General features: G+C 43.6%; 2 protein-coding genes, 1 long non-coding RNA gene and 1 other non-coding gene across 4 annotated transcripts; 2 read left to right on the forward strand and 2 right to left on the reverse strand.

Moving 5' to 3' along the window:
• Positions 1 to 12,784: 12,784 nt before the first annotated feature.
• On the reverse strand, positions 12,785 to 235,199 carry Grk5 (G protein-coupled receptor kinase 5). The gene is made up of 16 exons (XM_059255703.1): positions 234,958 to 235,199; positions 132,734 to 132,829; positions 82,288 to 82,400; positions 65,346 to 65,423; positions 42,295 to 42,395; positions 41,542 to 41,634; positions 38,130 to 38,193; positions 37,082 to 37,222; positions 34,407 to 34,597; positions 31,681 to 31,718; positions 30,079 to 30,168; positions 26,721 to 26,929; positions 23,227 to 23,364; positions 18,751 to 18,888; positions 18,199 to 18,330; positions 12,785 to 16,752 (listed from the first exon to the last, which is right to left on the reverse strand). Exons 1-16 carry the CDS (start codon positions 235,007 to 235,009, stop codon positions 16,654 to 16,656), a joined length of 1,773 nt encoding a protein of 590 aa, XP_059111686.1. The 5' UTR covers positions 235,010 to 235,199; the 3' UTR covers positions 12,785 to 16,653.
• On the forward strand, positions 105,768 to 105,896 carry LOC131903212 (small nucleolar RNA SNORA44). Its single transcript, XR_009377457.1, has one exon. It is a non-coding gene; the product is annotated as a small nucleolar RNA SNORA44 (small nucleolar RNA).
• Positions 235,200 to 243,642: 8,443 nt separating the features above from the next.
• Positions 243,643 to 249,807, reverse strand: LOC131895306 (uncharacterized). The gene is made up of 2 exons (XR_009375145.1): positions 249,711 to 249,807; positions 243,643 to 243,890 (listed from the first exon to the last, which is right to left on the reverse strand). It is a non-coding gene; the product is annotated as an uncharacterized LOC131895306 (long non-coding RNA).
• A 14,369-nt stretch (positions 249,808 to 264,176) lies between these two features.
• Prdx3 (peroxiredoxin 3) lies at positions 264,177 to 277,413 on the forward strand. The gene is made up of 7 exons (XM_059255711.1): positions 264,177 to 264,288; positions 265,503 to 265,638; positions 267,361 to 267,502; positions 268,575 to 268,710; positions 270,778 to 270,881; positions 276,273 to 276,438; positions 276,718 to 277,413. Exons 1-7 carry the CDS (start codon positions 264,253 to 264,255, stop codon positions 276,769 to 276,771), a joined length of 774 nt encoding a protein of 257 aa, XP_059111694.1. The 5' UTR covers positions 264,177 to 264,252; the 3' UTR covers positions 276,772 to 277,413.
• The last annotated feature ends 10,945 nt before the right edge of the window (positions 277,414 to 288,358 follow it).

Consider the following 288,358-nt stretch of genomic DNA (forward strand, 5'->3'; position numbering starts at 1 on the left):
AAAGTGTTTACTGTTGGCCATTTTCTCTTCTTCCCTGTTTGGGAGTATTATTTGTATAGCCTTAAAATATATTCAAATCTATGAACATGTATTTGGAGTGTGCGTGCCCAGACATTTTTTTTTTATATTGAAGAAAAAAAAATCTTACAATCCTGAGACTGTGTAAAACTTTTCAGTACTTAGAAGTGAATTTAAGGGCGGTCCAGTTATTTTTATTGCTTTGATCTTTTCCATTTATATAAAAGTCAATGGTCACCTACCAATGAAGCAATTATGGCTCTGCCAGACAACTCTGAGGTGTCCTAGAAGCTCCTGCCTTCTTATCCACCTTGTGGTTTCATGTAAAATGTGAAGCACTACACTTGCATTCAGCTCACCAGTAGAAGTTGTGCTGACAAAAATGAAGCTGACATCTAACTAAGCAGTTTGCTCCCGTATAACCTCTGTTCAAAGCTCCTGGTAGACTTTGCTTGTTTTCACTCCAATTTTTTGTTACTCTTTTGAAAGCACGTATCATCTTACATAAAATTATCAACATCAACTCAAACAGGAGCCCTTCCCTGCTATATGGAAATCTGCTGCTTTGAATTTTTCCCCTGTATGAGGTACAGGGCAGCACCAGCATCACCATGGCTCCAGTTTCAGCTAACAAAATACAGGTCCTTCCAGAAACTCAAGTGCAACTTATGATGGCAAAACTCTGCTCAAGTCTAGGTTTTGGTGGGCTGAGTCAGACTGTGACTTTAGATGGAAAAAAAGAGTCAACTTTTAGGCCCATAGTCTTAGTAATTGGGAAGGGCAGGAGTCCCAGACCAGGAGAGAGAAAAATACCGCTGTACTAATCTGGAGTCCTTTTGACCTCTGTAAAATGGATCCAAGTTTTATGACTGTCCAGAAGCCAGGTATAAATTGGACAGAGATTTCTTTGGTCTGATGTGAAGCATATTTAGGTTTATTTTTAATTGTTTATCAGGGATATAAGCAGTTATTATTGAGAGCAGTCATTTCAAATCATATTTGAAACATGTTTGTCCCTTGATATGAAGTCTGTGAGTAAGGCAAACCAAACCTGTTTCTTTGTTGTAATAATGAGACCTAGTAGTTTTGGAAAAAGCAAAGCTTGATTATGTATATATGAAATGAGTTAACAAGCTGGCTATAGCCTTGTGGAAGAAATCTGGTTGTCTGATGCTACTAAGCCAACAAAGTTATAGTTAGCCTAGCCATCAATTACTGTCAGAGATCTGAGAAGGATAAATTATACCTGAATGCAGACCAATCACTTTTTGAATCTATAAAAAAATGACAGAGACTTGTAGCATGAATCTTAAAGAGTCTTATTAATAAAAGCAAACCCAGAGCCAGTTATTGGGGTGAATGGTGGAAGATCAGAGAAGCAGAACAAGCCACAGTCACCTCACCTTGCTAATTCCTCAGCTGATCCTGCTTCCTCAGACTAGATGCCTCTCAGCTGAACTGTGCTGCTCAAAAGCCTAAAAGTTTAACCAGTTCTAGTTCCTGGTCCTCACACCTTATATACCTTTCTGCTTTCTGCCATCACTTCCTGGGATTAAAGGCGTGAGTCACCATGCCTGGCTATTTCCAGTGTGGCTTTAAACTCAAAGAGATCCTGATGGATCTGTGCCTCACAAGTGATAGGATTAAAGATGTGTGTGCCACCATTTTCTGGCCTCTATATCAAGTGGCTATTCTGTTCTCTGACCCCAGATAAGTTTACTAGGATGCACAATATATTGGGGAACACAATATATCACCACAGAGACCAATCCAATACCCAGTTCTCCATAGCTGCTGCGGCCCGCGCAGCTGGAGCACGAAATCTGGCGAGGGATGCCGAGGTTAAACAGCACTCTATACACCCAGTTTCAGTGCGTCAGGGAAACAGCTCTCTTTATTCTTACCAACATGGGTTTATATATCCCACTAACAGCAGGAGTCAAGGAATGGTTACTCTGTATCTATAGGCAAGCTGGACACTGTTTTCCAAACAGGAAAAACCACAGGGGAACTGATCCCCAGCACCCTCCGGAAACCAACTGCACATTATTCACACAAACAACTTAACTGGGAAGGACAAAAAAGGGCGTTTAAAATTAAGGCAGCAAACTTACTGCTGGCGACACATAGCACTGAAGGGGCAAGTATCAGACAACATCATCTTCTTTGGCAATCAGGCCCATAAAGCAGAGATTCCTTTCTTCCTATGGAAGACAGACATGGGAAGACGATTCTTACGTTCTCAGGGCAAAAGAGGTGCACTCAATTGCAGTGTCTTGTTGCTTTTCCACAGTTTCGGCCAGGTCCTGGCATCAGGCAATGCATTGGGGGCATCTAGCCCTGTGGTCAGCATTGCCATAATACTAACACTAACACTAATCCTAACCCTAACTCTAAACCCTAACACTAACCTTAACCCTAACCCTAACCCTGAACACTGAACCCTGAACCCTAACCCTAACCCTAACCATAACACTGAACGCTGAACACTGAACCATAACCCTAACCTGAACCCTGAACCCTAACCCTAACCTGAACACTGAACCCTAACCCTAACCCCTAACCCGAAACCTAACCCCTAACCCTAACCCTAACCCTAACCATAAACCCTAACCCTCCAACTCTCGTCTAACCCTGACCCTGACCCTGACACTAACCTGAACCCTGAACCCTAACCCTAACCCTAACCCTAACCCCTAACCCTAACCCCTAACCCTAACCCTAAACCCTAACCCTAACCCTCCAACTCTCGTCTAACCCTGACCCTGACCCTAACCTGAACCCTGAACCCTAACCCTAACCCTAACCCTAACACTAACCCCTAACCCTAACCCTAACCCTAACCCTAACCCTAACCCTAAACCCTAACCCTAACCCTCCAACTCTCGTCTAACCCTGACCCTGACCCTGACCCTAACCCTAACCCTAAGCCTGACCCTGACCCTAAACTCTGACCCTGACCCTGACTCTAACCCTGACTCTAACCTTGACCCTGACCCTCTAACCCTGACCCTAACCCTAACCCTAAACACTGACCACGACCCTGACCCTGACCCTAAAACCTAACCCTAAACCCTAACCCTAACCCTCTAACCATAACCCTCTAACCCTAACCCTTATGCTGACACTCACCCTACCCCCTGACCCTGATTCTGACCCTGATTCTATTCTTACTCTGACCTTTCCTTTCTCCATCTTCCTGAAGTCACTTTAAATTTTAACTTCTAAACCATTTCTAAAAGTGGTCTTTACCTATCACTGTCCATACCTGAGTTGCATTGGTATCTTGCTTTGGCTCTTTCTCTTTTGTATAAATTATTCATGCTCTCCCCATGTACTTGAGCTACCCTCTGCCACACCATGAATAAAATGTCTGGATTACACTTTCCAAAATCAAATCTCTGGTTTGTTTTGGAACTGTTAGTGGGTCCTCAGCTATTGCCAAGGACTCTGTAGCTGGACTAGTGGCTCAGCAAAGTTAAAGATGATCACTCTCTGTCACAGGCCAAAGATTCTTGATATCTTTGCATCAAGAAAAACCTTGCCTAAAAATCCACCAAGTCCTGTTTTCTTTCCTTTCTTTGTTGATATGTGCTCCCTCTGATGGGCCAGACATGGATGACTATAAACTAAGAAGCTAGATGGTAAGGCAGTGGCTGGAGCTTCTTGATTTGTTTTGTGCCAACTTACTTCCAGTCAACATAGGGCATGGATAGCCACAAAACTTAATCACAAAGGAGTAACCTTGAAAGGTCTCAGGTAGCTGCTGAGAGATGCCTAGGGTGCTGGCCCAGTGAGTCAGGTATAGCTCTGTGCCAGGGGCAGTGCAGAAGCATGTCCAAAGCCCTCCAGCTGAATCTACAGCCAGCCATGCTGCCTGCCAGGACAATGTGGCCAGTGTGCAGCAGTGCATCTTGCCTGAGACATGCCCTCTTTGCTCTCAGCACTACAGAAATCTGGACATTGCTACAGATAAGGATCTCCTTTACACAAGAAAGAACATCATCTTTATGTTTCTGGATACTTCAGCCCCCGTTACACATTCAAGCGCTGCATTTGCCAAACACAGTGGCCCTCAAACCAATGTTGGCTGAATGAATTTTTGGGGTGGGGGACCAAAAAGCCTGATTTTCCACCCTCAGATGCTATAGGCCAGAAAGAAGGGGCCCTGGAGGAGGAGAAATAGCCCTGGTGGTTGTTTAACTTGGTGGGTTAGAAGCAAATCCACTAAAGAGTCAAATGAAGGAGTTGGCAGAGTTGGGGAAACTGGAAGCACTATATCACTTCATTAACAATTTCTGTGGCTTGACCTCTGGGTCCCCAGACTCTGCCTTCCTGGGGATCACTGAGGGCTGGGGTTTGGCACATGAGGGATGGATGTCTTTTCAGAGAGAAAAGGCCCAGGGCTGCTGAAGAGAAGTTTATCAGGAGAGAAAGACACAGACTATGAGAGCACAAGGGAGACAGAGAGATGATGCATGGCCAGCCAAGAGGAGAAAAAGAGAGCAAGTGAACTAAGGAAGGAACAGTAGGGGAGATGTTGAGGATTAGCTCCTTTGGCTGTCCCTCTGGGCCAAGCACTACCCGAAACCAGTCTAAGGAGGTAGGGGTAGGGATGAAGAAGTAAGGTTTCTGGAGTTAGCTGCTCCTGGGAAGTCCCCTATGGGTGGCTTTTTCATATCAGGAAAAAGAAACAGGCTCCCTGCATACCTTATATCTTCCCCAGAGGCGACCAGAGATGAAGGGATTCAGAGGTGAAGGGGTACCAGTCACTTCTGGTCTATCCGTCTGCACCACTCACTATGGTACATCCCCAGAGGAAGCAAACCTGACTGACAGAAGTTTCTCTCTGGAAGGCAGGTGTTAACCTCCAGGCCATGGCTGGTTCTCTGAGTCTCTTCCACACCTAGAATCACAGTAAGAGTTCTTTGGGCTCAGGGCCATGTGAGTGTCCCCCAAAGGAAACTTGGAGCTTTTCTTGGTGAGCTAAAAGGCCCTGCATTGGCACCAATGCTGTTTCCATATGGGGTGGGAGTCCCTGCCACACACACACAAGGCTTGAAGTTTCTCAAACCATCAAAAGGGACAGCTGCTGTAGTGAGAGCAGCTGAACAGATGAGGACACAGACTCAGAGAGATTAAGAAACTTGCCCAAAGTCACATAAACGGTAAGTGAGGAAGACATAGAGCTTAACTGTGGAGTAAAAGATGAAATGTCATAGATGAAAATATTTAGATTTTAGGGAATGGTCTTGGTCTGTTTTGTTTTATGTAACAGAAATGCCTAAAGCTGGGTAAACTATAAATAAAAGTTTGTTGTGACTTTACGGCTTTGGAGGTAAGTCCAAGCTAAAGCAGTCACATATGGTGAGGTCATTGTGCTATGTCATAAAACACCTGATAACAGAGCACATAAAATGGCTGCAGTGCATTATAGGTAGAAAGAGGCACATGTAGAAGAAAGATCACATGAAAAGATGTGAAGCATGATGATGAGCAGAGAAAGCTCAGCTTGTTTGCAGCAGCTATTTTGGAGGTAGCCAACCCAGTCAGGGAGACCTAACCCACTCTTTTATTTATTTAGTTTTCTTTGTATTATTATTATTATTATTATTATTATTATTATTATTATTATTGCTGTGGGATGGTCTGTATGTCAAGTGTGTTGCTGATTGGTCAATAAATAAATCACTGATTGGCCATTGGCTAGGCAGGAAGTGTAGGCGGGACAAGGAGGAGAAAAAAACTGGGAAGTGGAAGGCTGAGTCAGAGAGACACTGCCAGCCATCGCCACGATGAGAAACAGCATGTGAAGATGCCGGTAAGCCACAAGCCACGTGGCAAGGTATAGATTTATAGAAATAGATTAATTTAAGCTGTAAGAACAGTTAGCAAGAAGCCTGCCACGGCCATACAGTTTGTAACCAATATAAGTCTCTGTGTTTACTTGGTCAGGTCTGAGCGGCTGTGGGACTGGCAGGTGAGAGAGATTTATCCTGACTGTGGGCCAGGCAGGAAAACTTTAGCTACATATTATTATTATTATTATTATTATTATTATTATTATTATTATTATTTTATGTGTTTGGATGTTTTTTCTGAATATTTTACAAGCCAGGCCATCTCCCCAGCTCCTAACACACACCAAAGAGTGGCATTAGTCCCTTCCAAGCATGGTACCTAGGTATTTAATATCCATTAACAAGGTCCACCCCTTCTCCATACCATTCTTTACACTGGGGATCAAGTATTCAGCACATGAACCTTGAAGTAACAAAAATAAATAAATAAATAAAACAAAAGGAACATTAGCAACCTGCCTCAGTCCATGGAGCCAGTGGTTTGTAGAACCAGGTGTAATACCAGTTGTCTTGGCTCAAGGCCCCACCCTCAACACCACACTAAACCCCTGATCTTTCTTCTCGCAGGCTCCTGCTTCTGTGTTTGCCTTGGCTTGCAGGATACTGACTGGGGTTTTCAAATGGAACTTTACTGACAACCCACAGAGACCGAAGGGAAATAAACAAGGGAAATATGATGACATATAATAAAGTATTGAGCTTATAAAGAATAGTCTTTTTTCTTTTAAAGGAATATTGTCTTAGCTTCTTATGGCTGTTCTAACAATTACCACAAATTTAGTGACTTGCAGAAACACAAATTCATTCTTTTGTAGGTCAGATGCCTAAAATCAAGGTGTTAGCAGAAGTGTAGAATAGAAAAGGAAGGTGGAGTCATTTGAGAACTACAGTACTTTTTAATTTATATTATACTGATAAAACACAAGAAAGAATGAAAATAAGCTTATTTTGAGGTATGGTCCTTTATTTCAGCTCCTACACACCAATCTTTCTGGCTTGCAGAGAGTGGGAGGGAATATAGGAAAAGAAAGTATAAAAAAGCATCCACAGGCCAGTGTTGAGAACTAGCCCAATGCTATGCAGAATGGTACAACCTTGGGAAACAACACAGACACCATATGGTACCGATTCCCTTTGTGTTGTAGAATATCAGGGCTGAGAGCACAACAGACAGACCCCTCTCTTGGTTTGAAAATGAAATGTCCCCCTGTGGTGGCTTAAATGAGAAATGTGCCCAATAGGCTTATATAGTTAGAGACTTGGTTCCCAGGTGGTGGCGCTATTTGGGAAGGTTATGGAATCTTTAAGAAGTGTGGCCTTAATGGAGGAAATATGTCACCAGGGTTTCTCTGTGTAGCCCTGGCTATCCTGGAACTCACTCTGTAGAACAGGCTGGCCTCGAACTCAGAGATCTGCCTACCTCTGCCTCTGAAGTGCTGGGATTAAAGGCATGTGCCACCACCACCCAATTAGGGGACCTTTTTAAATACAGCAAAACAGCAGGCCATCTACACTTATGAGTAGAAAATATTTGAATGCAAAATTACATTTGTTCTAAACACGTGCAGACCCTTTTTCTTGTTTCATTCCTTAAGCAACGTAGTTTAACAACTATACACAAGCACAAACATTGTAATGTATATGTCAAGAAAGATAGAGACGATTTAAGGACTATAAGAAAAATATGTGTAAACGATATGCAAGTTTTATCCTCTTAAGATAAGGGACCAGAGGCACCTTAGGGATTCTATCTTAAATAATGCTGAGTGAAGCCTGGTGGTGGTGGCGGCAGCGGTGGCAGTAGCAGCACATGCCTTTGATCCAGCACTTGGGAGGCAGAGGCAGGTAGATGTCTGTGAGTTTGAGGCCAGCCTGGTCTACAAAATGAGTTCCAAGACAGGCTCCAAAGCTAAACATAGAAACTCTGTTTTGAAAAACAAAAACAAAAACAAACAAACAAACAAAAAAGAATGCTGAGTGAAGAGTGCCATTTGCTAGGATCCCCCTGCTGAGAACTGGTACCTATGTAACAATGCTGACAAAATGTCACCTTTTCTTACTCTAGCTGCCAGCCAGGGTTCCACAAGCAACAGGTAGAAAGAGCAGGAACACAGTCCAGCCAATGACAAAGGTAGGCAAAGTGATGCCACTGCTGACACCTGTGACATTGCTTGTTACAGACTCTGGCAGGAACTAGAATGGAAGTTTCCTACTTGTTGGACAGGAGAATCAGTCTACAGTGCGGTGATATCGTGTCCCCCAATAGATTGTGCATCCTAATAAACTTATCCGGGGTCAGAGAACAAAACACCCACTAGATAGACATAGAGGCCAGAACATGGTGGCACACACCTTTAATCCCAGAATTTGAGATCTCATGTCTTGCTTGTGAAATACATGTGTCTTTAATCCCAGGAAGTGATGGCAGGAAGCAGAAAAGTATATAAGGCGTGAGAAATAGGACTTAGAGGCTTTTAAGCTTTTAGGCTTTTAGCAGCAGTTGAGCTGAGATCCATTCAGGTGAGGGCTCAGAGGCTTTCAGTCTGAGGAAACAAGATCAGCTGAGGAGTTGGCGAGGTCAGGTTGGTTGTGGCTTGTTCTGCTTCTCTGATCTTTCAGAATTCACCCCAATACCTGGCTCCTGGGTTTATTTATTTATTTTTTATTAATAAGACCATTTAGCGATTCGTGTTACACCATGGTATCCCCTGTCACTTTGGCCCCCATCTCTGTATGCAGACCATGTGAGAGGATGATTAGCCCAGACTCTTGAGGTGGAGGAAGTAAAGCTACTTGCTCATGTCACAGTGGTAAGGACAGACTGAAGGATGGCAGAATGTGTCCCTTTAGCATGAGGATTATTTGGAGCTCAAGGCAAAGGAAAAGCAGCAGGTCTAAGCACAGCTCTATGCTTTACCAATAAAAGCAGGGCTAGGTTCGTAAGTGCCTCTACCCACTGAGCAATCTTCATTTTGCCACAGGATGTAAAAATGTCCCATCTCTCCTCTACCATGGATACCTTTATACCCCGGAGGGCATCTCCAGAGGAATCCATGTAGATAAGCATTGCCAAACAGCCTTTACCCACATTAGTTTGTCAATTTATTTGCTTTCCCATACCTCAGACTGCCTTTCCTAGTCTTGTCAATTCTCTCAAAATTACGTGTTCTCTGGTTAAGATGCTTTGTGAAGCCAAGTTCTAAGTTACTCATTTGAGTGCTCCTGTGTGTAAGGTGACGTGCCTGTACTCTCGTGCACAATATTGTCTTGTTAATCTCTCTTTCCTTGATCTAGTTCACAGTCTTCATCAGAAAGCCTAAGAGAGTTAGATGGAAGAATTATTTGAGGCTTGTTTTCTTCAACAAGTTCACAAAAGCAAAAGCTTCAACTAAGGTAGAAGTTCTCTCTGGACATTTTTGAGCCCGAATTCCCAAAAGATAGTCTGGACAGTGGGAGATGCTCCTCCAGCACCATAGTGAGAGCCATAGAAAGGGAAGCCCTCTGCTTCAGTCTAGCATGCCCTGTCCACTTTCTGGACCTCTGGCTGGCCAGGCACTTCCTCCTGAGCGAGGGAGACCCCTTCCCAGGTTCTGCAGACCATCAGCCCAGGCCTCGACTCTGCTCTAGAACCTAGAGACCCAGAGGCTGCAGAACTGCTGACAATGGTACTGGGATTCCCTTATTCACTCGCAGCTTTGGCATCCAGGATGGTGACACAGTAAATGCCTCGTTTAATCTACTCTGACATTAATGTGTGGTCGTCAGGAACTCATTTGGAATGCTTCCCAACTGCCAAACACAGGTGTCTACCTGTTATTGGGTATACATGCTATATGTGGATATGTGTGTACGTGTACAAACGTATGCGTGTGAAGGCCAGAAAGTCAACACTGGATGGCATTCCTCATGTTCCACCCACCTTGTTTTATGAGACAGGGTCTCTCATTGGTTTGGAGATAACCAAGTAGGCTACTCTGGCTGGCCAGTGAACTTCAAGGATGCTCATTTGTCTCTGATTCTTTACTACAGGGATATAAGCAGATGCCACCATCTAACCAGTTTTTCCAGGTGGGTTCTGGGAATTGAACTTAGGTCATCATATTCACACAGAAAGCACTTTACCAACTGAGTTATCTCCCTGGCCTTTAATAGACAGCTTGTATGAATTATCAAAGTCCTTCTATTGCTACTGAAAATGGATGGTTACTATACCCCTGTACAAATTAGGAATTGAGACATAGAGCAAACAGGCAACTTGGCTGAGCTGTCCCAGAGGCGTAAATTGAAAAACTAGGATTTGAACTTAGACCTTGGAGCTATAGAATTTGCATGCTGAACTGATTGTGGAGCAGAAAAAAAAGCTAAAATAAACATATGGTTTGCTTATTAACCAAAGGCAAATACTTCCAAATGCCAGAAGGCTTATGGAGGAAATACTAGACCCTAAAGTTCATCAAGGCTTTGCCTGTGGATTTTGTCCAATAACGTCACTGGGTAGAAAACCCAGAGACAACTTCAAATATGACACTGGGTTTACTACCTAAAGTGCACCGGCCTATGGTAGACAACTCTAAAAGGAGTTATTTTCTCCTTCACCCCCTGCTTTTACCCCCGTGAAACAGTAGCACCAGAAGTGATCAAGAGCACGAGCCAGGCCAGAGGCTTTCATTACAGGGTTGGGCTCTTTGGAGAGTTCTTCTCAGCTCTGTTGTCCAAGTTTCTGCTAACATGAAAGGAGGTTTGTCAGTGGTTTTGGCAGAACCTCATCTGAATAAATGGGCTGCCAGTTACCAGAGGACAAGTGTACCACATGTTTGGCTCTGGTGTTGATGAGGTGCAGGGTGAGGATGCCCTGACGCTGGAATTTTGCTGCTTCCTCTCCTATCCTGTGCCCTTTGGGAATATATGTCTCAAGTGGCAGAGGCAGATCCCTCGGGCTTCCCTGAGGATGGAAGAGGTGGGGTAGCCTGACAGATTTGTCTTAGACTTCTCCAGAGTAATCCCTAACCCTTTCCCCTCCTCTACTTTTGTATATATTGTAGAATTATCTAGAAGAAATGTAATGTAAATGGAACGAATAATAACATAAGCAACTACTTTTTAAAAATGTTTAAATTGCTTTTGTGTTTAATACATGTTTATGTATTGAAGCCAGAGGCTGACATCAGGCATATTCCTCAGTCACAGCAAGTGACTCTTGCTGTCTCCTTAGTTTTGAGACAAGCTCTCTCACTAAACCTGGATCTTGAAGATTACGTTAGACTGGCAAATGAGTCCCAGGGATCTTCTTGTCTCTGTCTCCCTGCCCTAATGTATCTACCCTAACACAGCTGGCCTCCAGGAAGTTGAGCAGACCTCTTTCCTGCTGCACCCACAAGGCCACTATTTAGCTCAAGGAAGCCCTGTGCTCAGTGGTACAAGAGCTTGACTTTCTGTGACTTGAGGGTTCCCAACACTCAAACTTTCTTGCTCATCTCCATCTCCAGGGGTCTAGGTAGATCTCAGCCAGAGCCTGACACTCCCTGGTGTCTCAGGAGGGGCAGGGGGAGGGGTGGGGGGAGAGCACCTCTAGCCTCTCCTGGGCATAGATCGAATGGAGACCATTCAGTGCCCTCATCTACTGTGCACAGCTGTTTATAGTGAAGAGAGTGATAGAGGTGGTGGATCAGTACTTCCTCTCACCTATCCTCGTCTGCCTGGACAGAGTAGTGTGATGAGGTAAACAACCTTGGTGGGCAGGACCACGAGACCCGAGTTGCTCCATGAGACATTGTCAGAAGGAACAGCAGCTTCTGTTAGCCTAGAAGGCTGGCCAGGGCAGTGGGCTTTCTAGATTGGTAAAAGTATCCAAGATAGTACATAACCTTCAAAGGGTTAGGGAAGATTCCCACTATCTCCGGTGAGGTTCGTGTCTAAGTTGGAGGGCTTCCTCTCCTTCATCCCTCCACACTCTCTTGGAAGTCTTCACACATGTGACTGTTGTTTTCTCAGTACTGCAGCTCAGCAACTCTTCTCTCATTCTAGGAAAGACCCCTTTTCAGTAATAGATGATCCTCCCCATCCCATCTCATTGCCAGGCAGCACCTACACAGAGCTTTTGTCTCAATTCGTCCCTCCAATTAGGAAAGGTGTCTGCTTCCAGGAGCGAGGGAACTAAAGTCTTCCATGGGGCATATGGACTCCAGAGCTCATGCTGAGAGACAGGAGCCTCAAATATCCACTCTCTTCTACCATATGCTTTCTGAGGAAACACCTAGTTCTCACATGGGATGTGTGAACAAATGTGAGGTCTGCCACCATAGTTACCCCATCTCAAAAAGGATCCACAGTCAGCCAGGGGACCAGGTCCTCCAGGGCATAGGCTTGGATTCTGAGTATCCCACATCCTCACTGAGTCCTCTAGGAGCCACTTGGCTCTGACAGGTGAAGGCCCACAGTGGCCTGCTTAAGACCACATAGTAGTTAAAAGGTCTTGGGCTTTAGATTTGGCCACCATACATGAAAGCTGAACAATGATCTCTAAAGAGCCTGCCTCTTTCATGAAAGGCTCCTCAGGCAGCAAGTGTGGGTGTCTCCTGGCATTCCGGTGCTAGTCTACTTTGTCCCCGTGGCTAGAACTGCTGGGTTTTGGTTCAAAAGCTGATGGCCTGGTAAGAGTTCTGCTGGCCTCCTTATGTACTGCCTACCAGAGTGGAGCCATGTGATGGCAGTTCTTGATGTGGTCAGTGTGAGGGCCAGATTTGGGTTGGGTGGAACTAACTTGAGAAAAGGTTAACTGAGAGGCCACAGCAGTAAGTATGGACATCTTTCAGGCAATTGTCACATAGACGAAAAGAGGTCAGTGTCTCCACAGAAGGAAAGAAATGCAATGTTATATTCATTAAGGAATTTATTTATCTTTATAAAACAACAGTGGTTGTGGCTAGACACGGTGGCACTGTGACATAGTGAATGGAACATGAGAGGTTCACAGCAGCATAACAGAAGCTGTTATCATTGAGAATAACCTCCAAGATGGAACCACATTCATTCATTAATGCTAAAATATCCCTGGAAAAAAAATGAGAACCTTTGGATACTAGAGTTATTATTATAACAATGCCAGTAGCCACAATGCCCTTCTAATGGACATTTACTTGTGATCTATTATAGGAATGGTGGGTCGATGAAATGGAAAAATGCCCAATGCCCAGCATCTTCCTTTAGGGTGAATGATACTTCTTTCCTAGGGTGAGCTAGCTTGTCACATGTTAAATCACTGTCCTGAGTCAAGACTTTTCAGTTTGGGCCAGAGGAGGCACTTTATGTGCCTGTGCAGAATCTGGCCTACAAACCTGTCAGCTTCACTACCTATGTGGCTGGTTGTACAAACAGGTACAGAAAGTGGGCCAGGGTGAGGCTTTCCAACTATAGTCTGGAGGAAGAGACTTTATATTGCCTTTCCATAGCAAGACCTAAGTTCAAAGGTCCTATTTCAGGGTATTGGGTTATGAAGATGGGAGACAGTTGGGAGGGGATGAGGATACAACCAGTAAAGCAGACACACAATAGCCCAATAGAAGATCCCAGTGTTGTTTGGATTAGCTTTTTCTTTTCCTCTTGGGACCTCTAGTTGTCCAAGAAGCTGTCACCATTCCCTTTGTCAAGGCTTAGAATACCAGGCTCCAGGAGGCTGCATTGCCTGCTCTGTGTTGAGGTTAGTAGCCCAGTTAATTTGCTGGAAAGTAGAGCCAGTCTTTCAAGAAAGTACTTGGTCCAGAAGAAAATAATAGATTTTAATATTGGGGCTAAGTTCCTTGGAGAAGCATGGAAACTTCTCAGCCTCAGCTTTCTCAGTGGCTGGCCTCAGCTCTGAAGCAGGCATCTTACTTGTGCCTCTAAAGCAAAGAAGTGCCATGCATATGAACTCATCAGAAACATCATGGGCCAGTGCGTATTACTGGAGCTACCTGCCTGGGTCTGTGTGGCAGGCTTCTTGCTGCCTTGGCCCTCCCAGAAAACAACACATTTCAGAGACCAGCCCCATGGCTGCAGACTCAGCCCCTAGGCAGGTGAGTGAACTTGGAGCCTTGCAGTTCAGGCTCAAGAATGAGTAGAGGATACACATCATCTTCCTGGAAAGGTGGCCTCTGCTATAATCATTCTGACTTAAAATTGTCCATTAAACCCTTTGGAGGGGGGACGACCCTAAATATCATCCCCAGAAAATCAAGAGCTCACATACACAACAGTCATCATTGTTCACATACACTTTCTCCTGGAAAGGGCAGAGGGTTTATTTTCATTTAAAAACAAAAACAAAAAACTTAAAAAAAATGCAGCTAACAAAGGCAGGAGGAAGACTCAGTCAGGGAGGAGGGCCACTTTTCAGGCACTGTTTCTTGTTATGAAGCCATGAGTAGGCCAAAACAAACTAAAAGACCGAATCACGTGACTACTCCTACCTCCCACAGGCACTCAGGTACATTTCAGTGCACAGATCTTTCAGGACCTCATGACGGTAACACATGGTAGCCAGACTTGTGCTATCTGTTTAGCTTCCTGGGGATTCTTTGCTGCAAATGGACATTGCCTTGATTTTGAGGCCTAAGGAGAAACTGTTTCTTAACAGCTACCCACCTGACAAGGGTTACATGGCTGTGGGTGGGAACTAGAAACAATCGTGTGAAAAGCAGGCAGGAGTTGTGTGTGGCTGGGGCTGGTGGCCATCCCAGAAGGATGACAGTTCTTCTTTTCTTCAAGGAAGAAGCATGAGCAACAGGCTTGACGATCTGGAAGTACCAAGTGTCCTGCTCCCCAATAGAACCTGGATATGGTCTTTTGCATTTGCTTCATATTCAGCCCAAGAAAGGTTTAGGAGCAGCCAGAGGGCCAGGCTTGAGGTTAATCATGTTCCATAGAGCCTAGCTGTTTCCTCTCTCATGGTTAACTGACTTCAGAATAAATAGTCCCCCAAATCAGGCTCCTTTCTAGCAGTAAGCCCTGGGAGAGCTTGGATTCAAAGATACGAGGTCTACATGCTTGGGATTCTCCTCCTGACAGGTTCAAGCTCCAAAGTTGTCAGGTCCCTCAGAAAAACACATTTGGAATGGCCATACTACGGGGCATCAGAAGGGTCTGAGTAGCTTAGGAAAGATGTAGATTTCATGGTAGTATGCACTTGCCATCAAATCCTAGCACTCAGGAGGCTGAGGCAGGAAGATTTTTAATTTGAGATCAGCCTGAACTATAAAATAAAATCAGCAAGTAATAGGCTTGGGGTGTGGCCCAGGAATCTGCATTTTAATAGGAGCTGATTCAGGTAGCACCTGGCTCATCCTGTAAGAAACCCCAGTAGTTGGTGGCTGAGACAAATTTTGAAGCAGAGTCAAACTCAGAGCCTCCTTCTCCCAGGGGAGCAGTGAGACTAGCTGATCACCCTGTCCTGGTTAGAAGGTGAGGGTAAATCTGTAACTTGTCACCTCCTGGGATATCAGGGGCTAGGCCACAACTCCCCAGGGCTGGAAAGGGAAGTCTGTCAAGTCTTCCAGGAGTGACTTGTGCCTGTAACTTTGAGATGCCCAGTTAGAACCAGCCTCTGGCCCAGCTCTCCTTGGGAAGTGACAATGAGATTGTCTTGCACTTCACTGGTGCCTCAGTTTCTTCTTAGGCATCCCATTTGCCTGGAAAGATGACTTTCTTCATGTCACACGAGCCAACAAGTCTGTGGGGCCCCATGAAGGTGTCATGATCTGGTGATCACTTTACTGACCAGCCAAGGCCTAAACAGGCACAGAGGTAGTCACTCATGATGGACCCCAAATTCACACTTCTCCATAGTCCCATGGTTGGGAACACTTGGGTTTCCAAGACTGGTTCTTATCATCAGTACAAACTACTAAAAATAATATATAATAAAAATTCCCAAATACAACAGAAACCTCTTGAAAACCACCAGCTTTATCAGCCAAGATCTGCAGCCCAATGACTTAGGATTCCCTGCCCTGCACGCTAGATGTCCAACAGCAGGAGGACAAGAGAAGCTGCAATGTCAAATGCTGCCCACAGAAGTATTCTTACCAATGAGGTCCTACCCCATAGAGAGTGTTTAGGGGAGGGATGTCCCAAGTGTATTTTGGCATTTCATTCAGATTATTACAAGTCAACAGGAGAGTGATAGCTACACTGAGGGAAGGTTAGAGAGATGGGTACAGGTAGATGTAATCAGGTCTTTAAAGGTAAAAGGTGAAACATTTTCTACATTTAATAAAAACATTTTCTCTTTTGATGTTCTGGAAGTCTAGAGTCACATTTTTTGTAACCCCCCCCCCATCTAAATGTCTTAAAACACATGGCTTAACAGTGGCTACACAGAAAATATACACCCTTAAAGTCTGACTTTCATTTAAATACAAATATACAAAATGTAAACGGAGACAATAGAGAAATTTACAAAACTTTCCTTTAAAAATAATAAAGACAAAATTCAGTTCTAGTTAGGATGCTATTAAAATCTGTGCAAGCTGTCATATCCCATTGGGTTTCTATTGCAATGCTCAACGAGGACAATTCTAGTCCACCCCAGCTTGGGGCCACCTTGGAAAACAGACCTGAGTGGAAATTTCTTTGAGAAACTTGGAGGCTTGTTGTTGGGGTGAACAGTATCCTATCCCAGTTCCCAGGGGAGCTCTCCTGGCTATGCAGCCACAGTGGAAGCTCTATCAGCTACAAGTTCTGCTTCCAGGTAGAAGGGTCTGAGTTGGTTCCACCTTGGACTTCAAGGCCAGAGCTGAAATTAGCTGCTTCCAGTGGAGTTTGAACTGATGTGGTTTGAATTTACGAGGTGGTTACAACTGGTCTTAGAAGTGGGTGAACTCTTGGAATTGTTCTGATGCTGGGGAGAGGGAAGAAGAGAGTCAGTTCTTGATAAATTCAAAGTCCACGGATGACACATTCATGGTGGCTCTGGAAGTTGGGGCAGTAGAATCCAGAATGTTCCAACTTTCCTCTCTTTGTTTTTTGGCTTTTTGCATTTTCCCCAGGAGACCTGAGTCCTTGAGCAGAGGGTTTTATCTGGTGCTCGGGAAGAGCCATTGGAATTAAGAAAGCCTAAATCTGTGAGCAGAGGGAAAGGGTAATTTCTTTCTAGAACTTGTAGTTTTACTTGATGGAAATGTTTAAACATTTCATTGTATTATAAAAACACAAATATATTACAGAGTAGGATGTGAAACTTACATGAAGTTCTTATAGAAAACATAAACTTGGCAGGGGGCGGGGCTCAGTCTATACTTCCCATGAGCCTGAAGATGCTTCCTGCCCTGTGTGATAACAGATAATCCTGGGGGGTCACCAGGTATGTGACCTAGGGTTAAGTTCTTTGACTTCTCTCAGTCTGTTTCCTTAACTGAAATAGAGCAATGGAAGCCCACACATGTGTTCACACTTCGCCAGGATGCCCACAGGTAGTGAGTCAGCCCCTCTCTTGGTACCTAAGATGGGAGGTGCCTAAGATGTAGTAGTAGAATGAATGAGTTATTGGATGGAAGCTGGGGTGTGTGGATATCAAGTACACAGCCCAGGGCCTCATCCATAATGCATCTCTGTAAATAACCACCTTTATCCTTGCTACCTGAGGGAGAGAGGTAACCTTTCAGGTCAAGGAACCACAGCTGCACCTAGGGGAGGAGGGACAAGTATAGAAAGACTCCCAAGCTCTAAGATGGGAATCCTGGGGCTCCAGATTCTTGAAGGGCTAGGCCAAGAGAGGTGCAACTGCAGCTGCCTTTGTAGTTGTGGAGTAGGGTTCCTGGGTTCTCATACTCTGGATTGTCACATCTTCCCCAGGGCTGTTCTTTCATTTGGTCCATACCAATCCTTCCTTCAGGGATAAGCTTTGAGGTAACAAAGTCTGTTCCCAAGGGGAAAATTCCTTGGGCTGCCAGCTAGTGTGGGGGATTGAACAATGGGATAGTGTTTCCCAGTCTGAGGTGGTTTTGGCATGCAGGGGACATTTAGTGGTGTTCACTGGGAGAAGAGGTGCTGAGCTGTTTCTTCCTCTGTGTCTAGTGGGCAGAGGGTGGTAATAGTTTTCCAACATCCTTCATTGGCACAGCCCTGTGACAAGAATCAGCTTCCCTGTGCCACCAATGTTGACATGGGACCCTGTCTCTTCTGCCCCCAGGGGTCCCCTCACCAACAGGGGGTGTTGGGGCTTTGGACAGGCTAAGAATTCCAGGCTACCAGGCCATACAGGCAAGGGGCATTCTGAATCTCTGGTGTGTAGAAGGGGGCTGGAGTCCTAGAGCTAAGGCCAGGCTGGCCAGGCTGGCTCTCTCACCTGACGCCTGAAGAGCCTGTGAAACAGCCCTTTCTTTGGAGGTTCTGGAGGCTGACTTCTGTTCAGGTCTGGTGAGAGGGTACCATTGGGTCCAAACACATTCAGCTCCTTGAAGCATTCTGTTTCGATCATCTGGAAAGGCAGAATAGAAACAACACCGTCACCCTGTGGAGCCTCCCCCAGGACACATTATCCCTGTTCCTTCCTCCAACAGGGCTCCTCTGTCACTTTCTGGGGGACTGCACTAAGAATAGAACCCACCAGAGGCATATTCTTCCCCTCCAAACCATTTCCTATAGCTTACTTGACCATCATCCCTACCACATCTGACCAGCTGACTTCCTCAATTTAATGCTTGTGCTTCCAGAAAATGCCCCATTCCCCTCCCCCCATTTCCTCCTGGGGAGGCACCTTGCTGCCTTGTTGGCTTCCATGCCCAACCCAGGCCCATCTATGCTGCCTTATCCAGTGGTCCTTCTATCTCTCTTGCACTTCCATCTTCTCTGACAACCCATCCCTCTTGGAGAAAAGCTGGTGGTGTGCCCTGCCCACCTCATTTTGCCATGGGATTGGCACAGAGCCTGTGGAGAACTTAGAGTAGAAGTCATCATCCGTTTGGTCCAGGTTGACGCCTTTCACAGTGGAGAACTGCTCGATGTCCAGCACATCCTTGCAGTACACAGCCCGGGGCTATAAGAGACAGAAGGCTCCATCACATGGGCCCTCCTTGTGGCTGCCAGATCCCCAAGTCTGGCCCTTAGGTTTTGATAGAGAGCAGTGGGAACACCTTCATGAGCTTCTCACCCTTTGAGTCCTCAAACCTAAGCTTCCCTCCCTCAGATCCACCAAGGGGACCTGGTTCAAGTAAAATGAGAGCTGGGGGTGCCTAACTGCCCAGTCCAGAGTTCCTTCTTACCACTGCTTATTCACACAGACCACAGACCTGTGGTCTCTTTCTAGGTAGGTCCAAGAGGCTAAGAGTTTACCTCTGTCCCTAAGTTCATGCTCCCTGGAATCTCTGGGCACCTCACCCATCAGCTGTCTTTCCTGCCAGGAAGCCCACACCATCGGGAAGACAGTACTGTTTCAAATGCCTTCTCTTTTAGAAGAGAGGTGGCACTGGTTACAGTTTGGGGTCTGTGGTCTATTCCTCTACAGAGAATGGGTGCTGTGAACCTAGCACCAGAGCAAAGGCACAAGAGGGACTCTGCCTTGGAGCATAGTGCCATAGAGAGAAGATGGCCTGGGGGTGCATGGCACAGTCCTGGCAGGAATACGTTCCAGCTCCTTCTCATGCAGGGCAATAAGCCATGTACGTAACCCAAACTCTTTAGCAGGTAGTCCCCATGTGAAGCTTGGAGCCTTGGAAAAAGCTAAATGTGTCTTCAGAGCCTTAGTTTTCTCCCTGCAAATGGGGATAATGAAAAGAGCTGGGCAGTAATGCTGCTGAGTGTTGCTGTTGGGCTGAGAATGAGCTGCTGTGACAATGGTACCCTGTCTGTCCTCAACTGTCCATCCAGCAGCAGCTTGGTGCCTTTCCCACACCCACAGAAGCCAATTTGGCTGGGTTCTGCCCTCCAGGAAGGCAGGTTGTAGAATGATTGCCCCAGGGTTGTAGGAAACCAAGGTATGGAAATGTGAGCTTTAGAGGTGGCTCCAGGTTGAGCAAAGTTTGTCTATCTGGAGATAGAGGCTGCATCTATGCAGGCTTCTCAGGCCTGGCCTAGGGCCCAACACAGACACCGGCTAACTCAAGGGTCATGAGTTGGCACACAAGTTTGGCTGAGACTGTGATCCCCTAGGAAGCTCCAGCCCTGGGCTTAGGCCTCAGCATTTTCTAAGGTTTCTTGTTTTATCTATGGAGACCTACTGCTTAAGCATGAGTAGGTAGCTTGAAGCTACACAGCCAGGAGCAGAGCAAACCCCTGGGCTGAAGGGTGTGTGAGTAGTGGTAGAGGTAGGTTTGGGGACTTCACTGTGTAGCTGTACCTCTCCTTCTCAGTCTCCATGGCTGAGGGGAATAATCAGGTGGTGTCAGGATCAGCTGCATTATTTACAAGGCACAGATAAAATGAAAACACAGGATCCTCTGGTCACAAAGTATTAGAATTTTAAGACAAAAGTTAATGGGGCATTGAGCCAAGTAGGGCCAGGATGACTGCACATGTCAAGCCCATGTAGCTGGCCCTGGGATGTGTTTAGGCCCTGGGAGGTATGTTGACCCTGAAAGATACTCAGATAAACATTTTTAAGAGAATTTAAAAAATCTGTACTGATAGAAATTTATCATAACAAGCCAAAACCTACCATCTTATGGCTATTATTTTCTTAGAGAAGTTTTCTTTTGAAAAACATTTATTTTGGTTTTGAAAAAAAGTCAAGTGAAGTAAAAAAGATTAAGCCAGTAATAGTGCCTGTGGGTTATGAATGTGGCTACAACTTGAAGGTGATATGAAAAGAACTATGAATGGGTGGTTGGAGGAAGAGGGTAGACAGGATGGATGCAGGTCATCTTCAGGAGTTCATAAGGGGCTTCACCTTCTTGTGCCAACAATCTTCCCTCACCACCTACCGACCCCAGTGATATGCCAAGGGCCTTCGCTGCCCAGAACAGGGTACATATGCCACATGGACCATAGGGTACTGTGAAACTGAGGGTAGGGAATGCTGACTTCTATGCAGTGTACTGAGGGACCCTGAAGCCTGGTGGGGGCATTCTCATACCCAGGGTGATCAACTGTCTCTGTTCAGGACATAAGACTTACAGTGCTAAAACAAGGACAATCCTAGATGGCTAACTGCACTGATTAACAGAGATGCTGCCTCCATACAACCCTCTATGGCCTGGAAGATTCTTCTTTCAGCCATGCCCAACCAGTATTCTGATTATACCTCTACTATATCCCCTCCCCTCCCACGTCCCATTCTTTTCCTGTGACTCCTAGTCCTACTTTATTTAAGGAGTGTTTGCTGACATTTCACTTCTTCAGACTGAGACTTCCATGGCAGAAATAAGCCAGTACACTATTCATCATGCATCCCCTGGAGCCTGGCATAGAGCCTAGAACATGTGGAGAGGTTGAGAAATACATCCTGTGTCATGAGTGATCTCATCCCATCACCATAGCAATAGGTAGCCCAAAGGCCAGCCCCAGCCTAGAACTGTTGTGTCCTTGCTGTTACTATAGACAGTCTCTAAGGATGCTGAGCAGTGGCTGTACCATAGCTCTCAACAAACTTAAAAATATCTACCAAACAACAAACAAAATGTGAAAAATTCCAACGGACCAAGCTTGGTCCAAGACCATTTGGGACCTCGGTACAAGATTAATACTTCCTGGGGGGTGGGATACTAGGGGACAATTTTGGGTGTCATGCTTAGGAACACTATATACTGCCTTTGAGACAGGGCCTCTCATTGGTTTGGAGCTCCCTGTTAGGCAAGACTGGCTAGTCAGTGAACCCCAGAGATCCTCCTGTGTCTGCCTTCTCAGTGATGGGAATATAAGCACATATCAATGCATCCAACTTCATGTAGGTGTTGAGGATTGAACTGATGTCCTCATGCTAGCAATGCAAGCACTTTACTGATGAGCTATCTCTTTAGCTGCTCTCCATCATTTTTGAGATAGGGCCTCATGTAGCCCTGGCTGGCCTCTCAAACATGCTATATAGCTGAGGATGATCTTGGATTTCTGATCTTTCTGTTTTCATCTCCCAAGTGCAGGGATTAAAGATGTGCACCAACACACCTGGTTAATATAGTGATGGATATCAAACCCAGTACTCCATACATGCTAGAGAAGCATCCTACCAATCGAACTACATCCCCAGACCGGGATCAGTCCTTTTCTTTCTCCTTAGGTGACTGCAAATGGGCAACCATTTTTGAGAGTCACTGTTATAATCTGAATTTCCTGCAACAACTGCTGAACCTCCTCTCATGTGGAATTTGCAGCACTTACTGACTTAATCTTTCTAATGTCAAAAACATTCCCTAATCAGACCTATGATGTGGATGCCACATCTGGTTACAGAGGTCTCCAGTGGGTGACCATGGACACTGTTCAGCATCCAGCAGCTAGTCCTAGCTCCCCACATCTGCTGCTGCCACATCTGCTGCTGCCCTCCTACCTTGGTGATCAGGGAACCTTTACCTTGCCAAATATGGAAGGACTGTTCCTCACTTCCTCAGGGCTGTGATAACAAATGGTTAACAACTGGTTCTGGGAAAGGGTCTTGAAAGCTCTGATTTGTATTTATTTCCTAATTGCTGTGGTACCAATATTCCCATCTTGGTCTAATGCAGGCTCTTGCCCTGAGGTGACAGAGCAGAAGGCTGGGAAGAGATGTGTACCACATCTGTCGACTTTCATGAGTTGAAACAAGCCAGTTCCCATCTCCAATGTTCCTGTAGTTTCCACAGTCCTTGGCTCCATCCTCCAGACCCCAACAAGGGTCCTCAATTTGCTGGGACTTTGAAAGTACAGAGGCACAAAAAGGGCTTGCTGGGTGGGACTCCTTTGTGAGTGTGAGCTAAGTGTGAGCCTGGGCTATACAGACCTAGTAGAGCTTCTTCAAGGAAAATCCTAATTTAACTGGACAGTAGATGCTCAGTTAAACTAAACTGAATGTGGCGGTCCTCAATACTCATTATAGCATTTACCATTTAGGTCATTTCAATCTTTAATGTCCCTGGCAGGTTCAGGGAGCAGAGGTGTCTTGGACTTCATTGGAGGTTGAATGACTGAAGGTTGTCTAGGTCCCTAATACTGGAGAGAGTACCTAAGTCTCTGGACAACCAATGTGGAGCTCTAGGGCTCACACCCCAACTGTATATTCTGACAACACCATCTGCCACAAAATAGCCAGAGTGTAGGAAGGGACAGTGGGCAGTCTTTAGTACTCCAGGAGGACAGCTGGATTAGCTGACTTGAGGCATTGTGTGAGGCCCAACTCTGGGTCCACTAGAAAGCATGTCTGGGAGAGACGACTTTAGAGCTCTTAGGAGCAAATGTGGCTACTCACATCTGGAACGAAGGGAGGGTCCAACATCCCAGCCTCCAGGCGCTTAAAGTTCATGTTCCTGAAGAAGGGGTGCCTCTTGACCTCAGCAGCCCCCTCCTCCTGGCAGCCCAGCCTCTGCTTCGAGTCTTTGGTGAGCAGCTGTGACAAGAAAGTCCCATGAGGTCATGTGGTTGGGCCTTTCCATCTGCCCAGAGGACAGAGGGCAAAGGAATGTCTACAGCCATGGCTCTCCCAAGAATCCCTCTTCTAGCCTCCCCAGTGCCACCTCCTAGAACTCACAGTTTAGATGGGAATACCTCCCCAATTAGAAGAACTGAAGTGGCAGCACCAGATCACAGCTTTGTAAAAACATGCCCTCAGCTACCCTGTGGTACATTATCAGACTGGTAGCTGACTTATTGTGTTCTTCAATGTTTACTTATTACTGTGTGTGGGCGTATGTGCCACAGCACATGTGTGCAGATCAGAGTCTTCGTGCAGTCAGCTTTGTCCCTTTACCTTTCACATGGGTTCCAAGACTTGAATTTAGGTTACCAGTCTTGCATAAAAAAATGCTTTACCTGCTGAGCCATCTCTCTGGCACTGAGTTTCTCTTTTCCGTATGTAACTGAACTATGCTCTCTCCATTCCAAGAAACACCAAAGAAGCAAGGCTGTGTAGAGGCTGAGCCTGTCAATACAGCCCCAAGAGCCCACAGCGCTGGCAGATCATAGCATCATCAAGGATAAGATGAAAAAGGATAAGAAGTAGGGCTAGGTTGCTTATCAGCTACTACCAGGCAGGAATGATGGCAAAGCAAAACGTTTGCTTTCCAGAAGTGCTAGAAAATCAGGTTTTTAGTATGAAATCTCTTTATTTGAAAAGTTTGCCTATTAAGTTAACATTTTTTTTTTTAATTTTTAAAATGCTCCATACAGGTAGAACAAAACATCCACCTATGGTGTCACCAGTTTGTAAGCATGCTATCAAGTGTATATTAGCATGAGAGAAGGTAAGGGTGAGGTGGGAGAAGGCAGCAGAGTAGGCTTCCTGGATGTGGAGGACTACATGTGATCTGGACTAATATGGCTGGAGGGCACAAGGGAGGGTGGAGAAGGTAGAGATGGGTTAGGGACTCAACAGAGGTCTAAGGAAGGTGCATGTCTGGGCCTCAGGATTATATTCAGAGGACAAGGAAGTTAGTTAGATATGTGGACTTCTAGACATCAAGGGGCCTGGCTGCCAAGATGGAATGGAGAACAACTTCCCTGCTGTTTGTATAGCTGCCTCCATGATTTACAGGTCAGGCACTACAGTAGAGCAGGGTGGCCAGACTGAGATGCTATAAATTACAAAGAAGAGTATGTTCAGACCAGAATCCAAGACCACAAGAGAAGACAGAGCAAAGCTTGAGCTGTGTGGCAAAGATGAGGGCTCAACCATTTGTTACTTTTCAGCTATAGACCAGAGTGTAAGACTTGGCCAACATCTTTCCTCAATGGCCACAAGGGGGCAGGAGAGGGACAGCAGTGTCTGGAGTTGAAGTGGAGGGTTAGTGGGTGTGGGAGGTGGTGATGATAGTATGTTGGGATAATCTTTGGGTACACTGTGTAAAGATGTGTCTCTGTTTTACTTCATCTGCCTAAGGCACCTCCTGATTGGTTTAATAAAGAGCTGAATGGCTAACAGCTAGGCAGGAGAGGATTAGTGGGACTTCTGGGCAGAGATAGGAACTCTGGGAAAGAATCTGAGTGGGAGATTTGCCAGCCAGACGTGAGGAAGCCAGACATATGGTATTGATGAGAGGTGATGAGCTTCATGGCAGAATGTAGATTAATATAAACAGCTAGTTGGGAACACGCTTAAGCTAAGGCCAAGCTTTCATAATTAATAAAAAAATCTCCATGTCATTATTCAAGAGCTGGCAGTGTGGAGAAAGACCAGCTACAGTGGCAGTGGTCATGTTTGCCTCATCCTCTCATATTCATGTCCCTGTCGAGGTCTCTTGAGATTTGCTGCCCCTGACCTAAGACTGATATCCTTTTGTCACACCACATAGATAGCTGACCATGGCATAAACAAGTATCACCGGCAGCCACCTCCCTACACTCCTGACCTCTGGTCTCCACCCTACTGTACTGCAGTGACAGTCTGCTGCAGTACTTCTCTGAGGTTGATTAACAGGCAGTGGGCTTAAGGTCTGTGTGTTACATGCCATTCTTCATCATGTCTTTTATACATGTCAGGGCAGAGGGACACTTCCTCTTCTTTTGGACTTGATCAGATGGTAGATCCACCCACAAATCCTTCCCATAGCTCTATGACACAGAAGTGACCAGGCAGGGGTGGTTGCAGGAAAGGGTGATGTATCTAAGCCCCAACCCAGGGTGGGGGAATCACCTTTTGGACTTTACAGTTTAGTGTCAAGGGCCTGGTGTAGCACAGCAGATATTGTCAGCAAGGCTTGTTTTGTTAGTTTCAGCTGAGAAACCTTCTAAATGTAGAAGCTTAGCTGCTTCCTTTCAGGTTTCCAGTCCTAGCCCTCCTTAAGCTCCACTCTGGGCTATTTGTGTGTATACACTTGAGCCTGTCCCAGGGCCACTTGGGGACTCAGAGTAACAAGAGGAGAGGCCTCTTTCAGTCTGGGCTTCTCTGCTGCTCCAGATAAAGTGTGGCTCCAGGGGAAGGTAGTCTATGGGCTTGCAAGTGTGTGGAGCTAGTCACTCAAGTCTTTTCTGTCCCCCTATGGCTGGCATCAGAGGGCATCTGCTTGTGGTGAGACTTGGGAGCCTGAGAACCAGGCAGGAGCAGGAAGTACCTGACTCCACACAAAGTCAAAGGAAAGGCCTAAGGACCAGCCATGGAACAGTGCCCACCTGGGCTGAGGGGAGGGGCAGCATTCCAGGGAGGACATTATGGCCCTACCACTCCTTTCTCTTTCTGGCTGCTCAATATGTCCAATACCTGACCCCAACCCACTCCAGCCAGTCTAATCCTCCTTCCTCACTTGTATGTCCTGCCCATTCACAGATGCTGTCATATACATAACTTGAGCTGTAACCACCTTTCCACACAGTGAACAGAAAACTATGAGAGTATGTTCAAAGACTCCAAGGATATATCAGTACCCCTCCTGGAGTCCTTGCCCTCAAGCCAGTGTTTAGAATTCAGAGCTGAGGGAAAAGGAGGCCCAAGTTCAAGAGGGGGAACTTGTTTGTGAACCAACTTGAGTCATCATCCCTGTCCTTTGCTGACTTGTGCACAAAGCTACATACCTTCATGGTGTTCACTCAATCCCCATTCCTTGGTTCATAGGGCATCCTGCCCAATATGCCAGGCTGCCCTGAAGCCTTTCTGACCATCTCATCCAGATCAAGGAGCACTAGCCATTCTGGTATAGAGGGCTCTAACACCCACAGCTTTGTATGTACTGTTCTTGTCCTTTCAGCCTGTCTGATGTTCTAGGCACAGGCTAGGGCCACCACTGAGCAGCATTTGGCTCACCAGGAGCTTACCATGTTGCAGATGGACTTGGCCTCTTCAGAGAACTTGGGGGAGTACACCTCCTCAGTCTCCAGCACCCGGCGATCCACCTCTTCCCGCTTAACCTTCTCCTTGCGGCCTCGAAATGGTGACTGGCCCTCAATCATCTCATAGATGAGACAGCCCAGGCCCCAATAGTCAGGGCTCAGGCCATATCGCTGGTTGTTCAGGACTTCTGGGGCTGAGGACAGAAGGAGGAGAGAATGAGGGGACAACAGGCAGCAGAATGCAGCCCAAGCACACAGGCCAGTGCTGCTCCTCATCCTAGCAGTACCCAAGGGTGATGACATTCTCACAAAAGGACTAGAGTTTTGGGCTGGAGCTACCTTCCTTCCAACCCCCAACTTCAACCCAGCAGGTGTGTGAATATCAATTTGTCTAGAAAGCCTTCTCTGATGGTGCTTCACTGTGCCCAAGGGCTCTGACAGAGGCTTCAGAACTCTGATTACGGTGAATGGAAATATCTCCTCAGACAGAAGACACAGCATGGTTTTCACGGCTTTGTCTCCAGGGACAGGCATGGCTTCCACACACAGGAAGCACTGCATACATATTTATTTCAATGGAGAAGAGTGCCCACCTAAATTAGAGAATACATTCAATCTACCTGGACTTCAAATAATTTCTTTGGAGACAGGGTTGCTGTTCTAGAGGACCTGGGTTTGATTCCCAGCACCCACATGGCAGCTCACAACTACAGGCCACTTCAGTTTCAGGGGATCCAACAACCTCTTCTGGCCTCTGTGGGTACTAGGTACACAGAGGGCACACAGACATACATGCAGGCAAAACACTCATACATACAAAATAACAAAAATAATACTTTTTAAATCTTTTAATGTATCTTCCCTACCACTTTAACAAAATGACTCACAGATTCACCACATAAGTACAAAACAGACAGCTACATGTCTTGAGGCCAGCTAGAATGAAATGCATGTACACATGACATGCACCAGTGGACACATGACAGAGGCTGTGTGTAGACAAAGCACTCAGAACTGTGTCAAAAAGAGTGATACAAATGTGTAAAAAGATTTCCATGCAGGTACATGGATAGGTCTATCTTTATCTATCCATCTGCCTAGCTGCCCATATGTCCATCCATAATCCATTCATCCAGCAATCCATTTATCCATCAATCCACCTATCCATCACCCATATATCCACCATCCATCCATCCATCCCCTATCCATCTATTCTCCATGTATCTCTCAGATCTATCAGATCTAATGATCAGAATTCACATGGTCATATATACATATATTCATAAAGACACATATCCCACAGGTTGCCAAGTGTTATGTATTCTGAAAAGGATCCTTCAGAACCAGAGCAAAGTATTGAATACCACACATCATCTGTAGGTGCAGGCCTGGACAGAGGGTAACAGGTACCTAGCTGAGAGCTTTCAGGGGACTCCTACATCCCAGGGTAACTGGGGATATATATATATACAAGGAATGTAGAAGGAAGCAAAAGATGCTCCTAATTGGTAGGAAATTCTAAGAGTTTAGCTCTAGGTCTCTTCCCAGCATGTTAGTCTTGGAACAGGCTGAGAGGAGGCAGGGTGGTCCCTACTTAGAACCAAGCTTGGAAACATGGTAGGCGCCTCTAATTTTAGAGCTCTTCTTTTTTTTTTTTATCATTAAGAATCTTTTTTATTTTTTATTTTTTATTTTTAATTTTTATTTTGCAATACAATTCAGTTCTACATATCAGCCACAGATTCCCTTGTTCTCCCCCCTCCTGCCCCCCTCACCTTCCCCCCCAGCCCGCCCCTGATTCCAATCTCCTCCAGGGCAAAGCCATCCCCACAGACTGAGATCAACCTGGTGGACTCAGTCCAGGTAGGTCCAGTCCCCTCCTCCCAGGCCGAGCCAAGGGACCCTGCATAGGCCCCAGGTTTCAAACAGCCAACTCATGCAATGAGCACAGGACCCGGTGCCACTGCCTGGATGCCTCCCAAACAGATCAGGCCAATCAACTGTCTCACCCACTCAGAGGGCCTGATCCAGTTGGTGACCCCTCAGCCATTGGTTCATATTTCATGTGTTTCCGTTCGTTCGGCTATTTGTCTCTGTGCTTAATCCGACCTTGGTCACAACAATTCTCGCTCATATAAACCCTCCTCATTCTCGCTAATTGGACTCCCAGAGATCCACCTGGGGCCTAGTCATGGGTCTCTGCATCCAGATCCCTCAGTAGTTGGATGAGGTTTCTAGCACGGCAATTAGGGTGTTTGGCCATCCCATCACCAGAGTAAAAATGGCAATCTTACCAAAAGCAATCTACAGATTCAATGCAATCCCCATCAAAATACCAACACAATTCTTCTCAGACCTGGAAAGAATAATACTCAACTTCATATGGAAAAACAAAAAACCCAGGATAGCCAAAAGAATCCTGTACAATAAAACAACCTCTGGAGGCATCACGATCCCTGACTTCAAGCTGTACTATAGAGCTACAGTAATAAAAACAGCTTGGTACTGGCATAAAAACCGACATGTGGACCAATGGAATCGAATTGAAGACCCTGACATTAATCCGCACACCTATGAACAAATAATTTTTGACAAAGAAGCCAAAAGTGCACAATGGAAAAAAGAAAGCATCTTCAACAAATGGTGCTGGCAAAACTGGATATCAACATGTAGAAGGCTGCAAATAGATCCATATCTATCACCGTGCACAAAACTTAAGTCCAAGTGGATCAAGGACCTCAACATAAATCCAGCTACTCTGAACCTGCTAGAAGAGAAAGTTGGAAGTAGTCTTGAACGCATTGGCATAGGAGACCACTTTCTAAATAGAACACCAGTAGCACAGACACTAAGAGAAACAATCAATCAATGGGACCTCTTGAAACTGAGAAGCTTTTGTAGGGCAAAGGATACGGTCAACAAAGCAAAGCGACAGCCTACAGAATGGGAAAAGATATTCACCAATCCCACATCTGACAGAGCTCTTCTTAATGACCTCCCTCTTCTCAGAGGTCTCCCCCAAGAGTGATCTACCTGACACCTCACCTAAGTAGGTCCTTCTTCAACAAGGGCTCTCCTAGAAATGTTAGTGCCAGGCTCTGGTCCAAACTCCCAGGATGACTTTGAGACCTAGGTGGGCTTGTGGTTGGGGGTTACAGAGAACTCAGTTTAGGTCACACCTTGGGTCCCACTGTACCACCCCACCTGATTGGTCCTCCTACAAAGCATCCCTATGTAAAATCAGCACAATACTTCTGACCAGCAAAACAAAAAAGAGACTGGGGGACTTATGAGTGATGGCCTTGGGGAGGCTGAGTTGTGATGGGCACAAGGTATTACTCACCCATGTAGCCAACAGTGCCCACCCGGCCTCGGATAAGGTCTCCCTCAGGGATCTTCACGGCCAGTCCCAGGTCTGAGATCCTAATGTGGCCTGTTGGGGACAGCAGGGTCAATGGGTTCCTATAGTCATGTAGACACTCTGGTCAGGGACACAGACTTACAAGGCCTCTGTCCAATGAAGATGTGACCTCAGTCTGTTCTCCCAGGGGAGGGTGGTAGGTGAGATGCATAGAAATTGCACATAATGAGGGAAACATTAATAAAGATGCAGAAGGATGCTTGGACAAGGCTGGCCACTGGCTGACCTGTCACATTTAATGCCCCAACGAGCTTCCCAGAAGGCTGAGGTCACAGAGTTTAAAATGTTCTGGCTGATTCTGGGATTGCTTCACAGGAAAAATATGAGGTTCTTGACATTTTGCAACAATTTGCTTAAGAGGAAAAAATTGTAAAGCAATTTGGAAAGCCACTCCCTGCCTTCTTGATTGGTCTTTGGAGGTGGTTGGTTTTTTTTCCCCCTTCAAAGAGATGGAGAAATGAGAAGGGCAGGGCCTGGTCTGGAATCTGAGCTCAGAGTCCAAACTGGCTCCCAAGGCCCAGGCAGCGCTGCCTACCTCTACCTAGGCAGGGTCATTGCTACATTTCACACTCAGGAAGGAGCACATGCCGTTGTCCATAAATACCCTGTCAGGCCTGAGTATCTTAGATGGCCTCCAGCTCTGTGGTACCTAACAGGAAAGGGGAAGAGAGTATGTGAGTACCAGCAGTAGACTGCCCCTGTGCAACTTCAGTGTGAGCAGTTCAGAGAATATACTGTGGCCTGGACCTATTGGAGGACTCTGTGCTCCCTGTTCCTCCACACACAGCTCTCTCCAGGTCATCAAATCAAGAAGCGGGAGGGGGGGCTATGTATCCTAGGAACATGCAGGAGACTTGGTAGTATCATTGCCATGGTCAGGCTGGCTCCTCTGAATCTCAGGCTTATTATATGTAAGATGGACACTTGGATGCCATCTGCCCCTCTGTGGAAATGGGAAGACCTAGTTAGGCACATGAGAAAACTACTCTGCAGGTGTAAGGGACTGAACTGTGTGAGGGAATACTACCCACATGCTTATACCCAAGGGCAAGTAACATTGACAGTACACAGATAATGACATGTTCACAGCTGGCTGGAGTCAACACGCTGTTTTCCGTGGGCTGTAATGTAGTACCCTCACTACACAGTGCTCCTCATAGTGTCCAGGACGGTCCTGAGGTTTCTGCTTCACAAGCAGGACAAGTGGCATGGACATACAGCACTATCCAAAGCCTCCAAAACCTTTGCCTCCTTTGCTTTTGGTCGTCACTCTCTGTCACTGACACTGGCTCTGATGTCAGAGTCAGATGAGCTACACTGCTTCACAAAGAAGGATCATCCCTCAGGTCCAGGAGTAAGGAACAGGAATGGGGTCCTCTGCCCTACGGACTTATAACCCTTCCCATGGTCCTGGCCCAACCCCTCCATTCTTGAGAGTCTCTGCAGGCCCTTGCTCTGGGTAACTTGGGAGTAGCTGAGGCTACTGTAACAGAAAAGGCCCCCAGCTTCCAGGCCCTGACTTACCATAATCATCCAGCAGGATGTTTTCTGGTTTCAGATCTCTGCAAAGTGAAAACAACAGGCATCTGAGCATGGCCATTCCAAGCAGCAAAGACACACTGCATCTGGGCTGACCCTCTGGGGCTAGTCAGGCCCAGGTGCCACAAGATGTCTGCCTCCCACCTCTGAGTTGAGGTAATCTGGTCTCTCTGGGTCAAGACCATTGTGAGATCATTTCTCTCTTCCCAGTAATTTAACACAAATGCTGGGGTTTGCCATTGGCTTCTTCTCTTTCCTAGAGTGTAACTAGGAGGATAGGAAAGGCCAATTCTAGTGCTTGTCCTCACACACACAGGTGGTCCATGGGGGCAGAGAACACTGGCTAGTATGGTTAGAGACTCCCTGGAGGGCTGGGAAGACCTGATATCACAGAATATCCTGTACACAGAGCAGTTCCTGGAAACAAACTAAGAAAAGGCACCAAGCCAGAGCACCAGCAATAACACTGGGAAGAAAGCTGTAAGGTGAAAATGGGCCAGAGGAAAGAAGCCTATGGAAGGGGTACCCGGAGGCTGGCATATGTCCTAAGTCCTGCTGTGTCAGAGCCCAATGTCTCCTCAATTCAGTGAAAGGCTCTTGCTCATAAAGGGGAACCTGTGTCTTCCTAGAGAGGGGAACAGGCAGAAGACTCTGGATTTCCCAGTGAAAGCTGGGTAAAGTTGCAGCTTAGATTGGGATGTGTACCCTGTTACATCCCAGGGCTGACAGTTCTGCACCAGCCAGTTTTGTTTGTTTACTGATGGCAGCTGTCCTTGTGGGAAGTGGTTCATGTACCCAAATCCTGGGCAGTCTCACCCAATGAGATGGGTATTTGCATACCCTTCTTTATTACAAACCAGCTTTGCTGCTTTTTATTATTTACATGTGTTTCTTTTGATGTGCTAGCAATTCCAAATAAGGGCAAGAACTCTCAACTCAAGAAACCAATGGCCATGGGTTGGAAACAACAGATTGCCAGGAACCACTAGACAGGATCAAATCTACAGACAATTTAGGGCAGGTAGTCAAGACAAGGAGGAATGCCTTAGGCCAGTGGTTCTCAATATGTGGGTTGCAACCCCTTTGGTATAGAACAACCCTTTGAAAGCAGAGGTAGCCTAAGACCATCAGAAAATACAGATATTTACATCATGATTCGTAACAGTGGCAAAACTACAGTTATGAAGTAGCTACAAAAATAATTTTATGATTGGGTCACTACAAGATGAGAAACTATATTAAAGGATCGCTGCAGCATTAGGAAGGTTGAGAACCACTGCCTTAGGCCTTTGCTGCCCTAGAGGAAGGGAATTTGGGACTCTAGAGTCTGTCCCCCACACCCCAACACACTTTTAAGTGAAAGGTAATCAAAGAGGTTCTTTTTTAGCTCTTATGGGAAACCTTCTGACTTTTTACTATAATAAAAACAAAACAGAAATATTGGCAGGGACTATCATTTGGGGCAGGAGCTCTCAGGAACATTCTTTCTGGTTTCTAAAATCCTCTTGGGCTCACAAGATAACCCTTACCCAGAAATCCATGCAAAATCATCAACTGACTGTGTGGGTGCCTGGAGGTCTGTGAGGACTGACAGTGTCCATGCTGGAGTTCCTATCAGAAGTCCTTACCTTTCAGGTGATTACCACACATTTTTGTTGTTGTTGTTTTGTTTCATTTTGTTTTTCGAGACAGGGTTTCTCTGTGTAGTTTTGGTGCCGGTCCTGGATCTCACTCTGTAGACCAGGCTGCCCTCGAACTCACAGAGATCCGCCTGGCTCTGCCTCCTGAATGCTGGGATTAGAGTCCTGTGCCACTGCTGCCCGGCAAGTGGTTTTGTTTTGTTTTGTTTTGTTTTTTTGTTTGTTTGTTTTTGTTTTTTAGACAAATGATGGTAGAAATCAATTTGCTACGAAAATTAGATTCCAGTGGGTCCCTTGAGAAATGTGTTGTAACTGGCCAGTATCAAAACATCAGCCCCTTCTCCTGAACACATAAGAGAATAATTCAATATTCACTCAAAATGCAGGAAGGGAGACAGGAGAGATAGTTCAGTGGTTAAAAGTACTTAATACTCTTCTAAAGGACCAGAGTTTGGTTCCCAGCACCCATATCAAGATGGTTCACAAGTGCTTGTAATCCCAGTTCTAGGAGAACCATTGCCCCTTCTGGACTCAGCAGGCACTGATACAGACAAACCCATGTAAATTAAAAAAAAAAAAAAAAAAAACTTTTTTAAAAGCACAGAAGAGGCAACAGAGCTTTTCAAAATCCTCTGCACTATGAGGAGAACATGAAACCCTGCTCATTGTGAGAAGCATCTTGGTATGAGACTCTACTGAGTTCAGGTCATTATGGTGTTAAGATGAGAGGGGAGGAAGGTGAAAGTTAGAAGAGGTTCAGAATAGGGTCGGGCAGACCATGTGGCAATGTGATACCCATGGACAGTGACTCTTCCCACATCTCAATGGGATTGATTCAAGATAGCTACCAGGATCCACTGAGTATCCCTGGGTGCTAGGTGATGGGGTGGTGGTCATAGTCTCTCCTTAGAGGAGGAATTTGGAGAATATCATTTTATAAGCTTGGCTTCTCTAATCTTTATGGTTAGAGATACCATAGGAGAGTGGTTTATCTCACTTGGGTTCCTAGGAGCCCTGGGCTATTGCTGGAGGGGTGCAAGGGCCCAGCCAGACTCTGGAAGCACTGCTCACCTATAGACAGTATTCTCACGGTGTAAGTCTTCCAGGCCACAGAGGATCTCAGCTGCATAAAACAAGGCTCGTTCTTCCTCAAAGCCAGGGTTCCCCATGTTGTAGATGTGAAACTTCAGGTCACCCCCATTCATGATGGTCAGGACCAGGCACAGAGCATCTTTGGTCTCATAGGCATAGGCCAGGTTGACCTGGGAACACAAGAGTAGCACTATGGTAATGTCACAGCCACTGTCACTAATACTCCCTTCTCTTGGATCATTAAGGCTGGGAGGTAGAGGGGAGTGGAGGGACAAAGCAGCTCATACCCTGTGCCTAGTTCTCCTCTCAGTGACCCTGTCTGATTTCCCTCATAGCCAGCAAAAAACTCATGCTCAGATCTTCTGACAAGTGGCTCAAAGTAAAGGGCTGAAGGGGCCATGGGAAGGTAGAACCCTGGCTTTCCAGCAAGTCTACAAGGGTGATGACAGCTTCCATACCACAAAAGTATGTGCACGCATTAGTTTGTTAAGCCAGATGTGGAAGAGGTGTTGGAAAGACGGAAGAGCGAGGTGGTTTTTTGTTTGTTTTGTTTTGTTTTTAATTGATTTTGGGGATTCTTTTTGGGGGGATGCTGTAGGGGTAAGGGGAGGATATGGAGGGACTGGCTGGGAAGTGAGAGGGGTTGAGGTGCATGATGTGAAATTCCCAAAGAATCAATTAAGAATTATGTTACAAAAAAACAGCCCAAGCTAAACCAGGCTGATGTTAGCTTTGTCCATGTCTTCCTTCAAGGTACCACTTAATTCTCTACTAAGGACATACTCCTCCCTAAGGACAAAGATGGCAGCTGGGACAGCTTAGAATAAGAGACCCAGAGACCAAAACTTCTCTTCTGGAAACTTTATCACTTCATCACTTCATAAAAGGATAGCTTTGGTGGTATTTTATTCGTACTGAAATGTGATTTTAATTGTATGTTAATAAATAAAGTTGTCCGGAGTTCAGAGCTAATAGCAAGCCACAGCAGAGCTGGGCATTCGTGGCGCACACCTTTAATCCCAGCACTTGGTAGGCAGAGCTAGGTAAATCTCTGTGTGTTCAAGGATACAGCCAGCATTGGAGACACATTCTCCAATGTGTGTCTGGAGGTCTGTACAGACAGGCAGTGACAAGGCAGTCACATGGTTGGGTTTACAACCAATGAGAAGGCAGAACAGAAAGTCTATATAAAGACAAACAGACAGAAAGTAGCTCCTTTTCAGAGAGGTCTCTTGGCTTAAGAGGCTAGCTGCAGCAGGCGGGTAAGGCTCTTAGCTCTGATCTCTTGGCTTTCCTCTTTGCATTGGTTCTGTGTTTCTTATTTAATAAGATGGTTGGTTACATCTACAGATAGCCTCCTCTGAGGAAGGACCAAAAGTTGATGATGACATCCCTCCTTTGTCCATAGCTGCTTGGAGTTTAACTAGGGTAAGCCAGTTGAGAACAACTTTCAGACAGTGTGCATAGCCCTTACTATAGTGACTGCTATGAATCTAGCCCCTGGCTACATTCACAGAAGCATACCAGGGAATGTGTGAAAGTGGACATCACAGCATGGTTGGTAGAGGTTTACAAATGAAAAATTATCTCAGTCTGTAGAGCTGGGCTATACAAAGCAGCGATATATAGCTTTTTTTTTTTTTCAAAAAAGGGAATAGTTAGGCTTTAGGTGTAGACAGAGGAGAAAAAAAAATCAACTTCAAGCTAAAAATCATCATAGCATAATATGTATAGAATGGTCCTGTAAGCTAAAAATAATAAAGCCTATACATGAATAAAGCATGCCTAGAATGACTACCCATAGGAGAAGGTATTTGTTTTTATTGTGCATCTTTCTATGCCATTTGCATTTTACCTCTCACATATATTAGATTTTTGTTTGTTTGTTTTGTTTTTGTTTTTGTTTGTTCAAGACAGAGTTTCTCTGTGTTGTTTTGGTGTCTGTCCTAGATCTCACTCTGTAGACCAGGCTGGACTCAAAATCACAGAGATCCGCCTGCTTCTGCCTCCTGAGTGCTGAGATTAAAGGTGTGCACTACCAACCCCCAGTGCTATATTAGTTTTTAAAATAACATGTGGAAGAAACATTTAGAGCTTACCAAATATCCATGCACCTCCATACTCTCCAGCCTCCTCTGCAGGAAGCTTGTCCTTGAGATGACTAGCTGTGACCAGTGGACTATGTGTGGAAGCATGGAATACTAGTCCAGCTGAGGCAGTGAGAGATCCCTATGGAGACTCCTCAGCATTCTTTCCTGGCTTTGGATAGGGTAGTCAGTAAGTGAAGAGGGTGGCTAACAGATAAGCTTTGGTTGTGTGCAGCTACTTAAAGTTAGGGCTAATTTGTTACTTAGGGCAGAATCTAGTCTAGACTGACCAGGAGGCATACAAACAAAATAGCACCTCTCTAGGAAACTCCACCATGATCGTCTCCATCACAATGAAACCAGACAAGAGCATCTGTGGAACCCAGAAATCCTTGTCTGGGCCTAGAGTAGCCTTGTTTTATTCACTGAGGAGTTTATAAGGTGGCTTTACAGAACAGAGATCCCACAAGTGGGGACTGGCTTCATTGGAGGACCATCATTCCTAGTAAGGGAAAGAAGTCCCAGTCATCAGAAGAGTGGGCCTGTGACTGGGCCCTCAACACTCACCACAAACTGGCTGTTGACCTTCTCAAGAATCTGCTTCTCATTGAGTGCCATGGACTCTCCTTTCCTCTTTTTGATCCTCTTCTTCTCTAGGCGTTTGCAAGCATACATTTTACCTGTGGCCCGGACCTGACAGGCACAGACCTGTAGTAGAAGGCAGACACTAAGGTCACAGGATACTAAAGTGGTTTACCCAACTCCAAGGCCAGCATGTCAGGTCTTTAGACCTGGAAGTGGTGGAGCCAAACCCAGCAGGTTTGGCCTGAGGATGCTGTAGTTCAGGACATCTGGCTCTGTACCCAGTGCTGCCTGGACTCTGCCTTTATGAACTAGCTGTAAGACTCCTCCTCCCATGAGAAGGCTCCTGGCCTTGAAGATACTGAAATGGCCACAGCATAAAGTCAAGTGACTGGTTAGAGGCCTCAAGTGTTACCCCAATCCCTCCATTAGGTACAACTGAGTTTTTTCCTGCCAGCTGGAAGAGTTTTGGGGGGGACAGTGAAGGAAGATCTTACAATTCAGAGAAATGAGAAGAAGCATTGAGAGTTTAGCATAGTTCTGCTCTTTACTGGTTGTATGAGCTTGTCTAAGTCACCAATCTTTTCTGAACAGTTTTCCTTGGCTCTAAAATGGAAACAAGGCTGACCTCAAATATTGAGACCAGATAGTATTTACTAAATCTCTATTCCTGTAACAAGATTCACTAACAGTATCACCTGGACCCCTCATTGGCCAAGGTTGTTCAGTACTCTCATGCCCTTGGGTTCCCTTCCTCAAACACAACCCAGGAGACTCATCCTTCCCTTGAAGCCCCCACTTGAGGCTGGCTGGAAAGAACCTCCACTTCACCTGCCTGCACAGGGCAGCAAAGGCTTTGTTAACCTCCTTTCTCTCTCATAAATATGTCAGCACCCAGGCCAGATCCCTTGCCCTCCCTCTCTGCTACCAGAGGGCCAGGACAGAGCAAGATCCTTCTGAAAGCACTACTGATCTAAAAGGGGTGGAGAAGTGGAGAAGAGGCCCAGACCCTTCAATGAAGATATTCACTCACCTCTCCAAAGCCCCCTTTGCCCAGAACTCGGTACTGCCGGAAAGTGTTTTTGGTTACTGGTTGCCTGAAAAATATCAAGAATCTGACATTGGTCTCCTGAAGGTAAGATTTAAGATCCATAAGAAACAAGTGAGGGTGGTTGGCAAGGAACAAGCCAAGGACATGCAATGCCTTCCTCTGAGGCTATGCTAGAGACTCAGACCTCTGGCTCTGGATACTGGGGAGCTAGGGGCTGAGCCATCCTGGCTTGCTCAGAAGAGCAGGGAAAAGTTTTGGAAGAATAAGCCTACAGTGCTTAACCAAGTTGAGTCAGAACTTCCCTCTGCAGGAATTCAGCCCAGCCAGGCAACTAAAGGCTCCCTAGCCACTACTCTTCCACTGACAACATACCTTTGCTCTCTCCCAAACTCATAGCCTGTGGGCAGACCCAAAAGAAAACTCTGCTTCATATGGCATGCACACATGTATGTGTGTGTGTGTGTGTGTGTGTGTGTGTGTGTGTGTGTGTGTGTGAGTATGTGTGTATGTGTGTGTGTGTCAGAGGCCACAAAGGAACACACAGCTCTCTCCACACAAGTAGAGCTCAGCCTGCCAAGCAGGTGGCTATAACTTGTTGTTCTGGGTACTCATGAGTGAGTGCACCTTACTTAGAGCAAATGTTGCTGGCTATAGGCCTGGTCCAGGTACTCTGTGATTGTCAGCTCTTAACTTTTTCTTCATAGGCACTGCTCTGTTATATTTCCATCCATCCAGGACACTAGAATACCCTGAATGGCCAAAGGGGTGGTGATAAAATACCCATAATTTTCTGTCTTCAGCTTCCCAGTTTAATGAACAAGACCCACTTAGCATGTCTGATCAGACAGCATTTCTGATCAAAAGGCATGGATGGTATTCTCAGGAGTCAACAAATAAAGTCATCTAGCTCTTGTCAAGAACTCCAGGGTCAAGAGGTTGTTTTTAAACCCTGGCCTGGTTGGCAAGGATTAATCAATGTAACATGGAAAAACCACCTCTTGGAGCATAGGGGCTATTTCTCTTTCTCTCTCTCTCTCTCTCTCTCTCTCTCTCTCTCTCTCTCTCTCTCTCTCTCTCACACACACACACACACACACACACACACACACAGCCATGCCCTATAAGATTCCTGATCAAGACAGGGGCTAGAGAAGACTGAACTGGGTCAAAGAACTAGATCAGTTTGAGGAGAACCCACAAGCCTCTAGCAACTCTTGAACATTAATATCCTCTAAAAAGCTTTCTTGCTGATAGACTTGGATTTCAGTGAAATTACCTTTTCACATTACAACTGCCCTTGGGACAACCCTGAAAACTTAGGGAACTCCAGGGTCCCAGGTCTCCAGTTCATGTGTGTGACACACTTTTCTCTCTGATGATCCCCATCAGATGCACAGGGCACCATGCCACAGAATCCCTCAGTACCTGGCTTCCTACTTAGCACTAGGGCAGCTTGAGTGTCCCAGAGAAGTCTGCCAAGAGCTAGCATCTGACACAGGGCCAGAAGCCTTTCCTACATCAACCACATAAAGGCAGAAAAGGTTATGTTGGCAGAACCATTTATACTACATTGAGAATAAATAATCAGTCACCATTACTGCAAGCTCCTCTGCTAGAAAAATGATTGTCCTGCAATTTCCTAAGAAATTCTTGGTTAACCCTGGGAGGGAAAATTCCCTTAATATTTTAGTAACACAGTGTAAATAAGTCATGACTGAGGGGGAAAAGTTGGAGAGGTGGGGTACCATCAGTGATGGTGTGTGTGTGGGGGAGGCATTCCTAAATGAGGATCCTATCTTACTGGCACTAAGAACTTAGTACCTTCCAAATGGTATATTCTTAACTTTGCAGTAATCAAAATGTCCATTTCATGAAGTTAGTGCAGATAAATAAAAAGAAAGCCAGTCCCACAGCAGAATGGGACTGCTGGATAGACTGAGGACCAAGGCCTTGAAAGACTTTGGATTCAGATTCTGGCCTTTGCCAGGTCTTTGCTGTATAGCCTAGAGCTAACCTACCAAACTCTCTAGGCCTTCCATCTTCAGTAAAATGGATATAATGAGAAGGCAAATGTATCCATGCCAAAGCTTCTCATAAGTTGCTTTTGTAGTAGATGTCATTATTTGTAATAAAGAACAGGGCTTCTCTGTGGATCTTCAAGCTGACAACACCTATTGCTGGATGTGTCTTGCTTGTGGGCTCTGTCATTGTTTGAATGTAACACTGTGCCTCCAAAGTTTGTATGTTGAAGGCTTGGTTCCCAGTGCTGCCATGATCAAAAGTGGGCCTCTGATCAGATCATTCTCACTGGTCAGGATAGAAAGACAGTGGCTTTAAGTAGGTTGCTTTCCTGCAGAGCATCCTGAAGTATGCAGAGAAGGTGGAGCTTCTCTGGGGCCTTGAGATGGCTCCTGGCCCATAGCCTTTAAGTATCTGGAAGGGACTTGACCCATGAGTGCTGTACATGTTCAGTCCACATGAATAAAACGGCTTCCTTCTCTGAGTATGGAGCATACCACTGGGGTACCAAGCTTCTGTAGACAGGGACCCCTGACCTGAGTGGACACTTCCATTCCCAGCCTATCTCAGAATGCTTAAGCTAGGAATAAGCTCTGTCAATCATGAAATGAAGCTGGAATATTACCCCTAGCCCCTCAGCATTGACTGGCCTAGTCAGAAACAAGATAAGTCATGCCCCTTTCATGACATGTGCCCAAGAGAGAGCTACCTGAGAGCACTTTGAAAGACTTAGGCAGCAAATAAACTACAGATAGATGCTCAATCTCACTTATAATTAGTGAGGTGGAAAATAGAGTAAAGATACCCCACTGTTCACTAGTGGGAGGAAAACATGAGAACAATATAGAATATAAGGATCAGGGGCTCAGGCACTGGCAGGGCTGGAAACTGGAGGTGGCTATTTTGGAGGGCAATTGAACAGTCCCTCACACGTTACAATCAGGTGCCTTTTGAGAGCGTACTGCCAAAAGTACACAGAGTTTTATGTACAAAGCTATTCTTCCTTTAGGGAAGGTAGCACAAAAAACCTGAGACTGGGGACTGGGGGTTATAGTCAACATGTATTTAGCAGGTGCAGGGTTTGATCTTCAGAACGGGGGAGGGGGGAATGAGGACAGTATCCAACAGAGAAAGACAGAACCAAAGAAGCATGAATAAGATGATGGGTATGTGGGCACAACCCAGTCAGTACCTGTTTTCATAAGCCCATAGCATTTCTAGAATACCCAAAAACTTAGTGGGAGAATGGTTAATTTGATTGTTGCCAGGGGTTTATGCAGGGTATCCAATCACTGTATGAATTATCATACAGATGAACTCTGTACCCTACCTTTCACACTTGCACACTCTCATTTGAGGAGTGAATGGTACTCACCTTTCTAACCATTTCCACTGCAGAAAACGGTCAAAATACATGCTGTCCAGGTACTCATGGAAGGGGTCTCCCTTCAAGTAGTCATGGACAGACCTAGCCCAGAGTGACAAAAAGATGAACATGTTATAATTTCCACCATGAAGGAGCTAGACAGAGACTAGTGGGTTACTGCCTTCAGAACTACAAGCAAGCCAGGCCTTGCAATGGATGCTCCACATCTGGCCAGAGGCTTGTTTGTTCTGCTAATGGTTACTTAAACTGGATTGACCTTGTAAGCATTCATAGTGTGCCTGCCATGGGCCAGCATTTGTTTCAGATCCTGTAGTAAAGTAGAGAGAATGGGTGGATAATCAAATGGGGGACATAAAACAGTAAACCACAAAGATTAAGTCAACAATCCTGCAGATGAGCTACACTAAATTAGAACTCAGGAACAACTCTCTGAAGAGACCATGAGCTGAAGTGAGACTAGATGCAGACTTGATGAGGTAGAGGAGGGGCTAGGATTCAGAGATGAGAAAGGACAAAATGAGATACAGTCCCCCAAGAACTCAGGTCTAGAACCAAAACCACTTTCAAGGAAGATAGGGATCTGCCCAGGTAGGCACAATTTGCCTACATAGGTGGGAGTCTGTCCAGGTAGGTAAGAGTCAGCCCAGGTAGACAGAGGTCTGCCCAAGTAGGAATAACCTACCCAGGCAGGCAGCACTCTCCCAGGGTGTGAGGGAGGACCCTGATGTGTGGAACACTTACTGAGCACAAGCAGAGAAGAGTTCCTTGCAGGGCCTCTGCAGGAGCTTCGTCTCTATCTGGGAGACCAGGTCCTGGCCAACTTGGGCGATGAAGACTGGGGACTGGAAGAAGGAAAGGATTGTTGTCAGTGAGGAAGAAGGAACAGGGTGGCTGGAGCTGTCCCATAGATGCAGGGTCAAAGACAAGCCAGATGCCAGGTGATGGTAGAAAGATGTAGATACCTGTGCCAGCATTTGGCCACCTGCCCTCTGTCTGCCCTTACTAAACACACACACACACACACACACACACACACACACACACACACACACACACACACACCTGGTCTAGGATGCATGGACAGTGTTTAATTTGACAGAGAGATTACTAGAATGGATGGCAGTGAATGAACCCACACTTAGTGTGAGATTTCTAGCCATATGACTTCATGGAGGTCACTTGGCATCTCAGAGTCTCGTTCCCCAGCTTCACTCATCCCCTCTCTGCCATTCACCCTTGCCAGCTGCTCCCAGGACTTGACTCACCAGCTGGACTTCAAGTGAGATTTTAATAAATTACAGGAAAATTTTTAGAAAACTTCAAGGAGTGAATGTGAATTATGAACGGCTTGCTTTCTCTCCCAGCTACAGAGATGTAGCTATAGGGTTGGACACATGCTAAGGTCCATTAGGCAGTGCCTACAGGAAGTCGATCCTGGGGGTAGTGGGGTGGGGTGGTAGCAGCTGGCACATCCCTATTGAATAAAGGAAGTGGCTGACCTTCTGTTCCTTATAGTTTAAAGTGCTGAAAACCATTCCTTCTTTCCCAGACCTGCCTCTGTGTGGGTTCATCCCCCTTGGGGACTCCTTACTCAGCAGGCTGGAGAGGCCCTAGCCCTGGTGGAGGTGGCCTGTGGTATGGCTCCAAACCCATTTTCACCAAGCTCCAGCTAGAGCACATTTTCCACCATGAGCTGTTTTAGATGGTGGCAGTTCTCTCTGCCTTCTGTGAACCCTGCCTGGTCCATTCCTGTCCTCTTCCCATTCTCTGCTCTAAGAACCTACAACTGTGTCCTGCAGAGAAGATGCTTACTCTCCTACTGGAGCCAGGGGCCTGTGCTACTTTTAACATCTGACCTTGCCATCCTGTGGCTCCATCTCTTTCTATAGAAGGAGAGAGGGGTGCTCCAGAGATGATGAAGGATCTTTTGAACTTTGAGAATTCATTAATTTTTAAAAGTTTCTCCCTTAGAAGTAGATAAATTTGGTTGGAGAATTCTGCAGTTTAGTCTCTTCAGAGCCAGTAACTGAAGACAATGAAACAGAAGGACAAGCCATTAGCTGTAGGCAAATTCTGCCTCAAGAGAAAGAGAGCTGGCTGGTAGGCCACCTGGATTGGGCGGGGGGGGGGGGGGGGGGGGGGGCCTCTGCCTGGCAGATGGCTGCTCACTGTCTCCATACAAATGATGTGCCATAAGGTGACACCCTACCAGAAAAGTCCCAGTGTCCCTTGATTATACAAAATGAACTAAACCCAGAACTTGATGACCTTCATATTTTCTTAGCCCCCGACTTTTCTTTATTAACGAATAAAATTTACTTAAAGATCTAACATTGGAAAGCAATAAAAACAGTCTATAACAATGTTTTAAAAACACTAAAACCCAATCCTGGTCAATAATGAATGGAACACCTGACACACATTACTATATTTAATCTACATTGTGGCTCTATGAGATAGGGACTACTAAGTCATCCACCTTACAGAAGATGAAAGTTCAGAAAGGTTAAGTACTTTTCCCAAGATCATCCAGCCAAGAAGTGGCAGAGAAGAAATTTGAACCCAGGTTGGATTACTTTTGGCTATGATCTGACTGGAAGTAATGGTCATCTGGCCCCCTCCTCTACATGCTAGTATAGGGAGCAAGACACTGTAAGGTCTGCCAGCAGCCTGTAAGTTCACAGGAAGAAAAGACCAAAATGGGCTGGAGCCATCTGGAAAAGACTTTTGGGAAGATGAAGTCAGATCAAAACAGTGCCTAGCCTGAAGCCTCGTCACCCCTTTTCAGCCTTTACCCGTAGGTGAGGGCAACCAACGAGGTTTTCTTCTCAGGGACAACAGGACTGCCATGACTCTAGTGGTAACCCATCTGTGCACATGGCATTAGGCAATTCTCATACTTGGGGCCAGGACAGATAGCCACAGAATAGACAGATAATAATGTCTTGGCTTAATAACTATGGGTTTAAATTTAGCTTCTGGTTCAACAAAAAGAGATTAAGTGATTCAAACCAAAACCTCTTTCTAGTGAATCCAGGGAGTAAGTTTTGTCAAGAAGGGCCAGGTTTAGACTGGAAACCTGAGCCTGCCAGGTCAGTGCACCACTCTCTTGGGGACCTTCTTGCTGTGCTCCTCACTGTCATTTCTGCCCTGTCCATTACTCTCCCTGAGGCTTCTTCTTCTCATTCTTGGGGATCTTAGCAGCTTCCAAAGTCTGGGTTTACCAAAACATACCTCTCCAGGCAGAAAGAAAAACTCATGTAAGAGTTTTCTTAGGCACTGTCATGCACAGAAAAACCCTCCATGCCATTCTGAAGCAGGGCAGGCCCCTGACAATGTTTAGCCTTGTCCATTTCTGTCTAGGCCTCTTTCCTCCCTTTTGTCCTTTGGATTATCACCTCATTGATATCTACTCAGTGACCCTAAGCTTCAACATGCCAACTAGGTACACAGCCACTGAAAAGCTCAAGTGTGGCAGTAGTGGCCAATCGTGGTTGATGTAGGTACCACAGCCTTTGGAATGTGTGGAGGAGATAGTTGAAGTAATGGTCTGATGGATGGAAGAGTTGGGGAATCTTGAAGCTGTGTAGGTAAAGCAATAGATCTGCATGCTTGGTTGGGGATGGCTTGGAGGCTGAGTGTATGTGGAAAGTTGCAACCTATCCCGATCCCAGTGTCCTGGGAACAGCACTGTGCAATGCGTGACCCTCCAGAGTCCTGCCTATGGTGTCACGGAGCCTTCAGTGGTTAACTTGTAACAGAAATAAGCCTGGGAATTTGGGGGACTGAGGCAGACTGAGGAGGGCAGAGAGGGCATGGGTTTGCCCTAGGATAAGGCCACCAGCTGGAACTTTACTCAGCACTCAAACTAGGAAGCATGTGTAGATCACCCCCACACCCAAGGCCTCTGCTGATGTTTACACACTCAGCATTGGAGAGATGGACACAAACCCTAGGGCAGCTAGTAGCCCAGTCCCAGCTCAGCCTTTGCCAATTCAGCCAACGCCATTAATCTATAGTTGGTCCACGAGGTGGCACTATTGAGCCCCTCCAGTACTGCTTCCCAATGAGAGGGAGAATGCCAGGACACACCACAGGGCCAGATTTCTGTCTTCAAGTGTGAGGAGGCCAGAGGGGCACACTTGAAACAGCCACCCTAGATCACTTTCACCAAAGTAGTATGGCCTTTACTGTAACAGTGAAAGAGAAGAATACCTGATCAATTTGGGAAGGGAACCTTGAGTGGTTTAAGGTAAGAGCTGGACCTCGAGGGAGACAGAGGATGTAGGGGATGATGAGGGAGTGCATGGTGAAGGCCTGAGGCTACATAGTAAGACCAGTCTAGAAGATGTAGACACAGAAAAAGAATAGTGGACAAGTATAAACTGCAGAGTCATGAGCCTGCAGAGGACATCCTTAAAGTGGAGCCACTGATGACCTCAATGGTGTCATCTGATCTTCTGGGCACTATCCCTAGAGACCCTGAGCAACAGAAAGAAGAAAAAGACTACATTTTTCACACCAGAAAAGGCCCAAATATCTAGGACTCTCATAACCAAAGCTTTGTACCTGCATCAGAGCCTCTTGTTTCAAGAAGTTGAAGTGTAAAGGAAATCAGTTACATATGCAAGTGTTCTTAGATCTTCAGACTCCTCCACCCCTCATCTCTTCAGTGGTCATCAATAGTCCTCTGCACCCCCTCTGAGCCATCTTGGAAATACACACCCTACAAATGGGGTGAGACATTTAGAAAAAAACCCTTGGAGGAGGATCCCTTGGTGCTTACTTTTCAATTCATCATGGCACAGATAAGAAAACTGAGAGAAAAGACCCCTAGTGTCCTGATGTTGCTTATGGTAGAGATAAGGGGCATCTGAATCAGCTGTGGACTTGAACCTCATAAGTTCTGGTCCAGTTCCATAGGAAAGACACAATTTTGACCTCATCAGGTCCACTCAAACCAGGTTGTCTGCATCTTACAGACCTAGCCACCTTGGTCCTAGAGTCTCTCCATCTCTACCTCACCACTCTGTTTTCCAGAAGTCTCTCCCAGGAGGCCCCTCATAAATTCTTGCTAATTACTTGTCCCCTGGTTTGACATCATAGCCCTCAAAGCAGTTTTCCTATACACTACAATATCTATGATCCTTGCTGCCTTCAGGATCAAGTCATGAACTTTCTTAGAGCTGCCCCTCAAAGACCCTTCCAGACCTGCTTCCCTTTTCTGGGCTCTCTCCCAATGCCCTGGACATTTCCTGAGTGAGCTCTGGACTTCCAGCCACTGGGCCCTTGCTTGATCCCATGGACAGAACTCTTCTCATCCATCATGGTACCCATGATCCAAGAGAGGCTTCAGAACCCACAGCAAAAAAAAAAAAAAAAAAAAAAAATTCCTCTTAGCAGCTAGGGCTTTCCACCTAACCCCACCTCCCAATGGTAACTGCCATGATCGTTGTCCTCATGGCAGTTGTATGATGAGTATCTCCTTACTACATGCCAGGTATAGTGTGATCGTGTCTAACCCTCTCAAGGCAAGTTTTGTTATTGCCATCTCTAGTTTACAGATACAGAAACAGCTCAGAAGTTAAGTGATTTGCCTAAGGTCACACAGCTGAGGTTTAAAAGCTCTATCCCTAAATGAGGTAAAGGACACCAAGGTCCTTCCTAGGTAGCATGTAAAAATGTGACTGTGACCTTGAAGAGCAAGCCGTGCTAGGACACCCATGGATGTTGGAAAAGGAAGCATAGAATATTATGCATATTTTGATCAATGCTGCTTGCATGGTGCTGTCACGTGTAGTGCGTGCATGTGCATGAACAGACATGCATGCAGACACACAATCTAATGTCTAACATATGTTTTGCTTCAACATACAGGAACATCCCCCTGAGGAGCTTAGTGCTCATTAGAAGTGGTTCTGCCAGTGGACAAAAGGTCAGCTGGGGAGACTGTCCGCTCTATCTCCAGACACAAGTACTTAGGTCTTAATGATGTGTATATTTTCATATTTGGGCAGCTGACATTCCCCATGTAAACTATTTGCAATCTCCAGCTTTCTCAGGAAAAGTGAAGCAGCAGAGAGGCAAGATTCTGGGATAAAGGGGTACCCAGGGGTTCCCTTTTTTCTAAACAAGAGGACTGGCTTGTCCTGTGGGACACGAATGCAAACAGCTGTTTTGGGGGATCGTCGTTTCTTCTTAGGGAGGGGAATAAGGAATGAACACTCCTACAGCTATACCCTGATGCCCCTAGACATGAGGGGGTTTGCATCAGCTAAGGGAAGCCTGGCTGCAGGAGTGGGGAAGGACTGAGAATCAGGCACCCAGTCAGGGTCAGAGGCAGTGGCTACGGGCATCAGGGGGAAGGGCTGGTTTGACAGTTGTTGGTCCTAAGCAGAGAGCCCACCATGTGCTGGCCCTTCCTGTGAGTTTCCTATCCATTTGTACTACTGCTGCTTTTGGAGAAGACAATGTGAAGTGTAATTCATGGTTCCAAGGTCATGGGCATATATGCTGAGACTTAAGAGAGCTGGGGGAAAAACAGGTTGGTGTTTCACTCCAGTCTCCCAAAATGGAGTATTCCATAAGTTTCATAAGAGTCTGAATATTCAAGAAATGATGGACTTGACACTTGATTCAGGTCTACCTAAGTTCCAAACCTGAAATCTCTCTACTCTACTTGCTGAAACAAATGGATAAGGTGCAGAATACAGAAGATATTCAACATGCTTGTTAAATAAAGGTATGCACATATATGTGCTAGGAGTCATTCAGTGATACAGTGCTTGCCTGGCACCTAGGTTCCAAGTATGACACCACATTTTTTAAAAAAAGAATCCCTCTTTGGACCCCAGAAGTATCTTCGTGGGGTCATCCAGTCTACTTCTGCTTTGATGACAAGCTGGGCCAATTTCCTTAGTCAGAACTAAATGGAAAGTCAGGGGGAATTTCAGGCAGATACTTGTGGCTGAAGGCCATGGAGAACTGAGCTGCTTTTGGGAAACATTTCTTGGGTCCAGGTGCTCTCCAGCCCAGTCCAGGTACCACCATGTCTATTATGGGTTCATCTGATGATATGAGGAGTCCTTGCCCACAGCTTTCTAATAATTTCCCCTTTCAGCAACTGGAAGATACCACCCTGTCACTGCTAGAACAGGAGACCTCGGTAGAAAGAGCAGGGAGTGGTAGGAACATATGATGGGGGCTTGTTCCAACCTGGACTCCTGGCTCAAAACTGCACATGCTGTCCAACTACAACCAGAAGACAAGGGGAAAGTTGGTGGACCACAGCCCATGGAGAGCATTTCCTTGCTTAGGGGCTAATTTAAGGCCTGGCTGACAGAAGAAAATATTCCATTCTTTCACTTTTTTAATCAAAACCACAGGGCTGTATGATAGAGCTGCTGCCACCTGCCCTCAAGTCCATCTGGGGCAGTTCCTCTCTGTCTTTGGTCAGGCAGGAGATACAACCTACACACCCCAAATAAGAACAGATCAAAGGAGAGTAAAAGGTTTTGTTTTCTGGGTCACTAGGTAGAAATAAATCAGTACAACTCACAAGCAAAAGACCCCTGACACTGGGTCTAATACTGGTTGATATCATGGCAGGAACATCCCTCTCCTCACTCAGGATCCCCAAGGTTAACCCAGCAGGTCAGCTGCAAGTCCTGAGCACCACCATGGTGTCTTAGTGGCTATCAGCCATGCAGGGGAAGTCCAGAAAGGTAAGTTTCCTTCATCATGCCTCTGAAGATCTCTGGGAAAAACTTCATTGCTTGCCAAACAGGAGTCTCCAGTCAGGAGCAAAAGCACCTGCAGTAAAGTTTAAGCATGGAGATCTCTACTGGCTGCCCTAGGGGCTACAGAATACTCCAGATGGGGAGGGAAACTCAGTTTCAGTGGACAAGATTTCTACAAAAACACTTCCAGTAAACAGAGATGGCTCCAGGAATTTGCGATTTCTTGTTTCATTTTCAGTATTCACTTTTGTACATAATGTGCCTTTAAAAAATAAAGATTTATTTATTTTGTTTTTTAAAGATGGAGTTTCTCTGTATAACCTTGGCTGTCATGGAACTTGCTCTGTAGACCAGGCTGGCCTCAAACTCAGAGAGATCCACCTGCCTCTGTCTCCAAAGTGCTGGCATCACCACTGCCCAGCTAAGATTTATTTTTATTTTAAGAGTATTTTACCTATAGTATGTATGTGCACTGTGTGCAGGCCTGGTACCTGTGGAGCAGAGGAGAGTTCTAGATGCCCTGGAACTGGAATTACAGATAATAGTTGTAAGGTGCCATGTAGGTATTAGGAACCCAACCTAGGTCCTCCACAAAGGCAGTAAGTACCCTTAAACACTAAGCCATCTTTCTAGCCCCCATATGGTGCTCTTTTCCTTTCTTCCTTCCTTCTTCTCCTCTGAGGCAGGATTTTTTTCTTTAAGATTTATTTTAATGTGTATGAATATTTTGCCTGCTTTTATGTACATGCCTGGTGCCCTCATCATAAGAGTGCATCCAGATTCTCTGTAACTAGAGTTAAGATGGTGTAAGCCACCACATGGGTGCTGAGAATCAAATGCTCATATTGGTTTAGTTATCTCTCTAGCTCCATGACGCAGGATCTTGCTTATAGCTCAGGCTGACCTCAAACTAATGATGCTTCTACTGCCTCAGCCTCCAAAGTGCTAAGGTGTGAACCACCATGCCCAACTGCTATTCATTTTCTTAAATGAGCATATTTCCCACATTCTTTAAGCTTCAGCCCCCACAAAACCTGGACTTTCCCTTGCCTCCACTACAGAATGCTCATGCTCAATCTCACAGGCCCTTCTCCAGAGATCTGTCTAGGGCCTAGCTCATGTGTCAGCAGCCTTCAAGCCTCTAGGAAGATGTACCCAACCTACCATCTTTCTACTTCATGAAGATCTCAAAGACTCAGAGTCTGAGCTCTATAGACTATCATGTGGTTAGGTGTTTGAGCAACTGAAAGGTAACACCCTGCTACTTTCCATCTGAAACTGAACTACATTTTTCTCTAGTGAAGATTTTTTGTTTTGTTTGTTTTTGTTTTTTCAAGACAGGGTTTCTCTATGTAGCCTTGGCTGTTCTGGAACTCACTCTGTAGACCAGGCTGGCTTCAACAGAGATCTGCCTGCCTCTATGATGGGATTAAAGGAATGTGCCACCATGTCTGCAACTCCAGTGAAGATTTTAATCCATGGGCAGTGGTGATTAATGAGGGGCAGCAATCTTCTAAGATGAAAGTAATTCAACCAGAACTCCCCACCACCATCAGAAATCATACCTGTGCCCAAGACCTACAAGTAGGGGTGGCACATAGGAAACACCCTGACTCTGGTTTGGAAGTAACAATATTCTATATGAGGACCACAATTCCACCACAATGCAGGCACATGGCCACCACTTTGTTAACTGCCTCTCTGAGTGGTGACCTCTTGCACCTTTTGGATGGTGGCCCTAAGGACAGCTAAGGATTCTGTTAGATCAAAAGCAAGCAGAGGTAGAGGATATTGTGTGATCAGTCAGATGCTTCTCCAGCTTCTAGTGTCTGTGCTCTGGGAAGTCTTTGAAGAAAATTGAAGTCCTAGAAGAACTCATTTTCTCCTTAGGACAAAACTGATATATTTCTAGACAACTTTCAGAGGATAAGATAGCCTATAAGAACCCTGAGAGCAGGTAATGAACTGAAGGCAAGAAAGAGGCTGGAGCAAGTCCTACTGACTAGGCCACAGGGACCCCCCAAGTTGTCCCTTTGGATCAGCAAAGTAGAATCACAAAACCCTTGGGAAATAGTCATGGCTCTCAGAAAGAGAACACTCACTGGGCTCAACAGATCTAGACACACATTTTCTTGGCTTTTCAAGTGTCCTCACAGAAATCAGAATGAAAGATTCTTGAGCAATGGGAAGAGAGACAGAGAACATTTTAAACAGCATTGGAATTTAACCAGGGGCCCTGGGAACTGGACAGCTCTAATGAGAAGGAAAGGAAACCACAGTGACTCTGACCCAGACCTCGACCCTTTATGTCAGAAGCAAAAGAGGATAATTAACAAAATGCAGTGTGCCCAGACATGGAATGAGAGGCCAGCTGAGCTCTGTCAATTTGATAATACCCAGTTGTGACCTGTGAACCAAAGTGTGCAACCAGAGATGTTTACACAGGCTTTGCTCATGGGGCTTGCAGCCCGAGAGAAGTTTCTGGAGTGGAAGGGGTTCTTCCCTGTGGTTTGCATCCAGCCAACTTTGATCTGCATGAGTCAATGCCACCACATGCAGGTTCATGGCAATTGGCACTCTGGTCCCAAGGGGCTGAAGTGCAGAATGTTCCTGCAGGAGAGTCCCTTAGGCTTTGTATGTGAGAGGTAAGGACACAGCCAGCTGGTTTTCTGTCTTCTATAATATTCACTGTCCTCCTGTTCCATAGCTTCCAGTGCAGTCTCCATCTGAAAGTGGGCTAGATTTTTTTGTAGTAAAGATTTTAATCTATGGATGTTAGAGATGAAGAAGGGACAGGAATCCCTACACCTATTAGATGTCATGTCTGTGCCCAAGGCCTATACACGGGGGTGGGAAGATGAGATATACAGGGAGTCAGCCAAGCACAAGTACTACTGGGATCAGTGCCCTACCCACCCACGGCAGCTGGGGCAAGGATGCCCAAGAAGCCTGTGACTAGTCTCTCACTGCATATACCCAAAATGGAATTCTAGGCAGGAAACACACAGAGAAGAAAGGAGGTCAGAGGCAGAACTGACTCTATGGGCATCAAAGGGATGTCCAATTTTCTGACCTGAAAGGTCACAAGAAAGGAAAAGGGGACTAAGGGACTTGCTTCATTTTGCTGTGAGAAGCTTCAATGAAACAAGACTGTAGACAAAGACAATTCTGTTTCCAGGAAAAATTGTTCAGGAGTCAGAGGTCTATCTGGATGAAGGACTTGTACAGGAAGCCTTTGACAAGAGAAAATTATAATGATACACTGCAAGTGGAACACAAGTTCAATCAGCATGGACATGCTGCAGACAACAGCCCCACCCCACTGTGAGACTTGATCACTCTTAGTGCCTTGTCACTCCAGCTACACCAGGAAACCGATTCAGGGGACAATTTTGTTGTTTGTTAAATTCTAAGAAGACCACACAATGGAGAGACCGGACTCTAGACTTAGGCAGAATAAGGCTACATCCCAGCATTACTCTTAATTTGCTAGTCTTTTACTTTTACATGGCAAAACATAAACATGACACCTTAATCATTTTTAAGTGTACAGTTCAGTGGTGTTGAGTTTACTCTCTCAATCATCTTTTCCTAAATATTTTCGTCACCCTAAACAAATTGTATGCATTAAGTAGTTACCCCACACTTTTTCTACCAGACCCTGAAAAACCTGAATCTAATTTCTGTATGTTTGCCTATCCTGGGCTGGCCAGATGGTACAGCAGCTAAAGGCACCTGCTACCAAGCCTGCAAATTAAGTGCAATCCTAATCCTTGGGACCCATATGGTAAAAGTAGTGAACTGACTCCCACGGGTTGTCCTGATTCCTACAAGTCCCATGTAGTGTACGGTAATTAATGCTTCATTCTTAGACCTCCAACATGAAAACTTGCTTTTGGTAAGAGATAATATTCAACATGTAGATGTGGATGGTGCGGCCCCAGCTGCCTTCGCTAGTAAGCTCAGGCACTACATGTGGCACAGCATTTAGATACTTACTGGCCCACATTAGAACAGCCTGAGGGGATCTGGGGCCAGATGCAGGCCAGCTATGGTGGAAGATGGAAACAAAGTCAAGCAGCGCACCTTTTGATGTTATCTATCCATGTTTCTAGCCCAGGGTCTTGCAAAGTTCTGCAAGGGTGATTCTAGTTTCCTCTTTCAAGCTCTGTGACCAGTCCTTCTCTGGGCTTCAGTTTATTCATGTAGGAAATAAACATTCTGGCTTAGCTCAGTAATTTTCAAACTAGGTTAAATGGAACCCTAACTATTCTTGCAGTCAGATCCTAGGGAGTGAGAAGGAAATGCAAAAGGGAAGCCTGGTTAACCACTGAAGATCTTCTTTGTCTGTCTGTACATTGGAAATCAGGAGGTGGAAATATTTTCATGACCCTGCTGAATAGGCCCTGAGATCCCCTGGAGAAGTGTGACCCATACTAGGTGACCTATTTCCCTTCACTTCAGACAGCTATCATGAAGTATGAAGAAAATTTGGAATGTGAGGCTCTGGGCATGCTGTAGTTGCTCAATAAATATTAGCACACCCCCCCTTCTTTTGCCCCAGGGTACCTAGTTGAAACAAACATAGCTTTATGCCTTCTAACTTCCTCTCTGTTGCCCCCAAAATAGAAGAGCAAGAGGACTATCCACACTGATGCTGCTTGAAGAACTCCAGTTGTCTGGAGTCTCATAACCCATGAAATGCCCAATCCCATCTGATGCTGGAAGCTAAATAGGACTTAGCCTGCTTGACACTTGGATAGAACATGACTTCAAAAGTCCTCAAGCTTTTTTTTTTCCAATCCTTTTCTGCCCTCAAGTCTCCTCCCAGTACTGTGGCAAGAAGCTTAAAAGCCTAGCATATGGCTCCCCTACCCTTCCACCCCACCCTTTCACCTGGACAGACCCCTTATAAAGGCATAGGTGGACTCTGAACTCATTACATTCATTGATAACAGGGTGAAGATCCATTCCTGTTGCTGGGAGACAAGAAACAATAATCTCAGTGGAGGAGAAAAGCTAGGTTCAGGGCCAGTGTCTAGAGTCCAAGGTCTATAAAGGAGGATGGAGAGAGTACTTTTTTGGGAGAATTTCCATGCCCTTTGTTGCCCTGAAGACCACAGATTGGCTAGATGGTGTGATAGCTAATCTTGAAGGTCAACTTGATTAGACTTAAGAAATCCATAGGAAAATCTACCTCTAGGTGTTTTTGTAAGTGCTTTCCAGGAACAACTGGACCATGAGGGCTCTGACATAAGGACTCATCAGTTGATGGACTCAGTATTTAAACAGACTACCTAGGAGATGGTGGAACTGTGGGAAGGAGGGCTTGGTTAGACAAAGTTGGATACTAGAAGTACCTTTTTGCAAGCTATAACTCTCCCTGGTGTAACTGAAGTTTTCCTGTGTCCCACCCAGTCCACAGCCGCTCTGACTCAAATAAACATACAGAGGCTTATATTAATTAAAACTGCTCAGCTATTAGCTCAGACCTACCACTGATTAGCTCTTACATTTAAACTCAGCCCATTTCTGTTAATCTATATGTTGCCACGTGTTCCATGGCTTTACTTGTGTGCCATTACATGCTGCTCCCTGGATGGCAGGCTGACATCTCCTGACCCAGCCTTCCTCTTCCCAGAATTCTCCTTGTCTGCTTATCCCACCTATACTTCCTGCCTGGCTACTGGCCATGTAGGACCTAAAACCTGAGAAAGCTTAAAAAAAAAAAAAAGATTCTAAAATGGAGCTAAAAACAGCTTCATAGTTGTCTCTTTCAGGCCAGTTACAGCCTGTGTGCTTGAGCTACTCTATGGCAGATTTGTGGCATGCAGGCTTGAGTGCAGCACGGTGGATTTCCACCACGGTACACACTGGCGTCTCCAAGCCACAATGCACTGTGTCGTGACAGATTTAGCTTTTGCTAGTGCAGAAAAAAAAAAGAAAAGAAAAAGAAAGAGGTTTCTGGCCTACACGCTGCTGGATGGAAGCATAGACCCACTGCTTCCAATAGTTGGCAGTGAGCCTGGTTCCCAGAGCTGGCGGTAAACGTAGTTCCGCCGTGTTGGGAAGTTGAGGTGGTCAGGGCCAGCAGCCAAAGCTGCCATTTCAGTTCTAGTCATGCTGCAGTTTAAAGCAATAGATTCACAATAAGGCAGATTCAGATGGGATAAACCCTAAACAGTTTACAGTGTGTGTAAAAATGTACGTAGGCTTGGAAGAGAGGGGAAAATAAATATAGACAGTTATATAAAGAAATAGTTTTAAAAATAGTCTTTTAAAGGGACAGTAAAAGTAATATAAAAAATAAGCCACTAAAGATGGAAATCACACAGAGAGCCTGGATTATATTGTCTTTGGGATTTTTAACTACAGAGAGACATTTGATTGTAAAGCCTGCTCAGTTAAACCAATATGTATATTTTAAAGGTATCTTGACTTCAAAATTTGGATCTAAGGATATGTTGCTTTGAAAAGGAGGCTCTGTTTTTGTTTCCACAGGAAGACAGAGACTATGGATTTGTTCCAGGTTAAGATGGATCAGACTGGATCAAGCCAGACCTCCTGAACCTTAACAGATGGTACCTATCAACAAAGGTTATAGGTGGTCTTCCCAGGAATTGACCATTATCTTGAATTTTCTCAGGATCCTCATAAGAATACAACACCCTTTATCAGTAGGAAGTAGCCTAGAAAACTACGCCCACATTCCCAAAAAATGGATTATAGATATTTGTCTTTGTTTAGGTTGTTGGTTACAAACATTGTTATTGGTCATAGTCAATATCTTTCTAAAGAAAAAAGGGAGATATGATATAGATATGATAGGATGAGAGGGTAGATTATTGAATCTACTTTTAAGAGCAACTTGTTTAAAAATGCTTTACATTGTTATGGATATTACTTTATTGATACAAATTTAAAGTTAATTTTGTTACATTTTATATATTTCTATTCTTTTTAAGGTATTATGTTTATGTAACTTATTTAAATTGTAATGGATAACTAAAAAATACAGATTAATAATTAGTCATCTATGATAATCAAATCTATAGTCATGTTAGTTAAGTTTTCTAGGTATACATAGATATATTTCAGTTAGGTAAGTAATCTTCAAACACTTCAAAGACCTACAAAACATAACATTTAAAATGTTTTAAAAATTTAAGATTTTTATGGACAGTGAGACACATCTGCTCCTGGCAGCACCGATTTACTTCAGAGAGAGATGGGCATCAAGACACTCCATATGGAGTTTGTCTTCTTCTTGGCAAAAATAGCCATTTGGACAAGAAACTGTTCTTGCTTGGACTGCTTGACAAAATGTTGTATCGACTGGACATGCAGGACCAATAGGAAGGTGACCACTAAACTTTGCAAGGCAAGATGGTCCTTCAGGTTCCTGCTTCACAGAGGAGACTGCAAGATATTCTACAGGACACAGAGAGAAGTGACTGACAGACTCTAGACCTATGGGCTGAAGATGGATGCTCCATCATTGCAGAGGAACTTTGGATGACTGTCCAGATAGCCAGCTGTCTCTGTCATTCTAGATTTTTGGAAGTTGCTTACAATGCTCTTGTTTACTTAGGTAGTATTACATCCTTCTGGGGTCTTCAATGTAGTTGAAGACTAGATAGTTATAATTTTCCTTGGTTATGATAAAAGATAAATTAGATATGAAACCTTAGACTCACAAATATAGGATACATAGAATATTTTCTTTAATTCTACAAAATACAAATTACAAACTAGATATTGTAACTGTAATTCTTGCTTGATAACTGTTCTACTATATGTAATTTTACTATGTTAAAGTTAAAAACCTTCCTTTTTAATTAATCAGAAAAGGGGAAATGCTGTGGGATAATGCTTTTGTACACTGGTTTAATAAAATGCTGATTGGCCAGTAGCCAGGCAGGAAGTATAGGTGGGATAAGCAGACAAGGAGAATTCTGGGAAGAGGAGGGTTGGGTCAGGAGACACCAGCCTGCCATCCAGGGAGCAGCGTGTAATGGCACACAGGTAAAGCCATGGAACACATGACAACATATAGATGAACAGAAATGGGCTGAGTTTAAATAAAAGAGCTAATCAGTGGTAGGCCTGAGCTAATAGCCGAGCAGTTTTAATTAATATAAGCCTCTGTATGTTTATTTGAGTCAGAGTGGCTGTGGACTGGGTGGGACACAGAAAAACTTCAGCTACACCCTGGTCCCTTCCTGTTGCTTCCTGTCCACCATGATGTGAGGGGAAGAGCCACATATCCCACTACCACAATGCTCTTGTCCAAACACAATGAATCAAATTCTCAAAAACAGTGAACCAAAACAAATCCTTCCTTCATCAAGTTGTTTTTACCAGGAATTGATCACAGAAACAAGAAAAATATCTAATACAAATGAGTTGTGGATTCTACACTACATATACCAGAAAGTTATACCACTTGGTCCAGGGATCCTTGTTCCAAGCCATACTATTTTCATTACCATCAAGCCCCATCTCATAATGCATCACTAGCTAGGGAGAAGAGAGCATTTCCAAAGATAATTAATGGTCTTAGGAGAAACCAGGGTGACAAATAATACTGAGACACTCAAGAAAAGTTTATTCTATTCAATTCTTCTTCAAGCCCCATCAAGAAAATCTCAGCAGTGTGCTAGTATGTCTGACACATACTAATCACCATACAGTAAGAAAGGTTCATCATGTCCAAAGTTTACACTCCAGTTATCCCTATGACATATGCATACTAGTTTACCTTATAGCTCACTTATTTTCAGTTAAAACATGATTTGACTCAAAAGAAAAATGCTGATCATTGATTGTAATTGTGGTCTGCAAATATGATGAGATCTATGAAAGCTGATGGTATTGAGTCCAGGCCTGCACTCACTCCCATTAGTTCCATACTCAGATGAGTAAACTATGGTGCTATTATTGTTTGAATCAGAAATGTCCTCCATAGGTTTAATGTTTTGAATGCTCATTTTGTAGCTTGTGAAGTATTTTGAAGGCTGTAGAGGGTAGAAGGAAGAGGAAGCTTTAGAGGGTAGAGCCTAGAAGTAAAAAGTAGGTCACAGGAGCCTTTGAAGGTTATACCCATGCCCTGGTGTGTGGTGGTATTGTGTTCCCCAAAATATTGTATACCCTAATAAACTTATCTGGGGTCAGAGACAGAACAGCCACTAGATACAAAGGCTAGAAAATAGTGGCACTCATACCTTTAATCCTAGCACTCCAGAGGTAGAAATCCCTCTGGATCTCTGTGAGTTCAAGGCCACATTGGAAATGGCCAGGCATAGTGACACATGCCTTTAATCCCAGGGAGTGGTGGTAGAAAACAGAAAGGTATATAAGGTGTGAGGACCAGAAACTAGAAGCATTTGGCTGGTTAAGCTTTCAGGCTTCTAGCAGCACAGTTCAGCTGAGACCCATTCTGGATAAGGACTCAAGAGGCCTCCAGTCTGAGGAAACAAGACCAGCTGAGGATCCGGCGAGGTGAGGTAGCTGTGGCTTGTTCTGGTTCTCTGATCTTCCAGTTCACCCCAATACCTGACTCGGGTTTGATTTTATTAATAAGACTCTCTAAGATTCATGCTACACTGGTGCCAGCCTGCACTTCCTGTTTCTTGGTCTTCCACCACATAAAGAATTTCCTAATTAACATTAGCTGTCCTAATTAACATTAGCTGTCAACTTGACACATCTTAGAAATACCTGGAAAAAAAAGTTTCAATTAATCAATTGTCTTTATTAGGTTGGTCCACAACCATATCTGTGAGGGACTGTCTTGACTGTTAATTGATGTAGGAGAACCTGCCCACTTATGAGTGGTACTACTATTCCCTGAGCAAGTGATCCTGGGTTGTATAAGGAAGTGCCTGAGCATGAGCCTAAGTAAACAAAAGGGAAAGCCCAGCAAGCAGCTTCCTCCATGGTTTCTGCTTCAGAGTTCTGCTTGAGTTCCTACCCCAACTTCCCTCACTGATGGACTGTGACCTCAAAATGTAAGCCAAACAACAACAACAAAAACCTTTCCTTTCCTAAGTTGCTTTTGGTCAAAGTGTTCTATCACAGAAACAGAAAGGAAATTATAGAATACCTCAAGGTTCTGCCATCATAGATGGAGCTGCTCTGCCATGCCTTCCCTACTGTGATGGACTTTGAACCCCCCTAAAACCATGAGCCAAAGTAAATCTTTCTCTCTGAAGTTGTTTCTCCCAGGCATTTGATCACAGTGATGTTAAAGTTACTAATACAGGCTCCAAGGATGCTTGCAGGACTGGAAGTTAGCAGGAGTAGTCTTCTGTGTGGTTCTGACAACAAGGAGTGAAGCCAGCTAGCTGATTGCCCTGAGGCCAGAGCTGAGAGCCAGCCTGATGAGCCTTGCTCACCATCCTGGTGCTGATATCTGAGGCAGAAAACCCTAACCCTAACCCTGCCACAGAGAGGGTACAATGAGTAAGATAAGGTTCGAAAAATTAAGAAAGCAAAGTAGGAATCACTTCTTCTCATACAACCCCTTTTCTTTTTCAAGGGTGGTTGTTTTCCCAGAGAGCCAAACAGACATTAGGGATGAATTTCTTTTGTGCAGCAGAAGGCTGATAGGTTGCTTCCCCCATAACAGGAACAAACGTCCCTGTTTTACCCTGTCATTGTTTATAGAAACAAAGAGGCAACCCTATGACTGCAGAGGGCACTGAGAACAACATCCTGCCTGAGGACCTTTGGCCAAAAATAAACTCCAAATACTGCCTGGGCTGGGCGTTTCCAGCATCCCACAGAGGAATACTACAGTGGCTAATGTCAAGTCTGCCCATCCCACCTGTCTACCCTTCCTGTCTAGGAAGCACCCCATGCAGGCCTTGCTTGGGTTCCTGCTCTGACTTCCCCCAGTTTTAAACTGTGATCTGGAAGTGTAACCCAAACAGACCCTTTCCTCTTCTAAGTTGCTTCTGGTCAGTGATTGTGTGTATGTCTGTTGGGAGGTTGGGGCAGGGGGAATCTATGCATCAGCATTGAACTTCATATAGATCCACTTATACTTTCTAGCAGAATTACAACTAAGGTAGGAACCACCTGCCAGGCCTTAGTCATTAAGACTTCAATAATGGAGAATCATGAGCCCAACTAAAATGAGCCACAACAAAATGTCCTACAGACAGCACTGCTGAGGCGAGTCACTTGGTGCTCCACTCTGAACTCGCTCATCTTCCCAAATCTTGGCTGCTTGGCCTGTAAAGCAGATGCACGAATGTCCTCTTAGAGTGTTACTGGGAAGATCCACACATCTGTAAGAAATCAGTGCAGTGTTGTACTCTGAAGGATCTAAAGGCTATAGAAGTCTGTCACAGAAAACAGCAGGAGGATGTTGGTGTGGAATGGTTGTGAAGGGTCAGGCTTGGTCCTGACCTTTTTCTGACAGACATCAAGGTTTTGGTTCTCTAGAGGAAGAGTGGCTCATGACAGAGTATGTACACCTAGATTTGTTCTTTTTGTTCCCAGAGGAACACAGGACTTCTTAGAAAAACAGGTAAGAAAAGGCAAGCACAAATCATTTGAAAATAATAACAGAAATGAAGTATGAATTTCATCAAAAAATTGTAAATATCTCAAATAATAACATCAAGAAAGTAAGATAGGGTCCACAATGGAGAAAATAGTTGCAAATCATACATTTGAGAAGAGACTTGTATCTAGAATATACAAAGAATTCTTGTAAGTCAACAGCAAAAAGACAAATAACTAACTTTAAAAATGGGCAGAGGATTTGAATAGACCTTTTTCAAAGAATACACAGATGACCAATAAGCACAGGAAAAATTGAAACATTATCAGTGACCAGGGAAATCAAAATCAAAATTGTACCAGGAAACCAGCTCATACCCACTAAGGTTGATAAAATTAAAGACAGAAAACTGAGGGCTGAGGAAATGGCTCAGTGGGTAAAGTACTTACTGCATAAGTGTTAGGACCTACATTCAGATACCCAGGACCCATATAAAATGTGGATGTGATGGTGCACCTATAATTCCAACACTGAGGAAGCAAAGACGGGCAGATCTCAGGACCTGTTGGCCAGCAAGTAGTTTGGCCAGCCAAAATAGTGAACTCTAGGTTTAATGAGAGACTGTCTCTAAAAATAAGGTGAAGAGCAACAGAGGAAGATACCTAAAATCAATCTCTGTATTCCACACATGCATACACATGTGAATGCACCCAAATAAACATTCTTGATAGTTCTCTCTGCTCGTTTGTGTTCATTCTCTCCTCTCCTTCTTTCTTTCTTTCTTTCTTTCTTTCTTTTCTTTCTCTTTCTTTCTTTCTCTCTTCTCTCTCTCTTCTCTCTCTCTCTCATACACACACACGCACACGCACACACACGCACACGCACACACACACACAACACAGAGTGAGGAGGAGGAGGAGAGAGAAAAGGGAGAGAGAGAAAAATATTGATGAAGATATAGATAAATCAGAACTTTCAGGTGATGGTTACATGATCTCATGTAATTTATTTCATTTTCATTTTATATGAGTGAGTGTTTTCCTGCATGTATGCATGTGCACCACTTGTATGTCTGGTGCTCAGAGAGGCCCATGAAATGTTCTCCTTTCCCTTCTTTTTCACCTCCCCCTTTCAGATTTGACGGCATGGCCTCCTAGAAGCTCCCCTGGTTCATTGGCTGGGCTGTCAGCTTTTTGGGACTTACTTTCCATCTTGAAGAAGGGCCTATGCTGAGGATGATTTAGTTTGGGGACACTGGCTCTGGGGCTTCATTGAAGCCATCAGCCTCTAGCTCAGGCCCTCACCCAGACCTTTGCTTCCCCTATACCTGGGCCTCTGCATCAATGAGAAGTGAAGCAAGCTTTTGAGAAAGCTCCTCCAGGAAAGGCTGAGAAGGCAGTCCAAAATTTATTGTAGGAAAACACTCAACCCAGGAGATGGTCTCCCCCAGGTCCCTGGACAGCAGCAGATGGTGTGGTTTAAATTTCAGAAATTGAGGAGCACTTAAGGAAAAAAATGTTGGCAGGCATCAAGGTACTTACAAAACCATCTAAGCTGATGAGGGAATCCAGGCCTCCTGCCTCTAGAAGATGAGGCAACATGAACAGAGGTAAGGAACCTGAAGACTCAGTAAGAGTCTTCTGACAGAGGCTTCTGGACTAGGGAAAGAGAAAGGGGAGCAGGCTTTCTGATACCCTACACTGAGACAGACCACAGGGCCTACTCCCTTTGGGGTAAAGGAAACTCTCTACCCTCACTAGATAATCAGAGGTAGGGGTACTGAATGGGAGGAATGGTAAATGGTGCTCCTTGGGAAAGACCCAGAATTCCTAAATCACAAAGATTAAGATCAAGTCCTGGCCTTGCCACTTTCTAGCTGTGTGACCTAGGAAGTGACAGCTGGCAAGCCTTCCCTTCTTCAGCTGTAGGATGGAGTATCTACGGCAATATAATAAAAGGACTCTGAGCTAGTGCTTGACACAGCAAGTAAACAGTACTTGTCAGCTGCCATTGTTTTGGGTAGACACATGTAGGTGGCAGCCTCATTGGTGGTACAAATGAAGAGGAGGACCAGGCTTTGTAAACTTGTGGTAGGATAATGTCTTGGTAGAGGGTGGTAAAGACTTCATGGGCTGGCAGCATGAGTTCTGAGGTCTACAGGCCCTGCCTGCTTATATGTGTACAACCTGGAAGCCTGGCATACTAGGAGCTCAGCCAGGGAGCTGTTGTCACCATCATCCCCCAGGATACTTCCTCCCCTTAGGAGCACTGCCTCTAGACTTGACACATCTATTCACACTCAGTGTTTGCTGTGTTTTAATGGTAGCTACACCAGAAATGCAGCCACCTTTGGCTGCTTCATATGCCATGACTGTGATCAAGAGGATGAGCCATTTGCATGCTGACATTAATAGCTATTCAATGGCTCACAGATGGAGGGTGTAGCCATATTGTCAGGTCATACACTGGCCAGAGCAAGCTGGGCAGTTTTTGCTTTGAGAGGCATTTTATCAGCATTAATTCTGCTGGTCCTATAAAGGATTAGTGATGCCTGCAGGGCCCATAAACAGAAGTGTGACTAGGATAGAAGCAGAGGGGAGGAGGAACCAGTGCAGAAGCAAGAACGAGATTTATAATATGTCAGAGGTGCCCACTCAGGAGACATTTGGAGAAGCAGAATTATATGGGTTACACAGTTTGGCATGGAAAGGATATGGCCATGCCAATTGTAGTCACCGATGAACACACTTGCTTGAGAATAGGTACTAAGTATTGAGAGAGAATGGTGGTTAGGACTTTGTCCTGCAAAGACCTGTGGTGACTTGGTCTATCATTAACCTGGGACATCCATTGAGGAACTGTGTCCAATGTCTAGGGGACTGAACAAGATGATCAATGGTCCCAAGGGGGTAAGAATCTGTTCACAAATATAGCTCCTATCTCTAGAGTTGATGGCTTGCACCAGTTGAGTCCAACAGGGAAGCTACTTTTCAAAAAGAAAAACTAAAATTGGTTATGGTTGCTCATGTCTATAATCCTACCAAGTAGGATACTGAGGCAGGAGGATTAAATATTTGAGGGCTGGTGAGATGGTTCAGTGTGTAAAATCACTTGCCACCAAGCCTGATGACCTGAGTTTGAGCTCCAGGTCCCACATGGTGGAAAGAGAGAACTGACTCATGAAATTCTCTCTAACCGTTGTGCATGTCATGGCATATATGCGCACACACACACACACACACACACACACACACACACACACAAAACGCAAATTTAAAAAGTGTTTGAAGTTAGACTGCACACTGAGTTCTTAGCCAGCTTGGAATAGTGAAATTTTTGTCTCAAAAAAAAAAAAAAAAAAAAAAGGTGGTAGAGAGAGGAGGTGGATGTTTCTAGGGTTCACTCAGCTATGACCAGACCATTAAATGGGTCAAGTCATTGTTACAAACCACCACCAACTCACCAAATGAGTTTCATTTAGGTTGGGTCTTTCTCCTTCCTCCAGCAACCATTAACTGGCTATAGATACTTAGGGAGGAGTTGGTAAGGCCTCATGAGCCCTTCCTCCTCTGTGACAGGCTCAATCTTATCATAGATCTTGTGTAGGTAACTACAGTGACTGTGAGGTAATGACTCCAACTGCCAGGCAGTAATAATGCATATCTTTAATCCCAGCATTGGGAGGCAGAGGCAGACAGATCATGTGATTTTCGGGCCAGCCTGGTCTACATAGAGTTCCAGGGCAGCCAGGGCTATACAGAGAAACATTGTCTCAAAAAACAAAACAAAAAAAGAGTCCAAAAACTATGTTAACTATGTCATGCCCAAAAGATAGTGCTCCATAACACTCCAACGCTTCCCTTGGATATTACATTCTTTCCACTCCTTCTTCCATGATGTACCCTGAACCTTGAAGAGAACAAAATAGATGAGGGCTCCTTAACAGTCATTTATTCTAGAAAGAGCGTTTTTCTATAATGTATCAAAAGGCAGCAGATATCAGAAAATCAAGGTTGCCTGGCCTGTGAGGGCTGTGTCATTACAGTTTCTTAAACTGGATTGTTGTTAAGGTCAGGGTAGACTCCTGTTCTTCAGTATTCTCGAGAACACACTTCAGAATTCCCCACTTTCTCTCAAGGATTCCCCTCATTGCCCAGTTCCAAACTGCTTGATGGACCTCTCCCTCCTGGTCATTCCTGGCCCTGACCCTCCCCATCATTTTACTGGAACTGCCTTCTGCTGAGACCTTTCCTCTGTGCACTTCCAACCCCAATTTTAATGAGACTCACCTTCCTGTCTAAATCTGTGGGCAGTGGGTAATAAGAGGATCCTTAGAAAGTACCAGGTTTCCTACCCTACGCCAGGTCTATCCTGAACCACCCACTTCTGACTCTATGAGGCTGCAACATAGTCTGGGTAAAGGTGGAAACTGTGGCACTCTGGGAACCACTGGCAGCCACCATTCATGTATGTCAGGGCTGCCCACATTCCTAGACAGGGCCTCCCATTCCTCCCAATGAGAAGTTTGGGAGGACTCTTACCTTTGGAGTGAGGTACTTGGTCATTATTTCCTTCCCCTTCTCTCCAAGTTTTTCATCTGGAGTAACTTCATAGTCTGCCTAAAACAGAAGGAAAAAAAAAAGAATAACAGTTTTGCTACTGAAGTTGGAATGATTATGGAGCCTTGGAATCTCTTGGTCGGGAACCATCTGACCAATCCCCTCCTCCTGTTAACTGTGGCACAGAGAGAGGAAGACTTGGCCAGGGAGCTCAAAGTCCAATCAATTCTACCCTCCATAGGAATTGATCCAGCCAACCATGAACTGAAACCATGAGCCCAATAGATTTCTGCTACAAATGTGATTTTTCTAATAGAAATAGAAATTTGACAAAAAAGAAATATGGGGACTTTTCTAGAGGGTCTTATCAGAATGTCGAAAGAACCAGCTAATATGACAAGGGAACAAAAACTGTTATTTACTTATTTTTAAGGGAAAATAGGTTTACAACTTTAAATGACATAGTATAGCAGTTCTCAATCTGTGGGCCACAATCCCTTTGGGGGTCCCATATCAGAAATTTACATTATGATTTTTTTTCCAGTTTTTTGAAACAGGGTGTCACTGTGTAGCCCTAGCTCTCCTGGAATTCACTCTGTAGACCAGGCTGGCCTGAGCTCACAGAGATCTGCCTGCCTCTGCCTCCCAACAGCTGAGATTAAAGGTGTGTGCCACCGCCACTGGGCCACATTCTTAACAGTAGCAAAATAGTGGTGAAGTAACAACAAAATGATTTTATGGTTGGGGGTCACCACATGGGGAATTGTATTAAAGGGTCTCAGCATTAGAAAGATTGAGAACCATTAATATAGTCCATCATAGTGAGGAGGCCATGGTAGAGTTCATGGTGGCAGGAATGGGGACCCAGGTTAGTCACATTTTGTTAGACCAGGAAGCAGAACTCAGGCTGAAAGTAGAATTGGGCGATAATATGCAAGACTTTCCACTAGAGCACCATGTCAGCCACAGGACCCCTTTGTCCCAAAGGTTCTATAGCCTCCACAAACAGAATCACCAACAGAGCTCCAACAGACTTGGCCAGTACCCCTCCTACAGTCCTGTCAACTACAACACATGTGAATTCTCTGCAGGGACAGTATGGCTTGTCCGAAATTTCCTGGCCTCATTGGCTTTTTCCTGGAACCTTGGTACAAGCCTCCATGACACTAACTCTTGCATTCAGGATTCCTGCAAAGTTAGCACTATGTAGATGGTGCTGTCAGGTTCTGCTGCTAGCTCAAGATGTATCCAGGACCACTTTTTATTACAGCTGCATTGGGTCTCTGAATGTCTGCTCAAATACTCTGGGAAAGCATAGTAAGCTGCCTTGGAATCTTTATAGTTTCAGGCATGCCCACCCCACATACACACAAACACCCCACACACTTTACTTTCAACTCAATTTCCATTTTTATGTCCTGGAGCCTTCTATGAGTGAAGTCTCAACTTCAAGACCCCTTTCCTGTGCTCCATGATGCTAATCTGTCTAGCAATTATAGCACTTTTATCCTTGGCTTTTTCTGTGCCTGCCCCATCTACAACTTTAAGTACACTCACATTCTTTTCTTCACCAAATTCAACATTTTTTATATCTATCTGTTCTACTTTTTGCTCAGATTTTTTTTCCTATAAATCAAACTAAAAGAAGAGAGCAAAAACCAGGTCACAGTCTGACTATACTGTTAATGAAATTTCTTCCATTAAACATATTAAAAATATAGGATTTAATCTCAGACCTAGGTAAAATGTAGCCAGATTCTTTGTTAGGATGTAGTATGAGTGGTCTCTAGCCCAATTCCCCATAGAATTTGTTTCTCTCTGATACCTTGTGGGCCTAGCCTTTACTACATTTGTACCAGCATTTGGATCTTCTGAACTCTCACCAGAATGGCCCATTAAGTTCTACTTACTATATTCTAGCCTGCAGCTCCAAACTCTTCCACATGTCTTTTGCCAACCAATTCTGAAGGCCTACAAACCACATGGTTAGGTCTATCACAGTAATAATCCCCTTTCTCAGCACTAACTTTTTTTGTTTTAATTACTTTCTGTGTTGCTATAACAAAATTCAAAAGCAAATTAAGAAAGGAAGAATTTATTCTAGTTTGAAGTTTTAAAGAATATATTGATTCATGGTTGGGAAGACATGGTGAAGTTCATGGCAGTAGTAGCATGAACCTGAATCCATCACATTTTGACAGATCAGGAACCAGGGAGTCAGAGGGTACCATTCTATACTATTTAGTAGTGAAAAGCCACTTGCCCAGAGTCGTGAAGCCAGAGGTGGCATGGTTGGGGCTCTGAACTCCATACTCAGAACTCTTTCTTGGAACCATTAAGAAACTTAGGACTCCAGGTCACTGGTAAATTCAGGAAATTCCAAGCTCTAAAGAAATCAGAAAATCAAAGTTTACACGTTCCCTGAGCCAAGAAGGGCTCCTTCACTCATCCAATGCACTTGCTAAATGAATAAAAGGCCTCGTGTGTAACAAGAAGCTTGAGTGAGTTTGCCTTTCTCATTTAGTCAAAGCAACTAATTGCAGATGGTGTATAACCACTTCAAAACCTACCACCTGAGAATTTGTCAGCCTCAACACTAAAGCACAGACCAAAGAGGCACGGGAAATGACCAGTGTGGACAAGTCTGCAAGCATTCAGTGGTAGAGTAGATACTAGGCCCTTCTTGCCAAATTGAAGGCAACTCACAGCTCAGGATCTAAGTTCTAATCTCCTTATTCCTGCCAAAAGACCCTCCTGGGAATAAAAAAAATTAAAAAAAAAAAGTCAAGAAGCATGTGGAAGGTCCACAGAGGGAGCAGTACATTTTTATCCAAAGCAAGCAAGTTCCTTTGCCTTCTAAAAAAAGAGGCAAGATCTACAACTCTGCAATGTATAAACATGAAACCTATGACCATTTGGGCTATAGTGTGGTTGCTCTAGAAGATATTCAACCACTTATTTTATAAGCTAGAACTGAGGCTCAGAGAGGCAAAGAACTTGCCCAAGTCCACACAGCCAGTAGTAACAGAGTAAGGACTGACCCACTAGGATCTGATTCCCACTATGCCACCAGGTCACAGCACATCTCTCCTACAGCCAATTCCTTATCACCAGCAAAAGGAGGCTTAGACTACTGCAATTTTCATGGTGTCTTGATTTGACTAATGAATTTCTGAGATGCTTTAAGGAGAGGAGGTAGCTATTTCTTCTTGATTCTTCCTGTTACCTTCTTCCCCTATATTCCCAACAATCCCCCCTAAAATTCAGATGGTGCACATACATACACACCCATGTACACACCCATGTATACACACACACACACACACACACACACACACACACACACAGAGAGAGAGAGAGAGAGAGAGAGAGAGAGAGAGAGAGAGAGAGAGAGAGAGAGAGAGAGATTGATTCCACATGGAGCATTGATGACAGACTTGACAAACATGGCAGGTATGACTGTTCCCAATATACAGAGGAAAACACTGAGTTTCCAAGCTTCAAATATAGCAGAACTGGTAGCAAAAGAACTTCAACACCAAGGACAACCCCCCTTTTCCAGAAGGAGCAAAGAAGCACCCAGTATCCTGTGTTCCTGGAAGCCTCACCCTGTGGTCTGGCACATCAATATAGCCAGACTGCTTTATAGGTCCAGGTCCCTGGGCAAATGGCTGACCATTTGTGGTAACTAAATCCCACTCTGAACACTGAATTTGCACTGTCCCAAAATACATCTATAAAGGCAGTTCTATTTAACCAGACGGAGGTCTGGGGCTCACTGATCAGGCTCAGTGACCAGCTGAAAATATTATTGCTCTGGGTTCTAAAAGCCATGTTAAAAAAGAAAATAACATCACATTCAGGTCAGCTTTCTCCCAGCAGAGGCCAGATGGGAGCAAAGCTCCACTGGAAGGCAGCTGGGAGCACTTGGGGACAGGCCTTCCCACTCCTGGATCAAAAGGCCTTTTTTGACAAGACTATGTCAGGCCACCACCACTTGAGAAGCATTAGTTTTGGGAGGCAGAAAACCAACAGAAAGATGCCAGCTGGTTTTTCCACACTGATTAAGTCACCCAGAGTGACAGGTCTTGTCTCTGGAATGATCCCAATGAGGGCTGGGGCTAGTGGGGACAAGGCCTGAGAGGCCACCTAAAGAGAGAAGGAAGGTGCCATTATGGATGGGCTCAAGGCAGATCACATGACACAAGGCTGTAACCAGTCCAGAAACCATCTATTTGCCAATATTCCGGTCCAGTAGTGGGGAAAAGCTCCAATCAGTTTATACCAGCTCATATCAGAAAATGGAAGCCGCAAATAGAAGTTTGTGCCAAGAGTCCAGAAATTTCCAAAAATGACAGGCAGATGATGACTTTACGGAAGAGAAATAGCTATGTGCTGTGTAATAAACTCTTAATTCCAGCTCTTGGCAGTTGAGGCAGGGGAATCTCTAGTTCTAAAGTCAGCTAAGTCTCTATAGGAAGACCCCGTCTCGTAATTTCTAAAAGACAAGAAAGGAAAACCTAATGCAAGGAATGTCCTTTGAACTCCATCTAAAGATGATACCTTCCCACCAGAGTGGGTAGCAGGCCATGTCCCCTACCACAGATGAAGAGATTCTAGCCATCTTCTTTCCTGTCCATCCGAGTCCTTCCCACTGCTCATAACTCAGTGCCCTTGGAGGCTATTTCTTCTTTCAATTCACTCCAGGTGCAAACAAGGCAGGCAATTATTTCACCAGCTTCTCTGTGATTTATAACAAACGAAGGGTGGCCTTGGGGAGCAGGTGCTGCCCTGACATAAGGAGCAAAATGCTCTGCTGAGTTCAGCCAACAAAGGATTAGTCATCTATCTGTGCTGCCAGAGCACCAACATCACTGGATACCCCAGCTTATAAACCTGCTATTTCATGCTCTGGGCCTGCTTAAACTGCATCATCAATCTCAGAAAACCAAGAAAAACAGGTCCTAGCAGGGAAAGCCCCCCTCCCTTAGATGATTTTTTTCAGGACCATGTTCAAAGGAGCCACTCTGGATCAAGAGCAGCATCTAAGCTGGATGTGGTGGCATATACCTTTAATTCTAACATTTGAGGTGCAGAGGTGGGTGGATTTCTGTGAATTTGAGGCCATCCTAGTCCACATATTGAACTCCAAACCAGCCAAGGCTATACAGTATACTTTGTCTTTAAGAGAAAACAACAACAACAACAGAGTTTATACTAGTTTCTGCTTTGCCTCAGCAGACTTAGTGTCACCTTCTCTAGCACTGGCAGAAATATGAAGTCACACATGCCATGAAACTTTGCTATCTCCAGCTTCTGTAATTATTGGTGTGGTCAGCTATTCCAAAGCCTGTGATGCAGGCTTGTACCATGCCTGGTCAGCAGTGCTACTCCAAGTAGACCTTTCTGCAGAAACAGCAAGGTCCACCCACACTGGCCCTAGTTATTTGCATGTGCTGACTATAGAGGCTGCTCCTCCAAGCCCTTTCCACCCAGTGAAAGGGAAAGACAGTGTGAAGATGAAGTAGTTTTCTCAACTGGATTTCACCTTGGCATCTCAGTCCCCAGACCTTCTTCTGAAGACCCAGGTTTCACAGACCAGCCTCCTGTTTCAGTCCCTTCCCTCATCCTAGCATGTTAGAACATGGTGACAGCAGAAGGGAAGCCCACCAGCTGATCTTCTCACCTTGTGAGCACTTTGTAAACTTCCCTGCTACATTCACACTTCAAGTGAGTGTCCATTTCCTGGGAAGTCCCAGGTGATAGTCTGCACCATGTTGTAGGGGGTAAGCCCCAACCTGGCTTTCTTTCTGCTTACAGCTATAATGCTGAGCTACTGCATGGGGAACACCCTCAGAGGTCCAGGGTCAGATGGATTTAGCCTACTCCAAAAGCTGTATCTGCCTGTCATATGTTCCTCATTGAACAGCCCAACCAGGTCACTGTGTAATCTTGACACAGCATATGAGATGGGATCTGTGAGAGAAGGGAAGAACAGACCCCTACCTATGCAAGACTAAAACTACCAGGAATGACCTTTGGACCTTAGCCTGTGAGTAATGTCTGGGTTAAAGCAGGTACTGAATAGAAGGGAGGAGGAAAGAGCCACTGGATCTCCCAAGAGGGAGGTGAGAAGTCCCAGTACCACAGAGTCTCACAGCAGAGGAGCTCTAGTATACCACCTCTTGTCTGTCCCACATTGCTCTTCTGAGACTCAGACCCAGATGGCTCTCCATCCTCTCCTCCAATGACTGCTTTTCCTCTACCCCCACCCCCCAGAATGAGTTCCCCACAACCAAGCTCATCAGACCACAACACAAAAGCCTGTCTCTGTCACTCTTAGTTCTGAATGAAAGTAACCTCAGACTAAATGAATTCAGGCAAAACTTTGCTTTCTTGGCTCCTGGGACCAAGAGACACACATGCAAGTTAGAGAACAACTTTTGTGAATTGATTCTCTTCATCCATGGTGGCAACTGAGGATGAAACTCAGGTCATCAGTCTTGGCAGAAAGCATTTTTACCCTATGATCCATCTCACTAGCCTCCTACTTTAAACTTTCTCTATGAAAGAACTTTCCCTCAATCCACTGACTCCAGAGAAAGGTTTCCCTTGTTTGTTTCAGCTCATAGGCTCAGCTCTGCTCTAGTAATCAACTGTAGTCTAGGCTGGCATCATTTGTAACAGTCATATAATTAGGAAATAGAAGTGGGACATCTAGGAGACTGGACAATTCTACAAGTGTCCACTAGATGACTCCATTTTAGAAGAAGCCCTCTTTTCAGATAACCTTGAGCACAGGGTCTGGCTTTGCCAACTCCTGTAGGTCCTTTTGCATCTAGAGAAGTAGGACCTTCGGGCTGGGGCTATAACTTAGGTTAGGCAAAGTACTTGGTTGGCCTGCACAAAGCCCTGGGTTCAATCACCAGTACCACATAAAACCAGGCTTGGTGATGTACACCTTTAATTCCAGCACTTAGGAGCTGGAGGCAGGAGGATCAGAAGCTCAAAATCATCCTCAGCTACACAGTATTTACGAGACCCGACTGGACTACATATATCCTGCCCTCCCCCCTCAAAAAAAGGGAAAAAATAGGACCCCCAAGGAAAATTGGAACAGAAACAGAAAGAAGAAAAGGAGCAGAGTACTTAGTGTCCTAGTGAGGTAGAATTATGTAAAATGATCATTTTACATAATTCCAAACAATCAGGCATAAAGTCACTAATTATGTGTGCTCATGTGTAATTCTAGGCCAATGAAAGGCTTGGCTTGACTTTTTAGCATTTCTTGACAAGAGGTTTCATTTGTTATTGCATCATCTTTGAAACTGCCAGCTAACAAAATGGGCTCAGCAACTCTTGACTCAGGTTCTGGAGAATTCTCTTTTCATGCTGACTCATGTACCTGCTAACAGCAGGGCAACAGCAGCATGGATGCTCTGAGATCAGGTTGCAGCTCCTACTATGCTACTGTATTTCTTTCTTTCTTTCTTTTTTTTCATTTGATGAAAGTTTATTTCTTTTGTTTGTTTTGGTTTTGTTTTGTTTTTGTTTGTTTGTTTGTTTGCTTGTTTGTTTGAGGTAGAGTTTCTCTATGTAGCCCTGGCTGTCCTAGAACTCACTGTGTAGACCAGGTTAGCCTTGAACTCACAGAGATCCACCTGCCTCTACCTCCCAAGTGCCAAGATTAAGGTGTGCACCACCATGTATGATTTAAGATTACTGGTGTTTTTTTTTGTTTGTTTGTTTGTTTTTTTTTTTTTTGCATATGGGTTACTAACCAGGCAGTTGTTTCTGCTATTTAATTTTTTTATTGAAGGAGGGAAGAGGTCTTGAATACAGGCTTACAGCACAATGGGAGAACCCTGGATGGCAGAAGTTCGCTATAGATGTTTTACAATCTTGCATCTAAGCTGTTAACGCCCATTATGCAGGATACATAGACAAGGAACTTCCCTTAAGCATTCAGGAGGGTGAAACCCGGCAGGGAATTAGCATAGGGAGGATATCAAGGTCAAGGTCAGCAAGCAAGGCAACAGTTATCCAAAATGGGGGCCAGTGCCCTACAGGTCCCCCTTTTACTAATAAATGAGCTTCTGACTTAGGTTGCGTGGGACATCAGCAGGTCACCTTACCCATCATGGAGACGCCTGCCCAGGCCACACAGGCGCTCTGTCTTAGGTTGGCGAGCGCCCCCCAGGAATTACCCGTCTCTGAATACTCATTATCATACAGGCTCAATTGTGTGTGAGCTGCAGAGTTAACTGCTGCCAAAGATCTCAAAGTGGCGCTGGGCTTGCAATCTGTGTGTTTGACACAGAAAAGACCAACAGAAGTCCTAACCCACCCATAGCTAGTAGGCTAAAGGCAACTGAGCCACTCCCTTCCTTAACAAGCCTTACTGCAAATTGGAGTCCTTGTAAGATGGTATCCCAAAGGCAAATGGAACTTGAGTTTATAAATTTATAATTTTAAAAGCCAATAGAAATGTATATAACTACTGAATTAAATTTATCATGCTCAATAGAATGAAAGATTAATTAACTGTGGTAGCTACTTTTGCTGCCAGGGTCTCCACTGTGCTAGCTGTAGTAAGCAATTATGAAATGGTAATCCCAAAAACAGTTGCAGTGGTGGCCGCTTCTGCTATAACAGCAATAACAGCAGCGCTACTGTATTTCTTAATCTGGAGAGCCAGCCATGGTGTGAAGATGCTCAAGCCACCCCATGGAGAGAGCTTCCAGGAGAATAGCCAGCACCAACTTGTCAGCCATGTGAATAACTGAGAAGCAGATCCAGCCAACATCTTGGTGTGACCTTTCCAGATCTTTGAGCCAAGAACACCTTCTACACCATCCCAGAGTTCCTAACCCACAAGAATATGAGCTAATACATAGTATTACTTTTTTCTTTTCATTTTTTTCCTTTTATTGAAAATAGGTTCTTTTCTCATACAATATATTGATGACAAACAGCATGTGAAGATGCCTGTAAGCCACAAGCCATGTGGCAAGGTATAGATTTATAGAAATGAATTAATTTAAGCTGTAATAACAGTTAGCAAGAAGCCTGCCATGGCCATACAGTTTGTAACCAATATAAGTCTCTGTGTTTACTTGGTCGGGTCTGAGCGGTTGTGGGACTGGCAGGTGAGAGAGATTTATCCTGACTGTGGGCCAGGCAGGAAAACTCGAGCTACAATATATCCTAATTACAGTTTCCCCTCCCAGTTCCTCCCCACTTCCCCTCCCCTCGGGATCCAGTCCCTTTCTGGCTCACATTAGAAAAGAACAGGCTTCTATGAGACAACAACCAAACATGGCAAAATAAAATATAATGAGATAAAGAAAAAAAACATCACATCAAGGCTGCACAAGGCAATCCAAAAGAAGAAGAGTCTCAAGAGCAGGCACAAGAATCAGAGACCTACTCTAGTACGTTGATTCCTACTCTTAACAGCTCTCTGAACTTTATAGTTGGTGCTGCTTACTTCTTTTGACATTTTCTTATTTGCTGATATTTGATCTTTTCTTTATCCCAAAAGGTAAGCTCCCATGTGGTAAAGTATTGTGGAATATTATTTTAACTGTGTAAAGGTGTGTTACATTTGTTTCTGCTGCTTTTGTTACATTTGTTTGATTAAATAAAATTAACCTGCAGTCAAGAAGCTGAGTCAGCAACTAACTGACAGGAAGTGGTAGGGAGGAACTAAGTCTAGCATGCATTCTTTAGTGGGGGCTGAGCAGAAGGAAGGCTGTTTTTTGGAAGATGTTAGCAAGGAGAAAAGGTTAGCTATTTGCTGTTTAGCCTCTCTGAGCTAGTGGATTTCACCCAACCTTTGAATCCCGAGTTCTATAGAAGAATGGAGATTTAGCAGTGCCTAAGGAAACAGAATTCCTGGCCTGGCTGTGGCTGTTCAGCTGAACTGCTGCTGGTAGCTGCGGAGTTGGAATTGCCAATTGGGACAGTAGTTTCTTAAGGTGCAGCCACCTTAATATAATGACTGCAAAACAACCGTAAAAGAACTTGCCTTTTCCATTCACTATATAGCCCCAAACTGCAGAAGACAGTCTCACTCGTAGGAGACAATCAATAAACACATGCCAAGCAAACTTGGCTCAATATCCAATCTTCCCTCACACCCCAAGAAGAGACTAGCAAACTTTGGATCTTGTCAAAATGTGTTTTTCACACAAGTGGCCAGCCAGTGGTTTAGGTCTCCAGAAAGAATGTTTAGGGAGCAACTCATCCATTTTGAAGATGCTCATGGTAAGATCTTCTTAGCCTGTGGGAATGATACTAGCCTGAGCCACCATCCAGTCCCTAGACAGATAACCAAACCTTTCTTTGCCTTCCAGAGGTCAGACTTAGGTTACTGACTCTGCCTCTCAATGAGAGAACCGTGGAAGCCCCTTGACAGCCCAGACTTGGGTGAGTTAGAGTTAGCTGCACTATCTGAGGAGCAACACACATGGATTCTACCCTCAAAACTACTGCCACAGTTTGTACTTGACCTGAGAAACGCAGATGATGAGACTTCAGAAGAGCACTTCTTGGGCTTTGTCATAGCCCTGTGAAGAAAACTTAGTTTTAATAAGCTCCACTTAGTGAAAATTTAACAGAGGTAAGAATGCTTAGGATGGCACTGGCTAAGACCCTAAGTTTCCAGGGTGCTAATTAACTGCAATGCCAAGGATGCTGTTACTTCCCACCTCCTTCATCCAGTCAAAATGAAAAAAAATAATAATAATTTCAGATGAGAAGTTATGCTGGCACTAGAAAATTCAGCAAAGTCCTCAAATATAAAAGGAGTCCAGAGGCTAATTATGACAACAGGTGGCAATGAAAGGGACTTACTAAGGGGACAGGTCAGCTCTCTAAACAGGGGGCTCTGCCCAGGTGTTTTTAGAGCATTTGACCTATTAATGCAAGAGACAGACTCCCATTTCCTTTTTAATAAACAGCTCTTGGTACTGGCCCAGTAAGAAGGGAAAAACTACACAATCAGAATGAAACTGAGTATCCATTGAGTTTTATTTTTTTCCCTTCTCTGAACTAGATGCACCTAATAGAACACATGGTTGGAAAATTCCACCAGCTCCTCAGCTCAGCCTGACCCTGCTCTGCCTCACCAACTCTTCAGACAGGTCTCAAGGCTGTGGCCACCTCATCTTTTCCAGATGGGGAACAGCCTTGGTCCTGCACTTGCAGACTCCAGTCATCACTGCTGCTCCAGCTGCCTCTACCTGCTGGGCAAAGCAGCTCCCACAGCCCTAAGCTTTATGTCTCAGCTGTATAGTGACAACTCCTGGTTTTCCATTCCTAGCCCAAGCCTTCCTTGTGAACTCCAGATCTGGATAACTATCTCTCTTGAAATATCTTCACATGTGTGTCTATTAAACTTCTCCACTGAATGCTGAAGAGGCTCCGACTAGGAAATGAAACTCTTGATCTTCTCTCAGCATGACCTCCCCACAGCCTTAGCCTTGCTGCATTCTCTCCATTGCTTGGAAGATGTGTGGCTAATATTGTCAATTTGACATGATTTGTAATTATGAAAGAGACAAGCATGCCCATGATGGGCAATCTAGATGAGGTTAACTGAAGTGACAAGACTTACCCTAATATAAATGGCACCATTCATGTCCTCCAACTGTATAAAAAGAAGAAGGAGGAGGAGGAGGGGGAGGGGGAGGGGGAGGGGGAGGGGGGAGGGGGGAGGAGGAGGAGGAGGAGAAGAAGAAAAAGAAGAAGAAGAAGTAGAAGAAGGAAGGAAGGAAGGAAAGAAAGAAAGAAAGAAAGAAAGAAAGAAAGAAAGAAAGAAAGAAAGAAAGAAAGAAAGAAAGAAAGAAAATGGGGCTAGAGAGACGGCTCAGAGGTTAAGAGCATTAGCTGCTATTCCAGAATTCTCAGTACCCACCATATGGCTGTTCACAATTGTCTGTAACTCCAGTCTCAGGGGATCCAACACCGTCTTCTGGCCTTCAAAGTACCAAGCATGCACACGGTATACAGATATTCATGCAGACAAAACACTCATACCAAACAAACAAACAAACCCAAACAAACAAAAAAAACTTAAAAAGAAAGTAAGAAAGCCATTTTTTTTTAGGAGGAGGAGGATGAAACAGAGGCAATGGCAACCTGTTTTCATCACTCTCTGCTTCCTGCCTACAGATGCCTCAACTCCTGACACCAAGACTTCCTCACCATGATGAACCAAAATAAATCCCCTTTTCTTTAAGTTGCGTTAGTCACTTTGGGACAACAGAATAACTGACAAACAAGGGAAACCATCCTCAACAATTCTATCTCATCTCCAGTCCATCAGGGAACTCTGGAAATTCTGCCTTCAAGACATGTGCCCCCCCCCCCCCCCCCCCGAAGTCTAATCCAACTACCTGTCACTATTGTTTTCATGCTGGCCCAAACACTGTGGCTCTCACCTGGATTGCTGTAAACTGCCTCCTCTCAGATCTACCAGATTGTACCCATGCCCGCCTAGATCAGATCATGCCATCCACTGCTTTGCTAAAACTCCCCATTGGTTCCCAAACTTCATGCAACATAAAAGTCAAAGTCCTTCAGAGGTATAGGGCCTTGCATGATCAGTGCTTCTCCTACTCCCTGTGCCCTAACTGCTTCCTCTCTAACCATGAACACTCTGTAGGCATTCTTACAGTAGGTTCCCTTTCTGCAATGCCCTTTACCTACTAGCTTCAATTCCTTCTAGTCTTCAGTCACATGTTACCTTTGCAAGAATACCTATGCTTACCACTCTTCTTAACACCTACAACCAGGCTTCCTTTTCCTTACTCCCAACACTGTATAATCTGCTCTGGTTATTTTTTTTCCACCCCACTTACCACTTCCTAGTACTTAAAAATTAGTCCTCCTGTGTTTATGGCACAGGGAACACCCTTTTCTGGCTAGAAGGTAACATCACAAGTGCAGGCATCTTAGACTATTCTATCAATTTGTCCCAAATGTCTAGAACTCTACCTAGCAAAGAGCATTTTTGTTACATGAATGAAAGGCTAAAGACTAGTGAGGAGCTTGGCACTAGGGCTTCTCATCCTGGCTCAAGTGAGAGCTTTGCTATGGGTCACAGTATTCTGGGTCCCTGGAGAAAAGCAACTGAGGCCAAAGTGAGGACTCTCCGAGACACAGTCCAGGTGGCTGTGGTAGGTGGGTACACACAGAGGGCCCTGGTGCATTCTTGACCAGTGGTCCTTAGGTTTGATGGCCATAACCAAAGATCCTGGAAAAGAGGAGTCCCTCATACAGAGATGTTAACATCTGCCACAGTTTCATGAGAGCTAGGGACAGAGCCTGCACCATCCTGGTAGCCCATCTCTGGATTCAATAACTTCTATCAATAACCATCTGCCAGCACAGTGTAATGATGATATAAGTGTACATAGGAAGCAAGGACTCAGAGAAGAGAGAAGGTGAGATGGGGAAGGCTCTGTGAACAGGACTAGGAGAATAAGCAGACACCTGTCAGGGAAATGAGATCATGGAGTGGCATCTCAGTAAGAGAGGGTTCAGACAGCCAGGGCCAGAGAACTTAACTTAGCCTAGCATGTTAGAACTCCAACAAGCAAATGGTTGGACAGAACCAGAAGTTGAAAAAAACGTCTGGTGAAGACTGGGAATTAAAGAGAAAGCAGGGGTCTGCTGGTGGCTAATCTGGTAAGCCATCCTCAGAACATGGTTAGTAGCTTGATATACAGATATACAGTAAAGTCCTTGGAAATTTGAAAAACACTACTACCTGCTAGATATGATGGCTTATCTGGTTACAATGAGCACCCCTAGTGCCACGCTGTGGTTCCCAAATGTCACTTTCCAGGGAAAGGAACCAGGCTCCTTGGTATAGTACAAGATGAAACCAGAATACTGTCACTGCAGATAGTAAGAAGCTGCTAGTGAATCCTGGGCTCCACAAGTGCTCAGGAGCCCACCTTAGGGGAGCTCCCACTGGCGAACAGTGACTCCAGGAAGAAATAAGGACAAGAACTTCAGTGCACTGGGACACATACAACACATTTAAAGCTATGAGCTCAAAATTCTCACATATTACCGATGTAGGGCTCTTGATTTGTTGTGTGTTCATTCATATGGAGGCCAGAAGTCAGCTTCAGGTGTTGTTCCTCAGGTGTTGTCCACCTTGACTTTTTGAGACAGTATTTCACTGTATCTGGAACTCACCAAATAGGCTAGACTAACTGGCTAGTGAGCCCCAAGGATCCATCGGTCTCTGCCTCTCCAGCATTGTAATTATAAGCACACACTGCCATGCCCAGCTTTTTTGTTTGTTTGTTTTAATGTAGGTGGCAGATCTTCATGTTGCATGACAAACATTTTACCAACTGAGCTATCTCCCAACCCCAAATTGGGTATCTTGGAACATAAAGGAAAAATTTTCAGTCATTTCCTATTTGAATTTTACTGTTAGACAGCCATAAAGGAAGTGAAGAAAGTCCTGCAGTTAGCATGAAGAAGAGTAGAATTAGAATATTGCCATGTTGTAAACATGATGTAGATGTTGAATGTTGCCATCTCAAAAAGAAAGATGACCAGATATCTTATACTCCCCATTGGAAGAACATAAGGCTACTCTGATGAAATCAGGTACACACACACACACACACACACACACACACACACACACACACACACTGAAATTTACAAGAAATACTGAGGACCCTAGTAAGTAAGCATACAGGCAGCTGCTGGAGCAGTAGTTCTTCTACTCTAGAGGAACAATAGAAAGTGGTGATGGGGGAGTCTGGAGTCAAGAGAAAGACCAAACGATAAACACCCAGGTCAGTTCCACAGATAGCAAAACACAAATCATAAACTGTACAAGAGAATCAGAAATTTATACACTCATATTTGATTATAATAAAGAAAATTTTAGCTGTAATAACAGTATTGTGGTGGGTGTTTTCCTTCTTTCTTTTTTCTTGTATGTGTTGTTTTTATGTATTGCTGAGGATGGAACCCAGGTCTTTTTGTATGTACTAGGCCAGAGCTCTATCACTGAAACAAATCCTAAGCTGTTGTGGTTTGAATAAGAATGGCTCCCATAGGCTCATACATTTGAATGCTTGGTCATCAGGGAGTGGAACTACTTGGGAGGATTAGGAGATGTGGCCTTGTTGGAGGAAGTGTGTCATTGGGGGTAGGCTTTAAGGTTTCAAAAGACCATGCCAAGCCCAGAATATGTGTGTGTGTGCCTGCCTCCCCCATCTCTCTCCCTCTCTCCCTCCCTCCCTCCCTGTCTCTCCCTGTCTCCCCCCCCCCCCATGTAGCTCTCAACTATGTTCCAGCATCTACCTGCATGCTGCCATGCTTCCCTTCCCACCATGGTGGTAATAGACTAAATCTCTGAAACTGTAAGAAAGCCTCCAGTTAAATGCTTCCTCTTGTAAGAGTTGCCATGGTCATGGTGTCTCTTCACAGCAATTGAACACTGACTAAGACATTAAACCCTTAGTCGTTTTTTGGTTTTATTTTGTTTTAAAGAACTCTTAATCTTTAAAGATATATACTGAAAACTTCACAGATGAAACAATTTTGATAGCTGATACTTGCTATACACCACTGCTGAGGGAAGGGTGGAAGTCTGGGCTGATCACTGTTGAAGTGAGGTGAAAGGCACATGAGGGCTCATGACATTATACAGCTGACTTTTACGTTTTTAATAGTCTGAAACTTTCCATAATAACTTTTTTAAAAAATCACCAGGCCCCACTCTCAGAGATTCAAATTTACTAGTCTAGGTTTCAGCTTAGGCACAGGTAATTTTTAAGGCTCCCGGGTGTTTTTAATCCTCAGTCATGGTTGAGAACTAGCTTGATCATTCAAGTGAAAGATGCCAGGGCCTGTGTCAGGACCAGGACTGAGGCAGAGCCCACAGGTGATGGAAAGGGCTCAAGAGGTCAAGGAGCTGAGGCACATGCTTCCCAAACACGGAGGAAGAATGAGGAAGAGGGAAGAGTTAAGGGCACTGCAGAGACTTCAGCTTCCAGTCACTGCAGAGCAAGAAACACTCTTGGGGCTGGGAGTCTGTGGGACATGGAAGAAGTAGCTGCATGTGTTGGGTGTGTTGACTTGGTAGAGGTAGTGGAAGTTCATGGAGACATCTACCCTAGCAGCTTTGCTTATAGATCTAGAGACAACAGGGAAACTCTAAAGAGACATTAAAAACTTGAGCCCTGTGGGGAAGCATCCTCAATAGAGAGATAGAGGCCATGTAAGTCTCTAAGAAATGGTTCTATCCTTGAGAGGAGATCCCAATGGCCCCACTCCCTTCACAGGGGTTCTCTATTGCTCTCTCCTGCCACCTATAGTCCTTAATCTCCATCCACAGATAGAAATCCAAAGGTTAGTTGTCTAGGCTATGAGCTTGAGGGGCCATGACCATCCTGATCAAAGGTTGATGTACTACTGAGTATTTTCATAATCTCCCTAAAAGCTCATGCTTTTGTTAAACAAATGAGACACAACACAGCTAAAGGAAGTCCTGGAAGCATCAGGCACAGCCATCTGACAGAGACAGTTGGGGCTGGCTTGAAACAGCCAATGGGCACTCACTGAACAAGTGTTTACTGATGGTGCCTGTGTGTTCAGGGAGCACTGCCGGATGGGGTGGACAAGAAGCTCAAAAGCCAAAAGTTTGCATTCTCTGGGGAAACAGACAGTAAACTGGTAAACAAAGATACTAGCTGTGTATTTTACCAGAATTTCAGCTGGAGGAAGGCAAGAGCTACCTCAACATTAAGAACTTTTGCAGTTTCTCATGTAACAAGAGTTTAGATTCTTCAGGTTTCAAAACCATCAGGTCTATATTTCCTCTGGACAAAAACCAACTGCTAATCACAGAAGACCCAAGGGCCACTTGGTGGGGACTTACCACTAAGTCCAGAAACTGAATGTAGCATTCCAGCCCAGGCCTGGTTTCACAGAACTGTCGAAAAAGCAGTCTCCCAATTGGTTGCTTGTCACATAGACTGCAGTAATCTCTGTCTGGAGACAAGACAAGAAAAGTATGATGAGATCAGCAGAGCACCAGGCAGGCAATCTGTTACTCTATAATTGGGTCAAGAATCCTGGATAGATGAGGCAAGAAAATGGTGAACTTAAGCCATTATCTCATAGGGTCTGCACATACACACACAGAGAAGTCTAGAACCATGAATGGTACCTGGCTGTTTTTCAGTATTATGATTTCTATATGGAGACACCAGTGATTTTGGCAATTATGGCTCCATTTCCTGTCTGGCCAAACATGAAACAGGGCCTGATTCTGGTGAGTAGGTGAAGGTGTCATGTAGCAGGAATCTTAGAAGTCTTATTAATAAAATCAAACCTGGAGCCAGTTATTGGAGTGAATGCTGAATGATCAGAGAAACAGAACAGGCCACATCCAACCTCACCTTGCCAATTCCTCAGCTGATCCTGTTTCCTCAGACTTGACGCTTCTGTGTCCTCATCCAAATGGATCTCAGCTGAACTGCTTCTTGAAAGCCTGAATGCTTAACCAGCCAAATGCTTCTAGTTTCTGGTCTTCACGCCTTATATACCTTTCTGCTTTCTGCCATCACTCCCTGGGATTAAAGGCTCACTTTCTGGGATTAAAGGCATGAGTCACCATGCCTGGCTGTATCCTTGAACACACAGAGATCCAGGTAGATCTCTGTCTCTGAAATGCTAGGATTAAAGGCGTAAGTGCCACCATTTTCTAGCCTCTGTATATAGTGGCTGTTCTGTTCTCTGACCCCAGATAAGTTTATTAGAGTGCACAATATTTTGGGGAACACAATACTACCACAGTGTCAGGCTCATAGCCTAAACCAACTCAGTTAGTACTCTTTCTTGCTCTGGAAGCCAGTGCCTACAACCATGTCCTTAACATTGTGTAGAAAGCTGCTATGAGAATGAAGCTGAACCATGAGGTCAGAACTGAGAAAAAATGACAAATAGAGTTGTTCCTGGTAATGTCCAGATATCTGGATCAAACCATGCCTGAAAGCTCACAGCACATCTGAAAAACTGATTGCTTAGGGCAGTTTGAAAAAAGTCCTAAATTACTTTTAATTCAAAGCATCCTAGTAGATATAATTTTGCGCTGAGTTTTTTGCCTTTTTTTCTTCCATTTTACCCCGTTGGAACAAAGCCCACTCTTTGAATGCTTCAAATAAAAACTGCACTTCCCAGAGGAACAGGCATAGAAACAGGAAGTGACACTACCCTTCAGCCACTTAGCCACCAAGAGGGTTCTGAAGAAGAAACAAGGTGAGCCACCCAACACCAGAAGCTGGAGTGCTAGCTCTGGATGTTTTGTTACCTCAATAGCTCACCCTATCCTCTTTTTGACCCTCTTTGTTTTTCCTCATATGAAAAAGTGCATATTCGGGGCCAGGACTAGGATTCTTTTCCAGCAATAACACTTAAGCTTCTTTGAGCTTTCCTTGGCCGGAGGATGTTTGAGGAAATGAACACTGAGGCATGCTGTCCCAGATGCTCTGGCCTTCTAATCTGCAGCTGTCCTCAAACTGATAGAGCCTGGAAGCAACTTGGTGGAAAGGAAGGGCTGAGTCCTCGGCAGTTATGGAGCAGGGACAGCCATCCAGTAGCAAGGGGAGACCTATTATTAGCCTGGATGTAAGTTTTCTTTAGTCTATCCCATCTTCTCTGCTAGGGAACATCCTCTCCAAGTCTGAACAAATCCCCACCAAACCTTCTGGTTCTGGGATGCCGGTGCCACCCAAGTTCTAAAGATGGTTTGTGACTCAGACCTAGCAAAACAGAGTCATCTGTCTTCCAGCCATAATGACAGGTTCAAGAATGGGCAAATGCAGCCAGGAGGAGGTGGCACACACCTTTAATCCCAGCACACAGGAGGCAGAGGCAGGCCAATTTCTGTGAGTTTGAGGTCAGTCTGGTCTACAGAGCAAGTTCCAGGACACACAGAGAAACCCTGTCTCAAGGGAAAAAAAAAAAAAAAAGAATGGGCAAATGACACATCCCCATCCAATCAGAACCTTCATTCTCCCCATCACAAAGATAAGGTTAAGGGCACTTGACTCAGTAATAGCCAAATTGGAGGCCTGTTTCCTGGCCACAGCCATAGGTTCAGAAAGTGGCCCATGCCCTAGACCTAGCTACTAAGGTTAGTGCATGTGACCTTAGCCCTGGAGCTGCTTCTAGAACTTCCTGGAAAGAGGCTTGCTTATCTCTAGAGTCCTGAGGATTTAAGACTGATGAGATTTGTTTTTCCTTCCATGCTGCTAAAGCCCAGCCTGAGGCCTGGGCATTCAAATCTGACAGTAACTACAAAGAGTAGATATACATTGTTCTTTTCATGAGCAAACGGCTCAAAAGCACGGCTATTTTGGTAGAAACTCACAGGTTATAAATATATGTAGAAGTCACTCACAAATGTGGCTTTCTGTAAAGTGGACACTTTGATCAACATGAATGAGCCCCATGCCAAGCCATCCTCTTCGTGGCCCCTTCCCAGGTGCTTCAATCCAGACCATCACTGGACTCTTGCCTTAACTCTGCACAGGCTCCACATCTCCAGGCACACATGGTTCACAAATAGCCACTCCATCAAGCATTTAGCCTCAGTGTATGCCAGGTTCTGAGGGGGTGGAGGGGATAGCTACTTGGGTAAAAGAACAACATGGGTGCATGTAGGTGAGCAGACACAATCCCAAGTGACAGTTATGAAATGGCATGCCAGATGAGTATGGTTGTCAGCCACAGGAGGAATCCTGGCCACTGTGGTTCATGGCAGGTCTTTAGCCTGCACCTGTTAACACAAGGCTCAGCCCCACTGTTCACTGCCTCCAACTCAGCAGCCCCCCATACCTTCTGGGGAAGGAAAACAAATCTTTACACCTTCCCCCAATCAAGGAGCTTTCCCTGCAGAACTCTGGAACCAGAGCAAATTATCATGTATCAAACCTCAGTGTTATCTCAATTATGGGAAAGAGCACAATACCTCTTATTTGATTTGAGCAAGGTAACCCTGTTTCCAAAAGCAATTATGAGATTTCATGTACTATACTGTGATTCCCTAAGAGTTCATCTTACAGAATCTCTTCCCCTACATATGGTGTTTCCTGTCAGTATGGAAACAAGGCTGATATAAACACAGGCACAGTATAAACATTATGTGATTCTGACATAAGCTGTCAGGACCACCCACTTCCCCAAACCCTTTCATTGCTTCTTCCAACCATACAAAAGATCCTAAGCAAGAAAGTTACTTACTAGCTGGACAGGAAGGGACAAAAGAACCAGTAATTGTCTTTCCAGACTTTGTTCTCAGCCTCCAATAAGGATTATATATTTTTATCCACAAAAGCAAGGGGAACTGAGATTCCTTTGGAATGGATGCGGCCATAGGAGGAAGAACATGGAAAGGGAAGGTGACAAGAGGAAATACAAAGCAAAGTTCTAAGTGTGGCAAGAACTAATGTGAAAAGCAGATAGATAGTTCCTGCAAAGTCTGATGATAATGAAGTTGGGTGCCCTTGGGGTAGACCCTCTCTGTTATGGCAGTTGCTGGCTGTGCTATACACAATCAGGTTTTCAGTGTTGCCTGGGAAGTGTCAAGAGGGCAGAAGCCTTTTCTGTCTCTTCAGCTGGAAAATCTGGGAAGATGTACATATGGGGAACATGCACACTGCATATGCACTACACACACACACACCAGCTATAAGACCTGAAATTTTGCTTTGGGTCCTGTACATCACTGGCATGTCCCACCCACGCATACCAACTTTGTTCCTTTTCTTCCTTTATTCACCCATTATACTCTCGTCTAAGGTTTCTTGCTTCTCTGTACTAGAAGATTCTTCTAATTTTAAAGGTGACTTCTTGAATTCAGGGCAGAGTAAGTAACCACTACAGGGTGCCACAGAGTAGACTTGAAGAAATGGCATAAATAAAGTGGAAGGTGTGTTGTCGTTTTTTTTAAATGGTTGCTGCCTTTTAAGCCACAGCTGTCTGAATCAACAACTGGAACTTCGCCGCTACCAGCAGCAGTTAGGCCGCAAGGGCCTTAGCCAACTCTCGAAAAGCTACAAAGGGAACTTAACTAAACCTCTCTCCCTCTAAAGAACTCAAGATTCAAAGGTTATGGTGGAATTCTGCTCTTCAGAGGCTGAATAGCAAGTAGCTCACCTCCTCTCCTTGCTCACGACCTCCAAAAAGCCCTTGTGCTTTGCCTTGACCCTCCTTATAAACCCTTTCTCACCTGGCTCCTCCCTACCACTTCCTGTCAGCTAGTTGCTGACTCAGCCTCCTGACTGCAGGTGAATTTTATTTAATCAAACACATCTTTGCATCATTAAACAAATGTTCCAGAGCATAAACAAAAGTAACACACCTTAAAATAATAATTTACAACAAAGGTGCTTGGGGATAGAGGCAAGAAACAAAGGAACAAGCATTATTAAGTCATGTTGAGTGGGAGGATGAACTTACCTGGTGATAAGTGTAACTGTCTCAATACCTATGTTCAAACACAGCACACACAGCAAGCCTCTTTCCTCTCCATCTTCATTTGCCAAGACATCAACCAACAGAGGGCGCAAGAAGACCAAAGGCCCTGTCCTCAGAACTTTCCCCTAGCAATACCTGGGTGCCTGACATGGGCCTCTCACAATACAAGGGTACTATAGAGGGAAGGTACTGGCAGAAGCAGTCTCACCTGTCACTCCAAGTAATCATGGGCCTGAGTTTCTACGCCTCAGTTTCTTCATCTACAAAATAAAGGTATAAGAATGACCAGCTGCTGAGAGTCCCTTCACAGACTGGAGCCCTCCTTGCCTGCCAGTTTCACAAATGATTAGAGGTCTCAAGGCAGACTCCAAGGTCAACACTGAAGCTCAATTTTACTCAGTATTCCAAAGCTCTGCTTTGGTCCACCCCTGGTGGTAATACCTAGTCTAGTGTCTGTCTCCTTCCCTGAATCTAAGGCAAAGGTTAGCAAAAAATTTTAAAGACCAGTAGTAAATATTTTAGCTTTTGAAGGCTATATGGTTTGGGTCATAGTTGTTCAACAATGGAATTGTAATGAAAGTCCCCCTGCCACTGTATGAATTGTCTATAGGTTTGGCTGTGTCTAATAAAACTTTACTTACAAAAGAAGGTGGAGGGTCACAATTTGATCACACGCTAATCGTGTTCCCAAGCCCTTGGGCCTCCAACCCCTTTACAATGTAATATAATGCTGACCTGATTCCTCTAACATAGTTGCCTCCTTCCTAAAGCCAGGGAATGTCTGCCGTCTTTAAAAACCTAAGGAGGAGCTAATAAGTACTGAAAACATGCTTGTAACCTGAGTATATGGCCAACAGTAAAGGAAAGCAGGTCTGAAGTCAGAAAAGGCAGCCAAGTCCATTCCAGGTGGAACCAAGAACCTCCAGAGGGTCTTGAACATATATCAATAAACATAGGAAAATCCATGAGGTGCCACAATCATGCAATCAAATACCACTTAACACTTAAGCCACACAGTTAGACATCATCAGCAAACACAGCATGGATGAACCCAAGGGGCACTGTATGGGTCCAAGATCTGGAAGCAAAAGAAACACATGCACACTTGATCCCATAAATCTAAAACTCAAAAAAGACAAATCTACAGAAACCAAAATCAGAACAATCAAAGCAGGGAGTTCATGACAGGGGTGCATGAGGGAGCTCTGGGTATGGATGAAATATTCTTTTTTAAAATTTTATAATTTAATTTAATTTTACATATCAGTCACGGATTCCCCTGTCCTTCTCCCCCCCCTCCCAATCCACTCCCCATTCCCATCTCCTCCAGGGCAAGGACTCCCCTGGAGATTCAGCTCAGCCTGGTAGATTCAGTCCAGTCCCCTCCTCCCTTCACCCAGGCTGAGCAAAGTGTCCCAGCATAGGCCCCAGGCTCAAAAAACCTAGCTCATGCACTAAGGACAGGTCCCAGTCCTACTGCCTGGGGGCCTTCCAAACAGTTCAAGCTAATCGATTGTCTCACTTATCCAGAGGGCCTGATCCAGTTGGGGGCTCCTCACTATTGATTCATAGTTCATGTGTTTCCACTAGTTTGGCTATTTGTCCCTGTGATTTTTCCAATCTTGGTCCCTCGCTCATACAATCCCTCCTCTTTCTCGCTGATTGGACTCCTGGAGCTCCACCTAGGGCCTGGTTGTGGATCTCTGCATGTCTTTCTTAGGGTCCTCTTTACTAGATAGCCTCCCTGGAGTTGAGAGTAGCAGTCTAGTCATCCTTTGTTTTACATCTAGTTGGATGAAATGTTCTATGTCATGACTAAAGTGACTGCATGACTGTACATGTTTATAAAAAGTCATTTAGTTATACACTTGAAATTGGTGGCTGCATTGCTGGTAAGTAGTAACATTTCAATAAAGATAACCAAAGCAAAGAAAAAAAATTAGTCACACAACCTGAGTTCTCTGAGCTTGTTTCTTCAGCCATAAAATGAGAAAATCCTAACTGTAGTTTCACTCGAGGGCAGTGTTACTCCAAGCAAGGATATGTCTTCATCCTCTAAGAACTGGAGATCCCAGGCTCATTCAGACTGACAGGATCTGAATTCCCAAGTTGGGGCCCAGATCTGTGTCCTAACATGCTGCTCCAGTTTGGAATAGTTCCTCCCTCCTAAGGGAAGGAACACTCTTAAATTTCTAGCCCATCATGTATGGAGACACATATATAAATTCACACCACTCATAACTTTCCATGTAAGCCTTTTAACACCTGACTGCCTAGTACTCATAGAGTATGAGGTGTCTTGGGAGCATGCACCTGGATCCACACCATGTTACCATAGAGAGCAGAGTTACTCTTTTAAAAAGGAACTGTTTGGTCTTTTCTTTTCCTGAAATTTTTTCCTTTCTTTCTTTCTTTCCTTTTTTTTGGGGGGTGTGTGTGTGTGTTTCAAGATAGGGTTTCTCTGTGTAGACCTGGCTATCCTGGAACTCTCCTGCAGTAGACCAGGCTGGCCTCAAACTCAAGAGATCCACCTGCCCCTACCTCCCAAGTGCTGGGATTAATGGTGTGCACCACCATAACAGGACTTCTTTTCCTGAAATCTTAAAGGCTTAGCAACAGACACATCTGGAGCTGCTGGTGCCTACCTTTTTTTAATATAGGGAAAAAATTGACAAAAAAACAATTGACAAAATGAAGTTGCAGCTGCGTCAAGTTGGGCAGTGTCCCAGATAACACACAAATTCTAGATCCAGCCATACCTGAAGCCATGTGTTCTATTGCTAGGCTTTTTAGTTTTAGTTTATTTTTGGGGATCTCTCCTGGAGCTGCCCTCTCCAAACCCCACCCCTGAGAAAGTCCACCATGCAGCAGCTTGTGTTGATAATGTGTTCCCCAATATATCATGCACCTTAATAAACATCTAGGGTCAGAGGACAGAACAATCGCTAGATAGACATAGAGGCCAGAAAATGGTGGCACATGCACCTTTAATTCCTAGCATTCCAAAGGCAGAGATCCGTCTGGATCTCTGTGAGTTCAAAGCCACACTAGAAACAGCCAGGCATGGTGACACACACCTTTAATCCCAGGAAGTGATGGCAGGAAGCAGAAAGGTATATAAGGTGTGAGGACCAGGAACTAGAGCCTGGTTAAGCTTTTAGGCTTTTAGCAGCAGTTCAGCTGAGATTCATTCAGGTAAGGACTCAGGGGCTTCCAGTTCAAGGATACAGGATCAGTTGAGTTGGTGAGGTGAGGTCAGCTGTGGTTTGTATTCTGTCTCTCTGATCTTCCAGTATTCACCCCAATACCTGGCTTGGGTTTGTTTTTATTAATAAGACCTTTTAAGATTCATGTTACAGCGGCTCCACCCCTGGAGGATATTTAAGGTCAGGCCCAAGACTTCCCCTTGTGGTTTTCCCTCATGGCTTCTCCTCTTCCCCCTGGGACCACCCAGGAATGCTCTGCTGAAATTAAACCTGGACTTACTAATTCAGTTTAATTGGTTTATTATATCAGCAGCAGAGGATACCCAATAACCGGGGATCCAAAACTTATCATTTATTACAACAAAAATGGGTTGACTAAAAAGCCTTTCAGCCCTGAATAGTATTTTGATGACTCAAAATAAAAGCCTATGTACAAAATCTTTGCCTGTTTTTAAGTGCTCTGTTATGGCAAACTCCTGTACCACTCACAAGCAAGTATTGCTTCCTCCTCCACCACAAAGCTGGAACTGCACAGAGATTCTAGAAACTATGTGTCCACTGCTGATCAGTTCAACAGATTAGAAATATCCAAGCTCCCAATCCTTCTTGTATTCCAGAGGCAGGACAGGGTTGCTTGACTGGGTGAGAATTCCTACAGAGCTAGCGATATGCTGGGATCTGAGTGCTACCTCTATCCCTTGGCTCATAGGTCCTCAGCCAGCTGTGGATTTGGTCTATCTATATATATCATGGCTGTCTTTCATAGCAGGTGGTTATGATATTAGTGTGCAAAGACCACAGTGCCTGAGACAGGTTCTCTATAACAGGATTACTCAACTACCTACAGAATTAATGCTGACAGTCACTAAGTGGCCCTGGGTAACTAGGTTGTCTTGGGCTCAGCTGCTCCATGGAACACTCAATCAATTAACCTGCAGCCACCAGGGCTACCAGCAACACATAGGAGTACCCCACCCAGTCCCAGCACATGGTCTGTCCTGTGTGAACAGCAGCCAGGAAAACAGATGATAGAAATTATGGCTTTTACCGCTTTGAATGCTCAGAAATATAAGTAAATGGAACCAATGAAAAGAGGTTTGACTCTCTGACAAATGAAAGCAGGCTCTCAGGCTGAGTTATACTTCTCTGTCCTTGAGCCACTGGATCCAAATTCTAGGGGGTGCTTGGCTCTGTTACCAGCTTTGCCTTGCACTGAAACCCTCTCTCTGAAAGAAGCCACACTCTCTCAGTAGCTCATGCATGAGGTCAAAACTTACAACCCAGATAATTCCTTTAAGACTCAGAAACAGGAATGATATTGATAGTGAAGATAAATAAATGCTGTCATTGTTTTCATTCTTTTCCAGTTACATGAAATGGGAACATACTTTCTTAATTAAGACTCTGTGGTGTGTGGGCACTTAGAGGGCAACCAGATCTCCCAACAGAAGCCAGAACACAGGCACAGAAGACAGCAGGGCTCCCCTCTGGTGGCCACAAGACCTGAGTGAAACATATTGGCCACCCAACACCCTCCTTGGCTCTTGGAGAGTTGGCGGCAATCCTTCTCAATCGAGCAAGGAACACCCATGGGTGGTGAAGTAGGGAGGGGTGAACATAACTGAAACCTGCTTATAACTGTTTTCATTGTTGCTCCAAGCACTCCTTGAACTTGGGCCAAGGAAAATGTACGTTCCATTTCAGGAATTAGAGCAAGAATGAAATGTGGCTTCCTGAGGAAATGGAAATGCTAACACCAGAGCCCTCTGAAATGAAACCACATGTTATGGTAAAGGGGGGGGGGGTGCCTCTAAAAGGGATTCCTGCGGCCATCTCTCTGCCAGCTAGATACTCATGTACTTTATTTAAGTTTGTTTCCCTGAAGCACCAGGTTATTGGCAAGGAGGTAAGTTCCTCACAGTCCCTATGATAGTAGGAAACACATGTGGAGAATGGATTAAAGTCCATGAGCGCCATTCTGCCATATTACAGGTCTGATACAACAAACAGAAAGTGATTTGAAATCAGCTTTCTCTCAAAAACTCTTGCCAAAGCTGGAAAAAACAGTCTGGCTTTTCCTCTGAGGAAAAATAGTCTATGACGTTGGAGAGGCATGATAGCATCCTGCGTAAGGGCAGCTCCTCACAGTCTGCCCCTTGGAAGGAGCAGGAAAAGGGAAGCATTTGGTATTTTGTCAGTAACAGCTGAGCAGGTTCTGATAACTTCAAGAGTGATGTTTTATATGAATAAAAGTGACATATGGCACATTACACAAACATACCCTCACCAAACCCCATCTTCCTGTGCCTCTTATCCCCTCATTCTAGCCTCTAGTTTTACTAATGCCTTGTTCTTGTCACATAGCTTTGAAATATCATAAATATAAAGCCCAGGTTTTACAGGGTTGGTTGAACTTGGACAAGCTACGTGTCAAAATTAACAGCTTTTGGAGCTCAGGGGCCCGTAGGAAGAGGAAAGGAAGAGTGCCTGCCTGTGGCTTTGAAGAAATATGAACTGGGTGCCAGGGACTGCAGGGGCAGGTTCCTGGCTTGACCCTCTCAAGTACATCAGAAAGGTAGTCTAGGAAAGGGCTAGAGCTGAGATTGATAGAGTGTGGAGATATGGCGTTCCCACTGGGGCATCATTAAAATACCATAACCCCAGAGCCAGGCAATGACCTCCTCCTCATTCTTAAAGTACAGAAAAGCAGAGAACTTAGATATTTTCTCACAGTGGAAATGGGATAAAGAGCTGGTAAATTAAGAGGCAGAGTGAACAGCTGGGGATGATGGGCCCAGAATCCTAGGAGGAACTAGGGACAGAATCAGGATCTAAGTTCCAAGTCTGACTCTTTCTTGCCAATTCATAAAGGAGAGGTTGTAAGCACTCAGTATGAACTGCTTTCCTCTACCCCAAAGCTTCTCAGTGACGGAAAACTCCTACTCAGAGGACATGATACCTGGTGACAGAAGAGTCACCTGGTGCATCAGTACTGGCTCTTTTGAATGCTGTGTGCAAGTAGGAAACACACAAATGCATGAAAGCACACTTGTGCTTGCTTCTATTTTTATAATGTTGAAATTTTCACAGATGAAGGGAAACACCTCTAAAGGCCCAGCTGAAAAATCAATGAAGAGCCTGGAAAGCAAAGATCTGTGACTGCCAGCTGTCCAATTCTGCTCAGGGGTGGGAAACTTGTAGTGCTCAGAACTTTGTTTTACTTTGCAAGCCTGAGGCAGAACCTCCCAGCAACTTGGGACCAGGGCCGCCACAGAGCAACCAAGGACAGGCTGGCTTAGAGTGACTGCTGCTCTCTCCCCTGGGGCCCTGCTGCAACCATCCTAGGGATACCATCCACTTACAGGGGCACTCTTTCTATTGTTTTCTTTGTTTGCTTATTTGTTTGTTTCCTCTTCATGAAATGAAATTTCCATTCAGACCTGTACAGTTTTAGAAGCTGGAATGCCCAGGGCACACCTGAACAGACTATATCAACACTGGGGCAGAATGAATGTTTTGTGAAAGTTTACCAGGTAGTTCCAACATTATATTCCTGTAAGGTCTGGCTCCCTACTGTGCACCTGCAACAGCACTTGGCCCAAGCAGCAGCATAGGTGTATATGCAAAATGAATGAGCAATGGAGCAGCAAACGAATGGAAGTAACAATCCTATTTCCAAAGCTCAGGCCATTCCCTCGACATCTTTCTGTGGTCAATCTGCTGGAAATAAGGTTTACCCTAAAGCCCTAGGTGATGGGTAATTGTTACTAATATGCCTCCCATCCAACAGCAATGAAAGAGGCCCAGGTGGCTCACTGGATTCTGGATACCAGTCAGAGCTACCACATCTACTGGGACATTGGGGGCAGGCACTTCACTAATGGGTGCCCAGGACTCTTTCTCAATCCAACGCAAAAAATCTGGTGCAGAGCTCCTAGAATCAAGAAGTAGACCTGAGCCCAGCCTGGCCTGATGCTTTTTGAAAAGCACACCCCAGGGAACAATGATGGACCAGGGAACTGGACTTTGCCTCTAGCCCCACCTCTGACTTTCTATGACCTTGAACCCAACATCCATGGACTTTCCTGTTTTAATAGTGCCACAGGGAGGTTGTCTTCTTGGTGGGTGTGACATCAGAGCCCCAAGAGAGTTCACCACCTCTGAGATCTTTAAGCCCATTCTGTTGCCCTCCTCCTACATTTGTAAGCATGAGCTTCAAGGTAATATTTCTCTTGGGTGCCAAGCCCTGGCACAGATGGCTGTGGAGCCCAGCAGTGGTTACTGCACTTCTTGGAGCTTCATCTTTTTCTAAGCATTTCTGCTCCTGGCTATGCAGGCCTATTGGGGAAGAGTTTAGGCAGGGTGGGGCTCTGTATCCTTCAAAGCTGGGTCCACTTTGCCTTTCCAGGGCCCAGACTGGCTTCACCTGGAGCAATGAGCTAATAACACAAACTACAGGAAGGCCAGACCGTAAAGTGGTGTGTGAAGCCAACCAAATAGCAGCCTCCACAAGCTGACTAAGCTATCCTCCCCACCCCTAACCAGGTGTCCCTGCTTCTTCCTGGATCACTGGCAAGTATATAGTGAGGCTAACCGCTATACAGCCAAAAGCAGCTTGAGAAGTAAATGCCTGGGAAGGTGGAGGTAATGATGGTTTCCCAAAAGTCCTGTTGTCTCTGGGTTGGCAGTCCCTCAGCACTCAACATGATTTTCCTCAACATGATTCCCAATTGGACTCAGATAGCCTTAGCCTGTGCATTCAGGGCAGACATTTCACCGATGGGTGCCCAGGACTCTTTCTCAACCTGGTGCAAAAAGATGAGTCTTAGCATGAAACTCAGTCTGCCCCTCAGTCCTCATTCTTGGTATGCAGAGAAAAAAAATGTAGGAAGTTGTTATTTTGTCCTTCTAGACTCTTCTCTCCAGTAGCCTCTATTTCTTCCTGCAGCCCACCATGGGTTTGGCCTGATGGAAAACAACCCAGATCTTTAGTGATTAAATATCAAACTACATCAACTCCTTTCAAGGCTTCTACCTGTGATTAACCTGGTTTTAGTCTCATGAGGACTTGGAGGTGCTAAAGAGTGAATTTAGCTCACAGGCATAAGAGCTTACCCAATGGCCAACATTCCACACAGGGATCAGGGGAGAAAGGTGTTTTATCAGGATCTAGTACAGGAGAGCAGGGACCTAGATCTTGCTTAGAGTTGTCATCCACTGATGTTTGGGACTGTGTGTGCATGAGCATGGTTATGTGTGTGTATAATGTGTGTGTGAGAGAATACACATGCTTGTGAATGAGCATGTGTGGGGAGGCCAGAGGCCAACACGGGTTTTCTTCCTCAATTACTCTCCACTATATTTTCTAATACATTCTCACTAGACCTGGAGCTTACTAATTCAGCTAGACTGGTTGGCCAGAAAGCTCCAGGGATCCACTTGTCTCTGCCTCCTAGGTGTCAGGAATAGAGACATGCACTACTGCATCTAGCCTTCTGCATGGGTGCTGGAGATCAGGTCCTTATGCATGTGCAGCAAGCACAATACTGACGAAGCCATCTCTTCAGTCTCTGGTGTGGTGGTATTGTGTCTCCTAAAATATTGTGTACCCTAAGAAACTCATCTGGGGTCAGAGAACAGAAAAGCCACTAGATACTTAGGATAGGTAGTGGTAGCACACGCCTTTAATCCTAGCATTCCAGAGGCAGAAATCCATCTGTTCAAGGATACAGCCAAGCATGGTGACTCATGCCTTTAATCCCAGAAATCGAGCCTTTAATCCCAGGGAGTGATGGTAGAAAGCAGAAAGGTATATAAGGCGTGAGGACCAGAAACTAGAAGCATTTGGCTGGTTAAGCATTTGGCTGGTTAAGCTTTTAGGTTTTGAGCAGCACAGTTCAGCTGAGAGCCATTCGGATATGAGGACACAGAGGCTTCCAGTCTGAGGAAACAAGATCAGCTGAGAAGTTGGCCAGGTGAGGTTAGCTGTGGCTTGTTCTGTCTCTCTGATCTTCCAGTGTTCACCCCAATACTTGGCTCTGGGTTTATTTTACTAATAAGACCCTTTAAGATTCCTGCTACACTCTGGCATCAGAATTTAGATACAGATTTTTCTAAAATAGAATTTGGCAGAACTATTTTTAGGAAAGAGACAAGGTTTAAGTCAGACAGTGGCCTTCCTATTTTGATACCAAGTATATAAAATAATAACTGAAGCAATAACAGATTAAAAAAAAACAGAGACCTTACTGTATGCCAAGCACCATACTAGGCACACTACATGCCTGTCTCATGTAGCCTTTCTCACTGGGACAGGTACTATAACCAGTTGTATTTCAGATGCTTGAAAATAAAGCCATGATCAGAGTCAGCATGAGATCAAGGAGCCAGCAAGAGGCAGTGCTAGAGTTTGACCACAGTTCCTGCTGACTACAGAACTGGCCTGCATTTCTTAGCCTCTTGGGATCCACAGTAACAGTAGATAAGGACCTTGGAATCTAAGAGGTAGGTGACATTACATCAATGCCACAGGTAGCAACCTCCATGGGAAACAAGAGGTATCAAAGTGTGATAGTTAATACGTAGTTTGACAAGATTTAGAATCACCTAGAAGACAAAGCTCTCAGTATGCCTGTGAAGTAGTGTTAGGATTAGGTTAGCCTCTGGACATGTCTGGGAGGGTCTATCTAGATGAATTAAGATGGGAAATACTCACTGTGGGCAGCACTATTCCGTGAGTTGGGGTCCAGGACTAAATTAAAAGAAGGAAATAAGCTAAGCAGAAGCATTCACTTCTCGGCTTCCTTTTTGCATATACAATGTGATCAGCTGCCTCAAGCTCTTGCTGCCATGCCTTCTCTGTAATCTCAGGTTGTACCCTCAAAATATAAGCCAAGATAAACCCCTTATCCTTTAAGTTGCTTTTGTCAGGGTATTATTATCATAGCATCAGGAAAAGTTACTATGATGCTTAGTAAGATACTAAGTAATCCAGATGTTTGTTAGTCCATTTAGGTACAGGCTGTCCACACCCTAGGAGTCCAGAGCATTCATTCTCCAGCAGATGAGGTCTAGGAAAACATGGCTGCCCAGGACTGGCTGTCAAACAGGCACATTTATGCACTCGCCAGACTAGCTAAGAGAATGATTTGAGAGGTACCTCTCCAGTCTTGCTACAGAAAGCCGGACCTGGCATCACCTCCTCGAATCTTCAGCTCTGCAGCATGAACCACACAGGGTTGTATAACTTACATTTTGTCTCATGCTTTTGGCTACTCTCCTAAGAGGCAGCCTTGCCTCCTCAGCTAAGCTATAAGTCCTCTCTGTCTTACTATCTCTCCCCTGTACTGCCTGGGACAGTCTACATTCTTATGAGATGACCAATACACGATTGATTAAAGCAGTAGCAGCCCAAAGAACAGTTACTCACTAGGATCCTGTTTACACTTCTTTAGTCCAAACAAATCTGGTATTCCTTTAAGGGGGGAGTCTTCAAGTCCCCAGTGTCCCAAAGTCAATGCTTGACTTTAATGGGTTATTGGAATTGCACTTCACAGCACATTCCTGTGCTGGGACCAACATGGAGGAGAGCCTTTAAGCCAATAGGACAAGAATATAAACAGGAATGGCCTGCTTCAGCACCAGCAGGGGACTAGGCTGCCTCACTTCTCACATATCCAGACACCTAGCACAGAGCCAGACATGGAGCTATGAGCAATAACACTTGCTGAGCCAGTAAATGAACAGATTAAGATCTAATAATATAGGGTCAGACACTGATGTAGCTGAGAAAGGAGATTGCCATGAGTTCAAGGCCAGCCTGGATTACATAGCGAGTTTCAGGTCAGCTAGGGTACAGTACGAAGTCCTGTATTTAAAAAAAGGGGGCGGGGAGTTAGGGAGGAAGTTCTAGCTGAGTTGCAGCTTGTCTAGCACATACAAGGCCCTGGGTTCAATGGTACCACATGAAACAGGTATGATAATACACACCTGCAATTCCAGCACTTGGGGAGTAGAAATAGGAAATCAAAAGTTCAAGGTCATCTTCAGCTACATATCTAGTAAGTTGAGTGTAGCCTGGGCTACATAAAACCCAGTGCAACCGTAGCTATTGAATGGCTACATGCTAATACATATAATTCCAAATTTCTCCCTATGATGGACCAGGGTTAGGTTCAGCCTTATAGGAAACAGAGTCCCTCCCATGTGAAGAGCAGGTGAGTAAGGGCAAGTCCTTTATTAAAAGTTCAGGACCCCCTAGGCTGTCAAGATGGCTCAGAATGTAAAGACACTTTCCACCAACTCTGACAACCTGAATCTGATACCCAGGATCCATATAGGAGGAGAGAACTGACTCCTGCAAGTGGTCCTCTGATCTTATACTTGCAGAGTGACATATACAAACCCCATCCCATAAATGAAACGTAATTTTAAAACTTGAAAAGAATCTAAGGGGCTGGAGAGATGGCTCCGCATTTAAGAGCACTTATTGCTCTTGCAGAGGACCCAGGTTTGGTTCCCAGCACACATATGGAGGTTTACAACCACTCTAGTTCCAGGGGATATAGCTCCCTCTTCTAGACTTTGCAGGGACCAGACATAAACACAGTGCACTTACATGCACACAGGTAAAAAACCCATACTCAGAAAATAAAAATAAATAAATCTTTATTTTAAAAAAATATTTTTATGTGTATACTGGGAATCAAACCTGGGTCCTCTGGAAGAGCAGTCAGAGCTCTTAACAGCCATCTCTCTGCCCCCCCAATAAATCTCTCTTTAAAATTCCAAAATCCTCACTCAAGGACCCCCACCCAAGCCTGGCACAGAGACCCCACTGGAGGCTATTCTAGCCTCCTCCCTGGTGCTTGACACTTTGAACACCACAAGGCAGAACTGCTCTGTTAGTCTAGAAGCCTGTAATGGATGCCACACAGGTGTCTCATAAATTTTCAAGAGCCTTCTCTGCATGGAGCCAAGTAGACACTTGAATCATCAGAGGCAAAGAAAGTAAAATGCCTCATGCATTTTCATTTTTATCTCCGTAAAAGAGCACAATCAATTTGTCAGCATGCAATACCACTTCTTGCCAAACACCACTTATTTTAGACTAAAGCTTTCTCAGCTATACAAACACTGAACAGACACAGGCAGAACCCCAAACACATGCTTCTCTTTGCCTCTTTCTGTTTTAAAAGTCCCTCATATCTCATAACTGTCTAGACCCCATAAGCTTCCTCACAGCTGGAGGACTGCTGCCTAGTTCTGCTCCTTTCTTCCCTTTGACAGTTAGCCTTGAAACAGATATTTTACTGATGGGAAACCTGAAAGAAATCTGAGTGACTTAACATGAGTGGTAACTGGGAAAAAGAAAAAAGTAATTGAGCTGATCAAAAACATGATTGTAGTTGGACATGGTTGCATATGCCTTTAATCCTAGCACTTGAGAGGCAGAGGTAGGCAGATCTCTGTGAGTTTGAGGCCAGCCTAGTCTACAGAGCTAGCTAGTTCCAGTACAGCCAAGGCTACACAAAGAAACTCTGTCTCAAAAAAGAGGTGTCCCAACAGATACAACCACTAATCTCATATTTTACATTGGTATGGATTTTTGTATACTGATTCAAATTTAAGGTTATTTTTGTTACACTGTATATATGTTTCTATTCTTGTTTAAGGTATTGTACCTATGTAGCTCATTTTAAAAGGTTTGTAAAGTTTTAGTCTTTGAAAGCTCTTTAAGGTAACAAATATAGGTTTATAGTCATCTATAACTATCAAATTTATAGTCATGTTAGGTATGTTTTCAAGGTCATACAGAGATATATTTTAGATAGGTGATCTTAAAACACTTCAAAGACCTACAGAATATGGCATTTAAAATGTTTTAATAACATAAGGCTTTTGCATGACAGTGAGACACGTCTGCTCCTGGCAGCACCAATTTACTTCAAAAAAGGATAATGGGCATTGAAGAACCTCTATATGGAATTTGCTTTCTTTATGGTAAAAGCTAGCCATTTGGGCAAGAAAGTGCCCTTGCCTTTCCTCGACTGCTGACAGTGTGCTGTCCAAACTGAATCAGCAGGACACAAAGAAAAGCGACTGTCAAACTTTGCCAAGACAGGGTAGGACAGTACTTCAAAAATTCCTGTTTCACAGAAAAGTCTATCAGATATTCTAGGCCTGTAGGCCGAAGATGGATGCCCCAGCATTGCAGAGGAAACCTGGGTGACTGTCCAGGCAGCCAGATGTCCCTGTCATTTCTTTTAGTTTTAGAAGTAGCTTTGGAAGATAATAGTATAGCCTTCTGTGGTCTTTGATAGAGTTGATGACTAGGTAGTCATAATTACAGTTTTCCTTAGTTATGATAAAAGGAAACTTAGGTACAGAACTTTGGACTCATCAAGATAGAATAAAAAATGAAGTATTTTCACCAAATATGCCAAATACAAAAATAGAATGGACATTGTAAATGTAATTCTTACCTGATAATTGTTATTATTATTTATAGTTTTACTGTTAGAGTTAAAACCTTTCCTTTTTATTTAGACAAAAATGGGGAAATGTTGTGGAATAATCTTTTTGTACATTGTGAATGTGTGTCACTCTGATTGGTTTAATAAAAAGCTGAATGGCCAATAGCTAGGCAGGATTTTCAGGGCAAAGAGAACATTGGGAAGAAGAAGGATGGAGTCACAAGGAGTTGCCAGCCAGACACAGAGGAAGCAGGAAAGGAAAGCAGTACAGAATAAAAATAATAACACCACAAGGCAGAAAGTAAATTAATAGAAATGGGTTAATTTAAGTTATAAGAGCTAGTTAGAAACAAACCTAATCAGTTGAGATTTCATAATTAATAAGTTTCCATGTGGCTACTTGGGAGCTGGCAGGTGAGACAGAAGACTGAGGAATTAAGGTCCTCAAATCTCTAAAAGCACGTGTTCACATCAAGATGGTAGAAATGCTAGACATTTTCTTCCTTATAGAATACTATTTAGTCTTCCTTCCTGGAGGTATCCTGGACTATCTTCATTGGAAGAACATTTCATTGAGCGTTACAATTTAGATGGTAGATGGTTCTGAAGTCAACAGAACTGCTTCTGGGGTATAGAACATAAATAAATACCTTAGTTCCAAGAACCTTATTTTGTTTTCCCAAGATGCCAGAATTGTGCAAGACTGTCTTGTCCTGGCTGTGTTCTCAAGGGCAATACTGAGCTGGTCATCCAGAATTGACTTTATTCATAAGGGTCAGGAAGCTTGGTAGTATAGGTATACACAAGGCCACAGATGGTTGGGTGGTATCTGACCCCCAGCTACAGCATTATTTATACACTTAAACTCAGAATTTTTACAGGGCTACTAAAGGCTTCCTAAAAATCACTATTCGTTTTAAATATTGACTGTTTCTACTTATAGCACAATGGCCTCCAATGAGCACAGAGTAGAGAGCAAGAACAGGCTATGGCCAGTACCCATACTTCCTCAAGGCAGTGCCACATTTTATTTCCTCTCTAGCTAGTGCTCCTTCACTTCTTCTCTGAGGCACTAAATATGGGTGGTTTGGGAAATCTATCTGACTGTTTGTTAATTCCCTATCATCTTCAACTTAGAACTTGGGTGGAGTGCTGGCCTGTCCTCTCGTGGCTGCGTTCTCCAGGATTAAAAGCAAGGGCCTGCTCATGGCGGATTCTTGGGAATGAAGGGGTAGATGAATGTATGAATGGATGATGGTTGAAGCATGAAGAATAAGAAGGTCTCAATCATAATAAAAAAGATAAGATCTCACATATGGGCAGTTAGAGAGCAGGCAAGACTGTACTCTAATGAGTATGTACGGGTGGGTGACATATGCTTATCTATGATATCCTGCCACTCACCTGCCATGAATCTCATGTTCTTCTATCCCACACACCTAGACCCACTACAAAGTAGAAAGCACCACACAGTCCTGCTGGACTAAAGGACAGGGCAAAATCTCCACGTAGCCCAGAGGGCCTGTGACTTGATGCAGGTCTTTGAGACCCTAATACCTATGTTACACCTGGAATTGGGGAACCTATCTGATCAGGAGAACCTCCCAGGAGCCTACCTTAAAAGGAAACCACTGTTCCAACCCAGAAAAAAATTGGGGCAGAAAGCCTAGAAATACAAAGCCTCCCATGGCCAGGAAGGAAACTGTTCCTAAGGCTGCCAGCATCATCCATGGAGCCTGGGAACAGAGGATAGCACACAGAATTCCAGCCAGAGCAGTAGAAGAAGACAAGGGTATGGGAGATAAAGAGGAAGGAAAACCTGAACATTTCCTTTTATCTCCAAGTGTTTTAGTGGGAGCTACAAAAAGAACATTTTCCACTCAGACAGGTTATGGCCTAAACTGAGAATTTGCCTACTAAATATCTTCTGAACTCCACGAAGTTTGTACCAAGCTAAGGGACCAACAAAGGAGAAGCTAGATACAGACTCAATCCCCAAGAAAGGAACACAAACTCACAGACTCAGCTTTGGTGCAGGGCTGGCCCTGTGGGAGCAAATGTGGAAAAACGGGAAGTTCTAACAAATAGTGAAGACTCCCAGCCTTTTAGGCCCTCAAGTTCCTCAGATCCCTCCCCAGCTCTCTCAATCTGTTAGTCTCCCTTAGCTCTCCCCAGGTTCCTCAGCGTCACTCATCCTCACCATCTCCCTCAGTTTCTAACAACCCCCCTTCAGCCTCCCTCCTGCAGCATCTCTAAATCTCTCTCAGCTTCCCTAACCCTCCCTCTACCTCTCAAGTTCCCTCAGTCTCTTAGTTTCCCTCAGCTTCCTCCACCCTCTCTCAGTCTTGCTCAGTTTCCCTCAGAATCTCTGTCTGTTTCCCTAAGCCCCCTTCAGCCTCTCTCAGTTCCTTCAGTTTCTTGTCCCCCTTAGATTTCCTCAGCCTCCCTCAGCATTCCTTCCAGTTACTAGCCAGGTTAACCCACTGTTATTTGCAGAACTTGAATCTACCCCTCATGTTGTACAAACCAAAAACTCTTGTCCCAAGAACATCACCTTCATTACACAAACACTGCAGAAACTGAAATGCTCTCAACCTGGCAACGTCAACTGCCTTCAACATTCCTACCCTGTCTGAAGAGAAGAGGAAGACACTGGGAGAAGCCGACACGTGAATTTATTTATTTCCAGGTGAGATGTTGTCCCAGCTCAGGTCATCTTTGTAAGATAAAATAAAATAATTCTCCCTAGCAGTCAGGGGGTTAGCTGCCACAAATGGAATCACGCTGCTAAGGAAAGGCTCCTCAGTTTCTGTCCTGGATCGCCCCTGCCCAGCTGGCATCCTATTCCCTTCCACACTGAGGTGCAACATGGTTGGGTACATCAACCTACATTAGCTTTGCTAGGCTAGATAGAGTCCCAAGGGTCCCTTCTTGCCCTATCCACGGGAAGAAGTCAGTTCTGGGAAGACAGCTCCAGTTCATCTGAGTTACTGACTGGTGGATGGCAGATGGAATAGGCCTAAAATTAACTAGATTCCCATAAGTGCAGACACAATCTTAATCCTAGCACATGTAATTCCTCTAGGAAGCCTTCTTGGATTGCCTCAGTCCCACCTCTGGGCTCCTGTAAAAATTTTTCTAAATAACTCCTCTGATTTCACCTCCTTGTACAATCAGGTTTCCAAAACAATGAAAGGGCATTGTTAAAGATTAAAACTATGTCCCTCTCATTCATACATCAAAGCCTTAACTCTCAATGTGATAAAATCTGGAGATAAGACTTTTGGGAGGTAATTAGCATTATTTGAGGTCATCAGGATTAGGCCCTAATCTGTTGGGCCTTGTGTCCTTATAAGAAGAGGAAGTAATAATGGGAGTCAGAGGAAAGGCCATGTGAGGATACAGTAAGAAGGTGGCTTGTCTGCAGCAAGTCAGGAAGAGGCTTCACCAGAAACTATCCCTGAAGACACTCTGATGTTAGACTTGCAGCCTCTGGAGCTGTGAGACAGTAAGTTTCTGTTGATTAAGCTACTAGTGGCATTTTGTTAGAGCAGCCCCAGCAAACTAACATAAGGTATATAGCCAAGAGTGAGCTGCAAGACTTAAGTTGGTAATCTTATGACCTCTGTTGAATCACTTGGCCTATTTCCTGATCTGTAACAGAGCTTGCTAAGTCTATTTCCCACATGACTTCCTGAGAGAACCTATGGAGGAAGAGCTCACATGAGGCTGACAAATGGGGGGCGGGGGACTAATAGGGGTTAGGCCAGAAGATGCCTAGGTTGCGTGGGAGGAGCACGAAGGCTAGGCAAGAGGTGGGCACAGTTCAATCTTGGCTATATACCTTATGACCTAGGAGGTGTCAGTCAAATCACAAGATCAGGGCTGGTAAGAGAGCACAGTGAGTAAAGGTACTTGTTGCCAAGCCAGAGAGGACCTGAGCTTTATCCCCCAAATCCACATGATAAAAGGAGAGAATTGACTCCACAAATTGTCCTCTGACCTTTTTGTATAACACAGCAAGTACATGAATACAAACAGACATAAAATAAGTAAGAGCCCAGAGTAATGGCAAATGCCTTTAATCTCAGCACTTGAGAGGTAAAGACAGGCAGATCTCTGTGAGTTCCAGCCCAGCTTGGTCTATATAGTAAGTTCCAGGACAGACAGAGTTACATAGTGAGACCCTGTCTCAAAATAAATAAATAAATAAATAAATAAATAAATAAATAAATAAATAAATAAATAAGTTACATAGTGAGACCCTGTCTCAAAATAAATAAATAAATAAATAAATAAATAAATAAATAAATAAATAAATAAATGTTTTTTAAAAAAAGAAAAGGTCACCAATCAGAGCAGTAACCCAGGCAAAATGACCTGTGCTTCCATCAGAGCAACAGAATAGGTTCCTATTCCTATGGCAACAGTCAGATGTTGAGATGAGCATATCTCAGCCACAGCCAAATATGTGTGCTCAAGGGGGGGCCTCAAAACACTGTCCCTGCCCTTGCCCACTATGGCTCAGAAAAATCACTGTTCTCTAGGTACTCACATTAAGAGGTGTTGTGGAGTAATCTTTTTGCACACTGTGAAGATGTGTTTTTGCCAAGGCACCTTCTGAGTAGTTTAACAAAGAGCTGAATGGCCAATAGCTAGGCAGGAAGAGGTTAGGCGGGACTTCTGGGCAGAAAGAGAAGAGGGGGAGATGAATCTAGGCATGAGAGAAATGCCAGAGAACATAGAGAGGAAACAAGAGGTACATGGTGGAAGACAGGTAAAAAGCCACGAGGCAAAACATAGATTAACATAAATGGGTTCATTTAATTTATAAGAGCTAATGGGACAAACCTAAGCTATAGGTTGAGCTTTCATAATTAATAATAAGTCTCCATGTTGTTTTTTGTGAGCTGGCAGCCCAAAGAAAACTCTGACTACAAAGAGGTCTTTTGCTCCTTCCCCACTGCATGATGAGGAAAAAATAAATCCTTGAAAAAAGTATCCAAGACAGTACTAATTTTTCTTGATAAAAGCAACTTAGAGAGCCAGGCATGATAGTGCATGCCTATAATCTTAATCATTTGAAAGGCAGAGGCAGAAGGATCACCAAGTTCTAGGTCAGCCTAGTGTATACAGCAATTTCTAGGTTAGCCAGGATTACATAGTAAGAATCTTTCTTAACAAATAAATAAAGGAAGCATATTTCCAAGGGTATATCTGGTTGTAGATACAGGATCTCCAACTGCATGCCAGAGTAACTGGAAAGAATTTAACAGCCCAGGACAAAACAGTGACTGAAGCTGCTACTTGCTTTTCCTATATATGCATGGACTGAGGCTTCCTCCTAAGACAAGTGTTTTGTCCCTGGGAGTATGAAAAACTTTGCTTCTGTAGGTTAAACCCAAGGTTCTTTGAAGAGTCTGAGGAGACAGACTTCTGAGTCTGCTCATTAAACTAAGAGCTATACGACCAGTGAAGGGACCATCATCTATGATTTGGTCTACAGTTGGAAAAACATGAGAAGGAACAAAATGGGCAGACAAGGGGACAGCTCTGCAAGCAGAAGTTTTTGCTAATGCTTCATGACTTACATACATGCAATTAGATCAATAAAAACTATAAATAAATAAATAAATAAATAAATAAATAAATAAATAAATAAATAAATAAATAGCAGCTAAGAAAAAAACAGGTTTATCTGGACTCACAGTTTAAGAAGAGATGCATTCCAAGAACATGGAAGGGGGCAATTGAGGCAAATAGTCACATTGCATCTCCAGTCAGGAAGCAAAGAGAGATGAATGCTGGTGCTCAACTCTCTTTCTCCTTAGAGAGACCCTAACACATGGCATGGTGTTGCCCAATTCAGAGCAGGCCTTCCATCCTCTCTGGAAACACCCTCACAGATGTGTCAGAGTTGTATCTCCAAGAGGATTCTAAATGCAGTCAAATGAAGAATAACCATCACAAGAGCCATCTGTGGTGATACCCAGTGTTCATATACTTCCTACTCTGAGGCCTCTCTTTTGGGTGTGATGAACCTGCTTCCCCAAGAGGACCAGGATTGCTCAACAGACACTGTCCAGCCTGGCTCAGGAAGCGGTCTCGGTACTTCATCCAAAATCTAGTGTTGCCCATCTACTCTCACACAGCTGGCTGATGGTTACCTGGACTTAGATCTCTGCAGTGTGGCCAAAGCAACAAGAATCCAAACTGATGCCTTCCATGAGGCTCAAGGATTTTGGAGGCATCCAGCAAGGCAGGCAGGATTAGTAGCCACAGCCTGTCTAAATATCTCCCTGACACTAAGTGCCAAATTGCATGGCCAGACACTGTTGTGAGATGCCTGATGATGGTGTCTCAGCCTCTGCTTCCCAAGGGACAGATCTGCAGACTTGGCACAGGTCCCCTTGGAGGTTCATCCAGGTAGTACCAAATTAGTTTCCAGCTCAAGGAAATATGTCCAGAGCAAAGCAATAGCTTCTACAGCAGAAGGCCACAGCCCACACTACATTCTTTTGGGCAATTTATCTTTGGAGTATAAATAGGGTTAACCAGTATTTATGGTCAAATAACTATGGCTTACCCAGTCCTGCTGTGCCATTTAAAATGGCAAATACCACCTTCTAGATCAGTCTCTGACCTTTGAGAGGGTGAGGGGTCTAGCATCACTTTACCACTTGGACTGAAGGCTCTAGGTGGTCCTGGCCCCTACCACATACTATTCTTGGGTGGGCATGATTGCTTTCTGTCCTCTCTGACAGTGAGGAACCTATCAGATAGCTCAGCATTTGCAGGTGGATTAAGAGAAGCTTGGCAGAACATATTTTGGTAAAGTAACCTTTTGTCAACTTTCAGAAGAGTTCTTGTATGAGAAGGTAAATCTCCCTACAGACTCTGCTGGAGACCTGACCGAAAGTTCCATACTTTTTAAAAAAAAATTTATTTATTTGTTTATTATATATTTTGAGGGGGAAAGGGGTACAGGTGCCATAGCATGTGTGTAGAGGTTAGAGGATAACTTGTAGGGGCCCCATCTCACCAGTCCTCACTTACGATTCATTATTTCCATTTCTGTACATCTCGGGCTGCATTCTAACACATTCTAGCTTATTTATTTTAATACAATTTACACTTTCCTAATTTTTTCATATAACAATATGAATCTGCTATTTAACATATTTTTACTTCAATTTGTTAAATTTTCATTTTGAAAATTTTGAGTTTATTTTATTCTTCAAATACACTTTGTTCTTTGTTAATATCTCTGTCTCACTCAGTTTTTCAAGTCTCTCTTACATTTATTTTAATTTTTTCTTTATTTTTAAATGTATGTGTGTGTGTGTGTGTGTGTCTGCATGGATATGCACACATGAGTACAGCATCCCTGGAGGCCAGAGAGAGTTGGATCACCTGGTCTAGAGCAGCAGGCTGTTGTGACCACCTGACACGAGTGCCAGGAATCAAAACTGGGTCCTCTGAAACATCATTTGTTCTTAGCCATTGAGCCATCCCGCTAACCCTCTCTTACCCTTCTTGATATATCATACGTTCTTTATGAAGGGATGCCCCCTCCCTTTGGATCTGACAAGGGGCTCATCACTACTCCAACTAACAGAACATGTGATTCCTGTGACTTCAGAGGCTAGGCCACAAAGCAGGTCTAGTTTTTGTCTCTTGGAATGCTCCTTTGTAATCAACTACCATGTAGGGGAAGCCTAGGACACATTGTAAGACCACATGGCAAAGTACAGAAGATCTACAAACAGTCAGATGTGCAAGTGAATTAGACTTTCAGTTCTTGGCTTTAAAATCTTAAAACTGAGATTTCAAACACTACATAGGGGAAATTAAACATTTGGACTTTCCTGTTTTAATTCCCAATCCAAAGACTGAAAATACAAAGGGTTGCTTAATATCTTCCCATCATTCAGGTATAGTAACTGGAATGCTCCCTAGTATATCTACATAACTTAGTTCTGGCAGATAGCATTGTTTAATAAATACTATACTGGCTGGTTTTGTGTGTCAACTTGACACAAGGTAGAGTCATCAGAGAGGAAGAAGACTCAGTTGAGGAAATGCCTCCATGAGAAACAGCTGACATTTTCTCAATTAGTGATCACCATGGTAGTGCCATCCCTGGACTGGTGGTTCTAGGTTCTATAAGAAAAGCAGGCTGAGCAAGCCAGGGGAAGCAAGCCAGTAAACAGCACCGCTCCATGGCCTCTACATCAGCTCCTTCCTCCAGGATATTGCCCTGTTTGAGTTCCTGCCCTTGATTTCCTTCATTGGTGAACAGCAATGTGGAATTGTAAGCCAAACAAACCCTTTCCTCACCAACTTGCTTTTTAGTCATGGTGTTTCATCACAGCAATAAAAACCCTGAGACAAATACTGTTGGGTTTGTGAAGTATATTAGTAACATACTATTCTCTTATAATCTATAGCTGCCTCTTCAAAAAAGTCCCATGATCATCCCAAGACAATCTCAGTCCACAGTTTAACAAAGGATCATTCTCTTGCTTGCCAGTAAATAAAAGTTCCCCCTAGTTCTAAGAGGGCAGACTTCTGCCCTCCCAGCTCGTCAGATAGCTGGGGGATTGGTCAACCCTGCTTCTTGTCCTCAGGGATCCACTCTCAATGAAAATAAGCCACTCTTCTCTCAGTTTTCCAACCTAATACTGTTCTTGCCTGGGTAGCTGCCATTTTGTTTTTTTCATAAACCAGGTACTTCTAGGCCAGTGGTTCTCAACCTGTGGGTTGCAACCCCTGGGGTCGAATGATCCTTTCACAGGGGTCACCTAAGACTGCCTGCATATCAGATATTTACATTGCAATTCATAACAGTAGCAAAATACAATTATGAGGTAGCAACAAAAATAATTTTATGGTCGGGGGTCACCACCACATGAGGAACTAACAGTATTAAGGGGTCACAGCATTAGGAAGGTTGAGAACCGCTATTTTAGGACAAAAGAAATGTGGAAGAAAGAGCATCTGTATCATTAATCTAAAATTAAAGCTAAACACAGATTCCACTATTAGAAATAGATGTCCACTGATAGGAACAGGTAATACAGCACCCCAGCATCCATGAATCTCTGAGAATCTCAGGCTGGCTGGCCAGTGTGCCATCACACCCAGCTTCTGTACATGGGTTCTGGGATGGAATGCAGGTCCTTATGCTTATGCAACAAACATTTTTGCAAGCTGTGCTATCTCCCAGTTCCCACTGACTGCTTTCTGAAGTATGTCACACCTCCCTCACCCTATCACCACCTAGCCTTCACTGCCAAGAGCCAGGCTGGACCTGCTAAATCCAAGGTAAAGGTGGGCTGATCACAAGAAAATCAAGACAGGCTTTCTATTTCTAAAGCAGAACATCAACAGTTGCCAAAGGGAGGCTCTGCAGGACCTGCCTTAATGGTAAATGAACCTGCTGTAATTAGCATATTAATAGCATTTGATTTCTAACGCCCCAAGAAATATCTTTCCAACCTCCTTACCAAAATGCCCTGAGGTAATCACAGAACAAAGAGCACAGGAGGAAACTGTCTGTGTGGGTTTCCCATCCCCCACCCCCTTCAGGAGCTTCTTCCCATCCAAACTTCTCCTAGCATTCTTCCCACAGACCAATATCCTGACTCTCTCCAAGTGGAAAGAGCTAATTTCAGACCCCCATGAAAACACTCATTCTAGAAGAGGCTTTCTATGAGCAAGCTTTGATATGTGGACTAGTCAGGCTCCAGAACAAGGCTGGTAGTTCTGAGGATCAATCAATTTTAAGAACTCTCTGGCCAGGCAGTGGTGACACACACCTTTGATCCCAGCACTCAGGAGGCAGAGGCAGGCAGATCTCTGAGTTCAAGGACACCCAGGGCTACACAGAGGAACCCTGTCTGGGGTAGGGAGCGGGTAAGAACTCTCTGAACTTAGCATTGCTGACAGCTAGCCAGCATGAACTCCTGAGAGATGAGAAGCAGAGTGAACCCTGGCCTTAGCACATCAGGAGAGGGAGAGAGCCCTCTACCAAAGCCCCACATCTGTCATGGGCTGCATAGGACACCTTCCCACTCAAGACAGGGTTCTATGAGAGTAGGTGGCAGCTGGCCCAGGGTGCAGGTGAGAGGCTGGCTCCAAGCCCTGCTTGTGCTACTCTAGAGGGTGGCATCTGGGAAGCTGGACTGATTTTGATCCGAGAGTGTCTCTGGTCTTCTCAGGGGGCTGATGACATGGTGGCTATAGCTATATGCCCTAGTTAAACACAAAAACCCACCTAAAGAAACAAAAGCAGACACATGAGCTCAATGGAGCCAGTCCTGGTTCCCAGGAGACTTTTCCTCTCCACCTGACTGCTGGGTCCTTTGGTAGCCACTCCACAAAAAGCACTTTAAGGGCAGGTCTTTTGTTTTCAGCACTCACATTCCTGTGTGGACAGACTCCCTAACAATCAGGTGGCCAGTGAACTAAAAAGATGTGTGACCAACTTCCAGAAAAACTCTCACAGTGGCTTCTTGTTGAAATAACTATGAAGGTATCTTTTTTCTTTTTCCCTTTTTTCTACTTCCTTGAAACAATGTGGTAGCTGGAGCTGCAACAGCCAAGTTAGACCAGGAGACATGCTGTAGAGCAGAGACATAGGGGCCTGGGTCCCTGCTGACCCAGAAGAGGCAACCAACAGTTTAACTGGAGACATCATTTATATGAGAAGAGAATGTTTAAGACACTCACACTCGCACTTGGGAGGCAGAGGCAGGTGGATCTTTGTGAGTTCAAGGCCAGCCTGGTCTACAGAGCGAGATCCAGGAAAGGCGCAAAGCTACACAGAGAAACCCTGTCTCGAAAAATAAAAAAATAAAAAAAGACACTCACACTCAAATTATTCAGCCAATAGGCATAATCATGTCTTGTCTTAGTTAGGGTTTCTATTGCTGTTAAGAGACACCATGACCACAGCAACTCTTATAAAGGAAAACATTTAACTGAGGTGACAGCTTACAGTTCAGAGGTTCAGGCCATTATCATCATGGCAGGGAGCATGATGGCATGTAGGCAGACATGGTGCTGGCTACATCTTGATCAGAAGACAACAGGAAATAATCTGAGTATCACACTGAGTGAAGCTTGAGCATATATGAGACCTCAAAGCTCGCCTCCAAAGTGACACACTTCCTCCAAGGCCATATGTACTCCAACAAAGCCATTCCTGCCAATAATGCCACTCCCTTTGGAAGGCATTTTCTTTCAAACCACCACATGTCTGGATCCAGAGAACATTCTATGTTACCCTCAAACATCTCTTACTACATCCTACCATTCACCTACAGTCACTTCACCCAAGAAACTTAACAGGATTATATCCTAGGATAGAAAGAATCATTTCTTTGGTTGATGCAATGTGGCATAGTGGTTAAGAGTTTAGGATCAGGCATTAGGCAGGCCTGTCTTCAATCCAAGTTCTCTCAGTTAATAATCACATTACACCAGGAAAATCATGTCACATCTACGAGCCTCAGTTTCCTCAGCTCAGCTCACAGTAGGGATGGCTCAAGATTTCGTGAGGATTAGATGATAACACAAGTGAAGATCTCACCCACATGAGACACACCTGAACATCTTTTCCAGACATCAGCCACACATGAGCCATTTATCAAAATCAAAACATGCAACTGTGGCAACTGTCACACTATGGTCATGTCCTACATTGAAAGATTCTAGCAGTGACACACAGGGTGGTCCCTAGGATCACACTGCCAAATGGCATGTAAGTCTTCTCAGTTTGTGAGAGCATACTCGTTCTTTGCAGAGGGATAAGATTGGCTAAAGAACTCGTCTCTTGTTAAACAACTTGAAATGGTACTGATTTGGTATCTTTCTTTATTTTGGGTTTTAATCAAGACTCCTTATACCTTTCAACTTAGCCTTTCTCAGCTGTAACATACAGGGCTTATGCTGCAGTTGTGATTTGCTTTTTTACAGCATACATTAAAACAAATGGATAATACATTCATTCACTACTAAACCACCTCAAGCCATCTCACACCCTAAGAGGTATGGCTGCCACCCCTATAGTTCTGACATGGGCACTGAGTAGGAAACTGTACAAATTCCATCACTTATCTCTGTGAATATCCTAGACTCAGGAACACAAGGAGCACACTAAACACTAGTTAGTGCTTGAATGTTACTGCCTAGCCATATTATAGACCTGGACAGAAGACCCAGCATAATTGCATTCCATACTGCCCAAATTCTTCCACTAATCAAAAATTACATGCTAAGAGTCTGGAGATAGTTAAATAACCAAAATTCATGTTTAAAAAAAAATGCTGGGTGTGGATGACATGTGCTTATAATCCCAGAACTAGAGAGGTAGAGACAGGAGGATTGCTGGGGCACACTGACCAGTTGACCTACCCTAAATCATGAATTCCAGCCAGTGAGAGGTTCTGACTTAAAAAAAAAAAATTAAAATAAAAAAATTTAAAAAAGGAGAGCTCCTGAAGTTCCTAAGCATGTCTTTCGGCCTCCACATTTACATCAACATGCTAGAAGTGAACTATCTATGAAGGAATCTGTAATTGTTTCTACAAATGCATCTGCGAAACCCAAATGGCTTTTGCTGTGATGAGATTTGATTCATTTCATGGCTTCCTGGCAAAGCCAGTGAAACCCAGCAGGGAATTCATAAAACAAGGATTCTTTTCTCAGCCAAACAAAGAAAACCTTCAGAAAGCATTCTGCACCACATGGGCAGCTAAAAATGTTTGTCGGCAGTATTTCCATCAGGTAGCATGTTCCTTACGTACAGTTGTGGTGACTCTCTGAAAGTGGCAAAGCTCAAATAAAATATAATCTGTGACAAGGATGCTGTGGCTAGCTTCTGTGTCAGAGCCACTTTTGAGCAATGGAATCATTTTGATGGAAAAATATGGGCTTTGCCCATTAAGAAGCAACCATGTAAAATGGTTTTTGGCATTTATTAGATGTTTGATTTGGCAAATTCATACCAGTTCAGACCAGAAAGCAACTCACTTCTCTGAGAACACAACCTCATCTTCCTGTGCCCAAATGTGGGGTTGAAATAATTAGGCAGGTGTGTAGGTGGCAACTGCTAGGGAGCAAAGACTTGGAGGCCTACATGCAAATGGAGTCTGACCTAGGCAGGAGGCCCAAAGGGCAGGAAAAGGCTGTACCCTTCAGCTTGCCTGGGTTTGCAAATCTCTCAATTGGCTCAATTGGCAATTGAGGCAAAATTTCAGAGCCTCATTTGTGAAAACAAGAGTGAAAAAACCACCTACCAGTCTCAATAGGTAAGTGTGACTCAGTGGTCAAGTGTCTGCACAACACGTATCTTGCAAGACCCTGGGAGACAGACAGGAAGGACTACTATGCTCACCCATGGAACCTCATTCTGGTCCTCCCTCATGGAGAAAAAAGGAGGGGGACTAAGGCAGAAATGGTCATGTACACTAAGCAGGCAAACTTAGGGAACAAATGAGGTTCCTTGTCTTTTTCTGCTCAGCAGTCTCTGCCTCCCAGGGAAAGTTTAGGTCCTAGGAGCAAAGACCTTCCTTAGTGATGACTGCTAGGCCTCCTTGTCCAGCAAGGAAGTGCTGTGGGATGTTCTGTATGGCAAATGTGTTGCTCTGATTGGTTAGTAAATAAAACACTGATTGGCCAGTAGTCAGGCAGGAGGAAGTATAGGCGGGACAAGGAGGAGAATAATTCTGGGAAGTGGAAGGCCGAGTCAGAGACACTGCCAGCCGCCGCCATGACTAGCAGCATGTGAAGATGCCAGTAAGCCATAAGCCATATGGCAAGGTATAGATTTATAGAAATGGATTAATTTAAGATATAAGAACAGTTAGCAAGAAGCCTGCCACGTCCATACAGTTTGTAAGCAATATAAGTCTCTGTGTTTACTTGGTTGGGTCTGAGCGGCTGTGGGACTGGCGCGTGTCAGAGATTTGTCCTGACTGTGGGCCAGGCAGGAAAACTCTAGTTACAAGGAAGGGTGTAAAAAAGCCAGAGTGGTCTAGTTGAAGATAAACAGCTAGGAAACAGAGACTATAGATATTTGGAAAATCTCCAAGTATGTCTAACCCATGGCCTGTGGGATCTATAGAAGACACTATCATATAAAAATGTCTAAAGATGGGCTCTCCCAGGCCTTCCACAATGCCCCACTGCCCTCCCTTGCTGACATTCTGGAGTATGAGTCATTTATCCTCATACCTGTGCAAGTGGAAGGGATCCAAAGCAGCCAGCAACTTGCCTTCAGCACACCCGGTATAGTGATGGTCATGTGAATGCATGCAACTGTGCACAGATATAGACACATACACACAGAGGCATATATATATGCCATACTGGCATACCACACAATACTCACTGGGGGAACATGAATACCAGGCTGAGGAGGCCAATCTGTTTCATATCACTCTATAGACTCTTATAGAAGGGGAGGAGTAACACATAACACAAACCAGGTTCCTTGGGTGCCACTTTTCACCTCAGCTCCCAATGCTGAGTAGTCAACCAAACTGGTCTGAAACATAACCAGATGGAATGCAGACAGGGTATGTGGGAAAGGAACCACAGCCATTGGACTTAGTATGCTAGGAGTCTCCACTTTAACAACTTCTGAGAGAAGTCAAAAACTTTCTGAATATAGCCTGGTGGTGGTGGTGGTGGTGGTGGTGGCGGCGGCGGCGGCGGCGGCGGCGGCGGCGGCGGCGGCGGCGGCACACGCCTTTAATCCCAGCACTCGGGAGGCAGAGCCAGGTGGATCTCTGTGAGTTCGAGGCCAGCCTGGTCTACAGAATGAGATCCAGGAAAGGTGCAAAGCTACAGAGAAACCCGGTCTCGAAAAACCAGAAAAAAATAAAAATAAAAAAAAACAAAACAAAACCAAAACAACAACAAAAAAAAAACCTTTCTGAATATAAGGACAGTGAGAAACAGAAGAAAAGAAAGGGGGCACAGCTACAGGCTGGGGACATAGTTCAGCAGTTAAGTGCTTGGTATGAAAGTGTAAGAACTGGAGTTCAGATTCCTGTAAACCCATGTAAATGCCTAGTGGGTATGGTGGCCTACTTAGGGGGTGACAGGAAAACTCATATTCCCCATAAGATCTTCCAGCAGGGCCCAGGAATGAGCCTGTCCTCTCTGGTGACATTCAAGTGGTCAAAAGGTGGCAAAAGACATCACAGTTTGACTCTCCAGCCCACATGATTCAAGCCTTAGAAGTGGGAGACGGGATCCCCAAGGCAGGCTGGCAGGCTCTGGGTTTGATTAAGAGATCTTGCCTCAGTGAATAAGGTGGGAGAGTGATGAAGATCAATTCCCAGCATTAACCTTGGGCCTCCACATGTATGCATACATATATGTATACATACACTCATTCATATGTGCACCCTCACACATTCAAAAATCATGCATATACACATGCACAATGCAATACACACACACACAAAAAAAAAGAGAGAAAGAAAGGGAAGGAGGGAGGGAAGGAAGAAGAAAAAAAGCAATTACAAACAGAAGGCCAATGGAGAGGCTACTGTACCAGTCTTGGCAGGTTGGCAAGTATGAAGACAATGAGATAGAAAAGAGAGTAGAGACCCAATCAACGGTGACAGGAATGCTGAGGTTTCTACCTGGTGAGGCTGGTAGAACCACTGTGGGAGACAGGAATCCAAGAGGGTTCCTATTAGGAGGTAAATGGTAAGTTCATACACCAGTGGGTAAAGTGAAGCTAAGAGCCATATCTCTCTTGATTAGATGGTGACAAAGGGCAACTCCAGCTCCAGAAGAAAGAATCTTGTGGCTGGCCAGCCAACGGGACCATGAGAAGTGAGGTGCCTCCTCTGTTCCTCACACTTATCTGATTCCTATCAGCTGGGGTTTATAAAAATGCCTCACCATGCAGGCCTCACTTGGAATAGCCTTGGACCAAACTCATGGATGAGGTAGCAAAAACAACAGACAGTATGACATCCGTGCCCATCTGCCATCTTCCAAGAGGCCCTTCAGGGAAAAAGAGTTAGAGGACAAATAGCAGGGGAGGGAGAAGCCAGTCCTAGAAAGGACAGGGAAGAGGCAGGTGGGCAGCAGGAACAGCTGTTATCCTGGAGACTGCTGGCAGGTGGTGCCACAGGCATCCTGTGACTGGTGTCATGTTCACTACCCTGACTGCAGGAGGGAAGCAGCTCTAGCTCTGCCTCCTATGTTGCCCCCTGAACCTTAGGGTTAGTGTCATCAGAAGTGGAAAACTTGTGGTCCTGTCTATATAAAGGAATTATGTCCCTTCCTCCCAGGCACACAGTAGGCCAATCATAAATATCTGGAAAGGAAGTGAATGAATCTCTCATAGTCCTGAAAGTCAAGCCTGCTTTGCTCAAAGCACTATCTACTCTCACCCCAAGAGTAGCTTCAAAAGCTACCAGAGCTGAGCTAATCTTTCAGGATGGAGGCACAGATGATGCCTGTGGCCTGATTCAGTCTCTCTTTAATCTACTTGGTTTTCTGCATCAAGTCCACCAAAGCAGCATGGATAATGACCTCCCAGTTTGCCCAAGGCTGTCCACATCCATAGAGAAATCACAGCCAATATGGAGCTCAGTTTGCTTTGGGCTATATTTGAACATAGGCCTTGCTTTTGCAGAGCTCTGCCAACTCAGCAACTTACTATTCTCTCTGAATCTCTAGTCCTTATCCCTGAGGCAGAACTGGAAAATGGCCTCAGACCCATGGAGTTTTACAGTGATTAGAGAGGGTATGTCCATCAGAATCACACAGTTAGATGATGCTGACTATGCTGAACTACTGACCTAGCAGTTTCCTGTCATCTCATCTGTTCAACTAGCATTCTCACAGCTCTCTGATCCTTTCCCTTCCTATTCCTCTGATTCTTCGTATTGAGACTGTACATCTACCTGCCCTACTACCCATGTTGTGACCCAGTAACAAGTTTTTTTTCTACTCATCTTCCCAACCTGGGATAGCTCCACCATGCTTAGAGTAAAAGTTGACTACAGGCCAGTGGATAAGATTGGCTATCACCTTCATGTTTGTAGTAGATGAGGAGCCTCCCAACTTGTGGCAAGAGGGTGATGAGATGAGATGGGCTTAGAGATACCATCCAGGACCTCCAAGTCTGTTGAGTTAGTAAATGGAGATCTGAGGAGCCAAATGGGCTGAGGGAAAGGGTTCCATTCAGGTTACATAAAGGGGAAGAATGTCACCGCTGCTGAAAGTGAGACCCTGCCAACATGGTAAGTCCCTGGGTCCCTGGAATGAAGGAAGGGCTTAACAGATGAATCAATCAATCAATCAATCAATCAATCAATCAATCAATAACTGGGGCTCAAACTTTACAGCAAGATTTGGCCACTTAGCAACCAAGAGGAGCAAGGAACATAGCTCTTTGTTGAACAGCATGGTTTACCAAGACAGTAACCATAATAGTGAAGTGGAGGATGAAACTGGCCATGCCTGGACCTAGTGTTCCTCTCTAGTGGTATCATTTAATTCTCCCAACACTCCTAGACCCATTTGTCAGAGAAGCAGAGAAGATAGGTTCAGGGAAGTTTAATCACTTGCTTAGTCATAGTCAGTGAAGAACAGAGCCTGTTGCAAACCCCAGCCTCCTGCCACTACAGCTCCTGTTCCTTGCTGCCTCCATTCAGTCTCATTGCTCAGGCCTGGCTCAGTGGCTCATTCCTTTTATCCCCAAAACCTGCCTGATGAGTCAGGGCAGTGTCTCCCCTGTTCTGCATTCCCAAGCCCAATGGTAGGGCCATTCTGCGATGCTCCAAGCAGGGGTTCCACCAAAGACCTCAAATTAACAACACCCAGCACCCTAGCTGTGCTGGTAGAGTGTCCCTTCCTCCGACTCACCCACGCCTCCCCTTGAGGCTTGTTGAAGCTCAGAACTAGACAAGTGCCCTGAGCAAGAAGTACAACTGAACATGTCTCCCTAGGACCATTTCTGACAAAAGTAGCTACTTCAGAGCAACAGTTTCTCTCAGCCCACTTTACAAGGTCTTTTGAAAAAACAGAGAACGAAAAACAAGATCCCTCAGCAATCAGTTCAGGACCAGGCGGGGGTAAGTAATTTTTCCCTCTCTGGAGGAGAACAAAGATGTCCAAGTAAGTAGGAAAAAAGCAGAATTCTGTTTTGGGGAGCTGGCTCAGCTGGTAAAGGTGCTTGCTACACACCCTTGGTGACTTGAGTTCAATGCTTAGAACCCAAGTAAAGGTAAAAGAAAGAACTGATTCCACAACATTATCCTCTGACTCTCTCTCACACACATCTGACCAGGCATGTAAAGAATGCTGAGGCAAAAGGATTACAGATTCAAGACCTGTTTGGGTGACAGTGTGAGTTTAAGACCAGCCTGGGCAATTTGATAAGAGTCTGTCTTATAATAAAAGGAGGAAAGAGGGGTAAGTAGAGCATTTACTTAGCATGAATAAGGCCCTGCACCACTGAAAAAAGGTAAAATACGATGAAATAAAAACAAATATCTGGCTTCTGGGCCGGGAGACAGGACGGTTGAAGTGGGCTGTTCCCTCCCCTTTCACAGTACAACTAGGGGTTATTGCTTTGGCAATTTTAAATTTCTTCTTTTTAAATTCTGTTTTGAAATTTCATCCATAGATTTATGTTTTAACATTTGTGGGGGGTGGTGCCATGCATACGTACAGGCACATGCATGTCATGGTACAGTGGAAGTCAGAACTTTTGGGTTCTGATTGAGGCAGGGTCTTTTTTGTTTGTGCTGCTGCACTGTATACTCCAGGCTAGCTGGCCGTGTGCTTCAGGACCTTTCTCCTGGCTCTGATTTCCATCTCCCGTAGGAGTTCAGGGATTGCAGGTACATGCCAGCTCATCCAGATTTCTCACGGGTTCTAGAGATTAAACTCATGTTGTTAGGATTGAGTAGCTAGCACTCTTACCCACTGAACTCCAGCTCATGCTCAGTTTTACTTATTTATTTTAATAATGAGAAAAAGAATTAAAAGATCATTCAAAAGTCATTTTAAAAGAGAACACAAGAATGGCACAACTTAGAAACAACAAAAAATTTTAAAACAACACTCGAGCTCTCTGGATTATAGATTTCCTTTCTGTGACTGTCTGGAGAGGGCTCCAGCTAGCAGCTAGTAGGTACCCACAGCTTTTTAGGGGATCATCTGGTGGTTGAAGTATTTCAATTTTAATTTCAGAAGTTCCTGCATGCCCCAAATATTTATCTGCCCACCCTTTTTCTTGCTACCTTCCTCCTGGTTGCAAGCTTAGGGTGTTCAGAACAATGGGTGCTTAATTCGCTTAGGCAGATGCTGTAAAGGTATTGCCATACACATGGCCCTGAGAAATAAATTCCACAAATAGAATCTGGGCAGAGACCATTAAAAGTGTTGGTCCAACATCACTTTATAGAGCAGAATACTGACATGTTCAGGCCACTACAAGTCGGCTGGCCCTTGGTGTTGGTCTGAGGTCCCTGTTGATGCATAAACCAGCTTGTTTTCCCCCATTTTCAGTGCTTAGCCCTAAAGCACACAGAAGGCCCTTCTCCTACCTGCTAACTGAAGGGGATGGGGGTGGAAATTGGAGGGACAGAGGCTATTCACATGTCATCTGCTTCTTATACTCTATCCCTGGTCAGGTTAACAGTGCCTGCAGATACAAGTGTGAAGGTGGACACAGAACATTCCAAAGGAGGTGAGGGCAGCAGAGAGAATGTTGTACAGAGTGCTCTGATATAGTTTAATGTATTTTAGCCTTCAAAAAGACAGCACTGAGGGCCAGGGATGCAGTTCAATGGTACAGTATTTGCCTAGCTTCCACAAGGCCTTGGGTTACAACCCAAGCACCACAAGGGAAAATAAAATCAGTGTGGCTTCTCAACATCAGGCAGAAGACTGAAATGCTACAGTGAAATGCAAAGACTTCATCTGAACACTGTAACGGCCAAAACTAGGGCTGGGAGTGGAGAAGGGTCATCAAGACAGGTCAGCCAATAAGGGTACTTTATCACCAAGCCGACCTTGAGACCAAAAGGTGGAAGAGAACCCATTCCTCAAGATGTCCTAACCTACACACACACACACACACACACACACACACACACACCATTTATGGCCAAGGACTTACCTTCAAGAAAACTTGACGAATACACACACAAGATATAAGTAATAAGGAGGAAAAGGAGGGGGGCATCTGGCTAATGTTGGGTTGTAGGTAATAGACAAGTTCTCAGTACTCCACTGATGTAGTCACCCACCTATAGAAGAGCTACTGTGAGAACATGGACACTGTGCTTTGCTCATTAATATGTTCCCACTGACACCTAATAAATATAACAAATGGTGAGAGGTTTTAATGACAAAAAAATAGTTTTATATCATGTAAGAAAAAAGATGAGAAACAAGAGCTGGGGTATGGAGTAGAATGCTTATCTTGTAAGCATGAGTTTGATATCCTATAGCCCATGTTTTTGTTTTTGTTTTTGTTTTTAAAAAGCCAGGGGTGGTGGTATGTGCTTATAATCAGAGAGTTGGAGAGGAAAGACAGGAAGATATCTGGGCTTGCTAAAGGGAGATGGTGGAGGAGCCATAACAGCTGAGGGTATCCTCTGACCTCCATATGCACAATTACACACACACACACACACACACACACACACACACACACACACACAAAATGCATATACACATACCCAAAAAGGAGCAGGGTAGGAAGAGAAATGAAAAAAGAAAAGTAATACACAGAGAATAGTGTGCAGGTATAGCTCAGTGTCCAGGACTCATGCAGGAGGCCCTTGTCAGTCTCAAGTACTACAATGGAGGAATAAGTAAACCAAACTGTGTGTAGGAGAAACATTAAAAAAAAGATAGAAAACACTACTTAAAAGTCTTAACTATGAGCCCTGCAGTGGGCACACACTTTAAGCCCAGCACTCGGGAGCCAGAGGCAGGCAGATCTCTGAGTTCAAGACCAGCCTACTCTACAGAGCAAGTTCTAGGACAGTCAGAGCTACACAGAGAAACCCTGTCTCCAAAAACAAACAAAAGAGTCTTAACTACAGCTAGACAGACCTGAGTGATGAGTTTAATGGTTTTGAGCAAAGTAACTTACCAGTTGCTATCACTGAAACAACAACAAAAAGAGGAACTGAGAAAGCACCATGCAACATGGCTGGGGAAATAATCCTCCCATAGATGTTACTGTAGCCCTGTGAGGACATATCAGCCTGGGCCTGCAAGGAGGAAGAAGGCGCCACCTTAGACTACAGAACCAAGCTCTTTCAGACTCTCTTCCTTGAACCCCATACATAGGTCCCAAGAGAAGGTATGGTGTGGTTCAATTGAGCCTTCTCAAGAAGATAGGTTGGAGTCTTAGCTCCCAGTAACACAAGACGTACCCCTATTTGTAAAAAGGGGTGCATGGAAGTAATGGGTTTTAAATGCAGTCTTTAGGATAGACCCTGAGCCAAAAGGATTGGTACATTTATAGACTACTGGCAGTGGTTGAAAGAGTGCCTGAGCTGACCTGCTCTGGTGTCATGATAGAACTCTCATCCAGTGTCTGATGGAAGCGGATGCAGAGATCCACGGCCGAGCCCCAGGTGGAGCTCCAGGAGTCCAATCGGCAAGAGAGAGGAGGGATTGTATGAGTGAGAGATGTTGAGACCATGGTTGGAGGAAGCACAGGGACAAATAGCCAAACCAGTGGAAGCGCATGAACTGTGAACCAATGGCGGAAGAACCCCCATGGAACTGGAACAGGCCCTCTGGAAAAGTGAGATAGTTAATTATCTTCAACTGTTTGGGAGGCCCCCAGGAAGTGGAGCCAGGACCTGTCCTGGGTGCACGGGCTGACTTTTTGGAGCCTGGGGCCTATGCTGGGACACTTTGCTCAGCCTTGGTGTAGGGAGGAGGGGACTAGACCTGCCTTGGCTGAGTCTACCAGGCTCGGCTGACTCCCCAGGGGAGACCTTGCTTTGGAGGAGGTGGGAGTGGGGGGGTGGGCTGGGGGGAGAGCTGGGGGGTGGGAGGAGGGAGGGTGGGGGAATCTGTGGCTGATATGTGAAATTAAGTTAATAATTAAATAAAAATACTATAAAAAAAAGGGACACTTGAACACTCACACACCTATGCAGATGAAGAGGCAGAGATGGGGGAAATATCTATAAGGTAGAACAAAAGTCAGCAAACTGCAAGAAGCTTGGAGAGGAATGTTTATAGGGATGACCCAGCCCTGATGACACCCTGAACTTGAATTTCCATCCTTCAGAACCCTGAGGTGATAAATGCTGTCTTATAAGCTGGGCAGTGTGCAATGCTTTGTTATACCATTTCTGGCAAACTGTTAGTGTGAGGAATTTCCCTCAAAGTTACCTTAGCAAGTCACTTGTCTCTCTAGGATTCAGTTAACCTTTCTAGAAAATATAAACAGTGGAGTTTCAAATTTGGTTTTAGTTTTAACCCTGATATAAAGTTTTATATAGAAACCCAAATATAGAAAGTAACAAAGGCCTGGTCAGGTAGACACCTGGCGATACCCACATGCTTCCTACCGAGTAGCCCCTGAAAACCCTAAGTCCAGATCTAGAAACCCCTGCCAGCATTCCATCCCAAGAACTGCCAAAGCAGAAACCCACTGACCAATAGCACAAAGCATCTTATGAATGCTGAGCCCAGGCTGTTCCTCTAAGAGCTTCAAGCCTGTCATGAAGGTTGTAAAGACCTGGAACCCAGAGCTGATCCACCTTCACCCTCACAGTGTGCCAGCTGCACACGGGTCACCTGACCTACCACATCTAAAATTATCTTGCCCTCTGAAGACAAGCAGATGCTGTGCTTTATCGAGCATGGTTAAGTGGCAGAACAAGAGGCGTGATGTGCCCTTATCACCCCAAGGTCGGCAGTGACGTCCACAGACATTTGATTACCCTGGTAATGAAATCAAGAGGTCGCTGCCAGTCTGACAGGCACTGGGTCACAAGGACAAGCAAGACTCATGTGATTGTCCCCTCTGGCCTAGAAACCCTTCTGGGAGCACAGTCACCAAGGAGAAAAGTAATAATTCTCTACAGCAACTGTGGAATCCAGTCTTCATTCACTGAGTGATTTGGGGTTTTGAGGGGACTTTTGTTGTTTTATTCTGTTGGCTTGTTTATTTTTTTCCTTCTTTTTCTTAAAAAAAACTTTTTAAATTAACTTATTATGTATATAAACATTTTGCCTGCATGTATGTCTGTTTACCACATGCACACCAGATGCCCAAGGAAGCCAGAAGTTGTTACCAAATCCCCTTGAACTGGAGTTACAGACAGTTGCGAGATGCCATATGGGTGCTCGTAATCGAACCCTAGAAGAGCAGCCAGTGTTCTGAATCACTGAGCCATCTCTCCAGCATCAAATTGTTTTGTTTTAACAGGGTCTCAATACTTAGCCTAGGGATGTAGAACAAATCTTAAAAGGTCTTATTAATAAAAACAAACCTGGAGCCAGGTACTGAGGTCAGTGCTGGAAGATCAGAGAAGCAGAACAAGCCATAGCTTCCTCACCTCGCAATTCCTCAGCTGATCCTGTTTCCTCAGATTGGAAGTCTCTGAGTCCTTATCCAAATGGACCTCAGCTGAACTGCTTCTCAAAAGCCTGAAAGCTTAACCAGTCTCTAACTCCTGGTCCTCACGCCTTATATACCTTTCTGCTTTCTGCCATCACTTCCTGGGATTAAAGGCTCACTTCGTGGGATTAAAAAGGTGTGAGTCACTGCTGTGGGATGTTCTGTATGTTAAATGTGTTGCTCTGATTGGTTAATAAATAAAACACTGATTGGCCAGTAGCCAGGCAGGAAGTATAGGCGGGACAAGGAGAGAAGAGAATTCTGGGAAGTGGAAGGCTGAGGCAGAGAGACGCTGCCAGCTGCTGCCATGAGAAGATGTTAAGATACTGGTAAGCCATGAGCCACGTGGCAACTTATAGATTAATAGAAATGGGTTAATTTAAGATATAAGAACAGCTAGCAAGAAGCCTGAGCCATTAGACCAAACAGTTAATAATATAAGAATCTGTGTGTTTATTTTATAAGTGGGCTGTCGGATAGAAGGACTGGTGGGTGAGAGAGATTTGTCCTGACTGTGGGCCAGGCAGGACCAGGAAAATTCCAGCTACAAGTCACCATGCCTGGCTGTTTCCAGTATGGCTTTAAACTTACAGAGATCCAGGTGGATCTCTGCCTCTGGAATGCTAGGATTAAAGGCGTGTGCTACCACTGCCTAACATCTATGTTTAATATTGTGGCTGTTCTGTTTTCTGACCCCAGATAAGTTTATTAGGGTGCACAATATTTTGGGGAACACAATACCACCACATAGGCTGGCCTCAAACTTGTAGCAATCCTCTCCAGCCTCTACTGCCTGAGTTCTGAGACTGTAATTATGTGCTGTTATTAAATCTGGCCATACTTATTTTGTTTATAATTATACCAATCACATGTCTTCTCTACTAAATTACCTTACAAATAAAATTGAGGCACCATGAGCCTGCCTCAGGGGTAACCAGTGCTCAGGTTTCTGAGATATATACATACTTTCAAGGAAACCTCCTAGCCAGAAGAAAGGATCTGGGTAACCCTGAGTCTTCTGGAGTATACTATGCAGTTGATAGTAGGAAGGTACATGGGGAACTTATGAATGGGAAAACTGTTTTACAAAGAAGGTAGTTCAGATAATTCCAATCCCTGGGTCACTGAACCTACTTACTCACTCACTTACTGGTGTCAGTCAGAAAATAATGGCCCCATTCATTGCTTAGACACAGTGCAACTTTTCTGAGAAATTCAGAAGTCCTCTCAAAAGGTCCTTGAATCAGCACTATCATGATGATGAAAATGACAATAATGGGTATGGGATAGTCTGTTGCCTTTGTAGTGGTTCTACCAAGTTGACAGAAATGTTGCCCTCCATACAAAGAAACTATAACCCAAAGTAATCAGCAACTTGTTCTATACCCCCCCTGTAGCTGGAAACCTTCCGACCATACCATCATTGCTGACAAGTAGAACCTTGTCAGCAATGATGAACCATTCCACTCAGCAACATCACTTCACCAGGTGGCCAAGGACCCAGCACCAACACTGTGACTCCCAGCTCACATTATTTGTTGACTGATGTTGAATGAATAACCAATGAACAGGCTAATTCAAATCAGTCAGTATGGTTTGGGGCTTTCCTGATAGTGAACCTATCTTATTCCTCTGGGAATGTCACCAAGCTGCTCCTCAGAAGAATTAACACTTTGGTATAGGGCTCTCTCCACAGGGCTACTCCATTTCCCTGCTCCCCCCACCCCCCACCCCCACCCCACGCCAGCCTTCCTTTCCATGAGAGCTCAAACAAATGGTGACATACTAAAGTATAACAGTCATTCTCTTCCAATAACCTCCTCACACGTATCACTCCTGCAGGGGGTTGAGAGAGCTTTGATTTATTATATAGCTTTTGGATACAGAATCATTGAAAAATAATCAACTCTTTCACTCAAGCCCCCTTTTACCTCTTTTTTAAATAAAAGAATAAAGTGTGCAGTAATCCTGAGCTAAATAAATAAAAAATTCCACACTTTTGCCCAACAGAACCATCTGTATCACTGGGAAATATCTGCAGTCCCTAACAATCTTTTATCTTTATGTTAACATTTTCAGTCTTTCAATCTTTGGACATTCTGAGAGCTTCTTTGATTTGGGTCCTCTAACAAATGTATATGAATAATTAGCCTATTAACTAATAAAGTTGTAACTGGGCACCATCCTCCTCTCATTCAGTTGTGTCTGTAATCACTGAGGTCACATCTGGGGCTAACATGAAAAGCAGATACAAGCAGGAAGGAATTCCTTTCTTAATATGATTACTGCCTGTAGCTGAAGTTTTCCTGCCTGGCCCACAGTCAGGACAAATCTTTGTCACCCGCCAGTCCCACAGCCACTCAGACCCAACCAAGTAAACACAGAGACTTATATTGCTTACAAACTGTATGGCTGTGGCAGGCTTCTTGCTAACTGTTCTTACAGCTTAAATTAATCCATTTCTATAAATCTATACCTTGCCACGTGGCTCATGGCTTACCAGCATCTTCACATGCTGCTTGTCATGGAGGCGGCTGGCAGTGTCTCTTTCCGCCTTCCTGTTCTCTCCATTCTCCTCTCTGTTAGTCCCGCCTATACTTCCTGCCTGGCCACTGGCCAATCAGTGTTTTATTTATTTCAGAGCAATTTGACATACAGACCATCCCACAGCACTTCCCCTTTTCTTTTTTTCTTTCTTCCTTCCTTCCTTCCTTCCTTCCTTTCTTTCTTTCTTTCTTTCTTTCTTTCTTTCTTTCTTTCTTTCTTTCTTTCTTTCTTTCTTTCTTTTTTAAAGAGGAAGGTTTTAACTTTTACACATCTCCAAAGCCAGCTTGGTATATTTGGGAATTTGGGCGTAGCTTCTCTTACTACTTCCTGCTTGAAGGGGGCGCTGTATCTTACGGGGACACAAAGAAAATTTTAGGATTATGGAGTAGTCCATGAGGCTGTATTGTCTGAGCCAGTTGCCTTGAAACGGTTCTGGATGTTGGCTCATCTGGGCCATGGTGTCATCGGAGACCTTTCAGGGGGTCTTGGCTGGTCAAACCTGATGTATCTTAATCTGGAACAAATCCATAGCCTCTGGCTTTCTGTGGAAACAAAAGCAGAGCCTCCGTTCCAAAGCAACATATCCTTACATCCAAATTTTGAAGTCAAGGTACCTTTAAAATATACATTTTGGCATAACTCAACAGCTTTTACAATCAAATGTTTTTCTTCAGTTACGAATATCAAGGAGAACATAATCCAGATTCTCTGTGTGGTACCCATCTTTACCTGGCTTATTTTTTATATTACCTTGAGCCTATTGCTTTAAACTGCAGCATTCTAAGACTGAAACAGCGCTGTGGCTGCTGGCTCCGCCCACTTCAGCTTCCCAACATGGCAGTGGTACGTTTTCTGCTAGCTCTGGGAGCCATCAACTCTCAGAAATAGTGGGTCTATGCTTCTATCAAAGCAGTGTGTAGCCCAGAAATTTCTTTTTGTTTTGTACTAGCAAAGGCTAAATCCACCACGCAGCTTAATGTGCCACTTGCAGAGGCCTCATTCCCACCATACTGTAGGTTGAGCGCGCACGCCAGGAACCCGCCATGGTAGCTCAAACACGCAGGCTGCCGCTACCTTGAGAAAGACAACTAGGAACTGTTTTTAGCTCCGTTTTAGAATCTTTTTTCTCAGGTTTTAGGTGGAAACTTTTACCAACCTGTTGGGCGCCATTTGTAGCTGGAGTTTTCCTGCCTTACCCACAGTCAGGACAAATCTTTGTCACCCGCCAGTCCCACAGCCACTCAGACCCAACCAAGTAAACACAGAGACTTACATTGCTTACAAACTGTATGGCCATGGCAGGCTTCTTGCTAACTGTTCTTACAGCTTAAATTAATCCATTTCCATAAATCTATACCTTGCCACGTGGCTCATGGCTTACCAGCATCTTCACATGCTGCTTGTCATGGAGGCGGCTGGCAGTGTCTCTTTCCGCCTTCCTGTTCTCTCCATTCTCCTCTCTGTTAGTCCTGCCTATACTTCCTGCCTGGCCACTGGCCAATCAGTGTTTTATTTATTTCAGAGCAATTTGACATACAGACCATCCCACATCAACTGCCAATCACTTCTGGTGTCTAGACCAAGAGAGTATGATCCAGCCAGCCACTTTATCTATCCATCAACCTATCCATCCTTTCACCCATCTGTCCTTCTCTCCATCCACTTCACTGTGCCACAGGGGAGATTTAAATGGAGAGGAAATGTGGTTCAGACCCTTGAAAACCTCACATAAAGGGTGGAAATGTTTGCCACTATTCTCCAGCTCAACAACTAGTCCCTCACCATCATGGAATGTTCTCAGTCAGGTATCATATCTCTGTGTTAGTCACTGTCTTATGCTCAGCCATGATTAAGCTCCAGGGAGCAAGAATCTGTTTTGCATCCCTGGTGGGTGGCACATAGCAAATGCAAAATAAACATTACTGAATAAGTAGATAAGTGTGCAATGCACAATATACAAGACACAATAAAGAAAGACAGATGAAACTTCTGTTCCTTGGAGTGCATAATGGTTCTCCATGATTTAGTATTGGTTGGAGCATAGGGCCCAAATGTTTGTATTTAGATGGTGCTAGGTAGTGGAAAGCTGTAGTTCAAAGCCAAGGGATTATATTGTATTACGTGGGTCATTCAGCACTGAGAGCCTGCCCACTTGCCTATAAATTGGAAGGGGGTTTTAGAAAATATGTTCCAAATTCCTTGAGTTATGGATTCTCTACAAAACTAACATTACTGTGCTAAGTACTCAAGTTGTAGCTTTACAGGGTCATGGGCTGAGCCAGGATCCCAGGCTTGCCTTTCTAAACAGTGCAAAAAGGACCATGGCTTGAGTCTTATCACCATGCTGATATATCTTATCTTTGAGGATAGGAGAAGGGAAAGGTATTAAATTAGATACTTGCAAGTTTAAACCCCCAAGTCTAAACTTTCTTTACTTGAAGTCAAAAACATTGGCTAAGGTTAAATTTAGTCACAGAAAATACATGTCATAAACTTTTTAAAAAGAGTCTTAATTTAAAATATTTTGTGTTAATCTTCATCGAACCAATATTTAATAAGCCCTAGTATGTGCCAGGCAGTACTTAGGGAGTGAACCACATAAAATACAGCCACTTCTAACCCAGAACAGTTGATCCAGTAGAGAAGACAGAAAATATACAAGTAAATGAACAAATGAAGATGGGGTTATGAGCATAACCATTCAATAAACAGCTCTATATGAAAAAACACAATTATAGCAGGCTCTTATTTAGATGGCTTCTCTTTGGAGGTGATATTCCATCTGGGACCATAAAGCACTCTGGCAAAACAGCGTGGAAAAGACCATTTTAGGTGAAGGGAATAGCAAGGGCAAGGGCCCCATAGCTGGAAACAAGCTTGAGGAATTCACAGGACAATAAAGTGTCCAGAGCATCTGTGAATGAAGGAGGGAGTGACCCAAGGACACTGAGGGTGAACTGCAGAAGGCAAGTGCTGCCTAGGGTCTGTGGACTCCCATGAAGGAAGATATCACCTAGCCTTTCACCAAGGTCTACCGAAAAATTCCACTTCCTTTGATTACAAAGGTAGACAATGCCCATGGTGGTATTAGCAGTGCCTGGGACTTGTTACCAGCAGTGAATATGATACAGCATATTCACTCATAACACAGTTACTGCAGACATCAAAAAATACCACGTATGCTCACCACAGATGTAAAGTCATAATAGCTACTAACCAGCTGTTAGACCTCATTATTTCAAATATTAACAAAAATGCACATACATGTCTATGTTTTGCATTTTATAGGTATTTAATAACTATATTTGAAAGGAATTTATTTCCTTGGTAACTCTGTGTATTTCATTTTGCATATGTAAAATTATTATTCTGAAAAGGGATCCTTAGACTTCACCCCTGCCAAAGCTTTTTGTTACCTATGACCTACGACCCACAGGTCAGAGTTAGAGGTTCATTTCAAGCAGGGTAGAAAAGTGAATGTGGGGTGGGGATGCAACAGAGGAATAATTGTCATTTTCTTAAGTTATCTGGTGGTTTGCCTAGAGAGGATTTGTGGCTGCCCAAGGCAATGCTGAAGGTAGGAGAAGGCTGTGGCTTTCAGTGACCACTGTTCCAGATGATTCTAAGCAGAATCTCAGGGTCTTTGTGAACTTGGCTCCTCTCTGATGCACAGCCTTTCTACTGCACCACCCCACACTGCCCAGTGGACCCTTTTCAGAGCCTGTCCTGGGACATCTTCCCAGGGAGCTTCAGAAAATGAGCTCATGTGTCCAGAAGAAAAACAAACTTGGTGTTTGCCACTGTTTAGTTTGTGTATTGGTCTAGAAAAGAAATGGGATTTTTATGTAAGAAAGCCTTCCAGAAGGACCCCAGCAGTGGCTGGGCAAACACCACGGCGACAGACTATAAACATGCAAGAAGGCCCAACCCCTGGCCCAGGCCCATGTGCGGCAGCCCCTTAGCTTACATGGGCCTTCCTGTTTTTCCCAACCTCTTCCACACTGCATCAATACACAGAGGCTTTTCAACACCCTTTCAGAGAACTGAAACATCATTCTCACATGGCAGGCCCAGTCCTCATACCCATAGGTATAGGCTCCACCAAGAGACCTGAGAATGGACTTAAACAAGGCTGGAGCTGTTGGGTAAGGGTCCATGGTTCAGGAGACTCTGGCAGCATAATCTTGTGCTCCTAGCTCTCCAAACAAGAAGTAAACAGAATAGTGGAGGCAGGAGGTAAAGGATAAGTAGGAAGCTTCCTAGGAGAGAAGGGTGCAATGAAGGCATCTAAGCCCCTAAACTTGTATGAAATATCTGGGTATAGCTGGAGTCTGGGTGGGGACAGTTCCCCTCAAAAGAGAAGTTGCATGTCCCTCAGAGAACAGAAGTGGAGAGGAAGGGGATGCTGACCTTTGGATCTAAACCAGGGTGCTAATGAACTGAATGTCTGCATCCTCATCAAAGCATACACGGTGAACCCTAATACCTAACACAATGGATTAAGAGAGGAGCCCTATGAATCACAACAGAGCCTTGACAGGAAAAGGAATGAGAAAGTGTGCTTCCTTCTACTGTGAAAGACAAAGAAACCATCTACAAAGCAGAAATGGTCCTTCATCTTGGACATCTAGAACCAAACAAAAGTGAACATCTACTGTTCAAGCTACTCAGTCCATGTTATTTGTAATAGTGGTCTACACTGACTATAGACCACATATATGAGAACAAAGTCTAAGTGGGTTTGTCAATGCAGGTGTAAGCCAAAGAAGCAGGTCTGCACTGTGCCCACAGCTTCCCAGTTGCACTGTGTGCTCCTTTCTAAACATTTACTTTTTAAATTTATTTATTTTATGTGATGGATATTTTGTCTGCATGTATGTATGTGTATCATGTGTATGCCTGGTATCTAAGGCAGTCAGCAGAGGGCATTGGATTTTCTGGAACCAGAGTTACAGATTGATGTGAGGTGCCATATAGGCTCTGGGAATCAAACCTACGTCCTCTGGAACAGCAGCCAGTGCTCTTAATCACTAAGCCAACTATTCAACCCTATCTGTTCCTTTCTAAAAAAGACAGGTTGGATTTTTTTTGTTGTTGTTGTTGTTTTGTTTTGTTTTGTTTTTTTCTGTTGAAGAAGGGCCTTTTTGTCCATATGCACCAGCATATCAGGCTTTGTTTCCCCCAACACCTTGTCAGGGACATAATAGAAGCAAAAAGGAAAACCTTTTATTCTTCACATCTCAATGCTCTCACCCTCCTATCTTCCAGAATCTTCTATGTTTCCTGGAGTTTTCAACTGCCCTTAGTAGAAGGGACAGAGAACACTGCATCTACTCCTTCTTGTTTTGAACCAGAAATCCCTGTATTTCATATTTGCATGTTTTATACTTTTAAGAAGCATATGAACCCAATAAAGCAAAATATTCAGACTTCTTTCATCTGCTGTGTTCAGCAGACCTATTTGGAGTGTTTGCTATGTCCCTACAAGAGCTAAGCCCTTGGCTGCTGTTGGAGGTGGCCATGTTGGGACAACTAGGCTGACTCAACAGACGGCTGGTTCCATCATGAATACCAACCTCACAAGTGAGAGGGATGGTAAGCCTAAAACAGAGTTGCCTCCCAAGAGCAGGATGCATGGAAACTAGGAAAAGCAGGGAGTTCTGCCTGGGGACTCCAGCTGGCCCTGGCCCATTTTCTCTGCTCTCCCTTGATCTGGGAAACTTGGGCCAGTTAAAAAGCCACTGTACTCCAGTTTCCCCTTCTGGAGTAAAATAATAGCACCTGCCTCAAAGATACTAGGGAAGTAACAGTTCATCCTGGCACACACCAAATAGTGAACAAATATTGGCTGTATCTTTAGCCCATTAGCAAAGATGTCAGAAGATGGAGCCAGAATTCCTGTATCTGCTTAGCTGAGTTGTAATGGCTTGGTTGTACAGAGGCTTTGGCAGCTAAAGTGCTCCTTACCTATGGTCCTTCGGAGGTCTTCACACTGGCTGATGTGAGGAAACTTCAGGATTTCCTTCCACTTCTTGCTTTTCCCTTTGCGCTTTCCTCCACCCCCTGCAGAGATGGAAAGATGCCACTGATGTTGGTGCTGCCCAAAGTTCCAGAGCCTGCATCCCCACCCCATGAGCCTTTCCACCAGCTTCTAGGCTTTAGATCAAGTCGGTGACATGCTCTGAGTCCAAAAAACTCACTCACTCACTCTCTCTCTCTCTCTCTCTCTCTCTCTCTCTCTCTCTCTCTCTCTCTCTCTCTCTCTCTCCTGTTTCTTCCCTTATTCTACATAGCAGGAACTATTATGTTCCCCTTGACAAAGAAGGAAGCCAAGGCACATGGAAGAACAAAGTCATTTAGGACCACACAGCTCTGTTTCTCTTTTAGACTGGATCAAATTGTGTAGCCCAGGGTGGCCTTGAACTCACAGAGATCCATCTGCCTCTACCTCCCGAGTGCTGGGATTAAAAGTGTGTGCCACCACTGACTGGCCTCTATGGCTAACTAGTGGCTTAGCTCCAAACTCTGATCTTCAGGCAAGCTTTATTTGTTAGATCACAAACAAAATATCACCACATAAATGTGGTTTGTTTGCCTGCTCTTCAGCAAACAGGGTGCTAATATTTAAACACAAGGACACTCTGCATACAAACCCATTCTGGACTTCTTATCCACAGTCAGACATCCCACATGGCAAGAACCAGCTAGAACTGGTTAAGAGTTGCCCCATGAACAGGACACAAGACACCCAGATGAGCTGTCCCCACCAGCTAGGCACCCTCTCGAATGCCTGTCTACTCTCTACAAAGTTGTATGTGTGCTTGCCTGGTTACTACAAAGGGTGGTACATGCAACCTCGTAGAAGGGCAATCCTCTAGGAAAATCAGCCTGCATAGCAGGTGAACTAGGCTAGACATGTCCAATCCAACTGCTAAGGACCTGAAAGGGCCATCAGAACCCATGTGGCCCATATGGCTCCCATTCTCATTCCTACATTACTGATTCCAGGAGCTTGCTGGGATGAAGAATCTCTTTTTGTAAGATAAAATAGCATAAACTGCTGTGGGATGTATGGCAAATGTGTTGCTAATTAATCAATAAAACACTGAATGGCCGTTGGCTAGGCAGGAAGTATAGGCGGGGCAAGGAGGAGAATAAAGCTGGGAAGTGGAAGGCTGAGTCAGAGAGACACTGCCAGCCACCACGATGAGAAACAGCTTGTGAAGATGCCGGTAAGCCACGAGCCATGTGGCAAAGTATAGATTAAAGGAAATGGATTAATTTAAGCTGTAAGAACAGTTAGCAAGAAGCCTGCCACGGCCATACAGTTTGTAACCAATATAAGTCTCTGTGTTTACTTGATTGGGTCTGAGGCTGTGGGACTGGCAGGTGAGAGAGATTTGCCCTGACCATGGGCCAGGCAGGAAAACTCTAGCAACAATAAACTGATGGTTTCAAGTATAAAATTCAGTAGCATAAAGTGTGTTCGTATTGCTGTATAAATATCACCACTAGCCATCTCCAGAACATTTTTGTCATCCCAAAAAATAAACATGATTTGTTAAAACAAAACAAAAAACAACAACAAAAACTTCCCCATACTCCCTCCTCTAACCCTATTCTCTTCTATTTTCTGTCTCAAATAGAATAATTTCCCCTTGGTGCCTGGCCTAGTTCATGTAGAACAAAGCCTGTAAGGTCTATCCATAACATAGTACATGTCAGAAATCTATTCTTTTTTAGGGCTGAACAACATTTGGTTATATAGACATATTTGTTTTGTTTGAAACAAGGTCTCATGTAGCCTAGGATGGCCTTGAATTCCCTGTGTACCCACACATGACTTTGAACTTTTGATCCTCCTATCCCTACTATCAAAGTGCTAAAATTATAGGTATGCAACACCACACCCAGTTTATGTGGCACTAGGAAACAGAACTCAGAGCTTTGTACATGCCAGACAAGCACTCTACAAACTACACTATATCCTGACCCCTGGACATGCATTTCTCCATTCATCTGTCTATGGATGCTGGAGTGGCTCCTAATTTGAGGCTGTGGTAAATATATTTTCCATGGACATTTGTATCCAAGCATCTGTTTCAAGCTCTGTTTTTAATCTCTTTAGGTACATTCCAAGGAGAGAAGCTGCTAGGTCACACAGCAAATCAATTCTTTTTTAAGAATAGATGTTGCACCCTTAACAATGAAAATTCCCAGATTGTGATCCCACTCTCTGACTGCAACCTAAGAATGTCACTTCTCCAAGGATCCTCAGGTGTTTCTCAAATAACTGGGCTATGCAAAGCAGGTATTTGCTTCTCACAGGCAGTAACTTAGGGAAAATTAACATAGATTCATTAATTCATTCAACCAGGATATGTTGAACATCTCTTAAGTAGTGATCCTTCTGGAGGTACTGGGACACAGTAGTCATGTTCATAGAAGACAGAAGTCAAACTTTCTTTCCTCTGGTGGGTTTTAACCCCCAAGACTACATCCCAGGAAACATGTCAAAATATCTGGAGATACTTAATTGTCACAGCCTACTATTGGCAGCTGATGGGTACAGCACAAGGGTGTGAATAAACATCGCACCATATACTGGGCAGCATACCAAGACATAGAATATTAGCTCTAAAATGTAGCAATGTGGGGAAACCTTTTTTATCTAATGGCAGCACTTAGGAAGGGAGCAGGGTTTGAGGGAGGTTTGCTGATTATGGGGAAAACTGTCTAGGACATTAAAGGAGGTGGGGAAATTGAGCCACCTGGAGAAAGAAACACTGAAGCTGGGCCCAAAAACTTGAGGAGAGTTTAGGAGATAAAGAAGGCACACTCAGGCAGTGGTGGCGCACACCTTTAAACCCAGGAGGCAGAGGCAGGGGTATCTCTGTGAGTTCAAGGCCAGCCTGGTCTACAGAGTGAGTCCCAGGACAGCCAAGGCTACACAGAGAAACCCTGTCTTGAAAAATCAAAAGAAGAAGAAGGAAGAAGAAGAAAAACAAGAACAAGAAGACACTCTGCCCCATGGAGGCTGCACAGGGACAGGGCACAGACTTCCCAGGTGGTACCAGGGGTAGCTGGGTAGAAGTCTTCCTAATCCTTACATCGTCAGCTTTAAGAACAAGTCTAACAAATTGTGGAGGACGGAATAACACTCCCCAAACATGTCCTAATTGTGAGAATCTGTGAATACGTTAAACTAAATGGAGGGGGTTAAGGTTAAAGAAAGAATTACAGACAACAATAGAGACATTTACTTAAATTAAATGTAAATTTAATTACTTAAACTTAAGTTTTCTTAAATTACCCAGATAGGCTAATCATTGTCAACTTCAGTACATTTAAAATCACCTAAGGACTGAATCCTATGAAACCTTGAACCAAAATAAATCTTTCCTTATGCTGTTTCTGGAAGGAATCTGGTCTCAACAACAACAACCAACCAAACAAACAAAAAACAACTAATAAAAGGTCCAATGGAATCAAGGAAAGTAGAAGCATCAGATCTGAGTAAGGAAACATGAGAAAAGACTAGTCTGGCCATTGTAAGTTGTGAAGATGGAAGGGACCTTAAGCCAAGGAATGTGGGAGACCTGTAGAAACTAGGAAACACCAGAGATTCTTCTCTGGAGACCCAGAAGAAGCCTGCCCTGTTCACACCTTGTTTTTAATTCAGTGAGTCATGGGTCAGACTCCCAGCCTACAGAACTGTATGATAATAAATATGCATGGTTTTGATCCACTTAGTTCTACAAAATAGTGTGTGTTATTTCAATCTACTTGGTTTATGATCATTTTTATAGCAACCATAGGCAAATGATACAGGATACTTTGGGCAGAGTGCTTCTTCCCCCACCCCCAAAAAAAAAAAATGACCTCCACACCTACATCTGGCCCTTTAATTCTGTTAAAGGTCCTACAATAAACCCAACCTCCTATAACTTGGGCAGACTACAACAATGCCTAATGTCTTAACAAACAAACCTGCCTCAAAAAGGTCACCACTTCTAAACAAATAGCACAAGTAGGCTGTTGTGTTTCTAAATTACACATTTAATGACTAAAAGTGTTGACACTGTTATTTCAGTAGAACTTGACTATTTCTCTGTATCTTAAGATACAAAGCTAGGCACAGTCCCATTACTGTAGAAATTTCTCCATTATCCTGGTCACAGCTGCCCCTAGGCCTGCTGCACTACTTTAGTGGGATATCAGGCCTACAAGGGGGCTAGGACCCTACATCCTATCTCCCTGCTTCATAGGGCCCAGATAGGCCTCAGCAAGAACAACTAGTTATTTCTCAGGCCTAACCACCTAGGGACCCACAGGTTCAACTCATTTTCCTTGGCTACATTCAACCCTACATTCATCTTCTCCCTAGCCTTCTTTTCCTCTGGACCACTAATCTTAGGGCTTTTGCACTGCTCTACCAAGAATACCCACTTCCTGTTTTTCTTAGTGTTTCTTGTTGCATGAATCCTAAATGGTCTTAGAATAAAAACCCGGAGCCAGATATTGGGGTAAATGCTGAAAGATCAGAGAGACAAAGAAACAAGCCACAGCCACTTCTCACCTCACCAACCCCACAAATCCCCTGACTAAACGCCCCTGAGATCTCAGCCGAAAGGGTCTCTAGTTCCTGTCTCCTCACACCTTATATGACTTTCCCCACCCAGCCATTTTATTTCCAATCTCAACCTTCCTAGTGCTGGGATTAATGGCTTCCCAAATACTGGGGTTAAAGGTGTATGTCACCACTACCTAGACTGGATCAATCTCATGTAGCCCAGTGTGGCCTTGAACTCACAGAGATCCAGACAGTTCTCTGCCTCCAGGATTAAATTTAATCTGCTAGGATTAAAGGTGTATGCCACCACTGCCAACTCTGCGGCTGGCTCTGTCCTCTCATCTTGAGGCAAGCTTTATTTCTCAGATTACAAATATCACCACAGTTTCTCACTCCTGCTTCCAGTTTCAACTTGTACCACCATCCTGGAGGCCTTCTCTGATCTGGTCAGCTGAAGGACATCTGTTTTCCACCGTATTCACATGGCTTGGCAGAGTTTGGGGAGCTTTGGTTGTTTGCTCAGTCTGTCTCCTGAACATGCACATCAGCTTACAGATCACTCATCCATTCTCTCAGCAAACTTCCACTGACCCATTTGAGCACTACATGTGAAGTGACCACTAGCGATCAGACCTGTGCTCACAATATGTGGTGATATATTGTGTACCCCAAAATATTGTGTACCCTAGTAGTGTACTCTAATAAACTTATCTGGGATCAGAGGACAGAGCCAGCCACTAGATTAGACATAGAGGCCAGACAGTGGTAGAACACACTCCTTTAATCCTATCACTCAGGAGGCAGAGTTGAAGGCCACACTGGGAACAGAGCCAGGCGTGGTGTGGCACACACCTTTAATCCCAGCACTTGAGATCTCTGTCTTTGCTTGGGAAGGACACATACCTTTAATCCCAGGAAGTGATGGAAGGAAGCAGAAAGGTATATAAAGGCATGAGGACCAGGAACTAGAGGCTTTTTAACAACAATTCCGCTGAGATCCCTTCCGGGTGAGGACTCAGAGGCTTTCAGTCTGAGGAAACAGGATCAGATGAGGAGTTGACCAGGTAAGGTTGGCTATGGCTTATTCTGTCTCTCTGATCTTTCAGCATTCACCCCAATATCTGGCTCTGGGTTTTTTATTAATAAGACTGTTTAGCAGTTCATGTTACAACAGTGTATAGATATCATTCTGTGCACTGGTGTGCCTGCCCAAACTGACAGCAGGCATAAAGTAGAAGAGACCCAGTCTTGCATTTTCTACCATTCTCTCTCAGTCTGTAGTAAATACTCAGTGTCTGCTTATTAGATGGAATGTGTGCTTTGTCTCAGGCACCTGCACACATCATCTTTCTTGCAGACTCAAGTCTCTACAAGCAACAGTCTTTCCTCCTCCTCTATCTGCCAAAGCCCCACCTGGCCTCTCAGTATAGCTCCAATACCCCCTTTTCCATGGTGCCTTTGAAAGGAAAAGTCCTATCTGTCCCTCCACCTCCTTAAAGGGGTGAGGGGAGACAATGATTCAGTAAACACAATATCTGGTAACTGCAAGCTTTCTTCATTTCAGCTGAGCAGGAAAATGAATGATTACTTGTAGGAATTAGTGACAACCTTTCTTCTGCTGCAGGCCTCTGCACTAGCTGTACCCTGAGTCCAATTCACAGATGAAAACTGAGGGCTCAGTGAGAGAAGTTCACCAAACTGACACTGTCACAACTGCATGCACTAGCTCATAGCCATCTAGGGATGTAAGCAGCCTTGATCCTCTCTGGCTTTACTGACTGCTCTATTGTAGCCCAAAGAGCCTGTAAAGACAACCCAGTCTCCATCACTGTGGAGGTAATAACCCATTCCAAGCATTAAATGGGCATTAAAGCTCAGGGAACACCAGAGAGTAGTGGTCAGGGCCAGAGAGAGCAGGAAAGAGGGTGGTTTCTGGCCGGGCGGTGGTGGCGCACGCCTTTAATCCCAGCACTCGGGAGGCAGAGCCAGGCGGATCTCTGTGAGTTCGAGGCCAGCCTGGTCTCCAAAGCGAGTTCCAGGAAAGGCGCAAAGCTACACAGAGAAACCCTGTCTCGAAAAACAAAAAAAAAAAAAAAAAAAAAAAAAAGAGGGTGGTTTCAGACAGGAGGATGGCCTAGAGCTATGTAGGATGCCTCCTGCTACTGAAGAAGAAAGGGATAGGATGTAGGACAGAGGTGCCAGCTGAACTCTGCTCACTCATGGCTCAAGGGAAATCCCCAAAGGATCAAGAGATTAGACCTTAAGCTTGAATGAGAAGGAGGATAAGACGAAGCCTGGAGGGGTACACTAGGGAAGTATGTGTGTCTCCTGAGCCAGGAGTTTCAAGTTTCTGCCAGCTCCTTCATCAGTGCAGTCTCTGGAGACACTGCTACAGGTGCCCTCTGATTAGGGAATGGCAGGAAGAGGGATGGGGCCAAAAAAAGCATGAACGCTTCAATGGGAGGGCATGCCCCAGCAGTGAATACAGTACAGGACTTGACAAGTAGTAATAGTCACTCTTTCTGTCTCTTCTCCTTTCTTCAGTTGTTTTGCTTTTTAAACAGAGCCTCATTATGTAGCTCTGGCTGGCTTGGAACTCTCTATGGGTTGGTCTTGAATTCAGAGATGGGTCTGCCTCTGCCTCCTAGATGCATGTGCTGCCACACCCACCTGTTTGATTTGGAAGTTAAATAAATGTGGTGTTTCTTACACACTCAAGGCCAGGGAATGTGGTAAGGTGAACCCATCTTTTACTCATCATCTAACCCTAATGATAGATCCTAGGTACTGAATCCATTTTGCAGATGGGGAAATTGAGTCACAGAAAGGAAAGAGCCTCAAACCATCAGACAATTTGGCCTTTCACAACTCCAGCAAAGGCTCAGGTGTCTTATTCTCAGGATGATGTTCATTTCCTCTCTGGGGAAGCTGAGAGCTTTGTGGAAAGGAGCTTTCTTCTTGCTCTTCTGTTGTTCTCACGGCATTTGTTGGGGCAGCAGCACAAGAGCCTGGTTAGAAATTCATGTTTCCAGGGTTGGGGAGATGGCTCAGTGGTTAATAACACTGACTGCTCTTCCAGAGGACCTGGGTTCAATTCTCAACACCCACATGGCAGCTCATAACTGTCTATAACTCCAGTTCCAAAGGATCCAACACACACAGACATAGGTGCAGGTCAAACACCAATGCACATAAAATAAAAGTGAACAAATCATTTTTTAAAAAGAAAGAAATTCATGTTTCCACTGAGGAAATCAGATGAGCCAGAAGCCTGTGAGTCTGATGCAAAGTCCTTGAGCAGCACCAGAGATATGGGATAACCACTTGAACTTCCTGAAAGCTCATTCTCTGATTTCTCATCACCCTGCTTACTTCTAAAGAGAATCTGTAGAAACACAAGAGTTTGGACATGTCTACTGAAAATATTCCTCCCAATTCCAAAATTTTGTAATCAGGGCTCTGACTCATCATGACAACAGTCCCATTTTCCAACTCTTGCCTGCCTTGTATCACGTGATACTAGGCCACTATCAAATCCAGAGTTCTCATAACCTTTCACCAGCTTTCTGTCTTCCTGCCCTGGCTGTAATGTCCCTGGGGAAAAAATCTGACCTACTGGCTTATCTTCTCTCTTGAGGCTATGCATCATGGTCTTTCCTGAAGTCTGTGACAGTCTGATAGGTTTCAACACGGTGGATGGAAGGGAGGCCATGCAACCAAGCTTGAACAAAGGTACCAATGGTGGCAGGTGTGACTAGAGATGACATGGGAGAGCCACAGAAGCCATCAGCTTATCCTCCAAAAGTTGTTTGGAATATTGCTGATAGAGACCCAGGGTATACAGACCCAAAGACTTCCTGCCAGGACCTCACCCACGAATTAAATGCCTATGGTTTGGTAAGGTCTATGCTATGCCTACACAAGGGACCAAGTTTGTTACAGATTCTCATCATGCTGAGCCATTCTATTATAACAGACTACATACCAGAGAGGAAAGCTGTAGAAATCAGAGATGTCCTCAAGACATTCTGACCATGGTCTGAGAGATTTTTACATGTCCTAATGACTGTGTCATAGGTCACTCCATTGTATTTTCAGGCACAAATGGCCAATGACCTACTTGCTCTTGGCTAACACCTAGATGGCAGTGCTACAATGCTGCCTGAGAAGTATGTGTGGCTAGACTCTGATAAGTTCTTTACACTCAGGTGAGTTCTCAAGACTCAGCTACCCATACACCATTACTACCCCAGATGAACCTATTTAGAAGAAACCCTCACAGAGGGGGCTGCCAAAGGCACATGTATACCATAATCGCCTGAGCAAGTATAGGCCGTGGACTCTGGGTAGCTAAAATCCATTCTCCTTTGGGCAAGGACTACCAGGAGCTTTTAGAAGTCATGGCCTTTGTCTTAGTTACTTTTCTATTGCTATGATAAAACATCATGACCAAGACAATATAAAAAAGAAAGCATTTAATTGGGCTTAGTTTCAGGGGGTGAAAGTTCATGATGGCAGAGCAAAGGCATGGTAGCATGAACAGCTGAGAGCTCACATCTTGATCCACAAGCATGAGGCAGAAAAATCACACTGAGAATGTTTTAAGTCTTTTGAAATATTAAAGCCCATACACCCAGTGACATACCTCCAACAAGGCCACACCTCCTTCCCAAACATTTCCACCAACTGGAGACCAAGTAATCAAACCTATGAACCTACAGGGGCCATTCTTATTCAAACCACCATTGTCTTGGTGTCTGAGTGTTTGAAGACCTTCCCAGCTAGGCATATGACTCCAGAGATGGGCAGGATATGTAAGTAGAAAGGTCTGGGGACACAGAGCAGCATCCTATTCAATATGCCTTTAAAAACTTGATCCCACCACCAACTGAATCACATGGCAGGGCCCATCCTGGGTATCCAGAAGAGCCAACTCAGAGACTCAGGAAAGGGCCCAAGTCACATAAGATTAGGTCATTCACACTCCATTGATATTTAAGAAACAGGCCAGGGAGCAGCCTGACAAAACTCAGTAAGGCTGGGATGGGGCAGGTGGTGAGAAGTCAGAGGAACGACAGGCAAAAGAGACTATTTCTAAGCTAATTGGTCTGTCTACTAGTTGGCTGTTTTATTGACACCTTTATCAAGGGCTTCTGTTGTAACAGAAGATCTCACTTAATGAACAGACAAGACAGAAGCTGTGGTGGGGCCAGGAGCCTCAGCACACGCCAGGCCTCCCAGCAGTCCTTGCCTCTGCAGGACTGGATGTGGTGAGACAAAGACACACAGTTCTAACCCCAGAAAATTCCATGGTGCCGCAGTTTCCAGCTAGAAGAACCCAAAACTTCCTGAGTGGAGCATGGAGAGGAATGGTGTACTGCCCAGGGCATGTGGGGCCTGTGGTCTGTAACAGGTTCCAACATCTCCAGGCCCAACCTCATGGCCACACCACAGTTGGGGTTTCCAGAGCATAAAAACCTCAGCCACACCAGGGAATCCCACAATTTCAAATTAGAAAAACCAAAACCAACACAAGGCCTGATTACTGGTCACCATGGGGACAAGGAGACAGGCCTCCTCAGCACTAGCACACTGTGCCTAAGAGAAAATTCTGGAACAACTTGGAAGAGATGCACAGCTGAGGATGGCCCCTCAGCAAACCCTTGCCCAAGGACAGTGCTGGTGATGGAGGTTGCATCCTTGTCATACATCAGCTGCCCCCACAGCTTCTTAACCGCAACATAAATGATGCCACTATGCTGAGCCTACCATTGTTAAGTCACTCAGTGTTTTTTCCTCACACAGACACTGCTGCTACCATCTTGCACTGCTGTGTTGCGAACCAGCACCTCAAGTTCAAAATACCCGGCACAATGCAGGTACCACTCTGTAGCAGTCAACACCATTCCCATCTTCATCACAGCTATCCCCATCATTACCACCTCTATTATTACCAATATCCCCCTCCACCAGCAACAACACTATCTCCATCACAACCATTCCCATCATCACCACCTTCACCACTACCATCATCCCTTCCTACCATCATCACCATCACTATCATCTTCATCACAATGATCATCATTATCATCAACACCATCATCACCTTCTCATTCTAATTACCATCACAATTATACTTCTATCACTATCTGATCAAGCTGTTTGTGAATGACAGAACCAAGGACTCAGAGCTGATATGAGACAAACATTGGATCTCAAATTAAATTTTCTGACTCTATGTTTATCCATGTCTTTACCCTGCCATATCCCTACTTCAAACTTACCCCCTGCCCCAACACATATACACTCCATCATCATGATGTCCAGATTTGTCCCAACACTGCTATGTGTCACATAAGTCAGGCAGGCATTGTAAAGTATAGCCCACTACTTCTCATACCTCACACCCCCCACTTGTGGGTAATCACTCCACACCAGCATCTTCTTCTCACTGTTCCTCAATTTCCTGAGTATGCTCCCACCTAAGGACTCTGCTGTGGCTCAGGGATCAGTAAACTTTCTCTGTAAAGGGTTACAACAAGTCTGTGAGTCACAGAGACAACATATTAGCCAGCTATATTCCACTAAAACTTAACATTAAAAAGTAGCCTCACAGGGGGTGAAAAAAACTGTAAGAGCCAGAGGAGCAGGGAGTTTGCTGTAAGACTGTGTCTCCTAGGAATGTCAGATGCTACATCCATGAAGTCTCACCAACATGGTTGCCTATGATGATATTGTGTCCCCCAATATTTTGTGCACCTTAATAACTTATCTGGGGTCAGAAAACAGAACAGCCGCAAAATTAAACATAGACCAGAAAATGGTGGCACACACACCTTTAATCTTAGCATTCTGGAGGCAGAGATCCATCCGGATCTCTGTGAGTTCAAAGCCACACTGGAAACAGCCAGGCGTGGTGACACATGCCTTTAATCCCAGGAAGTGATGGCAGGAAGCAGAAAGGTATATAAGGCGTGAGAACCAGGAACTAGAGCCTCTGTTAAGCTTTTAGGCTTTTAACAGCAGTTCAGCTGAGATCCATTCCGATGAGGACACAGAAGTTTTCAGTTTGAGGAAACAAGATCTGCTGAGGAGTTGGTGAGGTGAGGTTAGCTGTGGCGTGTTCTGTTTCTCTGATCTTTCAGCGTTCACCTGAATACCTGGCTCCAGGTTTGTTTTTATTAATAAGACCTTCTAACAATTTATGCTACAGTTGTACAAACATGAGGTGAACAAGGATGACACCAACAGACATGCTAATGTGGATAAGGAAAACCTCAGGAGGCTTCATCAACCCAACACAAAGAACAACAGGTACCTAAGGAATGCCAAGAGTAAGAGAAATAGTCTTGCCCATGGAAGAGCACATCAGTTGACCATCTGGTAGTTAGCCCTAAAAACATATATACAAGTAACATTATATAGACTGAGCAGGTCTGTGTATAAGATACACACACACATACACACACACACATATATATTTGAAAAAAGAATAAGGAGGGGTATATGAAAGGATTTGATGGGATGAAAGGGAAGGGGAAACTATGTAATTATAATTACAATCTGAAAACATAAAAAAAGTTGTTATGGAATATTTATACACTGTGTGAAGATATATTGCTGTGACTGATTTAATACAGAGCTAAATGACCAATAGCTATGCAAGAGGTTAGGCAGGACTTCCAGTGGCAGAGAGGACTCTGGGAAGAAGAAGGTAGAGTCACCAGCCAGACACAGAGGAAGCAGCATGAGCAGTATGGAGAGATGAGGTAATAAGCCACGCGACAGAACAAAGATTAAAATAAATGGGTAACATGACTTTTAAAAGGTCTTATTAATAGAAAACCTAGAGCTGGATATTGGAGTGAAAGCTGAAAGATCAGAGAAACAGAACAAGCCACAACCAACCTCACCTTGCCAACCCCTCAACTGATCCTGTTCCCACCAATCCTCAGACTGAAAGCCTCTGAGTCCTCACCCCTGAGTGGTCTCAGTTGAACTGCTGCTTAGTTCCTGTCTCCTCATGCCTTCTATACCATTCTCCACCCAGCCATGTCACTTCCTGGGATTAAAGGCGTGTGTGCTTTCCAAGCAAAAGCATGAAATCTCAAGTGCTGGGATTAAAGGCGTGTGCCACCACTGCCTGGCTCTGTTCCCAGTGTGGCCTTGAACTCACAGAGATCCAGAGAATCTCTGCCTCCCAAGTGATAGGATTAAGGGTGTATGCCACCACTATCTGGCCTCTATGTCTAATCTAGTGGCTGCCTCTGTCCTCTGATCCCCACATAAGTTTATTAGGGTATACAATATATCACCACATAAATGGGTTAATTTAAGTTATAAGAGTTAGTGAGATAAGCCTAAGCTAAGACTGAACTTTCATAATGAATAGTAAGTCTTCGTGTCATTATTTGGGAGTGGGCTGGAGAGACAGACTCAACATTTAGCACCCAACATAGGGCACATATTTCCATATAGGGCCCGAGAAATCTTAAAAAAAAAAAAATTGGACACAGCTTTCTAGTAACCCAGTGCCTGGGGCTTACAGTGGCATGGCTGCTATACGGTGAGTACTTGAACAGCCAGCGCACTAAGTAGAAACAGCCCAGGCTCAGCAAATTCCCAAAGCTGAGGCAAGTAAATGCTGCTGGTGCTGTGGGCATAAGGCTAGGCTCTCACAGACCTGAGCAAGATGGAGATAGCTACCAGAGCAGAGCCCAGTGGCTGGTTTACAGTCAAAAAAATAAAATAAAATAAAAATAAAAAATAAATAAAATAAAAAAGCTGTCATCAGTGTTTTTTATCTTAGCCATTCTGACAGGTATAAGATGGTATCTCAGAGTTGTTTTGATTTGCATTTCCCTGATGGCTAAGGATGTTGAGCAATTCCTTAAATGTCTTTCAGCCATTTGGGATTCTTCTGTTGAGAATTCTCTGTTTAGATCTGTATCCCATTTTTAATTGGATTGTTTGGTATTTTGCTGTCTAGTTTCTTGATTTCTTTATGTATTTTGGAGATCAGCCCTCTGTCAGATGTGGGGTTGGTGAAGATCTTTTCCCATTCTGTAGGCTGTTATTTTGTCTTATTAACTGTGTCCTTCGCCTTACAGAAGCTACAACTCACAGCTCCAGAGAAGCTAGGAACCTAAGAGGTATGTACAGTTCACCTCGGGAAGGGGCAACAGAGGAGATCCCGATGAATAAACTGGAGATGGGGGGGGGGAATAGAGGGTAGAGGATGGAGGATGTGAACATGAGGGAACAGGATGGTCGAGCTGGGGGAGGGACGGAGTAGGAAAGCAATGAACAAGGTATCTTGATAGAGGGAGACATCATGGGGATAGGGTGAAACCTGGTGCTAGGGAAATTTCCAGAAATCTACAAGGAGATTAGACTACTAGCAATAGTGGTGAGGTGCCTGAACTGGCCTACCCTGGTAATCAGATTGGTGAATACCCTAACTGTCATCATAGAGCCTTCATCCAGTAACTGATGGAAGCAGATGCAGAGATCCACAACCAAGCACCAGGCCGAGCTCCAGGAATCAAATAAAAGAGAGGGAAGAGGGATTACATGAGCAAGGGGGGTCAAGACCATGATAGGGAAATTTACAGAGACAACTGAACCAAGCTCAAAGGAACTCACAAACTTTAGACTGACAATTGTCCTGCATGGGGCCGGACTAGACCCTCTGCATATGGGAGGCAGTTGTGTAGCTGGGTCTGTTTGAGGGGCCCCTGGCAGTGTGATCAGGATCCATCCCTGGTGCATGAGCCAGCTTTCTGGATCCCATTACCTAGGGTCAGACACCTTGCTCACTCCTGATAAGGCGGGGAGGGGCTTGGTCCTGCCTCAACTGAATGTACCAGGCTTAGCTGTCCCCCCAGGGGAGAACTTAACCTGTTGGAGGAGGGGATGAGGAATGGGGGTGAGGGAAAGTAGGGAGGAGTGGGAGGAGGGATAAGAGGGGGATCTGTGGTTGGTATGTAAAATGAATAAGAAAAATAAAAAAAAATTTAAAAAGATAATCCCTAAAAAATAGTTTAAAAGGGTATCTGGATTCTGTATGGTGCTTTGTTGACTTTGAATTTTTTAAATGCTAATATACAAAAAACAATAGCTAAAATGCTAAATACAAAAAACAAAGAGACACTGGATTATGGAAACTGCTAAATTAAACCAACCTATGTATTTTAAGACTGTCTTAACTTCAAAAGGAAAGTCAGAAAATATGTTGGGTTGGGTCTTGAGAGGTTATGCCTTTGTTTCACAAGAAACAAAAAGTTATGGTTTTCTTCAAAATCAACAAAAACAAAAAACAAAAACAAAAACCTGGGGTTGGGGATTTAGCTCAGTGGTAGAGCACTTGCCTAGCAAGCGCAAGGCCCTGGGTTCGGTCCTCAGCTCTGGAAAACAAAAACAAAAAATCAATAAAGATCAGATTTGATTGGTGGAGATGACCTGAGGATCTTAGCAGTAGACATGAAGAGAAAAGCCAAAAAAGACTACAGGACAGGTGATGTATATGCTGATCCCTCAACATGGAAACAGCTCTGAGACTGGATGAGACATGATAAATCTTGTTGGCTACAGAGTCCTCATGACTTATTATTGCGTGTTATCCTTTCATATGGCATGGATAGAGGTTTGGTTATACAGTCCAAACAAACTCATAAAGTTAACAGATGCCTTTTACCTGCTCAAACATAAAACAAAAAAATCATCTTTAACTGACTTGTGCACACTGCACAATCAATACCTGTGTTAATGCAGAGATAGATAGATAGATAGATAGATAGATAGATAGATAGATAGATAGATAGATAGACAGACATAGTTTGTGTGTTTTCAGAACAAAAGAACTAGATACTAATAAAGACAAGTAGCCCAAGTGATCCAGCCTCACAGAATGCCTCTGTTGCAGTTTCCTCAGAATTATGCATCCAGAACAGCTTCAAAGTTGCTAGCTGAGATGGTCTAGTCTCATATACTATCCAGTCAAGACTTCAGATAAGTTCTACACTTTCCCATCACATAGAGACTAAACAAAAAATAATACAGCTCGCTCTCCCAGGACTTGATCATTACCCCAATTTTCTCAGGGTCCCCTAAAGATGCCATCACCCCCAGACAACAGGAAGCTATCTAGAGAACATGATGCCCACAGTCCCAAGAGGTGGGGTGGGTGATTTCTGGTCATTCAGTAGGTTATGGATGTTTGTAATTGTTTAGGGGGGTTGGTTACAAGTTGCTATTGGTCATAGTCAGGAAAAAAGCTGAACAAAGAAAATTAGATTCAGTGATCTCATTCTGAAAAGAAAAACAGAGGATACAGAAATAACAGGATAAAGGGGTAGATTACTGAATCTACTTTCAAACTAAAAAAGCAACTACTAGTCTGAAATATTTTATTTGTTATAGATTTCTGTATACTGATACAAATTTAAGGTTATTTTTCTTATATTGTGTATATGTTTCTACTCTTGTTTAAGGTATTGTACCTATGAAGCCCATACAGCTTTCATTACATTTGTAAATGTAATGTAAAGTTTTAGTTTAAAAGCTATTTAGGATAATAAAGAAATACAGGTTAGTAGTTAGTTATCTATAACAATCAATCTTAGAGTCATGTTAGGTATGTTTTAAGGTCAAACAGAGATATATTTTAAATAGATAAATGGTCTTCAAACACTTCAAAGACCTACAGAATATGGCATTTAAAATATTTTAATAACATAAGGCTTTTCATGACAGTGAGACATATATGCTCCTGGCAACACCAATTTACTTCAAATAATGATGATGGTCATCAAAGAACCTCTACATGGAGTTTACTTTCTATGTGGCAAAGCTAGCCACTTGGCAAGAAACTTCCCTTGCCTTGACTGCTGACAGTATGCTGTCCAAATTGGACAAGCAGGACACAAAAGAAAGCAACTGCCAAACTTTGCCAAGATAATGTAGGACAGTCCTCCAAAAGTCCTTCTTCGAAGAAAAGTCTGCCAGATATTCATAAGCCTGCAGGGCAAAGACACCTAGGCCCATAGGCCCCAACATTGCAGAGGAACCTTGGGGTGACTGTCTAAGCAGCCAGCTGTTTCTTTTGTTTCTTAGTTTTGGAAGTTGCTTGCTCTGCACTTCCCATTTACTGAGGTAGTATTTTATCCTTCTTGAGTCTCTGATAGGGGTTGAAGACTAGATAGTAATAGTTACAGTTTTCCTTGTTACCAAATTCAGAAAAGAAACTCACAAAAGAGGTATAAAGTGTTATCTAAGAAAGTGTTTTTAGGTCTAAAACGCAGTTTTAAGATGATAATACAAGTTATGATAGAAAATGGTTTAAGTATAAAACTTTAAATTCATCAAGGTAAGATAGGTAATAGAGTATTTTCTCTGAATATACCAAATACAAATGGACTAGACATTGTGAATATAATTCTTACTTGATAATTGTTCTTATTATATATAGTTTTACCATGTTATAGTGTAAAATCTTGCCTTTTTATTTAGACAAAAAAGGGGAAAATGCTGTGGGATATTTGTGCACTATGTGAAGATATACTGCTGTGATTGGTTTAATAAAGAGCTAAATGGCCAATCGCTAAGCAGGAAGAGGTTAGGTAGAACTCCCAGGGATAGAGAAGACTCTGAAAGAAGAAGGCGGAGTCACCAGCCAGAATGGAGGAAGCAGCATGAGTAGTATGAAGAGATGCGGTAATGAGCTACGTGACATAACATAAATTAAAATAAATGGGATAATTTAAGTTATAAGAACTAGTATGACAAGCCTAAGCTAAGGCCAAGCTTTCAAAGTTAATAAGTCTCCATGTCATTATTTGGGAGCTGGCTGACAGGAGAAAGACTCATTACAGAAATCATTTTTTAAAGTAGCCTCAGATGCCTTATAGCATATTCTTACATTCTTACAGTCACACATGTATACATACACACAGGCACATACCCACACTTTCACATGCTGACACACTCCCACACTCAGAGCTTCTTTAGACACAGAGGCTACTTCACAGACACCCATGTGACCATCTGCCACCACAGAGAAGCCCAGGCTATGACTGAAGCAAGGGTAGGCTGCATTCCCCAGGATGGGTGGCAGCCATTCCATCCCTGCTTCCTGGGCCTACCCTGCCCAGCAGTTCTTGAAGGAAGCATCCCTTTGCATGTTCTGTCCTTGTAGCGTGTTTGCTTCCTGAGGCACGGCCACTTCAGTTTCTTTCTTTCCATTTCATTGTCACAGTGACAGTCTCTGTGCCTGATCCAGAACTTACAGCTGACCTCCTACAGTAACAGCAAGAACTTTACACACAAGCTCACCGAACTCTAACTCAGGGATCTGACTGGACAAAGAAACCGAGGCTCAAAATCTTGCCTTTGGTAACAGCTGGGAACAGAGAAGCCAGGATTCCACTCATTTCTCTCTAACCTTGAAAGGCAAATATCACATTCCAAGACCTCAGTATCCAACCAAAACATAATGCAGGGCCACAGGAGTCTGTATTATAAAAAGGAAAAAATAAATTGATTTCAATAACAATTTATGTAGCCCCACATATCTAAAATACTATCATTTCAACATAAAATAGGTATAAAAATGAGATATTGTACATGTTTTTATACTGTCTTTAAAATCTAGAGTATATTTTGTATTTCAGCATACCCCAGCGCAAACTCCCTGACCACAGGTGGCAAATAGCTCCTCTGACAGTCAGTACAGGCCTTAAGCCCAAGAGAAACATCAGAGGAGACCAAGAGCAGAACATGTACTCAGTCACACACTAATTCAATCATTTACTCCTCCATTCATTTATCCAATCATTCATCCTTTCACTCAATCACTCATTCATTCAGTCACATCCATCTCTTTGGTCACCTATCCATTCATTCATTTGCTCACTCAGCCATTAGTCAGTCCACTCATCTATTCACTCACTAATCCATTCATTCAGTCATTTACTTGTTTAGTCATTCACTCATATGAGCTCTCAACTAGTATTTACTATACCTACAAAAAGTGAGTCAAAGGACTCGGGTGGGGCACACTTTGAATAAGACAAAAGCAACTCCTTCTCCCACAGGTTTACGTTCAGGGTAGAGGACATGGGTGAGGGGTCACACCACCCTGGTAAAGTCCCAGTGTCCCATATCCTGTCCCCACAAGGACACAGTGGTTAGCTGCTGTGGGATGTTCTGTATGGCAAATGTGTTGTTAATTAGTCAATAAATAAAACACTGATTGGCCGTTGGCTAGGCAGGAAGTATAGGTGGGGCAAGGAGGAAAATAAAGCTGGGAAGTGGAAGGCTGAGTCAGAGAGACACTGCCAGCCACCATGATGACAAACAGCATATGAAGATGCCGGTAAGCCATGAGCTATGTGGCAAGGTATAGATTAATAGAAATGGGTTAATTCGTGATAGAAGAAGTAGATAACAAGAAGCCTGCCACGGCCATACAGTTTGTAAGCAATATAAGTCTCTGTGTTTACTTGGTCGGGTTTGAGCGGCTGTGGGACTGGCAGGTGAAAGAGATTTGTCCTGACTGTGGGCCAGGCAGGAAAACTCCAGCTACAAATGGCGTCCAACGTGGTGGCAAGAGTTTCCACCTAAAAACTGAGAAAAAAGATTTTAAAACGGAGCTAAAAACAGCTTCCTAATTGTCTCTCTCAAATGAGCGGCAGCTGCTGGTTTGAGCTACTGGCGGGTTCCTATCGTGTGCGCTCCACCGCCATATAACGGGAATGAGGCCTCTGCAAGTGGCACATTAAGCTGCATGGTGGATTTAGCCTTTGCTAGTACAAAATAAAAAAAGAGGTTTCTGGGCTACACGCTGCTTGGATAAAAGCATAGACCCACGATAGTTCCCAGAGTTGGTGGTAAATGTAGCCATGTTGGGAAGCTGAGGTGGGCAGAGCTAGGAGCCACAGCTGCTGCAGTTTAAAGCAAGAGATTCACAATAAGACAGATTCAGATGTAATAGTTTACAATGTGTGTAAAATATACGTAGGCTTGAAAGAGACAAAAAGGTGATATATACAGTTATAGAAACAAATACATAGTTTTAAAAAATAAAGTCTTTAAAGAGACAGTAAAATTAAAATAGAAAATAAGCCACATAAAAATGGATATTACACAGAGAATCTGGATTGTGTTGTCTTTGGGATTTCTAACTGCAGAAAAACATTTGATTGTAAAAGCTGTTGAGTTATGCCAAAATGTATATTTTAAAGATACCTTGACTTCAAAATTTGGTTGTAAGGATGTGTTGCTTTGGAAAGGAGACTCTGCTTTTGTTCCCACAGAAAGCCAAAGGCTCTGAATTTGTTCAAGATTAAGATACATCAGGTTTGACCAGCCAAGACCCCCAGAAAGGTCTCCTATGACACCATGGCCCAGATGATCCAACATCCAGAATGGTTTCAAGGCAACTGGCTCAGACGATACAGCCTCACGGACTACTCCATGATCCTAAAATTTTCTTTGTGTCCCCATAAGATACAGCGCCCCCCTCCAGCAGGAAGTAGTAAGAGAAGCTATGCCTAAATTCCCAAATTACATGTAATTTTACTTTGTTAAGGTTAAAACCTTCCTTTTTGAAAAAAAAAGGGGGGGGAAGTGCTGTGGGATGTTCTGTATGGCAAATGTGTTGTTAATTAGTCAATAAATAAAACACTGATTGGCCGTTGGCTAGGCAGGAAGTATAGGCAGGGCAAGGAGGAAAATAAAGCTGGGAAGTGGAAGGCTGAGTCAGAGAGACACTGCCAGCCACCATGATGACAAACAGCATATGAAGATGCCGGTAAGCCACGAGCTATGTGGCAAGGTATAGATTAATAGAAATGGGTTAATTCGTGATAGAAGAAGTAGATAACAAGAAGCCTGCCACGGCCATACAGTTTGTAAGCAATATAAGTCTCTGTGTTTACTTGGTCGGGTTTGAGCGGCTGTGGGACTGGCAGGTGAAAGAGATTTGTCCTGACTGTGGGCCAGGCAGGAAAACTCCAGCTACAGTTAGCTGTCAGGCCAGGACATCCAATATGAGGTATAGAAAATTTGGATACTTAATGCCTTCTTACAAAACACTACTCATTTTCCCTGCTAAAGAAAAACAGACACAGTGACCTAGAATGATGCTTATCCCTGGACCCTGAGAAGTTCAATGAGTTGGTCCAAACATGGTGGAGAAGTCTCACTATCCCCATACCACTGAAAGAACAAGGGGATGATGGAGACAGTTTCAATGTCCCCATTGAAAAGCCCAGGAGGAGGATGGTGAGCTGTCCCTTTGCACCAGGCAACTGAAAGCCTTCTACCATGTCTAATGGAGAAGGCAGGGCTGCAGAGCTCCTAGGGTTCTCACCAGGCCCTGGATCCTTTAACAAGACTCCCCAAAGATTTGTCCACCAAGAGATAACAACAACAAAAAAATATAGGGGGAAATGAAAAGAAGGGAAGAGAGGGGATAACGGGGAGAGAGAGAGAAAAGGGGTGTTGCCAAACACTTCTCTCTAAAGAAAATGTTCTTTCTGCAAGTTTCCAGGGGCCTCAGGATGACCACCTCAAGGACACTGTGTGTCTCTAGCAGGACACCTGCACACCCCAGGTAAACAATATGAGAGTAGGCCCCATTGCAGCTGGGTGAGTGCTGCACAGGTAAGCTCAGCTACTTACTTGTAGCATGAATCTTAAAAGTTCTTATTAATAAAATCAAACCTGAGGCCAGTTATTGGGGTTAATGCTGGTAGATCAGAGAGACAGAACAAGCCACAGCTATCTCACCTCGCCGGATCCTCAGCTGGTCTTGTCTCCTCAGACTGGAGGCCTCTGAGTCCTCATCCAGAATGGGTCTCAGCTGAATTGCTGCTCAAAAGCCTGAATGCTTAACCAGGCCAAATGCTTAACCAGCCAAATGCCTCTAGTTTCTGGTCCTCATGCCTCATATATCTTTCTGCTTTCTACCACCACTCCCTGGGATTAAAGGCTGGCTTTCTGGGATTAAAGGCACATGTCACTATGCTTGGCTGTTTCCAATGTGGCCTTGAACTCACAGAGATCCAGAGGGATTTCTATGTCTGGAATGCTAGGATTGATTAAAGGAGTGAGTGCCACCATTTTCTAGCCTCTGTATCTAGTGGCTGTCTGTTCTCTGACCCCAGATAAATTTATTAGGATACACAATATTTTGGGGAACACAATACCACCACACTTACTAGCTGGTGAACTTTGAGTAAACAACTCTTTAAGTTTCAGTTTCTGCATCTATAAAATGGTAAGAAAACATCTACTTTGCAACCCACAATTGTAAGAATAATAGAAAACATGGGTAAGATTCAGTGCACAGAAGCACTCAGGGAAAAGTTCACCACTATTTGGTGAGTATTTACTTACATCAGAACCAAGCTGTATGTTCTCCTCCATATTCCCCCATGACAGTTCCCTTGCTGTAATACAAATCTTAAAAGGTCTTATAATAAAAAACCCAGAGCCAGATATTGGGGTAAAAGCTGAAAGATCAGAGAAGCAGAACAACCAGCCACTAGCTTACCTCTACAAAATCTTCAGCCTCTAGAGAGCGAGTTCCTGTTTCCTCACGCCTTATATACCTTTCGGTGTCCTGCCATATTACCTCCTGGGATTAAAGACATGTGTCACCACTGCCTGGTTCTATTTCTCTCATGTAGCCCAGTGTGGCCTTGAACTCACACAGACCCAGATGGATCTCTGCCTCCTGAGTGATAGGATTAAAAGTGTGTGCCATCACTGCCTGACCTCTATGTCTAATTTAGTGGCAGGCTCTGTCCTCTGATTCCTAGGTAAGCTTTATTAAGGTGTACACTATATCACCACACCTTGCACCATCGCCTTACCTGCTGCCTCACCTATCAGCCTCCACTGCCTACACCTACCTCTCAGTCACACCAAAATACAGAAAAGATAAAGCCCAAACTCATGAGTTTCCCAGTCTCCCAGAGTTCCAGGTACTTCACATCCTTCTGCCCTCTAGATTCAGGAAAGTTATGAATCAGCCAAGCATAACCTCAGGGCCTGGCTAAGGAGAGGAGGCCATGCAGCAATGGAGGTATGGCTTATGGGAGCCCTCCTACAGGAGACACTCTGATTTCTCTTTCTCCCCCATCTATTCTGCCACTATCTGATATCTAAGGAAAAAAACAACCAGCTCTTGCCAGCAGAGGTGGCAGCCACTCTGTTTCTGGTAGCCACAGACCCCTGCCAGGAAAATAAACTCACTGAGAACACCACATAAACTGTGACTGGTGACACACATCTTTAATCCTAGCAGGAGTATCAGAAGTTCAAGGTCATCCTCCACTACATCACAATTTCAAAGCCCTGAGGATTGAACCCGGAACTTTGTGCATATTAGGCAAGCACTCTACCAACTGAACTATATTCCCAGCCATAATTCTCAGTTTAAAAATTAAGATTTTTTTTTATTTTAAATTATGTGTATATATGGGGTGTGTATGTATGTGTATGCAGGTACCTGCAAAAGCCAGAGGCATCTGGAACTGAAACTACAACAGGTTATCAACCATCTATGAAAAGAACTAGGGTCTTTTGGAAAAGTAGCAAGTGCTTGTAGCTGCTGCTGAGCCATCTCCTCAGCCCTACCTATAAATTTTAAAATATACTCTTCAACTCTCATGGAACTCACATTTCCCCATTTACAGTCTCTTTGCAAGGAATGGCACTTGAAGTTTAAAGAAACAGCCTCTGTAGCAGGCTGTAGATACAGTGGAGCTGAGATCACCAAAGGGATAAGACACTACACCCTGAGATCAGTGGTTCTTTAAATCAAGATCCTCAAGGGACAGGAACCAGGTAGTCATTTAGAGGTCAAGAGCACCTCATCCCTTTTCTTCTCCAGCTGCAGTGTCCTCAGGTGCACATGAGGGTTTGAACCAGGCCAGTGTTTGACAAAACTTGCCCTTGGACCCCCTTAGGACCCATTGAAGCAGGACATTTCAAGTTTATAGGGCATAACAAGTTTGGCAACACAGAATTAAATGAATTTGAGAGAACCCTTAGGGTGTGTGTGTGTGTGTGTGTGTGTGTCTGTCTGTCTGTCTGTCTGTCTGTGTCTGTGAGAAATATACTGAGGATTAAACCCAGGTCTTGTACATGCTAGGCAAGTGCTCTACCACTGAGCTACATTGAGGGATTCTTTTGTCAAACCTATATGAAAGATAATCAGCATTCCTTGGCCTCTATCAAATAAGTGCTCTTATTTCGCAGGTAAATACCTGTTATTCCAGGCACTGATAATGAGAAGGGAGATACAGTCTGGTCCTTACGCTCTGGGTTTAGGTTTGGGGCAGCCATGACAGCATCTAGGAGGTCAGGCTCTGGAAGTGTGGTGTCCATGAGAGTCAGGGAAGGTGTGTGCCAGGGCAAGGAGAGTGGCTGGGGAAAAACGGATGCCCAGCAAAGGGAACAGCATGTACAAGGATTCCATAACCAAGAGTGAGGCTGAACACGCTCCAGCTCAAAAAGTGATAAGGAGCCAGGTGCGGTGATGCACGTCTTTAATCCTTCAACCCAGAGGACAGAAGCAGGCAGATCTCTGTGAGTTTAAGGCCAGCCTGGTCTAATAGTGAGTTCTAGGGCAGCCAGGGCTACACAGAATGATCCTGTCTCAACCACCCCTCCAAAAAAAAATGGTAAGGAAGGGGTCCCAGAAAGCAAAGGTCTGGAACCATGGCAGGGTAGTAGATGAGTTTCCCGAGGTACCCTAAGGAAGCAGGACTAAATGCAATGGGCAACAGGTTTGGAAACTAAAGGAGAAGGTGCCTGGATTACCCTCCAGGCCATTTGTGGAGAGCCAATGAAGAAGAGTGAAAGTAGAAAGAACAAAACCCAAGCTGTATTGGAAATGCTAAATTTAGGCCAGGGAAATGGCTCAGTGGGTAAGGGTTTGCTATGCAAACACAAGGATCTGAAGTCAGACTCAACACTCATGTAAAAGCCAGGCATGGCAGTGTACCCCTGCAATCCCAGCACTGGCAGGGCAGAGACCAGTGAATCATGGAAGTTTGCTAACCAAACAAAATAGAAAGCTTCATGTTCAGTAAGAGATTCTACTTCAAAAAAAAAAAAAAATACAGTGGTGAACAAGAGGAAGACACGACATTGCCCTCTGGCTTCCATATGTGTGTGTGTAAGCACACACACATGCATTTGCACACATATGTACTACATACACCCAGGAAAGAAGGAAGGAAGGAAAGAAAAGAAAAGAAAACAGAGCAAGAGTTAATGCTAAATTCAGGAAGCCTGAGACATGGATAAGCTAAGGATGTTTAGACAGAGGTCTGGGTCTAGACTGGAGGTGGAGTGCTGCATGGTATGGGTAAGACAGGCCCTTCTCTCTGCCTATGAGATGGGAGTTAAAAAGCTCCAGTTCTCCCTTAGTTTCTCTTTACATTGGTTAATTCCCATTAACTATTGGCTCCCAGAGACAACACCACCTTGCCTTATTCAGCCCTCTGGAATTGTGCCTGGCATGTACCATGTACCAAAAATTTGTGGAATGAAAGAATGAGTGAATGACTGAGCAAATGGTACTGCCTTTGGCTACAGTGAAAGGCCAAACAAGATAGATGCAGTACTCCCCATGGTATATACAGAGTAACTGCTCAATAAATGTAAGCTACAAGTATCTCTTGCAACACTGCATGACAGAGGAGAAGCCAAGCTCAGGGCAGCCAACATCTTAAAAAAACCAAACTGCTAGCGATGTAAAAGGATGCCCCAGTGGGGCCCCAGGAAATAAGTAGGTTTTATGTAGACAGTTTGTCATCTTCAAATGCTGTGGAGAGGGCATGCAGTCAGAATGGGATGTCCCTATAGGCTCAACCAGGAAGCTTGTCACCAGAGCAGACTGTGGATCACAAGAGATAGATGGCTACCCTCTGCAAAGGAGAGACGCCAGAACCCTCATGCTGCTATTGGCCACCAGGCTTCTCCTGATGTCACTAGGGTGGCAGTGGTAATGACAAAAGGAGGAACAACTGCCCTACTGTTAACTAGGCACTTTCTAAATGCTAGTCTCTGTTTTCTGCCAACATCACATCAGTAAAACATTTCACCTTCTTACTGTGTCTTTAAAATGATACACAAGGGGCTGGAGAGATGGTTCAGTATTAAGAACACATATTACCCTTGCACAGGCCCTGACTTCAGTTCCTAGCACTCACATCAGGTTGTAGTTGGACTTTCTTTGGGCCACCAGCTCCCAAATAATGACATGGAGACTTCTTATTAATTATGAAAGCTTGGCCTTCGCTTAGGCTTGTTCCCAACTAGCTCTTAAAACTTAAATTAACTCGTTTATATTAAGCTTTGTTCTGCCACATGGTTTGTTACCTCTCCTCAGTACCATGAGTCCTACTTCCTCCACGTCTAGCTGGCGACTCCCAGTCTCTGAGATTCTTCCCCCGAGTTCCTCTCTCTCTCTCTCTCTCTCTCTCTCTCTCTCTCTCTCTCTCTCTCTCTCTCTCTCTCTCTCTGGAAGTCCCACCTATCATCTCCTGCCTAGCTATTGGTCAGTCAGCTCTTTATTAAACCAATCAGAAGGTGCCTTGGCAGAGACACATCTTCACAATGTACAAAAAGATTATCCCACAACATCAGGTGGCTCACCAGTGCTTGTCACTTCAGCTCCAAGAGATCTGACATGCTCTTCTGAACTGAAGGTGCCTACAATTATGTGCACAGTCTCACACACATACACATATACACAATTAAAAAATAAAATAAATCTTTAAAACAAACAAATGGTGACACACCGGGAAAAATGAGGTCCCCCATGGCAGCTTCTACTTCAAAGCCTACAGCTAGGTCCACAGAAAGCACTATGAAGCATGCTAAAGGAATGAGTCCTATATACTCTTCCAAGTACCTCTGGGAGCCCCTGGCACTGCCTAAAAGACTCCCTCTAGGAGGCTGGACCATACCTACTCTACACAGAGTCCAGGTAACTTACATTTGTCTTGCTGATGACAGTTTGGCTGAAAGCATGGTCACAAGATGCTAACAAAAAAATTCAGTTCTTGGGCTGGAGAGATGGCTCAGAGGCTAAGAGTACTGGCTGCTCTTCTGAGTTCAATTCCCAGCAACCACATGGTGCTCACAACCATTTATTATGAGATCTGGTGCCTCTTCTGGCCTGCAGGCATACATGCAAGCAGAACACTGTATACATAATAAATAAATCTTTTCTTAAAAAAATCCAGTTCTTGCATGTCAGGAGGCTGCCCACAAAACAGGTGCCTTTCTTCTTAGGAGGTAGAGGCATGATGGGGTGGCCTTACAGCCACACTTGTACAGTTACTTCACTTCTTGGAACTCTAGATTCCTACTCTAAAAAGTTGTTCTGAGGAGCAAACAGGATGAGTGGTGGGACAGTCAATGGGTCAGGAAAACACTGAGATGCCAAGCCTGTGAAGGAAGCTCAGCAGTACTGCTAGACATGGGAACAGTGTTTCATCAGCTGACAGAATCAGTGATTTTTCCATGGTCCCCTATGGTGATTTGGCCTGAGATGGATCATCCTGGGGCCTCTCCAGCAAAGCTCTTCTGCCACTCACCAGTGACAGGGAAGAGAGCTGCCTATCTCCCCTGGCTGATGTGGGAATGTAGACATCAAAAACTAGAGGTTCATCTGCCTTTCGTCCTTGTAGACAGAGTCCACTTTGAGTAGTAGTGTCAGAAAAGGCCCAACACTCATTTTCCAGCTTCTTTCACAATTAGATCATGGACTATGTTATGTTCTTAGCCAGTGGGATGGAAGAAGATCTGGGGAGCTTCCTCATAACAAAAACAGAGGAGAAAAAAAAAGCATCCCTTCTCCAGCTAGACATGAAATGGGAGTAGATGTAATGTCTAGAACTGGTGGTCATTTTGTGACAGGATGAGACATCTAAAAACCAAGTCAATGCCTTGAAGATACTGCTGGTTGGACAGTACTGCTGAGCTGGTCCTGGGATTACCCAGCTCCACACTGTATTATAAGAGATGATTATTATTTGTTACTATTTAAATCATTCGTAGTCCAGCTCTGTTCTTTGAAACCCAAATCATCCTGACAGGTTTTCTGCTGTTTTATTCAACTGTTATCTCAGGAGTTCACTGTGCCCAGTCTGGAGCTGTCTAGAACCCTATAAATAAGACATGTTCTCTATCCTGGTCATGTTCTTCCTCTTTTTCTCAATAGGATCTCACATAGCCCATGCTAGCCTCAAACTTGATATACAGTCAAGGATGACCTTGAACTTCTGATCTCCCTGCCTTTACTTCCTTAGTGCTGGAATTACAAGCATGTACCAACAGGCCCGTGTAATGCCATGTTGGGCACTGAACCAGGACTTTTTTTTTTTTTTTCCGAGACAGGGTTTCTCTGTGTAGCTTTGGTGCCTGTCCTAGATCTAGAGCTGTAGACCAGGCTGGCCTTGAACTCATAGAGATCTGCCCAGCTCTGCCTCCCAAGTGCTGGGTTTAAAGGCATGCGCCACCTCCACCTGGCTTCCTAGGACTTCTTATATTGCTAGGCAAACACTGTACCAACTAAACTACTTCCCCAGCCTCAAGTTCTCTGTTCTTATGAGGGTTATGGTCTAAATCAAGGGTTGGCAAACTTTCTGTAAAGGGCATCTGTTTAAAGATCACATGGTATCTGTCAAAATGACTCACCTCTACTGCTGTAGAGTAAAACAATGACAGACAATACACAAAGAGGCACAGCTATGTGCCAAAATAAAACTTTATTTATTAAACAAGGGGTTTGAGCCAGATCCAGTCTGAGGGCCATAGTTGGCCCATCCCAGCCTATATTCTCAAAACTCCTAAAATTTCTTTGAGTTTCTACCCACCCCTCTACAGTAGCCCTGTAAGTTAAAGTGATATCTAGGTCCCTGACAGGTCTGAAACCCAGCTCCTCTGTTGTTCCTAATTGGTGTTCTACATGTGAGTCTCGGCATTTTTCCAAGAATAAGAGTGACAAGGAAGCAGAGCCTGGAGCTTGGGCTCTCAGATTGGAAACACGTGAGTATCCTCCATGAGGCAAAAAAGAATAACTCCCACACCCCTCACCTTCAAAAGCCTCCTTGCAATCCAGCCCATCCCTCAATGCCTGGTCCAGTAGAGAGGAGAGGTGTGCAGGCCTTGAGTCCAAGCCATCTCCTAGATCTAGCCATTCAAAACAGGCATAGTCTCAATTTGCAAAGAAATAGAGACTTAGAGAAAGATGAATAATAAAATGTACCTGAGAACAAAGCTAGAATTTGAACCTAGGGTTTTTGTAACACTACACACAGTCACCCAGACCCAGTTGTCCTTTCCTACCACCAGGAAGGGTCAAGAGCAAATGCACCACTCTACATCCAAGCTGAGAGCATGGGGAATAGCTATCCCCTGCCTCCAATGGCTGCAGCTCCACCTACAGAGGAAAGGCTGGGTACTCAGCTCCCAGACCCTAGGGGATTAGCAGGTGGTTGTCAAGCCTCTGAAAAAGACAGAATGCTTTTGTCACCATTAGACCATGATAGATTCATATGCACACCTCCATCTCTTGTCTATTTCAGGGTTAATGTAACAATAGAGTATTGTTCCCACCCCTCTCTGGGTTGCCACTCTGCAGAGTGCTAATGAGTTAATGAGTGTCACATACACTTATCCCTCTAGAACTGAATACTCCTCTAGACAGAAGATATACTGCCCAGCTTCTAGGCCATCACACATTCCCATGTGACACTTACAGGACAGACTAGAGCCAGATAATAATGGAGCAGTGATGGGTGGGACCACACCTTGACCAGGACTGCTCAGTTACACATACCCCTGGCCCTCTACTCTAAATCTATACCTCATGTCAGGAACCCAAAGATGGGTTCAGGAGTCAATGAACTTCTTTGTTCTTCTTTCCAATGTGGCCGAACTGAATAATCTCTTTTCTCTGCTTTTCACCATGGCTTGTCTCTTTAATTGTCCTTAATAAGGGCAAACAGGCACTCTGCCTTTTAAGGCTGCTGGAGCCCAGGTTCTGACCAGGTTCTAACAGCTCTAGCAACAGGGAACTCAGGGACGCCCAGGCCAGGTGATCAGCTGCCTGTTGACCATATCACCAACAGCACTTGAGAACAGTACTCTGACCCCAGCCTGTCCAACAAATAGAAGCCCAAAAGTTTATGCACAAGCTCAAAATCTTTTCCCCGAGAGTAAGAAGTAGATTTAGGGTGGTGTTTTAGTTTTGATTTTGTTTGTTTGTTTGTTTTAAGAATTCTCTAAAAGACTTCCCAAACAGCTACCAACCTAAATACAATGAGGTGGTAAGTAAACCTTGAAGCCAAGACATCCAGTGAAGTGATGAGGCTAAGGAGAAGGAGACATGCCCTGAGCAGGCAGCTGCTTCCTGACTTCCTGGCAGGAGCAGCCCTGAACCCCAGGGCCGACCAGTATACCTGAGTACCAGGTTCCAGGGTAGACAAGGTAAACCTTTGCCTCAACCCCAGCAGCTCAGAGGACCCTGTGCCTTGATATGGACTGTGCAGATGCTATACAGAACCCAACCCTGCTGCTGCTAAAATGGGGTAGAGACTTCACTGAGCTTCTGGCTATGTTAGTGATGTTTCAGAAGCTCCAAGGAACCTTTCTGTGCCTCCAATGCCAGCTTTCAGAAATCTCAAGAGAAACTGGAAAGTCATATAAGCAAAGTGGTGCCTAGTTGCAGCCCAGCTGCCTCACTCCAATATGCCCATAGCCAGGCCAGGAGTTTCCATCTCTTTGGTCTTCTGCTCCCATCCAAAACCAAACTGAATTCTACTCATTCTTCAAAAGTCAACCCAAATATCAACCTTCTGCAAAGCTCCTATTGCTATGGCTGGGTATCTTCTCCCTTCTTCCATGCTACCCCATTCTCCTTCAGAGAATAGCCTTACTCTTGCTGCTAGGAACAGAAGGAGGGAAGTGGCTCACCCCAGAAAGGCTCAATACAGATAGTAAACAAGAGAGCGATGGCCAACAAAAGGCTGTAAGTCCCACTCGAGTTGGGATGACAACTGACATCCCCACAAGAAGGAGATTTCAGTGTCACTTGAAGGACAGGTAGATGGACGTGCATCACAGGGACCTTGAGAATCCTGGACTACGGGGAACCTGGAAAGGAGAAGGAAGACTAAGAAGATGATGGAGCCATTGTATGGAAGGGAGACAAAGTCAAGGGAGATTTAAAAGCCTCAGGGTATCGGCAAGCTCAGTAAAGAGGGTACCTTGGGGACATTGCTCAATGTATGGGTGGGAAAAGCATGAGCCAAGACCAAAGAAGACATGAGAAAGAAGGCACTGAGGGGAGACACCAATTATAGGGACAGCTGAGCTGGGGAAGTTGTCCCTCACGATCCCCTCCTCTGATAAGCACAAACTGTCTGAGGTCACTCTTCATCCATGAACCCTTGCTAAGCTCCAAGTTTTTAAATTCGAAAAGCAACCTGAAACACAGGTATGAGACCTCCCAAGCCCTGAAAAGGCTAAACAAGAATCTGGCTACACAGACAGAAAACAAAAAGAAGCATACCCAGACTGTCTGGGTCAATCCAGAGGGGTTGGTTCTTAAATAGCCTTCAGGGAGGACATGAAGATAAGTACTAGAAGGCCAAGGACATAGGTAGCCCTTCCTTTTCCACTCCACCTATCATGGCCCAAATAGCTGTGAAACTATGGCCAGGTTATCAGCCCTCTCTGGTCCTCAGACTTTCCTTTACTCTACCCAAATACAAAGACAATGAATACTTAATGCTACAGATAAAAATGTTTTCTTCTAGACCTCTGTGGGCCTAGTCTAGTCCTAGGTCTTAAGAAAAAAAGGAAGGCTCAGAACATATGCCTTTAATCCCAGCACTCAGGAGGCAGAGGCAGGCAGATCTCTGAGTTCAAGGCCAGCCTGGCCTACAGAGCAAGTTCTGTCTTGTCATGGGGGGGGGGGGTGGAAAGAAAGAAAGAAAAAAGAAATGGAAGGAAGGAAGGAACAAATGAACATATCAACGAACTCGGAAATCCTCCATCATGACAATTAGCATGACAGCTACAAACACAGAGATGAAGAAAGCTGTGGAAGAGCAGTAGACAGGGACACATACCCACAGCACAGCTCTGGGTAACACCTACAACATCAAAATAAGAACCAAACACCTTTGATTATTCATATTCGCTGCCAACTTCATTAGACTTAGAATCGCTATAAAAAATATGGTCTCTTGGGTATGTCTAAGAAAGGTTTAACCTAAATGTGGGCAGCTGAGATCAAGAGACACAGAAAAGGGCACCATCCCATGGGCTGGGGTCTGGGACTAAATAAAAGGAAGACGCAGACTGAGCACCAGCACTCATCTCTCTGCTTCTTGACTGTGGATACAACGTGACCAGCTGCCTCAAGTTGTTGCCTTTCCTACCATGACAGACTGTGCCCTCAAACAGTGAGTCAAGATAAACCCTTCCTTCCTTAAGTTGTTTTGTTAGGTATTTTTGTCACAGCAACAAGAAAAGTAACTAATACATACTCTTCTTTTTTTTTTTTGGTTTTTCGAGACAGGGTTTCTCTGTGTAGCTTTGCGCCTTTCCTGGAACTCACTTGGTAGCCCAGGCTGGCCTCAAACTCACAGAGATCCGCCTGGCTCTGCCTCCCGAGTGCTGGGATTAAAGGCGTGCACCACCACCACCCGGCCTAATACATACTCTTAGTCAATCTTCTCACTCTACCCCAGAACCTGTTTTTGTAAGTAAAAAAAATTTGAAAAAATAATGGTTTCTGAAAATAAAATCTGCTCTCTTCCCATATTTTCTCATGAAGTTAAAAATACAACTGGGGGCGGGGAGGGTGTTAAAGTCAGAGGAGGGGTGGGGGGAAGTATGCTTTGTAAAAAAACAGCCTTGGCCCTCATCAGCAGACTCTTTGGGAATGTGACCCAAAGGAAGGCTGGGGGACAGAAACTCTAGTTTAAAAAAAAGGTCAAGGGCACACCCAAAGTATGGATTAGTAACACAAACAATGTGGTCTCCTCCAATGACTGGACTTGCATTTCTAGGAGATGGAGAAGCCCAAGCCCAGTGCCTGAAGAGGGCAAGAAGGAGTGGGAGCAACCAGCACACTGTCTGTGATGAAGACACTTCCTGACAAGGGAGAGGTCATGGACTGCCCCAGGCGGGCAGAAATGCATCATGTCATCAGGGAAGTGACACAATAGGAGGCAGTAGGGTAGCTGTCCACTTCAGGCAGGACCTTGGATGGTCCTGGCCTGGCCCACGCACCTCTCTACAGTACAAGACCCCAACCAGGCCAATAATGGGGAAGTAGGGTATAAAGTTTGCAGATCATCTATCTATTTAACACATTTATTAAGCACCTACTGCTTTCTAACCCCTGAAACAAATAGGAAGTACAGCAAGCAGACAGACAAGTGCAGCATACACAGATTGATATTCAGATGCTCAGAGCCCCTTCACTTTTTCCTTTCCCTTCCCTGCTGTACTAGACCCTACTGCCAACTTTGCTGGTCGCCAATGTGTTCTGAGCCATCAGAGGCACTAGGTAAGCCATGTCCTTGCCCCCACAGGTATGTAAACTCCAAAAGCTGGGAACAGATCCACATGGCTGACTCTAACACCAGCCAGCACTGGAGGAGGCAACCACATCTGACAACTGTACAACAGATACTCAACTCCTAGCACCAGGAAAGCACTGAGATCACAGGAAAAGGCCATTCCCACCCCAGGACAACCCAATCCAGAGAAAGGACCCAAAACAGAGGACCAGGGTAGGATACACATAGGAGTGGAACATCTTGCCAAAGTCCCAAACATCTAAAAGATCAGTCATTTGAACAAAGTCCTAAGGATGGTAATAAACCTCTACAGGAAGTAAAACAGAAATGGAGACTCCAAGCCAGAGGATACTAGCATTTTAAAGAGGAATTCTCTAATAGTGTTTCCTTATCCTTAAGTGAAAGATTTCTGCCAAATTACTAATGGATAGCTAGTAAGGCTTTTCTTTCTCTCATTCTCCCTTCCTGCTCCTTCCCTCCATCCTATTCCTTTTATTTTTAAATTTCTTAACTATATTGAAATTGCCATATAAGTATGCGTGTTTGTAGGGTATTCAACATTTTAATACAGTGACACAGTGTGTAATGATCAGATCAGGGAATTAGCATATGCAACATGACATTTATTACCATTTCTATGTGTTGGAAACATTCAAAACCCTCTGCACTGGCTTTCTTAAAACAACTGTTGTCAAACTGAATATGGTAGCACATGCCTATAATCTCATCATTTGGGAGGTGGAGGCACAAAGATTAGGAGTTCAAGTCCAGCCTTGGCTACATAGTAAGTTCCACACCAGCCTGGGCTACATGAGACCCTATCTCTCTTGCTCAGACAGACAGACAGACAGACAGAGAGAGGGACAGAGAGAGAGAGAGGGAGAGGAGAGGGAGAGGGAGTGCCAACCAGTGTTAAGCTATGCAATATCACAGCAGAAGCTATGCTTCCTGCCCAACTGTACCCTGTGCTTCTTAGCCTCTCTCCATCCCCACCACCACACCCTTTGTAACCAATTTCTGCTACCTGTGATTAGCTACTCTTGCTTCCACACATGAGTGAAATAAATAAATCATGGCATTATCTTTTACATTATCATCTACATTGCTGAAAATGTCATGATTTCACTGTTTTTATGGTAGAGAAGTACTCCATGGTGCGTGGAAATATTCCATTCATCATTAGATGGACACCTAATTTATTTCAACATCTTGACTATTTGAATAGTATTATAACAAACTCCCCTTCCTTACTCTTTTATTTTAACTTCATCAATGTACACAATGTATTGTGCTCATATTCTCCCATTACCCTTTTTTTATTCTCCTTCCCACTCATGCTGATCTGATTCTTCTTCTAAACTAGGAGTTCCCTCCTACTTTCTTTCTTTTTGGTATAAGTCGTGTGTAGGCAGCCACAGTTACTGTGTGTTCAGGATTCCAATGGCCATGTCATTTTTTTGATAGTTTGTTTGATTAGTTGATTGATTAGTTTATTTAGTGTGTGTAGGGGACAGACAGAGACAGAGGTGTGCGAGCTCACATGCCATGGAGCACATGTGGAGGTCAGAGGACAATCTGTGAAGCTGCTGCTTCTTTCAACCTTTAAGTAGGTTATAGGTATTAAACTCAGGTCACCAAGCTTTCGCAGTAAGCACCTTTATCTAATGAGTCAGCAAAACATAATTTTTGTGTGTGAGATAGGATCCCAGGTGGCCAGGGTGCACTTGGGCTTCTGCCTCTGCCTCCTCAATGCTAAGAACACAGCACGGACCACCTTGCCCACTTAATGCTGTCCTGGAGATTGAACACAGAGCTGGGAAAGTTTCTAGCTGTGCTTTCCTTTCTCATTGGCCCTTAGGGGGATCAAAGTGCCTTATTTGGGGAAGGGATCAGCATCACATAGATTAGCACAATTGCCACAGTTACTGGCTTCAATTTCCCAGTAGGAATATGTCAGGTCCATTTAATCCTAGGGTCACAAAGATGTTCTTTGAAATATTTTTCTGACAGAATCATCAACAACCCATACCTTGGGGAACCAGGTTCATATCTTAGCTTTGCTATTACATGTGTGACTTGAAAAATCCATGTTTTAGGAAGTAAGGCTCATGCTCCAGCCTGCAATGGCCTTGATGATTTCCAAGTAACAAATAAGCCATTAGCAAAGCATCAGACCCCATATGGCATCTGATCTAGCTCCACTATAAGCCTCCCTGGTAATAGGACTATTTTGTTTTTTTTAAGATTTTAATTGTGTGTGTGTGTGTGTGTGTGGGTACGTGTGCATGAATTCAGGTGCCCACAAAAACAAGAGGCTTTGGAACACACACACACACACTCTCTCTCTCTCACTCCAGAAGCTGGAGTTATAGGTAGTTGTTAGCTGTAGTCCTGGGAACTGTACTCTAATCCTCTGCAAAGAGCAGTATGCACTCTAACTGCTAAGCCATCTTTCCACCCGATTTAGCTTCTTTTTTAAAACATGTTTTTAGACAAGGTCTAACTAAGCAACCCATGCTGGTCTCTAATTTATTATCCTACTGGCTCTACTCCTCAAATGCTGGATTACAAGTGTGCAGTTATCATACCTAGCTTTAATGGATCATTTCTGCCTGAGGCTCCATGAGCACATAACAAGGATGAGGATTTCTGAGACTTGGCAAATCAAAAAAGTAGCAGCTGGTGGCTTGCCCCTACCTTGGATACTGGAAAAGGAGGAAGAAAAGTAGAGGTGCAGGAACAGGGAGATGTGAATATTCCATATCATCTCTAAATAGAACTACCTGCACTGCAAGTCCAGGGAACACTTGTGTCCTATCATAGGTTCACCTTGCCTGGAACACATTAGGAATTGGGGATTTCTTAAATATCCTATCATCACTTTGTGGCTAGAATAAATTATATTACTATGTAGTTTTTGTTTTGAGAGTTTCATATTGGTAAAGGTTACTAGTTTAAAATACTATATTATTATAGCCTCATCCCTGCATTAAAAAAAAAAAATAAGTGATGTGCTGTGGATATCAATTGCTCTGTATGCTGTGAATGTGTTGCTCTGATTTGATTGATAAATTAAATGCTGCTTGTCCAGTAGCCAGGCAGGAAGGATAGTGTAGGTGGGATAAGGAGAGAGGAGAATTCTGGGAATTAGAAGGCTGAGTCAGGAGAGGCTGCTAGCCACCACCACCATGAGAAGTAAGATGTAAAGTACATGTAAAGTACATGCCACAAGCCATGTGGCAACTTATAGATTGATAGAAATGGGTTAATTTAAGATATAAGAACTAGACAGCAAGAAGCCTGCCACGGCCATACAGTTTATAAGTAATATAAGTCTCTGTGTGTTTGCTTGGGTCTGAGTGGCTGAGGGCCCGAGTGGGACTAGAGAAAACTCCAGCTACAGTGATGACCTGAACCCAACCAAAAAATCAGAAGCAGGCCAAGCCTCTCACCATCTTGGAGAGGCCTCAACATACAACTCAATTTTACAGAAGAGCCCATCCAGGACAACCATGCCTCACACAGTCCTGCTGTCTTATAAGGACACAGCTGTCAGATGAGACACTTGTGGCTCATAGGCTCACAGAAAACAACCCAAAGTGCCCTACTCCAGGACCTCTGAAAAGACTCTGGGACCCTACTGACTGCTCCAAAAGACTACCTGGGCCAGCCTTTCCTACACCAGATGAGAGAGCTGAATCCGGAGGGGAAAGGGCTTCAGTCAACTCCTACTGATAAAGTCCATGGTTTAGAGACAAGGCCCATCTTTGGCTGAGAAAACAGTGGTGCTAAGGGACAAAGTAGAGCAGGGCATCACACTGGAAACAGGAAATAAAGAGATAAGGGGCAAGTCAGGGATGGGCAGGGACAATGGGCAAGGGTCGCCAATGTGAGTGACCCTTAAGCAGGGGCTTAAGACAAGAAGCTGCAGTTTCCAGCTTTAGGCAATAAGAGACTATGATTGGGCAACCCGCTAGTTTCTGCTGAATCTGTCCACAAAGCTCAATGACCAGCTGCTTGCCTCTCCATCAATACCAGTTCATGGTGGGGGCAGATAGGCAGGCTTCTCAACCTGCTCTGTGGATCAGATGACCTGACAGCCTGAACCAGGGATTGAAGCAATCAAAAGCAAGCTTACAAACATGCAGTAGCCAAAGTGAGGAGGTGGCCAATCACCACCCCCAGGGATCAAAGCAGTCTGCCAACATGGATGCCTCAGCATACTGACACCTGAGGCTAACCAGATTCCTCTTTGTGAAAAAGATGGCACCAAGGGGGATAGTGATAGCAAGCAGAGGCTTGTATACAGGCAGCAGTTACTGGCATCACCACAGTAAGCAGGTGTTCCATATACCTGAGGAGCAGGGGACAGGCCAAAAGCTCAAGGCAGAAACTGCCAACTGTTGGGATAATCCTTTTGTACACTGTATGAAGATGTGTCTCTGTTTTACCTCACCTGCCTAGGGCAACTTCTGAATAGTTTGATAAAGAGCTGAACGGCCAGTAGCTAGGCAGGAGAGGATAAGTGGGACTTCCAGGCACAGATAGGAAATCTAGGAAAAAAATCTGAGGCAGGAGATTTGCCAGTCAGATGTGGAGGAAGTTGGATGTATGGTATGAGAAGAAGTAACAAGCTATGTGGCAAAATGTAGGTTAAGGCCGGGTGGTAGTGGCACACGCCTTTAATCCCAGCACTTGGGACGCAGAGGCAGGCAGATCTCTGTGAGTTCTAGGCCAGCGTGGTCTACAGAGTGAGATCCAGGACAGACACCAAAACTACACAGAAAAACCCTGTCTCAAAAACCAAAAAAAAAAAGTATGTTGTGGATATCGTTTTATATAAATAAAGCACTGATTGGCCAGTGACCAGGCAGGAAGTATAGGCGGGACAAGGAGAGAGGAGAATTGAGGAAGGAGGAAGGAAAGGGAGACCGGCTGGAGCCACTGCCAAGACAAGGAAGATGTAAAGTACCGGTAAGCCACGAGCCATGTGGCAAAGTAAAGATTAATAGAAATGGGCTGAATATAAGAGTGAGAGCTAGACAATGATAGGCCTGAGCTAATGGCCAAGCAGTTTAAATAATGTAAGAGTCTGTGTGTTTATTCTGTAAGTGGGCTCCGGGACTGGCAGGACTTGGCGGTGGGAGCTGGAGAAAAATTCTCCAGCTACAAAAGTAGGTTAGTATAAATGGGTTCATTTAAGTTTTAAGAACTAGTTGGGAACAAGCCTAAGTTAAGGCCAAGATTTTAGTCCACAGAAAGACATGTTACAGCCAACCAGCTATTTAGTAAGCCAGGCTTGAGGACAGTGGCCAGACACAAAAGATCTGCTTGGTGGTGGCAGGAAGGAGCAATTCCTGTCCAAGGAGTCATGAATACAAGAAGTGCTCTGAGTCCGAGTCCCTCAGAGGGGAGTTAAGGTGTTATGTTATGAAAGAAATAACTTGACACAAATGCAAGCAACATGAGAACACCAATCAGTCTAGACAGGGCATAGCCTTGTGCTGGGGCCAAATCTAGAGAAGACCTGAGTGTGAGAGATAGCCTGGAAGTTCCACTCTGCAGGCAAGTAGCAGGCACCACATTCTAGAAAGAAAATGGCAGGGCAGCTCCTCAAAACACATCTCCTTTAGGGAGTCCCTTTCTAGGGACACATGAAGGCATATTTGCTTTATTTGGTTAGAGAAACATATTTAACTGAAATCCTCTAACAACCAAGGCAATCAGGAGTCCTTCATTTTTTTGTCTTAGGTGTTTGTTGCTGTTGTTTTTTTTTTTTTCTTCTTTTGGGGGGCCTGCCAACCAGCTCCCAAATGAATCACACACAGAGGCTTATTCTTAATTATAAATGCCTGCCCTTAGCTTGGCTTGTTTCTTGTCAGCTTTTCTTAACCTAAATTAGTTCTTCTTTTGCCTCTGGGCTTTTATCTTTTTCTACATCTGTATACCTTTCTTTGTTTCTTACTCCATTGCCAGTTGTGTAGCTGGGTGGCTGGCCCCGATGTCTTTCTCCTCCTCCATCTACTTCTTTCTTCCTCCCAGATTTCTCCTTCTATATTTTCTCTGCCTGCCATCCCTGCCTATCCTTTCTCCTGCCTTGCTATTGGCCATTCAGTTCTTTATTCGACCATCAGGTGTTTTAGACAGGCACAGTAACACAGCTTCACAGAGTTAAAAAAACGCAACATAAACAAAAGTAAAACACCATAAAATAATATTCCCCAACAGATGTTCTAAGTATCCCAGATAAATGGATAGTGGTTATTTGGTGACTTGGAATGCTATGAAACCAGGAGATACAAAAATGGGGCTCTGTCTGAAGGATCACTAGCCACTCAGGAGACAAACTGCATCCAAAATATTTTGCTCTATTTACAGAAGAGGGCCGACCTATCCACAGGCACCTTAGGCACAGTAACTGGATCCTCCATAGTTTTAGGGATCCATTAAAAAAAACGTTGAGAACTGAGAGCCCATTTCTCAAGGGGACAGAGAAATCTAACCCAGAGACCAGATTTTTAAGTTTTTTCCTTTTTCCTTTATTTTTTATTTTATCTTATTTTTCTCTTTTTCATTTTTTCTCTTAAATTTTGTTTTGTAGCATGAATCCTAAAGGGTCTTATTAATAAAACAAACCTGGAGCTGGGCATTGGGGTGAATGCCAGAAGATCAGAGAAGCAGAACAAGCCACAGCTAACCTCCCCTCGCCAGTTCCTCAGCTGATCCTGTTTCCTCAGACTGGAAGCCTCTGTGTCCTCATCCAAATGGATCTCAGCTGAACTGCTGCTCAAAAGCCTAAAAGCTAAACCAGCTAAAAAGCTTCCAGTTTCTGGTCCTCACGCCTTATATACCTTTCTGCTTCCTGCCATCACTCCCTGGGATTAAAGGCTCACTTTCTGGGATTAAAGGCGTGAGTCACCATGCTTGGCTATATCCTTGAACACACAGAGATCCAGGTAGATATCTGCCTCTAGAATGCTAGGATTAAAGGCATGTGCTACCAATGCCTAACCTCTTTGTTTAATATTGTGGCTGTTCTGTTCTCTGACCCCAGATAAATTTATTAGGGTACACAGTATTTTGGGGAACACAATACCACCACATTGTTTTATTTGGGGTGTGTGCAGGGGAAGAAAGTGGATGCAAAGGGACAGGGAAATGAATGGGATCAAGATACATGATGTAAAAGACACATAGAATAAGTAAAATTTAAAAAAGAGTTACAGCCGGGCGGTGGTGGCACACGCCTTTAATCCCAGTACTCGGGAGGCAGAGGCAGGCGGATCTCTGTGAGTTCGAGGCAAGCCTAGGGTACAGAGTGAGTTCCAGGAAAGGCGCAAAGCTACACAGAGAAACACTGTCTCGAAAAACCAAAATAAATAAATAAATAAAATAAAATAAAAATAAATAAATAAAAAAGTTACCATGGTCATGGTATCTCTTCATAGCAATAGAAACTCTAAGGTCATAGGAGATGGACCATTACATTCCTGTCACTACCTGGCTCCTCCATGAAGCCCTATCCAGGCAGCTTGAGGCCTCCAGATAAGCAGGCCTTTAGGGGTCTATACATGGGACCAAAAAGGACATACACAATCTTGAATATGGGACAAGATCACCTGTCTGTAACCAGTCTGCTGTACCTCCAGATTCTGAGGCATTCAATGCCTGCTTATCACTGAGGCAGCATCCATCACAGTGATCTGGGTTCATGTTAGCGTTGCTCAAGCACCTCCCATACAATGAATGCTGCAGGTTATGCTCTTAGCTGCTCAGAGAAGAGGGCTCTCAATGTTTTGATACTTTGATTATGTTCTGACAAATAAAGCTTGCTGGGAGTCAGAGTGTGGAGCTAGGCCCTAGCTGACCATTAACCATAGAAGTTTGTAGCACGAATCTTAAAGGTCTTATTAATAAAAACAAACCTGGAGCCAGGTATTGGGGTGAATGCTGGAAGATCAGAGAAGCAGAACAAGCCACAGCTATCTCACCTTGCCAATTCCTCAGCTGATCCTGTTTCCTCAGACTGGAAGCCTCTCAGTCCTCATCCAGAATGAATCTCAGCTGAACTGTTGCTCAAAAGCCTAAAAGCTTAACCAGCTCTAGTTCCTTTCCTCACGCCTTATATACCTTTTTTTGCTTTCTGCCATCACTTCCTGGGATTAAAGGCATGGGTCACCATGCCTGGCTATTTACTCACAGAGATCCAGATAGATTTCTGACTCTGGAATGCTAGGATTAAAGTTGTGAGTGCTACCATTTTCTGGTCTCTATGTCTGTCTAGTGGCTGTTCTGTTCTCTGACCCCAGACAAGTTTATTAGGGTGCATGATATATTGGGGAACACATTATCACCACAGAAGTTGGAGGACTATAGACAGATAGGAGACAGGAAGTAGTAAAGCAGGGCTGAGAAAGGATCTCAGCTATTTTTGGAGAAAGGAAAGGAAGAGGTAGGAAGTCACTGGTGGCTGCTCCCCTGTTCCTATGATCTTTCAGGTTCTTATCCCGATATTTGACTCCCAATTTTTTATTGATAAAGAATAATTAGTTAAGGCTTCACCTCGTATCCAGCTGGGGGCACGAGTTCTCAAGATAGCCGCTTGCCCCTGGCCTTACAATTGCCAGGAGCTGCCAGAGCTGCACCTGCCAGAGCCACTGTGCTGCCAGCTGGCTTTTCCTTTCTTACTCCATGCCCTCTGAACAATTCTGGGATTTTTCTGTTTCAGCCTCTCTACAACAGTCTCCAGCTGCCACCCAAACTCCACAGGTGTAGCACGAATCTTAAAAGGTCTTATTAAGGTTAGCCACAGCTAACCTTGCCTCGATAACTTCTCAGCTGATTCTGTTTCCTCAAACTGGAAGCCTCTGAGTCCTCATCCAAATGGATCTCAACTGAACTCCTGCTGAAAGCCTAAAAACTTAAAAAGACCTCTAGTTCCTGGTCCTCATGCTTTATATACCTTCCTGCTTCCTGCCATCACTTCCTGGGATTAAAGGCGTGTGTCCTTCCCAAGCAAGACATGAGATCTCAAGTCCTGGGATTAAAGGTGTGTGCCACCATGCCTGGCTTCTATGTCTATCTAGTGGCTGTTCTGTTCTCTGACCCCAGATAAGTTTATTAGCGTGTACAATATATCAACCACACACAGGCCACAAACTCTAGAGGCACTTGGGCTCCAAAAGCCAATGGACTTACCCACCCACCTCCAGCTGGCTCTGCCTTCAGACAGCTCCTGCCATAGGTGTTTCTTCCGATTCCCTGTGACTGTTTTTCAGACAGCTGGCTCCTTCTCCCCGTGGGTTGTGGGCTTCCCCTGGACCTCCTCCTCAGGCTGCTGCCACACTATGTAGCCGCCTTGACACCCACTTGGGCTTCTATTGTTGTTGCAACCACCATACACTCTCACCTGCAGCTGCCCTCAGCCAGGCTGTGCACACCTGTGTCCTCTGGCCAACTGTGCTTGTGCTACTCGGGGACAGTCACCTTCACATTTCACTGTCATCATCAGCAAATTTGGTGAGACAACCGAGAACTCTTAAAGGGGGGAAATTAGTTGAGAAAGAGTTTTTCCCATGTTAAAAATGGGAAACAATATTACAATGGAGGGATTTAGGTCTCTGTACGATTCCACAATGGATGGTTTGAAATTAGAACAATTAAATGAGGGGATAATTAACTTAGCTGGGATTTACGTAATGTTAATTATAATCATTATCAGTTTGGTAATTCTTATTTTTTCCCTAAAAAAGTTGGTTGATATCAGTGCCAAATACGAGAAATTGATAAGATACAAACCTTAGAAAAACTTGCTATTCATAAGATACAGGCCTTAAGAAAGGTTACTACTGATAATATGCAATCCCTACAACTAATTATGAAAGAAAGTAATGCAATTTTGACTGATAAGTTATAAGCCTTAAAAAAACTTATTAAAACAGATAATAGTGATATTCAGACACAGAGTAATTTAAAGGAGAACCAACCTCATGATTACATTATGAAATTAAAGAGCAACAGCCCAAAGTTATAAAAAGCTCAACCTTAATTTACCTACTCTACATGCAGGAACATCTGCCAAATTGCAGGTGTCCCCAAGACTATGGAAGAGCTCACTGGATTCCTGTGGAAATGTTAAGATTTGAGGAGATTTAAGGAAGTGATAGTCTCATATGGTATGCATTTACCTTTTGTGAGGCAGATGTTAAATTCATGGGCAACTAGTAACAGAGTTATCCCACAAGACTGGGGAGACTTGGTTACAGCAGTATTGAAACCTGGTCCTCAATTACAGTGGAGGACCTGGTGGAAAGATGAGGCTAGGTCCATTGAACAATGAAGTAGGGCTAGAGGTATTGAAACTTCCCAAGACAAACTTCTTGGAAAGAGCAATTATGCTGATACACAAAGACAGTCTATATTCTTGGCTCTATGACATACAGAAGCTTTGAATGCTTAGGACAGAGTTGAAGTAGTCAGAAAGAGAACTGAGTCATTTACTAAAGTTATACAGGATCCAAAAGAAACCTTCACTGATTTTTTTTACAAAGATTGACTTCAGCTGTAAATAAAATAACAGATCCACAAGTTAGACAAATATTAATTGAATCTTTGGCTTTTGCAAATGCTAATTCAGAATGCAAAATGGTGATTAGGCCTTTAAAGGCAAATCAGCACCCATAGATGAACGGATTAGAAACCTAACTTATATGACTAAAAAAATGCTTTTCATTTTCAACAGAATAAAATTTCATAAATCTTCCCAAATGTTTGTTTCTGATATTCTCTATAGACATATAAGGCAAATGGTCTTTTTATAGTCCCAGTTCAATTAAAAATTAAAGCTGGAGTTGAAACATGACTCTTTCCTTCTCTAAACCCAAGCATGCTTGTTAAAGGAAAATCCAAAATCTCTGTCTCATGTCAGAAGAGCCACCTGATATGGGACAGAAGAAAAACCCAAATTAAAGGACTGTTTGTTCTATTGCCACTAACCTCATAATTCTTTGGCTTTATTTTCACTCTTTAAACTTTCCTTAAGGTATAAATATCTCAAAATTTATAAAATTAATACTTTTTCAACTTTTTCTCATATTAATGGTATATTATAGAGTACTAACTAATTCTAGAAAAAGACTTCATAGATCTACCTTCCTGTACATGATTTCGGGTTTGAAGCTCTATCAGGTAACTAGGAATTAACATTTTGTACTCTGGATATACATAACAAATTATGGTCCTTTAACATCTTTGAGATCTGCTACATATGACTTTTTAAATGTTTAAGTTTTCTGCAGTGAACCATGACCATGCCTAGCCTAGACCTTTGAAGTCTCCAAAAGGAGGATGGGGCCCCACAACAATTCCACCTGGATTGGGGCAATGCCACTATGCTGACAAATATCACCCAAAGATCAGCTTTGGACTACAAACTACTCAGGACAATTTCAAGATGGCTGGCTCAGATGATCCAGCCTCATAGACTCTTCCAGCCAGGACTTGAGATAAGCCCTATACTTTTCCATTACTCAGAGACTGACAACAAATGACACAGCTAGCTCTCCCAGGTCTTGACAATTATCTCAATTTTTTTTTTCAGAATCCCCTAAAGATGCCATTGCCCCTAGACAACAGGAAGTAATTTTAAAAACATTATGCCCACATTCCCAAGAGGTAGAGTGGGTGGCTTCTGTTCATTCAGTAGGTTATAGATATTTGTCATTGTTTAGGGGGGTTGGTTACAAGTTGTTATTGGTAACAGTCAGGAAAAAAAGCTTAACAAAGGCGATTAGATTCAGGGATCTTGTTCCAAAAAGAAAAAAGGGGGTTATAGAAATGATAGGCTAAAAGAGTAGATTATTGAATCTATTTTTAAACCAAAAAAGCAACTACTAATCTTAAATATTTTACATTGGTATAGATTTTTGTATATTGATACAAATTTAAGGTTATTTCTATTGGAACCTAGTGTTCATACGTTTCTACTCTTGTTCAAAGTATTGTACCTATACAGCTCATTTAACAATGTAATGTAAATTTCTAGTCCTTGAAAGTTATTATCACAAACTATTTAGGATAACAAAGAAATGCAGATTAATAGTCACTTACTACAATCAAACTTATAGTCCAGTTAGGTATGTTTCAAGGTCATATAGAGATATATTTTAGATAGACAGGTGGTATTCAAACACTTCAGAGACCTACAGAATATGGCATTTAAAATGTTTTAATAACATAAGTTTTTTTGGTGACAATGAGACATGTCTGTTCCTGGCAGCACCAATCTACTTCAGAGAAGATGATGGGCAATGAAGAAACTCCACATAGAGTTTACTTTCTTTGTGGCAAAAGTCAGCCATTGGACAAGAAAATTCCCTTGCCTGGACTACTGACAGTATACCATCCAAAATGTATAAACAAGACACAAAAGAAAGTGACTGCTGAACTGCCAAGACAAGGTGGGACAGTCCTTCAAAATTCCTGCTTCACAGAAAAATCTGTCAGATATTCTAGGCCAATAGGCCAAATATAGATGCCCCAATGTTACAGAAGAGCCTTAGGTGACTGTCCAGGCAGCCAACTGTTTTTGTCATTTCTTAGTTTTGGAAGTTGTTTGCTCTGTACTTCCTATTTACTCAGGTAATATATCCTTCTCAGGTCTCTGATGGCGTTGAAGTCTAGATAGTTATATATAGTTTTCCTTGTTACTATATTCAGAAAAGAAACTCACAAAAGAAGTATAAAGTATATAAGGTTGAGAGACATAAAAGGATAATTTTGGGTTGGTAATGCAAGTAAGGATATAAAGTGATTAGGTACAAAACTCTGGACTCACCAAGATAGGATAGATAATGGAGTATTTTCTCTGAATTTGCCAAATGCAAATGGGCTGGATGTTGTTAGTGTAATTCTTACCTGTATATATTTGTATATAGTTATTGTACTTATTGTATATAGTTTTACTGTGCTAGTTACAACTTTTGCTTTTTATTTAGACAAAAAGGGGGAAGGGCTGTGTGATATTTTGATTGTGTTCTGACAAATAAATCTTGCGTGAGAAATACCCTTGGAAGTTAAGTAGCCAGTCTTTAGCTCATAAAGCTAGAGGGGACATAAACCTGTGTGAAAACCCAGGTCTGTTCAGTTTGGTATCTGTATCCTTGGCTATTGCCCTGTTAAACCGGCACAGAGCCCCATGTCCAGAACATATGGAACCATTTCTGATGAATGAGACAACACTACTACATGCATACAGATCATATCAGCCTACAGGGATGGATACCCAGGTTCCATTCTGGGTCAAGTGGGTACTCAGGAAAGTTCTTTCCAGCAAAATCACCGAGACATAGGAGGCACGTAAGACGGAGCTTAACAGATATGAAGAGTAGGCTCATGCCAAATGATTTCCAAAGATCATCTTTAGCTTCCCAGCAATTCACAGGGCTAGTTCTGTTTTCACCAAGAACATTCATTTGATGAGCAGCTTCTGCAAAGTCACACAACTTATAAAGTACTGGAGCTCCAGGGTTCATAAGCTGTGCCTCATATAACCTAGGACATAAGCATCTTTTTCCCCTGGCTAATCAGAGGCTTGTCATCCCCCTGCTATTGCAGCTGGCAACAGAAGCCCCCACACCCAGCTCAGCATTCATAGTATGAGTCATTTACAAAGCTCTAGACTATCCAAGGTCTTGAAGTTAAAGGAATAAATGACTCAGTATAGTTGCCTGTCCAGGGCTCCAGATTTCTCTTTGTCAAGTATACAGATCTGTATACGCTAAATGTCTGTTTACTAAAGCAAAACAAAAAAGCCAGAGCAGGCAAACAAAATCTGTAGGAAACACATTGTTTCTGGCATCTCTTGGGCCCACATACAATAGAAGGGAAAAGGCCTTAGAGAGCTCTTCACAAGAAACTACCCTGGAGTTCCCAAACCTACAGATCCTATTTTATCTCAGGCAGAGAGGATGAAAGCCTCCGGGAGACCATGTAAGTGCCTATCGGGGCTCCAAGCTTCAACTGACCAGTGCCCCAAAGGGTGTGGAGGATGTAGCTGTACATGTGTGGGTAGGGTGGGGTTTCCTGCAAATACTCCATCCCTCACCCTGGCGCCTCCCCAGGTCCTCAGTGCTATCTGACCTTAATGGTGTAGCTTACGGAAGTTTCTGTCTACCATTTAGGTGGGTCTTATTAACAAAGATAAGATTATGACTAATAATAACACTGGTAACATTTCAAGGGATTTTACCCTCTCCTTCAGCCTGGCTCTCCTGAGGTAGGGGAGAGTTCAAATTCCACAGTTATATTCCTCTGGAGGCCAAGCATGCCAATTCACTCAAACATAGATATAATTTCCAGAGATTTCTAAAGAGCTAAAGGGGCTTTTTTTAAACTATGCCAATCACACTCTTGTTTGGGCTGCTAGAAGAAAAAGGTCTATTGTTTCACCTAATCCACATTTAAACTCAGATTTGTACCAATAAACTGCTGAAATCTCCTAGAGACCCAGACCAACCAATTTACATATCCAAATACCTGGCATTTGAAGATCTTCAGTAAAGCAGGTTGTGAGTAGTGTGGAGCAAGCCACACCCAACAGTGAATAACCCAGCTTATTTGAGAATTGGTGAGTTAGGAGGAAGAGGCAAGTAAGCAAGTACAAAAGGAAATGTACAATGTGGAACTCAGAATTGGACAAGAAAGGAACAGGGGGCTACAAGGAAGAATAAAGAGGCTGGGATACTTAGCATGCCAGTGTAAATATCCCTGAAAGGGGGATATTTGTGTCAACCCATGCAAGTCAGTGAGCAATAAAATGAGAAGTCAGGTGGAAAGGGGGGTTTTGAGCACATTCAAAGAACTCAAAGGCTAATGGCAGGAACAGACAAAACAGAAGGTTGGCATCCGTCAGCTGGCAGTCAATACCCCAGGCTAGGACAAGAGATCTGGAGAACAGAATTGGCAGTTCCTGTCAGCCTGGCAGCTTCTCCAGAATTAAAGTATAATGCCATATGAACATGGCCAGGTCATGGAAGCCTCCAGAACATCAGCTCATTACAAGGCTGAACATGCATGTCACTACATCACCTGAGGAAACCTGACACATATGTTAAGGGCACAGGATGCTCTCAGGAAACCACTTTCCTGGGGACGATGGCTCTGGCCACCCACCTGCACCCATTCTTCTCTTTCACAGGATGCCACACCACCATTGTTTGTTGTTCTGCAAGTTGCACTAATTATGAGAGAAGAGGCCACATGTTTCGACACCTCAACAATGGGAGTATGTGTCAAATCACCTAATTTCCTGCAAAAACTCCCCCTACAATGGAACAAACACAGATGGCAAAAATACCTGGAGGCATACAGGGATGCAGGACATGGTAAAAGTGAGACTATTAGGAACAAAGACTGAGAGAATGCCACCTCTCCACCACCAAGTGACATACCCACAGATCCAAAACCTTGCAAGGGCTCAGAGAGGCTAATCAATTAGGATCAGCACCAGTGAAGAAAGTTTAGCCTCTCCCTCAGGTCTGCAAAATCAAGTCATCTGTGAATGAAAATGAGGACTTGATTGCTTCTAGGTATGGTTGAGGGTTTTTATTGTAGATATGAGGGAAAGAACAGCCAGAGGCATCTGAAAGGGTCCAGACTGAATATGGCCAGAATAGACCAGGCCAAGAGGGGTTAGGGGAGAGAGAGAGGAAGAAAAAAAAAAAACGGAAAACAAAAGAAGACCAAGAGAGCAAAGAGAACCAAGAAAGTGCATGGCCAAAATGGCTGGATTATACAGGAATCAGAAGCTGGGGGAAGGAAAGGGAAACTCAGAGGCTGGAGAAGTTTAAGGTAGAGGGCAGCAGTGAGAAGTGCTGAAAGGAGCCAGGACTCTGTAACAGGTACTTGCTACCTGAGAAGCCAGTGTCTGTTTTGATGTTAATAGGCATCTCAGCCTTTTGTCCCTGGTTTCTTTGGGACCTAAAAGGATGCAATTCTTCCTGAGGGCACTTCTTGTGAAGCAGCAACTCTGGGTTTTGGTTTAGTTTTTGTTTGGTTTTGTTGGTTTGTTTTGGGAACAGGATCTCTGGTAGCCCACATAGGCCTCTGATGGTTTGAATGAAAATGGCCCCTATAGGCTCATAGAAAGTGATGTTATTGGAGGTATGGCCTTGTTGGAGGAAGTGTGTCACTGAGGGTGGGCTTTGGGGTTTCAGAAGCCCAAGCCAGGCCCAGCTTTGCTCTCCCTTCCGGCTGCCTGCCAATCCAGATGTAGAACTTTCAGCTACTATCCAGCATCATGTCTGCCTGCATGCCTTCATGCTTCCCATTACGATCATGGACTAAACCTCTGAACCTATAAGTCAGACCTGATTAAATGTTTTCTTTTATAAGAGTTGGCATGGTCGTGGTATCTCTTCACACCCTAAAACAGTCTTCCAAATCACTTATGGCTGGAAAAAAAACCTTGAACTCCTGATTCTCTTGCTTCTACCTCCCAGGTGCTGGGATAAAGGTGTGGACCACCATGCCCTAGCTGATACTTTCAGAATAGATCAGAGAGACAAAGGAACAAGCCACCTCTTACCTCTAGGACTCCCCAGCCTAAAAAGCCTCAGCCAAAAAGCCTCTAGCCAAATGAGCTTCCTCAGCCGAAAAGGTTTAGTTCCTGTCTCTTCACACCTTATATACCTTTCTCTGTCCATCATATCACTACCTTTTTAGTGCTGGGATTAAAGGTGTGTGTCACCACTGTCTGGCTCTGTTTCTCTCCTAAGACTTAGTCAATCTCATATAGTCCAGAGTGGCTTTGAACTCACAGAGATCCAAAGGATCTCTGCCTCCTTAGTGCTAGGATTAAAGGTGTATGCCACCACTGCCTGGCCTCTATGTTTAATCTAGTGGCTTGTTCTATGTTTAAACTAGTGGCTTGTTCTGTTCTCTGATCTTCAGGCAAATTTTATTATGTTATACAATATATAACCACAACAATCAAACTTATAATCATGTTAGGTATGTTTTCAAGGTCATATAGAGATATATTTTAGATAGACAGGTGGTATTCAAACACTTCAGAGACCTACAGAATATGGCATTTAAAATGTTTTAATAACATGAGGCTTTTCATGACAATGAGACACGTCTGTTCCTGGCAGCACCAATCTATTTCAGAGAAGATGATGGGCATCAAAGAACCTCCATATGGAGTTTGCTTTCTTTGTGGCAAAAGTTAGCCATTGGGCAAGAAAATTCCATTGCCTTGACTGCTGACAGTATGCTGTTCAAATTGGACAAGCAGGACACAAAAGAAAACGACTGCCAAATTTTGCCAAGACAAGGTGGGACAATTCTTCGAAATTCCTGCTTCACAGAAAAGTCTGTCAGAATTGGCCTATTCTGTAGACATTCAATTGGCATCTTCTGCCAAAGATGTATGCCCTATATTACAAAGGAACCTTGGGTGACTGTCCTGGCAGCCAGCTGTTTTTGTCATTTCTATAGTTTTGGAAGTTGTTTGCTCTGTACTTCCTGTTTACTCAGGTAATAATATATCCTTCTTGGGTCTCTGATGGAGTTGAAAATGAGATAGTTATAATTACAGTTTTCCTTGTTCCAAATTCAAAAAAGAAACTCACAAAAGAAGTATAAAAATATATAATGTGGAAAGACATAAAAGTTTAAGTTGTTTATCTAAAAAAATGTTTTGAAGTCCAAAAACCTCAAATACCAAACTTTGGACTAACCAAGATAGGATAGATAATAGAGTAGCTTCTCTAAATTTGCCAAATACAAATGGACTGGACATTGTAAATGTATTTCTTACTTGATTATTGTCCTTATTGAATATAATTATACTGTATTAGAGTTGAAACTTTTCCTTTTTATTTAGACAGAAGCGGGGAAATGTTGTGGGATGTTGTATACTGTGTGAAAATGCATTGCTGTGATTGGTTTAGTAAAAAGCTAACTGGTCAATAGCTAAGCAGGGGGTATAGGCAGAGAGATGGCTCTGGGAAGAAGAAAGCTGGTCGCTAGCCAGATGGAGTGGAAGCAGGATGGGCAGTACAGAGTAAAGGTAACCAAGCCATGTAGAAGAACATAGATTAAAAGATACAGGTTAATTTAAGTTATAAGAACTAGTTAGGAACAAGCCTAAGCTAAGGACAAGCTTCATAATTAATTAGTCTCTGTGTCTTTTGTTTGTTTTTTGTTTTTTGCGAGTGGTGGCCAAAAGAAAAATCTATTTACAGGGCACTCCTCAACAAAAACAACCAGCATTGTTTTTAACAAAGGGTAAAAATCAGACTGCTTATGAATCAGGTGCTGTGTAATCCCAGCACTTAGATGACAGACAACAAGAGGATCAGGAATTCAAGGTCATCTTTTGCAGTCCATAGAGGCCAGCATGAATTACATGAGATCATGTCTCATCCCCCATTCCAACCTCCCCTCAAAAGAAATCAGACTGTTTGAAGCCACACAACACCCTGAAATAAACTTCCCTAAAACAACCACTAGAATTGCCCTGTCTCCAGGTGGTCTCACTCTCATTAAGGGGCCATAAAGCCTCAGAGGACCTCCCTGCTGGGACCAGAAAAGGGTCTCAAAGCCACTTAGCACCTAAGGGCAGGACCCCTGACTTTAGTCCTAGACAGGGACACCAAAACAGCTTCAGAGGCCTTTTGGCAGTTCAAGCAGCAAAGAGGACTTGGGGCCAGTGCTTCATATTGGGATCTGTGCCTTGTATCTGCTAGAGATACAATTACCTGATGGACCAGAGGCCCCACACTTCTAGCTCAGCAGAACTCAGGCACTCCAGTGGTAGTGTCCTTCAGCTCTCAGCTGCCTTAGTCACCAGGGCTTAAAAAACAGGAAGTTGTGGTTCTCAATTCCAGAGGCTGGAATCCAAGGTCAAGATTTAAGGACATACAGCAGCTGGCCATCTTTTCCATGAGAAAAGTGGGGTGGGAGGGAAAGAGGCCAACACTACAAAGAAGCAGAGCTAGGAGTTCTCAGGAGACAGAGGGGAAACCAGAGACAACAGATGACATCACTAGCCCCACCCACAACTAAGTAGGAGCCAAATTCCCTAGAGTTATTTGTTTACTGAAGCCAGCTGGAGTTGAGTTCCTGTCACTTCTACACGGACAAGCTTTACCCAGCAGTCAAATTGTTGGACTTCAGAAAAATCAGGTTGTGAATTCACACAGAAACAAGATGCAGGTGCTCATAGTGAGTACAGGAGGCTTCATAAAAGCAACTCATCCTGACAGCATTACAGAGCCTACATGGGCCTGTCAATTTTGAGAGAGCAATGCTATGAGCCTCTTCTCTTGACTTGCCACCCTCCGGCCATCTGTCTTTTCTCTCACAATGCCCATGGAGAAGAGAAGACCCATAGTAATTCATCCATTAGATTGAATATTTTGGGAGAGTTAGGAAAAAAGAGGAACAAAGAGAGAAGATGAGAGGTTAAGAGCCTAACCCAAAAGAGATTTAACATCATCCTTGACCAAGGGCAACTAGACTTTAAGTTAGAAAAGTTGACCCAGGCCTGATAGCACATTGCCTGTAGGGTGAAGGATCTAAAGTTCAAGAGTGAGACTTCCTTAAAAAAAAAAAAAAAAAAAAAAAAAAGAATTTTGGATCCTTAGGTAAGCCTAATAAAAATTCAGTTGCTTGGTGCCACGTTGTTGTGGGATATTCTGTATGTTAAATGTGTTGCTCTGATTGGTTAATAAATAAAACACTGACTGGCCAGTAGCCAGGCAGGAAGTATAGGCAGGACAAGCAGGGAAGAGAATTCTGGGAACAGGAAGGCTGAGTTAGAGAGATGCTGCCAGCCGCTGCCATGAAAAGCGAGATGTAAGGTACCGGTAAGCCACAAGCCACATGGAAACTTATAGACTAGTAGATATGGGTTAATTTAAGATATAAGAACTAGATAACAAGAAGCCTGCTGTGGCTATACAGTTTGTAACCAATATAAGTTTCTGTGTGTTTACTTGGTTGGGTCTAAGTGGCTGTGGGACTGGCGGGTGAGAGAGATTTGTCCTGACCGTGGGCCAGACAGAACCAGAAAAACTCTAGCTACACCACATTCCAAATATCTAGTAATTATACCTACCTGGTGATTACTTCCTTAACAATCAGGGTAGACACAGAATATTCCATCATCTTTAAAGATTCTTTTAAGACAGCACTGTTCTTCGCTCTATGGCATAGCTCCCTGGTCACAGTCAATGGCCCATTGTGGCTACAGATGACATCAACTAAGGGCTCTTCCAAGAGCAAAGACTACCATCCACTGATCCTCCCTTGGGAATAGTCAATTAGCTGGCAAGGGGAGCATGGGATGAGACACATAAAAAATAGAGATGATGAGGAAGCACCAGTGGACAGAGCTACAATAAAAGAGGAAACCTGGAGAGCAGCAGGTGAAGGGAATCATCTAGAACCTGGGAGAGGGCCTGTCCCACTATACCTGAGCCAGACTTGCAACCGTGACCAGTTGCCAAAGCCATCCCACCCTTACACAGGATGTGTCAGAGAATGAATAAGCCCCACAGCCGCCTCAGCTGACAACAGTGGGGACTGGTTTACAGAGAACAAAGTCCATAGACCCTAGGTTGGGAGAAGACTCTGAAGTTACTTCTCAGTTCCCAGGGAACTAAAGTGACAGGTACCAAAAAAGTTAACACACTTGATTATACCATACCCCCTTTACTAGCATCCTTTGTTTTCCTTCACTCTCCAGTCCCCTACTGTATTTCCTGAGATATTACCTCCAAGCACAGTACTTATATTCAAATGATTGTCTCTGAGAAATTCCAACTAAAACAGGTATAGTAGACAGAGTGCATCTTTGTATTTGAAACTAAATAACCAAATACAAGTTTGTTCTGCTTAGTTTTGGAAACAGGAAGATAATAAAAGATATATCTCATACATCTCTGATGGGCATGCAGACTGCACAACTCCTAAAGAAACAGCTTGGAAGTTCCTTCCAAAGTTAAACATCCACCTACTAACCGATCAAGCATCCCACTCCTAGGTATTTACCCAGTCAAAATAAAAACTCATGCTTGCATAAAATGCTGTTTGCAAATGTTTATAACAGCTTTATTCATAACCACCAAAAAGTTGGAAACAATCCAAATGTCTTTCAACTGGAAAAGAGATAAACAATGGACTACCACTCAGAATCCAAAAGGAGCTGCTGGCACAGCAACTGGGGCAAACCATAAATGCTCTGTGGAGTGAAAGAAACCAGACTTAAGACATGCTCAACAAGAGAGAAACAATGTCTAGTACTGGAAACCTAGCTACTACTCAAAGCTACTGAGATCATGGTTATTGGAGGAGAATCCTCAACGTCTAATTTATGAAACCAGCATAATCCCTATCAACAATCTATAAACATTTGTCCTACACCCACAGACAAGTGCAGTCTTCATTCCTCATTAAGGAAACTACTCTTTGCAACAGACAGAGACCATTACAGAAAACCACAACAAATCAAAATGCAGTTGTAGAGTCCAGTCCCATGGATATATCTACAAAACATTCCCACACCTAAGGCTCAAAGAATATTGCAGAAGAGGCAGTGGAAAGATTATTAAGAGCCAGGGGATCCAGGAGTTTGCTGTGAGATTGTGTCTTCTAGTAACATCAGAAGCTACATACAAAAAGTCTCACCAACATGACTGCTCAAACATGAGCTGAATAAGAATGACACCAATAGACATGCCAAACTGGACATGGAAAAGTCCCTAAGTCCTCAACCCTATATAAAGAATTATAGACAACTGAGGAAAGCTGGGTGCAGGAGAAGTGGTCTTCCCCAGGTAAGAATACACCAATTGGTTGTTCAATGGCAAATAGTCAGCCCTGAAAACACACATACAAGTAACATTATACAGACTGAACAGGCTATATTAGGAATATATGTGTATATACATATATGCATGCAATAACGATAAGTAAAAAAAGAGGTCATGAATTTGAAAGAGATCAGGGAGGGATTTTGGAGGGATGAAAGGGAAGGAAGAAATTAATTATATTATAAACTCAAAAAATCCATTTAAAAAATCAACTATGTGTGGTAGCACATGCCTATAATACCAGCACTCAGGAGATAGAGGAAAGGGGGTCAGAAGTTCAAAGTTATCCTCAGCTAGGTAGAGAGTTCAAGGTCTAGCTGGGCTCCCTGAGACCCTAACTCAAAAACAAACAAAAGAAGTAACTATCTAAACCCATCACAATATACGTTCTGTAAAGAAAAGGTGGGAAAATGAGACCAATTATTCCTGGACATCAAGAGATGACTCAAGACCATGACCTTAAATGAGTCATGGTCTCCTGCTCCCTCAGTTTCTCCTTCCTTATAATGGGCTTAGAAGCCACAATGACCTTTGGGACCCTCCAACTCAAGACACAAGATGACTGTGAAAGTAGTTCCCCAAGTCATTCAGAATTACAGTAATATCATTTTAGCAGGCCCCACATGTGGTTCATCCTCTCCCACCATACTTTGGTCTGAATTAAAGAATGTTGGAAGAAATTCACTGCCCAGTTAATGAAGCCATAAGATTTTTCTATCAGGTGTCTAGCTTCCTGAACTTTCTCCTTTTTCCAGGAAGCCCTACAAAGGGCCCATGTTTGAATCTGAAAATTACTGTGACCATGAAAAAGCATGCCCACAGATGCAAGTGTACCTACACACACAAGGCAAAGAACCACCAGGAATTCAAGCAACCAGTACCCAGAACCCTCCATCACAGAAGACTTTCAGAGGCTTCTGGAAGATGTTGTATTTTTCTTGAATTGTGTCATCATTCACATTAGGGCCACAGTGAAGGATGGGCTAAGCAAGGACAGGGCCTGGGATGTGGGGCCCAGCCTAGCACAGCTGTACATGGAAAACATGTAGGGATATGTGGCCCATGAAAGGCTAGCTCCAATCAACTGGGCACAAAAATAGTGTGGTTGCTAGCCAGGCAGTGGTGGCACGTGTCTTTAATCCCAACACTCAAGAGGCAGAGGCAGGCAGATCTCTGAGTTCAAGCCAACTTGATCTACAGAGTGAGTTCCAGGACAGCCAGGGCTACACAGAAAAACCCTGTCTCTAAAAAATAAAAACAAAAGGGAATGAGGGGGCAGTTGCATTAAGGTGTCCAAGCTTCCAGCTTAAAAATAAAAAAGATAAGATAAAAATTAAAAGAAATAAAAGGAACAGATAGATAACCCTAACTCTAACCCCAGCCACGGGCACAGCCAAGTCCAGAGAATATGAAGGCCCCTGTACAGGGAGAAAAAAAGATCAGTAGCCTGACATGATACTGAACTTGACATCAGCCATGGATGTTTCTCTTGGAATTGTAGAACTCTTGTCAGGGCTACCATAATCTCAATACTCCTCCCAGAGCTATGCTCAAAAAGTACTAGGAGTAGGGACACCATTGTGTCACGCAAGGTGTCACCACTGAGTTGGTACTGGACTTACATTGCCAAGGAAGTCATAGATTCCTCATCAGGCAAGTGACCCAGGGCACTGAGAAGGGAAAGTCAGGTAGCACACTACTTATTAGGGGTGGAGTCTCTGTAATCTACATTAGCTGTAACCCTTGAGGACTCTCCATTTGGCTTCCTATGCTTCTGGATACTTGGCACCCTGGCCCCAGGAGAAGAAGATGACTAGCCAGATAAATCTGGGCAGGTTTCCTAATCCATACCTCCCACCATGGTCCCATCTCCTGACGTATTCTGGGAAGAAGAATGCTACTATTAGAACTTCCTCCAGGGGCCCCACAACCATGAAGCAGTAGCCACTGACTGACCCTCACCAATGCCCCAAGTCAGGAACCAGGAAATAAAAGTGAAGGCATCAGGTCCACATTTCTGTTTCTTACCAGAACACTTCCAGCTGTGAATTAGGGAAAGGATAAAGTGGAATATCTTCACTGAAAAGAGGCCAGGGCAGCAAAAAGTCCAAGTATAAAAATCCATCAACTGCTGACACTTCCTTAACATCATCTGGATTAACCAGGCTCAACCAGCTCCCCTACAAAGACCCTGCCCCGATTTTTCCCTTCATAAGACATGGTCTCTAGAGCAGTCTTGTGGTATGCTTGTGTGATTGTGTATTTGTGTGTGTGTGTGTGTGTGTGTGTGTGTATTCATGTATGTGAAAGTAAACTATGTGCACATCCATATAGAGGCCAGAAATCAATAGCAGATATCTTCCTCCATGGCTCTCCACCTTACTTTTTGAGACAGAGACTCTTAATGAGCCTGGAACTCATCAAGTGGCTAGGCTAGCTAGCCAATTAACTCCAGGAATCTGCCTGTCTCTGCCCTCTCAGCACTGCAGTTACAGACCCATGATGCCAGGCTTACATGGGTACTGGAGATCCAAACTCAAGTCTTTATGCTAGTGCAGCAAGTACTTTGCTGACTAAAACAATCTCTGTAGGATAGTAAGAAAACAGCATATGCTGTGGGATGTATGGCAAATGTGTTGCTAATTAATCAATAAAACACTGATTGGCCATTGGCTAGGCAGGAAGTGTAGGCGGGACAAGGAGGAGAATAAAGCTGGGAAGTGGAAGGCTGAGTCAGAGAGACACTGCCAGCCGCCATGATGAGAAACAGCTTGTGAAGATGCCGGTAAGCCACGAGCCATGTGGCAAGGTATAGATTAAAGGAAATGGATTAATTTAAGCTATAAGAACAGTTAGCAAGAAGCCTGCCACGGCCATACAGTTTGAAAGCAACATAAGTCTCTGTGTTTACTTGGTCGGGTCTGAGAGGCTGTGGGACTGGCAGGTGAAAGAGATTTGCCCTGACTGTGGGCCAGGCAGAAAAACTTAAGCTACAAATGGCGCCCAACGTGGGGCAAGAGTTTCCACCTAAAAATTGAGAAAAAAGATTCTAAAACGGAGCTAAAAACAGTTCCTAATTGTCTCTCTCAAATGAGCGGCAGCTGCCAGTTTGAGCTACTTGTGGGTTCCTGGCCTGCACGCTCGACCTGCCGTATGGCGGGAATGAGGCCTCTGCAAGTGGCACATTAAGCTGCATGGTGGATTTAGACTTTGCTAGTACAAAACAAAAAAAGAGGTTTCTGGGCTACACGCTGCTTGGAAAAAAGCATAGACCCACGATAGCTCCCACAGCCGGTGGTAAAGTACCAGGCTATGTTGGGAAGCTGAGGTGGGCAGAGCCAGCAGCCACAGCTGCTGCAGTTTAAAGCAATAGATTCACAATAAGACAGATTCAGGTGTAATAGTTTACAATGTGTGTAAAAATGTACATAGGCTTGAAAGAGAAAGAAAAAGGAATATATACAGTTATATAAAGAAATAGTTTTTAAAAATAAAGTCTTTAAAGAGACAGTAAAGGTAGTATAAAAAATAAGCCATGTAAAAATGGATATTACACAGAGAATCTGGATTGTGTTGTCTTTGGGATTTTTAACTGCAGAAAAACATTTGATTGTAAAAGCTGTTGAGTTATGCCAAAATGTATATTTTAAAGGTACCTTGACTTTAAAATTTGGATATAAGGATATGTTGCTTTGGAAAAGAGTTTCTTTTGTTTCCACAGAAAGCCAGAGGCTATGGATTTGTTCAAGATTAAGATACATCAGGTTTGACCAGCCAAGACCCCCTGAAAGGTCTCTGATGACATCATGGCCCAGATGATCCAACATCCAGAACCATTTGAAGGCAACTGGCTCAGACAATACAGCCTCATGGACTATTCCATAATCCTAAAATTTTCTTTGTTTCTCCATAAGATACAGCGCCCCCCTCCAGCAGGAAGTAGTAAGAGAAGCTACGCCCAAATTCCCAAATTATATGTAATTTTACTTTGTTAAGGTTAAAACCTTCCTTTTTGAAAAAAAAAAAAGGGGGGGAAGTGCTGTGGGATGTATGGCAAATGTGTTGCTAATTAATCAATAAAACACTGATTGGCCATTGGCTAGGCAGGAAGTGTAGGCGGGACAAGGAGGAGAATAAAGCTGGGAAGTGGAAGGCTGAGTCAGAGAGACACTGCCAGCCGCCACGATGAGAAACAGCTTGTGAAGATGCCGGTAAGCCACGAGCCATGTGGCAAGGTATAGATTAAAGGAAATGGATTAATTTAAGCTATAAGAACAGTTAGCAAGAAGCCTGCCACGGCCATACAGTTTGAAAGCAACATAAGTCTCTGTGTTTACTTGGTCGGGTCTGAGAGGCTGTGGGACTGGCAGGTGAAAGAGATTTGCCCTGACTGTGGGCCAGGCAGAAAAACTTAAGCTACAAGCATAGCAGTATAACAATTACAACTGCAAATGAATACTCAGGACCTGATGGAGTGCTAGCTTTTCTGCTACAGTGACTTAGTGGCTGATCCATAAAAGGAAAGGTTCACCATTTGGGAAACAGATAAGCATGTAGACAGGCTTAGGCTGACATTCCAAAGGTGCCCTTAATAACCGAGGGACCCAGAATGGCCGTGATGCCATCAACACACAGTCCACACTGCCCTCAGAATATGATTAAATAAGGCACTAGTCTTGGGTATGCAGGATGTACTCTGCTTTTTGTTTTAATGTGGCTTTAATCAGGGAGTCATGGTACATTGTTCCTCCAGGAAATTCTATCAAATGTTTTGCATTCCACATGGAGAACTACTGTCTATGCAAATTAAGAGCCCAAGTTTTAAAATTCAGACAGGGCAAGTAACATTTTGCTGTTTTCTTAATATCATCATGAAAAAACAAATGACAGAGAAAGAGGAGGAAAGAATGCAAATGTTCTTCTCTGAAAGTACACATAAACTCAGAAACATTTTCCCTTCCTGCCCAAGGTCAGGAATGTGGGGGAAATTTGTTTTGTAGACATGCCATTGGAGCATGAGAAGGACTGTTAAAAAGGCCCATGACAGGGCATGGGGACAAACCTAAGAATAGCCTTTTCCCTCAAGAAGGTTATCTATTACAACAGCATCATTCTCTGCATGACTGAGCAGCACAGACTATGGGGGGAGGAGGGATCCAAAAAACACAGCAATATGAACCATTCCAAATTCCCTTGACTCAAAACCAGGGGAAAGAATTAAGCCACACCCTCTGACATTCACTTCTGCTTTTTCACATGGTTTTGACCCAGTTATCAAGATCCAAAATCAAGCTGATTTGGAAACTATGCAGATGGGAAATGTATCATGTCTGACACCTTCTTGAACCTTTCTGGAAACAAGGTGGGTGGAGTAGAAAGCATCACAACCCCCCTTCCACACACTCAGTTTTTGCATTTAGCTTCCAGGCCTTGATGGAGCTCATTTTCTCTGAATCCCTCAGTTTCTACATCTGTAAATGTTTTTAAGATTTCAGGGGCTAAGCAGAGATCTTCTCTCAACAAAAAGAGGAAAAAAGTTCTGGCTAGAGGAAAGCACTTTCAGGAGATGCACCCAAAGTCTGGGCATGAGGTTCTGAGGGGAACTTTGGTCTTGGAGAGTCAGATAGAGGTCAGATCCCATCTCTGAAAAAGATTTGTGGAAGGGGTCTGCAGAACCTACCAACATGCTGTTCACCAGCAAGACTGTTTCCAGGTGTTGGTGATGGGCATGTTTGACAGTCTAAAGAAGAGAGCAATGAATCCTAGTGCTCAGCTCACTCTCTCTACTTTATACAGTCCACAATTCCCACCATGGGAATGTTCCCAACCACAATGAGCAAGTCTTTCCCCAAAGACAAATATAACTAAGACAATCCTCCACAGGCATGCCCAGAGGCCCATCTCCCAGGTGATTGTTGATTCTGTCAAGTTGACAATTAACACTAAATTACAAGTACTAACTTGCCCTAGGTGAGGAGTCTGCAAATATTTTCTACAATAAACCAAATGGTATAGGTGGGCCATGTGGTCTCTATACTGATCACTCAATCCTTCTGCTGCAACTCACAGACAACATATCAACAAGTAAATGTGGTTTTGTCACAACAAACTACTTATGAGGCTTAATTCTGAATTTCATGCATAGAAAATTTATTGTTAATTGGTTTTTCTGTTGTTACAACCATTTAAAAATCAATAAATCATTCTCAACTTTCAGGGCATACAAAAACATGAGGAGAGTGGACCTGGCCAGAAGGGCTAGTGTGCCAAATCCTGCTCAGATCATTCTCTGGAAGTCCTGCTTCAAAGTCAAGCAGTCAGTGCACTAGTGCATGTACCATTTCTTGCTATCATTATTCATCTAATAGCAAAAGAAAAGAAGAAGAGACTGCCAGCAGATATGGCTAGGGATGTGACTCAGTGATGGTTTGAATCTGAAATGACCCAACACAGGTTTTAAATGATGGTCCTCCAGATGGTGGCACCATTTTGGTATACTATAGAACCTTTAGGTGGTGGGGGATAGCTGGAAGGTCACTAAGAGTGGGCCTCTGAAGCTTTTACCAGGCCCTACTCTTCCACTACATTCATTTCCAGTTGCTTTTCACTGTGATATGAGAAGTCATCTTCATTCACCAAGTGCTCCTACCTCCATGAACTCTATCCAACATGTCTTTCCAACATGATGAACTAAAACCCTGTGAAAATTGTGAGCCAATGTAAGTTGTTTAGTATTATGGTCACAGAGAAAAAAATCATCCTGAGTGAAGTAACCCAAACCCAGAAAGATAAATATGGTATGTATTCACTTATAAGGGGATATTAGCCATTAAGTAAATAACCAAGCTACAATCCATAGACCCAGAGGGGTTAGGTAAAGAGAAGGGATTTGAGGGGAGGGACACAGGGATCTCACTGGAAGGGAGAAATGGAATAGTTTTTATGGATGAACTGGGGGCAAGTGGAGATAGGAGTGGGGGAATCAGGTAATGGAGAAGATGGTGTGGAGGAAGAGAGGGAAGGGAAAGACAGCTAGAACTGGGGTGGGAGAGCTTGGGGGTGGTATAGAAAACAGTGCAGTGGAAACTTCTTGGAATCTATGATGGTGATCCTAATGAGGACTCATAATAGAGGATATGGAGCTTCAACTGGCCATCTCTTATAGCCAGGCAAGACTTCCAGCAAGACTAGGTTGCATTCAACTGAGTTGTTGGTCAAGGGGGGTCCCACAGAAATCTCCAAACAATGCAGGCTGTTGCTAAGACAAAAGGTTGCTCTCTGCAAACTGACAGCAGGGCCCCATTGCTGAGGACAACACCCACAACTCATTGAACATGGAGAAGTCAAGTTGGTGCCTACATGGAGTCCTCACCCCTATGTTCTTTCTCTTTGGTTCAGCAAGGTACTCTGTGGGTTACCAAAAGAGAAACCTAGACACCAACCCAGCCACAAAACCTTTGACCTACAGTCTGTCCTGCCTGCATAATATGCTGGGGCAATGGTGGCACAGAATTTGTGGGAGTAGCCAACCAATGTCTGATTTGACTTAAAACACAAAAGGAAACATACAACCAATACTGCTTGGTAACCAAGAACCAAAGACTAGACAGTTCAGAGACCTAGAGTAAAACCAAACACTACTGGTCTATTAAAAAAAATCAATAAAATGACTACTAATGATATTCTGCTACACTCTACACTCATAGATAGTGCCTTATCCAGTCATCACCAGAGAGTTTTCATCCTGCAGCAGATAGGAACAGATGCAGAAACTCATAGCCAGACATGCAGAGAGAAAGAGGTCTCCATCAAATTCCTCCCCTCAGAGCTCAGGGAATCCCATGGAGGAGGTGGAAAGAGCGTAAGAGCCAGAGGGGATGGAGGTCACCAGGAGAACAAGGCCCTCTGAATCAAGTAAGCGAGGCTCATGTGAGCTCACAGAGACTGAAGCAGCAAGCACAGGACCTACATGTGTCTACACAAAGTCCTCTGCATATGCAGTATAGCTATTAGCTTAGTGCTTTTATGGGACTCCTGACTGTGAGAACAAGTGTGTCTATGACTCTTGTGCCTGCTTTTGGGGCTCTTTTCCTCCTGTTGGGTTGCAGTGTGATATGATAGTTTTTGCTTTGTTTTTGTTTTGGTTTGGTTTGGTTTGGATTTTATGTTGCTGTTTTTTTGAGACAGAGTTTCTCTGTGTGGCCATGGCTGTCCTGGAACTCCCTCTGTAGACCAGACTGGCCTTGAACTCAGAGATTCACATGCCTCTGCCTCTGAAGCACTGAGATTAAAGGCCTGCACCACCACCACCCATCTTGTTTTGTCTTATTCTATTTTATTTTGTCATGTTTGGTTGTTATATCTTAGAAACCCGTTCTTTTCTAATGAGAGACAGAAAGGGAGTGGATCCAGAGGGGAGGGGAGGTAGGGAGGAACTGGGAGGAGTAGAGGGAGAGGAAACTATAATCAAGATATGTTGTATGAGAAATTTTCAATAAAAGAAAAAATGTAAATAAATAAATAAAAAGTTACAGAGTGAAGGGGGGGAAGTATTATGGTCACGGAGATGCCAAAGTAATAAAATAGTGGAATATTCAACTAGCATGTGAAGGGTCCTGGGTTTGATCTCCAGTAAAGGAAGGAAAGAAAAGATAGGGGAGGGTAAAAAAGAAGAAGGAAGTTAATAGTTTAGTCAATTATGAATAGAATCCATATTATGAAATGCTATACAACAGTAAAATTAATGTACACATAGGATGACATGATAGAGTTCTGTACATTTAAGTGAAAAAAAGCAAGTTTGTTATCAATATACACATCAGAACCCTGTTGATGTTTTTAAAAATAAAGCTAGGAACAGGGACCTTGCTTAGAAAAAAAACACTTGGGGCTAGAGAGATGACTCATCAGTTAAAAGCACTGAATGCTCTTCCAGAGGTTCAATTCCCAGCACCCACATGGCCGCTCATAACTGTAACTCCAGTTCTGTGGCAAAACACCAATGCACATAAAAAAATGAAAAATGAAAGAAAAAGAGAAAAAGACTTCCCTGATATGTCTGAGGCTCTAGTTCCATGCCCAGTACTATATATACATGCATGCGCACAAATGAACAGACACTAATTGTGTGTGTGTGTGTACACATATATGCATACACACACATGTTCTCACATATTTAAACACTCAATATTTTGGCATACCACCAAACTTCAACAGTCTCAGAGGGCAGAGGGGCCTGTATCTGTGCTTGGAGGCAACCCTGACTCTCACGTCGTCTCTATCCCAAATGCATCCTTCTTTTTTCTTGCATAGTAAGAAAGAGAAAAAAAAGTGTTTCTAGCCATAAAACTTAGGAATATATTTGAAGCACTCTGAGCCCTTTTGCATATACCCCAATCTGAATAAAAGCTGCTTACGATTAATTACACAAGACAAGACATTCTTCCAAAATGGGAAAACAAACAGAGGCAGTAAAACAAGAGATGAACACAGCCTGAACTCTCTTCTACTATCTTCAGTGATTTTTAATTGCCCTGTGTGTGATCCAGCCTTCTGCAGATACCATCAACCTCAGAACCAAAGTCATTAGTACTAAGCACAGCCAAAGTTTTCATCTGGGGTGTTAGAGTCCAGGCAAAACCATCCCCACTGCACAAACTCTCATTTTGGAAGTTATTTTGGTTTGTCCCACAGACACAAGCATTGCTGGAGGGATCCCTGTGGAAATGAGATTTTCCTCAGTGCCAATTTTTAAATCCAGCCTCCAGGTCCTTTTATGTGTTGGAAGATTCACAGAGTCACATTTTTTTGTTTGTTTGTTTTGCATGGAAGAGCACATTCCTTCTTCCCAAGCTGACCAGGTTTGCTATTTTCCATTGCTCTTATTAAATGCATCTTACTCAAATGGAATGTTCTTAAGAGTTTCCGCCCTTCCTGGGCCTGAAATTGGATGACCTAGGATGGTCACACAGATCCCCAAGCTTCAGGGTGCCTCAATATTTACCTAATCACAGCTGCAGAAGATACAATGTTGTATCTACTTATAAAAACTTCAGACTACAGGTCACAACACTTAAGAGGGTACAGCTCATTGTTTAAAACTACTCTCTATATAAATGTATGTAAAATAAATTTTATAACAGATTACTCTTTTGTGGGGAAATAGTTGCAAGCAGAAGACCTGAATCTGATTACCAGAACTCACTTAAAAAGCCAGGCATGGAGGTGCATGCTTGTAATCCCATAATTCCAGTGCTGGGGAGGCAGACACATACACATACTTTCCTGCCACCCAAGCAGGTAAGCCTAATAGATCTCTATGTCTGTTGGGACCCCTCTTTTTTTTTTTTTTTTTGAGACAGGGTTTCTCAAAACTGGCTGTCCTAGAACTCACTCTGTAGACCAGGCTAGCCTCAAACTCACAGAGATCCACCTGCCTCTGCTCCATGAGTGCTGGGATTAAAGACATGTGCCACCACTGCCCAGCTGGCATCTCATTCTTTTATGATGAGGCAGACAAAGGCAAGATTATGTGACACTCAATCATCCCTTGCTTCAGTCCACCCACTCCATATGACCCCAATTATTTTTCCTTCTCTCCAACTCCAGCCAGGGGCAAGTACACGATGAGATGTCACTAAAAAGTCATTCTGCTAGCCTCCGAAAAGACCCTTGAAGTGCCTTGGAATCTCTAAGCTAGCTGTTACTTGACCCCTGACCCAACCAAGAATGAAGTAGGGCTGAGAGAAAAGACTGGACATTCTCTGAATCCTTGGATGTAGAATCCAGGAATGAACTAGATTCTCAGACACAAGTCCACAACTTCTCATCTTTGCTTAAGCTAATTAGATTTGGATTCTATCATATAGTGCCAAAGTGTTTCTGAGCAACACGATAGAATTTTTTAGAAACAGGGTTTCTCTGTGTAGTTCTGGAACTCACTCTGTAAACCAGGCTGGCCTTGAACTCAAAGATCCACCTGCCTCTGCCTTTCAAATGCTGGGATCAAAGGCTGCGCCATCACACCTGGATAGGAATTTGTTAATGTTCTTTTCTTGCAACTAAAAGTTCATGTTATTTTTTTATTTACTATTTTTTAAATATTTATTTTTAAAATTTGTTTGGATATTTTTAATTAAATATGTGTGTATGTGTGTGTGTGTGTGTGTGTGTGTATATATAATTTTTTGTTTTCACTGGATACAAAACCTGGCAGATGGGACAAACCTAACCTGCCCCCCTTGCCTGCTGACCCCAACACAGCCTTACCTGGTGCCATCATTCAGAAGCAGTCTGTCTTGTGTGTAGCAGACATTGCTATCTGCCCAGTCCTGATACTCAACACCAGCAGCTAGCCAACACCCAGCTACTTAACAAACTTCACATAATCATCGGGCACCAATGCTCAGCAATACTGATGCCTTACAGTATCAATAGGACACAGGTTGTGCCAGCTTGCTACGCCAAACCTACTCCATTTCTCCCCTGTCCAGACTTCACCCCTCAGAGCCTAGCCTCTGTGCCAGATCTGCTCTCCACGGGACAGTGAAGCTTTCTCTATTCTGTGTTAAATCAAAGACAGAAGACCAGAACACACCACTTCATATTGGCAGAGAATTCTTTTGAGCTAAAATCAATTAGCACTCTGCCTTCCCATCTTCTGCCTAAAAGCTGGGCATGAATATCCATTTGTAAAGATCTCTCTTTCACAGCAGGAACCAGTCAACACTGAGCACCTGATGTGACTGGTTTATTACACAGCCCTTACACACCTACCATGCATTTCCTCTAATAACCTTCCCTTAATTTGCTTCCTAGAAGCCCCAAACCCTCTTCCTTTATTTGGCCTAAAATGGTATATAAACTCCAAATTCTAAGCACTACCTTGGGCCATGTTTTTTTGTGAGTTGCTATGCCTAAATGTGAGTTATATAAAAATCTCCCTCCACTTCCTGTCCCCTTCCCATGCTTAACCTGGCTTTAGCTATTTTAATTTATAGCCCCTAGGCTCTGAACCTAAGATAGTAGAAGACAGTTTCTCTCTACACTTCATTTGTAGGCTCCCCCTCAAGGAGAGGTGTTCTATGATCAAGCCAATACCATGCATTTCTGCTCTTCTTCTTACCTCGCTGGTCCAAGTGCCTGAGTCCAGTGGAGGGCTCAACACATATTCATTAGGTAAGTGAAGGAGCCAGCCACAGTGTCATGTTCAAAGTTAAATATAACACTCCCAACAAGGCTACTTGCCACAGCTCTGCCAGCTTCATCCTGGCAAGCAATGTGTTCTCAGAGAACTTGTGGTTAGCAGTGTGGGGCAGAATCTGAAGACTGACCCATGTTAAAAAATGCAAAGTGATTCTATGCTGTGAATATATGTTGCTCTGATTGGTTGATAAACAAAACACTGATTGGCCAGTAGCCAGACAAGAAGTATAGGCAGGATAAGCAGACAAGAATTCTGGGACGAGGAAGACTGAGTCAGGAGTCGCCAGCCAGACACAGAGGAAGCAAGATGACAAGGCAGAACTGAGAAAAGGTACCAAGCCACGTGGCTAAACATAGATAAGAAGTATGGGTTAAGTGTAAGAGCTAATCAGTAATAAGCCTGAGCTAATGGCCGAGCAGTTATAAATAATATTAAGCTTCTGAGTGATTATTTTATAAGAGGGCTGGGACTGCAGGGGCCTGGTGGGACTAGAGAAACCTTCCAACTATAATTCTATACATGTAATTTTAAATTCTGTTCTATATTGTCAAATAGCCTTACTTAAACTATTAAACAGACTTCATATTCACTATAACTATATGGAAATACATATTTTCTATAACATATGGACTGATGGGAAAGAACATTCATGTTTAAAAACACATTGGACAGATACTTATTCCAATATGAAAAATAGGAAAGGAGATTTCCAAGATAGAAAAATTAACAAAATCAATTGAACACCTTGATACAGTAAAACAAAGTATCTACATCAAAGTGAGAGGGTATGTATATATGTTTATACACACACATCTTTGATTTGGAAACATTTTTGGAAAACATTGCAACTTAAAACATAGAAAATAAGATATAACTTATTAGCATGCTGAGATGTATTGGATCATCTACATATCTGTCAATCTCTATGTCTTGTGATACTTAATGGAATTTATGTATATGTAACTGTTGTTGTTGTTGTTGTTTTTAATTTTAGTTTTCAAGACAGGGTTTCTCTGTGTGGTCCTGGCTGTTCAGGAACTCACTACGTAGACCAGGCTGGCCTCAAACCTGGAGATCTGCCTGCCTTTGCCACCCAAGTGCTGGGATTAAAGGTGTGTACCACTCCACCAGCATATAACTGCTTTCTTATATGCCTCCTACATTTGCCCAAAAAAACCTGTTTGTTTAAAAAAAAAAATGCAAGCTGAACTCTATGGCTAAGCCTCACATCAACTGCTGACTAGGCTGAGAACAAAGCACACTATAATACATCTGTCCCACATCCTAGACATGAAGGAGCTTGGGAGTCATAAGGAACAAAGCCCCAGGGTTAAGGGGGCAAGCCCTTCAAGGGCACAGACATCCTAGGAACAAGTGCCAACACCTCAGGTCTTAATAGATAGGCTACCCAAAGGAGAACTGCTATGCAGGAAATGGCATCTGGTACTACATAGAGGAATTTCTTCAATCCCTAACTCTGACACTTTGTAGTCAGCTGAGGTCACCAATGGACCAAGGGAGACCTAGGCAAAGACTGAGGGCCTGGCATTGCTGTGGGATGTTCTGTATGGCAAATGTGTTGCTAATTAGTCAATAAATAAAACACTGATTGGCCATTGGCTAGGCAGGAAGTGTAGGCGGGACAAGGAGGAGAATAAAGCTGGGAAGTGGAAGGCTGAGTCAGAGAGACACTGCCAGTCGCCACCATGACAAACAGCATATGAAGATGCTGGTAAGCCACGAGCCACATGGCAAGGTATAGATTAATGGAAATGGATTAATTTAAGCTGTAAGAACAGTTAACAAGAAGCCTGCCACAGCCATACAGTTTGTAACCAATATAAGTCTCTGTGTTTACTTGGTCGGGTCTGAGCGGCTGTGGGGCTGGCAGGTGAGAGAGATTTGTCCTGACTGTGGGCCAGGCAGGAAAACTTAAGCTACATGGCATGGTCCTGCTACCTATATCCTTGGGCCTGTGGCCTGGATATCTGCATTCTTCAGCCCCAAATATGCAGCCACCAGCCTCTGACTCTGCATCCTCAAGGCTGCTAGTCTCTATCAACAGGGACAGCTCTCGTATCCTACTTGTTTTTAAAATGAGTTTCTCCAAAATAAAATTTCCTCTCTTCCCAGTAAGGAGTGAGGTTCTGCAAGTTGCCTGTGTTCATTTAGATTATACAAAAGAAAACATATATATTTGTCTACTGAAATGGAAAATGATGTTTTCCATATGCCTCAGCTTCACTGCCGTCTACCAAAAATCAAGTTTTCTGCTGAGCTCTTTCATAGTGAAATGACTGCATAATGTACTATGGGAACCAGGCTCTCTTCCAATAGCAAAAGGCTCAGTGTCAATCCTTATGCAGTTGTAAACCACACACTTGCTCTGGGGTCATCTCTGGGCCTAGCCCAGATGTGGCTTACCACTATAGACAGTGAGTGGGGTATACAGTTCTCAGGACTGGGATATATCTACAGCTTGCAGCTGCAGAAAGTGACAGTTTCTTTGCTGTTATGGGGACAATGGCACTCAAGTGTGCAGCCTTGCAGATTGCAGAGTATCTCCTAACCCTGCTGCCTTAAACACCAAAGGGGTAGGATGCTGGCTTTCTAGCAGCAAGGAGGAGCCTTTCAGTCCTGGGAACCACCACCACCCCCAAACACACACACACACACACACACACACACACACACACACACACACACACACACAGAGAGAGAGGGGGGGGGTAGGGGGGACAGACAGACAGACAGACAGAGAGGTGAGGAACAGAGTGTCTAACATCTGAACAAAGAAGGTTGGGGATACAGGATCTACCCCAGCACCAAGGGGTCCACAGCCCTGGTTCCAGAGGGAATCCAACCTCAGTTCTTTATTTTAAACCTCCAAAGGAAATGATCCCACCTTTTGGGTAAGCTAGTCCAAAGTTTAATTGAGATCTACAGGGCCAGGGTCCCCTCCTTCTGGTAGAGTCTCCTCCACCCAGTAAACCGCAAAGCCTGATGCTCCCCTGCAGAACCCTTGGGACATGTCCTCTGCTTTGGCCTAGGAAGCTCTCTCCAGACCTAGAAATTCAGAAGCCAAACCAGACCTATGTGTACACATAGCAAAAACCCCTTCTTCCCTGATGCATCAGGTCCCAGGCCTCTAAGCCTCATGTAGACTGTAAACAGCAACAGGAAATTCGAGAAGCAAAGCTCTATTTCTACCCCTAACTCAGGTGGCATGCCATATGTTCCTCACAGACAGACAGTGAAAGTTTTCCTGTAAGGACCTGTACAGAGCTCCCCTCCAATTAAGTAAATATGGGTATTGTTCAACTTCCTTTGCCATAATATGTTGGGGGAGTCATAAGTGATAGGAGGGCCCTCTCTAGCCTCACTTCCTCCCTCTCTAAACATTGTACACCTGGAGTTCAAACACGTGTGCACATGCACATTGCCTCTGTAGCTCAGCCTTGAAGGAAGCCACTCCACTAGGTCTGCTGAAGGCCCCAGGGAATATCTGGTGTCCCTTCCACCCTTATATCCTGACTCTAAGCATCCATAAGGGGCTTAGGTATGGTGGTACTGTGTTCCCCAAAATATTGTGCACGCTAATAAACTTATCTGGGGTTAGAGAACAGGACAGCCACAATATTAAACCTAGAGGATAGGCAGTGGTAGCACACGCCTTTAATCCTAGCATTTCAGAGGCAGAAATCCCTCTGGATCTCTGTGAGTTCAAGGCCACATTGGAAACAGCCAGGCATGGTGACTCACGCCTTTAATCCCAGGAAGTGATGGCAGAAAGCAAAAAAAAGGTATATAAGGCGTGAGGACCAGAAACTAAAAGCATTTGGCTGGTTAAGTTTTTAGGCTTTTGAGCAGCAGTTCAGCTGAGATCCATTCTGAATGAGGACTCAGAGGCTTCCAGTCCGAGGAAACAGGATCAGCTGAAGAACTGGCAAGGTGAGGTAGCTGTGGCTTGTTCTGCTTCTCTGATCTTCCAGCATTCACCCCAATAACTGGCTTCAGGTTTGATTTTATTAGTAAGTACCTTTAAGATTCATGCTACACTTAGGTCTATTCTTTATGTTAGAGCACCACAGAAAGAACATTTTCAAGGCTGGGAAAATACACTGAGCAGGAGAGACAGATCCCTGAGACTTGCTGGCCAGTCAGCATAACCTACTTGGTGAGTTCTAAAACAATGAGAAGCACTACTTCTGCTATGGGAAGAAGAGTCAGTTTTCTTCAAAGGTGCAGCCCATGTCCTAGTAGACTGTCCTACACTCATGTATATACATGTAGCACTTAGTGGGCTCAGTGAGGTTTTTGTTGTTATTTGTTTTGTGGGAGGTGGGGGGGTGTTTTTTGGTTTGCTTTTTTCTTTTTTTTTGTTTTCTTCGAGATAGGGTTTCTTTGTGTAGCTCTGGCTGTACTGGAAGTAGCTCTGTAGATCAGGTTGGCGTCAAACTCCCAGATATCCACCTACCTCTGCCTTCCCAAGTGCTGGGATTAAAGGTGTGTGCCACCACCACCCAACTGGCTCAGTGGGTTTGGTTTTGGTTTTGTTTTTTGCTCAGTGGGTTTTAAAAAAGAAAACATAGACCAGGTGGTGGTGGTGCACAGGCCTTTAGTCCCAGCACTCAGGAGGCGGAGGCAGGCAGAGTTCTATCAACAGAGAAATCCTGTCTTGAAAAACGAAAGAAAGAAAGAAGGAAAGAAGGAAGGAGGGAGGGGAAGGGAGGGAGGAAGGGAAGGAAGGAAGGAAACACAAAGGGGGAAGAAATAGTGAGATAGTGAGGGTGGGACATAGAGAAAAAAATGGAAAGGAGAGAAAGGGAAAAAATCTAAATAAAAATGATGAGCCAGGTATAGCGGTGCATGCCTTTAATCCCAGCATTTGGGAGGCAGAGGCAGGAGGATCTTTTTAGTTCAAGACCAGTCTGGTCTTCATAGTGAGTTCCAGGACAACCAGGGTATGTAAAAAGACCTTGTCTCCAAAAAAAAAAAAAAAAAAAAAAAAAAAAAAAAAAAAAAAATTCACCTCAAATTGCCCAAACCTCCAATTTTCTGAAACACTGTAAATCAGAAAGGTCATATGAAATTTTCTGATTTTACATTTTTCTAAATTCATATCCTCTGGGCTAGACAACTATAACAAGCACCTACTACCACCCAAGGTACTGTTAATATCTGCACAGTGAACACTGTCCCAGGAGCATATCCATGGCCCAAGGAGATAGTCATGGGAATAATAAGCCCTTGGTCCACAGCTCCTCTGAAGGCTGCAGCTTCCTGGGATCCTTTCTGGGGGCAATCTTACTTTCTTTAGGCTGGAAATAATATAAAAATAGGATTCACTTCGCTTGAATTAATTTCACTCCCATTCACTTTCCAAAAATTCCCCTCACAACCAGCTTTTGAAATAGATCTCTAGGAAATATGACAGGCAGTGGGCTTTTCTCAGTAAAAATACTAAGATACATTAAGCACAAAGCTCTCCAGCAGCTCATAGAACCCAATGACTGAGCAAAACCAGTAATTCAGGCAGAATGGACTACCAAACAAAAGCTTACACCTTCCTACCAAATCTCACACCAGGATGTGGGTCCCAGAGAGGGCTAATTTAAAAAAAAAAAAAAAAAAAAAAAAAAAAAAAAAAAAAAAAGCAAAAGAAAAGGATGTGTACTAGTCATGTTCCAACAGGGCTTGGTGGCATACACCTGTAAAGCCAGCACTTGGAAGGTGAAAGCAAGAAGGAACACCAGGAGTTTGAGGTCCACCTGGTCTTAAAACAAAAAAATAGGCAGTCATTTATCTGTACTTGGTTTTTGACAACTGAGAGTATTCACAGTACTGTGCCATTTGCCACCTCTCTAGAACTCAATTTCCTCTGAAGTAAAACAGGGGTAATGTGAACACATTTTTTTTTTTTTTGCTTTAAAATTTTTATGGGTACTTGAGCCATAGCATGCATGTAGAGATCATTGGACAGCTTGTGGGAATCAGTTCTCTCCTTCCACTATGTGGATCACTGAATCAAGCTCAGATGGTGCCTTGGTGGCAGGTGCCTTTACCCACTGAGCCATCTCACCACCCCTTGTTTTATTTTTTAAATTATTTTACCTATATATTATTGTGTATATGCATGATGTGGGCAGGAATGTATATATGGAAGTCAGAGGACAACTTCATACAGTTAGTTCTCTCTTTCCACCTTTACATGGATTCTGAGGATTGAACTCAGGTCTAGAGACTTCCTTGGCAAGTGCCTTTACTTGCTGAGCCATTTTCAGGATCCTATTAACACATAATCCCCTGTTAGAAATAAAAAAAATAAAGCCTTCCATGCTGTAGGACAATCGCTGCAGTACTTCCGCCACCTCTCAACAGAATATGAAAACTCATCGAGGGGAACAAAGTAACCTGTGCAGCAAACATTCTTCAAAGAACCAATTAAAAATTGGAACTGAATTTACACAGCCCTTCTCAGTGTAGGCCTGGGGGACTTGGAGGTCTCACAGAGTGAAAGAAGTATCTCAATGCCACAAAGCTCTAGGGAACTAAGACAACTCCTGACCCTGGAGCCTATTGCCTGCTCTTCCTGAGGAGAGGAACTTTTGGCCTTTCTGTCTGGATGGTAAGAACCAGGTCTGAGGGGGCAAGTGTTAGGCCTCCATACTGGCCACCTTGTCTAGCTGACCAGAGCCTTCACCAGCTGAATCCTTACTATAGCTTTCATTAGCCCCTAACTACCTTCCAGCCCCTCAAAGCCTCCCAGAAAGGGAGAAGACTTGTTATGGGGAGAACATAGGTGACATTGGGGTCATCCTTTTGTTTTGTTTTGTTTTTCAAGACAGGATTTCTCTGTGTAGCCCTGGCTGTCCTGGAACTCACTCTGTAGACCAGGCTGGTCTTGAACTCAGAGATTCGCCTGCCTCTGCCTTCTGAGTGCTGGGATTAAAGGCGTGAACTACTACTTCCCAGCATTGTTTATTTTTTAAACATTTATTTTGTGCCTACTACATACAGGCATAAAGTAAATAATGAAGGGCTGGACAAATGGCTCCACATTAAAAACACGCATTGCTCTTGCAGAGGGCCCAAGTTCTATTCCTCGTACCCATGTTGGGGAACATAAAGCCTCCTGTAATTCCAGCTCTAGGGCATCTGATGCCTTCTTCAGGACTCCACAGGCACTTGCACTTATATGTGGATAGACCCACACAAACACACACACACACACACACACACACACACACACACACACACAATAAATAAATAAATAAATAAATAAATAAATAAATAAATAAATAAATAAATAAATACAATAAATCTTAAAAACAACAACAATAAGCAAACAGACTGTTCTCAGGAAGCTTATATGTCATTAGTCCCCAAATCCAGATTATTTTGAACAGCAAATCTTACATATAATATGTTTTCAAAAAGTAAGTAAAAAACAGCATTAGAAATGATTTGGGCTGACATCCCAGCATCTTCACTTTAAAATGATTCATGCTTTTTGTTCTTGAATCAATTCATGAGCTTAAAAGAACTAAAGCATCTGAAGTGTGTCTTGTAACAAGCCCTTGATTAAAAAAAAAAAAAAGTCCCATACTCCCACTGCAAGGCATTTGTAACACATGTAGACAGCCCACAAACGGTAGTACATTTGGTTTCTTCTTCACTGAGAAACCAATTTGCATAGACTTGATGGTATGAATTTGTTCTTAAACCTTTTGCTTTCAACACTGTCCAATTCCTTACACACTGGTGAACTCCAGGACACAGACGAATCAAGTTGCCATTATTCTGTATCCAGTATCGGCCCTCTGCCAATCTGGTGCTTCACCATAAATCTACACATGAAGAACACTGAGACTGACAGAAGCTGGCTTTAGAAATCACAGTTATCACCCACCCTATCCTTCCAAATTAAACTGAAGACACTTCAGCATTTCAAATCCAGCTGAAAAAAAAAAAAAAAAAAGACAATCCTAAAATACACTTCTCCTTCCTACCCACAGTGGAATCTGGGAAGATCCCTAAACCATCCATGCCTCAGTTCCCTCATTTATAAAATGAGATTAACCAGTTGAACCTACCTAGATGGTTTATGGCAGAGAGTAACTGAAGCAAGAGATGTAAGGCTGGGCTGAAAAGATGTGTCAGTGGCTGAGAACACTTGCTGCTCTTCTAGAGGACCCAAGTTTGGTTCCCAGCACCTACATAGGGCAACTCACAACTCTAACTCCAGTTCCATGAGATCTGACTCCCTCTTCTGGCCTCCAAGGATACCCACACAAATGGCATATACTCACACAGACATATACACATAAATTTAAAAATATATCTAAATAAAAAGACATGTAAAATAAAACTATTTGTGTGTATACGAGTGTGTTTGAGTGCGTTTGAGTGTATTTGTGTATATATGAGTGTGTTTGTATGTGAGTGTAGGCACTAGTGCACATGTGGAGGTTAAAGGACTAAAGAGTGTCTGTTGATCCCTACCTTCCACCTTTTCTGAAGCTTCTCCCGTTATACTGCTTTGTATACCAGGCTAGCTGGCCCACAAGCTTTCAGAGATTCTTCTGTCCCAGCTTCCTATTTTCAATAGGAAAATAGCTTTCCTATTCCCAGTAGTTGCATATGTGACTCCTTTTAGCTTTCATGTGAGTTCTTGGGATCAGAGGTTATGTCATTGAGCTTTCATGGCAATACCCACTGAGTCATCTCCCCAGCCCTGAACTACTTTTATTGATGTTTTCTCACCAACATAATGTAGTCAACCATGATGGTAAAAGGGCACAGATGTAAGGCCCTGGGTTCAAATTTCATCTCATCTGTTCCTTACTGCAGCTTTGGAAAGGTTAAGGAATCTCTATGAGCTCCATTATCTCATACGTGCAGTAGAGATAAAAATAGCATCTGCCCTAATGAGGGCAGAAAGCAGCCTCAAATGCAGATTTGGTTTATGGCTCTTCTAGTGATAATGAAACTGATGCTGACAGGAGGTGTCACCAACCCTGGAGGAGCTGGGTACATAATGAGATACGGACTTGCCCAGGCTTCCATGAGGAAACAGATTTAGGATCAGCCCAGTGTGTGGACAGAACCCACTTCCATACTCACACACAGCTATCATTCCTAACACTTTGGGTTCACATTTCCACAGCAACTGGAATGTTGTTTACCTATATCCTGTTTTAGGTTTTGTTTTTTTTTCTACTAAAGTCCAAAATGGGCAACCAAGTTGGGGACTTCATTGTTTGGGGAAAACAAATAAACCTGCACCTATGCAAAGCCTAAAACCCATGTTTTCACTTAGCCTTCCTGGACTCAGGTGCTCTTCTTTTCCCTAGCCATATACTACCCCTCTGGGCCTGGCATTTGATTTTAGCCTGTGACTTCTAGCCTTGAGTCAAGACTCTTTGTTGTAATCAAATCATCAGTTTGCCCAACCAGAAGCCAGGGACACACCTCTGGCTGCCAAAATCAATCAGTGATAAGGAGTCTCAATCTCACCATTATTTCTCTGTTCTCTATCTTACCACAACCCATCAGCCTTTGATTCCATTTGTACGAACAGTGTTCTCAGCAAAAGAGTAGCCCTCTGACCCAGGAATCACATCTACCCTCATGCTGAAACAATCCCTATGGGAAAACCAAGAATCAAGGCTCTGATTGGTTAGAGTTGGCTCATATGCTCATTGATGGAGCCAATGAGAAACCATCCCTACTGAACCATTGTGGATTAAGTATGAAGAGGGCAGTACTTCCTCCAAAAAAATGAAGGTTCTATTATCAGAAGAGCAGTGGAGGCTGGGTGCTCATAGATTCTTTGGAGCTGCTGTTATGTTCCTGCCTCTGCCCTGAACACCCCACATCCCTCAAGCTCCACATTCATCAACCCATCACTCAGAGAGACCCAAAACAAGCTTACGCCTATCCCCAAAGCCAGCAACATCTCTAAACCACTCTTCATAGTTTATTTTTCTATCTACCCCCACATCCCAAGGGTGCCAAGTTATGTAGATTCAACCTCTCTGACTGACTTAGTCCTCTTTTGCAGAGCCTGGACCTCCAGATGCTTCTCAGAACTCACTGCCCATTACAATCCAGAGCCTCTGCTACCTGATCTACTGTCTTCAAGTTTAGGGAATATCACACTTCCCCACACAAAGACTCCCTTCTGCCTAAAATAGGAACTCCCAACTTTTCAGCCTGGCATTCAGAAGGCTTCCCCATGAGACCACCTTCTTCTCCAGTCTGCCCACTCCCTGTCCCCCTGAACTATTCCCACATACCAGGGCAACAAAGCTACCTCAAGCTATTCCCCCAGTTACTTCCATATTGTTTTACCCACCATACTCCATCCAGTCACTTCACTCTGGAATCTGCCCATTCACAGCCTGGAGAGCCACACCCAAGCTCAAACCTTGAGAGAGCACTTCAGCCTCTGATGGATCTTCAATGATCACTGGTACATCAAATTGTAGGGAAATTCACACCTGTCACTATGAAGGCTTCCTTGTTCATGCACCTGGTAGCAGGACTGTGGATGGTACATCATTGCCACCAGCCACTGGTGTCCATTTTTCTGTTGAAGCCTCTGCTGACTACTATCCTTTATCAAGTCAACCTTTGTGACTAGAGTCTATGATGAACTTGGTGAAGTAGCTGCCTTGCCTTCAATTAGAGTGGAATGTCTGAAGGGAGGGCAGTATCTGTTTTAGCATTCCTGAAGTGCTTTCCCAGTGTTTATACCCAGAAAGTCTTAAATCTTATCAGCATGATGGTTAGATCTCATTTCAACATCCCAAAGCATCTCTGATCATCAGTCATTCCTGTGTTTACTAGATAGCACTCATGGAACCTATTCTCTATGGCACATTCTAGTTTCTAAATGTCACTCTTTCTTCATCAGCTCCCCAGCTTTACTGAAGAGTTGGTGCTCACCTCCTACTAACTGTCATTTTGTTACAAAATAAAGTATGTGATGTTAGTTACAGAAAAGCAAGCATGCACCTGCACACCAAGTGGAGCCCAGCCTAACAAATGAGTGCCAAGGAGGCAATATTGACCCTGTGCAGGTCCCATCCATTCTTCCTTATTACACTCCACTCACCAGTTTCAAATTTTCTGTCTGCCTTATGCATCAAGAAAAATAATAAAGAATTTTAGGGGAAATGATTCAGTGAGTATAAAAATGCTTGTTACACAAGTCTGATGACCTTTGTTTGATTTCCAGAGACCCACATAAGAAACTGGATATGGGGTTATGCACCTATAATCCTGGCACTCTTACAGAGAGATGGGAGGCAGAGAGAGAAGAATCCACCAGCAACTTGTGGGCTAGCTATCCTAGAATACCTACTACCACAGAAGAAACAAGATTTTGCCTCAAACAGGGGAAGGAGAGAACCAACTCCCCAAAAGTTGTCCTTTGATCCCCACATGCACACTGTGGCACACACAAACTCATGGTCATACACACACACAATAGTAATTCATTCACTAAAGGATTTTCCCAAAGATCAAGTGAACACTTGAAGTGTAAAGGCCTGTTCCCACATTCCATCAACCCAGGTAGTCAAAAGTGAGACCAAAGAATGATTCCCTGAATCCTTGGCTTAGCAGAGATGAAGATCTGAAATGTTTGTGTTACTCTATGCTAAGCTTTTACTCCCACTTGGGTCTGAATCCAGATGATTTCATCCCCATTGTTGTTATTGGATGTCTATAATCAACAAGGCTGTATCCCTGAGTGATGGTAAAGACAAGAGAGGCTGTGCCATCAGCCTGTGGCCTTCCTTAGGCATGTCACTGAAAAAAGCCAGAACTGAGTGATCTCCAACCACAACTTCCAGCTGCAAAGAACTATGTAAAAGAGCACCAACTGTTCTGTCCAAAGCCCTGGCCTGAAATCTGTGTCACCGCCAAGACAGTATTTTGGATTTTTTGTGGTGGTTTTTTTGTTGTTGTTGCTGTTGTTTTGATTTTGGTTTTTCAAGACAGGGTTTCTCTGTGCAGCACTGGCTACCTTAGAAATCACTCTATAGACCAAGCTAGCCTAGAACTCAAAGATCTGCCTGCCTCTGCCTTCTGAGTGCTGGGATAAAAGGAGTGCACCACCACTGTCTAGCATCACCTGCCAATATAAGGCAGTGTCGAGACTAACCTGTGCAAGGGTGAGGCAGGATGCCAAGAGCCTTGAGAGCCTTGAGAGTGTTCTATAGTGTCATTCAAATTTCTTGCTTTTTCCCTTGTGGGTGACAAGAGTCCCCAAACAACTTGAAAAGCAGGCATTACCTCTTTATCTGAGTTTTGGGGGGATGTCTTCAAGTTTACATGGCAATATTTCCATTGCTTGTGTTTGGATGGTAAATTCCTACTTTTTTTTTCAAAAATATTTACTTACTGTTTTCTTTAACCAGATTAAGGACTGTATATTTTTAAATTTTCCAGGAAGACAGATTATTAGAATAATACAGTACAGAACAATCATACTGTTTATTTTTATTTAGTTTTCCTTCTATGATTCACTAAAGAAAATACAAGAATTATGCACTGCCCTTTCTTAGAGTGCAGGTGGCAGTTAAATTAGCAGAGTAGATTTTTATCCTGTTTGTTTCTATTACACATGTAACTCCTCATAGCTCTCTGTCCTCAGGGATAATTTTTATTTTCATGTATAATGCCTGCTCTTCAAATTCTATTAGGAGATACCCACAGTTTAATTACTATCAGTGAGGGATGGAGATATGGCTTAGTGGTTAAGAGCACTAGCTGCTCTTCTAGAGGATGGGGTTTCAATGCTCCAGGAAACATTTGGCAGCTCAAATCTGCTAGTAACTCCAATAGGGATCCGACATCCTATTCTGGCCTCCACAACACAGGCAAAACACCAGGTAAATATACATAAAATAAAAGTTTTAAAATTTAATTTAAAAAAACATTACTATAAGTGCCAATAGTGAATTTGGATTAACAAATTCTCAAGATTGGAAGAGTGAAATGAGCCCCAGAGACCACTGGGACTGACATGTACATTTATAGGACTGGGTAAGTTTGGCTCAGAGAACTGAAGCTGTATGCCTATGGACAAACATCATGTTGATAGCACATTCTCCCATCTTCAATTTTTCACAGAGCTATCAATAATACTTTCAGTGGGAATCAAAATATATTGGCTGAGTATATTTAACAGGAAAAAAAATACCATGTTACCTCAAAAAGAAAAACAGTGGGTGTCTAGATCCCACTTATGTCGTTATTAAACCCCCACATTCTTGAGCTTGCCAGACACCACCATTCCCACTGTCAGCAGATTGTGGTCCTAAAATGAAAGTGTCTATTAATGGACAATGGTACCCAGTAAAACCACAGCCTGGGCATCTGGGGACAGGTGCTCTAGCTTTAGTCCCTATAATTATTCATTTCTACTGTCTACTTGATTGGATTAAGAAATACCAGGTGAGGGCTAGACAGATAGCTCAATGGTTAAGAGTATTTCCTTGAAGCTGGCCATGGCACATGTCTTTAATCCCAGAATCCTGAGACAGAGGCAGGAAGATCTCTACTGAGTTTAAGGCTAATCTGGACTACATAGTGAGTTCCAGGACAGCCAGGTCTGTGTAGAAAGACCTTGTTTCAAAAAGGAAGAGGAAGAAAGGAGGAGGAAGGAGGAAGAGGAGGAAGAAGAAATTAGAGGCCAGGTGTGGTGGCACCTTTAATCCCAACAGTCAGAAGGCAGAGGCAGGTGAATCTCTGAGTTTGAGGCCAGACTGATCTACAGAGTGAGTTCCAGGACAGCCAGGACTACACAGAGAAACCCTGTCTTAAATAAATAAATAAATAAATAAATAAATAAATAAATAAATAAATAAATAAATAAATAAATCACTTGCTACTCTTACAAATCAGAGTTTGATTCCCAGCATCCATATTAGGTGGCTTAATACCACCTATAACTCCAACTCCTGAGAATCCAATGCCCTCTTCAGGCCTTTGCAGGCACCCACATACATATTGTCTGTCTGTCTGTCTGTCTGTCTGTCTCTCTCTCTCTCACTCTCTCTCTCTCTCTCTCTCTCTCTCACACACACACACACCTATACATCTATAAAAAAATAAAACCTTGGGACTGGAGAGATGGCTTAGAGTACTGCTGCTCTTCCAGAGGTCCTGAGTTCAATTCCCAGCAACCACATGGTGGCTCACAACCACCTGTAATGAGATCTGGTGTCCTCTTCTGGCATGCAGGTATACATGAAGGAAGAACACTGTACATAATAAATAAACTTTAAAAGATTAATTAATTAATTAATTAATTAATTAATTAGAAATAAAACCTTTAAAAGAAATGGCCTGAGGATTAATGGCACACCTTTGGAGCCTCTGTGAGGGTATTTCCAAAGAGGATTAACTAAACAGGTGTGGGGGAAATCTGCCTTGAATGTTGGTGGCATCATTCCATTGAGTTGAGGCCCCAGACTGAATAAAAACGGGGAAAGGAGGCAGCCAAGTAAGTGTCAGCATCAGGATGTAGACTCCCAGCCATACACTTTTACTACCATGATCTCAGTCACAGCTTTCCCATCATAACAAACTGTACCCTAAGTCAAACCCTGAACCAAAATAAAGACTTCTCCTATCCTTTGCATTGCTTCTATCAGATATTTTGTCATGACAACAAGTAATTTATTCAGTCTTCCCTGCAGCAGACATGGCAGGTGTCTGCTCTTAGAAGGTATCCTCAGTAAAGGGTAGATAGAGCATCACCTGCCATGTCGCCAAAGAACAGAATCAGAACCTAATGGTTGATGCTGTGCCTGGTATGTAACTGGCCTTCACAGGCAGACTTGGAACATCTTTAGTACCTAGTAAGGCCAAAAGAGATAAATATTTTTTTAAGCCTCAGTCTCAGCCTTCAGGGAATTTTTGCAATTTCCTGGGTAAAGCATTGGTTTTTGTTTTTTTGTTTTTTTGTTTTTTAATCCAGGAGCTCCCAAAGGGATAGTCTGCTGAGAGAGGGTGTAGTTCCCATCACTGGAAAGGTATAAGCAGACAGCAGGCACCAGCTGCCCTCTCAATGCACAGCAGAGTCCTGCTATAGGACCAGGCTGGATCAGGAGGGTCTCAGGTAATAGTCACAGAGTGACAGGCTGTGAGGTTCCCAGGTAGTGGCTCCTCACAGAACCACCCTGGGGGAAGAGGGGTCAAACACAGGTACCTGGTTTCTCCAATAGCTTCTAACATAGTACATGAGCAAAACCTGTGTTAAGGGTTCAACTATGTTCCTACAAGATTCATGTGTTGGAGTCCTAACCCCTAGAACCTTAGAATGTTTCCTTATTTGGAAATTGAGCCTTTACAGAGACCAGCAGTCCCAATGAAGTCTTCAGGATATGCTGTGATCCAATATGACTGGTATCCTTACAAAAGGGGGATACCTGAATAGAGAACCATACACAAAGAGGGAGGTCATAGAAGAGTTACTGGAAGAAGATGGCCATCTACAAGCTAAGGGGAGAAGCCAGGAACAGATCCTTCTAGCACCTTCCAGGGGAGGGTGGCCTACCTATACTTGATACTAGACTTCTGGCCTCTAGAGCTGTGCTGTAGCTAGAGTTTTCCTGCCCCGCCCACGGTCAGGACAAATCTCTCTCACCCGTCAGTCCCACAGCTGCTCAGACCCAACCAAGTAAACACAGAGACTTATATTACTTATAAACTGTATGGCCGTGGCAGGCTTGTTATCTAGTTCTTATATCTTACATTAACCCATATCTATTAGTCTATAAGTTGCCACGTGGCTCATGGCTTACCGATACCTTACATCTCGCTTTCCATGGCAGCAGCTGGAAGCATCTCTCTGCCTCAGCCTTCCACTTCCCAGCATTCTCTTCTCTGCTTGTCCCGCCTATACTTCCTGCCTGGCTACTGGCCAATCAGCATTTTATTTATACAGAGCGATATCCACAGAACTGTGCAGGAATACATTTCTGTTGTTCTAACTTGCCTGTTCATGTCCATTGTCAGAGAAGCTCCAGGGGGACCAGCCCAGCCCAGGAACTGGTTAGGTGGCAGACACTGAGCTTTAGGACCTGGCTGAGATTGCTTCTGTCTTGGCATTGCCATCTTTCTTTTTTGTTTGTTTTTGTTTTTCGAGACAGGGTTTCTCTGTGTAGCTTTGCGCCTTTACTGAACTCGCTTTGTAGACCAGGCTGGCCTCGAACTCACAGAGATCCGCCTGCCTCTGCCTCCCAAGTGCTGGGATTAAAGGCGTGGGCCACCACCGCCCGGCTCATTTTTTCTTTCTTTTTTGTTTGTTTTTGGCATTGCCATCTTAATGGGCTGCTTTGTACCTCAGATCCCTCTCTAGGGAGGAAAGGTGCTGGCTGCAATTCTGGGCTCCTTCTGGCATTCAATGGTGACATTAGGTCTACACCACATCCATGGCCTTTCTCCACATAGTCTACTGAGTGCCAGAGTGCTAACTCACATGCCTACAAATGCTTCTGGGAAGAAAGTGTCACTCCTGCCAACAGCTACAGAGTTATCAAAGACCTAGGCTTTGGCCTCTGCCTCATGCCAAGCTTTTAATTCTCTAGGTGGGAATCTTATCATCCTTGCCTGAATAAATCACATGCAAACTTTCAATCAAAGTAGTAACAAGCAATGGAAGAACCATAAAATCCCATAGAAGAAAATACTATACAAATGAAGTCTGGCATAAAAGATGTAAGTGGAGCTTACACCAGCCCACAAACATCTCTGAGAGGATTAGGAAAAGACGCCCAATCCTTGAAACAGTTTCTAATCCCAGTTGTGATACATTTATTCTCCCTCTACCCCTATGGTAGGAAAAGTTGTGAACCATACAGGGAAAACAAGAGTCATGAGGTGGGAACCATGAAGTGCGTTAGGACTAGAGCAGTGGTTCTCAGCCTTCCTAATGTTGCAACCCTTTAATACAGTTCCTCATGCTGTGGTGACTCCCAACCATAAAATTATTTTCGTTGCTATTTCATAACTGTAGTTTTGCTACTATTATGAATTGTAATGTAAATATCTGTATTTTTCAATGGTCTTAGGCAACCCCTGTGAAAAGGTCATTCAACCCTAAAATGAGAACCACTGCACTAGAGGAAGAAGGGGACACCCTAGCTGTGTAATCCTAGAAAATCATCTCACCTTTCTGAGACTAATTTCCTTCCCTACTTGGAAAAAAAAATTTTTTTTTTATTTCTTTTGTTTTTTGTTTTTCAAGACAGGGTTTCTTTGTGCAGCCCGGCTGTCCTGAAACTTGCTCTGTAGTTCAGGTTGGCCTCAAATTCAGAGATCTGCCTGCCTCTGCCTGGCCTTCTCCCCTCCCCGCAGGTGCTGGGATTAAAGGCATGCACTATCACCCAGCCCAACTTGTTTTTTGTTTGGTGGTTGGTTTGGTTTGGTTTGGTTTTGGTTTTTTTGAGACAGGGTTTCTCTGTGCAGCCCTAGCTGTCCTGAAACTCACTCTGTAGACCAGGCTGGCCTTGAACTCAGAGATCCACCTGTCTCAGCCTCCTGAGTGCTGGGATTAAAGGCCTGTGCCACCACACCTGGCTTCCAGCTTGGAATTTTAATACCAACCACATCTCCCAGGTATACGTCACAGGATGGTAGTGATGATTAACGGTGAGAAAAATAAACTGGATATGGTAGCTTATGCCTGTAACTCCAGCAGGTAGAGGCTAGAGCAAGAGCATCTCAAGTTTGAGGCCAGACAGGGCTATGTAGAATTCAAGGCCACCTGGGCTACATAGTAAAATTCTGTCTAAATAAATAAATAAGGGATGTATGATGACCCACCATGAAAAGACATGGGACCAGGGTCAGGGAGATGACTTACCAGGTAACACAAGCCTGACAATCTCAATCAAATCCTCAGAACCTCCTTTAAAAAGATAATATGCAGTGGCACACACCTATAATCCTGTATTCCTACTGCAAGATAAGAGTCAAAGGCAAGAGACTTGGCAGAAGTTCATGGGCCAGGTAGGCTAGAGTACACAGTGCTGCAGAAACAAGAGGCCCTGCCTCAAAAACAAGGTAGGAGATTATCCTCTCTTCCATGAACACGCTGTGGCTCTCTCTCTCTCTCTCTCTCTCTCTCTCTCTCTCTCTCTCTCTCTCACACACACACACACACACACACACACACACACACACACACACACACACAAATAAATAAAATGAAATAATGAAAACTGTGGGTCTGTTGTCCAAGCTTGCATTTCCTGCCTGTTTACACATTCAAAGACATGGGCAAGTAGTCTTTTGACTTAACCTTGACTTCTCTAATCCAAGCTTTGAATACTGTAAGGAAAGATGACTAATTATATAGAGGTAAGGGATATTAAATCCCAAAGCTCTCAAAAATGTCACATCACAGGTATCACTCCCCTTTCTCATAAGAAAATGTGCTCTGAACAACTCTCAGGTCACTTAACTCCATTACAGAAATTACAACTATTCTTCCCACAGGAGAGGATGTTACTAGACAGGAATTCCCATGGAGGGGGAAATAAATCTTTAAAATAAATGCTGAAAGATACAATAGGTAGTCTATTCCTATACTACTGATACTTGAAATTTGGAAAACCCAAATGGGGGTTTAGATACAAAACCAGTCAAAGGCAACCAAAGACACTTCTTTAAGAATGGATAAACCCTAAAGGGTCTGTCAGAAAATACCCAGCACTCCATTGAAACACTCAGATTCTGAAGACAGTTTTTCCCAACACCCATTCATTTCATGAGGAATTGTAAACACAGAATGAGAAATCTCTGCAACATGCTGTTGACTGAAAACAGCTGCAGAACAGCATGAATGGGAGAAAACATTTGCATGAAAAATATCTCAATATTCTTACTCAGTGCTTCTTTGTGTCTATGTATAGAATACTGGGAACATGACCACCTAAAAGCTGCCTTTGGGGGAGGGGGTCTAGGGAGATAATTTCATCCATAAAGTACTTACCTTGTAAACATGAGGACTGGCACTCAATCCCCAGATCCTATCATTTAAAAAGCCAGTAAAGGCCATGCATGGTGGCTCATGCCTTTAATCTCAGCACTGAGGATGTGAAGGCAGAGGCAGGTAGATAGATCCCTGTGAGCTTGAAGCCAGCAAATTCCAGGACAGCTAGGGCCATATAGAGAGACCCTGTCTCAATAAATAAAAAAATAAAGAAGGAAGGAAGGGAGGGGAGGGAAGGAGAGGGAGAAAGAAGTCAACAACAGTGGCAAACATTTGTAATTCCAGGGCTGGGAAGGAAAAGACAAGAGGATAACCAGGGTTCTTCTCTGGCCAGCCAGCCTACCTTAGTGAGTTCCAAACTAGTGAGAGACCCTGTTCCAAAAACCAAGGTGGATGATGCCTGAGGAATGACACCCAAGGCTGACCTGACATATATAAATATATATTCATGAAAAAAATGTTTTAAATAAGACCGGGCTGTGGTGGCGCCTGCCTTTAATCTCAGTACTCAGGAGGCAGAGGCAGGCGGATCTCTGTGAGTTCAAAGCTAGCCTGTCTACAAAGCGAGTTCCAGGACAGATTCCAAAGCTACACAGAGAAACCCTGTCTCAAAAAAACAAAACAAAAAACACATCTTTTTAAATAAAATAAAAGCTACCTCATGTCACCTTTGAGTGGCTTGAGTGATGGGACTGGCAGCAGGTGCACATAGGATAAGTTTTAATTCCTCATCGATGTTTTGCCTCATTTAAATTTTCATAAGAAAGCAAGTATTGTCTAAAACCTTAAAAATGAGTTGGAATGGCTCCTATTACACAGTGAATCACAACTACACACTCAACTCAATGTTTAATGTCCCATGTAGGGTAGTGCTGATGTCCTGAATAGCTAGACAGGTGACTGAGAACAGCAGCTGTGACAATACAGAAAGAGAATCAGACATGAAGACACAGACTCCAGGCTATGAACTAGCTGGGTGTTCTGGTATAAATAATTTACCTCTTGAGCCTGAGTCTTCATCTGTAAGGATGGAGAAGAGTAAATCACAGGAATCATGAAACAGGAAAGATGAACAAAAACAATGGTCAAAAAGGGCTTGGTAATTGTGTTTGGTTTGGGTTGGGTTTTTTGTTTATTTTTTGTTTTTCAAGACAGGGTTACTCTGTATAGCCCTGGCTATTCTAGAACTCACTCTGTAGATCAGGCTGGCCTCATACTCAGAGAACCACCTGTCTACCCATGACCCCCAGTGCTGCAATTAAAGGCATATGCCACCACCCCACCCCCAAAATAATAGAATCTTAATTATTTTCTCATTGCTGTTATCAAATACCTGACAAAAGTAACTTAAGGTAGGAGGGTTTGATGGTTTATTGATGTTGATAGGTTGTTCTTAGAGTTCACTCTTGTTTGCTTGTTTGTTAAAAGAGGGTCATACATAGCCCAAGTTGGTCTCAAATTTGAGGGCCTTACAATAGTGCAAGTCAGTTTCAAACTTGCTGTGTAACTAAGAATGACACTGAACTTCCGATCCTCTTGCCTCTACCTCCTCAGTGGGAGATTACAGGTGTGTGCCACCACATCCAGTTTTATATGGTGCTGGGGATTAAACCCAGAGCTTTGTGTATGCAAGGCAAGCACTCTGATTGAGCTACACTCTCAGCCCAAGGAAGGGTTCATTTTGGCTCATAGTTCAGTAGTACATCAGTGGGTAAGTCATGGTGGCAGACTATGAGGCAAATGATCACAACGCATTGCAGTCAGAGAACAGAGAGAGGAATGCTGGTACTTAGCTCACTTTCTCCAGCCCATGGCATGGTACCACCCTAAGTGGGCAGGTCTTCCCATCTCAATTAATCTAATCTAGAAACCTCCTTACAGACATTCCTAGAGATTTGTCTCCTAGACAATTCTAGATTCTCATAGGCTGCTTTAGAAGGAAGATACCCTAGGCTCTCAAGAAGGCTCCAAGGATAAAGGCACTGGTCACCAAGCCTGACAACAAAGTTCAAATACCAGAACCCACAGAATAGAAGGAAAGAACTTCCCTAAGTTGTCCTCTGACTTTCCACATGGTGCACACACAATAATAATAATAATAATAATAATAATAATAATAATAATATCAATAAATATGTGTGGGTTGACTTCTTAGAAAGGCTAAGTCCATTGTCCACTCTTTCCTTCCCTCAGAGGTTATAATGATGCCTAGTGCACAGAACTCTGCTTCCACTACCCTCCTGCTTTTTTATGCTAGGAAGGTACTTAATGTACAGAGGCCCACCCACAGCAGCCAAGGTTCACTTATAAGTACTTAATGAGGAAGGACTTGACCCAGCCTGAGCCCCTCAAACCCTATCTTCTTGGCAATCATTCCTGAAATGTTTTTAAACTGACAAAAAAGAAAATAATTAGCAAGAACATCAAACACCATGATATAAAACCATCAGCTCCCGACAATTACTAAAGAGTAACCCAAGAGATGTGATTCAATAGTACCCAAACATTCATCCTCACCTTAGTAACACATTCAATCATTTGAGGACATCCAGCTTTTCCTTCCTGAATTGACATTTTGCTATCTGTTGTAGAGAACTAAGCTTTGTTTTCTTGTTTTGTTTTGGGTTTGGATTTTCCATTTGTTTGTTTGTTCGAGACAGGTTCTCACTATGTGGCTCTGGCTGTCCTAGAACTCACTATGTAGACCAGGCTGGCCTCAGACTTACAGAGATCTGCCTGCCTCTCTCTGCCTCCCAAGTGCTGACATTAAAAAACTATGTGTCACTAAACCCAGTTTTGTTTTTGTTTGTTTGTTTATTCTCTCTAATTGAATACTACTGATGGGAAGACATCTGGGGCAAGTATCTAGGGCCAGTGCACTCCATCCCAGGCAATGGTTAGTGGTTTGAGGAATGAGTATGTGGTGGAATAACTGGTGGTTACTAATTATTATATATCACAGGGTTTGGCATCATCCATAAAGCTCCATCATGCTGGCCTCCTCTTCAGAGAAATTACAGAATTGACTGTTTAGAAACTTTTCCTCTGAGTTAGCATACACTTCCCTGTCTTAATTGGATCCAGCCTTGCTGCCCGTGAGCAGAAAGCCATCCTAAAGTACCAGGTCTCAGCCACCCTATCTCTAGAAGAATCACTGCCTAGCTTCCTATTTTCTTTCCATTCTGTTCAGTCTCATTCTAGCAGTGACATGAAAAGCATGTAAAGATCCCATCCTAGGTTACCTTTGATCTGGCCAAAAGAGAGATGAGGTTGTCAGCATGAAGCAACTCCTTCAACTAACACAGCTCAGAACCAGGGACAACTACTTGCCCTGAACATTTGGTCAAATGCAAATATTTATTTCTGTGAAAACAACGAAAACAAACCACTTCCAACTCAGAGGGAAGGGTGAGCTTGCCAAACATTTTTCACAGTTAAGACAAACATTTGGAAAACATTTTCCTATTGGCCTTCTACCCTTATGTAATCTTTCTTTGCCATGGAGAAACATTTCCTAATTTATCATCTACTATGCTGTGACATGGAGTCTTTTTGTGTGTGTCCATGTGTATGTGTATTGTGTGTGTGTGTGTGTGTGTGTGTGTGTGTGTGTGTGTGTGTAGAACAGAGGTCAACCTCAGGTGTCATCAACTTTGTTTTTTGTTTTGTTTTTGTTGTTGTTGTTACTGTTGTTTTGGGGGGGTTATTTGTAGATGAATTGCTAAACGGTCTTATTAAATAAAAAACACGGAGCCAGATATAAGGGTGAAAACCTGAGAGATCAGGGAAATAGGAAAAGCCACAAGCTAACCTCACCTCACCGACACCTATTCTGCAGGACATAGGGAGAAGCAACTGAGAAACTCCAGGCCTATAGGCTGAAGACGGATGCCCCAACATTGCAGAGGAATTTTGGGTGACTGTCTAGGCAGCCAGCTGTCTCTGTCATTCTAGATTTTTGGAAGTTGCTTACAATGCTCTTCCTGTTTACTTAGGTAATATTATATCCTTCTGAGGTCTTTGATGTAATTGAAGACTAGTTGTAATTTTCCTTGGTTATGATAAAAGATAAATTAGATACAAAACTTTAGACTCACAATATAGGATAAATAATAAAATATTTTCTTTAATTTTGCCAAATACAAATAGACTAGATATTGTAACTATAATTCTTACTTGATACCTGTTTATTATATATAATTTTACTATATTAAAGCTAAAACCTTCCTTTTTGATTAGATAAAAAGGGGAAGTGCTGGGGGATATCTTTCTGTATGCTGTGAATATATGTTGTTCCCATTGGTTAATAAATAAGCTGCTTTGGCCTATGGCAACGCAGTTAGAGGCAGGTGGGAAATCCAAGGAGAGGGACAGGAAAGAGAAAGGCAGAGTCAGGAGAGACACCAGCCGCTGCCAGAAGAAGCAAGATGTGAAAGTACCAGTAAGCCACAGCCATGTGGCAACTTATAGATTAACAGAAATGGGTTAAGTTATAAGAGACGGCTAGCAAGAAGCCTGCCATAGGCCATACAGTTGATAATTAATATTAAGCCTCTGAATGATTATTTTATAAGTGGCTGAGGGACCACGGGGCCAGGCATTACTGGAGGAATGCAGACTGTGATGGGGCCGGGTGGGACCAGAGAAACCTTCCAACTACATTTGTTTGTTTGTTTGTTTGTTTGTTGTTTTTCCAGATAGAGTTTCTCTGTATAACAGCCCTAGCTGTCTTGGAACTAGTTCTGTAGAGCATACTGGCCTTGAACTCATAGAGATCTGCCTGCCTCTGCCTCCCAAGTGCTGAGATTAAGGCGAGTGCCACAACCACCAAAGGGCCTTGTTGTTGTTTTTAAGACAGGATCTCACTATGTAGCCCTGGCTGGCCTGGAACTCCTTATGCAGAATAGGCTAGCCACCAACTCCTAGAGATATGCCTGCCTTTACATCCCGAATGCTGGGATTAAAGGTGTGTGCCACCATGCCTAGTCTGTCCACCTTGTTTTTTTTTGAGACAGGGTTAAGCTCAGCTGACTGGCCAGTGAGCCCGAGACCTGCCTGTCTCTGCTCTCTAGCACTACTCACCTAGGTTTTCACCATATTTCACATGGGTTCTTGGATGGGAATCCAGTCCTCATCTTGCACAGCAAACTATGCCCCCTACCCCAGCACCTACATCCTTTAGGGACTCTGCTCTCTGGTTTTCCTTCCCACAACAGAAGCACAGCACCATAACTTATTCTGGAAATTCTTTTGAACACCAACAACACTGCAGCACACCCTCCTTTAATACCACACACGCACACACACACCATGAATGCAGGCCTATGTGCATCTATCCATAACACTCAGGCCAGGGATATGGAAGACACTGAAGTAACCTATGCCAATCAAGTCAACACCTTAATTCTTTGTGCTCACTCCATTCCCCACTATTCCTAGAGCTTGGTTCCTTCTCATGGATGTTGTTTGCATGACCTAATGAACTTGTTCTGGGCACATTAAGGACAGCATTAGGAAAAAGCAGAACATATTTCAGTACCAGTCCTTGAAAGCTGCTCTTCCTGGCCACTTGGTGACTCTTCTCAGCCTATTTCCACTTCAAAAGTGCTGCCAAGATTCAACCAAGATAGAATTCCATTTCATATGATGTTTCACGGTACCTTTTATCAACTATGCAGGCCAAGTACATTGGCCAGGCTCCCTTTGTCCTATACTTGGGTAATCCCTCTCCTCTCCCCTGCTTGAGGTGGGTAAATTCAGAGCTACACCTCCATACCAAATCAAAGGTAAATACAAGGCTTCCTGTCACTCATTATTAAGCAGTGACATCATACTTCTTCTGGCTAGGATTCTAAATCTGGTAGCTAGCTGATCCCAAGGATGGCAACAAAGAGTATGTACACACACACACAGGGAGGGAGGGAGGGAAGGAGGGAGGGAGGAAGGGAGGAAGAGAGAAAGATTGACAAGGGCTCTGTATGCAAGTACTCATAAAGTTAGTGTTGAAGAGTAAAAGGGCTTAACCCTGCAATAACTCTGCTGAGGGAAAGGCCACCTCATGCTCTAGTTTCAGGAACGAGAGTGGGTACTCATCTCCCCCACTCGAGCTTCCACTTCTGTATTAGAGAAAACTGCAGGAACCTGAGCATGTGCCTAAGATGTCAGCCTCGAGCAGAGTCTACAGACAAGCATGACCTAAGAAGTAGTAAAGGTGTGTAGGGCAGGTGCAGAACACGGTAGGCCCACACCAGCTAACTAGCTAACTGCCCACCTCCCAGCTCTGCTAAGGATATGCTACTGCCAGTGATGTAGCCCTCGTATCACTGCCCCCATCTTCTTTGATACCCTGTTCTTTAGGGACAATTTTCAGCAACTAGTCCCACCGGGAGAAAGAAAAATACCAAGTGGCTATATCTGATAATTTGAAGTGTGACTAGGCAGGACACAGGCAGAGGGAAAACACAGGTAGAGTCATAGACATAGACATACACATGTCCACATGTATGTGAACATGTAGATACTTGTACATACCCCACCCACTCTTCAACCACAGATACTACCCCCGGCAAGGTGATGCAGTTATACTTTTACTGATTATTTATGTGCTAGCACCTGTGTTTACAAATGCATGTGCATGTATGTGCCTGTGTATATAGAGGCCAGAGGACAGCCTTGGGTATTATCCCTAGAACAATATCCATCTCCTTTGAGACAGGGTCTCTCTAAGCCTGGAGCTAATCTATTAGGCTAGACTGGCTGGCTAGCAGGCCCCAGGGTTTCCACCTGTCTGTATCTCCCCAGCTCTGACATTAGAAGTGCATGTCTTCACAAATGACATTGTTATGGGGGTTCTGGGTATTGAACTCTGGTACTCATGCATGCAAAAGAAGCACTTTAATGACAGGATCACCTTTCTAACCTTCAGTTATACTTTTCAGCTAGAATCACCTACTGCAAAGATTCCCTCATTGGCCATTCAACACCTACAATGAATAACTCAACCTAGGTAATCTCAAATTGGCACTTGACTGACATCAAAGTCTAGGTGGGAAGTTATGGTTCCCATTTGTCCCTTTCTTCAGCAAGGCTAACAGACCTACTTTTTGTTATCATGACAACCCTGTGGGCATTTACATTTTAAAAACATACCTTAGGGACTAGAGACATGGCTCAGCAGTTAAGAGCACTAGCTGCTCTTCCAGAGGACCTGGGCTTGATTCTCAGCACCCATATAGTGGCTCACAATCACCTGTAACTCCAGTTCCAAGGGATCTTATGCCCTCTTCTGGCTTCCTTGGGCACCAGGCATGACACATGATATACAGACATACATGCAGGCAAAACATCCATGCACATAAAATAAGAATTAAAAAAAAAGTCAGGCAGTGGAGGCACACACCTTTAATCCCAGCACTCAGGAAGCAGAGGCAGGTGGATCTCTAAGTTAGAGGCCAGACTGGTCTACAAAGTGAGTTCCAGGACAGCTAGAACTACAGAGAAACCCTGTCTCAAAAAACAAACAAAAACAAAACAAAACCATAAACAAACAAACAAAAATCTTTGAGTTATCAAGATGGTTTAGCCAGTAAAGGCATTTGCCACCATGCCTGTGAACCTGAGTTCAATCACCAGGGCCCATGTAGTAAAAGGAAAGAACTGATTCTGACTTACACACACACACACACACACACACACACACACACACACACAGAGGAAGTGTAATTTTTTTTTAATTTCTTCAATCAATGAAACCAAGCATGAGCTTCTTAAAAAAAAAAACAAAGCAGCCAGGTGGTGGTGGTGTACACCTTTAATCCCAGCACTCAGGAAGCAGAGGCAGGTGAATATCTGAGTTCAAGGCCAGCCTGAGCTACTATTCGGATGTGGGGAGAAGAGGGAGCAAACAGGAAACATACCACCCTAAGAAGTCAGTCTGGCTTTATTTCATAGAAGAGAAGAAAGATTTGTTTGGAATAATATGGTGGGTCCACTTGCAGCTCAAGTGACTCTGGGCCAGTGATGCCCTTTCTTGCCTCTTGGTTTGCCCAAACATGAAGCCAGCAGTAACCTCTCTTCGGAAACAGGCAGACAGAAGACAGTCTCTAACACCCAAGTTGGAACGTTCTTATCTGTTACTCTACTTTTGCTTTCTGAACAGGCCCTGGAAGCTGTCCTCAGAGGTTCATTTCATCCTTGCCTTTTTTAAAAATACTGATTTTTCCACAGATTACAAATTTCTAGAGCCATAGAGAACCCTATCAAAAGTGGCCACATTTATGAGTGCCTCTGTCAGGAGGACCTTCCGGGCTAACTCTGGCATCATTTCAAATAGAGTTCCTTGCTTCAGATAAGAAAGAAAAAGTAACTAATTGTTTTATTGTTTCAAATGCTTTCCTTCCTTTGCAAGTATGCCCCAACTGAGTCACTGTTAAACAGGTTTCAAAAACAGTCTTTAGGGAGAAATCACCGTGAAGTAGCTGCAAGCACACGCTGATTTTGACATCCTTTTTGTTTTGTTTTTCAGGCAGTGTTTCTCTCTGTAGTCCTGGCTGTCCTGGAACTCACTCTGTAGATCAGGCTAGCCTTGAATTCACTGAGATCAACCTGCCTCAGCCTCCCAAGTGCTAGGACTAAAGGTGGTCACCGTCACCACCCAGCTGACCTTAACATCATTATCTTCTTTATTTTCTCAGTCTAGACTGTTAAGAAGAAGTAGAAACTCTTCAAATTGCTTTGCCCCATTTTCACCCTCATTTTAGATCACTTCTTTGAAATCTATGTAAGTTTCTTTTTTTTCCTTCTGTCCTTGCATAGTGGTCTGAATGAGACTGGCCCCCATAGGCTCATATATTTGAATGTTTGGTCCTCAGTTGCTAGACTACTTAGGAAGGATTAGGAGATGTGGCCTTGTTGGAAAAGGTGTGTCCCTGGGGGGTGTACTTTGAGGTTTCAAAAGCCCATGGCCAGACCCAGTCTCTCTGCCTGCTGTTTGTGGATAAAATGTAAGCTCTTGCCAGGTATAGTGGTACACGCCCCCCAACACCTGGGAGGCAGAGACAGGGGGAACTCTATGAGTATGAGGCCAGCCTGGTCTACATAGTGAGTTCCCGGACAGCCAGAGCTATATAGTGAGACCCTTCCTCAATTAAAAAAAAAAAAAAAAAACAAACTCTTAGCTACTGCTTCAGTGCCATGCTTACCTGCTGCCACTGTACTACCCACAATAATGGTCGGTGAATTACCCTCTAAGACTATAAGCAAGCTACCAATTAAATGCTTTTATAAGCTGCCTTGGTCACAGTGTCAATTCACAGCAATAGAACAATAACTAAGACACTTTACACAATGTATTTTTTCCTCTTGATAAGATGACTATTTCAGCCGGGCGGTGGTGGCACACGCCTTTAATCCCAGTACTCGGGAGGCAGAGGCAGGTGGATCTCTGTGAGTTCGAGGCCAGCCTGGGCTACCAAGTGAGTTCCAGGAAAGGCGCAAAGCTACACAGAGAAACCCTGTCTCAAAAAAAAACAAAAACAAAAAAAAAAGATGACTATTTCAATATATATTTAAATTAGAAATTTCAAGAAAGTACATGGAGTTGGGCATGGCATAGTAAGCCCAGCACTTGAGAAGCTGAGGAAGGAAGATCACGAGTTTGAGGTCAGCCTGAGCTACATAGTAAGATATTATCACAATAATGAAAATAAGTTAAAAATCTTTAAAGGAATATGGGGTTCTGTATGTGTTTGTACCATACTCTTCATTTAAATCATTAAAGACAGTTGCTCAATTTAGATAAATTTCCCAACAGGATATGAAGAGGGTCGGGGGAACATGGTGGCCCACCACTACCACTATCTCCATTCCTGAACTAAATAAACTGAGTCAGTCCTAAGTTCCACATATCTACCTGGATGAAGGCCAGCCCACTCTCTCCTTTGTTTCCCTTTCAGTGTCAAGTCAGAGCACACAACTTAATCCCAACAGAAATCCAGAAAGGAGGGCAGCCTCTACCTTTTCAATCTAGAACTGCAACCAGCATATCCACAAGACCTTGTCCATCCTCAACCAAAAGGTTTTCCTGTTTTGTTTTTGGTGGTATCTATCTGAAAGAACTGCTCTTTTGTTTTGGTTTTGATTGTTGTTTGCTTGTTTGAAATAGGCTTTCTCTGTGTAGCCCTAGAACTCTCTATGTAGACCAGTAGTAGAATTAAAGATGTGCACCACCACTGATCCTGATAAAAGCACTACACCCTAGAAAATTGGCAGTTTTCTTCCAGTTTCAAGCCCATCCCTCAAGCATAAACTTGGATTTTGTTTTTGTTTTTTTGAGACAGAATCTCACTCAGTAGTGTAGGCTGGTCCAATTCATGGTAATTCTCTTACAGACAAGAGCCTCACCTGGCATTAAATTCATCTTTTAATTACAGCTAGGTCTTTCTGGACATTGTTCAAAGTCTAAACACAACAGAGTCCATACAGTCTACTCAGCTGCAGTTGGAACCCTAATCACCTTCAATTCTTTGGGGGAAAGAAAACATCCAGTCCTGCTCATTTCCAGTTTTCTAGTTTAAAGAGCCTAAAAAGGTTTGAGATGTATCTCAGTAGTAGAGTACATGCCTAAGCACAAGGCCCTGAGTTCAATCCCAAGCACAACCAAAATAAAAATAAAAATAAACCAAATGCTCAAATTGTCTTTTTTTTATTTTTGAGACAGAGTCTCACTATATAGCTGGCCTGAAACTCACTACATAGACTAAGATGACCTAACTCAGAGATCTGCCTGCCTCTGCCTCCAGAGTGCTGAGATTAAAAGCATACACTACTACCCTTGACCCAACTGTCTCTTTTAACCCATCTCTAATTGTATTTATCCAAGGCTGATATCCAAAACATCACTTCTGCCAAGCATCCTTAAAATAATCATTCATGAATGAATGTACACAGCAATGTAACTCTTGTAAGTGTTCGGGAAGACAAGTCAAGAATGGTTTCTTAAAAATGAGAATGGGAGTAGGATTCAATCAGGAAGTGATTGCTTTCCTTTTTAAAAAGTAGTATGATTTATACAAATGGAATGTGTCCTCTGGTGTCTGAATAATAGTTAAAGAAACAACACTGTCTTCATTTTTCTAAAAATAAATCTCAACCATAGCACTTTTTCATTAGGAATATTTAGGTGTTATAACCAGGTATGGTGGTTCACACTTGTAATTTCAGCACTTGAGAGGCTGAGGCAGGAGGACTGCTGCAAGGTTGAGGCCAGCCTGGGCTACACAGGGAACTACAGGGAAATCTGTCAAAAAAAAAAAAGTGTAGGTATTATGTTTTATCTTGAGCCACAAATTTTTTGGAAACAAATATTGACTTGACTTTAAATATGCCTAAAGGCCTAGATAGTATCATAATGTTGACAGTACCCAGGCATGGGTTGAGAGTTGAACAATGCATGGAAAAGGCAAATGTGGTCGTCTTGTATAGAACTCATTTCTGAAATCCACTTAGGCTTTCTTAAAGCCTGTAGTGCAGGCCCAAAGGCCGTCATTTAGCAAGCTACTACAACAGCTCTGGCTTTGAAGACATAATTTAAGTATTAGTTTGGGCACTGAAAGATTACGATCTTTTATAGTTTGGAATCTGACAAGCAGCAACTAAATAACTGAAAGATGAGAGTCTTGTGGGCCTTTATCTAATGTTTAGTAAAACAGGCAGCTAGATGAAGCATAATCATCATTTGAAAATCTTCTGTTGGAAAGGCGGGCCTTTTGAATGTTGCTTTTGGTTTCTCTATCTCTATGTTGTAGGTACTGAAAAAGAAACTACATGAAGAGGCAGTTTCATTTAACAGCTTAACAGTATTGTGTTTAATAGGCCAGGCTGCTTTCACACATGCCAGCCACCAGGATGAAAGCTGTCACTCTTCTGCATACTCAGATTGAAGAAAGAAGCTTTGGGTAGAACTGTGCTTGTGGACTACAAGCTTCAGAAATACCCTGTCTTCTGACAACTTAGCCCAACCATGTTTCAGCTCCAGCATCAGGAACTAAGGACACAGGGGGAAAGTAGGCTTCTGATTTGCCAAAGAATGCCAAGCCTATCAAAAGCAAAGCCTACTTCTCCCAGCTCTAGATGTTGGCTCATTTCCTCCCACTAGCTTCCCTGGCCTCTCCCAGCCCCAAGGTTTACCTTCTCTCAGGTCCCTAATCTTGATCATCAGGCAGATACAGGCAAAAAGTCACAGCCTTATCTATGAAAGGTTTCTTGTACATTCTGGTTTTCAGAAATTGTGACAAATAGCAGAGTCATGACATTTCAGCACTTGCCAGGAATTCAAGAAAAAAAAAACATATATTCAATAAAGACCAAATCAAGGTCTTTATTGATCAGAAAGGACTATGACCGATAGTCTGGGAATAAAGGAAAGGTAATTCCTTGCAAATGTTCCTCTCACCCAGTACTGTTCAGATCTAGATTGTAGGTAGTGGTGGGGGTGGGGGGAGAACTTTTACTGCAATAATAAACCAAAAAGAAATACACAAAAGGCATTCTGCAAACACTCTCACTCTACCAGTATTTCAACAGGAGCTTGCCTGCCAATTTTCCAAGATTCTTAAATGTAAATAGATAGAAGACTTGATCTGGGTCCCTTTTTCATTAAACGCTTAATCACTTAGCTCATTTTCATAAATTGGCATGAATTCTGTCTCAATTTATTTCTTTGTTACTTAACCATTCCTTAGGAAAGCTAAAGTTCTTAAGAGAGATCAAAACCAACTTAATACTTTCTCACACAAGCAGGACAAATAAACAAGTCACACAACATAATTCAGTAGGTTTAGCATTTTGAACTTACATGTCCATATTTTGTTATTTCAAAACAACTGTCACAAGGGTGGAAATTAGAGGCAGGCAGTTCTCTGTGAGGCCAGCCTGGGCTATACAGTCAATTAGCAGGGATACACAGTGAGACTGTGTCTTAAAATTTTTTTTTAAAAGAAAAGAAAATAAAAGGAGGAGGAAGAAGAAGAAGAAAAAAAGAGAAAAGAAAACAAGTAAGTTCATTTGTTTGTTTTGTGGGTTGGTTGGTCTCACTAGGCAAAGTCCTTGCTGGCCTAGAACCCTCCATGAGAGGCCTTAAACTCAGAGACCAGGCATGTACAATCATGTCCAGTTTATTCCATGCTAGGAATCAAAGCTAGGGCTTGGGTGCACACTAAGCAATATATATATATGTATATGTATATATTCTTGCCTTTCTTTTTTCTTTTATCTTTTCCTTCCTCCCTTTCTCCATCCTCTACCTCTCTCCCTCCCTTTCTTTCTTTCCTTTCTTCCTTCCCTTTTTGTGAATGGAGAAATAGTGCTAGGGACCAAATCAAGGTCTTTTGCATGCTAGGCAAGAATTCTATGTCTTGAAACATTCATTTCTGAATATCTAGATAATACAGTTATTTGGAGAATTACTAAATTCAATATGATGACTTTAAACAGAAAACTTAAGAGAATATATGTATATTTCTGGATTCCTCCATGTTAATTAGGGTAAGCTCAAAACTTTAATAAAATCCCAGCCTTTATTGAGTAGAAGCACTTAAAATTGTAGATTCTCTTTAGACATAAAGGGGGGAGTAAATACAAATTTTAAAATGAAGCTTCCATGTACATGATTAATTTATAATTCACATGACAATCTCCCTTTTTCCTTGCAGGCAAAGCCCTCTCATTTGGAAGGCATTTTCAAGAGCTGTTTCTCACCAGGAGATGTCTATTGAACTCTCCACAGAAAAACTGAAGGACTTTAAAAGGAAAAAGCAAATGGCACAGTCCTGAACACTTCTAATCACATTAATTCAGTCCCAATGGGAGTCCATCATTCTACATACACTTTCAGTCCACAGCTCTCCTCCCTAAGACTCCAGAAAAACCTATATTCTAACCTGACACACAAAAATACCACCCAGTAAATTCATTTCAGTAAAAGCACGGGGAATAATAACTGGGGAGGAGGGAAAACTTCTCAACTTAAAGTGAAACATATATAAAGGAGTCACTCCTGACAGAAGAACAAACAAATGTGTAACCTACCAAATCAGGAAGCTGTCTCCCTGAGGAACAGGGGCAATCAGGAGAACATGCAAAGGCCTCCAGGACCGTCATACCCAGGGATTCCCCCAAGAAATGATTTTAGAATTAACAGAGGTGTCAATGATCAAAATAATTTCAAAATAATCAATTTGCCCAACCCCTGTCCTGAGATGTACCATCATATCCCACCATGAGGTGGCAGGCTGCAAAGGCTTCCAGGCTCTACCTCTAGGCCCAGTGAAGAGCCTCCACCCCACACCTAGCTCTACTTCACTAAAAATGTCAAGTTAGTGGAGGCGAGGAAACAAAACAAAAACAAAAATCTAGGGTCTTAAAACCTAAAGTCACCTTAATAATAGTAATAGTAATAATAGTCCTCCCTCTAAAAAAGTTGAGTGAAGTGCAGTAGGAGAGAGACCTGCATATTTGAAACTCTACTCAGTTTTCAGAGCATTGCCTCCTTTGGGGACTTCCAAAACAAGCCTTCCAGGTGGCTGCTTTAGGGTGACAAGTGACCTGAAAGTGCAACATGGAGGCCAAGATGAGCTGCTGAAATCTAGCCCAAGGAAGGTTGTAAATTACCAGGCACACACCATGTACAAAGCCAGAAGGTGATGGAATGGGCTGGATAAACATTCCTTCATTCATCAAAATGGGTGAATGAAAATATTAAGAAGTAGGGATGGCATGGGCTGCTTACTGAGAGTCCTTCTAAAGGAAAAAACCTTACTCAGTCTGCCCTTTATATCAAATACAGCCTCCTCTCAGGAAAGGGGAAAAATTTCCCCTTCTTACAAAAAGGTTGCACACCAGAGTCCAAATCTTGGCAAATGAGATGTTACATAAATCCCAAGTTTTCCTAAATATGTATGCCTACATTCATGCAACACAAACCTTTTAGGACATCTAAGTTTCTGACACCCCACACACACACACACACACACACACACACTTTTTCAGCTCAAGAAAGAGTCAAAATACATGGTAACAGGTATTACTAAAGACCTTACTCACTCCACTTAGATGATATTTCCTAACAGTTAAATGCAGGAGATTTAGTAAGTTGCATACAAAACACATTTAACAGCAGCACACTTGCCTTTAGTTGAGCCCAAACTGAACAATTACCTATCCTGGGGTGGGGGTGGTTAATAACAAAAATTCACCCTGAAATTTTTTTATTATTTTCTCAGTGATTTGTAAAGCCACTTTTTCATTATTCTATAAAAACTGGCTAATTCCTCAACATTTTACTTTGCCTTTAAAAGGCTTTCTTCCACACAACGATGGGATTTCCCTGAGAAATTTTCCCAGAGGATGATTCCCACCAATAGTCTTTATGAACTCAGCCTGCGCAAGCAAACACTTGGCTTCTGCTAATCGCGCCCCCCCCCCCGCCCCTACACACACACACCGTGGGTAGGGGGGTAGTTCACACTCCCAAAACCATCCCGGACCAACTTGAGAGGCTATTTTATTGGCACATTTTCTTGCCTCTCTCTCCTGAAGGAATGCTTTTCCAACTGACCTTTCAACAGCTGCGGAGATGGCAAGATCTCTAAGATTCAACTGGAAACTAGAGGATATTTTAGCATCTTAACTCGTCCCTGCAACCGTCTCTGCCCCAATCCTAATCTTCTGAGTTCAAGGGCAGAAGACCCCCCAACATTTGCAAACAGATCTCCAAGCTGTACCGCTTGCACCAACTCACCACGAGCATCCTTGCACGACCGCTACCTACTCGACACCCGCACCCCGGCCCGCGGCGAATGCGCCAAGCACACACCGGACCACCCGAGCTTACCTTCCCGGGCTTTCAGCAACACCGTGTTGGCCACGATGTTTTCCAGCTCCATTGACAGTCGGCAGTCAGCGAGGGAGCCGGCCCGGGCTGTCAGCGCCTGGAGTGATGCCGCTGCCGCTGCTCGGACTGACGCCGCTAATGCCAGAGCCGGGAGCAAGCAGCCCGCCTTGCTACCGCATTATTCTTGCTTGGAGCCCGCGGAGTTTCCCCCTCTGCACCGAGGAGCCGCCGCCGCCGCTGCTTCTTCCTCCCTCTGTGTCCCCCCTCCCCCCTCCCTCAACACTCTCCCCCCCCACCCCCCACCCTCCGCGCGTCTCTGTCACTCCATTCTCCTCCCCTCCGGCTCCCGCGGATGCTTTAATGCCTCAGATGCTTCAGCCTCCCCTCGTTCCCCTCCCGGGGGTGTGGTACTCTAGGCTCGAGCCGCCGGACAACGCAGGCGCCTGCTCAGAGGCACCGCCCACGGCGCGCTCTGTGCGCAAGATAGCTGGGAGTTGTAGTCCGGGGCCTGACGAGGCGGGGGCGCTTTTGAAGCAGGGACTATGAGGCGGGAGTGCAGCCGATATGGCGCTGAGACCAGGCAGCCCAGCCTTGCTAGCAGGAGAGTCAAAGACGACTCAGCCGAGGCAGAGTGGAAGGTCCCTTTCCTGCCCCGCCAAGATCCCAGAAAGCGTAGAGCACAAGCCACGACTGCGGGACGCTGGTGTGGGAGGCCCAGGTGCGAATTGAGACCTGGGCGAAGACGCGCCCCTGGGGTTCCGCGCTGCCCGCCGTCTGCGGCTCACATGCGCCAGGTCGCTGACAAAGGTGCACTTTGTTTCCGGGCAGGAAGGGGTTCGCCCGCCTGGGCGACCCGGCGGTGGCCCGTCTCTGGCCGCGTAGTCTGAGCGCCCCCTGGCGGTGGCGTGTCTAGGAGACCCAAAACGCAGGCGCCTGGGATTCCCGGGATCCCCGCGTGCGAACAGCTTCGCAAGCCTGCGGGCCCGCAACTCCACAATTCTCATTATAACCAAACTCACTGTGTTCGAATTACTAAAAACACACAAGGAACCGTCTGAGGCCGCTGTGGGCGCGTTAATAAGTAACAAGCCAGGCCAGCGCTGGGCCGGCGTGGAAAAGCACTCAAATTCCAGGCTTGTTTATCTTGGAGCACTTGGCTCTAAATTTACACTTTAAGAACGTCGCACTCCAGATGTGGTCCCAGCTCCTCTTCACTCAAAGGCCCCCTAATCCTGGGAAACTGCCTCTCCGGTCACCTGGGGTCTTGCAAGGAGAGTCCTAAAGGCTGGGGGCGGGCCTGCCAGGCTCCAGGGAACAATGAGGCCTTTGCCTCCTTTGGGCCTTGAGGGCCGGATATCCGTTCTGAAACACAGAAGTCCAAAAGAAGGAAAAACTGTCTGCCCCGGAGCTGCCAGGAAGTAGTAGGGAGGTGCAGAGAGAAATGGAGAACAGTCATTAAGCATTGGAGAATGTAAAGGAACTAACCGCATTTCCAGAATGTGTTCACGGGTTCTAACAGCCCGTGATAGTCTTCTTTCCTGGTGGGTATACCTGCCATAAACACTTCCTAGTGTCTGGATTTGGGTCAGTGGGTATCGCTTGTCTGCAAGGCAAGTGCTTGTAAGAAGGCAGAGAGCTGAGCAAACTTGAGCAACAAGCGCAACAGGAATTACTGTTCTAAGTAAACCAAGCTTAGTCTTTGCTACATACTCTCATGCCCAGAACCTTAACTTGTGATGAAAGGGTCTCTCTCAAAAAGAAGAGAAACTCTTAAAGTGGGCATCATCATAGAGCCCAACTACAGTGGCAATTTGTCAGGAGCCTAGACTTGATGCAATCCAATGTTTGTTTACTTCACTGACATTTTTTCACCTTTTTTTTTTTTTTTTTTTTTTTTTTTAATGGGGTCTCACAAAACCCAGGCTGGCCTGGAACTCCTAGTCCTGCTGCCTGGGTCCTCTGTAAGAGCAGTAGGTGCTGTTAACCACTAAGCCATCTCTTCATCTCCATAACATCTTGTTTTGTTTTTCTATAGTTTCTTTGTGTAGCCCTGGCTGTCCTGGAACTAGCTCTGTAGACCAGGCTGGCCTTGAATTTACAGAGATCTGCCTATCTCTGCTTCTCCAGTGCTGAGATGAAAGGTGTGTGCCATCACTGCCTGGCTCCATAACATTTTTTAATAACTAAATTTGAATGCTTTCACATAGTAACCTGTTCACAAACTTCCTATGTTTACCAGTCCTAGAAATCTTTTAATAATGCAAATTCTGATTATAATTCAGATGTGGGTCTATGGCAGATCCAGAAATTCTATTTTTGACAGACTCCAGCGTTCTCTATCAATCCTGCAAGAAAACCACCCCTTGAGTAGCAAAGCTCTGTTAACTGTAAACCCCACCACTCTCTACTTTCTTATATCCAGCCCCAGTCAGCCGGGGTTTTGCCTCTCTGATAGATAGAAACACTCCTGGTTTGCAACTCTGTAAATCCCTGCCTGTCTCCATTTTACAGATATGAAACAGATCCAGCAAGAGTGAGTCCCAGTAGACACAGCAAGTAGGTCTTAGCCTGTCCAGTTCTCTGTCCACTACAGGGTGATGCATCCTTCCTACAAAATAAATGGTTGTAGGTCAAGTTATCTGTGCCTTTGTGAGGAAATTAGGACATTCCAATGCAAGAATGGAACAATGATAGCATTTACCCAGTGGGGGATCAGGCCTGTGCTAGCTGTTTGACATGATTATCAACTTGAATACAACATCCGGATGAGATAGGAAACATAGCTGAGATTTTATTATTTGCCTGGATTACACACTAGTAAGTAAAAGTCCTAGGATTTGAACCTGGCAGACAGATCAGAGTTTGTGCATTGATCTCTGCCTGGCACAGACTAGACACATCAACTTGGTTCTGAATGTTCTTTTTTGTTGCCAGAGTGAACTTGTAAGAAGACAAAGCAAGTGTTGACTAAATGGTTAAGACTTTAGGGAGTTTTCTATTCCTATCTATAATTCCACTGGGATCGTTTCATTCCTTTCAATTAGCTGCAATAATAACTCACAGCCCCCCGGCCTTGAAAAATTGGTTTGTTTTGAGGAAGAGTCATTTATTAAGTTTCAATAACTAGTAAAGGAATTGTTGACAGCCAGCTGAGAGCATAAATGGAAATCCAAATGAGGTTCCTGTGAGGATGCAAGGAATGGGAAAGACAAAAGCTGACAAACTGCACACAGGATCAGCTGAGCTAAAAATGCAAAAAAAAAAAAAAAAAAATAGTGAAAATGTCAGTGAAATAAACAAACATTGGATTGCATCAGGGACTCTCATTCGTCCAGGGGTACCTATCTACCATGGATAAAGCTGTTGGGTCAAAGTTTTTGTAAACAGAAATCTGCTATCCTGGAAGACAACAATCTGTCTTCATTCTAAAGTATACATTCCTTGTGCCTCAGTAATTACACAGCCTTTCTGGATCCTACTAGAGTTAGAGTCCTCAGCCTTATGGCCTTTCAACTTCCAGGTCCTCAGAAAACAAATGGAAATAGAAATTCCATTTTTTAAGTCTCTCCTTTCAGTGTTTACTAATTTGCCAAGCACTGCAGGGAATACAGGGAAATTCCTTCACCAGCAGGAAAGCAAATTGGGCTACAAACTCTGTGGAATAAGATGTATTGTAGAGATTGCTGGGCAGTGGTAGTACACGCCTTTAATCCTAGCACTCAGGAGGCAGAAGCAGGCAGATTTCTGTGAGTTTGAGGCCAGCTTGCTCTACAGAGTGAGTTCCAGGACAGCCAGAGCTGTTACATGGGAAAATCCTGTCTTGAAAAAAAAAAAGTTATTGTAGAGATATATACAGATATACAGAGGACTTTGCCAGTAGAGGAAGACGTGGTCTTAGGCACCATGACAATTCCAAGAATTGAAAGGGATCTTGGAAATCCAAGGCTTCCCATTAACATCTCTCTCATTCTGAAAGGACCTCATGGTCACCAAATTTCACATGTAAAATGTTGCTATGCTGTGCAACATCATGTTTTTCTATTAATACCTTTCTTTGAAGTAGGCTCACTTTTTTATTATCATTTTTTATTAATTGTACAGAGTATGAGTTTCATTGTGACTTTTTTTTAATTGTGACATTTTGTTTGTGGCTTGTTTTCTAGGTTTTTGTTGTTGTTCTTGTTGTTGTTGTTCTTGTTGTTGTTTTATCATGTAGCCCAAATTGGCCTTGGACTCATTGTGTAGCACAGGATAATCTTGAACTAATCCTCTAGCCTCCATCCCTCAAATTCTTAGATTACAGGTGTCTGCCACCATGCCCAGTTTACATGATACTAGGAATAGAACCCAGGGTCTTGGACAGGTGGTGGTGGTACACACCTTTAATCCCAGCACTCAGGCGGCAGAATCAGGCGAATCTCTGTGAGTTCTAGGCCAGGCTGCTCTATAAATCAAGTTCCAGGACAACCAGGGCTACACAGAGAAACCCTGTCGCAAAAAAAAAAAAAAAAAAAAAAAAAAGAAAGAAAAAAAGAAAGAAAGAAAGAAAAACAAAAACAAAACCCCAGGATCTTGCACATGTGGGGCAAGCACTCTACCATCTGAGCTCCGATACCCAGTCCTCACCAGGAAATATAAAGGTGATAAATCATAAAGGTGATAAATCATAATGTCATAGCAACTAATGGCAGCTTTGAAACATGAATAAGAAACTTCTTTATGATTTTTATCAGCAAATATATTTATATAACTGTTTTATATTCATTTATGCCCATGTTACCCAAAGATTTCTTGGGAAAAAAGGAGCCAAGTGGAAAAGTGTAAGAAGCACCAATATAGATAAGTTTCTGCCCTCTCAGAGGCCTGAGGGGTACTAGCTAGATCATGCTAGGTATCTATCTAAATCCCGACCTCCCTGTGAGATCAAACTGTAAAGGAGAAGAGTAGGGCTTTCACTAGCCTCCCAATGTTATAGAAATGTCTATACTTTCTAGAAAGCCAAAGCCAATCTCTTCAGACTTCCAGCTCTCCAATTGGACCTCTGTTCTCAGAGCTGTCTCTTGCTATCAACCCAGTAGTTCTGTGGTCACCCAACTTTAAAACTAGGAAACAAGACAAGCTGGTTTTAACTCAAATTTCAGCCTGAGAGAAACATAAGATCCTCACCCCCAAATTGTTTATTGAAAGTTAAGCATTTTTCCCTCATTAAGTGCTAGACAATCAACACATTTTGGTGGAGACAAAATACTCATATTACACAGTAGAAGCATAATCCTTAATTCTGCACTTTCAGAATCAGGGCAGAAAATGTGCTTTCCTCCAGTAATTTACTTTTTAAAAAAAAGTTATTTTTCTGTTAATGTAGATAAGAATCTAAGCCATCATCCTGGCTCATTTTATGACCATCATCTGTCAAAGGATTACCTTTTTATGATCAGCATCAGACAGGAGCTAGTCTCACCAAAACCGGTCCACTTGTTATTTGTAGTACCAAAAACATTTAACAGATGGATGTGCATGCATGTGGAAGTCAAAAGACAACTTTCAGGAGTCTTCTCTCCATCCACCAGTTGAGTTTCAGGAATCACATTAAGATGGTCAGGCTTGGCAGCAAGTGCCTTTACCTGCTGAGCCACCTTGACAACCCTATCTTCTTCTTCTTCTTTTTTTTCAAGATTTGTTTATTTACTATGTATACCATGTCCCACCTGCATGTATGGCTGCACACCAGAAGAGGGCACCAGATCTCATTATAGATGGTTGTGAGCCATCATGTGGTTGCTGAGAATTGAACTCAGGGCCTCTGAAAGGGCAGCTAGTGCTCTTAACCCCTGAGCTATGTCTTCAGCCCCCATGTCTTCTTTTTTTACAGACAAGGTCTGGCTATATAGCCCTAGCTATCCAGGATTCACTGTACAGACCAGACTGTCCTCTAACTTGTGGTGACCCTCCTGCCATATCCTTCCTTCTATATACTGAGATTCCAGACAGGTACTACCATGTCTGGTCAAGAAACTGCTTCTAAAAGAGAAAGAGACAAGCTAAACTGAATGGAACCTTAGCCTAAGCCCTTAGAATCAGCTAGCTGACTCATAGGAGAAGCAAGCTGGAAGGGCAACCTTAATACTACAATAACATAAACATTCTCTTCCTCCAGACTCTGGGCCTAATGATCTTAGAAACCTTAGAAAAAGGATTTTACACATCTAAAGTGAGCCATCATGGGTATGTGGATATTTTATTTAATCTCAGAATAGAGAACCTACTTCTTCCTTCATTGAAGTCTCAGCTAGCTAGTTAATTCTAAATGAAATCTGTTGAATATCTGGGATATTGAAAAACATAAAGCTTTACACAGACTGACTTTTTTCTTTACAGTAATGTAGAATACATAGGCTACAGGCTTGTAGCCTATTCACCCAGTTGGCTTGAGCATCTGTCCCTGCCAGAGTGATATCTCAAACCCAAGGTTTAGACAGGCAGATGTGACTGGAGAGCCCATTCCTTGGAGGATTTTCCTCTGTGAACAAAGGATGCCATCTAGCAGATACTTTGGGAATGGCAGTAATAAGCTTCAAGCTCCACATGGTGTAGTCTGTATAGGTTCATGAATCTGTGGAGCCAGTTCCAACTTATTACAGAGGGAAATCTGCTCCTGGAGTGCTTCTTGGGCCATAGGAAGTGTCTGTTGCTTATAGCTCAACCTTTACAATCCTGTGTGTTCAGTATCTGACTTATAATCTCAGCATTACAAAGGCAGTGGCAGGAAAATTGCTGCAAGTTTGAGGTCAGCCTAACTATGTATGTACAGCCAGTTACAGGCTTGCCAGAGATACATAGCAAGACCATAATAAATATGAAATAAAATTTACTCTTCCTGGTGTTTAGTTCTATGAGTTTACACATATGCACAGACATATAGAATAATGCCGTCATTACAGACTTTTTAAGTATTCTTTTCCTTTCCAAGAAATAAGAAAAAATGGATGAATGAAAGGAAAGAAAAAAAAAACGAGTCCTTAAAAATACAAGATTTACCTTCTGACCCAACATATTTCTACTCTTAGGTACCTACCCAAGAGAACTGAAAACATATTCAAACAAAAACTTGTACATAAATCTCAGTTACAGCATTAGACACAGTAGCTACAAGATGAAACAACCCAAGTCTGTCTTAATAAATGTAAAATATATAAGGAAAATATGTCATACTCATATTATGAAAAATGTATCCCAAAACAATGAAGTGTTAATATGAACATTTTTTGCTGAGTAAAAGAGGCTAGGCACAAAGGGGAAAAAAATAACATCTAAAAATTTCATAAAGACAGAGCACAGATTGGTAGTTGTCAGAGAATGAGGGATTGGGTAATAATTATATAATAGGTATGGGAGTTTCATTTAGAGATGATGAAAATGTTTTGGGACTGGACAGATATAGCAGTTGCCCAATATTATGAATATATTAAAAGCCACTGAATAATCAATTCTAAAATGATGAACTTTGTGTTATGTAACTTTAATAAAAATCATTTAAATATTTTTAAATCTCTTTTTAACATTTTTAAACTTGTTATTTTTATGTGTATGGGTGTGGCCTGCATGTATGTCTGTTAATGAAATGTATGCAATGAATAGCAAAAGCCAGAAGAGGGCATCAGATTCCCCTGGGACTGGAGATAAAGACAATTGTGAGCTGCCATGTGAGTGCTGGGAATTGAACCCTGGTCCTCTGGAAGAAGACAAATGCTCTTAACTGCTGAGCCATCTCTCTAGTCCCTCATTTAAATGTTTTATTGGTGTGTGTGTGTGTGTGTGTGTGTGTGTATACATGTGTATGGGTGCTATAGAGACCAGAAGAGAGCATCAGATCTCCTGGAACTGGAGTTACCATTGTGAGCCACTCATTGGGGGTGCTGGAAATTGAACTCAGGTCCTCTGAAAGAGCAGTGCATGTTCTTAACCACTGAGCCATCTCTCCATCCCAATTTTTAAAAATTGCACCTGGAGAGATAGCTCACCAGTTAAGAACACCTGTTGCTCTTGGAGAGGACCTGGGTTTTGTTCTCAGTACCCAGTTGGTGGTTCACAAGCAGTTCCAGGAAATCAGACACTCTCTTCTGATCTTCATGGGCACCAGGCAGGTATATGGTACACAGACATACATGCAGCCAAACACTTACAAAGATTTTTTTTAATTTAATTAGGTTAATATCTGAGGAACTTACAGATTAGACCAAGCAACATATAATGTCAATGCATTGAACAAAAACTGCAGTTCATGTTACTTATTTGGCGGCGCTCTTACCCTGTGAGGAAATGTCACGAAACATGACAGAATCCACTAACAAGAGTTTTATTAAGATAAGAGAGAGAGAGACAGACGTGACAGGCCTGCGGAAAGACACGTGCATAAGGAGAGAAGCCGGTATTATGGCGCCGGCTTATAAAGGCTGGGCTGCGCCTGCGTACACAGGCTCATGTGGCTACTCCACGCATGCACATAGATCACATGGTTGCACTGTGTGCTTTATGCAACCATGCAAAGCCACGGAGACGTTTTGACGTGGAAATGGCTATTTTGACCCGGAACTGGCTAGGCGGAAGTGTCTAGGTCTGCCGGGCATGCCCAACCGTGGGGGCATGTTGTGAATCTATCATCCCTGACTCTTGTTTTTTTTAAAAAAAAAAAAGAAAGAAAAAATGGCGGTTGAGTGGGTATGGGGCATCGTTCTTCTCAAAGACTGCTTCTGGCTGAATAGTGGGCATCAGTTGGCTCTCGGGGGAAATGAGGAGGGTAGCTTGTGAAGTCCTGGAATGATGGTGGGGGTCCTGGAATGAAGTTCTGGCGTCCCCTTGTTCTGCAGCTGTCTATCCTTCGTAGTGTGGCTGGGAACCTTTTGTCTGACAAGATACTGGTGACACAGAAAAAGCTTAGAGAAAAAAGAATCATTATTATTTTATTTTTGGAGTTGGCATTTATCTGAGGTAGATCTGGCCTGCCCAGATGGAGACATGTGACATTTATCTGAGGTAGATCTGGCCTTAGTACTCAGTTTAATTATTACCTGAGACAAGCCTTATTAGAAGTAGTTTATTTAAGGCACCTGTTTTCTTCATTAGTTTAGCATTTAGGAAACGCAGGTGATCAGCTGCTGAGTCTTGAACAATGATAGACTGTTGTATTACATTTTTCCTTACCGCCTGGATATTTTTGATGGTCCTTTTTGCCTCCGGCTCTGTGTGGCCCTAGTTGGGAAAGGAAGGGGTGATACCTTATTCCTCTGGAATTGGTGACAAGGCAGTGGATCCTGATGTCCTCTGGAGCTTGAGAGTACAAGGCCCTGCTTGTTTTACTGTATAGGAAGATAGATTTTTCTGGGATGGAGGTGAGATAAAAGGTTTTAGATGAGACAGGTGGACCCGGTGAGGAAAGCCCTCGAGTTTAGCAGCTGTAGGAGTCACAAGAATTACCTTGAAGGGTCCCTGCCACTTAGGGGAAATGGGTGAAGGGTGCTGGCCTGGAGGAAAGAGAAGAACCTGATCCCCGATGTGGATTGAAGGTGGACAATTATTGTCACACGGCTGAGGTAATGAACAGTCTGCGTAGCTCCATAGGATAGACCTTAGGTGACATAAAAGGGGAGTTAACAGGCTATCTGGAACAGTTGGAGGGTTGGATAAAAGACCTGGTGTTAGAACTGGCCTTCCATACATTAGTTCAAACAGAGAAATTGAAAGAGGCTTTTTAGGAAGAGCCCTGAGCCTGAGAAGAGCTAGAGGCAATAATAATCTTACCCAGTCAAGGTGAAGTTCCTGTGACATCTTAGTAAGAATAGTTTTTAAAGACCAGTTGGTACGCTCCACCTTTCCTGAGGATTGAGGACAGTATGGGATATGAAAATGCCAAGGAATGTTAAAAGCCTTAGCTAGTGTCTGAGAAATCTGAGAGGTGAACTCCGGGCCATTGTCAGACTGAAGAGAAGTAGGAACCCCAAACTGAGGAATAATTTCTCGGAGAAGGAGGTCTGCAACTGTCTGAGCCTGCTTATTAGAAACTGGATATGCCTCCACCCAATTTTAAAATGAGTCCACCATCACGAGGAGATATTTAACTTTCCTGACGGTGGGCATATGGTTAAAATCGAGCTGCCAGTCAGTCCCTGGAAGGGAACCTCTAGCCTGGTGGGTGGGAAAAGGCTAACTCCTGTACTTGGTATTGGGATCTGTTTTTTGGCAGATCTCACAAGAGGCAGTAATAGTTCTTAAGAACTGTAAGTCCTCAGAGGTGGGCTGCAGGTGAGCTTTTACGAATTGAGACAGAGTAAGATTATTAGGATGAAAGAGCTGGTATAGATAAGAAAGAATTTGTCTAGTGTCTGGAGTTCCCTGTGAGGGTGTAAGTTGTACTGTATGGATTCCTTGTGGTGGGTGAGGTGAGACTTGGCCCTGGAGGGCCGCTGTCTTGGCTGCCTGGTCAGCCCGGTTCTTTCCCCTAGAGATGATAGAGCTATCGGTCTGATGAGACCGGCAGTGGACAGTTCTACAGCCTTAGGGAGGTGAGAAGCCTCCAGCATGGCCATTATTTGGCCTGAATTAGATATGGATCCCCCTTTTGCTGTGAGAAGGTCACGCTCCCTCCAAATAGCAGTGTGGGACAGGAGGATATGAAAAGCATATTTGGAGTCTGTGTAAACATTTAGAGATTGTCCCTGTGCCAATTGGAAGGCACGGGTGAGAGCTATCAGCTCAGCCTGTTGGTTAGTGGTGTGTGTGGGTAATGCCTGTGCCTCTATTATCTCAGTATCTGACACTATGGCATAACCAGCTTTATGGGTCCCTTCATATAAAAAGGAGCTGCCATCTGTGTACCAGGTATAAGTAGCCTGAGGCAATGTGCCTTCCTGTATGTGTGAAGGGTGAGGTAACAGTTCCTCTAAGGTTTCAGTGCAAAAATGAGAAGGAGAATAGTCAGCATTAGGTTGAGGGAGGAGGCTTGAAATATTGAGAGGTGGACAGGTCTGGAAAGTAAGTGTGGCGCCCTCTAGTAATGCCACCTGGAGAGAAAGAACCCAGGAAGGAAGTAAAGTTTGTAAGCCTTTATAAGCTAAGAGATTGGACAGATTATGATGAGAGAAAACAGTAATGCATGACCCAAAGCTTAGCTTCTTTGATTCCCAAATAAGGAGCTCTGCAGCTGCTAAGGCACGGATGCAAGGTGCCCAGCCCTGACTGGTAAGGTCTAGCTTCTTTGACAGATAGGCTACAGGTGCAAAGGAGGGTCCCAGCTGATGCCCTAGAGTTCCCAGGGCAAATCCCTCCTTTTCTGCTACATAGAGGGAGAAGGGGACAGGTTAAGTCTGGAAGATGAAGCGCTGGGGCCTGAAGAAGAGCCTGTTGGAGCTTTTGGAAAGGTTTAGTGACAGGATGGAGGAGGGGCTCATGTGGCGAGCCCTGAACTGCCTTGTATAAGGGGCAAGCGAGGAGAGGAAAAAAAGATAGAACCCAAGAACGTAGGAAGCCAGCTATTCCTAGGAAAGACAGAATCTCCTGTTTAGTAGAAGGGACTGTAAGAGACTGGATTAGATGCTTTCTGTCTACAGTAATAGCCTTATGGGTTGGAGTAATGGTTAGATCCAAGTAGGTGACCTGGGGAGTTGACAGCTGAACTTTAGAAGGAGATACCCTGTAACCTCAGCTGGATAAGAAATTTAGGAGAGCAGAGGTGTTAGTTTGGCTAACCTGTAAGGACAGGCTACAGAGTAAAATATCATCTACATACTGTATTAGTTTAGAGACAGAGAGAGACAGAGAAAGCAGGTCAGAGGCCAGAGCCTGACCAAATAGGTGTGGACTGTCTCTGAATCCCTGTGGCAGAACAGTACAGGTCAGCTGTGTGGACTGGTGAGTGTCAGGGTCAGTCCAGGTGAAAGCAAAGATATTTTGAGACTGAGGACTGAGAGGAATAGAAAAGAAGGCATCTTTGAGATCTAGAACAGAGAAGTGAGAGGTTCCTGAAGGGATAGTGGACAGGAGAGTATAAGGGTTAGGCACTACAGGATGAGGGGACCACTTAAGAGTTAATGAGCTGGAGGTCTTGAACCAGGTGGTAGGTTCCATTAGACTTTTTAATTGCAACTATGGGAGAGTGAAAAGGTGAAGAGGTTAGGCGGAGCAGCTTTTTCCTGAGAAGGTCAGAAATGATAGGCTTAAGTCCTCTTAGGTTCTGGAGTGAGAGAGGATATTGAGTTTGGGTGATATATCTGGTAGGGTTTTGTAGCTGGATAGTAATAGGCTGATGATGTCTAGCGATAGAAGGGTTTTGGGTATCCCAGACTTTTGGTTCTACCTGAGAGACTGGCAAAGGAAAAGAACTGTTAGAGTCAGTAGAGTGGGTGGCTAGGAGAAGAAGAAGAGGAGCTACTGGTGAGTCTGGGGTGAGGTGAATGTGTAGAGCGAAAGAAATGGACGCTCCTACCTTAAATAGAAGATCCTTTCCCATTAAAGGTACAGGGCAGCTTGGCACCACTAAGAATGTGTGTGCGAGAGGGATGCCTCTGAAAATGCAATTAAGTGGTGGTGTCTAATGAGGTAGGTAAGGCTGTCCCCCAACCCTGACAATAGGGAGACGAGAAGGAGAGGTAGGCCCCCAAAACTCTCTCAGGACAGAGTAGGTAGCTCTGGCATCCAAAAGGAATGAGATGAGGTGCCCATTTACTTTTATTATTACCCTTGGTTCCCTGTGTGAGATGGGAGTGGCCAGAGCGGAAAACAGGAAGCAACAGTCCTCGCTGTAGGCCAAGCCTAGAAAGTCAGCCAGAGGGTAGTCTTCATCTGGCATTCCTATGTCGCTTGGGAACAGTGACCAATGACCCTTTTGGCAACATTTTGGACAAGGCCTTGTCAGTGCCCTTCGTGGGGAGGTGGTACAAGCCCGGGCCCTATGGCCTTCTTTCCCACACTTGAAACAGGGACCAAACAGCTTTCGGGGAGCTGGTCAGATAGTGTTTGCCAGCATCTGGCAGTTCCTTTCCTGGGCCTTCTCATCTCTACCATGGTACACCTTAAATGCTATCGCCAGCACATCTGTGTGGAGTCAGAGGACCATTCTCCAAACGTTTAAGTTTATCCCTAATGTCGGGGAAGCTCTGTGAGACAAAGTGGGTCATTAGGAGCTGTCTGCCCTCAGGGCTCTCCGGGTCTAAGCTAGTGAACTGAAGTAGACCCTTGGTGAGCCGCTCTAAGAAGTGAGGCAGATTTTCATCCTTATGTTGAATTATTTTTAGTTTTTCATAGTTTATTGGTTTTAGGGCAGCCTTACGGAGGCCTGTCAGGAGACAGGTAATAAACCTATCTAGAGAGCCACCCTGGGTGTTATAATCCCAGTGTTGTTCTTGGTCAGGAACTGCCTCGGCTCCTGGAGGATGTGAGGGGTTAGTCTGGTGAAGCTCATCTACATGAGTTCTAGCCTGTTCCCATACCCGCCTGTGCTCCTCAGGAAGTAAATTATTAGAAAGTATCATGTATTTATCATGAAAGGTGAGACTGTAAGATTGAGTTATATATTGAAACTGTTTAATAAAGGAAGCAGAATTAGTAGTATAAGAACCCAGCTTAGTTTCTATCTGAGAGAGTTCTGCGAAAGAGAATGGAACATGAACTTTAATCAGTCCATTCACACCAGCCACCTCTTGCAAAGGAAGAATAGTTGACAGGTTTGGATGGCTGGAATCAGGCACTTTAGCAGTTTGGGAATGAGGAGGAGGAGGACTGAAAGTTGGAGCCAGGGCAGGGCCTTTGGAAATGGTCACTGCCGAGGAAGAATCAGCTTTAGAGGAAGAAGAATCCAGAAAAGGAGCTGAAGGAACAGTTGCCCTAGGAGTAGGGGTGGGAGCCGGAGGTCAGATAGGTGGAGGTTTGTTAGCAGGATCTAGAGTCAGAGATTCCGGAGTCAGAGAATCCTCTGGTTTAGGCATAGCTAAGAGCATATGAGTAGGAGAGAAGGAATCCAGAAGAAACGGTTTAGCACTGAGAAAGAAGAAAGCTATGATATAAGGCAACTCTTTCCATTTGCCTGTTTGCTGGCAGAAATTAGATAACTCCTGTAAAATATCAGGATCTAAGGAGCCGCTCAGTGGCCATTTTTTGTTATTTTCTAAAGCATATTTGGGCCATCTCTTAGTACAGAGACAGATAAGCTTAGGAATCTTTAAGTAAAGCATTAAGCTGAGAGGTTTTAAATCTTCAAGAAGACAGCCTAAGGGAGAGGAAGGACTAATAGGGTTGGAAGCCTTATTTCCCATGTCTGCAGCAGAGAGGCAACAAAATAAAAAATAAAAAAAAATAAAACGTGATCAGGAGCCAAGGCCCCAGGCGTCCCCAAGGCCAAGGACGAATACCAGGCACAGGCTGCTAGACAGCTCATCAGCTGAAAAGCAGGGGCCCCCGCTGCATGAAGCAAGGGAATCTGGAACAGCGTCTACCACTTCCTCAAGCCGGAAAAACGTGTTGCCCTCCCACAGCCCCCAGGACGCATCCAACGGGGGAGGTCCAACCGTGAGGAATATCTCAGGCTGCAGACATGGGAGATGGCTAGAAATTTAGGCCTGCAATAGGGGCCAACCGTAGCCAATAAAGACCGTGGCCAGGGGTTCCCATGGTTTCAAGAATACTCAGTGAGGCGCCAGATGCTCAACAGTCATTCTCACAGATTCAGGAAACCATTTACGCTGGCCAAAAAGTGGGGGACTCACCAATCGGAGCAGCGGTGTTGCATGGAATTCATGCGACCAGGTGAATGGACAGTGGTCTGTCGTGTACGGAGCAGAGTCCCTGGTTTCCAGGTTTCCAACGACACCAGATGTTAGTTATTTGGCAGTGCTCTTACCCTACAAGGAAATGTCACGAAACATGACAGAATCCACTAACAAGAGTTTTATTAAGATAAGAGAGACAGAGCGACAGACATGACAGGCCTGCGGAAAGACACATGCATAAGGAGAGAAGCCGGGAATATGGTGCCAGCTTATAAAGGCTGGGCTGTGCCTGCGTACACAGGCTCATGTGGCTACTCCATGCATCCACATAGATCACATGGTTGTGCTGCATGCTTTACACAACCATGCAAAGCCACGGGGTCCTGGTCACGTGAGATGTTTTGACGCAGAAATGGCTATTTTGACCCAGAACTGGCTAGGCAGAAGTGTCTAGGCCTGCTGGGCATGCCCAACCATGGGGGCATGTTGTGAATCTATCACTTCACATAGTACTTTTGCTTACTGCACAAATAGATAAGCACTATTGTTGTAATTTTATAGATCATGGAATGACAAACCAGAGAAATAAAGGGCCCATAATCAGAAAGTTGCAGATTTGGGACTCCAAAGCCACATGACTGAAAGGATGAATGGCACTGGTGGAAAAGTCACAAGCCACGGCCATGACTACCAGAGTTAGAAAGAACTTTATTAGAAAGAAGCCAGGCCTGGAGAGAAAGGAAGATGTCAGGAGGAGAGAGAGAGAGAGAGAGAGAGAGAGAGAGAGAGAGAGAGAGAGAGAGAAGAGGAGAGGAGAGGAGAGGAAACACAAAGAGAAGGGTGGGGGTCTGCGTCTGGCTTTTTTTTTTTATGCCAAACGCTGTTTATTGAAGGAGGGAAGAGGTCTTAAATACAGGCTTACAGCATAATGGGAGAACCCCGGAGGGCAGAAGTTCACTACAGATGTTTTACAATCTTGCATCTAAGCTGTTAACACCCATTATGCAGGATACACAGACAAGGAACTTCCCTTAAGCATTCAGGAGGGTGGAACCCGGCAAGGAATTAGCATAGGGAGGATATCAAGATCAAGGTCAGCAAGCAAGGCAACAGTTACCCAAAATGGGGGCCAGGGCCCTACAGGTCCCCCTTTTACTAAAAAATGAGCTTCTGACTTAGGTTGCGTGGGACGTCAGCAGGTCACCTTACCTATCATGGAGACGTCTGCCCAGGCCACACAGGCACTCTATCTTAGGTTGGTGAGTGCCCCCCCCAGGCATTACCCATCTCTGAATACTCATTATCATACAGCTACAAAAACATCATAGAGCTGTATCATATCATACATATCATACATATCATATCATATCATACAGCTGTATCATACAGCTACAAAAAACACCCAGCTACACAGCAAGCCACAGAGTAAGAGTAAGATTTATAGAAGTTAAAGAATGGCAAAAGCCCAGAGGCAAAAGGTAGATGGGATAATTTAAGATAAGGGAAGCTGGCTAGAAACTAAGCCAAGCTAAGGCCGGGCATTCATAATTAAGTATAAGCCTCTGTGTGTGATTTATTTGGGAGCTGGGTGCCAGGGCTCCCCGAAAAGAGCCAAACAACAATCTACAACACAGTCTGAATGATACTTCCAGTGAATGACATATGCTAAAGTCTTGGGGCCTACTAAGTCTGGGGCTCTGTTATCCAAAAAGCCTTTACCTTAAGCTGACTATTAAAAGATTAAGAACATGGTCTGTGAACACTATGGGATTAAGAGGTATCTGTAAGAAGACCATCAACATCCCAGAGAAATGTTTAGGTCATGGGTGAGGGGAGAGCTGGAAAGCCCAAGGATTTGTCTACAATGGGTGGATACTCAAGTTTAAGTACACAGGAGGGATCCACACAAATGAAACATAAAGACTTTGAGGTTCCCTTCAGTAGATAAACGACTGGTACAAGCCTATGTCATTCCCTAATCTAAGCAAATAGATTTATTTGGATTCTGGGACTCCAATGTTAGTAATTTTGGACTAAATGTTTTTATACTTCCCCCATCATATATTGACATCTTAAGCTTCAATGATATTGAGGAAGGTCTTTGAGAAATGACTAGGTTATAAGATTGGAGCCCCCATGAATGAGATCAGTGCCCTTATAAAGGAGTCCCAAGTTCTCTTCCTCACTTCCTCCCATAAAGATACAATAAGGCAGCTGTCTACAACCCAGAAAGCTCTCATTAGATCCCAACCACACCACCTCCCTGATATTAAACTTGCAGCCTCAAAAACTGAGGAGAAAAAAAAACCCTCTGTTTATAAGCCACCAGTCTATGGTACTTTGTTTTATCAGCCCAAATCAAAACTGTAGCCCAAGAGGCCAATGAGATGGCTCAGCAAGTAAAAGCACTTCCTGTGCAAGCCTAACAATCTAAGTTTGATCCCCAAATCATACTGTAGGAAAGAACCAGTTTCTGAAGATTGTCCTCTGACTTCCACGTGCAGGCTGTTGAACTGAGGGAGTGACATCACACATATATCAATAAATATCACAAAAATTACACATGCTGACTGTGCTAAATGCCTTTAAAATATTAATTAATTAATATTTTAATTAATTGTTTTAATTAATTAATTAATTAATTGTTTTTTGAGACAGGGTTTTTCAGTGCAGCTTTGGCTGTCCTGGAACTCACTCTATAGAACAGGCTGGCCTCAACCTCAGATATCTGCCTGCTTCTTCCTGTGAGTGCTGGAATTAAAGGCGTGCACCCACCCTCCCCCAGCTAATTCATTTATTTTTCAGGCAGCGACATTCCTACCTCATAGATTAGAATATATGCAGAGTTTTAAAAAAATTTCCTAACACCACCTACTCCTATTTCAGACCCCCAAACACATTTGGGGACCGAAATCCTGCCCAAATAAATGCTTACTTCTTTCCTGAACATCTGCCTTCCTTTTTTTCCTCTTCTGTCTGAACCTAAATCTGCTGTATGTGTCTCAGCTCACTTTGGCCTGTGTCTCCACCCCTCCCCCTACCTTGCCATTCCCAGTGACTGGCTGGATTGCTGCAGTTAGAAATGGATCCTCTCCCTTTTTTCATTCATATAACAATTATTTGGGGTTTTTACTGTATTTATCTTACTTAGTTCATAATATACCATAAAGGATTTATTAAATTGTTACTCTCCCTATATACTATATTTCTAAATTAGAGCTCTTGTTTTGATATTAAAATAACTTCAGTTCAAACTTATTATTTATAAGACTAAACCTTGTGGTGATATTTTATTTGTGCTCTAACAAAGCTTCTCTGGGGACTGTAGCTAGAGTTTTCCTGCCTGGCCCACGGTCAGGGCAAATCTCTCTCACCTGCCAGTCCCACAGTCACTCAGACCCGATCAAGTAAACACAGAGACTTATATTGCTTACAAACTGTATGGCCGTGGCAGGCTTCTTGCTAACTGTTCTTATATCTTAAATTAATCCATTTCCATTAATCTATACCTTGCCACATGGCTCGTGGCTTACCGGGATCTTCCCATGCGGCTTGTCATGGTGGCGGCTGGCAGTGTCTCTCTCTCAGCCTTCCACTTCCCAGAATTCTTCTCCTTGTCCCGCCTATACTTCCTGCCTAGCCAATGGCCAATCAGTGATTTATTTACTGACCAATCAGCAACACACTTGACATACAGACCATCCCACAGCACTTCCCCTTTTCTTTTCTTAAAAAGGAAGGTTTTAACCTTTACATATCTCCAAAGTCAGCTTGGTATATTTGGGAATTTGGGCGTAGTTTCTCTTACTACTTCCTGCTGGAGGGGGGCGCTGTATCTTATGGGGATACAAAGAAAATTTTAGAATTATGGAATAGTCCATGAGGGTATGTCGTCTGAGCCAGTTGCCTTGAAACCATTCTGGATGTTGGATCATCAGGGCCATGGTGTCATCGGAGACCTTTCAGGGGGTCTTGGCTGGTCAAACCTGATGTATCTTAATCTTGAACAAATCCATAGCCTCTGGCTTTCTGTGGAAACAAAATCAGAGCCTCCTTTCCAAAGCAACATATCCTTACATCCAAATTTTGAAGTCAAGGTACCTTTAAAATATACATTTTGGCATAACTCAACAGCTTTTGTAATCAAATGTTTTTCTTCAGTTACGAATATCAAAGAGAACATAATCCAGATTCTCTGTGTGGTAGCCATCTTTACGTGGCTTATTTTTTTTTTATTATCTTGAGCCTATTGCTTTAAACTGCAGCCTTTTAAGCCTGAAACGGCACTGGCGCTATGGCTGCTGGCTCCGCCCACTTCAGCTTCCCAACATGGCGGCGGTACGTTTTCCGCCAGTTCTGGGAGCCATCAACTCTCAGAAATAGTGGGTCTATGCTTCTATCAAAGCAGCGTGTAGCCCAGAAATCTCTTTTTTTTTTTTTTTGTACTAGCAAAGGCTAAATCCACCACACAGCTTAATGTGCCACTTGCAGAGGCCTCATTCCCGCCATACTGCAGGTCGAGCATGCACGCCAGGAACCTGCCATAGTAGCTCAAACATGCAGGCTGCCGCTAGCTTGAAAGAGACAACTAGGAGCTGTTTTTAGCTCCGCTTTAGAATCTTTTTACTCAGGTTTTTAGGTGGAAACTCTTGCCACCACGTTGGACGCCATTTGTTGCTAGAGTTTTCCTGCCTGGCCCACAGTCAGGACAAATCTCTCTCACCTGCCAGCCCCACAGCCGCTCAGACCCGACCAAGTAAACATAGAGACTTATATTGCTTACAAACTGTATGGCCGTGGCAGGCTTCTTGCTAACTGTTCTTATATCTTAAATTAATCCATTTCCATTAATCTATACCTTGCCACATGGCTCATGGCTTACCAGGATCTTCCCATGAGGCTTGTCATGGTGGCGGCTGGCAGTGTCTCTCTCTCAGCCTTCCACTTCCCAGAATTCTTCTCCTTGTCCCGCCTATACTTCCTGCCTAGCCAATGGCCAATCAGTGATTTATTTACTGACCAATCAGCAACACACTTGACATACAGACCATCCCACAGCAGGGGACTGGAGGACAGAGCCAGCCACTAGATTAGACATAGAGGCCAGACAGTGATGGACACACCCTTAATCCTATGACTCAGGAGACAGAGATCAAGGCCACACTAGGAACAGAGCCAGGCATGGTGGCACACACCTTTAATCCCAACACTTGAGATCTCATGCCTTTGCTTGTAAAGCACACATGTCTTTAATCCCAGGAAGTGAGTGACTTGGCTGGGTGGAGAACAGTATATAAGGCATGAGGAGACAGGAACCAAGCAGCAGTTCAGCTGAGATCCATTTGGGTGAGGACTCAGAGGCTTTCAGCCCGAGGAAACAAGATCATCTGAGGAGTTGGTGAGATGAGGTTGGCTGTGGCTTGTTCTGTTTCTTTGATCTTTCAGCTTTCACCCCAATATCTGGCTCCAGGTGTTTGTTTGTTTGTTTGTTTGTGTTTTTATCTTTTTTTATTAATAAGACTGTTTAGCAATTCATGTTACATTTGGTGCCCAACGTTTATGGCACAAATTCACACAAAAAAGGTGCTTGCCTGTGGCCTTGCAGTTCCCAGCTGAGGCCTGACCTGCAGGAGGCCGGTTGTGGTGGCACACACTGGTAGGATTTGCTGAAGGAGGCAGAGGCAGGAGGATCCTGAGTTTGAGGCCAGCCTGGGAGTCTTGCTGAGGAGAAGCTGTGGCTGGGGCCAGGCCACAAAGGGTGGTGGTGGTACCATGGAGGCAGCAACTGCTGCTCCAAGCTGCCAGCTGCTTCTCATTATGTTGGTGGTGGCCATGACGCTGCTACCAGGGATGAAGGTTTTACTACTGCTTCTTCAGAGAACAATTGCCAGGACCATCCTGTTACAAAAAAGCATTGGCAAAGGTCAGTTTGGAGAAGTTTGGCAAGGCAAGTACTGGGGAGAAAAAGTTACTGTGAAGATATTTGTAGATGTAACCAACCGTCTTATTAAATAAGAAACAGAACCAATGCAAAGAAAAAAGCCAAGAGATCAGAGCTAAGAGCCTTACCCTGCAGCTAGCCTCTTAAGCCAAGAGACCTCTCTGAAAGAGACCTACTTCCTGTGTGTTTGTCTTTATATAGTCTTTCTGTTCTGCCTTCTCATTGGTTGTAAACCCAAACACATGACTTCCTTGTCACTGCCTGTCTGTAGAGTCTTCCAGGTCTTCTATGGCTGGTATTGAGATTAAAGGCGTGTGTCTCCAATGCTGGCTGTATCCTTGAACACACAGAGATCTACCTAGCTCTGTCTACCAAGTGCTGGGATTAAAGGCGTGCGCCGCCGCCGCCGCCGCCGCCGCCGCCGCCGCCGCCGCCACCACCACCACCACCACACTCTTGCTATGGCTCTAATAGCTCTGACCCCCGGGCAACTTTATTTATTAACATACAATTAAAATCACATTTCAGTACAAATAAAATACCACCATATTTCCCCTTTTCTATTTTAATAAAAAGAAAAAGGCTATAACTAACAAAAGAAAAACTATATACAAAAGTACAATAACTATATACAATATATACAAGTAATAAATACCTAAACAATGTCTAGTCCATTTGTATTTGACAAATTCAGAGAAAATAATTTCATTATCCTATTTTGGTAAGTCCAAAATGTATCTAATTCACTTTCTATCCTAATTAATCTTCAAATATAACTAACTAACCTTCAACTATAACTAACTAATCTTCAACTCCCTCAGAGACCCAAGAAGGAAATAATATTAGCTAACAAAAATAAAAACAGGAAATGCATGCAAGCAACTTCCAAAAAATTTGTGAGTTGACAGAAACAGCCAGCTGCCTCGACAGTCACCTGAGGTTTCTCCGCAGTGTTGGGGTATCATCTTCAGCCTATAGGCTTAGCGTATCTGACAGACTCATTTGTGAAGTAGGATGTACACAAGGTCAACAGTTCAACCTCACATTGGGTGAGGGCAGTCCATGTACCAGAAACACCTGAATTCTACTATTGTCATGTCATGATTCAGGATTTTAAATTCTGGAAATTGTTGATGGTTTTTTAATTCAGCTGTCCATTCTTCTTGGCTGTGTATATATGGCTTCATCTCAGCATCCCATTCTTCTCCACATCCCTCTATCAACTGCCAGTCTACTATTGAGAGGCATGAGCTTAGTTACCCTTCAAGAATAACTGTTTCAGCTGCTGTTCCATAGCACATCAGAAGCCATCAGCCCACTGCCTGTTCAGCTGCCTTCGAAGAAAAGGGCACTGTACCTTTTCCGAATTGCAAAGGCCACTTCAGGGATGGTGCCATATTGTCCTGGCCTCAGAAGATGCCTTTTGATAAAGCCATAACCACACTTGTTTTGGCAAGAATCAGTAGTCCTTTGTTTCATGTCCTGTCTGTCCATTTTGTCCTGTTGATTCGAGGATACTTTGTTGTCCAGTGGCTAACTTTTGCCACAATGAAAGTTAACTCCATATGCAGTTTCTTCAATGCCCATATTTTCTCTGAAGTAGATTGGTACTGCCAGGAGCTGACATGTCTCAAAAAAGAAAAATTTTCTAAGTTATTAAAACATTTTAAATGCCATATTCTGTAGATCTCTGAAGGGTTTGAAGATGACCTGTCTAAAATATATCTGCTCAATTTTTAAAACATATCTAATATGACTACAAGTTCTATTGTAATGTCTAACTACTAACTTTCATTTCTTTATATCCTAATAGTTGGTAATAATAACATTCAAGGATCAGAAAATTGCATTGTTAAATGAACGGTATAAGTACAATTAGAAATATACATATAGCATTTTCTAACAATATCAATTTCAATATATATAATTTGTATACAATATAAAACAATCCAATCCAATGTAAAGTATTTAAAACTAGTAATTGTCTTTTTCTTCTTTTCTTTTCTTTTCTTTTCTTTTCTTTCTTTCTCTCTTTTTTTAAACAAGAACCTTAAATCTAATCTCCTTTGCTTAGCCTTTTTCCTAACCCTTGACAACAACGTGTAACCAACCCCCCTAAACAATGAAAATTATCCCAGACCCAAAACCCATTAAAAAGACCAAAAAAACCACCCGCCCCACACCACTTCTTTGGGAATGTGGGCGTCATATTCTTAAAATTGCTTCCTGCTGGGTATGGGTGAAATTATCTTTATCCTGAAAGAAAAATTTTAGGTTAATTTATTCTCTTCTAGAGAAGAATATTTGTGAGAGGCAGAGATTTATCAGACTGTAATGTTACACCATGAAAATATCCTAGGATTTATAGCAGCAGACAATAAAGACAGTAGCACATGGACTCAGCTGTGGCTGGGGACAGATTACCATGAGCATAGATCCCTTTTTGATTACTTGAATAGATACACTGTTACAGTGGAAGGGATGATCAAACCCGCTCTGTCCATGGCAAGCAGTCTTGCCCATCTTCACATGGAGATTGTTGGTACCCAAGGAAAATCAGCTATTTCTCACAGAGATTTGAAATCAAAGAATATCTTGGTGAAGAAGAATGGAACCTGTTGTATTGCAAACATGGAACTGGCTATGAGACACGATTCTGTCACAGATACAATTGATAGTGCTCCAAACCACAGAGTAGGCACTAAAAATTTTCTATAGTGAACCATGACCACACCTAACAGAGACTTTGAAGTCTCCAAAAAGATGATGGAACCCCACAATGACAATTCCATCAGGACAATGATAATACCACTAAGATGACAAACACCACCCAAAGATTGGCTTTGAACTACAAACTGCTCAGGACAATTTGGAAATGGCTAGCTAAGATGATCCTGCCTCACAGACTACTTGAGCAATGACTTGAGACAAGCCCTGCATTTTCCCATTATGCAGAGACTAGACAACAAATGATACAGCTACCTCTCCCAGAACTTGACAATTAACCCCAAAATTTTTCTCTTCAGGATCCCCTAAAGATGCCTTTGCCCCCAGACAGCAGGAAGTAATTTTAAAAAAATGACACCCACATTCCCAAGAGGTGGGGTGGGTGGTTTTTGGTCATTCAGTGGGTTATGGATAATTGTCATTGTTTAGAATGGTTAGTTACTAGTTGATAATTGATAATGGGCTAAACAAAGAAAATTAGATTTGAGATTCTTGCTTGAAAAAAGAAGAAAACAGGATATAGATAAAAGGTAGATTATTGAATCTACTCTAAAAAATGTAGAAATGATAGCATAAAAGGGTAGATTATTGAATTTACTCTGAAGAGAAAAAGAAGAGGATACAGATATGATAAGATAAAAGGTAGATTATTGAATCTACTCTGAAAAAAAAGACAAAGAAGTGATAGATAAAGAGTAGATTATTGAATCTACTCAAAAGAAAAAAGAGAGAATATGGATATGATAAGATAAAAAGGTAGATTATTGAATCTACTTTTAAAAGGCAACTACTAATTTTAAATATTTTACATTGGGTTATATTTTTGTATATTGTATACAAATTATGTGTATTGATACAAATTTGAGATTGATTTTGTTAGAAAATACTGTACATATATTTCTAATCTTGTTCAAGATTACAGTTCTTTTAACAATGTAATGAAATTTGCTAGTCCTTGAAAGTTATTATTACCAACTAATTAGAATACAAAGAAATGAAAGTTAGTAGTTAGTCATTACAACCAAACTTGTAGTCATATTAGGTATGTTTTCAAGGTCAAACAGAGATACATTTTAGATGGACAGGTCATCTTCAAACACTTCAGAGATCTGCAGAATAGGCATTTAAGATTTTGTTGTTGTTTTGTTTTGTTTTGTTTTTTCGAGATAGGGTTTCTCTGAGTAGTCTTATGCCTTTCCTGGAACTCTGTAGACTAGGCTGGCCTCGAACTCACAGAGATCCGCCTGCCTCTGCCTCTCGAGTGCTGGGATTAAAGGCGTGCACCACAACCGCCCAGCCTTAAGATGTTTTAATAGCACAGATTTTTTTTCTTTTTTTATGACAATGAGACATGTCTGCTCCTGGCAGCACCAATCTACTTCAGAAAAGATGTGGGCATCAAAGAAACTCCACATGGAGTTTACTTTCTTTATGGCAAAAGTTAGCAACTGGGCAAGAAACTGCTCTTGCCTTGACTGCTGGACAGTATGCTGTCCAAATGGGAGAAACAGGACACAAAAGAAAGGACTACTGATCTCTGACAAGAAGAAGTAGGATAGCCCTTCAGAAAATCCTGCTTCATAGATAAGTCTGTCAGATATGCAAGGCCTGTAGGTCGAAGATAGATGCCCCAACGTTGCAGAGGAACCTTGGGTCATTGTCCAGGCAGCCAGCTGTTTCTGTCATTTCTCACATTTTTTGGAAGTCACTTGCTTGCAATTCCTGCTTACTCAGGTTATATTATTTCATTCTTGGGTCTCTGATGGAGTTGAAATCTTTATAGTTATAGTTTTCCTTATTACCAGATTCAGAAAAGAAATTCACTAAAGAGGTGTAAACTATATAACATTGAGAGACATTAAAAGATAATTTTGGTAATGCAAGTTAGAATAGAAAGTGAATTAGATACAACCTTTTGGACTCCAAGATAGGATAGATATGGAGTATTTTCTCTAAATTTGTCAATTGTTAATGAACTAGACATTGTTGGTGTATTTGTTGCCTGTATATATTGTATACAGTTATTGTACTTATTGTATAAAGTTTTTCTCATATTAGTTATAATTTTTTTTTAAATTTTGACAAAATGGGGAAATGTGGTGATATTTAGTTTGTGCTCTAACAAATAAAGCTTGCCTGGAGATCAGAGTGTGGAGCTAGCCACATAGAAGTCAGGCAGTGGTAGCATGCACCTTTGATCCCAGCACTTGGGATTTCATGCCTTTGATCCCAGTACTTGGGTGGCATACACCTTTAATCCCAGCACTGCTGTGGATATCACTCTGTATAAATAAAATGCTGATTGGCCAGTGGCCAGGCAGGAAGTATAGGCGGGACAAGCAGAGAAGAGAAATAGATTAATTTAAGATATAAGAACAGTTAACAAGAAGCCTGCCACGGCCATACAATTTGTAAGCAATATAAGTCTCTGTGTTTACTTGGTTGGGTCTGAGCAGCTGTGGGACTGGCGGGTGACAGAGATTTGTCCTGACTGTGGGCCAGGCAGGAAAACTCCAGCTACACCAGCACTAAAGAGGTGGAGACAGAAAGTAATATGGCTGGGTGGAAAGAGGAATACAAGGCGAGAGGAGACAGGAGCTCACCCCTTTCAGGCTGAGGAGCTGGCGAGGTAAGAGGTGGCTATGGTTTGCTGCCTTGTCTCTCTGATCTTTCAGCATTTACCCCAATATCTGGCTCTGGGTTTTTATTATTCAGATGAAATAGGATTCATGCTGTAGTAGTGTGTTTATCTCATGGAAACATCCTATTTTACTGGGTATTTTTACTTGTGAACTATTATGAAGATTATTTCTTCCTAAGCTGTACTGTCTAATTAATAATAATAATGTTACTTTAAATAGAGTTTTAATGATTAAAAAAAAACAAACAATGCAGTGTCACACAGCTAAAACACATGAGTTTCTATTGAGGAGCCATATAGACCTTGGCTTAGGTTAACGATTAAGAAAAACAATTGAGTCCCTGTAGCCCAGCTAGCTTAAATATTTTTAACTTTAATGTTGGAAGATGTGTTGACAGGTTTTAGAGTGCATCATTAGCTGAAACAAAGCCTTATAATAACTTCAGGTTGTATTAGATGTTTTGATAATAGCTTTCAGATGAAAAACCCCAGAAAGCAATCTAAAGTTCACAAGAACACATAGCTGAAGTGAAAAATACAACGCAGCCCAATTGTTACTAGCTGGCATACTTTCCTTGCTAGGGTTGGTTGGTGATCTAATGTGATTAACTCCTTATATCCAATTCTGTCCTCAGTCTCCTGATATAAAAACTATTGATGAGTGGGTATGCACCCTAAAGACTTAAAGTAGAGCTGACTGACTCTTTTTCACACATAAAAGTTTAGGTTTATGATCTCCTTTAAGATTCCTTATAAGATTACCTTTCAAGATAAGTGATAAAGTAATTGACCCTTTCTTTATGACTGCAAAATGCAGTCCGCCAGTAAAAGACCTGACTGAGAAGAATATCTTGCTTGTCTACACAGTTAATCAATAACAAGTTGTTTGTGTATGAATGTATGTGGGTTCTTAGGATAATTTGTTTTTCACATGTAATACATAAAATGTTTAATCATGTAAGGGTTATGGAAAACGTTGTTTTTTACTGTTTGTTTTGTATTCATTGTAATCATTCACTTGAAGAACAGAATGTAACAACATTGTAATTCCTATATTGCCTGAAAAACTTTGTTGGGGGTATATAAGCTGTAGTAAAAAGTATACTGTAGAAAGAATACAGAAGAATAAAGAAGGAAACCATCAAGAGAGAGTGTGAGTGTCTTTTTCCTTTAACCCCCTCATATAAAAAAAAAAAAAGTCTAGTACATGCCATGCTGACTCTGTGGGTTCCTTCTGAGCCCTGTGCTGCTCAGGGCTGGTCCCCAAGGCAGTCATAAAAAAAATTAAAAGCTTGTACTGTTAGTCTTCATGTCTTCCAGATCTTCTTAGCATCTGACAATTACATAGTTTAAAAAAAAATGCATTGCCATCATCAACATTATTAGGAATATACAATGTGTAAGTGGGTGGATGTATATGTTACAGTACATGTGTAGAGGTCAAAGAACAACTTTATGGAATTAATTCTCTCCTTCCATTGTTCCAGGCCCCATATGGGGGTTTCAAGGCTCATTCACATGGTGGTTTCTTTCAATGTCTTTTTTTTTTTTTTTTTTTAGACAAGGTCTCATTATGCACCCCTGGCTGGCCTAGAACTCTCTTTGTAGACCAGACAGTTTTGAGTTTTGAACTCAGAGATCCACATACTGGGATTAATGACCTGTGCTATCACACCTGAGAGTTTGTTTGTTTGTTTGTTTTCTTATGTAATAGTGAGTCTCACTCTGTAGCAAAGGCTGGCCTGAACTCTTGGCCATCTTCCTGTCTCAGCCTCCCAGGTGCTGAAATTACAAGTACGAGCCATCAAACTCAGGTTTCATTTCTTTTTTTATGTCTGATTTATATTCCATCACAGATTTGAGCACCAGTATTCTATGATCGCTTTCATTTTGATCCTGCTAAACACACACACTGGGTACCAGTTAAGTGCAAGTCAGGTGCTGTGGGGAACTGGTTGAGATGATTTGTTTCTTTAGGTCTAAGGCAGTTTTTTGTTTTATTTTGCTTGTTTGCTTTTTTTTATTTTGTTTTTTGTTTGTTTTTTTTTTTTTTTAAGAACAAAGCAGATACCCTGGGTAGCACCTAAAAGTGCATGGACAGCTTTAGGAAATATACTTCTGGAATAGTGAGGAGCAAAATATATAAATAATAACATAAAATCTCAACATGAGAAAGTTAAAAGTGTTTCTGAATTCTCTTTTAGTCCTCTGGCCACAACAAATGAGAAGGCTCTCTGTGAGGCTGGAAGAGAATGCCTCTGACCACCTCTCTCTCTTTTTAACAAAACTCAGACTTTCAGCAGGTAACTGTATCTAGCTAGAACTTTGCAGTATTTTGCTTTAGTGTGCTTATTATTATTTTCTATTTATACTGTTATAAGTTTTTCCTGTTTAATATTTCTTGTCAATTAAGATCATTTGTGTTTTTTAATAAAGTGAGCTAGTTTAAAGAAAATATTAAATATTATTTAGATGATATGCAGATTTCAGAAACTAATAACAGAACAGTGCTTGGAAAATACCAGCTTAGAGATGGCATTTACTGTGAATACCATGTGAATTTTATTCTGTGTTTGATGTGCAGCTTCAAAACCGTGCCCTCCACTCAGTATCGGTTAACAAATAAATTGATTTAAAATGTGTCCCAATTATCCCAATTTGGAGAGGCCAAAATGGAAGCCCCCCCACAATCCCAAAGGTTTACAAGCACAGTAAGCTTTGATGTCTCTAAGTCATTTAGCTTATTATAGAACTCGAACAACTAAATTCGTTCCATTTAATGCAGAAGCTAGAAGATTCTACCTGAGGTAGAAAGGGAACTGGATTTTCTCACAGACAGAAAGTTTCCACCACATAAAGTTAAGAAAACAAAATCAACAGGAAATGGGGGAAATAAGTATCTACTTGATAACTTTCATTAGGTCTTTATAGGTTGGTACAACAAATAGGGAAAACAAGCATTCAGCTACTCAAGAGGCCAAGAGGGAACGCACCCTGAGCAGGAAGGGGTCCTTCTCAGTCTTCTACCTTAAGCTGGTTCACTCAACCTCTTCTCGTAAGCCACACCCCTCCCGCCTCAGCCCCACCCCGCAAACCCAACCACGCCCACTGGGGCCACGCCCCCAGACGGGAAGCCCCGCTCAGAAACCACGCCCTACGTAGAAGACACACACCCTTCGTGAACTGGCTGCTCGCAGGCTTTTCCGGCTACCTTTCCTCCCGCGTTGAAGATGGCGGCCGCTGCAGGAAGGTTGCTCTGGTCCTCGGTGAGTGGCTGCCAGCTGGGCAGATGCATGACACAGCTGCGACTCCGGGACCTTCTTCCTGGACCGGATCGCGCCCTCTTGGGTCTACTGGCTACTACACTCACCTCGCGCACCGAGAAGCCTCCTGAGGCCCGAGAGGCCCCTGCGCCTGCGCAGAACTGCTTGTCCCCCCCTAGTTCCAGCGGGTGGTGCGCCCCCCCCCCCCCCCCCCCCCCGCCGGAGTCTTTCGGTTCTCCGGGTTGAGGGTCCCTTTGCTGCTTCTTCACTCACTAAAGCACCCAGGTCTGGCTTTGTAGGCCAGCGTATTGGGTCCCGTGTTCTAGGTTCTGTCACTAAATATGACCTTGGGCAAGTGACTTCTCCCTTTCTCTCCCTCCCCAGGCTTATCTGTGTAGCCCTCCTTGACTGTCCTACAACTCGCTTTATAGACCACGAACTCATGCCTCTGCCTCCCGAGTGCTGGGATCAAAGGTGTGCGGCACCAACGCCTGGCTTAACTTCTCATTTCTGAACCTCAGTTTGCTTTCCTTTCTTTACTATGGAAGGAGTGATGCCACATTTTGACGTGGCTGTGGGCGCACACTTAAATCTGAGTGTGAACAAAGTGCTACAGTAACAGGAGCCGCTTTCTACTCCCACTTCAGGCCGGACTCTGCCCTGTTACCTGCTGTTCTCTGGTGGCTGCAGGCTACTATCCTCTTGCGAACCATCTTCCCCTTCTTTTCTCGTTGCCAGCCTCAAGGCAATACCTGCCTTCTCCCCTAGCCATGCTGGGCATCAAAGTTGAGCCAGCACTTCCCTTGAGCACTGGCCAAACTCTCCCAGGGCATGAACTTTTCCCTATTTTTTTGCTTGATTGAGAGCCTGGAAAGGACCTTTTCTGAGAAAAACCTTGATATGGCCACGTGTGCACCGGATATGGAGGGGGCAGGGAAGGGAGGGGGCGCTTAACTAACTTCTCAGCCTGGCCTAGCCTTACTGAATTTTTGGAGTCATCTGGAGATTTTTATTCTTGAGGCTGTGTTCTTACGATTCCTTGCAGTCTTTAAGGAGGAAGAAGGAAAAAGGAAATGTGCTTTTAATTTGATTTGGTATTTGGTTCACAGGGAAAACGAACAGCTAAGGCCACCATTGACAAAGGGCCACAGCAGCAAGGTCAGACATTAGTCACCCTTCCAGAAAGTCTTCCTAATAGAAAGCATTTCTCTTTCCAGGTTGCTCAGCATATGAGTGCCATTTCCAGGGGTATTTCTGCCTCAGCAGTTCTTAGGCCTGTTGCTTCTAGAAGAACCTGCTTGACAGACATACTGTGGTCTACCTCTGCCCAAGCAAAGCTTGCCTTTAGCACCAGTAAGTGTTACTGTGTTCTAGTTGCACCTAGGCAAAGAGAACCCATGCCAACAACTCTGGACCTTGGCTATGCATGAGACTTGTCCTTAGAGCTTTTAAAAATGCAATATGAGAATGTGTAGAGATGGCCAGATCCATAAGGAATTGTTTAGGAACAGTGAGTAATTGGCAGCATCAAAAATTTAAGATCTACCTTTAAGGAACATGAAGAAAATGAATGGAAGCTGTTGGTGTTGGCACACACCTTTAATCCCAGCACTCAAGAGGCAAAGGCAAGTGGATCTCTGAATTCTAGACCAGCCTGGTGTATAGAGTAAGTTTCAGAAGAGCCACGAGTACACAGAGAAACCCTGTCTCAGTGGAAAAAAAAAAAAGAAAAAAAGGAAATGGAGAAACTCAGGCGTAGTAGTACACAATTGAAATTTCAGGCCTTGGGTGGATGAGGCAGGCATCATTAAACTTGTGGTGAGTATCAACACAAGTTTAAGGCCAGCCTGGGTTAAATAGGAAGGCTCTGTTTCAGATAGAGAAAAAAGAAAAGGGCCAGATATGGTTAGTGCATATCTGTAACCTCTGCAGTGGGGAGGTAGTCACAAGGGGATTGCCACAAGTTTGAGGCCAGCCTGGGCTACATAATAAGTTCCAGGCCAATAGGGCCTTCTTAGTGTGAGACCCTGTCTGGAAACAAAAAAAACAAACAAACAGAAAGAAAGAAACAGGAAAGAAAGGAAATGAGTAGAGAAAACCATAGTCAAGGAAAAAGAAAAAACTTGTATAATATACTTAATAAAAGAAATTCCTCTAAGATACCTAAATTACAACTCAGTAATAAAAAGACCACTGGATAAAATGAATACACAAAACACCACTGAACTATACCTGTACCCCACCCCACCCCAGCATTGAAACATGCCCTGCGTCTATCTGTTCTTGATGTTCTCTCTGCCACACCTCAGTGCTTCTCACTGAGATAACTATAGTCATTACCTTCCTGATAGACTAATCTTCCTGAACACAGCTGTCTTCCTGTATCAGAACCACCCAGACTCCATTCTCTCTATTGAGGTGAAGAGCCAACCCTGCTGCTTGATACTAAGGGTCTTTTTAACCCTGGCTCTGACTTTGCTTTCCTTTGTCTTCCTCCTTTTAGTTCCCAGGGCATTTCATTTCTTCTTTCTGTTTTTCGTTTTTGTTGTTGTTTATTTTTTGTTGGTTGTTGTTTTTAATTTTTTTTTCATTGCTGGAGTGATATCTAAATCAGTCAGTAAGCTAGCACAAGAACTCCAGTTTGACCTTTAGAACCCACATATAACCAAACATGGTAGTATGCACTTGTGTCCAGCTAGCATGCTTGGCAGTCTCTTAAGTTTGTGAGACACTAAAAGAAAGAAAAAGCTTTAAAAAAAAAAAAAAAGTAGATGGCTTCTGAGAATCAATACCAGAGGATGTCTTCCATTCTCCATATTCATGCTCATATGTGTTCGTGCACACACACTTCTACCTACCACTGAGTTGGATTTGTGTATAATTTAGAACTTCACTGAAGAGAAAATTACTGTACCTAAGATGTACAATTGAAGTGAACCATGTCATTGTGTTAATAACATATCACCAGTTCTGATAAATAATTTGATAAGTTTCAATGAAAGGAGTTTAAATAAAATCATGCATTGCTTGATGTGGTGGATGACAAGCTGCATACAAGAGTGTGGTCTCTTTTAGGTCCCACATTTCACACCCCTGCTGTCACACAGCATGCGCCCTATTTTAAGGGTACAGCTGTTGTCAATGGAGAGTTCAAAGAGCTGAGTCTCGAAGATTTTAAAGGGAAATACTTGGTGCTTTTCTTCTACCCTTTGGATTTGTAAGTATGATTCTATAATGCTTTCATGTCCTACTAAAGAGCTGGTGTTGTTTTCTAACCCACGCTGAAATTCCTCTTCTAGTGAAGAGGAAGTTTCTTTCTGATTTTTGTTCACTGACCTTGACTATCTATAGCTCATGTGATGAACTTAATGGGAGAAATGACCTTACTTCTAATGGAGGGGTGTTTTGTTTTTGTTTTTTGAGACGGGGTTTCTCTGTGTAGTTTTTTGGTGCCTGTCCTGGATCTCGCTCTGTAGACCAAGCTGGCCTCAAACTCACAGAGATCTGCCTGCCTCTGCCTCCTGAATGCTGGGATTAAAGGCGTGCACCACCACCGCCCGACTCTAATGGAGGAGTTTTAATATGGTTCTGTTTGTTTTTCTGGTGGTCCTAGGAATCAAACCCCAGGCCTTGGGCATGCTAGGCAAGCACTTCATCACTGAATTATGCTCTCAGCCTTTAATACAGTTCTGTATTACATGCTTTTGACTAATGGTTCTCTAAGCCAGTTTAAACTTTATACCAGTCTGGTTGGAAAAATGAGAAAGTAGTATAAGTTTTTCATAAAGCTGCTTTATTTAAGTACAGGTTTTCTTTTTAAGTCTTCAAAGTATGCCTCCCCAACCCCCTGCAGATTGATTGATTGATTGATTGATTGACTGATTGACTGATTGACTGATTGAGGCAGGGTATCTCTCCATAGCCCTGGCTGTCTTGGAACTCACTGTAGACCAGGCTGGCCTCAAACTCACAGAGATCAGCCTGCCTCTGCCTCTCTAGTGCTTGGATTAAAAGTATATACCACCATGCCCAGCAACTAGAAAGAAGGAAGCTTGCTTTTTTGGGGGGTCAGGGGAGGCAGCGGCATGGTCTCTATGTGTAGACCAAGCTGAACAAATACTCTCCTGCCTCTACCTTCTGAGTTCTGGGATTAAAGGTATGTGCCCCCAACCCAGCCCATTTCACTTTTTTCACCCCTTAAGCAAATCAATTTAGTTTTTAGACAACTTAATGTTTGTCTTAAATTTTTGTCTTTGCATGATCTGATGAAACTTTCTTTTTTCCCCAAGCACATTTGTGTGTCCTACAGAAATCGTTGCTTTCAGTGACAAAGCCAACGAATTTCATGATGTAAACTGTGAAGTGGTTGCAGTTTCGGTGGATTCCCACTTTAGCCATCTTGCCTGGATCAATACACCAAGGAAGGTAGGTTGGTTGACAGTCACCTTTCCTTGGTTTTATTTTGTTCTTCTTTGGTTTCATTTCTAAATCACAAATAATACAGACCACACAATAAAAACATTGTATATATTTATGGGATACAGTGTGATGTTTTGATACATGTATGCATTGTGCAAGGATCAAATCAGGCTTTTCAGTACTCTGTTTCCTCAATCATTTCTTTGTGGCCATGACATTCAAAATCCTTTTTTAGCTGGGCAGGGTGGTTCATACCTTTAATCCCAGCACTCCTGCAGAGGCAGGAGGATCTTTGTGAGTTTTAAGCTAACATGGTCTACCTAGTGAGTTCCAGGGCAGCCAGAACCACATGGTGAGACCCTGTCTCAAAAAAAAACAAAACAAAAATCCTCTTTTAGCTAGTTTTAAAAATACAATATATTCTAACTATATCACCTATTGTACAGAAGAACAGAACTTATTCCTCTTATCTAACTATTCATTGACCAGTGTCTCTTCCTCATTCCCCAGCTACCCCTGACCCCTGTACTAACATAAGAGATTTAAGAGAAAGCCTAGAGATTGTCAGAGCATAGCCAGTCTGAAGTGAGTTTCTTACCTACCTGCCTTCCTTCCCCCCTTTCTTCCTTTCAAAAACAGTGTCTCATGTATTTCAGGCTGGCCTCTTAACTGGATGTATTAGCTCAGATGACATTGAGCTTCTAATTCTGCAGCCTCCACTTCCAAGTGCTAGGATCAGAACCTGGTTTATGTCTTCCTGGGGATCAAATCCAGGGCTTCATGCATGCTAGATAAGCTCTGTACCAGGTGAGCCATATCCTCCTGAAGTAGGCGGTTTGTAGATCCTTGCCTATTAGCAGTCTGTAAACTGTTGTAGTAACAACTCCCTGGACATTGTATTATCTTTACTGCTCATTCCATGTATATTTTCCAAGGTTCAAATAGTAATGGAAACAGGCTGAATAAGACAGAGAACATGGCTAAGTCTATTGCCTCCTTAGGCCTGAACTTTGAACCCATAGTAGCTTGCTATACTGTTCTGTGTGATGTTGTCTAGAAATCTGCTAGGAAAAACAATCAAAATTTTACTAGGTATGATCCAGGACTAACAACAGTGACTTGAGTAATTTGTCACTCCTTTATTTTTATATTTGAGAAATTAGTTTTTATCTCAACAACTGCTTTAACAATTGGAAAAAGAGAGCAGGGTGTACTTAGAGCTTTTACTTAATATGCCAAGAAGCCTTGGGTTCAGTCCCCAGTACTATATAAACTAGGTGGGTTAGCATAGCCTATGATCCCAGAATTCCAAAGGTAAAGGCAGGAAGATCAAAAGTTCAAGGTCATCATTGGTTACATAGTAAATTGGAGGCCAGTCTGGCTGCATGAGACTCTGTCTCAAAAAGATAAAGGTCAATCAGACGCTAGAGCAGTATCCTGAAGAAAAAAAGTACTTAGTTTTTTAGGCTTCAGTTTCCTCATCATTAAAATAATGGAGATAGGCCATTGAGGTGATTCTGCAGGTAAAGTACTTGCTGAGCAAACCTGACAACCTGAATTCTATCCTTGGAACTCACATAAAGTGGAAGGAGAGAGCAACTCCACAAAGTTGTCCTCACCTCCACACATGTGCACACCCTCCCCACACACATACACATCAATTAATACAAGAAAATAATAGGAACTGGAGAGATGGTTCATCAGTTAAGAACACTGCTGTTCTTCAAGAGGACCCAGGTTCAGTTCCCAACATCCATATGGCAGCTCACAACATGTTTTAACTCCAGTTCCAGGGTATCTGATGCCCTCTCCTGGCCTCTTCAGACACTTCATGCTCGTGGTATGCAGGTAAAATACTCCAGACACAAAATAAAAATAAATTAAAAATATATATATATAATGGCAGATATAATTGTATCTACTTTAGGCAGGTTGCAGGAGGAAGTTAAACAGAACTCTCTTATGTGCATTTACTATTACTTACCACCATCATTGTTAGTTTTAAACATTGGTATATGGTTCAGACCTTGTAGAACCACCTGAGAAAACCAGTCCTGTTTGCCTTTTTATTAGAGTGGTGGTTTGGGCCACATGAACATTACGCTGTTGTCGGATTTAACTAAGCAAATAGCCCGAGACTACGGAGTGCTGTTGGAAGGTGCTGGCATTGCACTCAGGTAAGAGCTGCTCCTTAGAGACGGGATGGTTTTGCATATTTTAGTGTCATCTTAATTCTTGAGGATTTATAAAGATTCTAGGAAATGCTTGCCAGTTTTGGTAAAACACTCAGGAAGGAATACAAGTTTGGTTTTTTGTTGCTGGTTTTGATTTTTTGAGACAGGGTTTGGATATATAGCCCCACGCTATCCTTTAATTTGCATTTATTTTGGTTCCACCTATACCTGGATGGTAAAATGTTGTCAGAAGCAGAAGCTTTTTTTTCTTTAATTTAGATTTTGTATTAGAGTTCAGAACTTACAGTTTGTGTGTGTGTGTGTGTGTGTGTGTGTGTGTGTGTGTGTGTGTGTGTGTTATTTATTTATATACAGGAGATTTATTAGAATGGTCTATAGGCTGTGGTCTATAACTAGTCTAACTAGTCTAACAATGGCTGTCTACTAATGAAAGGTCTAAGAATCCAGTAATAGTTCAGTCCATGAGGTTGGGTGTCTCAGCTGGTCTTCAGTATACTCCAGAATCTTCAAGAAGTGGCTCTAATGCCAGTGAAGGAATTGACTTGCTATCAAGAGTGAGAACAAGCAGGCAAAGAGAGAGCAAGCTTCCTTCTTTCATGTCCTTTATATAGGCTGCCAGCAGAAGGTGTGGTCCAGATTAAAAGTGTATCTTTCCACTTCAAGGATCTGAATTAGAAGTGAGTCTTCCCACTTCAAATGATTTAATTAGGAAAAATTGTTCAGTGGTGTTGGGGCACACCTTTAATCCCAGCACTTTGGAGGCAGAGGTGGGTGGATCTCTGAGTTTGAGGCCAGCCTGGTCTACAGAGTAAAGTACTGGACAGCCAGGGCACAGAAATCTGTCTGGAAAAGAAGAAGAAGAAAAAAAAAATCCCTCACAGGTGTGCCCAGTCATTTGAGTTTTAGTTAAATCCAGATATAGTCAGGTTGACATCCAAGAATAGACATCCCAAATATATTTTATTTTATATGTATGGGTGTTTTTTGTCTGTATATATGTCTATACACCATGTGCAAGCACTCCCCTTGGAGGTCATATCCTCTGGAACTAGAGTTATAAATGGTTGTTAGCTATCATACGGATGTTGGGAATCTAACCTAAGTCCTTTGTAGGAGTAACAATTGCTCTTAGCTTTTGAGCCACCTCCCTGCCCCCTGAAAAAGCCCCCCCCTTTTTTTTTTACCTAGGCACTGATGAAATAGCTTCTATGAGGGTTGCAGGTCTTCAGAAATGGCCAAGATGTGTGCTCAGTCCACTACTTGGGTCTTCTTTTAGGGAAGAATGCCAGTGTCTTGATCGTCCCACTGATCCATTCTCTTTAACAGCCCAGAAGCCCTTCAATAATGGCTATTCCTGGCACTGAGCTATTGAACTGTTTGGGAGAAAGGCTTTTTGAAGGTCTGACTGTCTGTCTCTCTTTCTCTCTCAGTGGAGATGGTGTTGTATAAGCCTTGGAATCGAACAAGACAGGGTTGGATTTCTGTTTAAACTTGGCTTCTTAGGCTGTGTGATTTGGGGCAAGTTATTTGCCTTTTTGTGCCTCAGTTTTCTCATAGATTAAATGAAGGTGAGTCTCCAGTAGGTGTACAGGAATAACCTGATGAGGTAGTTTAGGGAATAGCTCCAGGCAGTTGTAGCCTGTGCTTTCTATGTTCTTTCATTCGATGGGACTGGGAAAAGTTCTGTCTTAAAGAGTCCCATGTTCACATGCCGCCTTCTTGAGTGTTCCTTCATGAGAACACAGGCTTTAGCTGTCATCTTGATGTCTCCGAGAAAGGAGTGAAGGCAGGACCCAGGAACTAAATTCATGAAGGAGAAAAGAGCTACACCTTGGGATGCCACACAGTTGCACTGGGGGCTGGCTGTTAGCTGAACCCAACTCATCTTGAAACTCAGTGCTGGCAGCCTTTTGGAATTCAGCCTTGTTGACTTCAAGATTACTGTTTTCCTTAGTAAACCAAAGCCAAGCTCCTCCATAGTTAGCAGTGGCAGGAGAAAGTGTAGTCTGTTATGCTTCCTTCTTGTATGTCTTAGTTAGGGTTTCTGTTGCTGTGAAGAGACATCATAGCCATGGCAACTCTTATAAAAGAAAACATTTAATTGGGTGGCTTACAGTTCAGAGGTTCATCATTATCATCATGGTGGGACATGGCAGCATGTAGGCAGACATGGTGCTAGAGAAGGAGCTAAGAATTCTACATCTTTGATCTGCAGGCAACAGAAAGTGAACTGAGACACTGGATGTGGCTTGAACATATATGAGACCTCAGGGACCATCCCCACATACTTCCTCCAACAAGGACATACCTACTCCAACAAAGCTACACCTCCTAATAGTGCCATTCCCAATGAGCTTATAGAGGCCAATTACATTCAAACTACCACATTCCATTCCCTGGCCTCCATAAGTTTGTAGTAGTATCATAATGCAAAATGCATTTAGTCCAACTTCAAAAGTCCCCATAGTCTATCACAATCTCAACAATGTTTAAAAGTCCAAAGTTCAAAGTCTCTAGTGAGATTCATGCAGTCTCTTAACTGTGATCCCCTATAAAATCAAAAGACAGATCACATACTTCCAACATGTAATAGCACAGGATACTTGTAGCTAGAGTTTTCCTGCCTGGCCCACAGTCAGGACAAATCTCTCTCACCTGCCAGTCCCACAACCGCTCAGACCCAACCAAGTAAACACAGAGACTTATATTGCTTACAAACTGTATGGCCGTGGCAGGCTTCTTACTAACTGTTCTTATAGCTTAAATTAATCCATTTCTATTAATCTATACCTTGCCACATGGCTCGTGGCTTACCAGCATCTTCACATGCTGTTTCTCATCATGGCGGCTGGCAGTGTCTCAGCCTTCCACTTCCCAGCTTTATTCTCCTCCTTGTCCCGCCTATACTTCCTGCCAAGCCACTGGCCAATCAGTGATTTATTTATTGACCAATCAGCAACACACTTGACATACAGACCATCCCACAGCAGATATTCATTACCATTCCAAAACATAGGGAAGGGAACATGGTGAGGAAATACTGGACCAAAGCAAGACCAAAACCTAGCCATGTCTGATGTCAAAGCACTCTTCAGATCTCCAACTCCTTTCAGCTTTGTTGATTGCAGCACACTTCTTTCTCTTGGGCTAGTTGCACTCCCCATTCCTGGGAAGGTATACCATATAGCTCTGGCATCTCCAACAACCTGGGGTGTCCAAGACAGTCCAGGCTTCAACTTCACAGCTTTATGCAGTGGTCTACTAGGCCTCCATTCAAGGACAACCCTGACATATTCCTGGCCTCGGCGGCTTTTCTTAGTCATGGAGGCAGATTTCATAACCCTTCTTCTATCTTTAAAGCTGGAATCCCATGGCCAAAGCTTCCAAGTTCTGCTGCTTACTAGGGCTGGAACATGGCCCCTCATTCAATTACATTTTTACCAGCTTTCTGGTTTTGGTGGTTTCCTTCACTGTCTAAGTTTGGCTGTCCTGAAACTGGATCTGTAGACTAGGCTGGTCCCAAACTCAGAGATCCACCAGCCTCTGCCTCTGGAGTACTGGGAAGGTGTGCACCACCACACCCAGCACTAAGCTTTTCTTTAATTCCTTTTCACAAGTTGGAAACTTAGCTGGGTGGGATCTTGCCCTGATATCACCCTCTCCTTTTATTCCATTTTTTAATCTGTTTATCTTCTTGAACACAGAAGTGAACTGAGACCCTGGGTGTGACTTAAGCATATATCAGACCTCAAAGCCCACCCACACAGTGACACACTTCCTCCAAAAAGTCCATACCTACTCTAACAAGCCACGCCTCCTAATAGTGCCAGTCCCAATGAATTTATGGGGACCAATTACGTTCAAACTACCACACTGGATCTTCTAATTTTGTAGTGACTATTACTAGTTTCTTTCTGGGGCTAACAGAGAAAGCTGAGTAGAGCTGACAAGTTAGTCTTCTCTCTAGATTCTAGAGTCTGTGGGCTCTGTTCCTTCCTAGGTCTGCCTCTACTACTTTCTAGGGACTGCAGCTGGGTCCCTCAGAGATCAGGCACAAGAAGAATAAGATCAGGCCCAAAACCTGGATTCAGACAGGAGAAGAAGCCCCTCTGTACTTTGCCCTTTCCCTATGTAGTTGACAATTGAAGTCCCTGTATCCCTTTAAGAGGGATTTTGAAGCTGGGTATGGTGGTATACGCCTTTAACCCCACCACTATGGAAGCAGAGAAAAGCAGATCTCTGTGAGTTCTAGGCCTGATCTAATTAGTGAGTGCTAGGACTGTGTAGAGCGACCTTGTCTCATTAGGGGGAGGAAAAAAACAAAAAGAAATTGTGAGGTACTGGAAAGATGACTCAGCAGTTATGGATACTTACTGCTGTTGCAGAGGACAGAGTTCGATTTCAGGGCCCACATTGCACCACTTACAGCCACTTATAACTCCTACTCCGGGGAATCTAACACCTTCTTCTGGACTCCATAGGTATTTGCATGCATGCATACACAATACACACAAATAAATCAAAAGGGAAAGTTTTAAATATTCACTGGATGTAGATAACATAATCTCTTCTTCTTACATATATGTGGTTACTTTACCAGAGTCTGATACGGGAGTCTAAAGAATGCCTTCTAGGTCACTGAATAAAAGTCTTTATTGTTTCTAGTTTGTTCCTTTTAGATACGTCACATTGTGGGTACAGTTTTGCAATGTTCCATAACATATGCTGTACATGGTAGCCTGACATTATCAAAGCATCTGTCATTACTAAAAGGTGATAAACTTTCTGTATAATACTAATTCCAAGTTGGTTTTTCTTTTTTTAAAGATTGATTTATTTATTTTATATATACAGTGTTCTGTCTGCATGTATGCCTGCACACTAGAAGAGGGCACCAGATCTCATTATAAATAGTTGTGAGCCACCATATGGTTGCTGGGAATTGAACTCAGGACCTCTGGAAGAGTAGCCAGTGTTTTTAACCTCTGAGCCATCTTTCCAGCACTAGTTTCTCTTTTTAAGGTTTAATTTTATTTATGTATATGTGACTATGTGGAAGTATGTGCATGCTGGTAAACTTGCTCTTGGAGGCTGTAAGAGGATGTCAGGTCCCCTGGAGCAGGATTTCCAGGCAGTTGTGTGCTGCCCTACATGGGTTCTACAAACTGAACTCAGGTCCTCTGGATAGACAGTATAAGCTATTAATTGCTAAGCAGTCTCTTCAGTCCCTATCTCTTCAGTCCCTAAACTCCCATTTTTAAGCATTTGACATTTTAATGAATTTACTAAAAGAGAATCAAAGACATAAAAGCATAGAAATGAGAGTTGTTGGCCCTACTTCTGTTAGCACTGATGAGGATAAATTCTGTGCAGAGGCCTCTTCATTATTGACCCTAATGGTGTCATCAAGCATCTGAGTGTCAACGACCTCCCGGTGGGCCGCAGTGTGGAAGAGACCCTCCGTTTGGTAAAGGCGTTCCAGTTTGTGGAGACCCATGGAGAAGTCTGTCCTGCCAACTGGACACCAGAGTCCCCTACGGTATGTTGTTTTCCTCAGAGCACCAGGCCCCAATTCCAAGTCTCTCTGCCTCGAGAATAATCTATCAAGGGAGCCAACAGAGGTGCTGGCTGCATGTGGGTGGGTGACACTGAGGTGGACAGTTCCTACACAGGCTGCTAGTTAGCTTTCATCTATATGTTTTGAAAAAAAATAGGCTAATCTTCAAAAGTGAAGAAATTTTAGTTTAAAACTGGAGCTCTGAGCTGTTGAGACTACTATCATGATGTCTCTCTTACCCAATTTAATTTTAATTTTCAGATCAAGCCAAGTCCAACAGCTTCCAAAGAGTACTTTGAGAAGGTCCATCAGTAGGTCATCCCATGGCTGGTGTTCACCCAAAGCTTCTCATGCCAGAAAAGAGCCATAGCTGGAATCCTTTCAACAACATCAACAACGTGAAAATTATTTGTAGATGACAAAACCTCATCATGCTTGTTTATGAGTACTGCTCCATGGCTTTGTTTTGTGAGACAGGCTCAGGCTCCTATAGCTGCCTCCATATTGTCCTTACTAGGGACTTGTTGATAGCTAACTGGTTCCCACAGAATGCTCGGTCCCCCATTTTCTTCTTTTCTTTTCTTTTCTTTTTTTTTTTTTTTTTTTTTGGTCCCCCGTTTCTTAGATCATGTCTTCAGAGGGTAAGCATTCTTCTCCTTAGCCTGCTCTGGACATTGGTCTACAATGCAGTAGCGTATAGTACCAGCACTGAAAGCTTCTGATCAAAGTCTTGAAATTTCCTCTTGAATTTCTGTGTATTAAACTGAATTTCCCCATTATTTTTCTTATTGTATTCATTGACTTATAGTGTCCTTAGGTATTGATGAGGTATAATCATGAAGGACTGTGTCTAACCTGATAGTTGCATTTTTAAAACACCATAATCATTTTCTTCAAGTGCTGAATGTAAAGTGTAGTATAAAAATGAACATTAAAATATTTGCATTTTTGACATCATTAACTGTTGGGTCAGTTTATTCTGGGGCACCCCTCATCCTTTGATGACTTAGGTCAACAATGCTATATGCTAAAGACTATGTTACCACAAATGTATTTCTGGGCATAATGGGAATACTGAGGCAGGTTCACTTTTTGAAGCTATGGAGAGAACTGCTAAAGGCTGTAGCAAAGTGAGCCAAATGAACTAAGCAATTGAACAGCAGAGCCCCATAAACTGACAAAAAGAAGGCCTGAGTTCCTGGGTGGGAAAAGCAAGGGTTGATAACTTCCAGGTGGGTGGTCATGGCTATTACTGGCTACCTCCAATGGGTTCAGCCTGTGTCTTAGGGTTTATATTGCTGTGAAGAGACACCATGACCACAGTAACTCTTATAAAGGAGAACATTTAATTGGGGCTGGCTTACAGCCCAGAGGTTTTCATAGCAGAAAGCATGGTGACATGCAGGTAGACATGGTGCTGGAGAAGGAACTGAGAGTTCTACATCTGGATCTGAAGGCAGGAGGAAGAGACCTTGAGCCACTAAACATGGCTGGAGTTTCTTAGACCTCAAAGCCAGTGACTTGTCTCCCCCCAAAAGCCACACCCATTCCAATAAGGCCACACCTCCTAATAGTGTCACTCCCTATAGGCCATTGGGGCCATTTTATTTAAACCACTATAGCCTGGCTCAGTCATTTCCTTCAATCTTCAGCAAGGTCTTAAGATTAGTACAAGTACTATCCCTTTTTCCTGGTGAAAAAATAGACCTGGAGATATTGGCATGACATAGAAGTGTTGTTTAGGGGCTCCAGCTCTGGACTCTGGAGTCCTGCTGAAAACCATGTACACTCTATGCACAAATTCAAGTGCATACCAACTAGTCCATCTATCCTGACACTGGAAAGATGGAATGAGAGAGGGTAGGGAAGGCCTATTTGACTCTGTAAGTGGTATTTAGTTGATCTGGCATTCAACAGAAGAAGTGGATTTGACCTGTTGATGCAAAAAAACACAGTTCTCATCTTAAAGGCAATAAGACATAAGTTTATTCTGGAGCCATTTTGAGTGATCATGGGCTGGGAAGAGATTTGGTTTTGTTTTTGATTTTTTTGTTTGTTTGTTTTCGAGACAGAGTTTCTCTGTGTAGTTTTGGTGCCTGTCCTGGATCTAGCTCTGTAGACCAGGCTGGCCTCAAACTCACAGAGATCTGCCTGGCTCTGCCTCCCGTTAAAGACGTGAGCCATCACTGCCCAGCAGGAACATAGATTTAGGTTATCCCAAATCCCATATTTCAATGTGGAAGCAGTTTCACAAAGTTTTAATAGTTTTACAGAACAGAGAAAGTTATAAATCAAAGCAAGCTTAAATTAAATTGGTGGGTACATCAGAAAGGCATATACACAGAGACGAAGAAGCCTTCTTATAGGCTCAAGATACTATCCTTAGCTTTTGATTTAGTAGAAACTAGTTACCTGCTAAATCAATAGATTCTAAAAGGTTTTTATCTGTTGTCACAAGATGCTAGTTCTGACAGAGGTGGGCAAGGAAGGCTTTTCTGGAACGCATCTTTTCAGTCTCTCCACAGTAATGAAATTATAATTAGCCAGTCCTTCTCTGCAGTCCTTTCAGTTTTCATTCCAGACCCAATGCTGGGAAAAAAACAAACCAAACCTAACTGGTCTGGCTGCGGGTTTGGCACACTCTACCCGGAGTCAGCTTCTCCACACTTGCTTCAATGATCTACACTTTTGGAACTCTCAATACCTTTTTAATAAATGGTATAATATTTTTGTTTTTCACTGAGCTACGAAAATCATGTAGCTAGCTCTGACTTGACCAAACTTGTGTACAGTTGACTTTTGTTTTTTGTTTGTCTTTTTCAAGACAGGGTGTTTCTGTGTAGCCCTGACTGTCCTGGAACTCACTTTGTAGACCAGGCTGGCCTAGAACTCAGAGATCCGCCCGCCTCTGCACTCTTGCAGCGCTTATACTGTCTCCTTACAGTATCTCTGTGGTAACTGGAGATGTGAAGTAGGAGTGCCTCTGTTCCCGGAAGCTATGGATTCTTCTATGGTGAGAAACAGAACAAAGAGGAGCTGCCTACAGAGGAGAAGGGCGGGACTGTAGCTGTAGAGTTTTCCTGCCTGGCCCACAGTCAAGACAAATCTCTCTCACCTGCCAGTCCCACAGCCACTCAGACCCGACCAAGTAAACACAGAGACTTATATTGGTTACAAACTGTATGGCCGTGGCAGGCTTCTTGCTAACTGTTCTTACAGCTTAAATTAATCCATTTCTATTAATCTATACCTTGCCACATGGCTCATGGCTTACCGGCATCTTCACATACTGTTTGTCATCATGGAAGCTGGCAGTGTCTCTCTGACTCAGCCTTCCACTTCCCAGCTTTATTCTCCTCCTTGTCCCGCCTACACTTCCTGCCTAGCCAATGGCCAATCAGTGTTTTATTTGTTGACTAATTAGCAACACATTTGACATACAGAACATCCCACAGCACGGGACACACCGGTAGGCTCCTCCTCTTGTGCAGTCAAGCACTCTGGGCCAACTTCCAGTAAGTTCCGAGAAGAGGAGGAGGCACTTGCTGGAGTCTCCAAGAGCGGATCTCTGTGAGTTTGAGGCCAGCATGGTCTACAGAGCGAGATCCAGGACAGGCACCAAAACTACACCCTGTCTCGAAAAAACAAACAAACAAAACAAAACAAAAAGAAAAGAAAAGAAACCATCTGTGCCCAGCAAGTCACAGGCACAGAAGTCACTGTGGGGCAATGTTTTTAGTGGTCACATTAAACAGTTAAAAAAGAAATAACTGACATAATCTTAATGACATATTTAGTCCAACCAATGCTAAATAACTTTTCTACATGTAATTTAAAAAGAGGCTGGGCGGTGGTGGCGCACGCCTTTAATCCCAGCACTCGGGAGGCAGAGGCAGGTGGATCTCTGTGAGTTCGAGGCCGGCCTGGGCTACCAAGTGAGTTCCAGGAAAGGCACAAAGCTACACAGAGAAACCCTGTCTCGAAAAACAAAACAAAACAAAACAAAACAAACAAACAAAAAAAAGATTAAAGTCTACCCTCCCTTTTTTTTTTAAACAAAGTTTTTGAAGTACAGCATGTAACCTGTGCCTGCAGCCTGGCCGGGTTTCACATGTTCCCGTGGGGCCCCAAGGCTCTAGATAACTCTGTTAAAGCCTTGACCTTAACCTAAGTTTTAGCCTACCCTTGTTTGTGGATCCTCAAAATAAGGCTGAGCTGCTTTGAAGATGGACAGCTTGTTGGGGCAAAACACACCTCCACGTGTGAGGTGAGCTGCAGTCCTAGCTCAGTGAGCCCTTGTTGGGGTGTCTGCCTCTTATTGTCAAGCCTCATAACAGCACAGAAAGTCAGGCAAGAGTTACGTCTTTCTAGATCATTACTTGAGGTCAAATAGGGATATGAACAGAAACATTTGAATCCCAATTCTGGGTTTTAATTTTTTTTTTTTAAATTTATTTATTTATTACACATGCAGTGTTCTGCCTGTATGTATGCCTGCAAGCCAGAAGATGGCTCCAGATCTCATTACAAATGGTTGTCAGCCACCATGTGGTTGCTGGGAATTGAACTCAGGACCTCTGGAAGAGCAGCCAGTGCTCTTAACCACTGAGCCATCTCTCCAGCCTCAGCTTTAAATCTTAAGGGAAACTTTATCCCAAGTGGTTAGAGAAGATAAATTTGGTAAAAGTCAGACTACATACAGTATCGTAAGTAAGTACGCCCCTGCCAAAATGAACTGACTACCTTGTTAAGTCTTATTACTTTCAACTTACTCTCTGGTGTGTCTCTTTCCCACCATCTTCAGTCCTTTTTTCAAAGATTTCTTCAGTGGATAGATTTATTAGATCCTGTAAATCTGTTTGTTTCAATTGTAAGTTGAATTAACAAGGTAGTTATTTATGAGTATATATATATATATATATATATATATATATATATATATATATATATATACTGAAGGATTACACCCTGAACTCATAACAGTGGTATCTCTGATAGAATGGTGAAGGAATGAGATAATGTTGTTTTTATCAAAATTTCAATCGTTTGATTTTTACCAATAAAGACTCAGGAGCCAGATGCTGGGGTGAAAGCCTGCTAGCTCATAGAGGCAGAGAAAGCACCCAGCTGACCTTCCTCCTTCGCCAACATCCTGGAAGCTTTCTTTCTCCTACACCACCTCCAACCATCCTCCTTAAACTCAATGTCCCTCCCTTCTACTTCCTGTAGGTCTCTATTCATCCACCTGACTCCCTCTTACTCTATATTTTTTTCTTAATAATCCTATGTTCACTTCCTGTCAGGTAGTTGCTTGATCTGCCTCTTGACCCTTTTTTTTATTTAATCATGTTTACAATATTCAAGCAGAAAGCTCTTGGATGAAAGGTGCTAGGGCTGAGCCACACTACAACTAGAAACAAGTTTTTCCAGTAAATAGCACAATCACAGTGTGATCAAATAGCTTGAAACAGAATAATGGTTTGTTTTAAAAAATAAAATAAAACGAGAAACAAATATAACTAGATGTTTCACAGTTGCTAATTCTGGGTAAGGGGTTCTATTATGTAATTATTTTTTGTATTTTATGTATTTTCTTCAAATTAAGAAAAGGAGGAGGGGAGCAAGACTGAATGAAATAGCCATGGAGGTGGATGAGAGGTTAGGGATTGCCAGGGCTCTTAGTATGCCACCAGGGAGGCAGTTGACAACCAGAAGCCAGGGATATGGCAGTTCCAGTGGGAGGTTGCTGGAGCTGTCTAAGAAGTCAGAAGGTCTGATTATGATTGACACACAGAACTATCATTATATCAAAACCCAGGGACACATTGTCTTGAAATCAAATGTGCAGCTGAACTGTGGTGTGTGCTGATGGCTGTGGTTTCCAGAGATGAGAATGTGTTGAGATTATTGCCTGATTTCTGAAGATGCATCCAAACACTACCTGAATGACCAAAGGTATGTCTCATGAGCTCATGTGTGCACAGATGTTTGTGGTTCAAGACTGGCTAGAATTACCTTCACATGGTTTTACCCTTGCATAGAATGAAATGAGGTGGGGTTTGGTAACTAATCCTGTCATTGTACATACTGCCTAGGGGATTCACTTTACAAAAATGTGTAGTTATAATTCTATTCATAACCCAGCTAGAGCTTACTTATTGGAGTCCATCTCCAAATGAGGGCAGGGTCTGAAGATGGGTGGATGCAAGAGCAGCAATGGGAGGAATCAGATACAGGACACTTATTAGTTTCATTTTAGGAGAGATGGACAGAGAGGAAGCATATCTCTGTATGGCTTGTCCTACTCTGAAGGAGCCATCCCGGGTGGGACAGGTCCCAGCAAAGGATGTAAGAAGTTGGTGGGGAGAAGGAGGTGAGCCAGGCATCATGGTTGGAAGAATCTTGCAGCCTGACTGACTAGCAGCCAGAGTGCTCCTTTATTTATACAGAATTTAGTAAGCAGGGATACATTCATGGTGTTCCAAAACATAGATCATACCATTTTTGTTTTTAGACATGTGATTCATTTCCTTTTGCTCATCTTTTGGTCATCATTAATAAACTAGGACAGAACAGAGTTACCATTTCCAATCATTTGCCCTCAAGTTTTGACATCATTAATAAACAGTTATCAATTCTTACTCATTAACCAAAAACCCAATTTTTAAGAATCTAGAGGCATATGACAGCCTGTTCTCAGGCTAGTAGCCTTTGTGGCTACAAGGACACTAGACCAAAATGTGGTCAGAGTGCCCAGGAAAAATCCTCAGGCCAAAGCTGCTTCAGTTATTCAAATTCTGGCATAATACAATGTTTATATTTTATATCTTTATAGAATTTGTCTATATGTCTAATCCTGGCATTCTGTTGTTCCTTGGTCATATGACACCACAGTGGCTCTGCATGTGCTAACTTTTCTAAGAAAGGAAGGTCCTGACATCCCATTCTTTTATCATCTTTCCACTCCCTACTTTGCTCATTAATATGTCTCTGTGTAGGGCAGAGGCATATGCCACGTAATTGTCTGAGTGTATAGTGGGAAGAGGCTTGTAATCTTGTAAACTGTGGCTAACTCCTCTGGCCCACTGAATCTTGTTGACCTTTTTGAGTTTACTTTGTTTTGAATATCTTGTTCCTGCATAAGTACAGGGACAGATGTTTCAAAAATGTCTCATAGCCTCATAAAGAGAACTCTGGCTTCTTCATGTGTGTCATAACCTCCAAGGCATAAAGAGGACCTTCAAGTAGATAAGAATATCTCCCTAAAAGCAGGAGGCGTAGTATGTTCTGTCATGGGGAACCTTAGAAGCAGCATTCCTGGGAGAAGGCATGAATGATTCATAAGAAATTTTCTATCAATCCAACACCCCCAAATTGCACAAATATTAAAAGTGCCCCAAGTATGCAACAGGTGGACATGAAAACCAAAGGTGGCACAGTGGCCATCATGTGGCTCAGCTTTGCTGGATCTTTGTCAAGCAGCTGTTCTGGCTTTATGACTTTTGCTGTTCCCATCAGACACGTCTGTGCCACTCACTAGTGGGAATTCTTCATACATAGCCAATTCCTGAAGCCCCATGACAAACTTAAGGGCAGGCCTTTGAAGTCAGAGTCCATATTTCATTGTAGGCAGTATTCCAGGGCAGGATTGTATTCCTGATAGTGAGCTCAGACCAAGTATTTGTCACCCAGCTTGATGTATAAGGAGTTTCTTAAATTCATAAATATCAGCCCCTCAAGACAGCCTGTGGAAGCTGAGTGGTGGTGGTACACATGTTTAATTCCAGCACTCAGGAGGCAGAGGCAGGAGGATTTTTTAGTTTGAGGCCACCCTAGTCTATGGAGTGAGTTCTAGGATAGCCAGGGCTTAACAGAGAAATCCTGTCTCAAGAAATGAAAGGAAAGACAGCCTGTGGAAAGCTCAGATTAGCTTTGTTTTTCTAAGAACTTGTTGAAGCCTCTGAGCTGACAGTTGCTCTTTGACAAGTGGTGAGACTGATGGCATTGGAAAGTCTCTGCATGCTATCTGTTGCTAGGGGACTGTTCTAGACTCACGGAAGGGCTGTTAGTCTCTGCATGCTATCCGTTGCTAGGGGACTGTTCTAGACTCACGGAAGGGCTGTTAGTCTCTGCATGCTATCCATTGCTAGGGGACTGTTCTAGACTCACGGAAGGGCTGTTAGTCTCTGCATGCTATCCGTTGCTAGGGGACTGTTCTAGACTCACGGAAGGGCTGTTAGTCTCTGCATGCTATCCGTTGCTAGGGGACTGTTCTAGACTCACGGAAGGGCTGTTAGTCTCTGCATGCTATCCGTTGCTAGGGGACTGTTCTAGACTCACGGAAGGGCTGTTAGTCTCTGCATGCTATCCGTTGCCAGGGGACTGTTCTAGACTCACGGAAGGGCTGTTAGTCTCTGCATGCTATCCGTTGCCAGGGGACTATTCTAGACTCACTGAAGGGCTGTTAGTTGACAATCTTCTCCATGGTGCTAGGACTTCCTAATGTTCTGGGAAGTTTCTTCATAAAGCTCACCACTTGGCTTGTTAGTTTATTTTTATTTATTTGATCCATTTGGCACATTCATTTTGACTTACTGTAGTTTCTCTACGCTAGCCTGTTCTGTCTGAGTGGTAATACAAATGTGACATCAGGAATTAAGACTGGCCAAGAGATTCTGTTTGCTGTTGAACTACCTTTAAAATCTGATGCTTCTTGTCATCTCTCTTTAGATTAAAGATACATGGACTAGGAACCTCATAAGTTTCAGCCCCTTTATAATTGTTGGCTTTATTTTCTTTCTTTCTTTCTTTCTTTCTTTCTTTCTTTCTTTCTTTCTTTCTTTCTTTCTTTCTTTCTTTCTTCCTCTCTCTCTCTCTCTCTCTCTCTCTCTCTCTCTCTTTCTTTTTTTTCTGAGTTGGGGGTTCTCTGTGTAGCTTTGGAGCTTGTCCTGGAACTCATTCTGTAGACCAGGCTGGGCTCAAATTCACAGAGATCCACCTGCCTCTGCATCCTGAGTGCTGGGATTAAAAGGCATGCGCCACCACTGCCTGGCAAATTGTTGGCTTTCTAAAATAATAAAAACCATCATCCAACTAACCTTTTCCTCTGCCCCTTTAAAGTCAACTGTGAGCCCTGACAGCAGCAAGCTGACCCCCAGTCTTTTCCGAACTGCAGGTGAGCTGGTTCTCTTGTTCAGAAATAGGTGGGGAAAGGTGTGGTTTATAACAGAAAACTGCCCGCTCTAATTTATTTTGGATCTCCAGGCAAACTTTATTTATTAACATACAAATAAAATATCACCACATTTCAGCACAAATAAATCACCACACCCACACACTTACATGCACACACACATAGTACTTGAAGGACTAGGATATAGCCAGTTGGTAGAGTGCCTCCCTAGCATGCACAAAGCCTTGGGTTTAATCCCCAACACCACACCACATAGATTTGGATGTCATGGTACATACCTGTAATCTCAGCACTTGGGAGGTGCACGCATGCATGTGCATTACATATGGATATATGGAGATCAGAGGTTGACACCTGATGTCTTCCTTTATTATTCTCTACTCATTTCAAAAATGTGTTACAGGGTGCCTCCCTAAACCAGGACTCACAGATTTGGCTAGATTAATAAACCCATAAGCTCCAGGGATCCATCTCATCTGTCTCTGCCTTTATAGACACATGCTACTGCATCTGGCTTTTTATGTGGGTACTAGGGATTTGAATCCAGGTCCTCATGTTTATGCCACAAACTAATGAATGAGCCATTTCTCCATCCCTATAGTTGTTATTTTTATTAGGAGAAAGGAAAACAAGTAACAGATGTCCCCTAAGGTTTGAGCACTTAGAAGGCTACAGGAAGTTCTCAGGAGGTGGTGTTCCTTCAGGACTTACCATCCTGGGTAGCCATGGTCATTAACACTCCTCTCTCCTACAGTTTTTCTGCCTGTGACGACAACACCTGTGGTGAGTTGACCAACCACTAGCATCAGGAAAATGGGTAAAGTTTGGAATACCCAACATCTTCTGACCTCAGCTGTATCTCTCCAGCTCTGGGTCTCTAACAGATGATTATAGGTCCTCCTGTGACTTCTGTCTACTTTTCCTATACCTATATCCCTATTCCACTTAACTCAATCAGGCTCTGGACTTCTCAAAAGCCCATGTCATAAAATCATCCTTTCTTTGAACTTCTACCATAGAAGTTGGGAAATAGAGTTGGGAAATACTGCTGGCCACAAGCCTCATGGAAGTGTCTCTTATTTTCTGTGTTAATCAGCTTTCTGTTACTTTAACAAATACTTGAGGTAATCAGTGTATAAAAACAAAAATTTCATATGCCCACACAGGTAACAAAAAAAAGCTTTTTAAAAAGGGTTGGAGCTGAAGAGAATGCTCAGTGGTTAAAAGCTCTTCTGGCTCTTGTAGAGGATCTGAGTTCAGTGTTAACACTGGGCAGTTCACAACTGTGTGTAATTCTAGTCCCAGGGGTATCTGATGCCAGCCTCTAGCCTCTGTGGGGCACCTGCACTCATGTACACATACTCCCACATATATATACATATATACATACATACATACATACATACATATATACAAATAATTAAAAATAGTGAAACTAAATCTTTAAGAAAAGGAAAGTTTATTAAGGGCCACTGAGAGGCTTAGCAGGCTAAGGCCCTCAACTCTATTTCTCTCCCTGAGACCCATATAATGGAAAGAGAAAACCAACTCCTGCAAGTTGTCTTCTGACCTTTCTGATATTCATAATAAATAAATAAATACAGGGGAAAAAAAGAAGAAATCTCATTCTGGCTCATAGTTTCGGAGGTATCATTCCATGCTCACTTTGCTCCATTGCTTTTGACTCTGTAGGGAATCAGCACAGAATAGTGGGAGTTCATTGGAGAACAGGGAGAGAGGCTGTTTACTTCATGGCACCCAGTGGACAAAAGAAACAGAGACTGGGATTCCACAGTCCCTTCCAAGGATATGTCCTCAATGTCCTGAAGACTTCTTTTTAGATACCTGTTGTATGACATTTTGTTTGTGTTCTGACAAATAAAGCTTGCTTGGAGTCAGATGGTGGAGCAAGCTGCTAGTTAACCATAGATGTCTGGAGGTCTGTACAGAGAGGAACAGGAAGTGATAAGGCAGGACAGACACAGGCTCTTGGCCCTTTTGGACTGGAGGAATGGAAGAGAAGGGAAGCAACTGTGGCTTCTCTCCTGCTTCTCTGATTGTTCAGGCTTTACTCCGATATCTGACTCCTGGTTTTTATTGATAAGACTAGATTTACACTTTATATACTTCCTTCCAATGTCACTCCAAGCTGGAGACCAAGTCTTTAACCCATTCATATCCTGTTAAAGCATCTCTGGGAGATATTCCTGACCAAACTATAGTACCCTTCTTACCCTAGTCCACCCCCAATCAGCTCCTCACTGAGGACTGGGAATCAATTGCCCCTAGTAAAGCCATAACATGCTGGCTGTATTTCTACCCATGCCGTATATCTGCCTTTCCCTAGCAAAGGCAGGGTTTTTTGGTGGCTTTGCTTGGAGACAACACTGGTGAAACTCTTAGGTACCACTTTTTCAGGGTTTGCTAGTTGAACACAAAACATGGGTTTGTTCCCTGGCTATAAGCCTTGTGTCCACCTCCTATTGTGCTAGCCATAGGAGCCTTGGTCCTGTGTTTTAGAGTTTTATTGCTATGAATGGATGTCATGACTATGGCAACTCTTATAAAGGAAAACACTTAATTGGGGCTGGCTTCAGAGGTTCAGTCCATTATCATCATGGCAGGAAGCATGGCAGCAAGCAAGCAGACATGGAGAAGTAGCTGAGAGTTCTGGGTCTGGATCCTCAGGCAGCAGGAAGAGACAGTGAG

This window comes from Peromyscus eremicus, chromosome 1, assembly GCF_949786415.1.
Source record: "Peromyscus eremicus chromosome 1, PerEre_H2_v1, whole genome shotgun sequence".
NCBI classification, from domain to species: Eukaryota; Metazoa; Chordata; class Mammalia; order Rodentia; family Cricetidae; genus Peromyscus; species Peromyscus eremicus.

Excerpts from the sequence above, each read along its gene's own strand:
- Grk5 (XM_059255703.1), bottom strand. The coding sequence starts at position 235,009 with ATGGAGCTGGAAAACATCGTGGCCAACACGGTGTTGCTGAAAGCCCGG. Across the intron at positions 65,424-82,287 it reads TTCAGTTTCTGGACTTAGTG|GCAGACTATGAAGTTACTCC; the intron begins GTAAGTCCCCAC and ends CTTCTGTTTTAG. Across the intron at positions 30,169-31,680 it reads CATCCTGCTGGATGATTATG|GCCACATTAGGATCTCAGAC; the intron begins GTAAGTCAGGGC and ends TGTCCCCAACAG.
- Prdx3 (XM_059255711.1), top strand. The coding sequence starts at position 264,253 with ATGGCGGCCGCTGCAGGAAGGTTGCTCTGGTCCTCG. Across the intron at positions 267,503-268,574 it reads TTCTTCTACCCTTTGGATTT|CACATTTGTGTGTCCTACAG; the intron begins GTAAGTATGATT and ends TTTTTCCCCAAG. Across the intron at positions 270,882-276,272 it reads GGTGCTGGCATTGCACTCAG|AGGCCTCTTCATTATTGACC; the intron begins GTAAGAGCTGCT and ends AATTCTGTGCAG.